General features: G+C 49.2%; 1 protein-coding gene across 6 annotated transcripts; it reads right to left on the bottom strand.

The window, feature by feature from the left end:
* Positions 1–9,071: 9,071 nt before the first annotated feature.
* On the bottom strand, positions 9,072–200,992 carry MAPRE3 (microtubule associated protein RP/EB family member 3). 6 transcript variants are annotated; one of them, XM_075341337.1, is made up of 9 exons: positions 200,841–200,992; positions 119,218–119,271; positions 110,006–110,113; positions 47,749–47,876; positions 47,509–47,654; positions 33,878–34,079; positions 33,620–33,768; positions 31,138–31,290; positions 9,072–20,781 (listed from the first exon to the last, which is right to left on the bottom strand). In XM_075341337.1, exons 3-9 carry the CDS (start codon positions 110,083–110,085, stop codon positions 20,713–20,715), a joined length of 927 nt encoding a protein of 308 aa, XP_075197452.1. In that variant the 5' UTR covers positions 110,086–110,113; positions 119,218–119,271; positions 200,841–200,992; the 3' UTR covers positions 9,072–20,712. The 6 variants fall into 6 exon arrangements, with proteins under 6 accessions (XP_075197452.1, XP_075197453.1, XP_075197454.1 ...); XM_075341338.1 differs by lacking the exon at positions 200,841–200,992 and adding an exon at positions 146,985–147,057; XM_075341339.1 differs by lacking the exon at positions 110,006–110,113.
* Between the last annotated feature and the right edge of the window lie 23,572 nt (positions 200,993–224,564).

Here is a 224,564-nt window from a genome sequence, read left to right as displayed (position 1 = left end):
AAAGTCTTCTGACAATGAGACTTTTGATTGTCCATATGATGACATCACGAGGCTGAGAAATCTCATTTTCTGTGAACGTAATGAAGCGAATCCAGATTATGAGATGTTGAAGGAATTACAAATTGAACAGAATGAAAGTACGTTCTCATTTATGTCCGTTTTTGAACGTTTATATAGGGCGGTCATTCCAAATGTTAGAATAAAATCTTTAATTTCCACATTCATAATGAAATTTAATTTCCTTGATGATACAACCTGTACTGTGGCATTAAAGAAAGTCCCTATTCGAATGTACGACATTTATTGATTTTGTTAGAAATCACCAAAGTCAATCAAAACAGAAGTTAAATAATTCCGAAAAACCAACACAAAAAAAGGAGAGATTCTGTAAAAAACCAACAGTGTCTCCCAGATCCAAATATTTCTGTGACAAAATGTATGAAATTCGCAGGAAATTGCATGTAAATTACAAATCATACACACCCCCTCTTTCTTTGTCTCCATCAATGAAAGAGAAAATTGTCACAAAATCTGATACCGACAATCTCAGACAAGTGATTTTTAAAAGCCCTGAAAGACAGAAACAGGTGTCTTGAGCAAATTCTCTCCCCCTGTCACTATTGAAAGAAAAAATATCGTCCAGAGAATTCTGGACCTTCGGAGAGAGATATTTTTTTTTTCATTTAAGGAAAAAAATTGAGTTACAGAGCATTTTCAGAGATTCCTACAGGTTGAAAATGAATATAATAGATCGGATATTGGAAGATAAACTGGGGTTTGGTTTTCAGCTAAATAAAGGGGATTTCTGGGTGAATTAATTTTGTTATTTGATATTTATTATTGTTCATATACAGTGTATCCATGTAATACATACCTTCTATAGATTTGTGTATGTATATATATATATATATATATATATATATATGGGTAGGGATAGTATAATCAAAGTTGTATTTTCATTTAGTTGAATGATAGTTTAATTTTATAAATTAATAATTTGATCTCTGTATATGAATAATAATATTTAAAATTTAATAATAAGGAAGAGTATAACTTATTTTAAGTGTTTCATTTTTATCATAAACATGATAATAATTTTATTCTTTTATTTCCCTCAGAATTTATCAGTAAAGCAGATTGATGAAGTATTAACTTTTTATTTATAAATTTGTTCTTATCCTCAATCAGGTAACATATATCTTATTGTGTAAGGCTAATGGTGAAAGCATGATTAATAATAATAAGAAGAATAATTATTATTTTCTCAGGTACCAATTGCCAGAGGACCATTAATTTTAACATTTCTTTCAGGAATTTGAATATATCTTCCTTAGAGCTATTAGAAGTGTGATCTGAGTTTTGGAGTGGAGTACTTAAACTGTTTGCTGTGTTGGAATGGAATGTTCTTTGTATGTAACCAGAGCATGTGACACTTGAATTACTGAGCTAATAATAAATGTCTGTCTGTTCTATGGTCAAATGTACAGTATGTGACTATCAAAGGTACCTGGTACTCATGAGTAAATGTAATTCATATTAGTATCATATTTTTGAAATGCGCATAGAGAAATTGTAAATTAAAAAGGGGATATGTGTTGTCCATATGTTTGTCTGCATGTGAATAGTTTTGTATATACTCGTACAATGAGGCAGTCTAATTGATAGAATTTCAGTCTACAGCTGTTCAATCTCGAGAGACGTCTTTGAAGCTTCCAAAAGAAAAAAAATAAAATTTTATTTTAACTTCGAGGAGATATATATATGTATGTATATTATTTATAATAAATAAGTTATAGTACATAAGTATTAATAATGAAGGAATTTATACAGAATATATCTTAATCATAGACATATTTCTTTAGTATAGATGTGTTAGGATCCTTATTAAAGGTTTATTCTGAAGAATTACATTCTAGAATAAGGTTTTTTTAATGTTTTGATTTTTATACAGGTTTGTGTTATTTTTTACTGATACACAGATTGGTAATCATTTTCTTTTATCAACATTGGCTATGGACTTTGCAATAAAGAATAAAGTTTATGGACCTGATCTAACAATGATAAACGCAATACGGGGCTGTATTAAATTGGTAATCATTCATCTTTTATCAAAGGATTTATTTTTAAGAAACTGTGTTTATGCTGGATTACATCGGAGATAAGAAGACATCAACCCAGAGGACATCATATGGTGACCGGATTTGTTTTGCATCTTTTTAGGTTTAGGAAAGTATAATTATATATTTTATATGCTTATCAGTCACGGCCTACCATAACATGAATCCACATTATTATATTGTTGAACATACAACATGAATAATGCAGATTGAGTATTATTCATCATTATTATTGATATTAATCCATTATCGCCAAATAAGGGAAAAAGATCTGTTATTTTAATGATGTATTAATTAATTTTCGGGGTTTCATTAATAATAATAATTTACCCGCCTCAAGGGGGAATTGTAAAAACATTAAAATTAATACATCTAGTTATCAAACATTTTATAGTAGGACATATTATATATGTTCACAGTTCTGTTTATGTTGGAGGGCATAGCTTATCGATAAAGTTCTTATAAGGAATAAATATTAAGATATCCATATTGAATATACATAAGTGCTGACATAGTATGGTATATTTATCCGTCTGGAAGCTTCTAGAGATTACACCATGTGACATGCGTCCAGCAGTAATTTCCCTATGGTGTGGACAGTTGTCATATAACATGACACGATGGAGCGGGCCACTCGCTCCTGCACGTCGCCAACTGACCCAGAATCCTTTCAGCCTGCAAGATGAACACATGCTGTCAAGCCTACAGTATATCACCTCTGCCTTACCATTCAGGATCCAAGGAGAGATGGATGAAGATTTTCTATTGATCAGTATGGACTAATTGAACTCTTTTACGTAAGCTAATGCAGTATATATTTTTTCCTTTACTGTAACTGGACTGCAACTTTATAATTAGCCAACCATTTTTATCAGATATAAAATACATTTATTTTTTTTTACATATTCTGAAGTCCATTATTCATGTGTCTTATCGCGTATTTGAAGAAAAATATATTTAAGAGTATATTTTTAACAGGCGGAGATGAGCAACCGGAACATGCCGCCCACCTTCTTCCTTCCGCATTGCCGGTGGATGCCGATAAGGAGATGTTCGTCGTTCCTGAGGTGTCACACACAGCGATGTGTGCTGCCGCAGGAACAACGAACAACCAGCGGCATGCACCACCAACGATATTATGAAAAGGAGCGATTTGTCAATGATCAATGATTTTTGATGCTTTTGCGCTCGTTGATCGTCGCTCCTTGGTGTCACACGCTGTGATGTCGCTAACGGCGCCGGATGTGCATCACTTACGATGTGACCCCGACGATATATCGTTATCAATGTCACAGCGTGTAAAGCACCCTTAAGAAGATATTAGTCCAGTCTCCTTTATCCGTGGTTGGTGGGAGAGGACGGAGGAGGCAAGTTTGAGTGTTACCCTGCTACAAAGACAACATGGGCTTGGACATCATGGAAGCATCCGACACATGAGCACCTTCTTGCTACAGTACTTGCAATATGATGTCTGTATCGTTAAGATTAGAAATAGTGCTGGCTACTGGGTTGCCTCTCTGTTAAATCCATGTTACAAGAGTCAATTTAGGAAGATGCTTCTGTGGCGCCCCTGGACTATCAGGCCATCACAGGGTACTGCACAAGCTGCCCTTCCGTGCAGTATTCCGCCTCCCTCATGGTTCTGGGTCCCCATCTTACAGTTTTGCCTCCAACAGCAAATCAATCCTAGATACACCCTGCACCACACCCACCAGACACACCAGTGGACGGCTTGAGTGGAATAGAGTCGCCTACCTGGGGCGTCAGGGAGGGGAGGTGAGGAGTGTAGTGAGTCGAGTCCGGGAGTTGAAGAAAAGAGGTTGGGAAGTAACCCTCGAGCTGTGAGGAGCTCAGAGGAAGTCGGGAGTGGTGACTCCTGAAGTAACTGTCTAGGTTGCAGACGGTGGTCTGGGCCTAGAGGAGTCAGACCCCCGGTCGCAGGGGATTGTGGCGAGGTGCCTGGACCTGTCGAGGAGGACGGCCGGCAGCCTAGCACTATCACCGGGCCGGGACCGAAGGCATGGCGGGGTACACGGACCCTAGGTCGGAGAGTAGCTTCATGCAACCCAACAATTCACCTGAGGAGAATGGAGCCTTTATGATCTGTTCCCACCCGCTCCAGAAACTGAGCACTGGTGCAACGAGGGGGATAGGACTTTCCAAATCCAAAATGGTGCAGAAAATCCCAAGCGTGAGCCCTGAGAGCAAGCTCCCATACCTAGCCATAGTAGGGAGCGGGGCCCGGCTAGTTCCATGCTACCGGGCCATCAAGTTGAAGTCAAACTAAGTGCCAGGAGGCAGGTCACGGATCACCAGGCAACACCATTGGGGAGGGGACACAGACGAGCTCCCCTCAGCGGCAGCAGTACCCAGAGACTTGGTTTACCTGGTTGTCAGTGTCTGCTTATAAAATGAGTGAATACGAGAGTGACCCCTGCACCCCTCACCAAGTCCCAGGGCATCCCCCTACCCGTGGAGGGTTACAACACCTTGCTGCCCTACTTCATCACCCCAGGTACTCCCAACGACAGCGGCAATACTCCCCAAATTACCATACACCACGGGTGGCGTCACAAACTACATATCAACTCCCCTGTAAATATCCTCCTTATATTTGAGTGGCCGCACGACCCCCGGGTCCGGAGACCCTCGAGCCACAGCGAACCAGGATCCGAGCAGCTCGGCTGCTTCCATGGGGGGCGGTACACTTCCACCCCTGGAAAGGGACGTGGATGCTGGAGTATGAAAACAAGCTGGTAGACCATCTTAAAAGTAGTTTTCCACAAGACATCAGTGAGGCACACAGCGTGCATGACAGTTTTATAATTACAACAACGGGAACGTCGCGTCCTCAAATCAGAAGCAGCTGCAGCTCAAGTACCAGAAGCAATTTATATGCTTTTTGGAACACATTATTTACACCATCGCAAGCACCAGCAAAATAGGCTAGAAGTCTGACACATAGTCAACGACTAAAGAGGATGGTGCTGGATTATCTAGAGCCCTATAGGGATGCAATATGGGTGTATTGGACCCTTTTGCATTTTGGTCTTCAAAAATGGAAGAGTGGCCTGAGCTCACCAGTTCCACCTTGGAAGTTTTGGCCTGCCCGGCAGGCAGCGTTCTCTCAAAACGTGTCTTCAGCATTGCTGGTGGTGTATTGACAGATAAGCGCAGCCGTCTGTCCCCTAAAAACATAGACCGCCTAACGTTCATAAAGATGAACAAGTCATGGATGTCCAATGACTTTCCCACTCCAGTCCAAGACTGTGCAGATTAGGCGAAGCCAGCCTTCTGTGAGGCCTATGCTTGTCTGTCATGTTGCTTGCTCTGGTGACAAAAAAATGCTGTTTCAGCTTCAGTCCCAAGCAACCATGTTGTTTTGTTGGCCTATCAGTATTGTGTACCAATTGTGGCCTCTTCCTGTTGCCTCACCTTAATTTTTGGAAATGTGGAGACCTCAAGAAGGGTCTCCAAGTTTGCTTTTGTCTGTAGTTCCAGTCTTCTTGGGATAAAAAGACTACACCTGGCACTCAGGCATGGCTTGATTTTTAAAATGTAAATGCCTAACCACATCCTATGTGTTGCATGGACCGTAACTCCCTGGTGTTTTAAAGCCCTATGGGGGAGGGGGCAATTGATGCTACTGTACTGGTCTGCTGACTGCCTGAAAGGTTTTTGAATCTGGAGGCTCCAAGATGGGTCACCAAGTTGGTTCTTGTCTGCAGTGTCATTGGTATGGGAGCACCAGGCCTACACCAGTCTGTCATTCACCATCAGATTAGGGTAGTTTTGGGAAAAACGACTCAGTGGAGGCAAAAATGCAAGACAATTGACTACTACATGCATAAAGCGGCACATGTGCAAACAACGTGCTTTACTACTGGCTGTCATCCACCTCAGTATTACCCTCCTGATCTACTAACATTGTGAAAAACGACTCAGTAGTCAAAAATTCAATAAATGTCACTACTACATGTATGAATTGGCACATGCGCAAGCAACATGCATTAGTGTGGTAATCTGACTGCATTAAAATGCACACTACCATGTCTACCAAACCTTCGGCCACCAAATCAACCGTGTCTATTGCTTCTGCCTCCTCCTGTGATCAACACCTCATAAGCCCAGTAGTTGGTGTCCCACTCTCAAAGTTGTCATTAATGAGGTTTCGCCAAGAATTTAGGACTACCAAAAATCTGTGATCTTCACACAATATTCTTCATTAGTGCACAATAGTGTAATTCATGTCTTCACTGTTTTTTTTAAAAAAAATAAATGTTGGCCCACAGCTCCCTGGTGTTTTCAAGCCCTATGGGGAGGGGGCAGTTCATAGTATTAAACTGCTGTTTTTAAAGCCAGACACAAGGAATTGGGTCTCCTAATGTTGTGGAGAGGTTACTGTCAGTGTTCAGGCCTACCACAGGCACAGTAATGCATATCTTAATTTAAGAAAAAATCAACAAACTGTCATAGGTGACCAGGGAGACACAGGGAAACCTATACTGGCCCCAAGGCTGGGGCCCCTGCGCTCACGCTAACACCCGGAGGTACCCTTGAAGGTAGGGAGGTCCGGGCCTCCATCCAAGCCCTATTTCCTGTCCTTGTCCCTGCTAAGACTCCCCTCAACAACCCACCACCTGGGGAAAGCAGGAAGAACAGAAGTCTGCAACCCCACCAACAAATAAAGACAATACAGGGCACCTGGCACCAGCACTAGCAGGAGATGCCACTTGGTATGTTTATATTCCATTGTTCTTTTGACTGACATTTTGTTCATTACACAGTATGACAATTTTACCATAAATGCTCATTATATGTCTCTTTAGCATCAGAGTTATATGTTACCCTAATACTATTTATTTGTAGCGCCCCTGAACCACTGAGGGCACTACAAGGAACTGCATCCTCTTGGGGATGCAGGACCTACCCCCTGGGACTTGGAGTATTAGTTCCGATACCACCAAAGCACAACCAAAATCCTAGTTCTCCACTCCACACCGGGAATAATGGGTTAACCAAGAAAGGGGATTGTCGCTTTGAGGTAGGAACGTGTCCTGGGATTAGCCAGCCTTGGTGGGAGGAAACAGTCAGTGGAGAGACGTGTGGCACACATAGAGGTGTACGGACGTGCCAGAGCTGGGTCCATGTAGCGGTGACCCCGGGGGCACGGGAGAGAGGTCGCCAGGACGGGTACCGGAGATACCGCTGGGAACGGAGCACGCACAGGGCACAGGGCCCTAGATCAGGCGCCAGTTTTACATGGCTTGATAAACATCTGCCCAGTGAGGACACCTTCATGGACTTCACCGAACCAAATAATCCGGGGGCATCAGCAGTAAACTAGGATCGGGGTTCGGACACTTACCTCCCCACAGGGTCCACACTGCCCGCCATACGGAGAAGGAGACTGTACCCATAAAGGGACAGTAGGGCCCCAAACGCTCCGGGGACCCAACCAACAGAGATTGCCGGGGACAGAGCAACCTGGGTCACTACATTAGCACTGGTCCTCCAAGGGACCTGAACCAGCAATCCCCGAGTCCGAGTGAGTAGAGACTGTTCAAGACAACCTGGTGTGGTCTCCGTTATTACCCTTAACATCTCCCAGACACAGCCTTACCTGCGGCAGGCCTAACACCATTGTTGCAACCACCACCAGCCCTGGGAGTACCAACATTCAGCAGCGGTGGTTCTCCATCATTAACCGCAACCCGCAGGTGGCGTCACATACACTAACCTTTACCCCTAATATAAATAACTCCCCTTTTACAAAAGAAGCCCCAAGGCATGGGACCGGGCAATGGCCACCAGAGTGACATTCCCGTTTGCAAGTGCCCGGGACAGAGTACCCCGTCCCTGGGTGACATATATTGACCTAATCCCCTGGTGTTTTGTGACATTTGACTATTTTAGTTGGTGTTTGATTGTAATCTTTTTTCTCCTTGCTTTGTGTTGTGCTCATCATACACTATTTCTGTACTTGGCCTTTCTATTTTTAAATATTCTATAATGGAGGTGCAATGCTACCACTAGGAAGCGCAGGAACTCAGGGAGGATGGCGTGCTCCTGAGTGCAGTTTAGCGCAAACCCACTAGAGGTCACTAGCACCAGTGCGGGGATGTAATAGAGTAGTCTGTAAGCTGAAGGTCGATGCCAGGATGTCACGTCTGTACACAGGAGCAAGCAAAGCCGGAGTCCGGTGAGAGCAGAGGGTCGGAAAGCCAGGAGGTCCCATCTGTACACAGGAGCAAGCAAAGCCGGAGTCAGGTGAGAGCAGAGGGTCGGAAAGCCAGGTGGTCCTATCTGTACAGAGGAGCAAGTAAAGCCGGAGTCAGGTGAGAGCAGAGGGTCGGAAAGCCAGGAGGTCCCATCTGTACACAGGAGCAAGCAAAGCCGGAGTCAGGTGAGAGCAGAGGGTCGGAAAGCCAGGTGGTCCTGTCTGTACAGAGGAGCAAGCAAAGCCGGAGTCAGGTGAGAGCAGAGGTTCGGAAACTCAGGAGGTCACGTCAAGAGCCAAAAGGGAGCAAAGCCGTAGTCAGAGTACAAATCGGGGTCAGAAGCCGAGAGGACAGGTAAGTATAGAGGAGGGAGCAGGGAGGGGATAACAAGCAGAGAGCGGGTAGGGAGAAGTCAGACAAGACGGGACGGATGGAGGTCAGGGGAAAGAGTCCTCGGTAGCGGGACAGAACAAACACAAGGGAAACAGAAAGTGCACTGCAAGGCAGGAACTATTACCGGCGGCGTTCCGAGGGAAACGACTCCCAAGATAAACCAGCGTAACCCCCGAAACGAGGCCGGACAGAATAGGCTTTACCCAAATTACCTAACCCCCGGAGGATACCGACAGCAGGAAAACAAACACATACAGTGGCTCTACAGGAGCAGAGCCATGAGTGAGTCATGACAGGAGGGCTGTGAATACCAGCGAAACATTACACAGTGATACCAGCATTATATTTCCACACCAGTTTATTTGAAATAAAACAGAATAACACAGATGCAAGATTTGATCGATACTGCCAGGTCCTCGGCGCCGACCGACAGATGATAACGGGGTTCCGTGCATGGGTCTTGGCTTTCAACAGCCCTATAGAAGAGAGTTACCCCCTAATCTCCTGCATCTCATCCCTCATTTCATACAGATTGTAAAGGAAGCAGCCGAAACCTCTGCGTCCGTCTTCAGCGTGTTCAGATATGATGAGATGAGCAACAGCACCACAAAAAAACATAAAAAAAATGTGAAAAAATCAAATGATACATAAAAAATGAAAATTCATTAACTAACGCTCCTGACCGCACCACAGGCAGTGATCGGTCTGTAGGGATCACCGCAGCGCTCTCCACACCGCAAAATACCAACAAAGAATAAGTTACATGGATATTTTTGTGTAAACCTTATCGCGTCACCTTCTCTATTACCGGAGTGTACAATTATAGATATTCAATGATAGTGGTAGAGAGCAGGAGACGGGAACATTGCCTTCACCTCCAAATCCTCCTGGATGAAAAAAATCCTCATTAATGTCACCACATGATAGATTGCAAGCCAAGGATCTCCTATCATTAATCTATTGGATCACAGCCAGGGCACCTACTGGATTCCCTCAACTAAAACATCATAGGGGTATGTGCCCACAATGGGCCACGTTCATCATAAGGGTATGTGCCCACAATGGGCCCCATTCATCATAAGGGTATGTGCCCACAATGGGCCCCATTCATCATAAGGGTATGGGCCCCATTCATCACAAGGGTATGTGCCCACAATGGGCCCCATTCATCACAAGGGTATGTGCCCACAATGGGCCCCATTCATCACAAGGGTATGTGCCCACAATGGGCCCCATTCATCAAAAAGGTATGTGCCCACAATGGGCCCATTCATCAAAAATGTATGTGCCCACAATGGTCCCCATTCATCATAAGGGTATGTGCCCACAATGGGCCCCATTCATCATATGGGTATGGGCCCCATTCATCATAAGGGTATGTGCCCATAATGGGCCCCATTCATATAAGGGTATATGCCCACAATGGGCCCCATTCATCATAAGGGTATGGGCCCCATTCATCATAAGGGTATGTGCCCACAATGGGCCCCATTCATCATAAGGGTATGTGCCCACAATGGGCCCCATTCATCATAAGGGTATGGGCCCCATTCATCATAAGGGTATGTGCCCACAATGGGCCCCATTCATTATAAGGGTATGTGCCCACAATGGGCCCCATTCATCATAAGGGTATGTGCCCACAATGGCCCCATTCATCATAAGGGTATGGGCCCCAATCATCAAAAGGGTATGTGCCCACAATGGGCCTCATTCATCATAAGGGTATGTGCTCACTATGGGCCCTATTCATCATAAGGGTGTGTGCCCACAATGGGCCCCGTTCATCATAAGGGTATGTGCCAACAATCGGCCCCATTCATCATAAGGTTATGTGCTCACTATGGGCCCTATTCATCACAAGGGTATGTGCCCACAATGGGCCCCATTCATCACAAGGGTATGTGCCCACAATGGGCCCCATTCATCAAAAAGGTATGTGCCCACAATGGGCCCATTCATCAAAAATGTATGTGCCCACAATGGTCCCCATTCATCATAAGGGTATGTGCCCACAATGGGCCCCATTCATCATATGGGTATGGGCCCCATTCATCATAAGGGTATGTGCCTTCAATTGGCCCCGTTCATCATAAAGGTATGTGCCCAAAATGGGCCCCATTCATCATAGGAGTATGGGCCCCATTCATCATAAGGGTATGTGCACACAAAGGGTCCCATTTATCATTTACGGGGGGGGGGGGGGGGGCAGGTGTTATAGTCACTTTTCTTTTTTCAAGCCAAATTCATCAAAATGGCACTAGGGAGTCATGAATTTTGCACAAAGTCCAAAACGGTCTTATTTTCAGCATCTTTTTGGTCAAAAAGTTGCACATTTTGTAAAATGTCTCCCAAAAACATGCATTTTTTTTTTAACTGTTGCACATAAAATCTCTCCGGGTGATTTCTGCATTAGAGTTGCGCTAAATTTTGCGACTTTTTAAAGATGTTGCATTTCGTGAATCAAACAAAAACATCTGGAGAAAAACATAAAAATCAGAAACCTAAACAACAAAGGACAACTGAAAAAATAGAAGTTTCCGCTTGGATGTCGCTCGCTATTTTTTGGCATCGAAAAGATGTTATGGGCACATACCCCCGAGTCCAACCATGGATACTTTCTCCAAAACAATCACATTTTGTGACCTTCTCTAACACATGCTCCACTTTTTGTCGATATTCCACCTTCCCGATTAGAGATGAGCAAATAAATTCAAGTGGATATGAATTATTGAATTTTATAAAAATCCGCCCGTCGTTATTGTGACTATTAGCGGGTTGGAACTTTCCATTAGCGGATAATAATCACTCATCTCTAATCCCAACCCTCCCCCCTTCCGTCAGTCTGACCTGCTCTCCATCCACCGTAATACTCTTTCATATTTCCGTCTCCGGGGTCACACCAGCTCCGGTGACCATAAATATATTCTACATCAATAACAAATAAATAAGCAAGGAAAAAAACAAATCAACTTATCAACTTTCCAGAAAAACATAAGAAAACTTAAGAAAAAGTTTTAAAAAACAAAAGATTTAGTCAATCTTTAGCAAGTGGTCTACTTCCGTCAGGACATGAGGTCGGAGGATGGAGCAGATCCCATATGTTTACATGTCAGCTCAACACTAATGACCTATTCAGGACCACCTATTCTATCTCCAGAATCACCTATTTGATGCTCAGGACTATCTATTCTATTCCCAGAACCACCTATTCGATCCTCCAGCCCACCTATTTGATCCTGTGGACCACCTATTCCATCCCTGGACCACCTAATTCTATCCCCATGACCACCTATTCCATCCCCAAGACCAACTATCCTATCTCAAGAACCACCTATTCAATCATCTGGACCACCTATTTCATCCCTGGACTACCTATTTCATCTTCAGGACCACCTATCCCATCCTCAGAACCATCTATTTAATCCCCAAAACCACCTATTTGATCTCCAGGACCACCTATTCAATCTCCCAAACCACCTATTGCATCCCCAGGACCACCTATCCTATTCCCATGACCACCTGTTTGATCCCCAGGACCATCTATTCTATCCCCAGGACCACCTATTCGATCTCCAGGACTACTCATTCCATCCCCAGGACCACCTATTCGCCCACCTCCTCGATCCTCAGGACCAACCATGATGGCCAGATTTGCAATCATCTTTGCGGTATCATACATCCGTAAGACAGAAGTTGGAAGGTGCTAGTTCTTTCATAAAAACTTCACGTAAGTTAAGATTTTGCAAAAGGAACTTGAAAAAAGTGCATGAAAAATCTATTTTAAAAAAAGATTATACACATCTAAGTGCCGCTGAGCACCTACCGAATGTACAGCCATAAAGTTACAGGCAGAAAGTAATATAATACAAAACCAGAAGACAGCAGGAAACTCGGAGGACGGCAGAGGACAGGACAGGAGGTGAGTGACGGCGCTGTGAGGGGTCGCTTGTATCTGAATGATAGAGTCTTCTTCCAATGCTATTGGGCTCCAATGAGTGTGAACAGTCACGTTGTACCGGACTGATCATTATGGAGAATCATTAGTAAATGCGTTTGTCCGGGACTTTACTGTTGGAGTTCTTCAAAAAGAATAACGCGGACTTAAAAATGTAAAATAAATCCCTCCATCCCCGTGACGTCCTACAGAACTGAGCACCTTCACATGTAACCACTACAACGAGGCCAACGATTCACTTCTCCGGGCTGTGCAATGTACCGGACACCGGTGGACACCTGTATGTGAGGACGTAGCTACACTGGGATCTGCGCTTGAGTACGTGACTACTTACACAACTGCACGTGATATTTACAGGCAAGCAAGTCCTGGTGTCCCAGTTATTACAATGTATGGATCTTCTGATGTCCTGGTGTTATCATGTATCGGGATGCCTGACACAGATTGTACATGATATCACTGAGGGTAGGACCCCTGCATTATAAATTAATTTCCTGTTATGTCCTGGAGGATTTTCCCACTCCCATTGTACTGGGTCTACCCTGGTTGGTGAAGCATAATCCGGTAGTGGATTGGCAATCCAGGCAGACTGTGGAGTTCAGAAATTACTGTCTTGATAATTGCTTGAACACTTCTCTCTCTGTGGTCTCTACAGAGTCCTTACCTGCATTTTTGGCGCTTTTTGAGGATGTATTTCGAAGAGGGGGTGTCAGGATTTGCCTCTCCATCGTGTATACGACTGCCCCATTAATCTGCTTCCTGGAGCAAAACTACCCAAATCCAGACTGTATAATCTTTCTGGTCCAGAGAGACAAGCCATGAAGGATGACATTGCTGAGAGTCTGGAGAAGGGACATATCAGACCTTCCTCTTCGCTTGTGGCAGCAGAGTTCTTCGTTAAGAAGAAAGATGGGAGTCACCGCCCTTGTTTACATTTTAGGGAATTGATTCAAATTACCGTCCGAGACCCTTATCCTCTTCCTCTGATTCTGGATTTATTCAACCAGATTGTGGGAGCCAAGTGGTTCTCCAAGTTGGGCTTAAGCGGCCTACAAGCTGGTTAAAATCAGAGAAGTGGATGAATGGAAAATGACTCTCAATACACCTGAGGGGCATTTCACAAGTCTGGTCATGTCATTTGGCCTCACTAATGCCCCCTGCCGTTTTCCAGCATTTTGTGGAAAATAGTTTTGCCCATTTGGTGGACAGGATTGTGGTGGTTTATTTGGATGATATCTTGATCTACTCACCCGATATGGAGACACATCAGATACATATTAAACAGGTATTACACATCTTAAGAGATAAACTGTATGCCAAAGTAGAGAAGAGTGTTTTCACTGTCCAAGAGGTACAATTTTGGGGGTACCCGTTATTGGTTTCAGGTTTTCAGCTAGATACGGAGGTCCATGATACACTAAACTGGGATCGTGCAGAAAACCTTACGTTACAGCTCTTTCTAGGGTTTACCAATTCTTACCGGAAATGTATTCTGAATTATTTGGTAATTGTGAAACCTCTCACTGACATGACAAAAAAAAGAGGTCGGATTTCTCTATATGGTAGGTTTCCACCCAGCAGGCTTTTTTTCTATTTAAAAAGATGTTTTTCCGCAGCACCTACACTCATTCAGCCTGTTGTTTCACAGCCGCTTATTGTATAGGTTGATGCATTGGAGGTGGGGGTTGGGGCTGTGTTGTCACAAGGTCCATCTCCGGGAAAATGGCGTTCATGTTCTTTCTTTTCCAAGAAATAGTCTTTGGCTGAAACTATGATGTTGGCAATTAAGTTAGCTTTCGAGGAATGGCGTCATTGGTTGGAGGGGCAGTCCATTCCATTACCGTAATCACAGACCATATAAAAACCTGTCATACTTCGAGTCTGCCAAACGTCTCAATCCTACGCAGGTTAGATGGTTTTTGTTTTTTACCAGTTTTAATTTTACTGTCACTTACCATCCAGAGGTTAAAAACGTCAAGGCAGTTGCTTTATCCCGGAGCTTCCCTAGTGGTAGTGATCATGTGAACCCTGTACCCATTTTGCAGAAGGAGGTGGTTGCCTCAGCACTGTGCCTCCTAATTTGTGCCATAAAATAATTGGAGAACATTACAATGCCGTACTTAAACAGGGCTTTACACGCTGCGACATCGCTAATGCGGAGTCGTTGGGGTCACGGAATTTGTGATGCACATCCGGCCGCATTAGCGATGTTGCTGCATGTGACACCGATGAGCGATTCTGCATCGTTGCAAAAACGTGCAAAATCGCTCATCGGTAACATGGGTGTCCATTCTCGATTATCGTTACTGCAGCAGTAACGATGTAGTTCGTCGCTCCTGCGGCAGCACACATCGGTATGTGTGACGCCACAGGAACGAGGAACCTCTCCTTACCTGCCTCCCGGCCACAATGCGGAAGGAAGGAGGTGGGCGGGATGTTACGTCCCGCTCATCTCCGCCCCTCCGCTCCTATTGGGCGGCCGCTCTGTGACGTCGCACGGACCGCCCCCTTAGAAAGGAGGCGGTTCGCCGGTCACAGCGACGTCGCCGGGCAGGTATGTGTGACAGATCTGGGCGATGTTGTGCGGCACGGGCAGCGATTTGCCCGTGTCGCGCAACAGATGGGGGCGGGTACCCACACTAGCGATATCGGGACCGATATCGCAGTGTGTAAAGTAGCCTTAAGAGTTATCCAGGTAGTAAAGCCACCTCGGACCTCCTTTCTCATCGTTTTCTGGTGACCGGGGTTGCATCAGGATGTGGTTGACTATGCGTCTGCATGCAGTATTTTTGCATGATCCAAGGTAACACATACTTATCCATCAGGAACTCTTCTGCCATTGGCTATCCCTAGTAGACCATGGTCACTTTTATCCATGGATTTCATTACTTGCCTATCTTTGTCTGCAGTAAATACTGTGGCTTTAGTACTTGTGGATAGGTTCAGTAAAATGATGCATTTCATCGCGTTATTAGTACTTCCCAATGCCAAGAATCTGGGTCAGGTGTTCATCAATGAGATCTTGAAGCTTCACGGGGTTCCTTCCGATGTGGTCTTAAATTGGGGAACCCAGTTTGTTTCCAAATTTTAGGAATACATTTTATGCTACACTGGGGGTGCAGTTGTCCTTTTCTTCTGCCTTCCATCGTCAGTCGAATGGTCAGACGGAGTGCATAAATTAAACTTTGGAAACTTACCTTAGGTGTTTTGTCTCCGAAAACCAGGAGGATTGGGAATCTTACTATTGGCTGAATGTCCTATAATCATCTTCAGGAGTCTACGGGCAAGTTACCTTTCTTTGCATAAGGTTTACATTCACAATTTGGTATCTTTAATGGTAGGCGGCTTCGGGAGTTCCTGAGAAGGAGCGTTTTGCCTCCTCACTCTCTCCTGTATGGCAAGGGGTTCAGAGTAATTTGAAGCTGATGGGAGACAGATACAAATGTATGGCTGACAAGGAACTCTTACCAGTTCCGGACCTAAGTGTGAATAACTAGGTGTGGTTGTCTACCAGGAATATCAAGTTGATGGTTCTTTGCTGGAAGCTGGGACCTAGGTTTATTGGTCCCTATAAAGTAACTGCCATCATTAACCACTATTGTTTCGTCTGCAGTTACCTTAGGCTCTTAAGATTCACAATGTGTTCCACAGTTCTCTGCGCAAGAAGCATGTGGTACCCTTGGAGGCATCTCCCTCGCTGCCAGCCCCAGTCACGGTTGATGGTAATTTACAGTGTCAAATAGCAAACATTTGTTGAGTCTCATTTTCTGCATCATTTCCTTCAATAGTTGCTGCACTGGAGGGGTTATGGTCCAGAGGAAAGGGTGTGGGTCCCAGCATTGGCTGTGAAAGCCACAAGGTTGGATCGTTAATTTCATGATTCCCATCCAGCTTGATCTGGAGTGTCCGCAGACTACTCGAAGAAGGGGGAATACAGTCATGGGTGTGTCATGGTTGACAGATATTCCTGTGGTGTCCAGCTGTAGAAGGTCGCAGCGTTTGGCTACTGCTCCCCGACATTCTATTTTTCCTGCCGTGGTTTAAATGGTATCCTATGTATTTTCTCTTTTTGGAGTTAATCCTTTCCTTTTAGGACCCTGAGGATATCCTCACCTTTCAGCTGTCAATCATCATCACTTTCCTTTGTGTCCTAAAATACTCTCATTCAACCTTGGTCTTTGCTGGTGATAGAGCAATATTCCCATACAGGCCTTGGATGCACGCAGTCGGCTTGTATTCATCTGAAGAAACATTGTTTTTTGCTGCTCCCCTCCCTAAATCTTCTTGGACACAAGTTAATCGTCCGCTTCCCCCTATTTGTGCTCCGTGTGTCTTCTTCAGTGCTTAGTAGGGTTGACTAAGCACTCATCCCATCCGTTCCTTACCTAGGGCCCAATTCAGGGTCAGCTAGGGCCATGTATCCTGCTTGGCGCAATGGTGTGTAACCTATCTAGGATGGTCAGGGAAGCCAGCGGCCAGTGGAACGTTTGGTCAGGGGTCACCATCTCCCCCTTCCCTACTCAGGGTTTCCCTTCCCTATCACTGTATGCGTAGTACTTCCACAAACCTAGAGTGACAATGGGTTTCCTGTGGTCCTGCTGTAATCATGTGTGAGTTTCCTGGTGTCCGAGTGTTATAATGGATGGGTCTCCTGGTGTCCTGCTGTTATAATGTATAGGTCTCCAGGTATTATCATGTATGGGTCTCCTAGTGTCCCAGTATTATCATGTATGGGTTTCCTGATGTCCTATTGTTATCATGTATAGGTCTCCTGGTGTCCCGATTTTATCATGTATAGGTCTCTTAGTTTCTTGATATTATCATGTATGGGTCTCCTGGTGTCCCAATGTTATCATGTATGGGTCTTCTGATGTCCTGCTGTTATCATGTATGAGTCTCCTGGTGTCCCGGTGTTATCATGTATGGGTCTCCTGGTGTCCCGGTGTTATCATGTATGGGTCTCCTGGTGTCCTAGATTTATGTATAGGTCTCCTGGTGTTATCATGTATGGGTCTCCTGTTGTCCCAGTGTTATCTATAGGTCTCCCGGTGTTATGTATAGGTCTTCTGGTGTCCCGGTGCTATGTATAGGTCTCCTGGTGTCCTGGTGTTATCATGTATGGGTCTCCTGGTGTCCCGGTGTTATCATGTATGTATCTTCTAGTGTCCCGGTGTTATGTATGGGTCTCCTGGTGTCCCGATGTTCTCATGTATGGGCCTCCTGGTGTCCCGGTGTTATGTATGGGTCTCCTGGTGTCCCGGTGTTATTATGTATGGGTCTCCTGGTGTCCCGATGTTCTCATGTATGGGCCTCCTGGTGTCCCGGTGTTATGTATGGGTCTCCTGGTGTCCCGGTGTTATGTATGGGCCTCCTGGTGTCCCGATGTTATCCTGTATCAGCCTCCTGGTATCACCATCTTCTGTTGCCTGGTGTAATGTACGGGTGTACAGATGTACCGCTATACAGCTGTTCTCATGTATGGATGTTACACTATGCCGGAGTTCTTTGCCGTGGTATCCCGTACATTGCACAGCCTGTGACTAATAACCATCAATTAAAAATATACATCAGACGTCACTTATCGAGCGCTCACGCTGAGCTCCAGCTGATAAAGGTCTCGTCGTCTGTTAAGCTGGTGTCACACACAGCGACAACGACGTCGCTGCTATGTCACCATTTTCTGTGACGTTGCAGCGACGTCCCGTCGCTGTCGCTGTGTGTGACATCCAGCAACGACCTGGCCCCTGCTGTGAGGTCGCCGGTCGTTGCTGAATGTCCAGCTTCATTTTTTGGTCGTCACTCTCCCGCTGTGACACACACATCGCTGTGTGTGACAGCGAGAGAGCGACGAAATGAAGCGATCAGGAGCCGGCACTGGTAGCTGCGGTAAGCTGTAACCAGCGTAAACATCGGGTAACCAAGGGAAGACCTTTCCCTAGTTACCCAATGTTTACGCTGGTTACCAGCCTCCGCTCTTGCTGCCAGCGCCGGCTCCTGCACTGTGACATGTGGCTGCAGTATGCATCGGGTAATTAACCCGATGTATACTGTAGCAAAGAGAGCAAGGAGCCAGCGCTAAGCAGTGCGCGCGGCTCCCTGCTCTCTGCACTGTGACATGTAGCTGCAGCACACATCGGGTTAATTAACCCGATGTGTACTGTACCTAGGAGAGCAAGGAGCCAGCGCTAAGCGCGGCTCCCTGCTCTCTGCACATGTAACACAGCGACGTTATGATCGCTGCTTCTGCTGTGTTTGACAGCTAAGCAGCGATCATAACAGCGACTTACAAGGTCGCTGTTACGTCACCGAAAATGGTGACGTAACAGCGACGTCGTTGTCGCTGTCGTTTAGTGTGAACCCAGCTTAAAACCGCACAAGTCTGATATCTCAACCAATATCTACGTGACAGGAAAAAAGTGATTATCACGGGACAACCCCTTTAAGTCTTATCTACAGTTTGTCATTATCTCTGCTCAGTGACCACTATCTCTAAACATGTAACAGAAATAGTGTCAGTAAATTCTTCCTCCTGTACTGCCTCGCCAAGCTGCACAGACTTGCTTTTGACTCGCCCCCTACCCCCCAATAAGGCAACAGTAAGAATGAAAACATTGTGCAAGTCCTGCAGCTTCAGGATAACACAAAACAAGCAAGATAAGGGTGCAAAAACAAAACACGAGGTTCTCCGGATTACAAGGAAAAGTACCAGAGACAAGCAGACAAGCAAAAGATGGAAAGCCAGACCTAGATCCACAGGAGAGTTGTCAGACCTAGACCAAGTTCACATGAGGGTCACCAGACCTGGACCAACTCCATGCACAAGCCACCAAATCTAGAACAAATCCATGTGAGAGCCGCCGGACCTAGACCAAAGCTGCGTGAGATTCAGCAGACCTAGACCAAGATTACCTAAGAGTCATCAAACCTGGACCAAGTCCATACGAGAGCCGCCAACCTTAGATCAAGTCCACACGAGAGGCACCAAACCTAGACCAAGTCTGCGTGAGAGTTGCCAGACCTAGACCAAGTTTGTGAGAGATCCACCAGACCTGGACCAAGCCCATGCGAGAACCAGCAGACCTGGGCCAAATCTGCGTGAGAGCCACCAGACCTAGACCAAGTCCATGTGAGAGAAGCTAGATCTAGACCAAGTCTGCGCGAGACCCAACAGAGCTAGATCAAGTACACTTGATAGACACCAGACTTGAATCAACTCTATGTGAGAGCCACTAGACCTTGACCAAGTCCAGGCAAGAGCAGCCAGATCTGGACAAAGTCCACATGAGAGGCACCAGACCTGGACCATGTCCACTTGAGAGGCGCCAGACCTAGACCAAGTCCAAATCTTGAGCTCTTCGATAAATTTACTCCAGCAGTTTAACTATCGATCTTGTTTGAGTCTCCGGGTGGTTGTAATGTGGACATCAAGGTTGATTATAGCAGTCATTTGTAGAAGGTGCAGAACAATGTTCTCAGTCATTTCCTCAGACATCCGGATGAAGATTTCTCATTACTTCTAAAACTTTCCAAAATATTTAAAAGAAAAAAAATTAAAAAAAAGACAGTCGAATAAAATATACCATTCCATGAAAGAAAAAGACAGAAGGTGCGAAAATGTAAGAGGAAGACAAGTCTAGAGGTAAAAAACACAACAATCAAACATCGTGGGGGGCACCCAAGTGGTCAGGTCGAAAAGGTGGGGATTACAAAGACGTATGGTATCAGCTATGTGTCTGCCCGCAGATGGAGAGTCTCCTGATGAATGAAGTGCTAAATCCATGCCCTAGAAGACATCCGCTCCCGCGCCCCAGCGACACTATTCACATTTCGAGGTTGGTGGCCCTCAGCATAATCGACCAGTCTGGCTATTAATTGAAGGGATTGATGATGGTTCACAAGCACGTGTGCTGAGGCTCCAACCAAACAGGTTCAGTCTCCAGAAAAATGGCTGATGGGGAAACGGGCAACGAGGAGCGATATTATATTACAAAGCGGCAAGAACAAGGAAGAGCAGGGGATGTGGTTAATATTCATCCTGATCCTCAGCTTGAAGCTCTTCATTCTCATCATCCTCTGGAGGAGCAAATCCCTCCTGTAATGAAACCAAAGATAAGGTTAATAGTCTCCTGATGGCCAAAATTCAACCAAAATGTGGAGGAATTTATCCTCCAAACTGTACGTGACCAATGGAAATGATTGCATAGAAATACATGGCTGCATCTTCCCATCAGTGCCACATGATGGTGCTCCCTGGATCCTGGCCAAGGACACACAACGGTGCTCCCTGGATCCTGGCCAAGGACACACAACGGTGCTCCCTGGATCTAGGCCAAGGACACACAATGGTGTTCCCAGCGTCCAGGCCAAGGACACACAATGGTGCTCCCTGGATCCAGGCCAAGGACACACAACGGTGTTCCCAGCGTCCAGGCCAAGGACACACAACGGTGTTCCCAGCGTCCAGGCCAAGGACACACAACGGTGTTCCCAGCGTCCAGGCCAAGGACACACAACGGTGTTCCCAGCGTCCAGGCCAAGGACACACAACGGTGTTCCCAGCGTCCAGGCCAAGGACACACAACGGTGTTCCTAGCGTCCAGGCCAAGGACACACAACGGTGTTCCCAGCATCCAGGCCAAGGACACACAACGGTGTTCCCCGCATCCAAGGCAAGGACGCACAACGGTGTTCCCAGCGTCCAGGGCAAGGACACACAACGGTGCTCCCTGGATCCTGGCCAAGGACACACAACGGTGCTCTCTGGATCCTGGCCAAGGACACACAACGGTGCTCCCTGGATCCTGGCCGAGGACACACAATGGTGCTCCCTGGATCCTGGCCAAGGACACACAATAGTGCTGCCAGCCTCCAGGCCAAGGACACGCAACGGTGCTCCCTGGATCCAGGCCAAGGACACACAACGGTGTTCCCAGCGTCCAGGCCAAGGACACACAACGGTGTTCCCAGCGTCCAGGACAAGGACACGCAATGGGGCTCCCTGGATCCACGCCAAGGACACACAACGGTGCTCCCAGCGTCCAGACCAAGGACACACAACGGTGTTCCCAGCGTCCAGGCCAAGGACACGCAACGGTGTTCCCAGCATCCAGGCCAAGGACACACAACGGTGTTCCCAGCGTCCAGGCCAAGGACACACAACGGTGTTCCCAGCGTCCAGGCCAAGGACACACAACGATGTTCCCAGCGTCCAGGCCAAGGACACACAACGGTGTTCCAGGCGTCCAGGCCAAGGACACACAACGGTGTTCCCAGCGTCCAAGCCAAGGACACACAACGGTGTTCCCAGCGTCCAGGCCAAGGACACACAACGGTGTTCCCAGCATCCAGGCCAAGGGGACACAACGGTGTTCCCAGCGTCCAGGGCAAGGACACACAACGGTGTTCCCAGTGTCCAGGGCAAGGACACACAAAGGTGCTCCCTGGATCCTGGCCAAGGACACACAACGGTCCTCTCTGGATCCTGGCCAAGGACACACAATGGTGCTCCCTGGATCCAGGCCAAGGACACACAATGGTGCTCCCTGGATCCAGGCCAAGGACACACTACGGTGCTCCCTGGATCCAGGCCAAGGACACACAACGGTGCTCCCTGGATCCTGGCCGAGGACACACAACGGTGCTCCCTAGATCCAGGCCAAGGACACACAACGGTGCTCCCTGGATCCAGGCCAAGGACACACAATGGTGCTCCCTGGATCCAGGCCAAGGACACACAATGATACTCCCTGGATCCACGCCAAGGACACACACTGGTGCTCCCTGGATCCAGGCCAAGGATACACAATGGGGCTGCCAGCGTCCAGGCCAAGGACACACAAAGGTGCTCCCTGGATCCTGGCCAAGGACACACAACGGTCCTCTCTGGATCCTGGCCAAGGACACACAATGGTGCTCCCTGGATCCTGGCCAAGGACACACAACGGTGCTCTCTGGATCCTGGCCAAGGACACACAACGGTGCTCCCTGGATCCTGGCCGAGGACACACAATGGTGCTCCCTGGATCCTGGCCAAGGACACACAATGGTGCTGCCAGCCTCCAGGCCAAGGACACGCAACGGTGCTCCCTGGATCCAGGCCAAGGACACACAACGGTGTTCCCAGCGTCCAGGCCAAGGACACGCAATGGGGCTCCCTGGATCCACGCCAAGGACACACAACGGTGCTCCCAGCGTCCAGACCAAGGACACACAACGGTGTTCCCAGCGTCCAGGCCAAGGACACGCAACGGTGTTCCCAGCATCCAGGCCAAGGACACACAACAGTGTTCCCAGCGTCCAGGCCAAGGACACACAACAGTGTTCCCAGCTTCCAGGCCAAGGACACACAACGGTGTTCCCAGCGTCCAGGCCAAGGACACACAACGGTGTTCCCAGCGTCCAGGCCAAGGACACACAACGATGTTCCCAGCGTCCAGGCCAAGGACACACAACGGTGTTCCAGGCGTCCAGGCCAAGGACACACAACGGTGTTCCCAGCGTCCAAGCCAAGGACACACAACGGTGTTCCCAGCGTCCAGGCCAAGGACACACAACGGTGTTCCCAGCATCCAGGCCAAGGGGACACAACGGTGTTCCCAGCGTCCAGGGCAAGGACACACAACGGTGTTCCCAGTGTCCAGGGCAAGGACACACAAAGGTGCTACCTGGATCCTGGCCAAGGACACACAACGGTCCTCTCTGGATCCTGGCCAAGGACACACAATGGTGCTCCCTGGATCCAGGCCAAGGACACACAATGGTGCTCCCTGGATCCAGGCCAAGGACACACTACGGTGCTCCCTGGATCCAGGCCAAGGACACACAACGGTGCTCCCTGGATCCTGGCCGAGGACACACAACGGTGCTCCCTAGATCCAGGCCAAGGACACACAACGGTGCTCCCTGGATCCAGGCCAAGGACACACAATGGTGCTCCCTGGATCCAGGCCAAGGACACACAATGATACTCCCTGGATCCAGGCCAAGGACACACACTGGTGCTCCCTGGATCCAGGCCAAGGACACACAATGGGGCTGCCAGCGTCCAGGCCAAGGACACACAAAGGTGCTCCCTGGATCCTGGCCAAGGACACACAACGGTCCTCTCTGGATCCTGGCCAAGGACACACAATGGTGCTTCCTGGATCCAGGCCAAGGACACACAATGGTGCTCCCTGGATCCAGGCCAAGGACACACTACGGTGCTCCCTGGATCCAGGCCAAGGACACACAACGGTGCTCCCTGGATCCTGGCCGAGGACACACAACGGTGCTCCCTGGATCCAGGCCAAGGACACACAACGGTGCTCCCTGGATCCAGGCCAAGGACACACAATGGTGCTCCCTGGATCCAGGCCAAGGAAACACAATGATACTCCCTGGATCCAGGCCAAGGACACACACTGGTACTCCCTGGATCCAGGCCAAGGACACACAATGGGGCTGCCAGCGTCCAGGCCAAGGACACACAACGGTGCTCCCTGGATCCTGGCCAAGGACACACAATGGTGCTCCCTGGATCCAGGCCGAGGACACACAACGGTGCTCCCTGGATCCAGGCCAAGGACACACAATGGTGCTCCCTGGATCCAGGCCGAGGACACACAACGGTGCTCCCTGGATCCTGGCCAAGGACACACAATGGTGCTCCCTGGATCTAGGCCGAGGACACACAACGGTGTTCCCAGCGTCCAGGCCAAGGACACACAACGGTGTTCCCAGCGTCCAGGCCAAGGACACTCAATGGGGCTCCCTGGATCCAGGCCAAGGACACACAACAGTGCTCCCAGCGTCCAGGCCAAGGACACACAACGGTGTTCCCAGCGTCCAGGCCAAGGACACGCAATGGGGCTCCCTGGATCCAGGCCAAGGACACGCAACGGGGCTCCGTGGCTCGAGGCCAAAAGACACACAATGGTGCTCCCTGGATCCAGGCCAAGGATACACAACGCTGCTCCCAGCGTCCAGGCCAAGGACACGCAACGGTGTTCCCAGCGTCCAGGTCAAGGACACCTTTCTGGGCATTTTTATTTACCGTAATTTTCGTTTTATAAGACACACTGTATTATAAGATGCAGGCCAAATTTAGAGGAGAAAATAGTAAAAAATTATTTTTAATATTAAAGTGAGGGTCCGTCTTATAATCCTGGTGTGTCTTATAATATCTAACCAGGGGGGAGCGACGGTGGTGGAGCAGCTCAGGAGGGTCACAGGAGGCAGGGTCAATGATGCTGCGGGCTCAAAGGAGAAGTAGCGCGGCTCAGGAGGGTCAGTGGACGGAGGGTCGGTGATACTACGGGCTCAGTGGTGTCACGGCAGCAGGCGCCACTGATCTGCCGGTAGGCTGTGGGCCCCATTGATCTGCCGGTAGGCTGCGGGCTCCATTGATCTGCCGGTAGGCTGTGGGCCCCATTGATCTGCCGGTAGGCTGCGGGCTCCATTGATCTGCAGGTAGGCTGCGGGCTCAATTACTGCCAGCAGTTGATTTGATGGAGTTCTTCGGAGTGAAGAAAATGGCTGCGGAGGCGGTGCGTGCACAGATTGGCCTTTGCGGCCATTTCCCTGAAGTCCATCGCGTACCACCCACAGTTCAATAGAGCCCGTAAACTGCCGGCAGATCAATGGTGCCGGCCGCCGCGACACCCCTGAGCCTCTGTCCCGTGACCCTCCTGAAGTGCTCTACTGCAGTAACACCCCCTCCTCTGAGCCCTCACTATCGCCGACCCTCAATTTTGTGATCCCGATCCACCACACCAAGCCATATCCGGATTTGGGGGGGGGGGGGGGAGAGTATGTCTTATAATCCGGAAAACACGGTATTTTTATGTATGCTTGAGGACTAAAAATAACGTTTGCACTTTTTGGCTTTTATAGGCTCTGTTTCCTGCGCATTGCTGGCTGTAGGACGAGGTAAGTGATAATCCATCAGTGAGCTCCTTTACAGGTAAGGTTATAGCTGTGTTATCTGTTTTTCTCCTGAACTCCATGTACTACATCATGGGAGGGCTGAACGTTGAAATGATCATAAATCAGCTGAGAGGAGCTCGGAAAGCGACAGGTAAAAGCAGTAAAACCGTGCCATCAGAATGAGCTTACTGACAGGCTCTCAGCTAACTCATTCTGCCACTGAAAATGTGCACGGAAGTAAAGAGTCGGTGTTTAGCCCAAAATGCATTCATTCATGTTAAATATAGAAAGAAAGAAAAAAAAAAAAGAGGATTTTTTGACACCATAAAAACACTTTCTCGTAGTTTTCATTGGGGGACACAGAAACCATGGAGTGACGTCTGCTGCCACCTGGAGGCATACACTAATAATACGGCTGCAAAAAAAAAAAAGGTTCCTTGACACCTTGACCACCGTCACCGGCACTCAGAAAAGTGAGAAAGGAGAAAAAAAAGGACAAAAAGGAGAGAATAACGACCTGAGACGAAAAAAAAACATAAATCCACGCCTGAACGGACAACCAAGGGAGGATACGGTGACCCTAAGAGAAGGCTACAAGAAGGAGACTACAGTGCATCCCAAGAATCCCCTTTTCTCGGAGGCTTCATTGGAGGACACAAACCATGAGATGTCCTAAATCCCTTCCTGAGGTGGTGAATTATAATAATAATAATGGAAGACAAAACCACCCGAGCAACTACCGCTTGCAGAATCTTCCTGCCGCTGATGCAAAAGTATAAATCTACACAAAATATGGATGGATGACCAAGAAGCAGCCCTACAGAGATGCGAAACAGATGCTGGTGACGTCCAGGAGGCTCCCCCAGCGCCATTAGAGTGAGCCGTAACCTGAAACAGGGCACACGGGCATTAGCCTCATAGGCTTCCAGACTGGCAGATCGAATCCAGTAAGCGGGGGTCACCTTCGAGGCAGGTAGACCTCTGTGTGGGTTTCCTGAGGCGTCCGAAAGTCTTAATGGAGCTGTGAGTAAGAACCAGCACCTCATGACCCTGATCACATCAAGACAGAGCAAAGATCTCTAACAGGGATGAGAGGGATGAAACTGAAGGAAAGGAGGGAAGGCTAATGTCCTCACTACTAATGTGGAAAGCAGAAACCACCTCAGGGAGGAAGAAAAAAAGTACCGGCCGCAACACCACTCTGTGTAAGTGAAGCACATGAGATGGAAAGTGACAAGAGATGGCTGCCAACTCGGAAACACGTCTAATGGAAATAATTGCTATAAAGAAAACCATCTTATAGGAAAGTCGGAGCAGTGACATGTCCCTGATCGGCTCAAAAGGGTGTCCAGAACCAGAGTGAGATCTCATGGATCCAGGGGTGGCAATATGGCAGTATTGAGTGCGTCACGTCCTTGAGAAAACTTTTGACCGAAGCCTTAGGAGTCAGATCTCTCTGGAACAGGGTAACCAAGGCCGAAATCTGGCCCTTTAGGGAACTAAGGACCAATTTTGACACTAGGCTGTACTGCAAAAAGGAGAGAAGTACCAGAAGGGACAAAGACATAGGAGCAAAGTTGTTAAAATTCACACTAACGTAAAAAGGTCTTCCACTTGATACATAACATGGAGGGCTGTCATACATTAATCATGGTCCTGGTAACTCAGTGCCTGGTGTCTTCAGGACACAGTGGACTTCGGCCTATTGAATCCTCCCAAAGCAAGACAGGGTGTTCTAGACAGTCTGAAGGCTCTCCAGGCTCCAGAGTAGTGACGAGCCTTAATGAGAATGTCGTCCAGGTAGGGAATAACGATGACATACCTGGTATGAAGAAAAGTCATGACTGGGGTCAAGGCCTTCATGAATACCCTAGGTGCCGTGGTGAGGCCGAAGAACAAAAGAGCCACAAATTAAAAACGATCCTGACTGATAGAAAAGTGGAGAAACCTTTGATGAGCTGGTCAGAGGGGGATAAGGAGGTAGACATCCCAAATATCCACTGAGTACAGAAATTTCTTGGGTTACATGGAGGCTATGGAGCAAACAGATTCCATCCTGAAGTGACGCAGACAGACTATCTTGTTTAATAACCTTAGGTTCAGAATGGACCAAACCTAGCCATCCTTCTAGGGTATGATAAATAGCTATGAGTAAAAACCTCTAAAGTGCTCCCATGGTGAGACTGGTACAATGTTCCTTGCATGGAGAAAATAATATATGGCCTGGCAGAAGCCAGAAGTAAAACCTAGAGTCCTGGGGGATGAGACTTTAAGAAACAGTCATGTGGGAGACTATTGAGCTGTATCCTGTAACAGGAGAAGACGATTCCTGTGACCCAGACGTCATCAACTGTGGAAAGCCACGCATCCCAAAAGAGAAGGAGACGCCCGTCCACCTGAGGGGAGTCCCCGGTAGAAATATTCCATTATGTCGAGGAAATTTTTTTGCCTCTAGACTTGGAGACCTCTTCCCCCGAATTCCATGGTTGCAGTGTTGGCTTCGCTAGAAAAATAGTCTCTTCTTTTCCTGAGGAGCCAGAGGTCTGTCTTGGTGATGAGGGCCCCCTGCTGACAAGAACTGACCAAAGGGACAAAATTGATTATGTTTACCAAACGGGAAACTGGGCTTGATCTATAGGAGTAAAATGCTTTTGTCACCAGTGGCATTCTCAATAATTTTATTAAATTTGGCCGCGAATGAGTGACAACCCTGAAAAGGAAGGCCTGTAAGAGATCTCTTGGATGAGGGGTCCGACTTCCATGTCTTAAGTCACAAAATACAGTAAATAGCCACAACAGTGTTTACGGCTTGAACCAAGCAGCCGGCTGCATCCAAAAAAGCCAAGCAAAGATACTTGCCCTGAAGATCGATCTGGTTGGCCAAGTCTGCTAATTCAGCTTTCGAGGTTCCTGAGAGAAAGCCCTGCCTGAGATGTATGGCCTAGGTGGTTTATACCTGGCAAGCAACCAAGTGGCAGCGAATGCTGTGCATAGGGAAGAGCCCCTGTTCATCCATTGGGTACTTTAAAGACACTAACTGGGCAAGAGGAAGGGTTGTGCTTCTCGATAACTGAGAGGGTGCATCAAGTTACCACAAGCTCCGATAAGAAGGAGTACAATATTTCCATGTGCTTCCGTGTTCTTAAGTGTTTATCTGAATGCTTTCATTCCTTATCAAACACCCCAACAAAGTCCTCATATTTGAAGAAACATCTAGCAGTATGTCTGACTCTTATAAAGAATACCATCTTTTTGGTGGGAAAACGGTCCGTCTCAGTGGAAGGAGAAAGATGGTCCACCTCAGTGACCTTCAGAAATTGGTTCACTGCCTGAATGAGGCTGTCAACCTTCTCTCTTATCTTCCCAACCTGATAAGAGTCCAAAGCCGAGTCCAAGTCGGAGCTAGGCTTTGACCACAGTGGGGACAGGGCCTCATGGAAGGTGGAGTGAGAGAAGACTGGAGTTAGGGAGATGTGGAGAGAAAAGGAGACCTGTAACATACATACCTGGAATGTGGGAAGTAAGCCAGTGCGAGCCTAACTGGCTATAGAAAAAGGAGGCGGCGTCTGCCAGGAGCTGGCTAAGCCACAATGAATCCCGGGACTAAGTTAAGGCCCTGTGCGCACTTACCGGATTTTGCCGCGGATTTTCCGTGGATTTGCTGCATGTTTCGCTGCAGAAAATGTTCATAACATCTCTGCAGTGAATCACCAGCAAATCCTATGGAGAAAAAAAATCCTGTGCGCACTGGGCAGAATTTGACAGCTGCATGTTTTGCTGCGGGAATCCCGCAGCAAAAACAAGTGCATGTCACTTCTTTTCCGCACATCGCTGCGGGATTTCACTCCATTGACTCCAATGTTAATCATGAAATCCCGCAGGGAATAACGCAGGCAGCAAATTCTGTGCGGTTCACTGCGTTTTGCTGCGTTATTCCCTGCGGTATTTCGCGGTTTACCTCCGGTAATGTGCATCGCTTGTCTGCGGTTTGCAGGGAAGTGATGTCATTACAGGAAGAGGAAGCCGTGCAGAGTAAACACACACACAGATCACAGACACACACACATCACAGACACATAGACACAAACACATAGAACACACATAGAAAGAAAACGGAAATATAGAAAACAAAGAACGTGGGCTCCGCTGCATATTTACCTTCCAGCCGAGGTAAGCACACAACGGCGGCCCGGTATTCTCAGGCTGGGGAGGGAGAGGGGCAGGGATAATGTCCCCTGCCTCACTCCCCCTCCGGCAGCCGAGAATATCAGCCGCAGCTGCCCCGGCACTGTCGCATGCAATATGCGGCAGCACCGGCGTGTCCTCGGCTCTTCTTGCCGCCGTGTAGCAGTGGCAGCAAGGTAATACAAGGGGTTAATGGTGGTGGATCACCGCCATTAACTCCAGGCTTGATCATGGCAGCGTCTATGTGACAGCTGACATGATCAACCCGTAAGTAAAGTGAAGTGAAAAAAACACACACACAGAAAAATCCTTTATTTTAAATAAAACCAACAAGCCTCGTTCACCATTTTATTAACCCCTCCCGCACCAAAGCTCCGGCGTAATCCACAGGTCCTGCGCTGCTTCCATCCAGCCGAGACTGTCACAGACACAGCGCTAAATGAAAGCAGCAGACAGCAGAGGTAATTACCGGTCATTTCCCACGGCCGGTAATCTGAACTCACTGCCGACCGTGGGAAATGCAGCGATCTGTCCTCTATCTATCCCTCTATCTATCCCTCTATCTATTCTTCTGTCTATCTACTATCAGAATTAAATGTATTTTTTTTTTTTCTTCAATGTGCTTTATTGCATTGAATGCAATAAAGCACATCCCAACCCGCACGCAGCAAAACCGCGGCAATACCGCGAACAATACCGCGGTAAAACCGCAGGAAACCGCGGCAAACCGCATGCGGTTTTCGGGTGCGGTTTCCCGTGGTTTTTTACCGCGGGTGCGGTAATCTTTGAGAGCATGCGGAATTTACGCAAGGAAATTTCATTTCCCAGTGCGCACATAGCCTAAGAGTCCCAGCTCCTCCAGAGATCCAGGGTGGCAGGAACCACCAGACAGCAAAAGAGGACACCTGGGAAGGCAGAGCGGGGCCAAAGAAAAAAAATGACCAGACTGGCACAGAACGCAAAAAGAATGCTGAGTGCCCGCAAAAATGGTGATGCAGGTGTGGCCAAAGAAACGGCACAGCCTAACGCATAGCCAAAGCAAGGGGCACACCAAACTGTCCTGACGAGGCTCGATGATGTGGTTCTGGATCCATCTTCTCCTCCATGCAATGCAAAGTCGTAAAAGGCAGTGTATGCCTGATCTCCGAATGCATTGCGTTACTATGGTCCAGCCGTCCAGATGAGAGAGGACACGGCCTGACCACTATATTGTTAGTAAAAGCCTTCAAGTGGAAGTAGACCTCACCCCATGGTTTCAGTGTCCCCTACCAAAGCATCGTAAAAAGAAAAATTCACCAAAATTTGCCCATTACAGCACACATTCACTGGATACCCCGGTGTGGGGGGCCGTACGTACCTCTGTGGCGTACAGGATGTCGATAATTTTGGACAGGACTCCCTCGTTCTCGCTTTCATGCTCCTGACATATCAGCTCGATGTCTCGCAGTTTACTGAAGTAGAAATCTCGCTCCTTCTCCAGCCCGTCCACAGTCAACTTCAGCTCCATTAACTAAACGCCCAGGAAAGAGAGAGACGGTGAATGACGAGACCGTGGACACCACAACCACTAACTGCCGAAACACCACACCGGTCACCCTACAGAACAGTGTGATATCACAGTACAGGGGTAATGCACACAGTGATGTCACAGCACAGGGATAATGCACACAGTGATGTCACAGCACAGGGATAATGCACACAGTGATGTCACAGTACAGGGGTAATGCACACAGTGATGTCACAGTACAGGGGTAATGCACACAGTGATGTCACAGTACAGAGATAATACACACAGTGATGTCACAGTAGAGGGATAATACACACAGCGATGTCACAGTACAGGGGTAATGCACACAGTGATATCACAGTACAGGGGTAATGCACACAGTGATGTCACAGCACAGGGATAATGCACACAGTGATGTCACAGCACAGGGATAATGCACACAGTGATGTCACAGCACAGGGATAATGCACACAGTGATGTCACAGCACAGGGATAATGCACACAGTGATGTCACAGTACAGGGGTAATGCACACAGTGATGTCACAGCACAGGGATAATGCACACAGTGATGTCACAGTACAGGGGTAATGCACACAGTGATGTCACAGCACAGGGATAATGCACACAGTGATGTCACAGTACAGGGGTAATGCACACAGTGATGTCACAGTACAGGGGTAATGCACACAGTGATGTCACAGCACAGGGGTAATGCACACAGTGATGTCACAGCACAGGGATAATGCACACAGTGATGTCACAGCACAGGGATAATACACACAGCAATGTCACAGTACAGGGATAATGCACACAGTGATGTCACAGTACAGGGATAATGCACACAATGATGTCACAGTACAGGGATAATGCACACAATGATGTCACAGTACAGGGATAATACACACAGTGATGTCACAGCACAGGGATAATGCACACAGTGATGTCACAGCACAGGGATAATGCACACAGTGATGTCACAGAACAGGGGTAATACACACAGTGATGTCACAGTACAGGGATAATACACACAGTGATGTCACAGCACAGGGGTAATACACACAGTGATGTCACAGCACAGGGATAATGCACACAGTGATGTCACAGTACAGGGGTAATGCACACAGTGATGTCACAGTACAGGGATAATACACACAGTGATGTCACAGCACAGGGGTAATACACACAGTGATGTCACAGCACAGGGATAATACACAGTGATGTCACATTACAGGGATAATACACACAGTGATGTCACAGTACAGGGATAATGCACACAGTGATGTCACAGCACAGGGATAATGCACACAGTGATGTCACAGTACAGGGATAATGCACACAGTGATGTCACAGCACAGGGATAATGCACACAGTGATGTCACAGCACAGGGATAATGCACACAGTGATGTCACAGCACAGGGATAATGCACACAGTGATGTCACAGCACAGGGATAATGCACACAGTGATGTCACAGCATAGGGATAATGCACACAGTGATGTCACAGCACAGGGATAATGCACACAGTGATGTCACAGCACAGGGATAATGCACACAGTGATGTCACAGTACAGGGTTAATGCACACAGTGATGTCACAGCACAGGGATAATGCACACAGTGATGTCACCGCACAGGGATAATGCACACAGTGATGTCACAGCACAGGGATAATGCACACAGTGATGTCACAGTACAGGGATAATGCACACAGTGATGTCACAGCACAGGGATAATACACAGTGAAGTCACAGTACAGGGATAATATATACAGTGATGTCACAGTACAGGGATAATACACACAGTGATGTCACAGTACAGGGATAATACACACAGTGATGTCACAGTACAGGGGATAATACACACAGTGATGTCACAGTACAGGGATAATACACACAGTGATGTCACAGTACAGGGATAATACACACAGTGATGTCACAGTACAGGGGATAATACACACAGTGATGTCACAGTACAGGGATAATACACACAGTGATGTCACAGCACAGGGATAATACACACAGTTATGTCACAGTACAAGGATAATGTGCACTATGATTTGTAGCATAGGGATAACAGACACACGGTCCTGTATACCTGTGACCTAATAGCAATATACTCTTCCTATTGGCAGTTGGAGCGCAGGCAGCGAGACAAGCCGTGTACAGCAGGCAGGAATACAGAACTACATGGGGTTACAGGTGGTGATGGAGGACCATGAGCAACAGAAGACACCAGGTATCACAGATAAGGAGACATAAGTGTTCCTGCATCATGGGGTACAATACACAGGTATACGGACACCCCCACTACGGACGGTGTGACCATTCTCACCTGCTGGTTCAGCTCCATTATCTGTGAGTCCAGCTCGCTGCCTCCGTTCCTGGTGATGGGAGGGTTTCTCTTGATCGGGTGAGACGAGTTCTGTACTCGCGCTGGAGGCTGCATGGTCTTGGGACCTGTGGGAGACGTTCTCTGAGGGACTGCAATAAATGGAAAGAGGAGATGAATATATGGTGTCCACCAGGTGGAAACTCAGCTGAGATTGGCCATTCCCTTGAGGTTCATCATCACTATCGGACAACAGTTTACCTGATGAGATGATGGTCTTCTTGGGTTTGTTGAAGACCTGGTCTCCTGGGTTGGGAGGGGGCGCCACATCCTGCCCTTGTCTTGCTATCATAGGGTCATATTCTTTTCCATCATAGTTGGCATCGAAGAATTTCTTGAACCACTGGACAAACTCAAAATTGTCCTGGAACTTCCCCTTCACTAACCGTTCTACAGGGATGATCTGAAAACAAGGAAGCCATATCTGAGCAGTTACTTAACAAGAGCATGATGGGAAGGGCGAAGCATGGCAAGACACTCAGGAGCCCACGGTGAGACACACGTACAGGAGCTTCACGGTGGCACACAAGTACACGGGCTCTACGGTGGGACACAAGTAGAGGAACTCCATGTTGAGACACAAAAACAAGAGCTCCATGTGAGGCACGTACAGAAGCTCCATGGTCATACCGTTATGTACCCTGGAGCTCCTCGGTGACACAGTCATGTACACTGGAGCTCCTCGGTGACACCGGCATGTATACTGGATCTCCTCAGTGACCCCATCATGCAGATTGGAGCTCCATGGTGACACAGTCATGTACATTGGAGCTCCATGGTGACACAGTCATGTACACTGGAGCTCCTCGGTGACACTTGTCCGTCTGGGCACTAACATAGGTAATCCCTGACTCACACTACCAGGGGCTTGAGTCTTCAGTCACAGGTCTTTAGTCCATGCGCAGCTCACAACATAGCATGTGCCTCCTCAGTCCGTCTCCCACCTACTGATGGATTTCTTCAGCCTTTTATGTGGCTGTGATTTGGTAAACTCCCTCAGCAGAGTTAAGGCCCTTATAAATCTTTGGCAGATCTGTGGTTGCAGTGAAATCATGGACATATTGTTCCATTTGTACACAGCCACAAACCTGGCACTGATTGTCCACAATTTCACTGCAACCACAGATCTGCCGCAGATTTATCTCTCTATGTGACAGGGCCTTTAGGTCAGCAGCTTGGCTGCTACAGCAACATCTCACCCAGGTTAGGCTACTTTCACACCCGTTTTTTGCCATCAGGCACAATCTGGTGTGTGCCTGATGCAACGGATCCGTCTCAAATTGTGGTAAAACTGATGCAACGGATCCGTTGTAGCAGTTTGCACCGAGAATCCAGAGGTGTCCGCGGGTAATCTGAGTGACGTCACCGCTAACAGCGCGACTCACTTCAGGAGCTCTGTGGAGCTCACAGCGAGCGGCGGTGTTCTACTGCCGCTTCTGTCAGCTTCCGATGTAGCAGAGCTGGAAGTGTCGTGGGACCTCGTGTGGATTACGTCGGACCTGGAGGGGTATTTGGGGATTAATAAAGTGGTGAAAGGGGGGTGGGTTTTGTCTTTTATTTCAAATAAAGGATTTTTCGATGTTTGTGTTTATTTACTTTCACTTCAATTTAGTGATGAGGGGGTGTCTCATAGACGCCTGCCATGATTAACCTAGGACTTAGTGGCAGCTATGGGCTGCTGCCATTAACTCCTTATTACCCCGATTGCCACCGCACCAGGGCAATTCGGGATGAGCCGGGTAGAGTCCCGGGACTGTCGCATTTAATGGATGCGGCAATTGTGGGCGGCTGCTGGCTGATATTGTTAGCCTGGGGGCTCCCCATAACGTGGGGCTCCACATCCTGAGAATACCAGCCTTCAGCCGTGTGGCTTTACCTTGGCTGGTATCAAAATTGAAGGGGAACCGCACGCCGGTTTTTCAAAATTCTTTATTTATTTCTTTTACTGCAAGATTTAGACCCGCCTGTGACGACATGGACTCTCATGGGTTAAAGTTTCTTAAAATTCAGCCAGACAGGATGATAGATTGTTTATAGACGGGGGATAAGTCCCTCATTGTTTCTACAAGACTCTTGTTGACTCATGTAATTGTGTTGGCCACTGAAAGCCAGACGTATTGTTTCTACAGACTCTTCCAGTAATCATTGTATTGTAGTTGTGTATTGCTAATGTAATTACCTTAGTAGCCATTGTCTAGTCGGTGACTTCCAGACTACATGTATACCCTCAGTCTTTATGTAGACATCATTTGGATGAACATTGTCCATGCAGCTTGAGATTCATCCAATGGGAGAGGCGATCTTGTCCAACCAATCGATGAGGACGCAGTGTATCCACGTGGAGGGCTGTGGCTATAAAAGGGATTTCTTTAAGCCACCAGGGGGTTGTTGATGGATGCGGATGGATCCAGTCTAAGCTCTTCGGAGCTGACTAGAGGATCAGGATATCTTATGGCTTCAATCTAGGGACTCCGGTTCCGGTTGGAGACCATATCCACAGCCTAGGGATTTCGACTCCGGCTGCCAGGATTGTAACATCATACCAGGACTACCTAAGGAGGACACTCAGGTTGGGACAGTTCAGTCACCTGTTACAGACTTTGCAGACCTCAGCCAGCTTCCTAAATCTGGCATTATTCCTTTCTCGGTGGGTGCCGGCCAAAAGCGGGGTGCTGCTGGATTGGAGTAAGTAGCCCTGGAACCTGTGAGGCATGGACATTCTAAATCCCTGGTGAGCCAGCGGAAGGGTGAGACTCTGTTGCCTGTTACATTTGTGTGTTTTGCTGGTTATGTGTTATGTGCTGTTAATTGTTTGGGGATCCAATAAAGTCTAATTATTGTGGTTCCCTCATCCTGTGTTGTCTGAGTAGTGTTACGCCCACGGTTAAGGAGGCCGGCGTTCAGTTGGGATGAGCCCTGAGCCACGCTGTCTTTCTAGAGGCGGCGGGTTTTAGTGGACGAGAGCACCCACTGAGCCCCGTGTCTCCACAATTGGTGGCAGCAGTGGGATACTACTCAGCCTTGTTTATCCAGGGGAGCTGCAGAGGACTGGTGTTCGTGGACACCTTCCAGGGCTCAACAACCAGGGAGGCACATAAGCATACCCAGCAGGCCATAGGGGAGGCATTCAGGTTTCGGACGCTGCCATGTCCAACCGCACCAGCTCAGCCATGGGACACGGACAAGAGAGGAGTTACGACCGCAGCAGTAAATGGATGCTACAGAATCTGTGCCAGAGGCGAAAGACTATCTACTGGAATGCTGAGACTCGGTCAGACTTGATCCAGAAATTAGTCCGTTGGGATGCCCAGAATGATGCAGAGGACGATGAGGATCCCGCCGATATAGACCCAGAGGATTTAAACTATGTGCCACATCATGGATCTAGTGACAATCGGGAATCAACTTTGTCCAAAATGGCCCAAGCCACAGCGTTGTTGGATGCATTGGGGCCTAGATCCTCAAGAGAAGAGAGGGCTTATGTTCTGGAATATGTTTATGGGATTCCAGCTGTAGTACTGCTAGCACCAGCCGGTCGAGAAGGATGGTCCCGCTACCCAGCAGAAGCTGCACCAAAACAAAGGACTACAAACAGGGCCTGTGACTCGCCCAATCTATGGCGCTGTTATACAAGTGGGCGCCATGGACATATAGATAAAGATTGTCTCCAAAACCGAGGCCGCATGCTTGGAGCCCATCTACCAGCTCAGCCGGTCAAGAGCCAGGGACTACGAGACACTGGTTCCTCCATTACCCTGGTAAGCCCAGTTATTGTTTCCCCAGAAGACCCTGTACCAGATTCCCAATTATCCATCTCCCTGGCTGAGGGCCAGCGCTCAGACATCCCTCTGGCATGTGTGCAGTTGGACCTAAGGACCGACCAGGGAGAGGTCGAGGTGGAGCTTGTGGACAGCCCCCCCACACCTGGTATTTTGGGGACCAACCAGGAAGTGATCGATGTGGGGATTGTGAACAGCCTCCCCATACCTGTCATTGTGGAGACTGACCAGAGCAAGGCTGATGTGGAGCTTATGGACACCGTCCCCACACCAGTTATTTTGGGAAAGGACCAGGGAGAGGTTGATGTGAGACTTGTGAACAGCCTCCCCACACCTGTCATTGTGTAGACTAATCAGAGCAAGGCTGATGTGGAGCTTATGGACACCGTCCCCACACCAGTTATTTTGGGAAAGGACCAGGGAGAGGTTGATGTGAGACTTGTGAACAGCCTCCCCACACCTGTCATTGTGGAGACTAATCAGAGCAAGGCTGATGTGGAGCTTATGGACACCGTCCCCACATCAGTTATTTCGGGAAAGGACCAGGGAGAGGTTGATGTGAGACTTGTGAACAGCCTCCCCACACCTGTCATTGTGGAGACTGACCAGAGCAAGGCTGATGTGGAGCTTATGGACACCGTCCCCACAACAGTTACTTTGGGGTCTGACCAGGAAGAGGTCCATATGGAGTTTATGGACAGCCTCCCCACACCTGTTGTTTCGGGGACTAGCCAGGAGGAAGTTGAAGTGGGGTTCATAGATGGCCCCACCAAGCCTGTTTCGGATACCACTCAGAGGGAAGTGAAAGTGGGGCTTGTGAATTACCTGCTCACACCAGTCATTTTGGAGAATGACCTAAGACAAGGACTATCCAGTCAGTTTGAAGCAGCCATCACCCACCTCCAAGTCAAGCAGGACCCTGATGTGGATCTTTCTAACATCTTTTCCAGGGATGGTTTGCATTCCCGGTCTCCATCATCCATTTCTGAGCCAAGAACCGTGAGTAAGCCTAACCACACTGTGGCTATTGACTGGGGGAAGATTGATAGTAAGAAATGTATGCGGGCCCAACTCATGGACCCCACCTTAGTGCTTGTCCACTATATGGCTGCTCAACTTGGGGGAGGTAATCAGGGGGAGGTGTATAGATGCAAGCCTCTGTTGCTGACCTCACCATTAAATAGGACAATGCCGTCAAAAGGAGAAGGATGATCGGAAGCTTATCATGTCTGGCTAATATTAAGAAGGGGGAGGAATGTGATGACATGGACTCTCATGGGATAAAGTTTCTTAAAATTCAGCCAGACAGGATGATAGATTGTTTATAGACGGGGGATAAGTCCCTCATTGTTTCTACAAGACTCTTTTGGACTCATGTAATTGTGTTGCCCACTGAAAGCCAGACGTATTGTTCTCTAGACTTTTCCAGTAATCATTGTATTGTAGTTGTGTATTGCTAATGTGATTACCTTAGTAGCCATTGTCTAGTCGGTGACTCCAAGACTACATGTATACCCTCAGTCTTTCTGTAGACATCATTTGGATGAACATTGTCCATGCAGCTTGAGATTCATCCAATGGGAGAGGCGCTCTTGTCCAACCAATCGATGAGGATACAGTGTATCTAAGTGGAAGGCTGTGGCTATAAAACGGATTTCTTTAAGCCACCAGGGGGTTGATGGATGCTGATGGATCCAGTCTAAGCTCTTCGGAGCTGACTAGAGGATCAGGATATCTCATGGCTTCAATCTAGGGACTTCGGTTCCGGTTGGAGACCATATCCACAGCCTAGGGATTTCGACTCTGGCTTCCAGGATTGTAACATCATACCAGGACTACCTAAGGAGGACACTCAGGTTGGGACAGTTCAGTCACCTGTTACAGACTTTGCAGACCTCACACAGCTTCCTAAATCTGGCATTATTCCTTTCTTGGTGGGTGCCCGCCAAAAGCGGGGTGCTGCTGGACTGGAGTAAATAGCCCTGGAACCTGTGAGGCATGGACATTCTAAATCCCTGGTGAGCCAGCGGAAGGGGGAGACTCTGGTGCCTGTTACATTTGTGTGTTTTGCTGGTTATGTGTTATGTGCTGTTAATTGTTTGGAGATCCAATAAAGTCTAATTATTGTGGTTCCCTCATCCTGTGTTGTCTGAGTAGTGTTACGCCCACGGTTAAGGAGGCCGGCGTTCAGTTGGGATGAGCCCTGAGCCACGCTGTCTTTCTAAAGGCGGCGGGTTTTAGTGGACAAGAGCACCCACTGAGCCCCGTGTTTCCACACTCGTGTATATGCAGTGTGTGATACTCGTGTATATACAGTGTGTGTGGCCGTGTGATACTCGTGTATATGCAGTGTGTGGTACTCCGTGTATATGCAGTGTGTGATACTCGTGTATATGCAGTGTGTGATACTCGTGTATATGCAGTGTGTGGTACTCCGTGTATATGCAGTGTGTGCTACTCCGTGTATATGCAGTGTGTGCTACTCCGTGTATATGCAGTGTGTGCTACTCCGTGTATATGCAGTGTGTGATACTCGTGTATATGCAGTGTGTGATACTCGTGTATATGCAGTGTGTGGTACTCCGTGTATATACAGTGTGTGATACTCGTGTATATGCAGTGTGTGATACTCGTGTATATACAGTGTGTGATACTCGTGTATATGCAGTGTGTGGTACTCGTGTATATGCAGTGTGTGGTACTCCGTGTATATGCAGTGTGTGATACTCGTGTATATGCAGTGTGTGGTACTCCATGTATATACAGTGTGTGATACTCGTGTATATGCAGTGTGTGATACTCGTGTATATGCAGTGTGTGATACTCGTGTATATGCAGTGTGTGGTACTCCGTGTATATGCAGTGTGTGCTACTCCGTGTATATGCAGTGTGTGATACTCGTGTATATGCAGTGTGTGATACTCGTGTATATGCAGTGTGTGCTACTCCGTGTATATGCAGTGTGTGCTACTCCGTGTATATGCAGTGTGTGCTACTCCGTGTATATGCAGTGTGTGGTACTCCGTGTATATACAGTGTGTCATACTCAAGTATATGCAGTGTGTGGTACTCCGTGTATATGCAGTGTGTGCTACTCCGTGTATATGCAGTGTGTGCTACTCCGTGTATATGCAGTGTGTGCTACTCCGTGTATATGCAGTGTGTGCTACTCCGTGTATATGCAGTGTGTGGTACTCCGTGTATATGCAGTGTGTGGTACTCGTGTATATGCAGTGTGTGATACTCGTGTATATGCAGTGTGTGGTACTCCATGTATATACAGTGTGTTATACTCGTGTATATGCAGTGTGTGATACTCGTGTATATGCAGTGTGTGGTACTCCGTGTATATGCAGTGTGTGGTACTCCGTGTATATACAGTGTGTGATACTCGTGTATATGCAGTGTATGATACTCCGTGTATATGCAGTGTGTGGTACTCCGTGTATATGCAGTGTGTGCTACTCCGTGTATATGCAGTGTGTGGTACTCCGTGTATATGCAGTGTGTGGTACTCGTGTATATGCAGTGTGTGATACTCGTGTATATGCAGTGTGTGGTACTCCGTGTATATACAGTGTGTGATACTCGTGTATATGCAGTGTGTGGTACTCCATGTATATGCAGTGTGTGATACTCCGTGTATACACAGTGTGTGATACTCGTGTATATGCAGTGTGTGGTACTCCGTGTATATGCAGTGTGTGGTACTCCGTGTATATACAGTGTGTGATACTCGTGTATATGCAGTGTGTGGTACTCCGTGTATATGCAGTGTGTGATACTCGTGTATATGCAGTGTGTGATACTCGTGTATATGCAGTGTGTGATACTCGTGTATATATAGTGTGTAATACTCATGTATATACAGTGTGTGATACTCGTGTATATGCAGTGTGTGATACTCGTGTATATGCAGTGTGTGATACTCGTGTATATGCAGTGTGTGGTACTCCGTGTATATACAGTGTGTGATACTCGTGTATATGCAGTGTGTGGTACTCCGTGTATATACAGTGTGTGATACTCGTGTATATGCAGTGTGTGATACTTGTGTATATGCAGTGTGTGGTACTCCGTGTATATGCAGTGTGTGGTACTCCGTGTATATACAGTGTGTGATACTCGTGTATATGCAGTGTGTGGTACTCCGTGTATATACAGTGTGTGGTACTCGTGTATATGCAGTGTGTGGTACTCCGTGTATATGCAGTGTGTGATACTCGTGTATATACAGTGTGTGATACTCGTGTATATGCAGTGTGTGGTACTCCGTGTATATGCAGTGTGTGGTACTCCGTGTATATACAGTGTGTGATACTCGTGTATATGTAGTGTGTGGTACTCCGTGTATATGCAGTGTGTGATACTCGTGTATATACAGTGTGTGATACTCGTGTATATGCAGTGTGTGGTACTCCGTGTATATACAGTGTGTGATACTCATGTATATGCAGTGTGTGATACTCCGTGTATATGCAGTGTGTGAAACTCATGTATATGCAGTGTGTGGTACTCCGTGTATATACAGTGTGTGGTACTCCGTCTATATACAGTGTGTGGTACTCGTGTATATACAGTGTGTGGTACTCGTGTATATACAGTGTGTGGTACTCCGTGTATATACAGTGTGTGATACTCATGTATATACAGTGTGTGATACTCGTGTATATACAGTGTGTGGTACTCGTGTATATGCAGTGTGTGGTACTCCGTGTATATGCAGTGTGTGATACTCGTGTATATGCAGTGTGTGGTACTCCGTGTATATACAGTGTGTGATACTCGTGTATATGCAGTGTGTGGTACTCCGTGTATATGCAGTGTGTGGTACTCCGTGTATATACAGTGTGTGATACTCGTGTATATGCAGTGTGTGATACTCGTGTATATGCAGTGTGTGGTACTCCGTGTATATACAGTGTGTGATACTCGTGTATATGCAGTGTGTGATACTCGTGTATATGCAGTGTGTGATACTCGTGTATATCCAGTGTGTGGTACTCCGTGTATATGCAGTGTGTGGTACTCCGTGTATATACAGTGTGTGATACTCGTGTATATGCAGTGTGTGGTACTCCGTGTATATACAGTGTGTGATAATCGTGTATATGCAGTGTGTGGTACTCCGTGTATATGCAGTGTGTGGTACTCCGTGTATATGCAGTGTGTGATACTCGTGTATATACAGTGTGTGATACTCGTGTATATGCAGTGTGTGATACTCGTGTATATGCAGTGTGTGATACTCGTGTATATGCAGTGTGTGATACTCGTGTATATGCAGTGTGTGATACTCGTGTATATGTAGTGTGTGGTACTCCGTGTATATACAGTGTGTGATACTCGTGTATATGCAGTGTGTGATACTCGTGTATATGCAGTGTGTGATACTCGTGTATATGCAGTGTGTGGTACTCAGTGTATATACAGTGTGTGATACTCGTATATATACAGTGTGTGGTACTCCGTGTATATACAGTGTGTGGTACTCGTGTATATGCAGTGTGTGATACTCGTGTATATGCAGTGTGTGATACTCGTGTATATGCACTGTGTGATACTCGTGTATATGCAGTGTGTGATACTCGTGTATATACAGTGTGTAATACTCGTGTATATGCAGTGTGTGATACTCGTGTATATGCAGTGTGTGATACTCGTGTATATGCAGTGTGTGATACTCGTGTATATGCAGTGTGTGATACTCGTGTATATGCAGTGTGTGATACTCGTGTATATGCAGTGTATGGTACTCAGTGTATATACAGTGTGTGATACTCGTGTATATACAGTGTGTGGTACTCCGTGTATATACAGTGTGTGATACTCGTGTATATGCAGTGTGTGGTACTCCGTGTATATACAGTGTGTGATACTCGTGTATATGCAGTTTATGATACTCGTGTATATGCAGTTTATGATACTCGTGTGTATACAGTGTGTGGGGCCGGGTGACACTCGTGTATATACAGTGTGTGGGGTCGGGTGACACTCGTGTATATACAGTGTGTGGGGTCGGGTGACACTCGTGTATATACAGTGTGTGGGGTCGGGTGATACTCGTGTATATATAGTGTGTGGGGTCGGGTGACACTCGTGTATATACAGTGTGTGGGGTCGGGTGACACTCGTGTATATATAGTGTGTGGGGCCGGGTGATACTCGTGTATATATAGTGTGTGGGGCCGGGTGACACTCCTGTATATAGTGTGTGATACTCGTGTATATGCAGTGTGTGGTACTCCGTGTATATACAGTGTGTGATACTCGTGTATATGCAGTTTATGATACTCGTGTATATACAGTGTGTTGTACTCGTGTGTATACAGTGTGTGGTACTCGTGTATATACAGTGTGTGGGGCCGGGTGACACTCGTGTATATACAGTGTGTGGGGTCGGGTGACACTCGTGTATATACAGTGTGTGGGGTCGGGTGATACTCGTGTATATATAGTGTGTGGGGTCGGGTGACACTCGTGTATATACAGTGTGTGGGGTCGGGTGACACTCGTGTATATATAGTGTGTGGGGCCGGGTGACACTCATGTATATATAGTGTGTGGGGTCGGGTGATACTCGTGTATATATAGTGTGTGGGGTCGGGTGACACTCGTGTATATACAGTGTGTGGGGTCGGGTGACACTCGTGTATATATAGTGTGTGGGGCCGGGTGACACTCATGTATATATAGTGTGTGGGGCCGGGTGATACTTGTGTATATATAGTGTGTGGGGCCGGGTGTCACTCCTGTATATAGTGTGTGATACTCGTGTATATACAGTGTGTGGTACTCGTGTGTATACAGTGTGTGGTACTCGTGTGTATACATTGTGTGGTACTCGTGTATATACAGTGTGTGATACTCGTGTATATATAGTGTGTGGTACTCGTGTATATACAGTGTGTGGGGTCGGGTGACACTTGTGTATATACAGTGTGTGGTACTCGTGTATATACAGTGTGTGGGGTCGGGTGACACTCGTGTATATACAGTGTGTGGGGTCGGGTGATACTCGTGTATATATAGTGTGTGGGGTCGGGTGACACTCGTGTATATACAGTGTGTGGGGTCGGGTGACACTCGTGTATATATAGTGTGTGGGGCCGGGTGACACTCGCGTATATATAGTGTGTGGGGCCGGGTGACACTCATGTATATATAGTGTATGGGGCCGGGTGATACTCGTGTATATATAGTGTGTGGGGCCGGGTGTCACTCCTGTATAAAGTGTGTGATACTCGTGTATATACAGTGTGTGGTACTCGTGTGTATACAGTGTGTGGTACTCGTGTGTATACAGTGTGTGGTACTCGTGTATATACAGTGTGTGGGTCGGGTGACACTCGTGTATATACAGTGTGTGGGGTCGGGTGACACTCGTGTATATACAGTGTGTGGTACTCCTGTATATACAGTGTGTGGGGTCGGGTGACACTCGTGTATATACAGTGTGTGGGGTCGGGTGACACTTGTGTATATACAGTGTGTGGGGTCGGGTGACACTCGTGTATATACAGTGTGTGGTACTCCTGTATATACAGTGTGTGGGGTCGGGTGACACTCCTGTATATACAGTGTGTGGGGCCGGGTGACACTCGTGTATATATAGTGTGTGGGGTCGGGTGACACTCGTGTATATACAGTGTGTGGGGTCGGGTGACACTCGTGTATATACAGTGTGTGGTACTCCTGTATATACAGTGTGTGGGGTCGGGTGACACTCGTGTGTATACAGTGTGTGGTACTCGTGTATATACAGTGTGTGGGTCGGGTGACACTCGTGTATATACAGTGTGTGGGGTCGGGTGACACTCGTGTATATACAGTGTGTGGTACTCCTGTATATACAGTGTGTGGGGTCGGGTGACACTCGTGTATATACAGTGTGTGGGGTCGGGTGACACTCGTGTATATACAGTGTGTGGGGCCGGGTGACACTCGTGTATATATTGTGTGTGGGGTCGGGTGACACTCGTGTATATACAGTGTGTGGGGTCGGGTGACACTCGTGTATATACAGTGTGTGGGGTCGGGTGACACTCGTGTATATACAGTGTGTGGGGTCGGGTGACACTTGTGTATATACAGTGTGTGGGTCGGGTGACACTCGTGTATATACAGTGTGTGGGGTCGGGTGACACTCGTGTATATACAGTGTGTGGTACTCCTGTATATACAGTGTGTGGGGTCGGGTGACACTCGTGTATATACAGTGTGTGGGGTCGGGTGACACTCGTGTATATACAGTGTGTGGGGCCGGGTGACACTCGTGTATATATTGTGTGTGGGGTCGGGTGACACTCGTGTATATACAGTGTGTGGGGTCGGGTGACACTCGTGTATATACAGTGTGTGGGGTCGGGTGACACTCGTGTATATACAGTGTGTGGGGTCGGGTGACACTTGTGTATATACAGTGTGTGGGGTCGGGTGACACTCGTGTATATACAGTGTGTGGGGTCGGGTGACACTCGTGTATATACAGTGTGTGGGGTCGGGTGACACTTGTGTATATACAGTGTGTGGGGTCGGGTGACACTCGTGTATATATAGTGTGTGGGGCCGGGTGACACTCGTGTATATACAGTGTGTGGGGTCGGGTGACACTCGTGTATATACAGTGTGTGGTACTCCTGTATATACAGTGTGTGGGGTCGGGTGACACTCGTGTATATACAGTGTGTGGGGTCGGGTGACACTTGTGTATATACAGTGTGTGGGGTCGGGTGACACTTGTGTATATACAGTGTGTGGGGTCGGGTGACACTCGTGTATATACAGTGTGTGGGGTCGGGTGACACTTGTGTATATACAGTGTGTGGGGTCGGGTGACACTTGTGTATATACAGTGTGTGGGGTCGGGTGACACTCGTGTATATACAGTGTGTGGGGTCGGGTGACACTCGTGTATATACAGTGTGTGGGGTCGGGTGACACTCGTGTATATACAGTGTGTGGGGTCGGGTGACACTCGTGTATATACAGTGTGTGGGGTCGGGTGACACTCGTGTATATACAGTGTGTGGGGTCGGGTGACACTTGTGTATATACAGTGTGTGGGTCGGGTGACACTCGTGTATATACAGTGTGTGGGGTCGGGTGACACTCGTGTATATACAGTGTGTGGTACTCCTGTATATACAGTGTGTGGGGTCGGGTGACACTCGTGTATATACAGTGTGTGGGGTCGGGTGACACTCGTGTATATACAGTGTGTGGGGCCGGGTGACACTCGTGTATATATTGTGTGTGGGGTCGGGTGACACTCGTGTATATACAGTGTGTGGGGTCGGGTGACACTCGTGTATATACAGTGTGTGGGGTCGGGTGACACTCGTGTATATACAGTGTGTGGGGTCGGGTGACACTTGTGTATATACAGTGTGTGGGGTCGGGTGACACTCGTGTATATACAGTGTGTGGGGTCGGGTGACACTCGTGTATATACAGTGTGTGGGGTCGGGTGACACTTGTGTATATACAGTGTGTGGGGTCGGGTGACACTCGTGTATATATAGTGTGTGGGGCCGGGTGACACTCGTGTATATACAGTGTGTGGGGTCGGGTGACACTCGTGTATATACAGTGTGTGGTACTCCTGTATATACAGTGTGTGGGGTCGGGTGAAACTCGTGTATATACAGTGTGTGGGGTCGGGTGACACTTGTGTATATACAGTGTGTGGGGTCGGGTGACACTTGTGTATATACAGTGTGTGGGGTCGGGTGACACTCGTGTATATACAGTGTGTGGGGTCGGGTGACACTTGTGTATATACAGTGTGTGGGGTCGGGTGACACTTGTGTATATACAGTGTGTGGGGTCGGGTGACACTCGTGTATATACAGTGTGTGGGGTCGGGTGACACTCGTGTATATACAGTGTGTGGGGTCGGGTGACACTCGTGTATATACAGTGTGTGGGGTCGGGTGACACTCGTGTATATACAGTGTGTGGGGTCGGGTGACACTCGTGTATATACAGTGTGTGGGGTCGGGTGACACTCGTGTGTGGTAGTCGTGTATACACAGGACATATGCGCCGCACCTTGTCCACGCCCATCTTCTTGAAGGCGGCCTGCAGCACCTTGAAGTTGTGGATGAACTCGTGCTCGAGCTTCGCCTGGAACTTCACCTTCTTTAGTAGGATGCATCCGGGGAAGAGCATGTCCATGAACTGGCAGTAGGCCGCCCCTGCAAAGACACGAGCGAGGGTCAGCACCTCAGCGGCTGCTACCAGAGAACACCAGCGCTGCATACAGTCCACTCCGCCCTCCCCGCTCCGTACCTGAGCACAGCTGCTCCGTCTTGGTGTAGTTGAGCTGTATGGAGTCGTTGACCCAGGCCAGCATGTCATGGCGGCTCAGGTTCTCACTGGTCACAGAGGTGGAATAAACATTGACCGCCATCCCCCAGCTGCAAGACAAGAGTATAATGCACAGGTGATATACTGGACGAGAGGTATAATGGACGGGTGATATACTGGACGGGGAGGTACAATGGACGGGTGATATACTGGACGAGAGGTATAATGGACGGGTGATATACTGGACGAGAGGTATAATGGACGGGTGATATACTGGACGGGGAGGTATAATGGACGGGTGATATACTGGATGGAGAGGTATAATGGACGGGTGATATACTGGACGGAGAGGTATAATGGACGGGTGATATACTGGACGGGGAGGTATAATGGACGGGTGATATACTGGACGAGAGGTATAATGGACGGGTGATATACTGGACGGAGAGGTATAATGGACGGGTGATATACTGGACGGAGAGGTATAATGGACGGGTGATATACTGGACGAGAGGTATAATGGACGGGTGATATACTGGACGGAGAGGTATAATGGACGGGTGATATACTGGACGGGGAGGTATAATGGACGGGTGATATACTAGACGAGAGGTATAATGGACGGGTGATATACTGGACGGGGAGGTATAATGGACGGGTGATATACTGGACGGAGAGGTATAATGGACGGGTGATATACTGGATGGAGAGGAATAATGGACGGGTGATATACTGGACGGGGAGGTATAATGGACGGGTGATATACTGGACAGGGAGGTATAATGGACGGGTGATATACTGGACGGGGAGGTATAATGGACGGGTGATATACTGGACAGGGAGGTATAATGGACGGGTGATATACTGGACGGGGAGGTATAATGGACGGGTGATATACTGGACGAGAGGTATAATGGACGGGTGATATACTGGACGGGGAGGTATAATGGACGGGTGATATACTGGACGAGAGGTATAATGGACGGGTGATATACTGGACGGGGAGGTATAATGGACGGGTGATATACTGGACAGGGAGGTATAATGGACGGGTGATATACTGGACGGGGAGGTATAATGGACGGGTGATATACTGGACAGGGAGGTATAATGGACGGGTGATATACTGGACGGGGAGGTATAATGGACGGGTGATATACTGGACAGGGAGGTATAATGGACGGGTGATATACTGGACGGGGAGGTATAATGGACGGGTGATATACTGGACAGGGAGGTATAATGGACGGGTGATATACTGGACGGGGAGGTATAATGGACGGGTGATATACTGGACAGGGAGGTATAATGGACGGGTGATATACTGGACGGGGAGGTATAATGGACGGGAGATATACTGGACAGGGAGGTATAATGGACGAGAGGTATAATGGACGGGTGATATACTGGACGGGGAGGTATAATGGACGGGTGATATACTGGACGGGGAGGTATAATGGACGGGAGATATACTGGACGGGGAGGTATAATGGACGGGTGATATACTGGACGGGGAGGTATAATAGACGGGTGATATACTGGACGGGGAGGTATAATGGATGGGTGATATACTGGACGGGGAGGTATAATAGACGGGTGATATACTGGACGGGGAGGTATAATGGACGGGTGATATACTGGACGGAGAGGTATAATGGACGGGTGATATACTGGACGGAGAGGTATAATGGACGGGTGATATACTGGACGGAGAGGTATAATGGACGGGTGATATACTGGACGGGGAGGTATAATGGACGGGAGATATACTGGACGGGGAGGTATAATGGACGGGAGATATACTGGACGAGAGGTATAATGGACGGGTGATATACTGGACGAGAGGTATAATGGACGGGTGATATACTGGACGGGGAGGTATAATGGACGGGAGATATACTGGACGGGGAGGTATAATAAACGGGTGATATACTGGACGGGGTGGTATAATGGACGGGTGATATACTGGACGGGGAGGTATAATAGACGGGTGATATACTGGACGGAGAGGTAGAATGCACGGGTGATATACTGGACGAGAGGTATAATGGACGGGTGATATACTGGACAGGGAGGTATAATGGACGGGAGATATACTGGACGGGGAGGTATAATGGACGGGTGATATACTGGACGGGGAGCTATAATGGACGGGTGATATACTGGACAGGGAGGTATAATGGACGGGAGGTATAATGGACGGAGAGGTATAATGGACGAGAGGTATAATGGACGGGTGATATACTGGACGGGGAGGTATAATGGACGGGAGATATACTGGACGGGGAGGTATAATAAACGGGTGATATACTGGACGGGGTGGTATAATGGACGGGTGATATACTGGACGGGGAGGTATAATAGACGGGTGATATACTGGACGGAGAGGTAGAATGCACGGGTGATATACTGGACGAGAGGTATAATGGACGGGTGATATACTGGACAGGGAGGTATAATGGACGGGTGATATACTGGACGGGGAGGTATAATGGACGGGAGATATACTGGACGGGGAGGTATAATGGACGGGTGATATACTGGACGGGGAGCTATAATGGACGGGTGATATACTGGACAGGGAGGTATAATGGACGGGAGGTATAATGGACGAGAGGTATAATGGACGGGTGATATACTGGACGGGGAGGTATAATGGACGAGAGGTATAATGGACGGGTGATATACTGGACAGGGAGGTATAATGGACGGGTGATATACTGGACAGGGAGGTATAATGGATGGGAGGTATAATGGACGGAGAGGTATAATGGACGGGAGGTATAATGGACGGAGAGGTATAATGGACGGGTGATATACTGGACAGGGAGGTATAATGGACGGGTGATATACTGGACGGGGAGGTATAATGGACGGGTGATATACTGGACGGGGAGGTATAATGGACGGGTGATATACTGGACGGGGAGGTATAATGGACGGGTGATATACTGGACGGGGAGGTATAATGGACGGGTGATATACTGGACAGGGAGGTATAATGGACGGGAGGTATAATGGACGGAGAGGTATAATGGACGGGAAGTATAATGGACGGAGAGGTATAATGGACGGGTGATATACTGGACGAGAGGTATAATGGACGGGTGATATACTGGACGGAGAGGTATAATGGACGGGAGGTATAATGGACGGGAGGTATAATGGACGGGTGGTATACTGGACGAAGAGGTATAATGGACGGGTGATATACTGGACGAGAGGTATAATGGACGGGTGATATACTGGATGAGAGGTATAATGGACGGGTGATATACTGGATGAGAGGTATAATGGACGGGTGATATACTGGACGGGGATGTATAATGGACGGGTGATATACTGGACGGAGAGGTATAATGGACGGGTGATATACTGGACGAGAGGTATAATGGACGGGTGATATACTGGACGGAGAGGTATAATGGACGGGTGATATACTGGACAGGGAGGTATAATGGACGGGTGATATACTGGATGAGAGGTATAATGGACGGGTGATATACTGGACGGGGATGTATAATGGACGGGTGATATACTGGACGAGAGGTATAATGGACGGGTGATATACTGGACGAGAGGTATAATGGACGGGTGATATACTGGACGAGAGGTATAATGGACGGGTGATATACTGGACGGGGAGGTATAATGGACGGGTGATATACTGGACGGGGAGGTATAATGGATGGGTGATATACTGGACGAGAGGTATAATGGTCGGGTGATATACTGGACGAGAGGTATAATGGACGGGTGATATACTGGACGGAGAGGTATAATGGTCGGGTGATATACTGGACGAGAGGTATAATGGACGGGTGATATACTGGACGGAGAGGTATAATGGACGGGTGATATACTGGACGAGAGCTATAATGGACGGGTGATATACTGGACGAGAGGTATAATGGACGGGTGATATACTGGACGAGAGGTATAATGGACGGGTGATATACTGGACGAGAGGTATAATGGACGGGTGATATACTGGACGAGAGGTATAATGGACGGGTGATATACTGGACGAGAGGTATAATGGACGGGTGATATACTGGACGGAGAGGTATAATGGTCGGGTGATATACTGGACGAGAGGTATAATGGACGGGTGATATACTGGACGAGAGCTATAATGGATGGGTGATATACTGGACGAGAGGTATAATGGACGGGAGATATACTGGACGAGAGGTATAATGGACGGGTGATATACTGGACGGAGAGGTATAATGGACGGGTGATATACTGGACGGGGAGGTATAATGGACGGGTGATATACTGGACGAGAGGTATAATGGACGGGTGATATACTGGACGGGGAGGTATAATGGACGGGTGATATACTGGACGGGGAGGTATAATGGACGGGTGATATACTGGACGGAGAGGTATAATGGACGGGTGATATACTGGACGAGAGCTATAATGGATGGGTGATATACTGGACGAGAGGTATAATGGACGGGAGATATACTGGACGAGAGGTATAATGGACGGGTGATATACTGGACGGAGAGGTATAATGGACGGGTGATATACTGGACGGGGAGGTATAATGGACGGGTGATATACTGGACGAGAGGTATAATGGACGGGTGATATACTGGACGGGGAGGTATAATGGACGGGTGATATACTGGACGGAGAGGTATAATGGACGGGTGATATACTGGACGGAGAGGTATAATGGACGGGTGATATACTGGATGGAGAGGTATAATGGACGGGTGATATACTGGACGGGGAGGTATAATGGATGGGTGATATACTGGACGAGAGCTATAATGGACGGGTGATATACTGGACGAGAGGTATAATGGACGGGTGATATACTGGACGAGAGGTATAATGCACGGGTGATATACTGGACGGGGAGGTATAATGGACGGGTGATATACTGGACGAGAGGTATAATGGACGGGTGATATACTGGACGGGGAGGTATAATGGACGGGTGATATACTGGACGAGAGGTATAATGGACGGGTGATATACTGGACGGGGAGGTATAATGGACGGGTGATATACTGGACGGGGAGGTATAATGGACGGGTGATATACTGGACAGGGAGGTATAATGGACGGGTGATATACTGGACAGGGAGGTATAATGGACGGGTGATATACTGGACGAGAGGTATAATGGACGGGTGATATACTGGACGAGAGGTATAATGGACGGGTGATATACTGGACGGAGAGGTATAATGGTCGGGTGATATACTGGACGAGAGGTATAATGGACGGGTGATATACTGGACAGAGAGGTATAATGGACGGGAGATATACTGGACGAGAGGTATAATGGACGGGTGATATACTGGACGGAGAGGTATAATGGTCGGGTGATATACTGGACGAGAGGTATAATAAACGGGTGATATACTGGACGAGAGGTATAATGGACGGGTGATATACTGGACGAGAGGTATAATGGACGGGTGATATACTGGACGAGAGCTATAATGGACGGGTGATATACTGGACGAGAGGTATAATGGACGGGAGATATACTGGACGAGAGGTATAATGGACGGGTGATATACTGGACGGGGAGGTATAATGGACGGGTGATATACTGGACGGGGAGGTATAATGGACGGGTGATATACTGGACGGAGAGGTATAATGGACGGGTGATATACTGGACAGGGAGCTATAATGGACGGGTGATATACTGGACGGAGAGGTATAATGGACGGGTGATATACTGGACGGAGAGGTATAATGGACGGGTGATATACTGGACAGGGAGGTATAATGGACAGGTGATATACTGGACGGAGAGGTATAATGGACGGGTGATATACTGGACGGAGAGGTATAATGGACGGGTGATATACTGGATGGAGAGGTATAATGGACGGGTGATATACTGGACGGGGAGGTATAATGGACGGGTGATATACTGGACGGGGAGGTATAATGGACGGGTGATATACTGGACGGAGAGGTATAATGCACGGGTGATATACTGGACGGGGAGGTATAATGGACGGGTGATATACTGGACGAGAGCTATAATGGACGGGTGATATACTGGACGAGAGGTATAATGGACGGGTGATATACTGGACGAGAGGTATAATGGACGGGTGATATACTGGACGGGGAGGTATAATGGACGGGTGATATACTGGACGAGAGGTATAATGGACGGGTGATATACTGGACGGGGAGGTATAATGGACGGGTGATATACTGGACGGGGAGGTATAATGGACGGGTGATATACTGGACGGGGAGGTATAATGGACGGGTGATATACTGGACGAGAGCTATAATGGACGGGTGATATACTGGACGAGAGGTATAATGGACGGGTGATATACTGGACGAGAGGTATAATAAACGGGTGATATACTGGACGGGGAGGTATAATGGACGGGAGATATACTGGACGAGAGGTATAATGGACGGGTGATATACTGGACGAGAGGTATAATAAACGGGTGATATACTGGACGGGGAGGTATAATGGACGGGAGATATACTGGACGAGAGGTATAATGGACGGGTGATATACTGGACGAGAGGTATAATGGACGGGAGATATACTGGACGAGAGGTATAATGGACGGGTGATATACTGGACGGGGAGGTATAATGGACGGGTGATATACTGGACGGGGAGGTATAATGGACGGGTGATATACTGGACGAGAGGTATAATGGACGGGTGATATACTGGACGGAGAGGTATAATGGACGGTTGATATACTGGACGGAGAGGTATAATGGACGGGTGATATACTGGACGGGGAGGTATAATGGACGGGTGATATACTGGACGAGAGGTATAATGGACGGGGGATATATTACACGGGGCAGTATAATGGACGGGGGGATATATTACACGGGGCAGTATAATGGACGGGGGGATATATTACACGGCGCAGTATAATGGACGGGGGGATATATTACACGGGGCAGTATAATGGACGGGGGGATATATTACACGGCGCAGTATAATGGACGGGGGGATATATTACACGGCGCAGTATAATGGACGGGGGGATATATTACACGGCGCAGTATAATGGACGGGGGATATATTACACGGCGCAGTATAATGGACGGGGGGATATATTACACGGCGCAGTATAATGGACGGGGGATATATTACACGGGCAGTATAATGGACGGGGGATATATTACACGGCGCAGTATAATGGACGGGGGATATATTACACGGGCAGTATAATGGACGGGGGGATATATTACACGGGCAGTATAATGGACGGGGGATATATTACACGGCGCAGTATAATGGACGGGGGATATATTACACGGGCAGTATAATGGACGGGGGATATATTACACGGGCAGTATAATGGACGGGGGGATATATTACACGGGCAGTATAATGGACGGGGGATATATTACACGGCGCAGTATAATGGACGGGGGGATATATTACACGGCGCAGTATAATGGACGGGGGATATATTACACGGGGCAATATAATGGACAGCGGATATATTACACGGGCAGTATAATGGACGGGGGTATATATTACACGGGCAGTATAATGGACGGGGGCATATATTACACGGCGCAGTATAATGGACGGGGGATATATTACACGGGGCAGTATAATGGACGGGGGATATATTACACGGGGCAGTATAATGGACGGGGGGATATATTACACGGCGCAGTATAATGGACGGGGGATATATTACACGGGGCAGTATAATGGACGGGGGATATATTACACGGGGCAGTATAATGGACGGGGGGGATATATTACACGGCGCAGTATAATGGACGGGGGATATATTACACGGGGCAGTATAATGGACGGGGGGATATATTACACGGCGCAGTATAATGGGCGGGGGGATATATTACACGGCGCAGTATAATGGACGGGGGGATATATTACACGGCGCAGTATAATGGACGGGGGATATATTACACGGGGCAGTATAATGGACGGGGGATATATTACACGGGGCAGTATAATGGACGGGGGATATATTACACTGGGCAGTATAATGGACGGGGGATATATTACACGGGGCAGTATAATGGACGGGGGATATATTACACTGGGCAGTATAATGGACGGGGGATATATTACACGGCGCAGTATAATGGACGGGGGATATATTACACGGGGCAGTATAATGGACGGGGGATATATTACACTGGGCAGTATAATGGACGGGGGATATATTACACGGGGCAGTATAATGGACGGGGGATATATTACACGGGGCAGTATAATGGACGGGGGGGATATATTACACGGGGCAGTATAATGGACGGGGGATATATTACACGGGGCAGTATAATGGACGGGGGATATATTACACGGGGCAGTATAATGGACGGGGGATATATTACACGGGGCAGTATAATGGACGGGGGATATATTACACGGGGCAGTAAAATGGACGGGGGATATATTACACGGCGCAGTATAATGGACGGGGGATATATTACACGGTGCAGTATAATGGACGGGGGATATATTACACGGTGCAGTATAATGGACAGGGGATATATTACACGGTGCAGTATAATGGACGGGGGATATATTACACGGGGCAGTATAATGGACGGGGCATATATTACACGGTGCAGTATAATGGACGGGGGATATATTATACGGGGCAGTATAATGGACGGGGGGATATATTACACGGGCAGTATAATGGACGGGGGGATATATTACACGGGGCAGTATAATGGACGGGGGGATATATTACACGGGGCAGTATAATGGACGGGGGGATATATTACACGGTGCAGTATAATGGACGGGGGGATATATTACACGGGGCAGTATAATCGACGGGGGATATATTACACGGGCAGTATAATGGACGGGGGGATATATTACACGGGGCAGTATAATGGACGGGGGATATATTACACGGGCAGTATAATGGACGGGGGGATATATTACACGGGGCAGTATAATGGACAGGGGATATATTACACGGGGCAGTATAATGGACGGGGGGATATATTACACGGCGCAGTATAATAGACGGGGGGATATATTACACGGCGCAGTATAATGGACGGGGGATATATTACACGGGCAGTATAATGGACGGGGGGATATATTACACGGGGCAGTATAATGGACGGGGGATATATTACACGGGCAGTATAATGGACGGGGGATATATTACACGGGGCAGTATAATGGACGGGGGGATATATTACACGGGGCAGTATAATGGACGGGGGGATATATTACACGGGGCAGTATAATGGACGGGGGGATATATTACACGGCGCAGTATAATGGACGGGGGGATATATTACACGGCGCAGTATAATGGACGGGGGGATATATTACACGGCGCAGTATAATGGACGGGGGGATATATTACACGGCGCAGTATAATGGACGGGGGATATATTACACGGCGCAGTATAATGGACGGGGGGATATATTACACAGCGCAGTATAATGGACGGGGGATATATTACACGGCGCAGTATAATGGACGGGGGATATATTACACGGGCAGTATAATGGACGGGGGATATATTACACGGCGCAGTATAATGGACGGGGGATATATTACACGGGCAGTATAATGGACGGGGGGATATATTACACGGGCAGTATAATGGACGGGGGATATATTACACGGCGCAGTATAATGGACGGGGGATATATTACACGGGCAGTATAATGGACGGGGGATATATTACACGGGCAGTATAATGGACGGGGGGATATATTACACGGGGCAGTATAATGGACGGGGGGATATATTACACGGCGCAGTATAATGGACGGGGGGATATATTACACGGGGCAGTATAATGGACGGGGGATATATTACACGGGGCAGTATAATGGACGGGGGATATATTACACGTGGCAGTATAATGGACGGGGGGATATATTACACGGGCAGTATAATGGACGGGGGATATATTACACGGCGCAGTATAATGGACGGGGGATATATTACACGGGGCAGTATAATGGACAGCGGATATATTACACGGGCAGTATAATGGACGGGGGTATATATTACACGGGCAGTATAATGGACGGGGGCATATATTACACGGCGCAGTATAATGGATGGGGGATATATTACACGGGGCAGTATAATGGACGGGGGATATATTACACGGCGCAGTATAATGGACGGGGGATATATTACACGGGGCAGTATAATGGACGGGGGGATATATTACACGGCGCAGTATAATGGACGGGGGATATATTACACGGGGCAGTATAATGGACGGGGGATATATTACACGGGGCAGTATAATGGACGGGGGGGATATATTACACGGCGCAGTATAATGGACGGGGGATATATTACACGGGGCAGTATAATGGACGGGGGGATATATTACACGGGGCAGTATAATGGACGGGGGATATATTACACGGGGCAGTATAATGGACGGGGGGATATATTACACGGCGCAGTATAATGGACGGGGGACATATTACACGGGGCAGTATAATGGACGGGGGATATATTACACGGGGCAGTATAATGGACGGGGGATATATTACACGGGGCAGTATAATGGACGGGGGATATATTACACGGGGCAGTATAATGGACAGGGGATATATTACACGGGGCAGTATAATGGACGGGGGGGATATATTACACGGGGCAGTATAATGGACGGGGGATATATTACACGGCGCAGTATAATGGACGGGGGATATATTACACGGTGCAGTATAATGGACGGGGGATATATTACACGGCGCAGTATAATGGACGGGGGATATATTACACGGGGCAGTATAATGGACGGGGGATATATTACACGGGGCAGTATAATGGACGGGGGATATATTACACGGTGCAGTATAATGGACAGGGGGATATATTACACGGTGCAGTATAATGGACAGGGGATATATTACACGGGGCAGTATAATGGACGGGGGATATATTACACGGTGCAGTATAATGGACGGGGGATATATTACACGGGGCAGTATAATGGACGGGGGGATATATTACACGGGCAGTATAATGGACGGGGGGATATATTACACGGGCAGTATAATGGACGGGGGGATATATTACACGGTGCAGTATAATGGACGGGGGGATATATTACACGGGGCAGTATAATGGACGGGGGATATATTACACGGGCAGTATAATGGACGGGGGGATATATTACACGGGCAGTATAATGGACGGGGGGATATATTACACGGGCAGTATAATGGACGGGGGGATATATTACACGGTGCAGTATAATGGACGGGGGGATATATTACACGGGGCAGTATAATGGACGGGGGATATATTACACGGGCAGTATAATGGACGGGGGGATATATTACACGGGGCAGTATAATGGACGGGGGGATATATTACACGGGGCAGTATAATGGACGGGGGATATATTACACGGGCAGTATAATGGACGGGGGGATATATTACACGGGGCAGTATAATGGACGGGGGGATATATTACACGGGGCAATATAATGGACGGGGGGATATATTACACGGGGCAGTATAATGGACGGGGGATATATTACACGGGCAGTATAATGGACGGGGGGAAATATTACACGGGCAGTATAATGGACGGGGGATATATTACACGGGGCAGTATAATGGACGGGGGGATATATTACACGGCGCAGTATAATGGACGGGGGGATATATTACACGGCGCAGTATAATGGACGGGGGATATATTACACGGGCAGTATAATGGACGGGGGGATATATTACACGGGGCAGTATAATGGACGGGGGGATATATTACACGGCGCAGTATAATGGACGGGGGGATATATTACACGGGGCAGTATAATGGACGGGGGGTATATTACACGGGGCAGTATAATGGACGGGGGGATATATTACACGGCGCAGTATAATGGACGGGGGGATATATTACACGGCGCAGTATAAAGGACGGGGGATATATTACACGGGCAGTATAATGGACGGGGGGATATATTACACGGGGCAGTATAATGGACGGGGGATATATTACACGGGCAGTATAATGGACGGGGGATATATTACATGGGGCAGTATAATGGACGGGGGGATATATTACACGGGGCAGTATAATGGACGGGGGATATATTACACGGGCAGTATAATGGACGGGGGGATATATTACACGGGGCAGTATAATGGACGGGGGATATATTACACGGGGCAGTATAATGGACGGGGGATATATTACACGGAGCAGTATAATGGACGGGGGGATATATTACACGGGGCAGTATAATGGACGGGGGATATATTACACGGGGCAGTATAATGGACGGGGGGATATATTACACGGGGCAGTATAATGGACGGGGGATATATTACACGGAGCAGTATAATGGACGGGGGATATATTACACGGGCAATATAATGGACGGGGGGATATATTACACGGGGCAGTATAATGGACGGGGGATATATTACACGGGGCAGTATAATGGACGGGGGGATATATTACACGGCGCAGTATAATGGACGGGGGATATATTACACGGGTCAGTATAATGGACGGGGGATATATTACACGGCGCAGTATAATGGACGGGGGATATATTACACGGCGCAGTATAATGGACGGGGGATATATTACACGGGGCAGTATAATGGACGGGGGATATATTACACGGCGCAGTATAATGGACGGGGGATATATTACACGGGGCAGTATAATGGACGGGGGGATATATTACACGGGCAGTATAATGGACGGGGGATATATTACACGGGCAGTATAATGGACGGGGGATATATTACACGGGCAGTATAATGGACGGGGGATATATTACACGGCGCAGTATAATGGACGGGGGATATATTACACGGTGCAGTATAATGGACGGGGGATATATTACACGGTGCAGTATAATGGACGGGGGATATATTACACGGGGCAGTATAATGGACGGGGGATATATTACACGGGGCAGTATAATGGACGGGGGATATATTACACGGGGCAGTATAATGGACGGGGGATATATTACACGGGGCAGTATAATGGACGGGGGGATATATTACACGGGGCAGTATAATGGACGGGGGGATATGTTACACGGCGCAGTATAATGGACGGGGGATATATTACACGGGCAGTATAATGGACGGGGGGATATATTACACGGGCAGTATAATGGACGGGGGGATATATTACACGGCGCAGTATAATGGACGGGGGATATATTACACGGGGCAGTATAATGGACGGGGGATATATTACATGGGGCAGTATAATGGACGGGGGGATATATTACACGGCACAGTGTAATGGACGGGGGATATATTACACGGTGCAGTATAATGGACGGGGGGATATATTACACGGGCAGTATAATGGACGGGGGATATATTACACGGTGCAGTATAATGGACGGGGGATATATTACACGGGCAGTATAATGGACGGGGGATATATTACACGGGGCAGTATAATGGACGGGGGGATATAATACACGGGGCAGTATAATGGACGGGGGATATATTACACGGGCAGTATAATGGACGGGGGATATATTACACGGGGCAGTATAATGGACGGGGGGATATATTACACGGGGCAGTATAATGGACGGGGGATATATTACACGGGGCAGTATAATGGACGGGGGATATATTACACGGGGCAGTATAATGGACGGGGGATATATTACACGGGGCAGTATAATGGACGGGGGATATATTACACGGTGCAGTATAATGGACGGGGGGATATATTACACGGTGCAGTATAATGGACGGGGGATATATTACACGGGCAGTATAATGGACGGGGGATATATTACACGGGGCAGTATAATGGACGGGGGGATATATTACACGGGGCAGTATAATGGACGGGGGGATATATTACACGGGGCAGTATAATGGACGGGGGGATATATTACACAGGCAGTATAATGGACGGGGGATATATTACACGGGGCAGTATAATGGACGGGGGGATATATTACACGGGGCAGTATAATGGACGGGGGGATATATTACACAGGCAGTATAATGGACGGGGGGATAAATTACACGGGGCAGTATAATGGACGGGGGATATATTACACGGGGCAGTATAATGGACGGGGGATATATTACACGGGCAGTATAATGGACGGGGGATATATTACACGAGGCAGTATAATGGACGGGGGGATATATTACACGGGCAGTATAATGGACGGGGGGATATATTACACGGGCAGTATAATGGACGGGGGATATATTACACGGGGCAATATAATGGACGGGGGATATATTACACGGGGCAGTATAATGGACGGGGGATATATTACACGGGGCAGTATAATGGACGGGGGATATATTACACGGGGCAGTATAATGGACGGGGGGATATATTACACGGGCAGTATAATGGACGGGGGATATATTACACGGGGCAATATAATGGACGGGGGATATATTACACGGGGCAGTATAATGGACGGGGGATATATTACACGGGGCAGTATAATGGACGGGGGATATATTACACGGGGCAGTATAATGGACGGGGGATATATTACACGGGGCAGTATAATGGACGGGGGATATATTACACGAGGCAGTATAATGGACGGGGGGATATATTACACGGGCAGTATAATGGACGGGGGGATATATTACACGGCGCAGTATAATGGACGGGGGATATATTACACGGGGCAGTATAATGGACGGGGGATATATTACACGGGGCAGTATAATGGACGGGGGATATATTACACGGGGCAGTATAATGGACGGGGGATATATTACACGGGGCAGTATAATGGACGGGGGATATATTACACGGGGCAGTATAATGGACGGGGGGATATATTACACGAGGCAGTATAATGGACGGGGGGATATATTACACGGGGCAGTATAATGGACGGGGGATATATTACACGGGGCAGTATAATGGACGGGGGATATATTACACGGGGCAGTATAATGGACGGGGAGATATATTACACGAGGCAGTATAATGGACGGGGGATATATTACACGAGGCAGTATAATGGACGGGGGGATATATTACACGGGGCAGTATAATGGACGGGGGATATATTACACGGGGCAGTATAATGGACGGGGGATATATTACACGGGCAGTATAATGGACGGGGGGGATATATTACACGGTGCAGTATAATGGACGGGGGGATATATTACACGGGGCAGTATAATGGACGGGGGGATATATTACACGGCGCAGTATAATGGACGGGGGGATATATTACATGGGTCAGTATAATGGACGGGGGGATATATTACACGGGGCAGTATAATGGACAGGGGATATATTACACGGTGCAGTATAATGGACGGGGGATATATTACATGGGGCAGTATAATGGAGGGGGGGATATATTACACGGTGCAGTATAATGGACGGGGGGATATATTACACGGGCAGTATAATGGACGGGGGGATATATTACACGGGGCAGTATAATGGACAGGGGATATATTACACGGGGCAGTATAATGGACGGGGGGATATATTACACGGTGCAGTATAATGGACGGGGGATATATTACACGGGGCAGTATAATGGACGGGGGGATATATTACAGGGCAGTATAATGGACGGGGGATATATTACACGGGCAGTATAATGGACGGGGGATATATTACACGGCGCAGTATAATGGACGGGGGGATATATTACACGAGGCAGTATAATGGACGGGGGATATATTACACGGGGCAGTATAATGGACGGGGGATATATTACACGAGGCAGTATAATGGACGGGGGATATATTACACGGGGCAGTATAATGGACGGGGGATATATTACACGGGGCAGTATAATGGACAGGGGATATATTACACGGGGCAGTATAATGGACGGGGGGATATATTACACAGGGCAGTATAATGGACGGGGGGATATATTACACGGGGCAGTATAATGGACGGGGGGATATATTACACAGGGCAGTATAATGGACGGGGGGATATATTACACGGGGCAGTATAATGGACGGGGGGATATATTACACGGGGCAGTATAATGGACGGGGGGATATATTACACAGGGCAGTATAATGGACGGGGGGATATATTACACGGGGCAGTATAATGGACGGGGGGATATATTACACGGCGCAGTATAATGGACGGGGGGATATATTACACGGGCAGTATAATGGACGGGGGGGATATATTACACGGGGCAGTATAATGGACGGGGGGATATATTACACGGGGCAGTATAATGGACGGGGGGATATATTACACGGGGCAGTATAATGGACGGGGGGATATATTACACGGGGCAGTATAATGGACGGGGGGATATATTACACAGGGCAGTATAATGGACGGGGGGATATATTACACGGGGCAGTATAATGGACGGGGGGATATATTACACGGCGCAGTATAATGGACGGGGGGATATATTACACGGGCAGTATAATGGACGGGGGGGATATATTACACGGGGCAGTATAATGGACGGGGGGATATATTACACGGGGCAGTATAATGGACGGGGGATATATTACACGGGGCAGTATAATGGACGGGGGATATATTACACGGGGCAGTATAATGGACGGGGGATATATTACACGGGGCAGTATAATGGACGGGGGGATATATTACACGGGGCAGTATAATGGACGGGGGGATATATTACACGGCGCAGTATAATGGACGGGGGGATATATTACACGGGGCAGTATAATGGACGGGGGGATATATTACACGGGGCAGTATAATGGACGGGGGGATATATTACACGGGGCAGTATAATGGACGGGGGGATATATTACACGGGGCAGTATAATGGACGGGGGGTATATTACACGGTGCAGTATAATGAACGGGGGGATATATTACACGGGGCAGTATAATGGACGGGGGGATATATTACACGGGGCAGTATAATGGACGGGGGATATATTACACGGGGCAGTATAATGGACGGGGGATATATTACACGGTGCAGTATAATGGACGGGGGGATATATTACACGGGCAGTATAATGGACGGGGGGTATATTACACGGGGCAGTATAATGGACGGGGGATATATTACACGGGGCAGTATAATGGATGGGGGATATATTACACGGGGCAGTATAATGGAGGGGGGGATATATTACACGGGGCAGTATAATGGACGGGGGGATATATTACACGGGGCAGTATAATGGAGGGGGGGATATATTACACGGGGCAGTATAATGGACGGGGGGATATATTACACGGGGCAGTATAATGGACGGGGGATATATTACACGGCACAGTATAATGGACGGGGGGTTATATTACACGGCGCAGTATAATGGACGGGGGGATATATTACACGGGGCAGTATAATGGACGGGGGGATATATTACACGGGGCAGTATAATGGACGGGGGGATATATTACACGGTGCAGTATAATGGACGGGGGGATATATTACACGGGCAGTATAATGGACGGGGGGATATATTACACGGCGCAGTATAATGGACGGGGGGATATATTACACGGGGCAGTATAATGGACGGGGGGATATATTACACGGGGCAGTATAATGGACGGGGGGATATATTACACGGGGCAGTATAATGGACGGGGGGATATATTACACGGGACAGTATAATGGACGGGGGATATATTACACGGGGCAGTATAATGGACGGGGGGATATATTACACGGGACAGTATAATGGACGGGGGGATATATTACACGGGGCAGTATAATGGACGGGGGGATATATTACACGGGGCAGTATAATGGACGGGGGGATATATTACACGGGGCAGTATAATGGACGGGGGGATATATTACACGGGACAGTATAATGGACGGGGGGATATATTACACGGGGCAGTATAATGGACGGGGGGATATATTACACGGGACAGTATAATGGACGGGGGGATATATTACACGGGGCAGTATAATGGACGGGGGGATATATTACACGGGGCAGTATAATGGACGGGGGGATATATTACACGGGGCAGTATAATGGACGGGGGGATATATTACACGGGGCAGTATAATGGACGGGGGGATATATTACACGGGGCAGTATAATGGACGGGGGGATATATTACACGGGGCAGTATAATGGACGGGGGGATATATTACACGGCGCAGTATAATGGGTTCCCGTCCAGGACGTGGTGCGCTGGTTACAATCCTCCCCATTTCTATCCCTCGGCTGTGGTGGATTCCCAGGATCTCCTGTAGCGGGAGGTTCCAGATCACGGACAGGAGATCCAGAGAGCAGTGCGTGGCCTGAACCACACAGGACACTAGATGGCGCCAGCGTCCCTCATTCCCACCTCCGGGCAGGTCTCTGGCACTGGGGGTCCGTCTGCCGTTATGTAATGCGCTGGATCGGGGTCACCGGCGGCTCAGGCTTCACCGCCTCTGGGGGATTTATCCAGGAGATGAGAAAATGGAATCGTGAGTGGGATTAATGGTGCGGAGGACAGATGTGCCCAGAGCGGGCACCGGCCATACACCCCTACTGTGCCAGGAAGAAGTGTATACCCTGCACTACATAGGAACAACTGTGCCAGGAGGAACTACATCAGACCTGCACTGTGCCAAGAGGAACTACATCAGACCTGTACTGTGCCAGGAGGAACTACACCAGACCTGTACTGTGCCAGGAGGAACTACACCAGATCTGCACTGTGCCAGGAGGAACTATACCAGACCTGTACTGTGCCAGGAGGAACTGCACCAGACCTGCACTGTGCCAGGAGGGACTTCACCAGTAACTGACCTGCACTATGCCAGGAGGAACTACACCAGTAACTGACCTGCACTGTGCCAGGAGGAACTACACCAGTAACTGACCTGCACTGTGCCAGGAGGAACTACACCAGTAACTGACCTGCACTGTGCCAGGAGGAACTACACCAGTAACTGACCTGCACTGTGCCAGGAGGAACTACACCAGTAACTGACCTGTACTGTGCCAGGAGGCACTACACCAGTAACTGACCTGCACTATGCCAGGAGGCACTACACCAGTAACTGACCTGTACTGTGCGAGGAAGAACTGCTCCATTTACTGACCTGCACTGTGCCAGGAAGAACTACATCAGTAACTGACCTGCACTGTGCCAGGAGGAACTACACCAGTAACTGACCTGCACTGTGCCAGGAGGCACTACACCAGTAACTGACCTGTACTGTGCCAGGAAGATCTACACCAGTAACTGACCTGCACTGTGCCAGGAGGAACTACACCAGTAACTGACCTGCACTGTGCCAGGAGGAACTGCACCAGACCTGACAGCACAAAAGGTGGAGGTGCTCGGGGGTCTGACTGGGCCACAGACGGAGGTGTTCGGGGGGTCTGACTGGGCCCCAGATGGAGGTGCTCGGGGGTCTGACTGCGCCCCAGGCAGAGGTGCTCGGGGGTCTGACTGGGCCACAGACGGAGGTGCTCGGGGGGTCTGGCTGCACCCCAGGCGGAGGTGCTCGGGGGTCTGACTGCGCCCCAGGCGGAGGTGCTCGGGGGTCTCACTGCGCCCCAGGCGGAGGTGCTCGGGGGTCTGACTGCGCCCCAGACGGAGGTGCTCGGGGGTCTGACTGCGCCCCAGACGGAGGTGCTCGGGGGTCTGACTGCACCCCAGGCGGAGGTGCTCGGGGGTCTGACTGGGCCCCAGGCGGAGGTGCTCGGGGGTCTGACTGGGCCCCAGGCGGAGGTGCTCGGGGGTCTGACTGCGCCCCAGGCGGAGGTGCTCGGGGGTCTGACTGCACCCCAGGCGGAGGTGCTCGGGGGTCTGACTGCGCCCCAGGCGGAGGTGCTCGGGGGTCTCACTGCGCCCCAGGCGGAGGTGCTCGGGGGTCTCACTGCGCCCCAGGCGGAGGTGCTCGGGGGTCTGACTGGGCCACAGACGGAGGTGCTCGGGGGGTCTGGCTGCACCCCAGGCGGAGGTGCTCGGTGGTCTCACTGCGCCCCAGGCGGAGGTGCTCGGGGGTCTGACTGCGCCCCAGGCGGAGGTGCTCGGGGGTCTGACTGCACCCCAGACGGAGGTGCTCGGGGGTCTGACTGCACCCCAGGCGGAGGTGCTCGGGGGTCTGACTGCACCCCAGGCGGAGGTGCTCGGGGGTCTGACTGCACCCCAGGCGGAGGTGCTCGGGGGACTGACTGCGCCCCAGACGGAGGTGCTCGGGGGTCTGACTGCACCCCAGGCGGAGGTGCTCGGGGGTCTGACTGGGCCCCAGGCGGAGGTGCTCGGGGGTCTGACTGGGCCCCAGGCGGTGGTGCTTGGGGGTCTGACTGCGCCCCAGGCGGAGGTGCTCGGGGGTCTGACTGCGCCCCAGGCGGAGGTGCTCGGGGGTCTCACTGCACCCCAGACGGAGGTGCTCGGGGGTCTCACTGCACCCCAGGCGGAGGTGCTCGGGGGTCTGACTGGGCCCCAGGCGGAGGTGCTCGGGGGTCTCACTGCGCCCCAGGCCGAGGTGCTCGGGGGTCTCACTGCGCCCCAGGCGGAGGTGCTCGGGGGTCTCACTGCGCCCCAGGCGGAGGTGCTCGGGGGTCTGACTGGGCCCCAGGCGGAGGTGCTCGGGGGTCTCACTGTGCCCCAGGCGGAGGTGCTCGGTGCTCTCACTGCGCCCCAGGCGGAGGTGCTCGGGGGTCTCGCTGCGCCCCAGGCGGAGGTGCTCGGGGGTCTCACTGCGCCCCAGGCGGAGGTGCTCGGGGGTCTCACTGCGCCCCAGGCGGAGGTGCTCGGGGGTCTCACTGCGCCCCAGGCGGAGGTGCTCGGGGGTCTCACTGCGCCCCAGGCGGAGGTGCTCGGGGGTCTCTGCAGGTTACACAGCTACATGTGGCTGGGGTCCGGGGAGAGGGGGGCGAGTGTGTGATGATGGAATAATACCCAGCGGCCGGGGGAGGGGGGGGAATTAGGTTACCATCATTTATGTATGAACACACACACGCATCCAGCTCTGCTCTGCGGGGTCACACGGGGGGGGCACTTACATAACAAGTGGTGGGGTCACACAGATGCAGCAGAGCCGGGGAGACAGTGACTGGCAGGAGACAGGAGTGGATGTATCAGAGGTAGCAGAGCAGTCACTATGTGCAGCAGAGTGCAGAAGATGCAGCAGAGCTGAGTTTGTCACAAGCGGCGCAGATAGCACAGGAGATGAGATACAGCAGAGCTGAGTTTGTCACAAGCGGCACAGATAGCGCAGGAGATGAGATACAGCAGAGCAGAGTTTGTCACATGCGGTGCAGATAGCACAGGAGATGAGATACAGCAGAGCAGAGTTTGTCACATGCGGTGCAGATAGCACAGGAGATGAGATACAGCAGAGCAGAGTTTGTCACAAGCGGCGCAGATAGCGCAGGAGATGAGATACAGCAGAGCAGAGTTTGTCACATGCGGTGCAGATAGCACAGGAGATGAGATACAGCAGAGCAGAGTTTGTCACAAGCGGCGCAGATAGCGCAGGAGATGAGATACAGCAGAGCAGAGTTTGTCACATGCGGTGCAGATAGCACAGGAGATGAGATACAGCAGAACAGAGTTTGTCACATGCGGTGCAGATAGCACAGGAGATGAGATACAGCAGAGCAGAGTTTGTCACAAGCGGCGCAGATAGCGCAGGAGATGAGATACAGCAGAACAGAGTTTGTCACATGTGGCGCAGATAGCACAGGAGATGAGATACAGCAGAGCAGAGTTTGTCACATGCGGTGCAGATAGCGCAGGAGATGAGATACAGCAAAACAGAGTTTGTCACATGCGGCACAGATAGCATAGGAGATGAGATACAGCAGAGCAGAGTTTGTCACATGCGGCACAGATAGCATAGGAGATGAGATACAGCAGAGCAGAGTTTGTCACATGCGGCGCAGATTGCACAGGAGATGAGATACAGCAGAGCAGAGTTTGTCACATGCGGTGCAGATAGCACAGGAGATGAGATACAGCAGAGCTGAGTTTGTCACATGCGGCACAGATAGCACAGGAGATGAGATACAGCAGAGCAGAGTTTGTCACATGTGGCGCAGATAGCGCAGGAGATGAGATACAGCAGAACAGAGTTTGTCACATGCGGCACAGATAGCGCAGGAGATGAGATACAGCAGAGCAGAGTTTGTCACATGCGGCACAGATAGTACAGGAGATGAGATACAGTAGAGCAGAGTTTCTCACATGCGGCACAGATAGCACAGGAGATGAGATACAGCAGAGAAGAGTTTGTCACATGCGGCGCAGATAGCACAGGAGATGAGATACAGCAGAACAGAGTTTGTCACATGCGGCACAGATTGCACAGGAGATGAGATACAGCAGAGCTGAGTTTGTCACATGCGGCACAGATAGTACAGGAGATGAGATACAGTAGAGCAGAGTTTCTCACATGCGGCACAGATAGCACAGGAGATGAGATACAGCAGAGAAGAGTTTCTCACATGCGGTGCAGATAGCGCAGGAGATGAGATACAGCAGAGCTGAGTTTGTCACATGCGGCACAGATAGTACAGGAGATGAGATACAGTAGAGCAGAGTTTCTCACATGCGGCACAGATAGCACAGGAGATGAGATACAGCAGAGAAGAGTATGTCACATGCGGTGCAGATAGCGCAGGAGATGAGATACAGCAGAGCAGAGTTTGTCACATGTGGTGCAGATAGCACAGGAGATGAGATACAGCAGAGCTGATATTACGGGAAAGAAACCCAAAAAGTCATTTCATAACTAGAGCCTCGGAAAGATGAGTTTTCCGTCACCGCACACAGCACAGCACAGCACAGCACACACAGCACAGCACAGCACACACAGCACAGCACAGCACAGCACACACAGCACAGCACAGCACACACAGCACAGCACACACAGCACAGCACACACAGCACAGCACAGCACACACAGCACAGCACACACAGCACAGCACAGCACAGCACACACAGCACAGCACACACAGCACAGCACAGCACACACAGCACAGCACACACAGCACAGCACACACAGCACAGCACAGCACAGCACACACAGCACAGCACACACAGCACAGCACAGCACAGCACAGCACACACAGCACAGCACAGCACACACAGCACAGCACACACAGCACAGCACACACAGCACAGCACAGCACACACAGCACAGCACACACAGCACAGCACAGCACAGCACACACAGCACAGCACACACAGCACAGCACAGCACACACAGCACAGCACACACAGCACAGCACACACAGCACAGCACAGTGCCTGTCCATATGTGACCCCACAGGACCACTCCTCATCACCCACCTGTACCATCGCTCCTCCCTGACAACGTGCTTCCTGAAGGGGATGAGACGATGCTCCTCGGGGCTACAGCGGCCTCGAGAGGGAAGCAGCGGGGAGGGCATCGGGCGTGGAAGAGTCTCAGCTGCAGCGAACAGACGTCTGACTACACTCAACACAGCCGCAGAGACAGAGAAGAGATGGCCAGGGGAGGAGCCCGCTGTGCCACCCACACCAGGGGAGGACCACACTGTGCCACCCACACCAGGGGAGGACCACACTGTGCCACCCACACCAGGGGAGGACCACACTGTGCCACCCACACCAGGAGAGAACCACACTGTGCCACCCACACCAGGGGAGGAGCCCGCTGTGCCACCCACACCAGGGGAGGACCACACTGTGCCACCCACACCAGGGGAGGACCACACTGTGCCACCCACACCAGGGGAGGAGCCCGCTGTGCCACCCACACCAGGGGAGGAGCCCGCTGTGCCACCCACACCAGGGGAGGAGCCCGCTGTGCCACCCACACCAGGGGAGGAGCCCGCTGTGCCACCCACACCAGGGGAGGACCACACTGTGCCACCCACACCAGGAGAGGACCACACTGTGCCACCCAGACCAGGGGAGGACCACACTGTGCCACCCACACCAGGAGAGGACCACACTGTGCCACCCAGACCAGGGGAGGACCACACTGTGCCACCCACACCAGGAGAGGACCACACTGTGCCACCCACACCAGGAGAGGAGCCCGCTGTGCCACCCACACCAGGGGAGGACCACACTGTGCCACCCACACCAGGAGAGGACCACACTGTGCCACCCACACCAGGAGAGGAGCCCGCTGTGCCACCCACACCAGGGGAGGACCACACTGTGCCACCCACACCAGGAGAGGAGCCCGCTGTGCCACCCACACCAGGAGAGGACCACACTGTGCCACCCACACCAGGGGAGGACCACACTGTGCCACCCAGACCAGGGGAGGACCACACTGTGCCACCCACACCAGGAGAGGACCACACTGTGCCACCCACACCAGGGGAGGACCACACTGTGCCACCCACACCAGGAGAGGACCACACTGTGCCACCCACACCAGGAGAGGACCACACTGTGCCACCCACACCAGGGGAGGACCACACTGTGCCACCCAGACAAGGGGAGGACCACACTGTGCCAACCTCACATCCCTACAGCCACCCAGACCAGGAGAGGACCACACTGTGCTAACCTCACATCCCTACAGCCACCCACACCAGGAGAGGACCACACTGTGCCACCCAGACCAGGGGAGGACCACACTATGCCACCCACACCAGGAGAGGACCACACTGTGCCACCCAGACCAGGGGAGGACCACACTGTGCCACCCACACCAGGGGAGGACCACACTGTGCCACCCACACCAGGGGAGGACCACACTGTGCCACCCACACCAGGGGAGGACCACACTGTGCCACCCAGACCAGGGGAGGACCACACTGTGCCTACCTCCCATACCTACATCCACCCAGACCAGGGGAGGACCACACTGTGCCAACCTCACATCCCTACAGCCACCCAGACCAGGAGAGGACCACACTGTGCCATCCAGACCAGGAGAGGACCACACTGTGCCACCCAGACCAGGAGAGGACTACACTGTGCCAACCTCACATCCCTACATCCACCCAGACCAGGAGAGGACCACACTGTGCCAACCTCACATCCCTACATCCACCCAGACCAGGAGAGGACCACACTGTGCCAAACTCACATCCCTACATCCACCGAGACCAGGAGAGGACCACACTGTGCCATCCTCACATACCTACAGCCACCCACACTAGGAGAGGACCACACTGTGCCAACCTCACATCCCTACATCCATCCAGACCAGGAGAGGACCACACTGTGCCAACTTCACATCCCTACATCCACCGAGACCAGGAGAGGACCACGCTGTGCCAACCTCACATATCTACAACCACCGAGACTAGGAGAGGACCACACTGTGCCAACCTCACATCCCTACATCAACCGAGACCAGGAGAGGACCACACTGTGCCATCCAGACCAGGAGAGGACCACACTGTGCCACCCAGACCAGGGGAGGACCACACTGTGCCAACCTCACATCCCTACATCCACCCAGACCAGGAGAGGACCACACTGTGCCAACCTCACATACCTACATCCACCCAGACCAGGAGAGGACCACACTGTGCCAAACTCACATCCCTACATCCACCGAGACCAGGAGAGGACCACACTGTGCCATCCTCACATACCTACAGCCACCCACACTAGGAGACGACCACACTGTGCCAACCTCACATCCCTACATCCACCGAGACCAGGAGAGGACCACGCTGTGTCAACCTCACATATCTACATCCACCGAGACCAGGAGAGGACCACACTGTGCCAAACTCACATCCCTACATCCACCGAGACCAGGAGAGGACCACACTGTGCCATCCTCACATACCTACAGCCACCCACACTAGGAGAGGAACCACACTGTGCCAACCTCACATCCCTACATCCACCGAGACCAGGAGAGGACCACACTGTGCCAACCTCACATCCCTACATCCACCGAGACCAGGAGAGGACCACGCTGTGCCAACCTCACATATCTACATCCACCGAGACTAGGAAAGGACCACACTGTGCCAACCTCACATCCCTACATCCACCGAGAGCAGGAGAGGACCACACTGTGCCAACCTCACATCCCTACATCCACCCAGACCAGGAGAGGACCACACTGTGCCAACCTCACATATCTACAGCCACCCAGACCAGGAGTAGACAACACTGTGCCAACCTCACATACCTACAGCCACCCAGACCAAGAGAGGACCACACTGTGCCAACCTCACATATCTACAGCCACCGAGACCAGGAGTAGACCACACTGTGCCAACCTCACATATCTACAGCCACCCAGACCAGGAGAAGACCACACTGTGCCAACCTCACATATCTACATCCACCGAGACCAGGAGAGGACCACACTATGCCAACCTCACATATCTACATCCACCGAGACCAGGAGAGGACCACACTGTGCCAACCTCACATCCCTACAGCCACCCAGACCAGGAGAGGACCACACTGTGCCAACCTCACATATCTACAGCCACCCAGACCAGGAGAAGATCACACTGTGCCAACCTCACATATCTACAGCCACCCAGACCAGGAGTAGACCACACTGTGCCAACCTCACATATCTACAGCCACCCAGACCAGGAGTAGACCACACTGTGCCAAACTCACATCCCTACAGCCACCCAGACCAGGAGAAGACCACACTGTGCCAACCTCACATACCTACAGCCACCCAGACCAAGAGAGGACCACACTGTGCCAACCTCACATACCTACATCCACCCAGACCAGAAGAGGACCTCACTGTGCCAACCTCACATACCTACAGCCACTCAGACAAGGAGAGGACTACACTGTGCCAACCTCACATATCTACAGCCACCCACACCAGGAGAGGACCACACTGTGCCAACCTCACATACCTACATCCACCCAGACCAGAAGAGAACCTCACTGTGCCAACCTCACATCCCTACATCCACCCAGACCAGGAGAGGACCACACTGTGCCAACCTCACATATCTACAGCCACCGAGACCAGGAGTAGACCACACTGTGCCAACCTCACATATCTACAGCCACCCAGACCAGGAGAAGACCACACTGTGCCAACCTCACATATCTACATCCACCGAGACCAGGAGAGGACCACACTGTGCCAACCTCACATATCTACATCCACCGAGACCAGGAGAGGACCACACTGTGCCAACCTCACATCCCTACAGCCACCCAGACCAGGAGAGGACCACACTGTGCCAACCTCACATATCTACAGCCACCCAGACCAGGAGAAGATCACACTGTGCCAACCTCACATATCTACAGCCACCCAGACCAGGAGAAGACCACACTGTGCCAACCTCACATATCTACAGCCACCCAGACTAGGAGAGGACCACACTGTGCCAACCTCACATATCTACAGCCACCCAGACCAGGAGTAGACCACACTGTGCAAACCTCACATATCTACAGCCACCCAGACCAGGAGTAGACCACACTGTGCCAACCTCACATCCCTACAGCCACCCAGACCAAGAGAGGACCACACTGTGCCAACCTCACATACCTACATCCACCCAGACCAGAAGAGGACCTCACTGTGCCAACCTCACATACCTACAGCCACTCAGACAAGGAGAGGACTACACTGTGCCAACCTCACATATCTACAGCCACCCACACCAGGAGAGGACCACACTGTGCCTACCTCACATATCTAAATCCATCCACACCAAGAGAGGACCACACTGTGCCAACCTCACATATCTACATCCACCCAGACCAGGGGAGGACCACACTGTGCCAACTTCACATACCTACATCCACCCAGACCAGTAGAGGACCACACTGTGCCTACCTCACATACCTACAGTCACCCAGACCAGGGGAGGACCCCACTGTGCCAACCTCACATACCTACATCCACCCAGACCAGGGGAGGACCACACTGTGCCAACCTCACTGTGCCAACCTACATCCACCTAGACCAACAGAGGACCACACTGTGCCAAACTCACATATCTACTGTCAGCCAGACCATGAGAGGACAACACTGTGCCAACCTCACATACTTACATCCAGCCAGACCAGGAGAGGACCACACTGTGCCAACCTAACATATCTACAGCCACCCAGACCAAAAAAGAACAACACTGTGCCAATTTGACCTACCTACATCCACTGAGACCAAGAGAGGACCACACTGTGGCAACCTCACATATCTATGACCACCCAGACCAGGAGAGGATCACACTGTGCCAACCTCACATACCTACATCCACCCAGACAAGGGGAGGACCACACTGTGCCAACCCCACATACCTACAGCCACCCAGACCAGGAGAGGACAAGAGGACCACACTGTGCCAACCTCACATTCCTACAGCCACCCAGACCAGGGGAGGACCCCACTGTGCCAAACTCACATACCTAAAGCCACCCAGACCAGGGGATGACCACACTGTGCCAACCTCACATACCTACAGCCACCCAGACCAGGGGAGGAACACACTGTGCCAACCTCACATATCTACATCCACCGAGACTACGAGAAGATCACACTGTGCCAACCTCACATATCTACAGCCACCCAGACTAGGAGAGGACCACACTGTGCCAACCTCACATATCTACAGCCACCCAGACCAGGAGTAGACTACACTGTGCCAACCTCACATATCTACAGCCACCCAGACCAGGAGTAGACCACACTGTGCCAAACTCACATCCCTACAGCCACCCAGACCAAGAGAGGACCACACTGTGCCAACCTCACATACCTACTTCCACCCAGACCAGAAGAGGACCTCACTGTGCCAACCTCACATACCTACAGCCACTCAGACAAGGAGAGGACTACACTGTGCCAACCTCACATATCTACAGCCACCCAGACCAGGAGTAGACCACACTGTGCCAACCTCACATACCTACAGCAATCCAGACCAGGGGAGGAACACACTGTGCCAACCTCACATCCCTACACCCACCGAGACCAGGAGAGGACCACACTGTGCCATCCAGACCAGGAGAGGACCACACTGTGCCACCCAGACCAGGAGAGGACCACACTGTGCCTCCCAGACCAGGAGAGGACCACACTGTGCCAACCTCACATCCCTACATCCACCGAGACCAGGGGAGGACCACACTGTGCCATCCAGACCAGGAGAGGACCACACTGTGCCACCCAGACCAGGGGAGGACCACACTGTGCCAACCTCACATCCCTACATCCACCCAGACCAGGAGAGGACCACACTGTGCCAACCTCACATCCCTACATCCACCCAGACCAGGAGAGGACCACACTGTGCCAAACTCACATCCCTACATCCACCGATACCAGGAGAGGACCACACTGTGCCATCCTCACATACCTACATCCATCCAGACCAGGAGAGGACCACACTGTGCCAACCTCACATCCCTACATCCACCGAGACCAGGAGAAGACCACGCTGTGCCAACCTCACATATCAACATCCACCGAGACTAGGAGAGGACCACACTGTGCCAACCTCACATCCCTACATCCACCGAGACCAGGAGAGGACCACACTGTGCCACCCAGACCAGGGGAGGACCACACTGTGCCAACCTCACATCCCTACATCCACCCAGACCAGGAGAGGACCACACTGTGCCAAACTCACATCCCTACATCCATCGAGACCAGGAGAGGACCACACTGTGCCAACCTTACATCCCTACATCCACCGAGACCAGGAGAGGACCACACTGTGCCAACCTCACATATCTATATCCACCGAGACTAGGAGAGGACCACACTGTGCCAACCTCACATCCCTACATCCACCGAGACCAGGAGAGGACCACACTGTGCCATCCTCACATACCTACAGCCACCCACACTAGGAGAGGACCACACTGTGCCAACCTCACATCCCTACATCCACCAAGACCAGGAGAGGACCACTCTGTGCCAACCTCACATCCCTACAGCCACCGAGACCAGAAGAGGACCACGCTGTGCCAACCTCACATCCCTACATCCACCGAGACCAGGAGAGGACCACACTGTGCCAACCTCACATATCTACAGCCACCCAGACAAGGAGTAGACCACACTGTGCCAACCTGACATATCTACAGCCAGGAGAAGACCACACTGTGCCAACCTCACATATCTACATCCACCGGGACCAGGAAAGGACCACACTGTGTCAACCTCACATATCTACATCCACTGAGACCAGGAGAGGACCACACTGTGCCAACCTCACATCCCTACAGCTACCCAGACCAGGAGAGGACCAAACTGTGCCAACCTCACATATCTACAGCCACCCAGACCAGGAGTAGACCATACTGTGCCAACCTCACATATCTACAGCCACCCAGACCAGGAGTAGACCACACTGTGCCAACCTCACATACCTACAGCCACCACAACCAAGAGAGGACCACACTGTGCCAAACTCACATACCTACAGCCACCGAGACCAAGAGAGGACCACACTGTGCCAACCTCACATACCTACAGCCACCCAGACCAAGAGAGGACCACACTGTGCCAACCTCACATACCTACATCCACCCAGACCAGGAGAGGACCACACTGTGCTAACCTCACATACCTACATCCACCCAGACCAGGAGAGGACCACACTGTGCCAACCTCACATCCCTACTGCCACCCAGACCAGGAGAGGACCACACTGTGCCAACCTCACATATCTACAGCCACCCAGACCAGGAGAAGATTACACTGTGCCAACCTCACATATCTACAGCCACCCAGACTAGGAGAGTACCACACTGTGCCAACCTCACATATCTACAGCCACCCAGATCAGGAGTAGACCACACTGTGCCAACCTCACATATCTACAGCCACCCAGACCAGGAGTAGACCACATTGTGCCAAACTCACATACCTACATCCACCCAGACCAGATGAGGACCTCACTGTGCCAACCTCACATACCTACAGCCACTCAGACAAGGAGAGGACTACACTGTGCCAACCTCACATATCTACAGCCAACCAGACCAGGAGTAGACCACACTGTGCAAACCTCACATATCTACAGCCACCCAGACCAGGAGTAGACCACACTGTGCCAACCTCACATACCTACAGCCACCCAGACCAAGAGAGGACCACACTGTGCCAACCTCACATACCTACATCCACCCAGACCAGAAGAGGACCTCACTGTGCCAACCTCACATACCTACATCCACCCAGACCAGATGAGGACCTCACTGTGCCAACCTCACATATCTACATCCACTGAGACCAGGAGAGGACCACACTGTGCCAACCTCACATCCCTACAGCTACCCAGACCAGGAGAGGACCACACTGTGCCAACCTCACATATCTACAGCCACCCAGACCAGGAGTAGACCATACTGTGCCAACCTCACATATCTACAGCCACCCAGACCAGGAGTAGACCACACTGTGCCAACCTCACATACCTACAGCCACCACAACCAAGAGAGGACCACACTGTGCCAAACTCACATACCTACAGCCACCGAGACCAGGAGAGGACCACACTGTGCCAACCTCACATCCCTACAGCTACCCAGACCAGGAGAGGACCACACTGTGCCAACCTCACATATCTACAGCCACCCAGACCAGGAGTAGATCATACTGTGCCAACCTCACATATCTACAGCCACCCAGACCAGGAGTAGACCACACTGTGCCAACCTCACATACCTACAGCCACCCAGACCAAGAGAGGACCACACTGTGCCAACCTCACATACCTACATCCACCCAGACCAGAAGAGGACCTCACTGTGCCAACCTCACATACCTACATCCACCCAGACCAGATGAGGACCTCACTGTGCCAACCTCACATATCTACATCCACTGAGACCAGGAGAGGACCACACTGTGCCAACCTCACATCCCTACAGCTACCCAGACCAGGAGAGGACCACACTGTGCCAACCTCACATATCTACAGCCACCCAGACCAGGAGTAGACCATACTGTGCCAACCTCACATATCTACAGCCACCCAGACCAGTAGTAGACCACACTGTGCCAACCTCACATACCTACAGCCACCGAGACCAAGAGAAGACCACACTGTGCCAACCTCACATACCTACAGCCACCCAGACCAAGAGAGGACCACACTGTGCCAACCTCACATACCTACATCCACCCAGACCAGGAGAGGACCACACTGTGCTAACCTCACATACCTACATCCACCCAGACCAGGAGAGGACCACACTGTGCCAACCTCACATCCCTACAGCCACCCAGACCAGGAGAGGACCACACTGTGCCAACCTCACATATCTACAGCCACCCAGACCAGGAGAAGATTACACTGTGCCAACCTCACATATCTACAGCCACCCAGACTAGGAGAGTACCACACTGTGCCAACCTCACATATCTACAGCCACCCAGATCAGGAGTAGACCACACTGTGCCAACCTCACATATCTACAGCCACCCAGACCAGGAGTAGACCACATTGTGCCAAACTCACATACCTACATCCACCCAGACCAGATGAGGACCTCACTGTGCCAACCTCACATACCTACAGCCACTCAGACAAGGAGAGGACTACACTGTGCCAACCTCACATATCTACAGCCAACCAGACCAGGAGTAGACCACACTGTGCAAACCTCACATATCTACAGCCACCCAGACCAGGAGTAGACCACACTGTGCCAACCTCACATACCTACAGCCACCCAGACCAAGAGAGGACCACACTGTGCCAACCTCACATACCTACATCCACCCAGACCAGATGAGGACCTCACTGTGCCAACCTCACATCCCTACATCCACCCAGACCAGGAGAGGACCACACTGTGCCAAACTCACATCCCTACATCCATCGAGACCAGGAGAGGACCACACTGTGCCAACCTTACATCCCTACATCCACCGAGACCAGGAGAGGACCACACTGTGCCAACCTCACATATCTATATCCACCGAGACTAGGAGAGGACCACACTGTGCCAACCTCACATCCCTACATCCACCGAGACCAGGAGAGGACCACACTGTGCCATCCTCACATACCTACAGCCACCTACACTAGGAGAGGACCACACTGTGCCAACCTCACATCCATACATCCACCGAGACCAGGAGAGGACCACTCTGTGCCAACCTCACATCCCTACAGCCACCGAGACCAGAAGAGGACCACGCTGTGCCAACCTCACATCCCTACATCCACCGAGACCAGGAGAGGACCACACTGTGCCAACCTCACATATCTACAGCCACCCAGACAAGGAGTAGACCACACTGTGCCAACCTGACATATCTACAGCCAGGAGAAGACCACACTGTGCCAACCTCACATATCTACATCCACCGGGACCAGGAGAGGACCACACTGTGCCAACCTCACATATCTACATCCACTGAGACCAGGAGAGGACCACACTGTGCCAACCTCACATCCCTACAGCTACCCAGACCAGGAGAGGACCACACTGTGCCAACCTCACATATCTACAGCCACCCAGACCAGGAGTAGACCATACTGTGCCAACCTCACATATCTACAGCCACCCAGACCAGGAGTAGACCACACTGTGCCAACCTCACATACCTACAGCCACCACAACCAAGAGAGGACCACACTGTGCCAAACTCACATACCTACAGCCACCGAGACCAAGAGAGGACCACACTGTGCCAACCTCACATACCTACAGCCACCCAGACCAAGAGAGGACCACACTGTGCCAACCTCACATACCTACATCCACCCAGACCAGGAGAGGACCACACTGTGCTAACCTCACATACCTACATCCACCCAGACCAGGAGAGGACCACACTGTGCCAACCTCACATATCTACAGCCACCCAGACCAGGAGAAGATTACACTGTGCCAACCTCACATATCTACAGCCACCCAGACTAGGAGAGTACCACACTGTGCCAACCTCACATATCTACAGCCACCCAGATCAGGAGTAGACCACACTGTGCCAACCTCACATATCTACAGCCACCCAGACCAGGAGTAGACCACATTGTGCCAAACTCACATACCTACATCCACCAAGACCAGATGAGGACCTCACTGTGCCAACCTCACATACCTACAGCCACTCAGACAAGGAGAGGACTACACTGTGCCAACCTCACATATCTACAGCCAACCAGACCAGGAGTAGACCACACTGTGCAAACCTCACATATCTACAGCCACCCAGACCAGGAGTAGACCACACTGTGCCAACCTCACATACCTACAGCCACCCAGACCAAGAGAGGACCACACTGTGCCAACCTCACATACCTACATCCACCCAGACCAGAAGAGGACCTCACTGTGCCAACCTCACATACCTACATCCACTCAGACAAGGAGAGGACTACACTGTGCCAACCTCACATATCTACAGCCACCCACACCAGGAGAGGACCACACTGTGCCTACCTCACATATCTACATCCACCCACACCAGGAGAGGACCACATTGTGCCAACCTCACATATCTACATCCACCCAGACCAGGGGAGGACCACACTGTGCCAACTTCACATACCTACATCCACCCAGACCAGGAGAGGACCACACTGTGCCTACCTCACATACCTACAGTCACCCAGACCAGGAGTAGACCACACTGTGCCAACCTCACATACCTACAGCCACCACAACCAAGAGAGGACCACACTGTGCCAAACTCACATACCTACAGCCACCGAGACCAAGAGAGGACCACACTGTGCCAACCTCACATACCTACAGCCACCCAGACCAAGAGAGGACCACACTGTGCCAACCTCACATACCTACATCCACCCAGACCAGGAGAGGACCACACTGTGCCAACCTCACATATCTACAGCCACCCAGACCAGGAGAAGATCACACTGTGCCAACCTCACATATCTACAGCCACCCAGACTAGGAGAGGACCACACTGTGCCAACCTCACATATCTACAGCCACCCAGACCAGGAGTAGACCACACTGTGCCAACCTCACATATCTACAGCCACCCAGACCAGGAGTAGACCACACTGTGCCAAACTCACATCCCTACAGCCACCCAGACCAGGAGAAGACCACACTGTGCCAACCTCACATACCTACAGCCACCCAGACGAAGAGAGGACCACACTGTGCCAACCTCACATACCTACATCCACCCAGACCAGAAGAGGACCTCACTGTGCCAACCTCACATACCTACAGCCACTCAGACAAGGAGAGGACTACACTGTGCCAACCTCACATATCTACAGCCACCCAGACCAGGAGTAGACCACACTGTGCCAACCTTACATACCTACAGCCACCCAGACCAAGAGAGGACCACACTGTGCCAACCTCACATACCTACATCCACCCAGACCAGAAGAGGACCTCACTGTGCCAACCTCACATACCTACATCCACTCAGACAAGGAGAGGACTACACTGTGCCAACCTCACATATCTACAGCCACCCACACCAGGAGAGGACCACACTGTGCCTACCTCACATATCTACATCCACCCACACCAGGAGAGGACCACACTGTGCCAACCTCACATATCTACATCCACCCAGACCAGGGGAGGACCACACTGTGCCAACTTCACATACCTACATCCACCCAGACCAGGAGACGACCACACTGTGCCTACCTCACATACCTACAGTCACCCAGACCAGGGGAGGACCCCACTGTGCCAACCTCACATACCTAAATCCACCCAGACCAGGGGAGGACCACACTGTGCCAACCTCACTGTGCCAACCTACATCCACCTAGACCAACAGAGGACCACACTGTGCCAAACTCACATATCTACTGTCAACCAGACCATGAGAGGACAACACTGTGCCAACCTCACATACTTACATCCAGCCAGACCAGGAGAGGACCACACTGTGCCAACCTCACATATCTACAGTCACCCAGACCAAAATAGAACAACACTGTGCCAATTTGACCTACCTACATCCACTGAGACCAAGAGAGGACCACACTGTGGCAACCTCACATATCTATGACCACCCAGACCAGGAGAGGACCACACTGTGCCAACCCCACATACCTACAGCCACCCAGACCAGGAGAGGACCAGAGGACCACACTGTGCCACCCAGACCAGGGGAGGACCACACTGTGCCAACCTCACATCCCTACATCCACCCAGACCAGGAGAGGACCACACTGTGCCAACCTCACATCCCTACATCCACCCAGACCAGGAGAGGACCACACTGTGCCAAACTCACATCCCTACATCCACCGATACCAGGAGAGGACCACACTGTGCCATCCTCACATACCTACATCCATCCAGACCAGGAGAGGACCACACTGTGCCAACCTCACATCCCTACATCCACCGAGACCAGGAGAAGACCACGCTGTGCCAACCTCACATATCAACATCCACCGAGACTAGGAGAGGACCACACTGTGCCAACCTCACATCCCTACATCCACCGAGACCAGGAGAGGACCACACTGTGCCACCCAGACCAGGGGAGGACCACACTGTGCCAACCTCACATCCCTACATCCACCCAGACCAGGAGAGGACCACACTGTGCCAAACTCACATCCCTACATCCATCGAGACCAGGAGAGGACCACACTGTGCCAACCTTACATCCCTACATCCACCGAGACCAGGAGAGGACCACACTGTGCCAACCTCACATATCTATATCCACCGAGACTAGGAGAGGACCACACTGTGCCAACCTCACATCCCTACATCCACCGAGACCAGGAGAGGACCACACTGTGCCATCCTCACATACCTACAGCCACCCACACTAGGAGAGGACCACACTGTGCCAACCTCACATCCCTACATCCACCGAGACCAGGAGAGGACCACTCTGTGCCAACCTCACATCCCTACAGCCACCGAGACCAGAAGAGGACCACGCTGTGCCAACCTCACATCCCTACATCCACCGAGACAAGGAGAGGACCACACTGTGCCAACCTCACATATCTACAGCCACCCAGACAAGGAGTAGACCACACTGTGCCAACCTGACATATCTACAGCCAGGAGAAGACCACACTGTGCCAACCTCACATATCTACATCCACCGGGACCAGGAAAGGACCACACTGTGCCAACCTCACATATCTACATCCACTGAGACCAGGAGAGGACCACACTGTGCCAACCTCACATCCCTACAGCTACCCAGACCAGGAGAGGACCACACTGTGCCAACCTCACATATCTACAGCCACCCAGACCAGGAGTAGACCATACTGTGCCAACCTCACATATCTACAGCCACCCAGACCAGGAGTAGACCACACTGTGCCAACCTCACATACCTACAGCCACCACAACCAAGAGAGGACCACACTGTGCCAAACTCACATACCTACAGCCACCGAGACAAAGAGAGGACCACACTGTGCCAACCTCACATACCTACAGCCACCCAGACCAAGAGAGGACCACACTGTGCCAACCTCACATACCTACATCCACCCAGACCAGGAGAGGACCACACTGTGCTAACCTCACATACCTACATCCACCCAGACCAGGAGAGGACCACACTGTGCCAACCTCACATCCCTACAGCCACCCAGACCAGGAGAGGACCACACTGTGCCAACCTCACATATCTACAGCCACCCAGACCAGGAGAAGATTACACTGTGCCAACCTCACATATCTACAGCCACCCAGACTAGGAGAGTACCACACTGTGCCAACCTCACATATCTACAGCCACCCAGATCAGGAGTAGACCACACTGTGCCAACCTCACATATCTACAGCCACCCAGACCAGGAGTAGACCACATTGTGCCAAACTCACATACCTACATCCACCCAGACCAGATGAGGACCTCACTGTGCCAACCTCACATACCTACAGCCACTCAGACAAGGAGAGGACTACACTGTGCCAACCTCACATATCTACAGCCAACCAGACCAGGAGTAGACCACACTGTGCAAACCTCACATATCTACAGCCACCCAGACCAGGAGTAGACCACACTGTGCCAACCTCACATACCTACAGCCACCCAGACCAAGAGAGGACCACACTGTGCCAACCTCACATACCTACATCCACCCAGACCAGAAGAGGACCTCACTGTGCCAACCTCACATACCTACATCCACCCAGACCAGATGAGGACCTCACTGTGCCAACCTCACATATCTACATCCACTGAGACCAGGAGAGGACCACACTGTGCCAACCTCACATCCCTACAGCTACCCAGACCAGGAGAGGACCACACTGTGCCAACCTCACATATCTACAGCCACCCAGACCAGGAGTAGACCATACTGTGCCAACCTCACATATCTACAGCCACCCAGACCAGGAGTAGACCACACTGTGCCAACCTCACATACCTACAGCCACCACAACCAAGAGAGGACCACACTGTGCCAAACTCACATACCTACAGCCACCGAGACCAGGAGAGGACCACACTGTGCCAACCTCACATCCCTACAGCTACCCAGACCAGGAGAGGACCACACTGTGCCAACCTCACATATCTACAGCCACCCAGACCAGGAGTAGACCATACTGTGCCAACCTCACATATCTACAGCCACCCAGACCAGGAGTAGACCACACTGTGCCAACCTCACATACCTACAGCCACCCAGACCAAGAGAGGACCACACTGTGCCAACCTCACATACCTACATCCACCCAGACCAGATGAGGACCTCACTGTGCCAACCTCACATATCTACATCCACTGAGACCAGGAGAGGACCACACTGTGCCAACCTCACATCCCTACAGCTACCCAGACCAGGAGAGGACCACACTGTGCCAACCTCACATATCTACAGCCACCCAGACCAGGAGTAGACCATACTGTGCCAACCTCACATATCTACAGCCACCCAGACCAGGAGTAGACCACACTGTGCCAACCTCACATACCTACAGCCACCACAACCAAGAGAGGACCACACTGTGCCAAACTCACATACCTACAGCCACCGAGACCAAGAGAGGACCACACTGTGCCAACCTCACATACCTACAGCCACCCAGACCAAGAGAGGACCACACTGTGCCAACCTCACATACCTACATCCACCCAGACCAGGAGAGGACCACACTGTGCTAACCTCACATACCTACATCCACCCAGACCAGGAGAGGACCACACTGTGCCAACCTCACATCCCTACAGCCACCCAGACCAGGAGAGGACCACACTGTGCCAACCTCACATATCTACAGCCACCCAGACCAGGAGAAGATTACACTGTGCCAACCTCACATATCTACAGCCACCCAGACTAGGAGAGTACCACACTGTGCCAACCTCACATATCTACAGCGACCCAGATCAGGAGTAGACCACACTGTGCCAACCTCACATATCTACAGCCACCCAGACCAGGAGTAGACCACATTGTGCCAACCTCACATACCTACATCCACCCAGACCAGATGAGGACCTCACTGTGCCAACCTCACATACCTACAGCCACTCAGACAAGGAGAGGACTACACTGTGACACTGTGCCAACCTCACATATCTACAGCCAACCAGACCAGGAGTAGACCACACTGTGCAAACCTCACATATCTACAGCCACCCAGACCAGGAGTAGACCACACTGTGCCAACCTCACATACCTACAGCCACCCAGACCAAGAGAGGACCACACTGTGCCAACCTCACATACCTACATCCACCCAGACCAGAAGAGGACCTCACTGTGCCAACCTCACATACCTACATCCACCCAGACCAGAAGAGGACCTCACTGTGCCAACCTCACATACCTACATCCACCCAGACCAGATGAGGACCTCACTGTGCCAACCTCACATATCTACATCCACTGAGACCAGGAGAGGACCACACTGTGCCAACCTCACATCCCTACAGCTACCCAGACCAGGAGAGGACCACACTGTGCCAACCTCACATATCTACAGCCACCCAGACCAGGAGTAGACCATACTGTGCCAACCTCACATATCTACAGCCACCCAGACCAGGAGTAGACCACACTGTGCCAACCTCACATACCTACAGCCACCACAACCAAGAGAGGACCACACTGTGCCAAACTCACATACCTACAGCCACCGAGACCAGGAGAGGACCACACTGTGCCAACCTCACATCCCTACAGCTACCCAGACCAGGAGAGGACCACACTGTGCCAACCTCACATATCTACAGCCACCCAGACCAGGAGTAGACCATACTGTGCCAACCTCACATATCTACAGCCACCCAGACCAGGAGTAGACCACACTGTGCCAACCTCACATACCTACAGCCACCCAGACCAAGAGAGGACCACACTGTGCCAACCTCACATACCTACATCCACCCAGACCAGATGAGGACCTCACTGTGCCAACCTCACATATCTACATCCACTGAGACCAGGAGAGGACCACACTGTGCCAACCTCACATCCCTACAGCTACCCAGACCAGGAGAGGACCACACTGTGCCAACCTCACATATCTACAGCCACCCAGACCAGGAGTAGACCATACTGTGCCAACCTCACATATCTACAGCCACCCAGACCAGGAGAGGACCACACTGTGCCAACCTCACATATCTATATCCACCGAGACTAGGAGAGGACCACACTGTGCCAACCTCACATCCCTACATCCACCGAGACCAGGAGAGGACCACACTGTGCCATCCTCACATACCTACAGCCACCTACACTAGGAGAGGACCACACTGTGCCAACCTCACATACCTACATCCACCGAGACCAGGAGAGGACCACTCTGTGCCAACCTCACATCCCTACAGCCACCGAGACCAGAAGAGGACCACGCTGTGCCAACCTCACATCCCTACATCCACCGAGACCAGGAGAGGACCACACTGTGCCAACCTCACATATCTACAGCCACCCAGACAAGGAGTAGACCACAATGTGCCAACCTGACATATCTACAGCCAGGAGAAGACCACACTGTGCCAACCTCACATATCTACATCCACCGGGACCAGGAGAGGACCACACTGTGCCAACCTCACATATCTACATCCACTGAGACCAGGAGAGGACCACACTGTGCCAACCTCACATCCCTACAGCTACCCAGACCAGGAGAGGACCACACTGTGCCAACCTCACATATCTACAGCCACCCAGACCAGGAGTAGACCATACTGTGCCAACCTCACATATCTACAGCCACCCAGACCAGGAGTAGACCACACTGTGCCAACCTCACATACCTACAGCCACCACAACCAAGAGAGGACCACACTGTGCCAAACTCACATACCTACAGCCACCGAGACCAAGAGAGGACCACACTGTGCCAACCTCACATACCTACAGCCACCCAGACCAAGAGAGGACCACACTGTGCCAACCTCACATACCTACATCCACCCAGACCAGGAGAGGACCACACTGTGCTAACCTCACATACCTACATCCACCCAGACCAGGAGAGGACCACACTGTGCCAACCTCACATCCCTACAGCCACCCAGACCAGGAGAGGACCACACTGTGCCAACCTCACATATCTACAGCCACCCAGACCAGGAGAAGATTACACTGTGCCAACCTCACATATCTACAGCCACCCAGACTAGGAGAGTACCACACTGTGCCAACCTCACATATCTACAGCCACCCAGATCAGGAGTAGACCACACTGTGCCAACCTCACATATCTACAGCCACCCAGACCAGGAGTAGACCACATTGTGCCAAACTCACATACCTACATCCACCCAGACCAGATGAGGACCTCACTGTGCCAACCTCACATACCTACAGCCACTCAGACAAGGAGAGGACTACACTGTGCCAACCTCACATATCTACAGCCAACCAGACCAGGAGTAGACCACACTGTGCAAACCTCACATATCTACAGCCACCCAGACCAGGAGTAGACCACACTGTGCCAACCTCACATACCTACAGCCACCCAGACCAAGAGAGGACCACACTGTGCCAACCTCACATACCTACATCCACCCAGACCAGAAGAGGACCTCACTGTGCCAACCTCACATACCTACATCCACCCAGACCAGATGAGGACCTCACTGTGCCAACCTCACATATCTACATCCACTGAGACCAGGAGAGGACCACACTGTGCCAACCTCACATCCCTACAGCTACCCAGACCAGGAGAGGACCACACTGTGCCAACCTCACATATCTACAGCCACCCAGACCAGGAGTAGACCATACTGTGCCAACCTCACATATCTACAGCCACCCAGACCAGGAGTAGACCACACTGTGCCAACCTCACATACCTACAGCCACCACAACCAAGAGAGGACCACACTGTGCCAAACTCACATACCTACAGCCACCGAGACCAGGAGAGGACCACACTGTGCCAACCTCACATCCCTACAGCTACCCAGACCAGGAGAGGACCACACTGTGCCAACCTCACATATCTACAGCCACCCAGACCAGGAGTAGACCATACTGTGCCAACCTCACATATCTACAGCCACCCAGACCAGGAGTAGACCACACTGTGCCAACCTCACATACCTACAGCCACCCAGACCAAGAGAGGACCACACTGTGCCAACCTCACATACCTACATCCACCCAGACCAGAAGAGGACCTCACTGTGCCAACCTCACATACCTACATCCACCCAGACCAGATGAGGACCTCACTGTGCCAACCTCACATATCTACATCCACTGAGACCAGGAGAGGACCACACTGTGCCAACCTCACATCCCTACAGCTACCCAGACCAGGAGAGGACCACACTGTGCCAACCTCACATATCTACAGCCACCCAGACCAGGAGTAGACCATACTGTGCCAACCTCACATATCTACAGCCACCCAGACCAGGAGTAGACCACACTGTGCCAACCTCACATACCTACAGCCACCACAACCAAGAGAGGACCACACTGTGCCAAACTCACATACCTACAGCCACCGAGACCAAGAGAGGACCACACTGTGCCAACCTCACATACCTACAGCCACCCAGACCAAGAGAGGACCACACTGTGCCAACCTCACATACCTACATCCACCCAGACCAGGAGAGGACCACACTGTGCTAACCTCACATACCTACATCCACCCAGACCAGGAGAGGACCACACTGTGCCAACCTCACATCCCTACAGCCACCCAGACCAGGAGAGGACCACACTGTGCCAACCTCACATATCTACAGCCACCCAGACCAGGAGAAGATTACACTGTGCCAACCTCACATATCTACAGCCACCCAGACTAGGAGAGTACCACACTGTGCCAACCTCACATATCTACAGCGACCCAGATCAGGAGTAGACCACACTGTGCCAACCTCACATATCTACAGCCACCCAGACCAGGAGTAGACCACATTGTGCCAAACTCACATACCTACATCCACCCAGACCAGATGAGGACCTCACTGTGCCAACCTCACATACCTACAGCCACTCAGACAAGGAGAGGACTACACTGTGCCAACCTCACATATCTACAGCCAACCAGACCAGGAGTAGACCACACTGTGCAAACCTCACATATCTACAGCCACCCAGACCAGGAGTAGACCACACTGTGCCAACCTCACATACCTACAGCCACCCAGACCAAGAGAGGACCACACTGTGCCAACCTCACATACCTACATCCACCCAGACCAGAAGAGGACCTCACTGTGCCAACCTCACATACCTACATCCACCCAGACCAGATGAGGACCTCACTGTGCCAACCTCACATCCCTACATCCACCCAGACCAGGAGAGGACCACACTGTGCCAAACTCACATCCCTACATCCATCGAGACCAGGAGAGGACCACACTGTGCCAACCTTACATCCCTACATCCACCGAGACCAGGAGAGGACCACACTGTGCCAACCTCACATATCTATATCCACCGAGACTAGGAGAGGACCACACTGTGCCAACCTCACATCCCTACATCCACCGAGACCAGGAGAGGACCACACTGTGCCATCCTCACATACCTACAGCCACCTACACTAGGAGAGGACCACACTGTGCCAACCTCACATCCCTACATCCACCGAGACCAGGAGAGGACCACTCTGTGCCAACCTCACATCCCTACAGCCACCGAGACCAGAAGAGGACCACGCTGTGCCAACCTCACATCCCTACATCCACCGAGACCAGGAGAGGACCACACTGTGCCAACCTCACATATCTACAGCCACCCAGACAAGGAGTAGACCACACTGTGCCAACCTGACATATCTACAGCCAGGAGAAGACCACACTGTGCCAACCTCACATATCTACATCCACCGGGACCAGGAGAGGACCACACTGTGCCAACCTCACATATCTACATCCACTGAGACCAGGAGAGGACCACACTGTGCCAACCTCACATCCCTACAGCTACCCAGACCAGGAGAGGACCACACTGTGCCAACCTCACATATCTACAGCCACCCAGACCAGGAGTAGACCATACTGTGCCAACCTCACATATCTACAGCCACCCAGACCAGGAGTAGACCACACTGTGCCAACCTCACATACCTACAGCCACCACAACCAAGAGAGGACCACACTGTGCCAAACTCACATACCTACAGCCACCGAGACAAAGAGAGGACCACACTGTGCCAACCTCACATACCTACAGCCACCCAGACCAAGAGAGGACCACACTGTGCCAACCTCACATACCTACATCCACCCAGACCAGGAGAGGACCACACTGTGCTAACCTCACATACCTACATCCACCCAGACCAGGAGAGGACCACACTGTGCCAACCTCACATCCCTACAGCCACCCAGACCAGGAGAGGACCACACTGTGCCAACCTCACATATCTACAGCCACCCAGACCAGGAGAAGATTACACTGTGCCAACCTCACATATCTACAGCCACCCAGACTAGGAGAGTACCACACTGTGCCAACCTCACATATCTACAGCCACCCAGATCAGGAGTAGACCACACTGTGCCAACCTCACATATCTACAGCCACCCAGACCAGGAGTAGACCACATTGTGCCAAACTCACATACCTACATCCACCCAGACCAGATGAGGACCTCACTGTGCCAACCTCACATACCTACAGCCACTCAGACAAGGAGAGGACTACACTGTGCCAACCTCACATATCTACAGCCAACCAGACCAGGAGTAGACCACACTGTGCAAACCTCACATATCTACAGCCACCCAGACCAGGAGTAGACCACACTGTGCCAACCTCACATACCTACAGCCACCCAGACCAAGAGAGGACCACACTGTGCCAACCTCACATACCTACATCCACCCAGACCAGAAGAGGACCTCACTGTGCCAACCTCACATACCTACATCCACCCAGACCAGATGAGGACCTCACTGTGCCAACCTCACATATCTACATCCACTGAGACCAGGAGAGGACCACACTGTGCCAACCTCACATCCCTACAGCTACCCAGACCAGGAGAGGACCACACTGTGCCAACCTCACATATCTACAGCCACCCAGACCAGGAGTAGACCATACTGTGCCAACCTCACATATCTACAGCCACCCAGACCAGGAGTAGACCACACTGTGCCAACCTCACATACCTACAGCCACCACAACCAAGAGAGGACCACACTGTGCCAAACTCACATACCTACAGCCACCGAGACCAGGAGAGGACCACACTGTGCCAACCTCACATCCCTACAGCTACCCAGACCAGGAGAGGACCACACTGTGCCAACCTCACATATCTACAGCCACCCAGACCAGGAGTAGACCATACTGTGCCAACCTCACATATCTACAGCCACCCAGACCAGGAGTAGACCACACTGTGCCAACCTCACATACCTACAGCCACCCAGACCAAGAGAGGACCACACTGTGCCAACCTCACATACCTACATCCACCCAGACCAGAAGAGGACCTCACTGTGCCAACCTCACATACCTACATCCACCCAGACCAGATGAGGACCTCACTGTGCCAACCTCACATATCTACATCCACTGAGACCAGGAGAGGACCACACTGTGCCAACCTCACATCCCTACAGCTACCCAGACCAGGAGAGGACCACACTGTGCCAACCTCACATATCTACAGCCACCCAGACCAGGAGTAGACCATACTGTGCCAACCTCACATATCTACAGCCACCCAGACCAGGAGTAGACCACACTGTGCCAACCTCACATACCTACAGCCACCACAACCAAGAGAGGACCACACTGTGCCAAACTCACATACCTACAGCCACCGAGACCAAGAGAGGACCACACTGTGCCAACCTCACATACCTACAGCCACCCAGACCAAGAGAGGACCACACTGTGCCAACCTCACATACCTACATCCACCCAGACCAGGAGAGGACCACACTGTGCTAACCTCACATACCTACATCCACCCAGACCAGGAGAGGACCACACTGTGCCAACCTCACATCCCTACAGCCACCCAGACCAGGAGAGGACCACACTGTGCCAACCTCACATATCTACAGCCACCCAGACCAGGAGAAGATTACACTGTGCCAACCTCACATATCTACAGCCACCCAGACTAGGAGAGTACCACACTGTGCCAACCTCACATATCTACAGCGACCCAGATCAGGAGTAGACCACACTGTGCCAACCTCACATATCTACAGCCACCCAGACCAGGAGTAGACCACATTGTGCCAAACTCACATACCTACATCCACCCAGACCAGATGAGGACCTCACTGTGCCAACCTCACATACCTACAGCCACTCAGACAAGGAGAGGACTACACTGTGACACTGTGCCAACCTCACATATCTACAGCCAACCAGACCAGGAGTAGACCACACTGTGCAAACCTCACATATCTACAGCCACCCAGACCAGGAGTAGACCACACTGTGCCAACCTCACATACCTACAGCCACCCAGACCAAGAGAGGACCACACTGTGCCAACCTCACATACCTACATCCACCCAGACCAGAAGAGGACCTCACTGTGCCAACCTCACATACCTACATCCACCCAGACCAGATGAGGACCTCACTGTGCCAACCTCACATCCCTACATCCACCCAGACCAGGAGAGGACCACACTGTGCCAAACTCACATCCCTACATCCATCGAGACCAGGAGAGGACCACACTGTGCCAACCTTACATCCCTACATCCACCGAGACCAGGAGAGGACCACACTGTGCCAACCTCACATATCTATATCCACCGAGACTAGGAGAGGACCACACTGTGCCAACCTCACATCCCTACATCCACCGAGACCAGGAGAGGACCACACTGTGCCATCCTCACATACCTACAGCCACCTACACTAGGAGAGGACCACACTGTGCCAACCTCACATCCCTACATCCACCGAGACCAGGAGAGGACCACTCTGTGCCAACCTCACATCCCTACAGCCACCGAGACCAGAAGAGGACCACGCTGTGCCAACCTCACATCCCTACATCCACCGAGACCAGGAGAGGACCACACTGTGCCAACCTCACATATCTACAGCCACCCAGACAAGGAGTAGACCACACTGTGCCAACCTGACATATCTACAGCCAGGAGAAGACCACACTGTGCCAACCTCACATATCTACATCCACCGGGACCAGGAGAGGACCACACTGTGCCAACCTCACATATCTACATCCACTGAGACCAGGAGAGGACCACACTGTGCCAACCTCACATCCCTACAGCTACCCAGACCAGGAGAGGACCACACTGTGCCAACCTCACATATCTACAGCCACCCAGACCAGGAGTAGACCATACTGTGCCAACCTCACATATCTACAGCCACCCAGACCAGGAGTAGACCACACTGTGCCAACCTCACATACCTACAGCCACCACAACCAAGAGAGGACCACACTGTGCCAAACTCACATACCTACAGCCACCGAGACCAAGAGAGGACCACACTGTGCCAACCTCACATACCTACAGCCACCCAGACCAAGAGAGGACCACACTGTGCCAACCTCACATACCTACATCCACCCAGACCAGGAGAGGACCACACTGTGCTAACCTCACATACCTACATCCACCCAGACCAGGAGAGGACCACACTGTGCCAACCTCACATCCCTACAGCCACCCAGACCAGGAGAGGACCACACTGTGCCAACCTCACATATCTACAGCCACCCAGACCAGGAGAAGATTACACTGTGCCAACCTCACATATCTACAGCCACCCAGACTAGGAGAGTACCACACTGTGCCAACCTCACATATCTACAGCCACCCAGATCAGGAGTAGACCACACTGTGCCAACCTCACATATCTACAGCCACCCAGACCAGGAGTAGACCACATTGTGCCAAACTCACATACCTACATCCACCCAGACCAGATGAGGACCTCACTGTGCCAACCTCACATACCTACATCCACCCAGACCAGAAGAGGACCTCACTGTGCCAACCTCACATACCTACATCCACTCAGACAAGGAGAGGACTACACTGTGCCAACCTCACATATCTACAGCCACCCACACCAGGAGAGGACCACACTGTGCCTACCTCACATATCTACATCCACCCACACCAGGAGAGGACCACATTGTGCCAACCTCACATATCTACATCCACCCAGACAAGGGGAGGACCACACTGTGCCAACTTCACATACCTACATCCACCCAGACCAGGAGAGGACCACACTGTGCCTACCTCACATACCTACAGTCACCCAGACCAGGAGTAGACCACACTGTGCCAACCTCACATACCTACAGCCACCACAACCAAGAGAGGACCACACTGTGCCAAACTCACATACCTACAGCCACCGAGACCAAGAGAGGACCACACTGTGCCAACCTCACATACCTACAGCCACCCAGACCAAGAGAGGACCACACTGTGCCAACCTCACATACCTACATCCACCCAGACCAGGAGAGGACCACACTGTGCCAACCTCACATATCTACAGCCACCCAGACCAGGAGAAGATCACACTGTGCCAACCTCACATATCTACAGCCACCCAGACTAGGAGAGGACCACACTGTGCCAACCTCACATATCTACAGCCACCCAGACCAGGAGTAGACCACACTGTGCCAACCTCACATATCTACAGCCACCCAGACCAGGAGTAGACCACACTGTGCCAAACTCACATCCCTACAGCCACCCAGACCAGGAGAAGACCACACTGTGCCAACCTCACATACCTACAGCCACCCAGACCAAGAGAGGACCACACTGTGCCAACCTCACATACCTACATCCACCCAGACCAGAAGAGGACCTCACTGTGCCAACCTCACATACCTACAGCCACTCAGACAAGGAGAGGACTACACTGTGCCAACCTCACATATCTACAGCCACCCAGACCAGGAGTAGACCACACTGTGCCAACCTTACATACCTACAGCCACCCAGACCAAGAGATGACCACACTGTGCCAACCTCACATACCTACATCCACCCAGACCAGAAGAGGACCTCACTGTGCCAACCTCACATACCTACATCCACTCAGACAAGGAGAGGACTACACTGTGCCAACCTCACATATCTACAGCCACCCACACCAGGAGAGGACCACACTGTGCCTACCTCACATATCTACATCCACCCACACCAGGAGAGGACCACACTGTGCCAACCTCACATATCTACATCCACCCAGACCAGGGGAGGACCACACTGTGCCAACTTCACATACCTACATCCACCCAGACCAGGAGACGACCACACTGTGCCTACCTCACATACCTACAGTCACCCAGACCAGGGTAGGACCCCACTGTGCCAACCTCACATACCTACATCCACCCAGACCAGGAGAGGACCACACTGTGCCAAACTCACATCCCTACATCCATCGAGACCAGGAGAGGACCACACTGTGCCAACCTTACATCCCTACATCCACCGAGACCAGGAGAGGACCACACTGTGCCAACCTCACATATCTATATCCACCGAGACTAGGAGAGGACCACACTGTGCCAACCTCACATCCCTACATCCACCGAGACCAGGAGAGGACCACACTGTGCCATCCTCACATACCTACAGCCACCTACACTAGGAGAGGACCACACTGTGCCAACCTCACATCCCTACATCCACCGAGACCAGGAGAGGACCACTCTGTGCCAACCTCACATCCCTACAGCCACCGAGACCAGAAGAGGACCACGCTGTGCCAACCTCACATCCCTACATCCACCGAGACCAGGAGAGGACCACACTGTGCCAACCTCACATATCTACAGCCACCCAGACAAGGAGTAGACCACACTGTGCCAACCTGACATATCTACAGCCAGGAGAAGACCACACTGTGCCAACCTCACATATCTACATCCACCGGGACCAGGAGAGGACCACACTGTGCCTACCTCACATATCTACATCCACTGAGACCAGGAGAGGACCACACTGTGCCAACCTCACATCCCTACAGCTACCCAGACCAGGAGAGGACCACACTGTGCCAACCTCACATATCTACAGCCACCCAGACCAGGAGTAGACCATACTGTGCCAACCTCACATATCTACAGCCACCCAGACCAGGAGTAGACCACACTGTGCCAACCTCACATACCTACAGCCACCACAACCAAGAGAGGACCACACTGTGCCAAACTCACATACCTACAGCCACCGAGACCAAGAGAGGACCACACTGTGCCAACCTCACATACCTACAGCCACCCAGACCAAGAGAGGACCACACTGTGCCAACCTCACATACCTACATCCACCCAGACCAGGAGAGGACCACACTGTGCTAACCTCACATACCTACATCCACCCAGACCAGGAGAGGACCACACTGTGCCAACCTCACATCCCTACAGCCACTTAGACCAGGAGAGGACCACACTGTGCCAACCTCACATATCTACAGCCACCCAGACCAGGAGAAGATTACACTGTGCCAACCTCACATATCTACAGCCACCCAGACTAGGAGAGTACCACACTGTGCCAACCTCACATATCTACAGCCACCCAGATCAGGAGTAGACCACACTGTGCCAACCTCACATATCTACAGCCACCCAGACCAGGAGTAGACCACATTGTGCCAAACTCACATACCTACATCCACCAAGACCAGATGAGGACCTCACTGTGCCAACCTCACATACCTACAGCCACTCAGACAAGGAGAGGACTACACTGTGCCAACCTCACATATCTACAGCCAACCAGACCAGGAGTAGACCACACTGTGCAAACCTCACATATCTACAGCCACCCAGACCAGGAGTAGACCACACTGTGCCAACCTCACATACCTACAGCCACCCAGACCAAGAGAGGACCACACTGTGCCAACCTCACATACCTACATCCACCCAGACCAGAAGAGGACCTCACTGTGCCAACCTCACATACCTACATCCACTCAGACAAGGAGAGGACTACACTGTGCCAACCTCACATATCTACAGCCACCCACACCAGGAGAGGACCACACTGTGCCTACCTCACATATCTACATCCACCCACACCAGGAGAGGACCACATTGTGCCAACCTCACATATCTACATCCACCCAGACCAGGGGAGGACCACACTGTGCCAACTTCACATACCTACATCCACCCAGACCAGGAGAGGACCACACTGTGCCTACCTCACATACCTACAGTCACCCAGACCAGGAGTAGACCACACTGTGCCAACCTCACATACCTACAGCCACCACAACCAAGAGAGGACCACACTGTGCCAAACTCACATACCTACAGCCACCGAGACCAAGAGAGGACCACACTGTGCCAACCTCACATACCTACAGCCACCCAGACCAAGAGAGGACCACACTGTGCCAACCTCACATACCTACATCCACCCAGACCAGGAGAGGACCACACTGTGCCAACCTCACATATCTACAGCCACCCAGACCAGGAGAAGATCACACTGTGCCAACCTCACATATCTACAGCCACCCAGACTAGGAGAGGACCACACTGTGCCAACCTCACATATCTACAGCCACCCAGACCAGGAGTAGACCACACTGTGCCAACCTCACATATCTACAGCCACCCAGACCAGGAGTAGACCACACTGTGCCAAACTCACATCCCTACAGCCACCCAGACCAGGAGAAGACCACACTGTGCCAACCTCACATACCTACAGCCACCCAGACCAAGAGAGGACCACACTGTGCCAACCTCACATACCTACATCCACCCAGACCAGAAGAGGACCTCACTGTGCCAACCTCACATACCTACAGCCACTCAGACAAGGAGAGGACTACACTGTGCCAACCTCACATATCTACAGCCACCCAGACCAGGAGTAGACCACACTGTGCCAACCTTACATACCTACAGCCACCCAGACCAAGAGAGGACCACACTGTGCCAACCTCACATACCTACATCCACCCAGACCAGAAGAGGACCTCACTGTGCCAACCTCACATACCTACATCCACTCAGACAAGGAGAGGACTACACTGTGCCAACCTCACATATCTACAGCCACCCACACCAGGAGAGGACCACACTGTGCCTACCTCACATATCTACATCCACCCACACCAGGAGAGGACCACACTGTGCCAACCTCACATATCTACATCCACCCAGACCAGGGGAGGACCACACTGTGCCAACTTCACATACCTACATCCACCCAGACCAGGAGACGACCACACTGTGCCTACCTCACATACCTACAGTCACCCAGACCAGGGGAGGACCCCACTGTGCCAACCTCACATACCTACATCCACCCAGACCAGGGGAGGACCACACTGTGCCAACCTCACTGTGCCAACCTACATCCACCTAGACCAACAGAGGACCACACTGTGCCAAACTCACATATCTACTGTCAACCAGACCATGAGAGGACAACACTGTGCCAACCTCACATACTTACATCCAGCCAGACCAGGAGAGGACCACACTGTGCCAACCTCACATATCTACAGTCACCCAGACCAAAATAGAACAACACTGTGCCAATTTGACCTACCTACATCCACTGAGACCAAGAGAGGACCACACTGTGGCAACCTCACATATCTATGACCACCCAGACCAGGAGAGGACCACACTGTGCCAACCCCACATACCTACAGCCACCCAGACCAGGAGAGGACCAGAGGACCACACTGTGCCAACCTCACATTCCTACAGCCACCCAGACCAGGGGAGGAATCCCACTGTGCCAAACTCACATACCTACAGCCACCCAGACCAGGGGAGGACCACACTGTGCCAACCTCACATACCTACAGCCACCCAGACCAGGGGAGGAACACACTGTGCCAACCTCACATACCTACAGCCACCCAGACCAGGGGAGGAACACACTGTGCCAACCTCACATCCCTACATCCACCGAGACCAGGAGAGGACCACACTGTGCCATCCAGACCAGGAGAGGACCACACTGTGCCACCCAGACCAGGAGAGGACCACACTGTGCCTCCCAGACCAGGAGAGGACCACACTGTGCCAACGTCACATCCCTACATCCACAGAGACCAGGGGAGGACCACACTGTGCCATCCAGACCAGGAGAGGACCACACTGTGCCACCCAGACCAGGGGAGGACCACACTGTGCAAACCTCACATCCCTACATCCACCCAGACCAGGAGAGGACCACACTGTGCCAACCTCACATCCCTACATCCACCCAGACCAGGAGAGGACCACACTGTGCCAAACTCACATCCCTACATCCACCCAGACCAGGAGAGGACCACACTGTGCCATCCTCACATACCTACATCCATCCAGACCAGGAGAGGACCACACTGTGCCAACCTCACATCCCTACATCCACCGAGACCAGGAGAAGACCACGCTGTGCCAACCTCACATATCAACATCCACCGAGACTAGGAGAGGACCACACTGTGCCAACCTCACATCCCTACATCCACCGAGACCAGGAGAGGACCACACTGTGCCACCCAGACCAGGGGAGGACCACACTGTGCCAACCTCACATCCCTACATCCACCCAGACCAGGAGAGGACCACACTGTGCCAACCTCACATCCCTACATCAATCGAGACCAGGAGAGGACCACACTGTGCCAACCTCACATCCCTGCATCCACCGAGACCAGGAGAGGACCACACTGTGCCAACCTCACATATCTACATCCACCGAGACTAGGAGAGGACCACACTGTGCCAACCTCACATCCCTACATCCACCGAGACCAGGAGAGGACCACACTGTGCCAACCTCACATCCCTACAGCCACCGAGACCAGGAGAGGACCACGCTGTGCCAACCTCACATCCCTACATCCACCGAGACCAGGAGAGGACCACACTGTGCCAACCTCACATATCTACATCCACCGAGACTAGGAGAGGACCACACTGTGCCAACCTCACATATCTACAGCCACCCAGACAAGGAGTAGACCACACTGTGCCAACCTGACATATCTACAGCCAGGAGAAGACCACACTGTGCCAACCTCACATATCTACATCCACCGGGACCAGGAGAGGACCACACTGTGCCAACCTCACATATCTACATCCACTGAGACCAGAAGAGGACCACACTGTGCCAACCTCACATCCCTACAGCCACCCAGACCAGGAGAGGACCACACTGTGCCAACCTCACATATCTACAGCCACCCAGACTAGGAGAGGATCACACTGTGCCAACCTCACATATCTACAGCCACCCAGACCAGGAGTAGACCACACTGTGCCAACCTCACATATCTACAGCCACCCAGACCAGGAGTAGACCACACTATGCCAACCTCACATACCTACAGCGACCACAACCAAGAGAGGACCACACTGTGCCAAACTCACATACCTACAGCCACCGAGACCAAGAGAGGACCACACTGTGCCAACCTCACATACCTACAGCCACCCAGACCAAGAGAGGACCACACTGTGCCAACCTCACATACCTACATCCACCCAGACCAGGAGAGGACCACACTGTGCTAACCTCACATACCTACATCCACCCAGACCAGAAGAGGACCTCACTGTGCCAACCTCACATACCTACAGCCACTTAGACAAGGAGAGGACTACACTGTGCCAACCTCACATATCTACAGCCACCCAGACCAGGAGTAGACCACACTGTGCCAACCTCACATATCTACAGCCACCCAGACCAGGAGTAGACCACACTGTGCCAACCTCACATACCTACAGCCACCCAGACCAAGAGAGGACCACACTGTGCCTACCTCACATATCTACATCCACCCAGACCAGGAGAGGACCACACTGTGCCTACCTCACATACTTACAGTCACCCAGACCAGGGGAGGACCCCACTGTGCCAACCTCACATACCTACATCCACCCAGACCAGGGGAGGACCACACTGTGCCAACCTCACTGTGCCAACCTACATCCACCTAGACCAACAGAGGACCACACTGTGCCAAACTCACATATCTACTGTCAGCCAGACCATGAGAGGACAACACTGTGCCAACCTCACATACTTACATCCAGCCAGACCAGGAGAGGACCACACTGTGCCAACCTCACATATCTACAGCCACCCAGACCAAAAAAGAACCACACTGTGCCAATTTGACCTACGTACATCCACTGAGACCAAGAGAGGACCACACTGTGGCAACCTCACATACCTACATCCACCCAGACAAGGGGAGGACCACACTGTGCCAACCTCACATACCTACAGCCACCCAGACCAGGAGAGGACCAGAGGACCACACTGTGCCAACCCCACATACCTACAGCCACCCAGACCAGGAGAGGACCAGAGGACCACACTGTGCCAACCTCACATTCCTACAGCCACCCAGACCAGGGGAGGAACACAATGTGCCAACCTCACATACATACAGCCACCCAGACCAGGAGAGGACCACACAGTGCCAATTTCACATACCTACATCCACCCAGACCAGGAGGGGACCACAATATGCCAACCTCACATACCTACAGTCACTCAGACCAGGAGAGGACCACACTGTGCCAACCTCATATATCTGCAGTCACCCAGACCAGGAAAGAACCACACTGTGCCAACCTCACATATCTACAGCCACCCAGACCGCGAGAGGACAACACTGTGCCAACCTCCCATATTTACAGTCACCCAAAGCATGAAAGGACCTCAGTGTGCCAGCCTCACATATCTAGAGTCACTCAGACCAGAAGAGGACCACACTGTGCCAACCTCGAATATCTACAGCTACCCAGACCAGAAGAGCACCACACTGTTCCAACCTCACATGCCTACAGCCACCCAGACCAGGGGAGGACCCCACTGTGCCAACCTCACATACATACAGTCACCCAGACCAGGAGAGGACCACACTGTGCCAACCTCACATATCTACAGCCACCCAGACCAGGAGAGGACCACACTGTGCCAACCTCACATGCCTACAGCCACCCAGACCAGGTGAGGACCACACTGTGCCAACCTCACATACCTACAGTCACCCAGACTAGGAGAGGACCACACTGTGCCAACCTCACATATCTACAGCCACCCAGACCAGGAGAGGACCACACTGTGCCAACCTCACATACCTACATCCACCCAGACCAGGTGAGGACCACACTGTGCCAACCTCACATACCTACATCCACCCAGACCAGGTGAGGACCACACTGTGCCAACCTCACATATCTACAGCCACCCAGACCGCGAGAGGACAACACTGTGCCAACCTCCCATATTTACAGTCACCCAAAGCATGAAAGGACCTCAGTGTGCCAGCCTCACATATCTAGAGCCACTCAGACCAGAAGAGGACCACACTGTGCCAACCTCGAATATCTACAGCCACCCAGACCAGAAGAGCACCACACTGTTCCAACCTCACATGCCTACAGCCACCCAGACCAGGAGAGGACCCCACTGTGCCAACCTCACATACCTACAGTCACTCAGACCAGGAGAGGACCACACTGTGCCAACCTCACATATCTACAGCCACCCAGACCAGGAGAGGACCACACTGTGCCAACCTCACATGCCTACAGCCACCCAGACCAGCGGAGGACCCCACTGTGCCAACCTCACATACCTACAGTCACCCAGACCAGGAGAGGACCACACTGTGCCAACCTCACATGCCTACAGCCACCCAGACCAGGGGAGGACCCCACTGTGCCAACCTCACATACCTACAGTCACCCAGACCAGGAGAGGACCACACTGTGCCAACCTCACATGCCTACAGCCACCCAGACCAGGGGAGGACCCCACTGTGCCAACCTCACATACCTACAGCCACCCAGACCAGGGGAGGACCACACTGTGCCAACTTCACATATCTAGAAGTCGCCCACATCAGGAGAGGACCTCACTGTGCCAATTTAACACTTTAGCAGTCACCCAGAGAACCCCGCCCGTGCTTTAATGCTTCAGAACAACATACAAAAGCATTAGTATAAATAGACCATGCACTCAGCACTTTGTACAGATATTGGCAGTGACCGGGTCATGCAGCGTTATTGCAGTGCCACTATTTGTTATATTGATGGCTGGACCGTACACTACAAGCACTATTTATTTGTGAATTGTAAGCTCTTGTGATCGGGGCCCTCGCTCCTCCTGGTAATTGTAGATTTTGTGTAACTCTGTAATGTTTGATATTATCTGCACACATCTCGTCTGTAAAGCCGCCCAGGATTGTCGCATCCATTAGATGCAACAACCCCAGCACTTTACCTGGATTTACCCGATTGCTCTGGTGCGGTGGCAATCGGGGTAATAAGGGGTTAATCACAGCTCACAGCTAGATTAGTAATGGGGGCGTCTATGAGACCCCCCCACCACTAATCTGTAACTGAAAAGAAATAAACACAAAACATAGAAAAAATCCTTTATTTGAAATAAAATACAAAGAAAGACCCTCTTTCACCACTTTAACCCCAAAAATTCCCCTGCAGGTCCGATGTAATCCACACGAGGTCCCACGATGATTCGGTTCTGCTACATCCGAGCCTGGAGAGACCAAATCCATGTCCGATCCCTCCAGGCTCCGGGAAACACTGACAAGCAGGACCCGGCTGGCAGCTGTGACATCACTCAGCTTACCGGAGGTCATACCCGGGTTCTCATGGTATGACCTCGGGTGACCTAAGTACCGCACTCTGGTCACCGCATCACCCCTCTCAGCTGGCACTGTCAGTATTAAAGGGGTGGCCGGGTGCGGGGCATGGCCCCGTGTTAACAGTGACAGTGCCGGCAGGGGAGACGGGGATGTGGGGCAGCCTTGCACTCCCCTCCCCCGGGCCAGCACTGTCAGTGTTAAAGGGGTGGTGGGGTGCAGGGCACAGCCCCGTGCTTTAACAGTGACAGAGCCGGCCAGGAATCTGGGAGTGTGAGGCTGCACGACACCACCCTCTCCCCAGCTGGCCCTGTCAGTGAGAACCTGGGTATGACCTCCGGTGAACTGAGTGATGTCACAGCTTCCAGCCGGTTCCCCCCTTGTCAGTGTTTCCCGGAGCTTGGAGAGATCGGACATGTTTTCAGTCTCTCCAGGCTTGGATGTAGCAGAGCTGAATCGTCATGGAACCTCGTGTGGATTACGTCGGACTTGCAGGAAAGTTTTTGAGGTTAATAAAGGGGTGAAAGCGGGTCTTTCTTTGTATTTTATTTCAAATAAAGGATTTTTGGGGTGTTTGTGTTTATTTATTTGTTTTCACTTACAGATTAGTGATGCGGATGTCTCATAGATGCCTCCCATTACTAATCTAGGGCTTAGTATCAGCTGTGAGCTGAGATTAACCCCTTATTACCCAGACTGCCATCGCACCAGGGAAATTGGGAAGAGCCGGGTAAAGTTCTGGGGTTGTCACATCTAATGGATAAGACAACTCTGGGTGGCTACAGGATGATATTTTTAGGCTGTGGGGCTCCCAATAACATGGGTCTCCCCAGCCTGACAATACCAGCCGCCAGCTGTCTGGCTTTATCTTGGCTGGGTATCAAATTTTGAGGGGACCACACGCCATTTATTTATGTTAACTGTACACTATAGACCAGCCCACCGGCATCTGTGATTGGAAGCGTCAGACAGGCTGTCACACAGGCTGGGGGCGCTGTCTGACTGCAACCAATCACATATGCTGGTGGGTGGGGGAAGCGGTAAATATGTATGAGCCTAATGAGTAGCCCTGAAAGAAGAATGAGAGGCTGTGAGAGCAGTGTGACAGCTGCGCCGGGGATCGGTGACTATGAAGCGCTTGCTCCTACTCCCTTTGTGCCGGATCCTCGTCCCCATAGGTTATATGGGGAGGGCATTCGACCAGATACCGGGGATCAATCGCCCGCCAACCCCGAGTTGGTGGGGGATTGATCTGTGAATCCTCCCATCACTAGTGAGAAACGCAGGGACAAAAGGCAAGAAGATAGAACATGCTGCATTTTTTTTTTGTCAGATGTTTGTGACAAATAAACTGCAGACAAAAAAAAACTGCAGACAAAAAACACTGCAGACAAAAAACACTGCAGACAAAAAAAAACTGCAGACAAAAAACACTGCAGACAAAAAAAACTGCAGACAAAAAAAACTGCAGACAAAAAAAACTGCAGACAAAAAAAAACTGCACTTTGTGCACAGCCAATCTGAATTCTCATACACTTTGCTGGGAAGTCAAAAGTAAAAACTTTCTGACAACAAAACTGCACCTAAAAAAGCGACAAAAATGCAACAAAAAATGCAACGTGCGTATATAGCCTTAAGGGTACAGGATATTTTCCATAATGACTCGGAGGAGGAAGCAGGACTCACAGGCTTTCTCTATGAGGGGGAGGAGGAAGCAGGACTCACAGGCTTTCTCTATGAGGGGGAGGAGGAAGCAGGACTCACAGGCTTTCTCTATGAGGGGGAGGAGGAAGCAGGGCTCACAGGCTTTTTCTATGAGGGGGAGGAGGAAGCAGGACTCACAGGCTTTCTCTATGAGGGGGAGGAGGAAGCAGGACTCACAGGCTTTTTCTATGAGGGGGAGGAGGAAGCAGGACTCACAGGCTTTTTCTATGAGGGGGAGGAGGAAGCAGGACTCACAGGCTTTCTCTATGAGGGGGAGGAGGAAGCAGGGCTCACAGGCTCTCTCTATGAGGGGGAAGCAGGACTCACAGGCTTTTTCTATGAGGGGGAGGAGGAAGCAGGACTCACAGGCTTTTTCTATGAGGGGGAGGAGGAAGCAGGACTCACAGGCTTTCTCTATGATGGGGAGAAGGAAGCAGGACTCACAGGCTTTCACTATGAGTGGCTGCAGGCAGCAGGACTCACAGGCTTTCTCTATGAGTGGAAGCGGGAAGCAGGGCTCACAGGCTCTCTCTATGAGGGGGAGGAGGAAGCAGGACTCACAGGGTTTCTCTATGAGGGGGGAGGAGGAAGCAGGGCTCACAGGCTTTCTCTATGAGGGGGAAGCAGGACTCACAGGCTTTCTCTATGAGGGGGAAGCAGGACTCACAGGCTTTCTCTATGAGGGGGAGGGGGAAGCAGGACTCACAGGCTTGCTCTATGAGGGGGAGGAGGAAGCAGGGCTCACAGGCTTTCTCTATGAGGGGGAGGAGGAAGCAGGGCTCACAGGCTCTCTCTATGAGGGGGAGGAGGAAGCAGGGCTCACAGGCTCTCTCTATGAGGGGGAGGAGGAATCAGGGCTCACAGGCTTTCTCTATGAGGGGGTGGGGGAAGCAGGACTCACAGGCTTTCTCTATGAGGGGGAGGGGAAAGCAGGACTCACAGGCTCTCTCTATGAGGGGGTGGGGGAAGCAGGACTCACAGGCTTTCTCTATGAGGGGGAGGAGGAAGAAGGACTCACAGGCTTTTTCTATGAGGGGGAGGAGGAAGCAGGACTCACAGGCTTTCTCTATGAGGGGGAGGGCGAAGCAGGACTCACAGGCTTTCTCTATGAGGGGGAGGAGGAAGCAGGACTCACAGGCTTTCTCTATGAGGGGGAGGAGGAAGCAGGACTCACAGGCTCTCTCTATGAGGGGGAGGAGGAAGCAGGACTCACAGGCTTTTTCTATGAGGGGGAGGAGGAAGCAGGACTCACAGGCTTTTTCTATGAGGGGGAGGAGGAAGCATGACTCACAGGCTTTCTCTATGAGTGGAAGCGGGAAGCAGGCCTCACAGGCTTTCTCTATGAGAGGGAGGAGGAAGCAGGGCTCACAGGCTCTCTCTATGAGAGGGAGGAGGAAGCAGGACTCACAGGCTTTCTCTATGAGGGGGAGGGGGAAGCAGGACTCACAGGCTTTTTCTATCAGGGGGAGGAGGAAGCATGACTCACAGGCTTTCTCTATGAGTGGAAGCGGGAAGCAGGCCTCACAGGCTCTCTCTATGAGAGGGAGGAGGAAGCAGGGCTCACAGGCTCTCTCTATGAGAGGGAGGAGGAAGCAGGACTCACAGGCTTTCTCTATGAGGGGGAGGGGGAAGCAGGACTCACAGGCTTTCTCTATGAGGGGGAGGGGGAAGCAGGACTCACATGCTTTTTCTATGAGGGGGAAGCAGGACTCACAGGCTTTCTCTATGAGAGGGAGGGGGATGCAGGACTCACAGGCTTTCTCTATGAGGGGGAGGGGGAAGCAGGACTCACAGGCTTTCTCTATGGGTGGGTGAGGGAAGCAGGACTCACAGGCTTTCTCTAGAAGTCGGGAGGAAGAAGCCGGACTTACAGGCTTTCTCTATGAGTGGGTGGGAGATGCAGGACTCACAGGCTCTCTCTATAAGTGAGAGGAGGAAGCAGGACTCACAGGCTCTCTCTATGAGTGGGTGGGAGATGCAGGACTCACAGGCTTTCTCTATGAGTGGGTGGGAGATGCAGGACTCACAGGCTTTCTCTATAAGTGAGAGGAGGAAGCAGGACTCACAGGCTCTCTCTATGAGTGGGTGGGAGATGCAGGACTCACAGGCTTTCTCTATAAGTGAGAGGAGGAAGCAGGACTCACAGGCTCTCTCTATGAGTGGGTGGGAGATGCAGGACTCACAGGCTTTCTCTATGAGGGGAGGGGGAAGCAGGACTCACAGGTTTTCTCTATGGGTGGGTGGGAGATGCAGGACTCACAGGCTTTCTCTATGAGGGGGAAGCAGGACTCACAGGCTTTCTCTATGAGTGGGTGGGAGATGCAGGACTCACAGGCTTTCTCTATGAGTGGGTGGGAGATGCAGGACTCACAGGCTTTCTCTATCAGTGGAGGAAGCAGGACTCACAGGCTTTCTCTATGAGTGGGTGGGAGATGCAGGACTCACAGGCTTTCTCTATGAGTGGGTGGGAGATGCAGGACTCACAGGCTTTCTCTATGAGTGGAAGGGAGAAGATCCCTGACAAATAATGGAGTGGGGCTATCCCAACAATTTAGGCAAGGTCTCGCTGATCCACCTCCCTCAGATTCCCCCTTGGGTCACCTGTAGGAGACGCATGACAGTGTGCATGCTGCTGTACAGGTATTAATCACACAAGCCAGGCTGTACCACACAGACAACGTGGGCCCCGGAGCGGGTCACAGCACAGGCAACAGCACCTGACCAGTGATGCCGGAGAACGCTTCCATTTTGGAGCTCTAGCTACAGCAGCGAGATGACCACCAGAGGGCGCAGTCATGAAGGAGTCTGACTGATGAATCCGGGCGCTGGGGAAGTTAGAGAGACAACAATTAGCTGCTGGGCTGTGGCCGAGGACTGTCAGCGCTTCACCTGCTATCTGCCAGCGCTTCACCTGCTGTCTGCCAGCGCTTCACCTGCTGTCTGCCAGCGCTTCACCTGCTGTCTGCCAGCGCTTCACCTGCTGTCTGCCAGCGCTTCACCTGCTGTCTGCCAGCGCTTCACCTGCTGTCTGCCAGCGCTTCACCTGCTGTCTGCCAGCGCTTCACCTGCTGTCTGCCAGCGCTTCACCTGCTGTCTGTCAGCGCTTCACCTGCTGACTGCCAACGCTTCACCTGCTGACTGCCAACGCTTCACCTGCTGACTGCCAACGCTTCACCTGCTGACTGCCAACGCTTCACCTGCTGACTGCCAGCGCTTCACCTGCTGACTGTCAGCGCTTCACCTGCTGTCTGTCAGCGCTTCACCTGCTGACTGCCATGTGCCCAGAGCAGCCATATCCATAATGCATATACAATAAGCCCCCGATATACGATATACTGTATTATACAGTTAGGTCCAGATATCTTTGGCCAGTGACACAATTTTGGCGAGTTGGGCTCTGCATGCCACCACATTGGATTTGAAATGAAACCTCTACAACAGAATTCAAGTGCAGATTGTAACATTTAATTTGAAGGTTTGAACAAAAATATCTGATAGAAATTGTAGGAATTGTCACATTTCTTTACAAACACTCCACATTTTAGGAGGTCAAAAGTAATTGGACAAATAAACCAAACCCAAAAAAAATATTTTTATTTTCAATATTTTGTTGCGAATCCTTTGGAGGCAATCACTGCCTTAAGTCTGGAACCCATGGACATCACCAAACGCTGGGTTTCCTCCTTCTTAATGCTTTGCCAGGCCTTTACAGCCGCAGCCTTCAGGTCTTGCTTGTTTGTGGGTCTTTCCGTCTTAAGTCTGGATTTGAGCAAGTGAAATGCATGCTCAATTGGGTTAAGATCTGGTGATTGACTTGGCCATTGCAGAATGTTCCACTTTTTTGCACTCATGAACTCCTGGGTAGCGTTGGCTGTATGCTTGGGGTCATTGTCCATCTGTACTATGAAGCGCCGTCCGATCAACTTTGCGGCATTTGGCTCAATCTGGGATGAAAGTATATCCCGGTACACTTCAGAATTCATCCGGCTACTCTTGTCTGCTGTTATGTCATCAATAAACACAAGTGACCCAGTGCCATTGAAAGCCATGCATGCACATGCCATCACGTTGCCTCCACCATGTTTTACAGAGGGTGTGGTGTGCCTTGGATCATGTGCCGTTCCCTTTCTTCTCCACACTTTTTTCTTCCCATCATTCTGGTACAGGTTGATCTTGGTCTCATCTGTCCATAGAATACTTTTCCAGAACTGAGCCGGCTTCATGAGGTGTTTTTCAGCAAATGTAACTCTGGCCTGTCTATTTTTGGAATTGATGAATGGTTTGCATCTAGATGTGAACCCTTTGTATTTACTTTCATGGAGTCTTCTCTTTACTGTTGACTTAGAGACAGATACACCTACTTCACTGAGAGTGTTCTGGACTTCAGTTGATGTTGTGAACGGGTTCTTCTTCACCAAAGAAAGTATGCGGCGATCATCCACCACTGTTGTCATCCGTGGACGCCCAGGCCTTTTTGAGTTCCCAAGCTCACCAGTCAATTCCTTTTTTCTCAGAATGTACCCGACTGTTGATTTTGCTACTCCAAGCATGTCTGCTATCTCTCTGATGGATTTTTTCTTTTTTTTCAGCCTCAGGATGTTCTGCTTCACCTCAATTGAGAGTTCCTTAGACCGCATGTTGTCTGGTCACAGCAACAGCTTCCAAATGCAAAACCACACACCTGTAATCAACCCCAGACCTTTTAACTACTTCATTGATTACAGGTTAACGAGGGAGACGCCTTCAGAGTTAATTGCAGCCCTTAGAGTCCCTTGTCCAATTACTTTTGGTCCCTTGAAAAAGAGGAGGCTATGCATTACAGAGCTATGATTCCTAAACCCTTTCTCCGATTTGGATGTGAAAACTCTCATATTGCAGCTGGGAGTGTGCACTTTCAGCCCATATTATATATAGAATTGTATTTCTGAACATGTTTTTGTAAACAGCTAAAATAACAAAACTTGTGTCACTGTCCAAATATTTCTGGACCTAACTGTACAAGACCCCTCAGACTTTGGGAACAGGACACTGGTGATCGTGGGGGCAGGAAGGCTTTTGCACTTCACACGAGTCACTATGACTAAAATGGTTGATAACAGGGGACAATAGCTTACAGACTTCAGTATATTTTATAACAGGCTGGTCATGTTCCATATTATTACACACCAGTTAAGAATCCCACATCTTGGTTCAGTTACTACTGACGATCATATTATACAGTGCCTTGAAAATGTATTCACACCCTGTGAACTTTTCCTCATTTTTACATTACACCCACAAACTAATTTGGGAAGTGTAAAGACAATTATGCATGGCTTTCTAAATATCTTAACAATATGAATCTGAAAATTGTGTTGTGCATTTGTATTCAGCCCCTTGTAGTCTGATACCCCTAAATCTCATCCTGAGTGATCAGTTGCCCCTAGAAGTGCCCCTGGGTGTAATTTCTTTCCAGTATAACTGCAGCTGTTCTGTGAGGTTTGTGTGACAAGATCAGGGATCAAACATCAGGAATACCAAGGAACTCACCGGACAGGTCAGGGATAAAGAGGAGGAAAGCAGGGTTAGGTTATAGAAAATAGCCCGAGCTCTGAACATCTCACGGAGCAGTGATCAATCCATCATCCAAAAATGGAAGGAGTGCGTCACAACTGCAAACCTACAAGACCAAGACATGGCCGTCCACTGAACTGGTCACATACATTTAGGCTTGTGGGAGTAACATGAGAAAATGTGGAAAATTCACAGGATATGAATACTTTTACAAGGCCCTGTACTTATTACACGTCAATGCCTGGCGGTGTCAGAGGCTATTACTGCTGGAGGGAGCAGTGGAGGGAGCAGTGGAGGGAGCAGTGGTGGGTGCAGTGGAGGGAGCAGTGGTGGGTGCAATGGAGGGAGCAGTGGAGGGAGCAGTGGAGGGAGCAGTGGCGACGGGGCAAAACCTGCAACAATCACAACTCAGATCCGCACTGTCTGATCCTGGCCGATGTGTTCAACAGCAATGACACAGAAATGATACACCAAGCGAGATGACCACCAGAGGGCGCAGAGGTAAGAAGGAGCAGGACATCACGAAGTATTAAAGGGTACAAAGCAGCACTGAGCGGTACAGGGCAGCAGTGAGCAGTAAGGGGCACAGGGCAGCAGTGAGCAGTAAGGGGCACAGGGCAGCAGTGAGCAGTAAGGGGCACAGGGCAGCAGTGAGCAGTAAGGGGCACAGAACAGCAGTGAACAGTAAGGGGCACAGGGCAGCAGTGAGCAGTAAGGGGCACAGGGCAGCAGTGAGCAGTAAGGGGCACAGGACAGCAGTGAGCAGTAAGGGGCACAGGGCAGCAGTGAGCAGTCTGAGGCACAGGGCAGCAGTGAGCAGTAAGGGGCACAGGGCAGCAGTGAGCAGTACGAGGCACAGGGCAACATTGAGCAGTAAGGGGCACAGGGCAGCAGTAAGGGGCACAGGGCAGAAGTGAGCAGTAAGGGGCACAGGGCAGCAGTGAGCAGTAAGGGGCACAGTACAGCAGTGAGCAGTAAGGGGCACCGGGCAGCAGTGAGCAGTAAGGGGCACAGGGCAGCAGTGAGCAGTAAGGGCCACAGTTCAGCAGTGAGCAGTAAGGGGCACCGGGCAGCAGTGAGCAGTAAGGGGCACAGGGCAGCAGTGAGCAGTAAGGGCCACAGTTCAGCAGTGAGCAGTAAGGGGCACAGGGCAGCAGTGAGCAGTAAGGGGCACAGGGCAGCAGTGAGCAGTAAGGGGCACAGTACAGCAGTGAGCAGTAAGGGGCACAGGGCAGCAGTGAGCAGTAAGGGGCACAGGGCAGCAGTGAGCAGTAAGGGGCACAGGGCAGCAGTGAGCAGTAATGGGCACAGGGCAGCAGTGAGCAGTAATAGGGGACAGAGAGCGACAATGACCTGTAGGGAGGCACAGGATGACTAATAAGCACCAACGACAACAATGAGATAACAATGACGCATCCCCATCACTAAATTATATAAATAGCCACTAGGTCACAACAAGTCACTGTACATGAGGGCATGGAGGTGCCCTGCTGCTGACCATCACTGACCCCCGCACCAGGAACTGGGCAGTACCCAGCACCACCACAGGGACCGGCCTGCAGAGCCCGACCATGCCCAGATCCATCACTCCCCCACTCATCACCACCAGTCCTCCAGCAGATTACACAGCCCACAGCAAAGCATCATGGGACATGTCTATAAGCCCGGGTCACCAGGGATGATACATAATAAAATCAAACACAGAACAGCGCCATCTAGTGTATAAATAATAAAATCAAGCACAGAACAGCGCCATCTACTGGATAAATAATAAAATCAAGCACAGAACAGCGCCATCTACTGGATAAATAATAAAATCAAGCACAGAACAGCGCCATCTACTGGATAAATAATAAAATCAAGCACAGAACAGCGCCATCTAGTGTATAAATGATAAAATCAAGCACAGAACAGCGCCATCTAGTGTATAAATAATAAAATCAAGCACAGAACAGCGCCATCTACTGGATAAATAATAAAATCAAGCACAGAACAGCGCCATCTACTGGATAAATAATAAAATCAAGCACAGAACAGCGCCATCTAGTGGATAAATAATAAAATCAAGCACAGAACAGCGCCATCTAGTGTATAAATAATAAAATCAAGCACAGAACAGCGCCATCTAGTGTATAAATAATAAAATCAAGCACAGAACAGCGCCATCTACTGGATAAATAATAAAATCAAGCACAGAACAGCGCCATCTAGTGGATAAATAATAAAATCAAGCACAGAACAGCGCCATCTACTGGATAAATAATAAAATCAAGCACAGAACAGCGCCATCTACTGGATAAATAATAAAATGAAACGCAGAACAGCGCCATCTACTGGATAAATAAAATCAAGCACAGAACAGCGCCATCTACTGGAAAAATAATAAAATCACGCACAAAACAGCGCCATCTACTGGATAAATAATAAAATCACATACAGAACAGTGCCATCTAGTGGATAAATAATAAAATCAAGCACAGAACAGCGCCATCTAGTGGATAAATAATAAAATCAAGCACAGAAAAGCGCCATCTAGTGTATAAATAATAAAATCAAGCACAGAACAGCGCCATCTAGTGTATAAATAATAAAATCAAGCACAGAACAGCGCCATCTACTGGATAAATAATAAAATCAAGCACAGAACAGCGCCATCTACTGGATAAATAATAAAATCAAGCACAGAACAGCGCCATCTAGTGGATAAATAATAAAATCAAGCACAGAACAGCGCCATCTAGTGTATAAATAATAAAAACAAGCACAGAACAGCGCCATCTAGTGTATAAATAATAAAATCAAGCACAGAACAGCGCCATCTACTGGATAAATAATAAAATCAAGCACAGAACAGCGCCATCTAGTGGATAAATAATAAAATCAAGCACAGAACAGCTCCATCTACTGGATAAATAATAAAATCAAGCACAGAACAGCGCCATCTACTGGATAAATAATAAAATGAAACGCAGAACAGCGCCATCTACTGGATAAATAAAATCAAGCACAGAACAGCCCCATCTACTGGAAAAATAATAAAATCACGCACAAAACAGCGCCATCTACTGGATAAATAATAAAATCACATACAGAACAGTGCCATCTAGTGGATAAATAATAAAATCAAGCACAGAACAGCGCCATCTAGTGGATAAATAATAAAATCAAGCACAGAACAGCGCCATCTAGTGTATAAATAATAAAATCAAGCACAGAACAGCGCCATCTACAGGATAAATAATAAAATCAAGCACAGAACAGCGCCATCTAGTGGATAAATAATAAAATCAAGCACAGAACAGCGCCATCTAGTGTATAAATAATAAAATCAAGCACAGAACAGCACCATCTACTGGATAAATAATAAAATCAAGCACAGAACAGCACCATCTACTGGATAAATAATAAAATCAAGCACAGAACAGTGCCATCTACTGGATAAATAATAAAATCAAGTACAGAACAGCGCCATCTACTGGATAAATAATAAAATCAAGCACAAAACAGCGCCATCTACTGGATAAATAATAAAATCAAGGACAGAACAGCGCCATCTAGTGGGTAAATAATAAAATCAAGCACAGAACAGCACCATCTACTGGATAAATAATAAAATCAAGGACAGAACAGCGCCATCTAGTGGATAAATAATAAAATCAAGCACAGAACAGTGCCATCTAGTGGATAAATAATAAAATAAAGCACAGAACAGCGCCATCTAGTGGATAAATAATAAAATAAAGCACAGAACAGCGCCATCTAGTGGATAAATAATAAAATCAAGCACAGAACAGCGGCATCTAGTGGATAAATAATAAAATCAAGCACAGAACAGCGCCATCTAGTGGATAAATAATAAAATCAAGCACAGAACAGCACCATCTACTCGATAAATAATAAAATCAAGCACAGAACAGCGCCATCTACTGGATAAATAATAAAATCAAGGAAAGAACAGCGCCATCTAGTGGATAAATAATAAAATCAAGCACAGAACAGCGCCATCTACTGGATAAATAAAAAAATCACGCACAGAACAGCGCCATCTAGTGGATAAATAATAAAATCAAGCACAGAACAGCGCCATCTAGTGGATAAATAATAAAATCAAGCACAGAACAGCGCCATCTAGTGGATAAATAATAAAATCAAGCACAGAACAGCGCAATCTAGTGGATAAATAATAAAATCAAGCACAGAACAGCGCCATCTACTGGATAAATAATAAAATAACGCACAGAACAGCGCCATCTACTGGATAAATAATAAAATAACGCACAGAACAGCGCCTTCTAGTGGATAAATAATAAAATCAAGTAAAGAACAGCGCCATCTAGTGGATAAATAATAAAATCAAGTAAAGAGCAGCGCCATCTAGTGGATAAATAATAAAATCAAGTAAAGAACAGCGCCATCTACTGGATAAATAATAAAATCAAGCACAGAACAGCACCATCTAGTAGATAAATATTAAAATCAAGCACAGAACAGCGCCATCTAGTGGATAAATAATAAAATCAAGCACAGAACAGCGCCATCTAGTAGATAAATAATAAAATCAAGCACAGAACAGCACCATCTACTGGATAAATAATAAAATCAAGCACAGAACAGTGCCATCTAGTGGATAAATAATAAAATCAAGCACAGAACAGCGCCATCTAGTGGATGAATAATAAAATAAAGCACAGAACAGCGCCATCTAGTGGATAAATAATAAAATCAAGCACAGAACAGCGCCATCTAGTGGATAAATAATATAATCAAGCACAGAACAGCGCCATCTAGTGGATAAATAATCAAATCAAGCACAGAACAGTGCCATCTACTGGATAAATAATAAAATCACATACAGAACAGCGCCATCTAGTGGATAAATAATATAATCAAGCACAGAACAGCGCCATCTAGTGGATAAATAAAAAAATCACGCACAGAACAGCGCCATCTAGTGGATAAATAATAAAATCAAGCACAGAACAGCGCCATCTACTGGATAAATAAAATCAAGCACAGAACAGCGCCATCTACTGGATAAATAATAAAACCAAGCACAGAACAGCGCCATCTAGTGGATAAATAATATAATCAAGCACAGAACAGCGCCATCTACTGGATAAATAAAATCAAGCACAGAACAGCGCCATCTACTGGATAAATAATATAATCAAGCACCGAACAGCACCATCTAGTGGTTAAATAATAAAATCAAGTACAGAACAGCGCCATCTACTGGATAAATAATAAAATCGAGCACAGAACAGCGCCATCTACTGGATAAATAATAAAATCAAGTACAGAACAGCGCCATCTACTGGATAAATAATAAAATAAAGCACAGAACAGCGCCATGTACTGGATAAATAATACAATCATGTACAGAACAGCGCCATCTACTGGATAAATGATAAAATCAAGCACAGAACAGCACCATCTAGTGGATAAATGATAAAATCAAGCACAGAACAGCGCCATCTAGTGGATAAATGATAAAATCAAGCACAGAACAGCGCCATCTAGTGGATAAATAATAAAATCAAGCACAGAACAGCGCCATCTAGTGGATAAATAATAAAATCAAGGACAGAACAGCGCCAACTAGTGGATAAATAATAAAATCAAGCACAGAACAGCACCATCTAGTGGGTAAATGATAAAATCAAGCACAGAACAGCGCCATCTAGTGGATAAATGATAAAATCAAGCACAGAACAGCACCATCTAGTGGATAAATGATAAAATCAAGCACAGAACAGCGCCATCTAGTGGATAAATAATAAAATCAAGGACAGAACAGCGCCATCTAGTGGATAAATAATAAAATCAAGCACAGAACAGCGCCATCTAGTGGATAAATAATAAAATCAAGGACAGAACAGCGCCATCTAGTGGATAAATAATAAAATCAAGCACAGAACAGCACCATCTAGTGGGTAAATGATAAAATCAAGCACAGAACAGCGCCATCTAGTGGATAAATGATAAAATCAAGCACAGAACAGCACCATCTAGTGGATAAATGATAAAATCAAGCACAGAACAGCGCCATCTAGTGGATAAATAATAAAATCAAGCACAGAACAGCGCCATCTAGTGGATAAATAATAAAATCAAGCACAGAACAGCGCCATCTAGTGGATAAATGATAAAATATAGTACAGAACAGCACCCTCTGTCTTGTAATATTGAATAGCGCCATCCAGAACCTTCTAGTGGATCGACAACCACAAATTAATGCCGCACATACAAGTATAAAAGCGCATACATGCTCCTGACTGACCCAGGACTTCAGCCGGGGTGGGCAGAAGATTTCATGATGGATCCCCGGGGGGCTGTGTGGTATAAGGAGCGAGCGGGGGCTGCAGGGGTCTCTTACCTGTCTGCATATAGATATCTCTAGTTACCGGACAGATCACCACAGAAGAAATCCCTGCAGAGAGAAGAGAGTCACAGTGAGAGGAATCCTGAGCACACCGCCATATGTACCCCAATAATATGTACCTATGGTGCTACATCCATGCACAGAGCTCACACCGGCAGGGCCTGCGGGGGACGGGATCTTGCGGGGGGAGGGGGCCTCTGCATTGTGCACTCCCGAATTTATTCTTCCCTGTATAAGTGATGCTTCACTCAGTCTATAAATTCCCGCAGCTCCTCATATCCCCACTATTCACTCTGCAGACAGTGCACAATAAGCGCCTGCTTTTATATACAAACCCATTACAAGCTGCTGTGCATGAATCTATTGTTTCAGTTTCTCATATAATATTTAATATTGTGACTATGATGAGACAATACCTGAATCCACCACTAGGGGGAGATAGGCAGCATAGAAATGACAAATGCTCCCCATAGTGGCTATTGTATACTTATGTATGTAGTGAGCTCCCTCTAGTGGTGGCTGTGTAATCTGTATATAGTGAGCTTCCTCTAGTGGTGTCTGTATAAATCTGTATGTAGTGAGCTCCTCCTAGTGGTGTCTGTATAAATCTGTATGTAGTGAGCTCCCTCTAGTGGTGGCTGTATAAATCTGTATGTAGTGAGCTCCTCCTAGTGGTGTCTGTATAAAGCTGTATGTAGTGAGCTCCCTCTAGTGGTGGCTGTATAATCTGTATATAGTGAGCTTCCTCTAGTGGTGTCTGTATGAATCTGTATGTAGTGAGCTCCCTCTAGTGGTGTCTGTATAAATCTGTATGTAGTGACCTCCCTCTAGTGGTGGCTGTATAATCTGTATATAGTGAGCTTCCTCTAGTGGTGTCTGTATAAATCTGTATGTAGTGAGCTCCCTCTAGTGGTGGCTGTATAAATCTGTATGTAGTGAGCTCCTCCTAGTGGTGTCTGTATAAATCTGTATGTAGTGAGCTCCCTCTAGTGGTGGCTGTATAAATCTGTATGTAGTGAGCTTCCTCTAGTGGTGGCTGTATAAATCTGTATGTAGTGAGCTCCCTCTAGTGGTGGATGTATAAATCTGTATGTAGTGAGGTCCTCCTAGTGGTGGATGTATAAATCTGTATGTAGTGAGCTCCTCCTAGTGGTGTCTGTATAAATCTGTATGTAGTGAGCTCCCTCTAGTGGTGGCTGTATAAATCTGTATGTAGTGAGGTCCTCCTAGTGGTGGATGTATAAATCTGTATGTAGTGAGCTCCTCCTAGTGGTGACTGTATAAATCTGTATGTAGTGACCTCCATCTAGTGGTGGCTGTATAATCTGTATATAGTGAGCTTCCTCTAGTGGTGTCTGTATAAATCTGTATGTAGTGAGCTCCCTCTAGTGGTGGCTGTATAAATCTGTATGTAGTGAGCTCCCTCTAGTGGTGTCTGTATAAATCTGTATGTAGTGAGCTCCCTCTAGTGGTGGCTGTATAAATCTGTATGTAGTGAGCTCCTCCTAGTGGTGGATGTATAAATCTGTATGTAGTGAGCTCCTCCTAGTGGTGGCTGTATAAATCTGTATGTAGTGAGCTCCCTCTAGTGGTGACTGTATATATCTGTATGTAGTGAGCTCCCTCTAGTGGTGGCTGTATATATCTGTATGTAGTGAGCTCCCCCTAGTGGTGGCTGTATAAATCTGTATGTAGTGAGATCCCTCTAGTGGTGGCTGTATAAATCTGTATGTAGTGAGCTCCCTCTAGTGGAGGCTGTATAAATCTGTATGTAGTGAGTTCCCTCTAGTAGAGGCTGTATAAATCTGTATGTAGTGAGCTCCTTTTAGTGGTGACTGTATATATCTGTATGTAGTGAGCTCCCTCTCTTGGTGGCTGTATAAATCTGTATGTAGTGAGCTCCCTCTAGTGGTGACTGTATAAATCTATATGTAGTGAGTTCCCTCTAGTGGTGACTGTATATACGGTATCTGTATGTAGTGAGCTCCCTCTAGTGGTGGCTGTATAAATCTGTATGTAGTGAGCTCCCTCTAGTGGTGGCTGTATAAATCTGTATGTAGTGAGCTCCCCTTAGTTCTGGATGTATAAATCTGTATGTAGTGAGCTCCCTCTACTGGTGACTGTATAAATCTGTATGTAGTGAGCTCCCTCTAGTGGTGACTGCATAAATCTGTATGTAGTGAGCTCCCTCTAGTGGTGGCTGTATAAATCTGTATGTAGTGAGCTACCTCTAGTGGTGGCTGTATAAATCTGTATATAGTGAGCTCCCTCTAGTGGTGGCTGTATAAATCTGTATGTAGTGAGCTCCCTCTAGTGGTGGCTGTATAAATCTGTATGTAGTGAGCTCCCTCTAGTGGTGACTGTATACATCTGTATGTAGTGAGCTCCCTCTAGTGGTGGCTGTATATATCTGTATGTAGTGAGCTCCCTCTAGTTGTAGTTGTTTAAATCTGTATGTAGTGAGCTCCCTCTAGTGGTGACTGTATAAATCTGTATGTAGTGAGCTCCCTCTAGTGGTAGCTGTTTAAATCTGTATGCAGTGAGCTCCCTCTAGTGGTAGCTGTTTAAATCTGTATGTAGTGAGCTCCCTCTAGTGGTGACTGTAAAAATCTGTATGTAGTGAGCTCCCTCTAGTGGCGACTGTATAAATCTGTATGTAGTGCGCTCCCTCTAGTGGTGGCTGTATAAATCTGTATGTAGTGAGCTCCCTCTAGTGGTGACTGTATAAATCTGTATGTAGTGAGCTCCCTCTAGTGGAGGCTGTATAAATCTGTATGTAGTGAGCTCCCCCTAGTGGCGACTGTATAAATCTGTATGTAGTGCGCTCCCTCTAGTGGCGACTGTATAAATCTGTATGTAGTGAGCTCCCTCTAGTGGTGGCTGTATAAATCTGTATGTAGTGAGCTCCCTCTAGTGGAGGCTGTATAAATCTGTATGTAGTGCGCTCCCTCTAGTGGTGTCTGTATAAATCTGTATGTAGTGAGCTCCCTCTATTGGTGACTGTATAAATCTGTATGTAGTGAGCTCCCTCTAGTGGTAGCTGTATAAATCTGTATGTAGTGAGCTCCCTCTAGTGGTGACTGTATAAATCTGTATGTAGTGCGCTCCCTCTAGTGGAGGCTGTATAAATCTGTATGTAGTGAGCGCCCTCTAGTGGTGACTATATAAATCTGTATGTAGTGAGCTCCCTCTAGTGGTGACTGTATAAATCTGTATGTAGTGAGTTCCCGCTAGTGGTGGCTGTATAAATCTGTATGTAGTGAGCTCCCTCTAGTGGTGGCTGTATAAATCTGTGTGTAGTGAGCTCCCCCTAGTGTTGACTGTATAAATCTGTATGTAGTGAACTCCCTCTAGTGATGGCTGTATAAATCTGTATGTAGTGAGCTGCCTCTAGTGGTGACTGTATAAATCTGTATGTAGTGAGCTCCCTCTAGTGGTGGCTGTATAAATCTCTATGTAGTAAGCTCCCTCTAGTGGTGGCTGTATATATCTGTATGTAGTGAGCTCCCTCTAGTGGTGGCTGTATAAATCTGTATGTAGTGAGCTCCCTCTAGTGGTGGATGTATAAATCTGTATGTAGTGAGTTCCCTCTAGTGGTGGCTGTATAAATCTGTATGTAGTGAGCTCCCTCTAGTGGTTGCTGTATATATCTGTATGTAGTGAGCTCCCTCTAGTGGTGGCTGTATAAATCTGTATGTAGTGAGCTCCCTCTAGTGGTGGCTGTATAATTCGTTATGTAGTGCGATCCCTCTAGTGGTGGCTGTATAAATCTGTATGTAGTGAGCTCCCTCTAGTGGTGGCTGTATAAATCTGTATGTAGTGAGCTCCCTCTAGTGGTGGCTGTATAAATCTGTATGTAGTGAGCTCCCTTTAGTGGTGACTGTATAAATCTGTATATAGTGAGCTCCCTCTAGTGGTGGCTGTATAAATCTGTATGTAGTGAGCTCCCTCTAGTGGTGGCTGTATAAATCTGTATGTAGTGAGCTCCCTCTACTGGTGACTGTATAAATCTGTATATAGTGAGCTCCCTCTAGTGGTGACTGTATAAATCTATATGTAGTGAGCTCCCTCTAGTGGTGGCTGTATAAATCTGTATGTAGTGAGCTTCCTCTAGTGGTGGCTGTGGAAATCTGTATGTAGTGAGCTCCCCCTAGTGGTGGCTGTATAAATCTGTATGTAGTGAGCTCCCTCTAGTGGAGGGTGTATAAATATGTATGTAGTGAGCTCCCCCTAGTGGTGGCTGTATAAATCTGTATGTAGTGAGCTCCCTCTACTGGTGACTGTATAAATCTGTATGTAGTGAGCTCCCTCTAGTGGTGACTGTATAAATCTGTATGTAGTGAGCTCCCTCTAGTGGTGACTGTATAAATCTGTATGTAGTAAGCTCCCTCTAGTGGTGGCTGTATAAATCTGTATGTAGTGAGCTCCCTCTAGTGGTGACTGTATAAATCTGTATGTAGTGAGCTCCCTCTAGTGGTGACTGTATAAATCTGTATGTAAGTTATATAAGGGATTTTATACAAAAAATCCACAAAGAACCAGCGCTAAATGGGTTTTTTTATATATATATATTTATTAAAGAAAATATTGCTATCCTTGTTCCAAGGCAAGGTGTTTAATAGTACACAATACACTAAAAAATTATTTTTTTTTTTTTTTTTTATTTTTTTTTTTAAAACCACATATACCAAAAAAACACAAATTGAATAAATCAGAATTGAAAATAAAAAATAAAAATAAAAATAAAAATAATAATATGACACAGATAAATCAAAATCCACACAAAGGGTTTTGGTATAAACCCGTTTCCTCAGAGGTGATCCGAAATTCACAATAATTAATATCTCACTCAGCTATCGTAATGCCCCGGCCGGTGGCATATACTTGATTTAGTAAAATATTGTGACTGATAGCATATAGGTGTACCACACCACCTCTGACTAATTTGCAAGCCTATTTTGCACACATCAAGCTTTGCACAATCTGTTGTAAAAATCAAAAACCCTCAATCCACAATGTGATGTCAGTGGGATTTGCCAGCAGATTTTGGTCTGCAGTAATATAGACCTGATTCCTCCGTTAGATAAACTGAAGTTGTTGTCAATGCAGGATTAACTTGTTAAATTTTCCAAGCACCTACTTGGAAGCATGTGGTCGTAAACAATACAGGTTGTGGAGAAGATGTCAGGTTACCACAACCCCCTTAGTTAGAGTCTCTAGACCACTTTACGGTGCCACAACTAAGCGGCTCCGTATTGTCCCAGTTACCCAGCAGCTAGGTACAGCCGCTGGAAGCACCGATTATTTGCTGCAAATATAATGTGTGATCAGCAGTTTTACTCAACCTCTCCAGCGGGCAGTCCGATCTGTGTCCAGTGTGAGCTGAATGTGTCCACACACCGAAGGAGTTTACTTGGCAAGCTGTTACTACACAGGTAAAGCAGACAGTGCAAGATTCCAATCCAGTCCACTTCCAATGTGAACAATGAGTAGCCGTAGAGGGCACCACTGGAGGATGGTCGCAGGCAAAAATAACAGCGGTAACTTCTCAACCTTTTCAGCAGACAATCCGGACCGTGTCCTTTAGAGGCTGACTAGTGCCGTACAAGGGAGAGGTTGTTTGACAGAGTATCACCACACAGGTGGAGTAGGCAAAGCAGAGTCTCAATCCGACGCGCGTTTCGGGGGCGTGCACCGGCCCCCTTCCTCAAGGATGACTGGACTATTGCCTAGAGCGCTATTTATGCGCATATTAAGTTACTTGCAATTTACATAAAAGTAAATAGTATTTCAGTTCACATTTTAATCACTGTATATATCAATTTATAAAAAACTTATTCATAATACCCATAGACCGGAGTACAATGCAACATAGTATAATATAATATAACAACTTGTGCAAAGGTTTTTCTGGGCAATCCTGTATATAGCCCTACTTTTACCATCATATACTGGACAAAATATATATATGTGTACACAATTTTTATAAATTGATATATACAGTGATTAAAATGTGAACTGAAATACTATTTACTTTTATGGACTGGATTGGAATCTTGCACTGTCTGCTTTACCTGTGTAGTGACAGCTTGCCAAGTAAACTCCTTCGGTGTGTGGACACATTCAGCTCACACTGGACACAGATCGGACTGCCCGCTGGAGAGGTTGAGTAAAACCGCTGATCATACATTCTAATTGCAGCAAATAATCGGTGCTTCCAGCGGCTGTACCTAGCTGCTGGGGAACTGGGACAATACGGGACCGCTTAGTTGTGGCACCGTAAAGTGGTCTAGAGACTCTAACTAAGGGGGTTGTGGTAACCTGACATCTTCTCCACAACCTGTATTGTTCACGACCACATGCTTCCAAGTAGGTGCTTGGAAAATTTAACAAGTTAATCCTGCATTGACAACGACTTCAGTTTATCTAACGGGGGAATTAAGTCTATATTACTGCAGACCAAAATCTGCTGGCAAATCCCACTGATCTCACATTGTGGATTGAGGGTTTTTGATTTTTACAACAGATTGTGCAAAGCTTGATGTGTGCAAAATAGGCTTGCAAATTAGTCAGAGGTGGTGTGGTACACCTATATGCTATCAGTCACAATATTTTACTAAATCAAGTATATGCCACCGGCCGGGGCATTACGATAGCTGAGTGAGATATTAATTATTGTGAATTTCGGATCACCTCTGAGGAAACGGGTTTATACCAAAACCCTTTGTGTGGATTTTGATTTATCTGTGTCATATTATTATTTTTATTTTTTATTTTCAATTCTGATTTATTCAATTTGTGTTTTTTTGGTATATGTGGTTTTAAAAAAAAAAAAAAAATTTTTTAGTGTATTGTGTACTATTAAACACCTTGCCTTGGAACAAGGATAGCAATATTTTCTTTAATAAATATATATATATATATAAAAAAACCCATTTAGCGCTGGTTCTTTGTGGATTTTTTGTATAAAATCCCTTATATAACTTATTAAAACCTGGCTAAGTAAAGGGGTGTCTTTGCCAATAGAACCAAGCTGCAAGAATACAGCAGGTTTTTTTCAGGGTTAAGCGCTGCCATTTGCCTGCAGGCATTTTAGAATATATCTTATTAACCCCTTGTGGCTAGCTGCTAACCCACAACACGTGCTATCCTTGTCCAGGCTTTGTTATATATACTCCCGCGTAGGTCAAAATGGGGGATTTGTGGGAAAACCGCAAAGATAGGATTTTTAAAGTGCAAAGGTTTTTTGGTTATGCGGAAAAGCCACAATTAAACACTGTTAATGGTCCGGATATATCTATAATTAAAAAGAAACTTAGGGAATTAGAACAATTACTTTTAAAAGAGATGAGAGATTTATGGGAAGTAGCTACTCTTGAAAGGTATCTGGAAGCCGATATTATACCTAAAGGATTACTGGTTAGTAAAGCCCTATCAGGAGATATAGGAGATCGCCAAACCCTTTTAGAATGGGATGAACTTTTTAAAGATTTTTCTAGACAGGCAGTCCAATTCATTATTGATAAAAGAAAAAAACAACTCATACTAAATAAAAGTCGAATTCTTCAACTATTTGATGAAATAAAACCCCATAAAAATAATTACGAAATATCCAATCTGTCTAAAAATATATTAAAACGGATACAAAATAAAGAGAAAGAAATTATTGAGAAAAAAGAAAGAAAATATGGGAGAGACTTGGGCTTATCTGCTTTGTCGGGTAGGAGAAGTTCCACCATGCCCCAGACTTATTTGGATAAATCAAGTAGATATGATGGAAGGGATCCATTAGAACTTAACCAATTTGAAATCATAGATCAAATTGAATGCACCCCTGATGCAGGATCCATGGAAGAGGAAGAAGTTTTTTCCGTATATGAAACTTCCATGGAACAACTAACCCAAAATTTGTTATTAAATTCTGCCAGTACACCGAATTTGGCAAACACCCCCCAAACAAACACTGGTTTGCATGAACAAGCAATAGGTGGTAGAAGTTCAAACGATACTCCCATTTTGGAAGTACCTATAGACCCTGGGAGTAGTATGAATGAACCCTCCACGTCTTTAAGAGGCAGGTCTGTTTTGCCAGAAACTAACAATAATAATACGCCTGTCAACTCAAGAATTAAACCTACACAATCTCGACCCCAGAGATTTAATAGGAGATATGTCAGTATTAATCCTGGACGCCCCAAATCAACACGGAATACTACCACCCTGGATTTTTTCAGGGTAGGAAAAAGGAATACAAAAGAGGGTGTAGGGGAGGGAAACGCACCAAAAAGAAAATAAATAGTCAACTAGAAGAGAATCAACAATCACAAAAAATCTTTAATCTCAGTCATCATCAATTAACTATTAATGAAACTTCTTTATTACAAAAAGGGCTAAAATTTGCACCCTCTGTGGGCCTTAACAGGTTCCAAGCTTTCATTGGGGTGAAACAATTCATGAGAAAACTGGCCCTAAAAAAACATTGTTTGAAAAACCCTGTGGTTAAAAATATGACGAACCCGACGGACTCGACTAATGTAACTAATCAAACTACTGACCTTAAATGTCAGTCTAACTTTCACCCAATAAATGAATATTCGGACTCCTTTTTCACTTTTCAAAAATGTGTAGTGAACGACATTAGACGGTTGAAAAACCCGACGCAATGTGGAAATCGGAAGAACAACTTAACAATGGGGGAAATAATAGCAATAAAAAACTTGCAAAAAAATGGGAATATAATAATACGCCCGGCAGATAAGGGAGGGGGCATAGTCGTGATGGACATAGGTGACTATGAGAAAGAATCAGCTCGCCTATTAGGAGATAGGTCAACGTATGCTATGTTGTCCTCTGACCCTACAAATACCTATATAGAGGAACTTAATTCCCTAGTCAGGAGAGGTCTTGACAAGGGAATTTTAAACAAAAATGAAGCATCTTACATTAGGAACCAGACCCCCAGACTAGCTGTCTTCTACCATGTACCTAAAATTCACAAGACAATGCAAAACCCCCCAGGACGCCCTATTATATCGGGTATTGGCTGTTTGACAGCCAACCTATCAAGGTATATAGATATTCATCTTCAAAAATGCGTTCCACTATTACCTGCTTTTTTGAAAGATAGCACTCAAGTGTTGCAGCTCTTACAAGAAGTAAAATGGGAGCAAAATTATATTTTGGGGTCCATTGATGTTACCTCACTGTATACCTCTATTGAGCATCTAAAGGGCTGTGAAGCCTCAAAATATTTTCTAACCAAGTCCGGATTATTTCCCCAAATGCAGATTGACTACTTGGAGGAATGTATTTTGTTTATATTAAATCACAATTATTTTCGATATGGGGTCCAATACTTTTTGCAAAAGTGGGGGACAGCCATGGGGACCAGGTTCGCCCCAAGCTACGCCAACCTCTATATGGGGAGGTGGGAGGAAGACACCATATACTCTGGGGGCGTGCTTCGGGAGAACCTGGTCCTCTGGCGTCGCTTCATTGATGATGTTCTTTTTATTTGGTCAGGTGACGGTCAGTCACTTCATGAGTTCTTGGCAGGTCTAAACGTAAATGAATATCACCTTAAGTTCACCCATACAGTGAGTGCCACAATGATTAATTTTCTTGATCTAAATATTTTCATTGAAAATGGTCAGATTTTAACTAAAACCTACCATAAACCTACCGATACAAATAGCTATATATCATTGAGGAGTTGCCATCTTCCAAGTTGGCTCCTAAATGTTCCAAAAAGCCAATATATCAGAGCATACAGAAACTGTAGTAAACAAGAAGATTTTGAGATGGAAGCGGGTGCACTAACAAAGAAATTTGTCCAGAAAGGATATAGGGGGGAGTTTCTGAAGGATGCGTATGCACAGACGAAATTGATAGAAAGAAAAAATTTACTTCAAAGTAAACAAGTCGCACCCATCTCTCCTAAATCCAATGATTTTGATATCCCCATAATTCTCCAATACACTGCACAAGTAAGAATTTTTAAAAACATTGTCAAAAAGTATTGGAACCTCTTGAAAGAGGATAAAATAATAGGGGAATTTTTGCCCACTAATCCAAAATTTATATATAGAAAGGCCAACAACATTGGCAATTTAGTGGCACCCACTATACGTAATTTTACAGTACCCAAAAAAACAGGATTATTCGACTTGAAAGGCTATTTTCCATGCAAAAGTTGTATAGTGTGTAAAAACACAAAGAATATCACACGAAAATCCTTTGTACATGGACAGTCAGAAATTATGATTAAAGAATTCATCACATGTCAATCAAAGGGAGTTGTATATTGCATTCAATGTCCTTGTCAGAAAAAATACATTGGGAGAACTATTAGACCCCTATGGAAAAGGGTGGGTGAACACATTCGAAATGTTAAAAATAAATGTACTAAACACCCCCTATCCAGACATTATGCGTTAAAACATGGAGGGTTTTTTAAGGGATCCGAAGTATGGGGTGTGCAAAAAATAACAAAGGACTGGAGGGGTGGCGATTTTATTAAAAAAATGTCACGAGCAGAGAGCCAATGGATTTTTGAATTGAATACTTTGAAACCATATGGACTCAATAATGACATTGAACTGTTTGCTTTTAATTAATTTATAGTTTTATATATATAAATAGGCAGAAGAACTAAAGATAATGGTATTAATACAAAAAAAAAAAAAAAAGTATATGACCATATATGGATGTAATGGATATGGATAAATATGTATATGTGTAACACACCTCAAAATTAGTGTCTTACTGGTCTAAGAGTGTTTTTGAATATAAGAGACTTATTATAGCAAATTTATACTATTTATGATGTTCTCTTATAATATTAATAAATTTTTTTTTTTTTTTTTTCAAAATTTTAAAATTTTAAAAATCTAAAATAGAACTGCTGAAAAATAGTGTACACATATATATATTTTGTCCAGTATATGATGGTAAAAGTAGGGCTATATACTGGATTGCCCAGAAAAACCTTTGCACAAGTTGTTATATTATATTATACTATGTTGCATTGTACTCCGGTCTATGGGTATTATGAATAACTTTTTTATAAATTGATATATACAGTGATTAAAATGTGAACTGAAATACTATTTACTTTTATGTAAATTGCAAGTAACTTAATATGCGCATAAATAGCGCTCTAGGCAATAGCCCAGTCATCCTTGAGGAAGGGGGCCGGTGCACGCCCCCGAAACGCGCGTCGGATTGAGACTCTGCTTTGCCTACTCCACCTGTGTGGTGATACTCTGTCAAACAACCTCTCCCTTGTATGGCACTAGTCAGCCTCTAAAGGACACGGTCCGGACTGTCTGCTGAAAAGGTTGAGAAGTTACCGCTGTTATTTTTGCCTGCGACCATCCTCCAGTGGTGCCCTCTACGGCTACTCATTGTTCACATTGGAAGTGGACTGGATTGGAATCTTGCACTGTCTGCTTTACCTGTGTAGTGACAGCTTGCCAAGTAAACTCCTTCGGTGTGTGGACACATTCAGCTCACACTGGACACAGATCGGACTGCCCGCTGGAGAGGTTGAGTAAAACCGCTGATCATACATTCTAATTGCAGCAAATAATCGGTGCTTCCAGCGGCTGTACCTAGCTGCTGGGGAACTGGGACAATACGGAGCCGCTTAGTTGTGGCACCGTAAAGTGGTCTAGAGACTCTAACTAAGGGGGTTGTGGTAACCTGACATCTTCTCCACAACCTGTATTGTTTACGACCACATGCTTCCAAGTAGGTGCTTGGAAAATTTAACAAGTTAATCCTGCATTGACAACGACTTCAGTTTATCTAACGGAGGAATCAGGTCTATATTACTGCAGACCAAAATCTGCTGGCAAATCCCACTGACATCACATTGTGGATTGAGGGTTTTTGATTTTTACAACAGATTGTGCAAAGCTTGATGTGTGCAAAATAGGCTTGCAAATTAGTCAGAGGTGGTGTGGTACACCTATATGCTATCAGTCACAATATTTTACTAAATCAAGTATATGCCACCGGCCGGGGCATTACGATAGCTGAGTGAGATATTAATTATTGTGAATTTCGGATCACCTCTGAGGAAACGGGTTTATACCAAAACCCTTTGTGTGGATTTTGATTTATCTGTGTCATATTATTATTTTTATTTTTATTTTCAATTCTGATTTATTCAATTTGTGTTTTTTTGGTATATGTGGTTTTAAAAAAAAAAATAAAAAAAAAAATAAAAAATAATTTTTTAGTGTATTGTGTACTATTAAACACCTTGCCTTGGAACAAGGATAGCAATATTTTCTTTAATAAATATATATATATATAAAAAAACCCATTTAGCGCTGGTTCTTTGTGGATTTTTTGTATAAAATCCCTTATATAACTTATTAAAACCTGGCTAAGTAAAGGGGTGTCTTTGCCAATAGAACCAAGCTGCAAGAATACAGCAGGTTTTTTTCAGGGTTAAGCGCTGCCATTTGCCTGCAGGCATTTTAGAATAAATCTGTATGTAGTGAGCTCCCTCTAGTGGTGGCTGTATAAATCTGTATGTCGTGAGCTCCCACTAGTGGTGGCTGTATAAATCTGTATGTAGTGAACTCCCTCTAGTGGGGGCTGTATAAATCTGTATGTAGTGAGCTCCCCCTAGTGGTGACTGTATAAATCTGTATGTATTGAGTTCCCTCTAGGGGTGGCTGTATAAATCTGTATGTAGTGAGCTCCCTCTAGTGGGGGCTGTATAAATCTGTATGTAGTGAGCTCCCTCTAGTGGTGGCTGTATAAATCTGTATGTAGTGAGCTCCCTCTAGTGGTGGCTGTATAAATCTGTATGTAGTGAGCTCCCTCTAGTGGTGGCTGTATAAATCTGTATGTAGTGAGCTCCCTCTAGTGGGGGCTGTATAAATCTGTATGTAGTGAGCTCCCTCTAGTGGTGGCTGTATAAATCTGTATGTAGTGAGCTCCCTCTAGTGGTGGCTGTATAAATCTGTATGTAGTGAGCTCCCTCTAGTGGTGGCTGTATAAATCTGTATATAGTGAGCTCCCTCTAGTGGTGACTGTATAATCTGTATGTAGTGAGCTCCCTCTAGTGGTGACTGTATAAATCTGTATGTAGTGAGCTCCCTCTAGTGGTGGCTGTATACATCTGTATGTAGTGAGCTCCCTCTAGTGGTGACTGTATAAATCTGTATGTAGTGAGCTCCCCCTAGTGGTGGCTGTATACATCTGTATGTAGTGAGCTCCCTCTAGTGGTGACTGTATAAATCTGTATGTAGTGATCTCCCTCTAGTGGTGACTGTATATAGTGAGCTCCCTCTAGTGGTGACTGTATAAATCTGTATGTAGTGAGCTCCCTCTAGTGGTGGCTGTATAAAATTGAATTTAGTAAGCTTACACTAGTGATCACTACATGTTCATCATGTGCCTATGTGTTACCATAGGTTGTGGTTGTGAGTGTCGAGATACAACCCCTCCAGAAAAACACACTGTGTATACAAAGGAGATACAACAACTAGAGAAAGACACGCCGTGTATACAAAGGAGATACAGCAACTCCAGAAAAACACACTGTGTATACAAAGGAGATACAACAACTCCAGAAAAACACACTGTGTATACAAAGGAGATACAACAACTAGAGAAAGACACGCCATGTATACAGAGGAGATACAACAACTAGAGAAAGACACGCCGTGTATACAGAGGAGATACAGCAACTCCAGAAAAACACACTGTGTACAAAGAGGAGATACAACACCTCCAGAAAAACACACTGTGTATACAAAGGAGATACAGCAACTCCAGAAAAAAACACTGTGTATACAAAAAAGATACAGCAACTCCAGAAAAACACACTGTGTATATACAAAGGAGATACAGCAACTCCAAAAAAACACGCTGTGTATACAAAAGTGATACAGCAACTCCAGAAAAACACACTGTGTATACAAAGGAGATACAACAACTCCGGAAAACACACTGTGTATACAGAGGAGATACAACAACTAGAGAAAGACGCGCCGTGTATACTGAGGAGATACAGAACTCAAGAAAAACACACTGTGTATACAAAGGAGATACAGCAACTCCAGAAAAACACATTGTGTATACAGAGGAGATACAGCAACTCCAGAAAAACACACTGTGTATACAAAGGAGATACAGCAACTCCAGAAAAACACACTGTGTATACAAAGGAGATACAGCAACTCCAGAAAAACACACTGTGTATACAAAGGAGATACAACAACTAGAGAAAGACACGCCGTGTATACAAAGGAGATACAGCAACTCCAGAAAAACACAATGTGTATACAAAGGAGATACAGCAACTCCAGAAAAACACACTGTGTATACAAAGGAGATACAGCAACTCCAAAAAAACACGCTGTGTATACAAAAGTGATACAGCAACTCCAGAAAAACACACTGTGTATACAAAGGAGATACAACAACTCCAGAAAAACACACTGTGTATACAGAGGAGATACAACAACTAGAGAAAGACACGCTGTGTATACAAAGGAGATACAGCAACTCCAGAAAAAAACACTGTGTATACAAAGGAGATACAGCAACTCCAGAAAAACACACTGTGTATACAAAGGAGATACAGCAACTCCAGAAAAACACACTGTGTATACAAAAGTGATACAGCAACTCCAGAAAAACACACTGTGTATACAAAGGCGATACAACTCCAGAAAAACACACTGAGTATACAGAGGAGATACAGCAACTCCAGAAAAACACACTGTGTATACAGAGGAGATACAACAACTAGAGAAAGACATGCCGTGTATACAGAGGAGATACAGCAACTCCAGAAAAACACACTGTGTATACAAAGGAGATACAGCAACTCCAGAAAAACACACTGTGTATACAAAGGAGATACAGCAACTCCAGAAAAACACACTGTGTATACAAAGGAGATACAACAACTAGAGAAAGACACGCCGTGTATACAAAGGAGATACAGCAACTCCAGAAAAACACAATGTGTATACAAAGGAGATACAGCAACTCCAGAAAAACACACTGTGTATACAAAGGAGATACAGCAACTCCAAAAAAACACGCTGTGTATACAAAAGTGATACAGCAACTCCAGAAAAACACACTGTGTATACAAAGGAGATATAACAACTCCAGAAAAACACACTGTGTATACAGAGGAGATACAACAACTAGAGAAAGACACGCTGTGTATACAAAGGAGATACAGCAACTCCAGAAAAAAACACTGTGTATACAAAGGAGATACAGCCACTCCAGAAAAACACACTGTGTATACAAAGGAGATACAGCAACTCCAGAAAAACACACTGTGTATATACAAAGGAGATACAGCAACTCCAAAAAAACACGCTGTGTATACAAAAGTGATACAGCAACTCCAAAAAAACACACTGTGTATACAGAGGAGATACAACAACTAGAGAAAGACACGCCGTGTATACTGAGGAGATACAGAACTCAAGAAAAACACACTGTGTATACAAAGGAGATACAGCAACTCCAGAAAAACACATTATGTATACAGAGGAGATACAGCAACTCCAGAAAAACACACTGTGTATACAAAGGAGATACAGCAACTCCAGAAAAACACACTGTGTATACAAAGGAGATACAGCAACTCCAGAAAAACACACTGTGTATACAAAGGAGATACAACAACTAGAGAAAGACACGCCGTGTATACAAAGGAGATACAGCAACTCCAGAAAAACACAATGTGTATACAAAGGAGATACAGCAACTCCAGAAAAACACACTGTGTATACAAAGGAGATACAGCAACTCCAAAAAAACACGCTGTGTATACAAAAGTGATACAGCAACTCCAGAAAAACACACTGTGTATACAAAGGAGATACAACAACTCCAGAAAAACACACTGTATATACAGAGGAGATACAACAACTAGAGAAAGACACGCTGTGTATACAAAGGAGATACAGCAACTCCAGAAAAAAACACTGTGTATACAAAGGAGATACAGCAACTCCAGAAAAACACACTGTGTATACAAAGGAGATACAGCAACTCCAGAAAAACACACTGTGTATACAAAAGTGATACAGCAACTCCAGAAAAACACACTGTGTATACAAAGGCGATACAACTCCAGAAAAACACACTGAGTATACAGAGGAGATACAGCAACTCCAGAAAAACACACTGTGTATACAGAGGAGATACAACAACTAGAGAAAGACATGCCGTGTATACAGAGGAGATACAGCAACTCCAGAAAAACACAATGTGTATACAAAGGAGATACAGCAACTCCAGAAAAACACACTGTGTATACAAAGGAGATACAGCAACTCCAGAAAAACACGCTGTGTATACAAAGGAAATACAGCAACTCCAGAAAAACACACTGTGTATACAGAGGGGATACAGCAACTCCAGAAAAACACACTGTGTATACAAAGGAGATACAGCAACTCCAGAAAAACACACTGTGTATACAAAGGAGATACCGCAACTCCAGAAAAACACACTGTGTATACAAAGGAGATACAACAACTAGAGAAAGACACGCCGTGTATACAAAGGAGATACAGCAACTCCAGAAAAACACAATGTGTATACAAAGGAGATACAGCAACTCCAGAAAAACACACTGTGTATACAAAGGAGATACAGCAACTCCAAAAAAACACGCTGTGTATACAAAAGTGATACAGCAACTCCAGAAAAACACACTGTGTATACAAAGGAGATATAACAACTCCAGAAAAACACACTGTGTATACAGAGGAGATACAACAACTAGAGAAAGACACGCTGTGTATACAAAGGAGATACAGCAACTCCAGAAAAAAACACTGTGTATACAAAGGAGATACAGCCACTCCAGAAAAACACACTGTGTATACAAAGGAGATACAGCAACTCCAGAAAAACACACTGTGTATATACAAAGGAGATACAGCAACTCCAAAAAAACACGCTGTGTATACAAAAGTGATACAGCAACTCCAAAAAAACACACTGTGTATACAGAGGAGATACAACAACTAGAGAAAGACACGCCGTGTATACTGAGGAGATACAGAACTCAAGAAAAACACACTGTGTATACAAAGGAGATACAGCAACTCCAGAAAAACACATTATGTATACAGAGGAGATACAGCAACTCCAGAAAAACACACTGTGTATACAAAGGAGATACAGCGACTCCAGAAAAACACACTGTGTATACAAAGGAGATACAGCAACTCCAGAAAAACACAATGTGTATACAAAGGAGATACAACAACTAGAGAAAGACACGCCGTGTATACAAAGGAGATACAGCAACTCCAGAAAAACACAATGTGTATACAAAGGAGATACAGCAACTCCAGAAAAACACACTGTGTATACAAAGGAGATACAGCAACTCCAAAAAAACACGCTGTGTATACAAAAGTGATACAGCAACTCCAGAAAAACACACTGTGTATACAAAGGAGATACAACAACTCCAGAAAAACACACTGTGTATACAGAGGAGATACAACAACTAGAGAAAGACACGCTGTGTATACAAAGGAGATACAGCAACTCCAGAAAAAAACACTGTGTATACAAAGGAGATACAGCCACTCCAGAAAAACACACTGTGTATACAAAGGAGATACAGCAACTCCAGAAAAACACACTGTGTATATACAAAGGAGATACAGCAACTCCAAAAAAAACACGCTGTGTATACAAAAGTGATACAGCAACTCCAGAAAAACACACTGTGTATACAGAGGAGATACAGCAACTAGAGAAAGACACGCCGTGTATACAGAGGAGATACAGCAACTCCAGAAAAACACACTGTGTATACAAAGGAGATACAGCAACTCCAGAAAAACACGCTGTGTATACAAAGGAAATACAGCAACTCCAGAAAAACACACTGTGTATACAGAGGAGATACAAGAACTAGAGAAAGACACACTGTGTATACATAGGAGATACAGCAACTAGAGAAAGACACGCCGTGTATACAAAGGAGATACAGCAACTCCAGAAAAACACACTGTGTATACAAAGGAGATACAGCAACTCCAGAAAAACACACTGTGTATACAAAGGAGATACAGCAACTCCAGAAAAACACACTGTGTATACAAAGGAGATACAACAACTAGAGAAAGACACGCCGTGTATACAAAGGAGATACAGCAACTCCAGAAAAACACAATGTGTATACAAAGGAGATACAGCAACTCCAGAAAAACACACTGTGTATACAAAGGAGATACAGCAACTCCAAAAAAACACGCTGTGTATACAAAAGTGATACAGCAACTCCAGAAAAACACACTGTGTATACAAAGGAGATACAGCAACTCCAAAAAAACACGCTGTGTATACAAAAGTGATACAGCAACTCCAGAAAAACACACTGTGTATACAAAGGAGATACAACAACTCCAGAAAAACACGCCGTGTATACAAAGGAGATACAGCAACTTCAGAAAAACACACTGTGTATACAAAGGAGATACAGCAACTCCAGAAAAAAACACTGTGTATACAAAAAAGATACAGCAACTCCAGAAAAACACACTGTGTATACAAAGGAGATACAGCAACTCCAGAAAAACACACTATGTATACAAAGGAGATACAGCAACTAGAAAAAGACACACCGTGTATACAAAGGAGATACAGCAACTCCAGAAAAACACACTGTGTATACAAAGGAGATACAACAACTAGAGAAAGACATGCCGTGTATACAAAGGAGATACAGCAAATCCAGAAAAAAACACTGTGTATACAAAAGTGATACAGCAACTCCAGAAAAACACACTGTGTATACAAAGGAGATACAACAACTCCAGAAAAACACACTGTGTATACAAAGGAGATACAACAACTAGAGAAAGACACGCCGTGTATACAGAGGAGATACAACAACTAGAGAAAGACACGCCTGTATACAGAGGAGATACAGCAACTCCAAAAAAACACGCTGTGTATACAAAAGTGATACAGCAACTCCAGAAAAACACACTGTGTATACAAAGGAGATACAACAACTAGAGAAAGACACGCCGTGTATACAGAGGAGATACAGCAACTCCAGAAAAACACACTGTGTACACAGAGGAGATACAACACCTCCAGAAAAACACACTGTGTATACAGAGGAGATACAACACCTCCAGAAAAACACACTGTGTACACAGAGGAGATACAACACCTCCAGAAAAACACACTGTGTATACAGAGGAGATACCGCAACTAGAAAAAGACACGCAGTGTATACAGAGGAGATACAACAACTAGAGAAAGACACGCTGTGTATACAAAGGAGATACAGCAACTCCAGAAAAACACACTGTGTATATACAAAGGAGATACAGCAACTCCAAAAAAACACGCTGTGTATACAAAAGTGATACAGCAACTCCAGAAAAACACACTGTGTATACAAAGGAGATACAACAACTCCAGAAAAACACACTGTGTATATACAAAGGAGATACAGCAACTCCAAAAAAACACGCTGTGTATACAAAAGTGATACAGCAACTCCAGAAAAACACACTGTGTATACAAAGGAGATACAACAACTCCAGAAAAACACACTGTGTATACAGAGGAGATACAACAACTAGAGAAAGACACGCTGTGTATACAAAGGAGATACAGCAACTCCAGAAAAAAACACTGTGTATACAAAGGAGATACAGCCACTCCAGAAAAACACACTGTGTATACAAAGGAGATACAGCAACTCCAGAAAAACACACTGTGTATATACAAAGGAGATACAGCAACTCCAAAAAAACACGCTGTGTATACAAAAGTGATACAGCAACTCCAGAAAAACACACTGTGTATACAGAGGAGATACAGCAACTAGAGAAAGACACGCCGTGTATACAGAGGAGATACAGCAACTCCAGAAAAACACACTGTGTATACAAAGGAGATACAGCAACTCCAGAAAAACACGCTGTGTATACAAAGGAAATACAGCAACTCCAGAAAAACACACTGTGTATACAGAGGAGATACAAGAACTAGAGAAAGACACACTGTGTATACATAGGAGATACAGCAACTAGAGAAAGACACGCCGTGTATACAAAGGAGATACAGCAACTCCAGAAAAACACACTGTGTATACAAAGGAGATACAGCAACTCCAGAAAAACACACTGTGTATACAAAGGAGATACAGCAACTCCAGAAAAACACGCTGTGTATACAAAGGAGATACAACAACTAGAGAAAGACACGCCGTGTATACAAAGGAGATACAGCAACTCCAGAAAAACACACTGTGTATACAAAGGAGATACAGCAACTCCAAAAAAACACGCTGTGTATACAAAAGTGATACAGCAACTCCAGAAAAACACACTGTGTATACAAAGGAGATACAGCAACTCCAAAAAAACACGCTGTGTATACAAAAGTGATACAGCAACTCCAGAAAAACACACTGTGTATACAAAGGAGATACAACAACTCCAGAAAAACACGCCGTGTATACAAAGGAGATACAGCAACTTCAGAAAAACACACTGTGTATACAAAGGAGATACAGCAACTCCAGAAAAAAACACTGTGTATACAAAAAAGATACAGCAACTCCAGAAAAACACACTGTGTATACAAAGGAGATACAGCAACTCCAGAAAAACACACTGTGTATACAAAGGAGATACAGCAACTAGAAAAAGACACGCCGTGTATACAAAGGAGATACAGCAACTCCAGAAAAACACACTGTGTATACAAAGGAGATACAACAACTAGAGAAAGACATGCCGTGTATACAAAGGAGATACAGCAAATCCAGAAAAAAAACACTGTGTATACAAAAGTGATACAGCAACTCCAGAAAAACACACTGTGTATACAAAGGAGATACAACAACTCCAGAAAAACACACTGTGCATACAAAGGAGATACAACAACTAGAGAAAGACACGCCGTGTATACAGAGGAGATACAACAACTAGAGAAAGACACGCCTGTATACAGAGGAGATACAGCAACTCCAAAAAACACGCTGTGTATACAAAAGTGATACAGCAACTCCAGAAAAACACACTGTGTATACAAAGGAGATACAACAACTAGAGAAAGACACGCCGTGTATACAGAGGAGATACAGCAACTCCAGAAAAACACACTGTGTACACAGAGGAGATACAACACCTCCAGAAAAACACACTGTGTATACAGAGGAGATACAACACCTCCAGAAAAACACACTGTGTACACAGAGGAGATACAACACCTCCAGAAAAACACACTGTGTATACAGAGGAGATACCGCAACTAGAAAAAGACACGCAGTGTATACAGAGGAGATACAACAACTAGAGAAAGACACGCTGTGTATACAAAGGAGATACAGCAACTCCAGAAAAAAACACTGTGTATACAAAAAAGATACAGCAACTCCAGAAAAACACACTGTGTATATACAAAGGAGATACAGCAACTCCAAAAAAACACGCTGTGTATACAAAAGTGATACAGCAACTCCAGAAAAACACACTGTGTATACAAAGGAGATACAACAACTCCGGAAAACACACTGTGTATACAGAGGAGATACAACAACTAGAGAAAGACGCGCCGTGTATACTGAGGAGATACAGAACTCAAGAAAAACACACTGTGTATACAAAGGAGATACAGCAACTCCAGAAAAACACATTGTGTATACAGAGGAGATACAGCAACTCCAGAAAAACACACTGTGTATACAAAGGAGATACAGCAACTCCAGAAAAACACACTGTGTATACAAAGGAGATACAGCAACTCCAGAAAAACACACTGTGTATACAAAGGAGATACAACAACTAGAGAAAGACACGCCGTGTATACAAAGGAGATACAGCAACTCCAGAAAAACACAATGTGTATACAAAGGAGATACAGCAACTCCAGAAAAACACACTGTGTATACAAAGGAGATACAGCAACTCCAAAAAAACACGCTGTGTATACAAAAGTGATACAGCAACTCCAGAAAAACACACTGTGTATACAAAGGAGATACAACAACTCCAGAAAAACACACTGTGTATACAGAGGAGATACAACAACTAGAGAAAGACACGCTGTGTATACAAAGGAGATACAGCAACTCCAGAAAAAAACACTGTGTATACAAAGGAGATACAGCAACTCCAGAAAAACACACTGTGTATACAAAGGAGATACAGCAACTCCAGAAAAACACGCTGTGTATACAAAGGAAATACAGCAACTCCAGAAAAACACACTGTGTATACAGAGGAGATACAGCAACTCCAGAAAAACACACTGTGTATACAAAGGAGATACAGCAACTCCAGAAAAACACACTGTGTATACAAAGGAGATACAGCAACTCCAGAAAAACACACTGTGTATACAAAGGAGATACAACAACTAGAGAAAGACACGCCGTGTATACAAAGGAGATACAGCAACTCCAGAAAAACACAATGTGTATACAAAGGAGATACAGCAACTCCAGAAAAACACACTGTGCATACAAAGGAGATACAGCAACTCCAAAAAAACACGCTGTGTATACAAAAGTGATACAGCAACTCCAGAAAAACACACTGTGTATACAAAGCAGATACAACAACTCCAGAAAAACACACTGTGTATACAAAGGAGATACAGCAACTCCAAAAAAACACGCTGTGTATACAAAAGTGATACAGCAACTCCAGAAAAACACACTGTGTATACAAAGGAGATACAACAACTCCAGAAAAACACGCCGTGTATACAAAGGAGATACAGCAACTTCAGAAAAACACACTGTGTATACAAAGGAGATACAGCAACTCCAGAAAAAAACACTGTGTATACAAAAAAGATACAGCAACTCCAGAAAAACACACTGTGTATACAAAGGAGATACAGCAACTCCAGAAAAACACACTGTGTATACAAAGGAGATACAGCAACTAGAAAAAGACACGCCGTGTATACAAAGGAGATACAGCAACTCCAGAAAAACACACTGTGTATACAAAGGAGATACAACAACTAGAGAAAGACATGCCGTGTATACAAAGGAGATACAGCAAATCCAGAAAAAAACACTGTGTATACAAAAGTGATACAGCAACTCCAGAAAAACACACTGTGTATACAAAGGAGATACAACAACTCCAGAAAAACACACTGTGTATACAAAGGAGATACAACAACTAGAGAAAGACACGCCGTGTATACAGAGGAGATACAACAACTAGAGAAAGACACGCCTGTATACAGAAAAGATACAGCAACTCCAAAAAAACACGCTGTGTATACAAAAGTGATACAGCAACTCCAGAAAAACACACTGTGTATACAAAGGAGATACAACAACTAGAGAAAGACACGCCGTGTATACAGAGGAGATACAGCAACTCCAGAAAAACACACTGTGTACACAGAGGAGATACAACACCTCCAGAAAAACACACTGTGTATACAGAGGAGATACAACACCTCCAGAAAAACACACTGTGTACACAGAGGAGATACAACACCTCCAGAAAAACACACTGTGTATACAGAGGATATACCGCAACTAGAAAAAGACACGCAGTGTATACAGAGGAGATACAACAACTAGAGAAAGACACGCTGTGTATACAAAGGAGATACAGCAACTCCAGAAAAAAACAATGTGTATACAAAAAAGATACAGCAACTCCAGAAAAACACACTGTGTATACAAAGGAGATACAGCAACTCCAGAAAAACACATTGTGTATACAGAGGAGATACAGCAACTCCAGAAAAACACACTGTGTATACAAAGGAGATACAGCAACTCCAGAAAAACACACTGTGTATACAAAAGTGATACAGCAACTCCAGAAAAACACACTGTGTATACAAAGGCGATACAACTCCAGAAAAACACACTGAGTATACAGAGGAGATACAGCAACTCCAGAAAAACACACTGTGTATACAGAGGAGATACAACAACTAGAGAAAGACACGCCGTGTATACAGAGGAGATACAGCAACTCCAGAAAAACACACTGTGTATACAAAGGAGATACAGCAACTCCAGAAAAACACACTGTGTATACAAAGGAGATACAGCAACTCCAGAAAAACACGCTGTGTATACAAAGGAAATACAGCAACTCCAGAAAAACACACTGTGTATACAGAGGAGATACAGCAACTCCAGAAAAACACACTGTGTATACAAAGGAGATACAGCAACTCCAGAAAAACACACTGTGTATACAAAGGAGATACAGCAACTCCAGAAAAACACACTGTGTATACAAAGGAGATACAACAACTAGAGAAAGACACGCCGTGTATACAACGGAGATACAGCAACTCCAGAAAAACACAATGTGTATACAAAGGAGATACAGCAACTCCAGAAAAACACACTGTGTATACAAAGGAGATACAGCAACTCCAAAAAAACACGCTGTGTATACAAAAGTGATACAGCAACTCCAGAAAAACACACTGTGTATACAAAGGAGATACAACAACTCCAGAAAAACACACTGTGTATACAGAGGAGATACAACAACTAGAGAAAGACACGCTGTGTATACAAAGGAGATACAGCAACTCCAGAAAAAAACACTGTGTATTCAAAGGAGATACAGCAACTCCAGAAAAACACAATGTGTATACAAAGGAGATACAGCAACTCCAGAAAAACACACTGTGTATACAAAGGAGATACAGCAACTCCAAAAAAACACGCTGTGTATACAAAAGTGATACAGCAACTCCAGAAAAACACACTGTGTATACAAAGGAGATACAACAACTCCAGAAAAACACACTGTGTATACAGAGGAGATACAACAACTAGAGAAAGACACGCTGTGTATACAAAGGAGATACAGCAACTCCAGAAAAAAACACTGTGTATACAAAGGAGATACAGCCACTCCAGAAAAACACACTGTGTATACAAAGGAGATACAGCAACTCCAGAAAAACACACTGTGTATATACAAAGGAGATACAGCAACTCCAAAAAAACACGCTGTGTATACAGAGGAGATACAGCAACTAGAGAAAGACACGCCGTGTATACAGAGGAGATACAGCAACTCCAGAAAAACACACTGTGTATACAAAGGAGATACAGCAACTCTAGAAAAACACGCTGTGTATACAAAGGAAATACAGCAACTCCAGAAAAACACACTGTGTATACAGAGGAGATACAACAACTAGAGAAAGACACACTGTGTATACATAGGAGATACAGCAACTAGAGAAAGACACGCCGTGTATACAAAGGAGATACAGCAACTCCAGAAAAACACACTGTGTATACAAAGGAGATACAGCAACTCCAGAAAAACACACTGTGTATACAAAGGAGATACAGCAACTCCAGAAAAACACACTGTGTATACAAAGGAGATACAACAACTAGAGAAAGACACGCCGTGTATACAAAGGAGATACAGCAACTCCAGAAAAACACAATGTGTATACAAAGGAGATACAGCAACTCCAGAAAAACACACTGTGTATACAAAGGAGATACAGCAACTCCAGAAAAACACACTGTGTATACAAAGGAGATACAGCAACTCCAGAAAAACACACTGTGTATATACAAAGGAGATACAGCAACTCCAAAAAAACACGCTGTGTATACAAAAGTGATACAGCAACTCCAGAAAAACACACTGTGTATACAAAGGAGATACAACAACTCCAGAAAAACACACTGTGTATACAAAGGAGATACAGCAACTCCAAAAAAACACGCTGTGTATACAAAAGTGATACAGCAACTCCAGAAAAACACACTGTGTATACAAAGGAGATACAACAACTCCAGAAAAACACGCCGTGTATACAAAGGAGATACAGCAACTCCAGAAAAACACAATGTGTATACAAAGGAGATACAGCAACTCCAGAAAAACACACTGTGTATACAAAGGAGATACAGCAACTCCAAAAAAACACGCTGTGTATACAAAAGTGATACAGCAACTCCAGAAAAACACACTGTGTATACAGAGGAGATACAACAACTAGAGAAAGACACGCCGTGTATACAGAGGAGATACAGCAACTCCAGAAAAACACACTGTGTATACAAAGGAGATACAGCAACTCCAGAAAAACACGCTGTGTATACAAAGGAAATACAGCAACTCCAGAAAAACACACTGTGTATACAGAGGAGATACAACAACTAGAGAAAGACACACTGTGTATACATAGGAGATACAGCAACTAGAGAAAGACACGCCGTGTATACAAAGGAGATACAGCAACTCCAGAAAAACACACTGTGTATACAGAAGAGATACAACAACTAGAGAAAGACACGCCGTGTATACTGAGGAGATACAACAACTAGAGAAAGATACGCCGTGTATACAGAGGAGATACAGCAACTCCAGAAAAACACACTGTGTATACGAAGGAGATACAGCAACTACAGAAAAACACACTGTGTATATAAAGAAGATACAGCAACTCCAGAAAAACACACTGTGTATACAACAGAGATACAGCAACTCCAGAAAAACACACTGTGTATACAAAGGAGATACAGCAACTAGAGAAAGACACGCCGTGTATACAGAGGAGATACAGCAACTCCAGAAAAACACACTGTGTATACAGAGGAGATACAACAACTCTAGAAAAAATCACACTGTGTATACAAAGGAGGTATAGCAACTCCAGAAAAACACACTGTGTATACAGAGGAGATACAGCAACTCTAGAAAAACACACTGTGTATACAAAGGAGATATAGCAAGTCCAGGAAAACACACTGTGTATACAGAGGAGATACAGCAACTCCAGAAAAACATGCTGTGTATACAGAGGAGATACAGCAACTCCAGAAAACACACTGTGTATACAGAGGGGATACAGCAACTCTAGAAAACACACTGTGTACACAGAGGAGATACAGCAACTCTAGAAAAACACACTGTGTATACAAAGGAGATATAGCAACTCCAGAAAAACACACTGTGTATACAGAGGAGATACAGCAACTCCAGAAAAACATGCTGTGTATACAGAGGAGATACAGCAACTCCAGAAAAACACACTGTGCATACAAAGGAGATATAGGAACTCCAGAAAAACACATTGTGTATACAGTTGAGATACCGCAACTCTAGAAAAACACGCCGTGTATACAGAAGAGATACAGCAACTCTAGAAAACCATGCCGTGTATACAGAGGAGATACAACTAGAGAAAGACACGCCGTGAATACAGAGGAGATACAACTAGAGGAAGACACGCCGTGTATACAGAGGAGATAGAACTAGAGACAGACACGCCGTGTATACAGAGGAGATAGAACTAGAGACAGACACGCCGTGTATACAGAGGAGAATTGCAGGGCGTGTTTTTCTCACCTGCTACAATCCACACTGTATCACGAGGATCCCAACGCCCATTGTACCTGCAGAACTCCTCACATTCCAGCACAGCCGGGGTCACCCAACATCTCACACGGAGTGAATGTTTAACCTCAGGAGAACTCTTTAACTCCGACATTCACCGACAGGTGAAGGATGGGTCACAGCCCGATGCCAGGCATACACAGTCCTGCGCGGAACATATCTGGACCAATTCTACAGATCATAGGAACGGAACACTTCTGGACCTATTCTATAAATCATAGGAACAGCCCAAAAGATTTCTAGAAGCCTCAAAATAGGGCTAGAATGAGGAAAACCAAATCCCCCCAAATCCAACTTTGAGAGGAGCAGTGGTCGCACACGCGTGATGTACCTAGCCCCCTGTACCTGTACATATCTGCCTCGGCGTGCGCTCTGGTATCTTCTACAGGTGTATTCTGCACCAGGGAGCAGTGATGTGTCCACCACCACCAGGAGCTACAAAGTGTCCATGTTTACGAGGTCTCGTCCTTGGTTACGCAGACACTGTGTGTATTCTCTGGCAGAGGCGCTGGTGACTTCAAGGTGCTCTTGATACAGGAGGATATTTATAGACAGAGTAGTGGATACACTACTGTACGATACACCGAAAGATACAATGGAAGATACAGAACTTCTACTGACTCAACAAAGAAAGACCCTGGACAATCCCCAAGAAACAAAAGAATGCATTATGAGTCCAGGGCATGAGATCTGTCCCATATGTACTAAGCTATTGCTCCATGTTATCAGCCATTTCATAATGTAGCAAAAAGGCTGGAAGTGATCTATATCACTAACACAGGCATTGAGTACAGTTAGTAGACAATGCCAGGACTCGCAGCCCCAGGAATGCTCCCCGGCTCACACATTGTCACCGCACTCGCCCTCGTGTCGCTACAAACAAGACACCGCGTGCAGCACCTGACAATGCACTGTGTACACAAGCAGCCTCCTGGCTGTGATCTCCGTACACACCTCACCCCGCAACCACCCCGACAACACGGCCCCACATGGCTCCAAAATAATACATTACACCACCATGATTGTATTGTACACATGAATACTGTTCACAAAGTGGATTAGGGTCAAGTGGAAAGCTAAGTTCTGATGAAGTTCCTTCATAAATAGAGCCACCCAGAGGTGTCCTACAGATGGAGCCACCCAGAGGTGCCCTAGAGACAGAGCCACCCAGAGGTGTCCTACAGACAGAGTCACCCAGAGGTGTCCTAAAGAGCCACCAAGAGGTGTCCTACAGACAGAGCCACCAAGAGGTGTCCTACAGACAGAGCCACCCAGAGGTGTCCTACAGACAGAGCCACCAAGAGGTGTCCTACAGACAGAGCCACCAAGAGGTGTCCTACAGACAGAGCCACCCAGAGGTGTCCTACAGACAGAGCCACCCAGAGGTGTCCTAAAGAGCCACCCAGAGGTGTCCTAAAGAGCCACCAAAAGGTGTCCTACAGACAGAGCCACCAAGAGGTGTCCTACAGACAGAGCCACCCAGAGGTGTCCTACAGACAGAGCCACCCAGAGGTGTCCTACAGACAGAGCCACCCAGAGGTGTCCTACAGACAGAGCCACCCAGAGGTGTCCTACAGACAGAGCCACCCAGAGGTGTCCTACAGACAGAGCCACCCAGAGGTGTCCTACAGACAGAGCCACCAAGAGGTGTCCTACAGACAGAGCCACCCAGAGGTGTCCTACAGACAGAGCCACCCAGAGGTGTCCTACAGACAGAGCCACCCAGAGGTGTCCTACAGACAGAGCCACTCAGAGGTATCCTACAGACAGAGCCACCCAGAGGTGTCCTACAGACAGAGCCACCCAGAGGTGTCCTACAGACAGAGCCACCAAGAGGTGTCCTACAGACAGAGCCACTCAGAGGTGTCCTACAGACAGAGCCACTCAGAGGTGTCCTACAGACAGAGCCACTCAGAGGTGTCCTACAGACAGAGCCACTCAGAGGAGTCCTACAGACAGAGCCACCCAGAGGTGTCCTACAGACAGAGCCACCAAGAGGTGTCCTACAGACAGAACCACCCAGAGGTGTCCTACAGACAGAGCCACCAAGAGGAGTCCTACAGCCAGAGCCACCAAGAGGAGTCCTACAGACAGAGCCACCAAGAGGTGTCCTACAGACAGAGCCACCCAGAGGTGTCCTAAAGAGCCACCGAGAGGTGTCCTACAGACAGAACCACCCAGAGGTGTCCTACAGACAGAGCCACCCAGAGGTGTCCTACAGACAGAGCCACCCAGAGGTTTCCTACAGACAGAGCCACCCAGAGGTGTCCTACAGACAGAGCCACCCAGAGGTGTCCTACAGACAGAACCACCCAGAGGTGTCCTACAGACAGAGCCACCCAGAGGTATCCTACAGACAGAACCACCCAGAGGTGTCCTACAGACAGAGCCACCAAGAGGTGTTCTACAGACAGAGCCACCAAGAGGTGTCCTACAGACAGAGCCACCCAGAGGTATCCTACAGACAGAGCCACCAAGAGGTGTCCTACAGACAGAGCCACCAAGAGGAGTCCTACAGACAGAGCCACCAAGAGGAGTCCTACAGACAGAGCCACCAAGAGGAGTCCTACAGACAGAGCCACCAAGAGGAGTCCTACAGACAGAGCCACCAAGAGGTGTCCTACAGATAGAGCCACCAAGAGGTGCCCTACAGACAGAGCCACCCAGAGGTGTCCTACAGACAGAACCACCCAGAGGTGTCCTACAGACAGAACCACCCAGAGGTGTCCTACAGACAGAACCACCCAGAGGTGTCCTACAGACAGAAGCACCCAGAGGTGTCCTACAGACAGAAGCACCCAGAGGTGTCCTACAGACAGAACCACCCAGAGATGCCCTTCAGACAGAACAACCCAGAGATTTCCTTCAGACAGAGACACCCAGAGGTGTCCTACAGACAGAACCACCCAGAGATGCCCTTCAGACAGAACAACCCAGAGATTTCCTTCAGACAGAGACACCCAGAGGTGTCCTACAGACAGAACCACCCAGAGATGCCCTTCAGACAGAACAACCCAGAGATTTCCTTCAGACAGAGACACCCAGAGGTGTCCTACAGACAGAACCACCCAGAAATGCCCTACAGACAGAACCACCCAGAGGTGACCTACAGACAGAACCACCCAGAGGTGTCCTACAGACAGAACCACCCAGAGATGCCCTACAGACAGAACCACCCAGAGATGCCCTACAGACAGAACCACCCAGAGATATCCTACAGACAGAACCACCCAGAGATGTCCTACAGACAGAACCACCCAGAGGTGCCCTAAAGACAGAGCCACCCAGAAAAGCCCTAGAGACAGAAACACCCAGAGGTGTCCTACAGACAGAACCACACAGAGGTGTCTTATAGAAAAAGCCTCTGAGAGGTGCCCTAAAGACAGAGCCACCCAGAAATGCCCTACAGACAGAGCCGCACAGAGGTGCCCTACAGACAGGACCACCCAGAGGTGTCCTACAGACAGGACCACCCAGAGGTGTCCTACAGACAGGACCACCCAGAAGTGTCCTACAGACAGGACCACCCAGAGGTGTCCTACAGACAGAACCACCCAGAGGTGTCCTACAGACAGAACCACCCAGAGGTGTCCTACAGACAGAACCACCCAGAGATGCCCTTCAGACAGAACAACCCAGAGATTTCCTATAGACAGAACCACCCAGAGATGTCCTACAGACAGAACCACCCAGAGGTAACCTACAGACAGAACCACCCAGAGGTGCCCTAAAGACAGAGCCACCCAGAAATGCCCTACAGACAGAAACACCCAGAGGTGTCCTACAGACAGAACCACCCAGAGGTGTCCTACAGACAGAACCACCCTGAGGTGTCCTACAGACAGAACCCCCCAGAGGTGTCCTACATACAGAACCACCCAGAGGTACCCTACAGACAGAACCACCCAGAAATGCCCTACAGACAGAGCCGCACAGAGGTGCCCTACAGAAAGAACCACCCAGAGGTGTCCTACAGACAGAACCACCCAGAAGTGTCCTACAGACAGAGCTGCACAGAGGTGCCCTACAGACAGAGCCGCACAGAGGTGCCCTACAGACAGAACCACCCAGAAATGCCCTACAGACAGAGCTGCACAGAGGTGCCCTACAGACAAAACCACCCAGAAATGCCCTACAGACAGAACCACCCAGAAATGCCCTACAGACAGAGCTGCACAGAGGTGCCCTACAGACAGGACCACCCAGAGGTGTCCTACAGACAGAACCACTCAGAGGTGTCCTTCAGACAGAACCACCCAGAGGTGTCCTACAGAGCCACCCAGAGGAGTCCTACAGACAGAGCCACCCAGATGTGCCCTACAGACAGAGCCACCCAGATGTGCCCTACAGACAGAACCACCCAGAGGTGTCCTACAGACAGAACCACCCAGAGATGCCCTACAGACAGAACAACCCAGAGATTTCCTTCAGACAGAGCCACCCAGATGTGCCCTACAGACAGAACCACCCAGAGGTGTCCTACAGACAGAACCACCCAGAAATGCCCTACAGACAGAACCACCCAGAAATGCCCTACAGACAGAACCACTCAGAGGTGTCCTACAGACAGAACCCCCAGAGATGCCCTACAGACAGAACCACCCAGAAATGCCCTACAGAGCCGCACAGAGGTGCCCTACAGACAGGACCACCCAGAGGTGTCCTACAGACAGAACCACCCAGAGGTGTCTTATAGAAAAAGCCTCTGAGAGGTGCCCTACAGACAGAACCACCCAGAAATGCCCTACAGACAGAACCACCCAGAAATGCCCTACAGACAGAGCCGCACAGAGGTGCCCTACAGACAGGACCACCCAGAGGTGTCCTACAGACAGAACCACTCAGTGGTGTCCTTCAGACAGAACCACCCAGAGGTGTCCTACAGACAGAGCCACCCAGAGGTGTCCTACAGACAGAGCTACCCAGATGTGCCCTACAGACAGAGCCACGCAGATGTGCCCTACAGACAGAACCACCCAGATGTGCCCTACAGACAGAACCACCCAGATGTGCCCTACAGACAGAACCACCCAGAGGTGCCCTACAGACAGAACCACCCAGAGGTGTCCTACAGACAGAACCACCCAGAGGTGTCCTACAGACAGAACCACCCAGAGGTGTCCTACAGACAGAACCACCCAGAGGTGTCCTACAGACAGAACCACCCAGAAGTGTCCTACAGACAGAGCTGCACAGAGGTGCCCTACAGACAGAGCCGCACAGAGGTGCCCTACAGACAGAACCACCCAGAAATGCCCCACAGACAGAGCTGCACAGAGGTGCCCTACAGACAAAACCACCCAGAAATGCCCTACAGACAGAACCACCCAGAAATGCCCTACAGACAGAGCCGCACAGAGGTGCCCTACAGACAGGACCACCCAGAGGTGTCCTACAGACAGAGCCACCCAGAGGTGTCCTACAGACAGAGCCACCCAGATGTGCCCTACAGACAAAACCACCCAGAGGTGTCCTACAGACAGAACCACCCAGGGTGTCCTACAGACAGAACCACCCAGAAATCCCCTACAGACAGAACCACCCAGAAATGCACTACAGACAGGACCACCCAGAGGTGTCCTACAGACAGAACCACCCAGAGGTGTCTTATAGAAAAAGCCTCTGAGAGGTGTCCTACAGACAGAACCACCCAGAAATGCCCTACAGACAGAACCACCCAGAAATGCCCTACAGACAGAGCCGCACAGAGGTGCCCTACAGACAGGACCACCCAGAGATGTCCTACAGAGCCACCCAGAGGTGTCCTACAGACAGAGCTACCCAGATGTGCCCTACAGACAGAGCCACCCAGATGTGCCCTACAGACAGAGCCACCCAGATGTGCCCTACAGACAGAGCCACCCAGAGGTGTCCTACAGACAGAACCACCCAGAGGTGTCCTACAGACAGAACCACCCAGAGGTGTCCTACAGACAGAACCACCCAGAGGTGTCCTACAGACAGAACCACCCAGAGATGCCCTACAGACAGAGCCACCCAGAGGTGTCCTACAGACAGAACCACCCAGAGGTGTCCTACAGACAGAACCACCCAGAGGTGTCCTACAGACAGAACCACCCAGAGGTGTCCTACAGACAGAACCACCCAGAGGTGTCCTACAGAGCCACCCAGAGGTGTCCTACAGACAGAGCTACCCAGATGTGCCCTACAGACAGAGCCACCCAGATGTGCCCTACAGACAGAGCCACCCAGAGGTGTCCTACAGACAGAACCACCCAGAGGTGTCCTACAGACAGAACCACCCAGAGGTGTCCTACAGACAGAACCACCCAGAGGTGTCCTACAGACAGAACCACCCAGAGGTGTCCTACAGACAGAACCACCCAGAGATGCCCTACAGACAGAGCCACCCAGAGGTGTCCTACAGACAGAACCACCCAGAGGTGCCCTACAGACAGAACCACCCAGGAGGTGTCCTACAGACAGAACCACCCAGAGGTGTCCTACAGACAGAACCACCCAGAGGTGTCCTACAGACAGAACAACCCAGAGATTTCCTTCAGACAGAGACACCCAGAGGTGTCCTACAGACAGAACCACCCAGAAATGCCCTACAGACAGAACCACCCAGAGGTGCCCTACAGACAGAACCACCCAGAGGTGCCCTACAGACAGGACCACCCAGAGGTGTCCTACAGACAGAACCACCCAGAGGTGTCCTACAGACAGAACCACCCAGAGGTGTCCTACAGACAGAACCACCCAGAGGTGCCCTACAGACAGAACCACCCAGAGGTGCCCTACAGACAGGACCACCCAGAGGTGTCCTACAGACAGAACCACCCAGAGGTGTCCTACAGACAGAACCACCCAGAGGTGCCCTACAGACAGAACCACCCAGAGGTGTCCTACAGACAGAACCACCCAGAGGTGTCCTACAGACAGAACCACCCAGAGGTGTCCTACAGACAGAACCACCCAGAGGTGTCTTATAGAAAAAGCCTCTGAGAGGTGTCCTACAGACAGAACCACCCAGAGGTGCCCTACAGACAGAACCACCCAGAGGTGTCCTACAGACAGAACCACCCAGAGGTGTCCTACAGACAGAACCACCCAGAGGTGTCCTACAGACAGAACCACCCAGAGGTGTCTTATAGAAAAAGCCTCTGAGAGGTGCCCTACTTGGGGTACAGAATAATGGCACTGACACTCTGGGTTCAGGATAATGACACTCGGGGAACTGTCTCTTAGTTAGTGTCTTTATAGATGGGGCTGGTGGCTGATAACAGCCGACAACAGCAGGTGTGCAGTAGATATCAATTAAGGAGTAAATATGCATCCTGTGATGGAGGTGAATGTATTCAGCCACTATCCTGGATGGAGGGTGCAGCCCCTGCATCAGTGACTGGGTGACCCCTGTGTACGCTGTTACTATGGGAGCACAATGTGCCATCAATGGCCGTAAAGTAAACTACTAGATCCGCTAGCCAGGGAGGGGGCACATACGTGTACAGGACACTGGGGTACGGGGGTGATCCAGTAGTGATGGCGGCCATGGCCCCCCTGGTGGTCCTGCCCCGGACAGGCCGTGTATTATCTACAGCTGCAGCATATAGTCATCTTCTTGGGGCACGGTGGAGACAATAGCCATTGTTAGCGGACACCTCCTCCTCGGGGGTCACATACAGGATGCGTGTGTGGCGCCCCAGCATCTGTGCCGTTACATTGTGGTTATTGTCTGCGCCTCGTGTTCCCACACCAGAACCAAGGACGGTACCCCCCGATGGTGGCCCCCCGGAGGAATCCAGCCCAGGACGGGCCGAATGTGCCGGCTCATCACATTCCTGGTGACACCAGCGAGCATGGACCAGAATCACTAATGAGACTGTAGACTGCCCCCTACAGGTGACCTCCATCCCACCGCATGGCAGGACACTGCAGAGCATCGCCCCCAAGACACTGCAGAGCATCGCCCCCAGGACACTGCAGAGCATCGCCCCCAGGACGCTACAGAGCATCGCCCCCAGGACACTGCAGAGCATCGCCCCCAGGACACTGCAGAGCATCGCCCCCAGGACACTGCAGAGCATGGACCAGAATCACTAATGAGACTGTAGACTGCCCCCTACAGGTGACCTCCATCCCACCGCATGGCAGGACACTGCAGAGCATCGCCCCCAAGACACTGCAGAGCATCGCCCCCAGGACACTGCAGAGCATGGACCAGAATCACTAATGAGACTGTAGACTGCCCCCTACAGGTGACCTCCATCCCACCGCATGGCAGGACACTGCAGAGCATCGCCCCCCAAGACACTGCAGAGCATCGCCCCCAGGACACTGCAGAGCATGGACCAGAATCACTAATGAGACTGTAGACTGCCCCCTACAGGTGACCTCCATCCCACCGCATGGCAGGACACTGCAGAGCATCGCCCCCAAGACACTGCAGAGCATCGCCCCCAGGACACTGCAGAGCATGGACCAGAATCACTAATGAGACTGTAGACTGCCCCCTACAGGTGACCTCCATCCCACCGCATGGCAGGACACTGCAGAGCATCGCCCCCAAGACACTGCAGAGCATCGCCCCCAGGACACTGCAGAGCATGGACCAGAATCACTAATGAGACTGTAGACTGCCCCCTACAGGTGACCTCCATCCCACCGCATGGCAGGACACTGCAGAGCATCGCCCCCAAGACACTGCAGAGCATCGCCCCCAGGACACTGCAGAGCATCGCCCCCAGGACGCTACAGAGCATCGCCCCCAGGACACTGCAGAGCATCGCCCCCAGGACACTGCAGAGCATCGCCCCCTGGACACTGCAGAGCATCGCCCCCTGGACACTGCAGAGCATCGCCCCCTGGACACTGCAGAGCATCGCCCCCAAGACACTGCAGAGCATCGCCCCCAGGACACTGCAGAGCATGGACCAGAATCACTAATGAGACTGTAGACTGCCCCCTACAGGTGACCTCCATCCCACCGCATGGCAGGACACTGCAGAGCATCGCCCCCAAGACACTGCAGAGCATCGCCCCAGGACACTGCAGAGCATCGCCCCCAGGACACTGCAGAGCATCGCCCCCAGGACACTGCAGAGCATCGCCCCAAGACACTGCAGAGCATCGCCCCAAGACACTGCAGAGCATCGCCCCCAGGACACTGCAGAGCATCGCCCCAGGACACTGAAGAGCATCGCCCCCAGGACACTGCAGAGCATCGCCCCCAGGACACTGCAGAGCATCGCCCCAGGACACTGCAGAGCATCGCCCCCAAGACACTGCAGAGCATCGCCCCCAGGACACTGCAGAGCATGGACCAGAATCACTAATGAGACTGTAGACTGCCCCCTACAGGTGACCTCCATCCCACCGCATGGCAGGACACTGCAGAGCATCGCCCCCAAGACACTGCAGAGCATCGCCCCCAGGACACTGCAGAGCATGGACCAGAATCACTAATGAGACTGTAGACTGCCCCCTACAGGAGACCTCCATCCCACCGCATGGCAGGACACTGCAGAGCATCACCCCCAAGACACTGCAGAGCATCGCCCCCAGGACACTGCAGAGCATCGCCCCCAAGACACTGCAGAGCATCGCCCCCAGGACACTGCAGAGCATGGACCAGAATCACTAATGAGACTGTAGACTGCCCCTACAGGTGACCTCCATCCCACCGCATGGCAGGACACTGCAGAGCATCGCCCCCAAGACACTGCAGAGCATCGCCCCCAGGACACTGCAGAGCATGGACCAGAATCACTAATGAGACTGTAGACTGCCCCCTACAGGTGACCTCCATCCCACCGCATGGCAGGACACTGCAGAGCATCGCCCCCAAGACACTGCAGAGCATCGCCCCCAGGACACTGCAGAGCATCGCCCCCAAGACACTGCAGAGCATCGCCCCCAAGACACTGCAGAGCATCGCCCCCAGGACACTGCAGAGCATCGCCCCCAGGACACTGCAGAGCATCGCCCCCAGGACACTGCAGAGCATGGACCAGAATCACTAATGAGACTGTAGACTGCCCCCTACAGGTGACCTCCATCCCACCGCATGGCAGGACACTGCAGAGCATCGCCCCCAAGACACTGCAGAGCATCGCCCCCAGGACACTGCAGAGCATCGCCCCCAGGACACTGCAGAGCATGGACCAGAATCACTAATGAGACTGTAGACTGCCCCCTACAGGAGACCTCCATCCCACCGCATGGCAGGACACTGCAGAGCATCGCCCCCAAGACACTGCAGAGCATCGCCCCCAGGACACTGCAGAGCATGGACCAGAATCACTAATGAGACTGTAGACTGCCCCCTACAGGTGACCTCCATCCCACCGCATGGCAGGACACTGCAGAGCATCGCCCCCAAGACACTGCAGAGCATCGCCCCCAGGACACTGCAGAGCATGGACCAGAATCACTAATGAGACTGTAGACTGCCCCTACAGGTGACCTCCATCCCACCGCCTGGCAGGACGGCCAGCGTCACAGCACAAGGCCCCGCATGTATGAGTGCCGAAGTAGCAGATATTCCCGATCATCAGACACTGCAGAGCATCACCCCCAGACACTGCAGAGCATCACCTCAGGACGCTGCAGAGCATCGCCCCCAGGACACTGCAGAGCATCGCCCCCAGGACACTGCAGAGCATCGCCCCCAGGACACTGCAGAGCATCGCCCCCAAGACACTGCAGAGCATCGCCCCCAGGACACTGCAGAGCATCGCCCCAGGACACTGCAGAGCATCGCCCCAGGACACTGCAGAGCATCGCCCCCAGGACACTGCAGAGCATCGCCCCCAGGACGCTGCAGAGCATCGCCCTCAGGACGCTGCAGAGCATCGCCCCCAGGATGCTGCAGAGCATCGCCCTCAGGACGCTGCAGAGCATCGCCCCCAGGACACTGCAGAGCATCGCCCCCAGGATACTGCAGAGGATCGCCCCCAGGATACTGCAGAGGATCGCCCCCAGGACACTGCAGAGCATCGCCCCCAGGACACTGCAGAGCATCGCCCCCAGGATACTGCAGAGGATCGCCCCCAGGATACTGCAGAGGATCGCCCCCAGGACACTGCAGAGCATCGCCCCCAGGATACTGCAGAGCATCGCCCTCAGGACGCTGCAGAGCATCGCCCCCAGGACACTGCAGAGCATCGCCCCAGGACACTGCAGAGCATCGCCCCCAGAATACTGCAGAGCATCGCCCCCAAGACACTGCAGAGCATCGCCCCCAGGACACTGCAGAGCATCGCCCCCAGGACACTGCAGAGCATGGACCAGAATCACTAATGAGACTGTAGACTGCCCCTACAGGTGACCTCCATCCCACCGCATGGCAGGACGGCCAGCGTCACAGCACAAGGCCCCGCATGTATGAGTGCCGAAGTAGCAGATATTCCCGATCATCAGACACTGCAGAGCATCACCCCCAGACACTGCAGAGCATCACCTCAGGACGCTGCAGAGCATCGCCCCCAGGACACTGCAGAGCATCGCCCCCAGGACACTGCAGAGCATCGCCCCCAGGACACTGCAGAGCATCGCCCCCAAGACACTGCAGAGCATCGCCCCCAGGACACTGCAGAGCATCGCCCCAGGACACTGCAGAGCATCGCCCCAGGACACTGCAGAGCATCGCCCCCAGGACACTGCCGAGCATCGCCCCCAGGACGCTGCAGAGCATCGCCCTCAGGACGCTGCAGAGCATCGCCCCCAGGATGCTGCAGAGCATCGCCCTCAGGACGCTGCAGAGCATCGCCCCCAGGACACTGCAGAGCATCGCCCCCAGGATACTGCAGAGGATCGCCCCCAGGATACTGCAGAGGATCGCCCCCAGGACACTGCAGAGCATCGCCCCCAGGATACTGCAGAGCATCGCCCTCAGGACGCTGCAGAGCATCGCCCCCAGGACACTGCAGAGCATCGCCCCAGGACACTGCAGAGCATCGCCCCCAGAATACTGCAGAGCATCGCCCCCAAGACACTGCAGAGCATCGCCCCCAGGACACTGCAGAGCATCGCCCCCAGGACACTGCAGAGCATCGCCCCCAGGACACTGCAGAGCATCGCCCCCAAGACACTGCAGAGCATCGCCCCCAAGACACTGCAGAGCATCGCCCCCAGGACACTGCAGAGCATCGCCCCCAGGACACTGCAGAGCATCGCCCCCAGGACACTGCAGAGCATCGCCCCCAGGACACTGCAGAGCATCGCCCCCAGGACACAGCAGAGCATCGCCCCCAGGATACTGCAGAGCATCGCCCCCGGACACTGCAGAGCATCACCTCACGACGCTGCAGAGCATCGCCCCCAGGATACTGCAGAGCATCGCCCCCGGACACTGCAGAGCATCGCCCCAGGACACTGCAGAGCATCGCCCCCAGGACACTGCAGAGCATCGCCCCCAGGACACTGCAGAGCATCGCCCCCAGGACACTGCAGAGCATCGCCCCAGGATACTGCAGAGCATCGCCCCCGGACACTGCAGAGCATCGCCCCCAGGACACTGCAGAGCATCACCTCAGGACACTGCAGAGCATCACCTCAGGACACTGCAGAGCATCGCCCCCAGGACTCTGCAGAGCATGGACCAGAATCACTAATGAGACTGTAGACTGCCCCTACAGGTGACCTCCATCCCACCGCATGGCAGGACACTGCAGAGCATCGCCCCCAAGACACTGCAGAGCATCGCCCCCAGGACACTGCAGAGCATGGACCAGAATCACTAATGAGACTGTAGACTGCCCCTACAGGTGACCTCCATCCCACCGCATGGCAGGACACTGCAGAGCATCACCCCCAAGACACTGCAGAGCATCGCCCCCAGGACACTGCAGAGCATGGACCAGAATCACTAATGAGACTGTAGACTGCCCCCTACAGGTGACCTCCATCCCACCGCATGGCAGGACACTGCAGAGCATCGCCCCCAAGACACTGCAGAGCATGGACCAGAATCACTAATGAGACTGTAGACTGCCCCTACAGGTGACTTCCATCCCACCGCATGGCAGGACACTGCAGAGCATCGCCCCCAAGACACTGCAGAGCATGGACCAGAATCACTAATGAGACTGTAGACTGCCCCTACAGGTGACCTCCATCCCACCGCATGGCAGGACGGCCAGCGTCACAGCACAAGGCCCCGTATGTATGAGTGCCGAAGTAGCAGATATTCCCGATCATCAGACACTGCAGAGCATCACCCCCAGACACTGCAGAGCATCACCTCAGGACGCTGCAGAGCATCGCCCCCAGGACACTGCAGAGCATCGCCCCCAGGAAACTGCAGAGCATCGCCCCAGGACGCTGAAGAGCATCGCCCCCAGGACGCTGCAGAGTATCGCCCCAGGACGCTGCAGAGCATCGCCCCCAGGACGCTGCAGAGCATCGCCCCCAGGACGCTGCAGAGCATCGCCCCCAGGACGCTGAAGAGCATCGCCCCCAGGACGCTGAAGAGCATCGCCCCCAGGACGCTGAAGAGCATCGCCCCCAGGACGCTGCAGAGCATCGCCCCCAGGACGCTCCAGAGCATCGCCCCCAGGACGCTGCAGAGCATCGCCCCCAGGACGCTGCAGAGCATCGCCCCCAGGACGCTGCAGAGCATCGCCCCCAGGACGCTGCAGAGCATCGCCCCCAGGACGCTGCAGAGCATCGCCCCCAGGACGCTGCAGAGCATCGCCCCCAGGACGCTGCAGAGCATCGCCCCCAGGACACTGCAGAGCATCGCCCCCAGGACACTGCAGAGCATCGCCCCCTGGACACTGAAGAGCATCGCCCCCAGGACACTGCAGAGCATCGCCCCAGGACACTGCAGAGCATCGCCCCAGGACACTGCAGAGCATCGCCCCCAGGACACTGCAGAGAATCGCCCCCAGGACACTGCAGAGAATCGCCCCCAGGACACTGCAGAGCATCGCCCCCAGGACACTGCAGAGCATCGCCCCCAGGACACTGCAGAGCATCGCCCCCAGGACACTGCAGAGCATCGCCCCCAGGACACTGCAGAGCATCGCCCCCAGGACACTGCAGAGCATCGCCCCCAGGACACTGCAGAGCATCGCCCCAGGACACTGCAGAGCATCGCCCAAGGACACTGCTAAGCATCGCCCCCAGGACACTGCAGAGCATCGCCCCACCTAAATCCCCCTCAGCTTGTCTTTTTCCCATTCTGATGCCATTTTTCACCCTGGTAAGTTATACATTCAGCCGTCCACGTGGTAGAAAACAGACTGGACCCATATAGTTCCAAAGCTGACATTACAAATACTAGAAATTCACCAGTAGGCCCACAGAACACCCCACGAGACCCTCAATATACCAAGAACCCCCCCCACAAGACCCTCAGTATACCAAGCACACCCCATAAGACCCTCCGTATACCGGTAACACTCCACAAGACCCTCTGTATACCAGGAACACTCCACAAGACCCTCGTATACAGGGAACACCCCACAAGACCCTCCGTATACAGAGAACACCCCACAAGACCCTCCGTATACAGGGAACACCCCACAAGACCCTCCGTGTACAGGGAACACCCCACAAGACCCTCCGTATACAGGGAACACCCCACAAGACCCTCCGTATACAGGGAACACCCCACAAGACCCTCCGTATACAGGGAACACCCCACAAGACCCTCCGTATACAGGGAACACCCCACAAGACCCTCCGTATACAGGGAACACTCCACAAGACCCTCTGTATACCAGGAACACCCCACAAGACCCTCCATATACCAGGAACACCCCACAAGACCTTTCGTACATCAGGAACACAACCAGAAGACCCTTCGTATACCAGGAACACTCCACAAGACCTGACATATACCGGGAACAACCCATAAGACCCTCGGACACCGGGAACCGCCACAAGACCCTCCGGATACCGGGAACCTCCACAAGACCCGCCGTATGTAACACCCATACCAGCATCCCTGCACTGTCCTGCCCCTTCTCCAGCAGGGACACCAGCTTTCTCACCTTTCTAGCCGCCCAGTGGTGGCTGCTCCATCTCTGGTTCATGCTGCTGTCTCTGAGGGTCTGCGCACAAAACACAGGCCTCCTGGGAATGCCCATAGGGTGCACGCACAGATAAGCTCCTTTTCTTAAAGGGCCAGTACGCCCTGACCCAATGGGGCCTCTCAGCTGAGCTGAGAGGCTTCAGGTAGTTAAGGCACCTTCCCCTTAATGGAGGTGACTGGGGAATGAGTTCTATACGTTGCTAGAATTGTCCACTCCTGCTGCAACTATCCACGCCGGCCGCTTCGACTATACCAGCTGCCGCAAGGATCCATGTCGGCTGATGCTACTGCATCCATCCATTCTGGCCGAATCCACGACATTGGTTGCTACTGCTGTTTCTACAACAGACACTGTGTATCTGTGACACCAGCTGCCGAGGTACCGTTGATCCCCTGTTGCTGTCCGCTGTCAGCTACCTACCAGCGTGTGTGCCTATTACCACCTACGGTGGCTTTAATGAAGATTCAGTGGCCGATCCAGTTTACTCCTCCAGGCCAGTGATCGGCACCTTTGGTCCAGTGGATCCGCTGAACCCGCACTCGTATTGCAAGCATAACACCGTATGCTGGGAACACCTCACAAAACTCGCCATACCAGCAATACCTCATAAGACATGTCATATAATGCGAACACCCCATAAGACCCTTAGTATGCTAAGAGGAAACCATAAGATCCTCCATGGGAACACCCCACAAGCCCCACCATATACTTGGAACACCCCACAAGACCCGATATATACTGGGAATACCCAACAAGACTGTCCATATACTGGAAACATGTCGCAAGAACCACTATTTACCAGGAACACCCTACAAGACCCGCCACATACTCGGAACACCCTACAAGACCTGCCACATACTCGGAACACCCCACAAGACCCAAAATATACTGGGAATACCCAACAAGACCGGCCATATATGGGGACCACGTCACAAGAACCACTGCTTACCAGGAACACCCCATCATTTACAATGATTTGGATTAACCTTAGAGAGAGTTTTGTTATAGGAGGTTTTTCTTAGGTGCATTTTAACAGCAGAAGCCGTGGTCGGTAAACAGCAGAAGCCGTGGTCGGTAAACAGCAGAAGCCGTGGTCGGTAAACAGCAGAAGCCGTGGTCGGTAAACAGCAGAAGCCGTGGTCGGTAAACAGCAGAAGCCGTGGTCGGTAAACAGCAGAAGCCGTGGTCGGTAAACAGCAGAAGCCGTGGTCGGTAAACAGCTGACCACAAGTTATCAGTCAGGAGAAGGGAACAAAAACATGTTTCCCAACTATTAAATAAACCATGGACACTGTGAAGACGTCATAAATAAGTGGCTTAAAGTTGGCGAGATAGTGACATTACCTAGAATTGCATGGCCCTCAAAAAACGATGAAAAAACAAGAAGAAAATTGGTCCTGGGGAAGCCAATAGAGCGACAGCAACATTAAAGCTGTTCTTGCATTTAACAACAATATCACTTGTTCTTCATGTGTGTGCTCTGTGCGGGAGGAAAAACAGAAGCCTTTTCTTACAGAGAAAAACCTCCAAGCCCAGTTTTATTATGACAAAAACCTACAAATCTGTGAAAAACTGTGACTGGCAGATATAGGGGCAGTATGGCTGGCAGTTATGAGGGCACTATAACTGGCAGGTATAGGGGCACTATGGATGGCAGTTATGGGGCACTATGGCTGGCAGTTATGAGGGCACTATAACTGGCAGGTTTAGGGGCACTATGGTTGGCAGTTATGGGGGCACTATAACTGGCAGGTTTAGGGGCACTATGGCTGGCAGTTATGGGGGCACTATAACTGGCAGGTTTAGGGGCACTATGGCTGGCAGTTATGGGGGCACTATAACTGGCAGGTTTAGGGGCACTATGGTTGGCAGTTATGGGGGCACTATAACTGGCAGGTTTAGGGGCACTATGGCTGGCAGTTATGGGGGCACTATAACTGGCAGGTTTAGGGGCACTATGGCTGGCAGTTATGGGGGCACTATAACTGGCAGGTTTAGGGGCACTATGGTTGGCAGTTATGGGGGCACTATAACTGGCAGGTTTAGGGGCACTATGGCTGGCAGTTATGGGGGCACTATAACTGGCAGGTTTAGGGGCACTATGGTTGGCAGTTATGGGGGCACTATAACTGGCAGGTTTAGGGGCACTATGGTTGGCAGTTATGGGGGCACTATAACTGGCAGGTTTAGGGGCACTATGGTTGGCAGTTATGGGGGCACTATAACTGGCAGGTTTAGGGGCACTATGGTTGGCAGTTATGGGGGCACTATAACTGGCAGGTTTAGGGGCACTATGGTTGGCAGTTATGGGGGCACTATAACTGGCAGGTTTAGGGACACTATGGTTGGCAGTTATGGGGGCACTAAAACTGGCAGGTTTAGGGGCACTATGGTTGGCAGTTATGGGGCACGATAACTGGCAGATATAGGGGCACTATGGCTGGCAGTTATGGGGCACGATAACTGGCAGATATAGGGGCACTATGGCTGGCAGTTATGGGGGCACTATAACTGGCAGGTTTAGGGGCACTATGGTTGGCAGTTATGGGGGCACTATAACTGGCAGGTTTAGGGGCACTATGGTTGGCAGTTATGGGGGCACTATAACTGGCAGGTTTAGGGGCACTATGGTTGGCAGTTATGAGGGCACTATAACTGGCAGGTTTAGGGGCACTATGGTAGGCAGTTATGAGGGCACTATAACTGGCAGGTTTAGGGGCACTATGGATGGCAGTTATGGGGGCGCTATAACTGGCAGGTTTAGGGGCACTATGGATGGCAGTTATGGGGGCACTATAACTGGCAAGTTTAGGGACACTATGGTTGGCAGTTATGAGGGCACTATAACTGGCAGGTATAGGGAGCACTATGGTTGGCAATTATGGGGGCACTATAACTGGCAGGTTTAGGGGCACTATGGTTGGCAGTTATGAGGGCACTATAACTGGCAGGTATAGGGAGCACTATGGTTGGCAATTATGGGGGCACTATAACTGGCAGGTTTAGGGGCACTATGGTTGGCAGTTATGGGGGCACTATAACTGGCAGGTATAGGGAGCACTATGGTTGGCAGTTATGGGGGCACTGTGACTGTGAGTTATTGGGGCAGTATGACTGGCATTCATGGGGAAACTGTGGCTGGCAGGTATAGGGGCACCTTGGCTAGCAGATATGGTGTTACTATTGAGGGCAGTTATGGGGGGCACTATGGCTGGCAGCTATGTAGGCACTGTGACTGGCTGAAAGTTATTGGGACAATATGACCCCCTAGTTTTCTATTCTGGGGCACTTTTTTCTCTCACTAAGGCTTTTGACTGTAACCAAATGGCCCAAATGAGCACTGCTGCCAGGTGTGTGCCCGTGGGAAATAAGCCCTGCTGCTGGGTGTATGCCCCCGGGAAATGAGCGCTGCTGCCGGGTGTATGCCCCGGGAAATGAGCGCTACTGCCAGGTGTGTGCCCGCGGGAAATAAGCCCTGCTGCTGGGTGTATGCCCCCGGGAAATGAGCGCTGCTGCCGGGTGTATGCCCCGGGAAATGAGCGCTGCTGCCGAGTGTATGCCCCTGGGAAATAAGCCCTGCTGCCGTGTGTATGACCCCGGGAAATGAGCGCTGCTGCCAGGTGTATGCCCCCGGGAAATGAGCCCTGCTGCCAGGTGTATGCCCCCGGGAAATGAGCGATGCTGCCGGGTGTATGCCCCTGGGAAATGAGCGCTGCTGCCAGGTGTATGCCCCCGGGAAATAAGCCCTGCTGCCGGGTGTATGACCCCGGGAAATGAGCGCTGCTGCCAGGTGTATGCCCCCGGGAAATGAGCCCTGCTGCCAGGTGTATGCCCCCGGGAAATGAGCGATGCTGCCGGGTGTATGCCCCTGGGAAATGAGCGCTGCTGCTGGGTGTATGCCCCCGGGAAATGAGCGCTGCTGCCGGGTGTATGCCCCTGGGAAATAAGCCCTGCTGCCGTGTGTATGACCCCGGGAAATGAGCGCTGCTGCCAGGTGTATGCCCCCGGGAAATGAGCCCTGCTGCCAGGTGTATGCCCCCGGGAAATGAGCGATGCTGCCGGGTGTATGCCCCTGGGAAATGAGCGCTGCTGCCAGGTGTATGCCCCCGGGAAATAAGCCCTGCTGCCGGGTGTATGACCCCGGGAAATGAGCGCTGCTGCCAGGTGTATGCCCCCAGGTAATGAGCGCTGCTGCCACGTGTGTGCCCCTGGGAAATGAGCGATGCTGCCGGGTGTATACCCCCGGGAAATAAGCCCTGCTGCCGGGCGTGTGCCCCTGGAAAATGAGCGCAGCTGCTGGGTGTATGCCCTGGGAAATACGCACTGCTGCCGGGAGTGAGCCCCTGGGAAATGAGCGCTGCTGCCGGGTGTGTGCCCCTGGGTGGAGGGGGGAAGGTATAAGTATATTCTGTGGCATCACAACACATGATGGTGATACAAAGCATCACAACCAGCACTAACATCAGACAGGTTGTAAGCAGGGGTGTCACTTCCGGGCCCTTGAGTCGGGGGCCTAAAAGTTCCCTTTGTCCCATATGAGACCAGTAATAATTGGTAGACAGGTTGGAGATTTTGCACTGGGGTCCACGAGCTTCACATTGCCCCGATGTTTGCCGGTATTGGGTCATCCTCTCTAGTTTTGGCATTGTTCTTGACTTTCTGCTCTGGAGCCTTCGAGATCCTGGACTGAAGAGCTCACAATCTGATTATGGGAGAAGCTGTTGATCTGTGGGGAACAGCCGGGAAGCTTCCACCAGAATCAGTGCTGGTCCCCGGCTCAATGGAAGGGTAATCCCCGGCATTGTGTTCAGATCTGATGATGTTGATGACCCTTGCAGATACTACACAGACGGCACTGGTGATAGTATATACGACGGGGATAGGGGGGTGTACTGACTAACATGAACAGATGGAGTCAGCTCTGGGGCATATACGGTCCTGATCCTGAGTTACTTTATACTCCAATCACATCCTAGATTTAATACTCCAATCACATCCAGTATTCTGCTAGGGCCAGTGATTGAGGAGAAAGGGGTCTTTCCTCAAAATACGGTACCAGCCTGCTGATGCTCTCCTGTACAGCATCTCTGGTAACATTGTGTCAGGTGACCAGCGGGCGGCAGCAGCTTGACAGTACAGATCTGGAGGTCTCTTAGGGTCATTGTCATGCTGAAAAGTGAAATTCATCTTCAGCTTTTTAGCAGAGGCCGCAAGGTGTTGTTACAAAGTTTACTGATATTTGGAACTGTTCAGAATTCCCTTCACCTTGACTAACGTTTAGCTGCCAAAAACAGCCCCAAAGCACAATACTAGCCCCCACCATGCCTCACTGTGGGGAGGGGGATCTTCTGGGGAGTTGCCGTTATGACTTTTGGTATCATCTAACAACACATTTCCATAGTGCCCCTTTAACTGCCAACCATAGTGTCCCCCATACCTGCCATCCAAAGTACACCTATACCTGCCAGTCATAGTGCCCTCCATAACTGCCAACCATAGTGCCCCTATACCTACTAGTCATAGTGCCCCCCATAACTGGCAGTCTCAGCGCCCCCCATAACTGGCAGCCATAGTTCCTCTGCCAGTCATAGTGCCCCCTATAACTGCCAGCTATAATGATCCCATGAGTGCAAATCACAGTGCCCCCTATAACTACCAACAATAGTGCCCCAATATCTGCCAGCCACAGTTTGCCAATAACTGCCAATCATAGTGCCCCAATAACTGCCAACCATTGTGCCCCTATACCTGCCAGTCATAGTGCCCCCCATAAGTGGCACCCACAGAGCCCCATTACTGCCAACAATAGAGCCCCTATACCTAACAGTCATAGGCCACCCCATAACTGGCAGTCTCAAAGCCCCCAAAACTGCCAACCATAGTGCCCCTATACCTGCCAGTCATAGTGCCCACCATAGCTGCAAGTCATAATGCACCCATACCTGCCAACCATAGTTCCCCCATACCTGCCAACCGTAGTGCCCCCATACCTGCCAACCATAGTGTCCCCATACCTGGCGGTCACAGTGCACCACACCCCATAACTGCCAACAATAAGGCCCTCATAACTGGCAGTCACTGTGCCCCCATAATTGCGGGCCAGGTATATTAGATGTATCTGCACTCGCTGACCTCATACAATCTCCTATACTTAGGATTATATTTTCCAGTCTCCATGGTACAACCAAACGTAACAGCCGATCACAGCAGCCGGAGCCGGGGAATCCTGGGTAATGGTGAGGCCACAGTATTATGGTTACCATGGGCAGCATTCCTGTGGGGGCAGAAGGGACGCGGCTCCTGCCTCCCCTGATGACTGTGTGGAGAAGGGACCATAGAACGCAGCGAGGAGACCGAGGTAAGAAACGTATAGCGCCAAATGTGAGGGGATAACGTATAACGCCAAATGTGAGGGGATAACGTATAACGCCAAATGTGAGGGGATAACGTATAACGCCAAATGTGAGGGGATAACGTATAACGCCAAATGTGAGGAGATAACGTATAACGCCAAATGTGAGGAGATAACGTATAACACCAAATGTGAGGAGATAACGTATAACACCAAATGTGAGGAGATAACGTATAACGCCAAATGTGAAGAGATAACGTATAACGCCAAATGTGAGGAGATAACGTATAACACCAAATGTGAGGAGATAACGTATAACATCAAATGTGAGGAGATAACGTATAACGCCAAATGTGAGGGGATAACGTATAACGCCAAATGTGAGGAGATAACGTATAACGCCAAATGTGAGGAGATAACGTATAACACCAAATGTGAGGGGATAACGTATAACGCCAAATGTGAGGGGATAACGTATAACGCCAAATGTGAGGAGATAACGTATAACGCCAAATGTGAGGAGATAACGTATAACACCAAATGTGAGGAGATAACGTATAACGCCAAATGTGAGGGGATAACGTATAACGCCAAATGTGAGGGGATAACGTATAACGCCAAATGTGAGGGGATAACGTATAACACCAAATGTGAGGGGATAACGTATAACACCAAATGTGAGGGGATAACGTATAACGCCAAATGTGAGGGGATAATGTATAACACCAAATGTGAGGAGATAACGTATAACATCAAATGTGAGGAGATAACGTATAACACCAAATGTGAGGAGATAACGTATAACACCAAATGTGAGGGGATAACGTATAACACCAAATGTGAGGAGATAACGTATAACACCAAATGTGAGGGGATAACGTATAACGCCAAATGTGAGGAGATAACGTATAACACCAAATGTGAGGAGATAACGTATAACCCCAAATGTGAGGAGATAACGTATAACGCCAAATGTGAGGGGATAACGTATAACACCAAATGTGAGGGGATAACGTATAACACCAAATGTGAGGGGATAACGTATAACACCAAATGTGAGGAGATAACGTATAACACCAAATGTGAGGGGATAACGTATAACGCCAAATGTGAGGAGATAACGTATAACACCAAATGTGAGGAGATAACGTATAACCCCAAATGTGAGGAGATAACGTATAACGCCAAATGTGAGGAGATAACGTATAACACCAAATGTGAGGGGATAACGTATAACACCAAATGTGAGGGGATAACGTATAACACCAAATGTGAGGGGATAACGTATAACGCCAAATGTGAGGAGATAACGTATAACACCAAATGTGAGGAGATAACGTATAACCCCAAATGTGAGGAGATAACGTATAACGCCAAATGTGAGGAGATAACGTATAACACCAAATGTGAGGAGATAACGTATAACGCCAAATGTGAGGTGATAACGTATAACACCAAATGTGAGGGGATAACGTATAACCCCAAATGTGAGGGGATAACGTATAACACCAAATGTGAGGGGATAACGTATAACACCAAATGTGAGGAGATAACGTATAACACCAAATGTGAGGAGATAACGTATAACGCCAAATGTGAGGAGATAACGTATAACACCAAATGTGAGGGGATAACGTATAACGCCAAATGTGAGGGGATAACGTATAACACCAAATGTGAGGGGATAACGTATAACGCAAAATGTGAGGAGATAACGTATAACACCAAATGTGAGGAGATAACGTATAACATCAAATGTGAAGAGATAACGTATAACACCAAATGTGAGGGGATAACGTATAACACCAAATGTGAGGGGATAACGTATAACACCAAATGTGAGGGGATAACGTATAACGCCAAATGTGAGGAGATAACGTATAACATCAAATGTGAAGAGATAACGTATAACGCCAAATGTGAGGAGATAACGTATAACGCCAAATGTGAGGAGATAACGTATAACACCAAATGTGAGGGGATAACGTATAACGCCAAATGTGAGGAGATAACGTATAACACCAAATGTGAGGAGATAACGTATAACACCAAATGTGAGGGGATAACGTATAACGCCAAATGTGAGGGGATAACGTATAACGCCAAATGTGAGGAGATAACGTATAACACCAAATGTGAGGTGATAACGTATAACGCCAAATGTGAGGGGATAACGTATAACGCCAAATGTGAGGGGATAACGTATAACACCAAATGTGAGGGGATAACGTATAACGCCAAATGTGAGGGGATAACGTATAACACCAAATGTGAGGAGATAACGTATAACGCCAAATGTGAGGGGATAACGTATAACACCAAATGTGAGGAGATAACGTATAACGCCAAATGTGAGGTGATAACGTATAACGCCAAATGTGAGGGGATAACGTATAACACCAAATGTGAGGGGATAACGTATAACGCCAAATGTGAGGGGATAACGTATAACACCAAATGTGAGGAGATAACGTATAACACCAAATGTGAGGAGATAACGTATAACGCCAAATGTGAGGGGACAACGTATAACACCAAATGTGAGGAGATAACGTATAACACCAAATGTGAGGGGATAACGTATAACACCAAATGTGAGGGGATAACGTATAACGCCAAATGTGAGGGGATAATGTATAACACCAAATGTGAGGAGATAACGTATAACATCAAATGTGAGGAGATAACGTATAACACCAAATGTGAGGAGATAACGTATAACACCAAATGTGAGGGGATAACGTATAACACCAAATGTGAGGAGATAACGTATAACACCAAATGTGAGGGGATAACGTATAACGCCAAATGTGAGGAGATAACGTATAACACCAAATGTGAGGAGATAACGTATAACCCCAAATGTGAGGAGATAACGTATAACGCCAAATGTGAGGGGATAACGTATAACACCAAATGTGAGGGGATAACGTATAACACCAAATGTGAGGGGATAACGTATAACACCAAATGTGAGGAGATAACGTATAACACCAAATGTGAGGGGATAACGTATAACGCCAAATGTGAGGAGATAACGTATAACACCAAATGTGAGGAGATAACGTATAACCCCAAATGTGAGGAGATAACGTATAACGCCAAATGTGAGGAGATAACGTATAACACCAAATGTGAGGGGATAACGTATAACACCAAATGTGAGGGGATAACGTATAACACCAAATGTGAGGGGATAACGTATAACGCCAAATGTGAGGAGATAACGTATAACACCAAATGTGAGGAGATAACGTATAACCCCAAATGTGAGGAGATAACGTATAACGCCAAATGTGAGGAGATAACGTATAACACCAAATGTGAGGAGATAACGTATAACGCCAAATGTGAGGTGATAACGTATAACACCAAATGTGAGGGGATAACGTATAACCCCAAATGTGAGGGGATAACGTATAACACCAAATGTGAGGGGATAACGTATAACACCAAATGTGAGGAGATAACGTATAACACCAAATGTGAGGAGATAACGTATAACGCCAAATGTGAGGAGATAACGTATAACACCAAATGTGAGGGGATAACGTATAACGCCAAATGTGAGGGGATAACGTATAACACCAAATGTGAGGGGATAACGTATAACGCAAAATGTGAGGAGATAACGTATAACACCAAATGTGAGGAGATAACGTATAACATCAAATGTGAAGAGATAACGTATAACACCAAATGTGAGGGGATAACGTATAACACCAAATGTGAGGGGATAACGTATAACACCAAATGTGAGGGGATAACGTATAACGCCAAATGTGAGGAGATAACGTATAACATCAAATGTGAAGAGATAACGTATAACGCCAAATGTGAGGAGATAACGTATAACGCCAAATGTGAGGAGATAACGTATAACACCAAATGTGAGGGGATAACGTATAACGCCAAATGTGAGGAGATAACGTATAACACCAAATGTGAGGAGATAACGTATAACACCAAATGTGAGGGGATAACGTATAACGCCAAATGTGAGGGGATAACGTATAACGCCAAATGTGAGGAGATAACGTATAACACCAAATGTGAGGTGATAACGTATAACGCCAAATGTGAGGGGATAACGTATAACGCCAAATGTGAGGGGATAACGTATAACACCAAATGTGAGGGGATAACGTATAACGCCAAATGTGAGGGGATAACGTATAACACCAAATGTGAGGAGATAACGTATAACGCCAAATGTGAGGGGATAACGTATAACACCAAATGTGAGGAGATAACGTATAACGCCAAATGTGAGGTGATAACGTATAACGCCAAATGTGAGGGGATAACGTATAACACCAAATGTGAGGGGATAACGTATAACGCCAAATGTGAGGGGATAACGTATAACGCCAAATGTGAGGGGATAACGTATAACACCAAATGTGAGGGGATAACGTATAACACCAAATGTGAGGGGATAACGTATAACGCCAAATGTGAGGGGATAACGTATAACACCAAATGTGAGGGGATAACGTATAACGCCAAATGTGAGGGGATAACGTATAACGCCAAATGTGAGGGGATAACGTATAACGCCAAATGTGAGGGGATAACGTATAACGCCAAATGTGAGGGGATAGCGTATAACGCCAAATGTGAGGGGATAACGTATAACGCCAAATGTGAGGGGATAACGTATAACACCAAATGTGAGGGGATAACGTATAACACCAAATGTGAGGGGATAACGTATAACACCAAATGTGAGGGGATAACGTATAACACCAAATGTGAGGTGATAACGTATAACGCCAAATGTGAGGTGATAACGTATAACGCCAAATGTGAGGGGATAACGTATAACGCCAAATGTGAGGGGATAACGTATAACACCAAATGTGAGGGGATAACGTATAACGCCAAATGTGAGGGGATAACGTATAACGCCAAATGTGAGGGGATAACGTATAACACCAAATGTGAGGGGATAACGTATAACACCAAATGTGAGGGGATAACGTATAACGCCAAATGTGAGGGGATAACGTATAACGCCAAATGTGAGGAGATAACGTATAACGCCAAATGTGAGGGGATAACGTATAACACCAAATGTGAGGTGATAACGTATAACGCCAAATGTGAGGTGATAACGTATAACGCCAAATGTGAGGGGATAACGTATAACACCAAATGTGAGGGGATAACGTATAACGCCAAATGTGAGGGGATAACGTATAACGCCAAATGTGAGGGGATAACGTATAACACCAAATGTGAGGGGATAACGTATAACACCAAATGTGAGGGGATAACGTATAACGCCAAATGTGAGGGGATAACGTATAACGCCAAATGTGAGGAGATAACGTATAACGCCAAATGTGAGGAGATAACGTATAACGCCAAATGTGAGGAGATAACGTATAACGCCAAATGTGAGGGGATAACGTATAACGCCAAATGTGAGGGGATAACGTATAACGCCAAATGTGAGGGGATAGCGTATAACGCCAAATGTGAGGGGATAACGTATAACACCAAATGTGAGGGGATAACGTATAACGCCAAATGTGAGGAGATAACGTATAACGCCAAATGTGAGGGGATAACGTATAACACCAAATGTGAGGAGATAACGTATAACACCAAATGTGAGGAGATAACGTATAACGCCAAATGTGAGGAGATAACGTATAACATCAAATGTGAGGAGATAACGTATAACGCCAAATGTGAGGAGATAACGTATAACACCAAATGTGAGGGGATAACGTATAACGCCAAATGTGAGGAGATAACGTATAACGCCAAATGTGAGGAGATAACGTATAACACCAAATGTGAGGAGATAACGTATAACACCAAATGTGAGGAGATAACGTATAACACCAAATGTGAGGGGATAACGTATAACACCAAATGTGAGGAGATAACGTATAACGCCAAATGTGAGGGGATAACGTATAACACCAAATGTGAGGGGATAACGTATAACCCCAAATGTGAGGAGATAACGTATAACGCCAAATGTGAGGGGATAACGTATAACACCAAATGTGAGGGGATAACGTATAACACCAAATGTGAGGGGATAACGTATAACACCAAATGTGAGGAGATAACGTATAACACCAAATGTGAGGAGATAACGTATAACGCCAAATGTGAGGAGATAACGTATAACGCCAAATGTGAGGAGATAACGTATAACACCAAATGTGAGGGGATAACGTATAACCCCAAATGTGAGGAGATAACGTATAACACCAAATGTGAGGAGATAACGTATAACACCAAATGTGAGGGGATAACGTATAACGCCAAATGTGAGGAGATAACGTATAACACCAAATGTGAGGAGATAACGTATAACGCCAAATGTGAGGAGATAACGTATAACGCCAAATGTGAGGAGATAACGTATAACACCAAATGTGAGGGGATAACGTATAACACCAAATGTGAGGAGATAACGTATAACACCAAATGTGAGGGGATAACGTATAACACCAAATGTGAGGGGATAACGTATAACACCAAATGTGAGGAGATAACGTATAACACCAAATGTGAGGAGATAACGTATAACACCAAATGTGAGGGGATAACGTATAACACCAAATGTGAGGAGATAACGTATAACACCAAATGTGAGGGGATAACGTATAACACCAAATGTGAGGAGATAACGTATAACACCAAATGTGAGGAGATAACGTATAACACCAAATGTGAAGAGATAACGTATAACACCAAATGTGAGGGGATAACGTATAACCCCAAATGTGAGGGGATAACGTATAACGCCAAATGTGAGGAGATAACGTATAACACCAAATGTGAGGGGATAACGTATAACACCAAATGTGAGGGGATAACGTATAACCCCAAATGTGAGGGGATAACGTATAACGCCAAATGTGAGGAGATAACGTATAACACCAAATGTGAGGAGATAACGTATAACGCCAAATGTGAGGAGATAACGTATAACGCCAAATGTGAGGAGATAACGTATAACACCAAATGTGAGGGGATAACGTATAACCCCAAATGTGAGGAGATAACGTATAACACCAAATGTGAGGAGATAACGTATAACACCAAATGTGAGGGGATAACGTATAACCCCAAATGTGAGGGGATAACGTATAACCCCAAATGTGAGGGGATAACGTATAACCCCAAATGTGAGGAGATAACGTATAACCCCAAATGTGAGGGGATAACGTATAACCCCAAATGTGAGGAGATAACGTATAACACCAAATGTGAGGAGATAACGTATAACACCAAATGTGAGGGGATAACGTATAACCCCAAATGTGAGGGGATAACGTATAACCCCAAATGTGAGGGGATAACGTATAACCCCAAATGTGAGGGGATAACGTATAACACCAAATGTGAGGGGATAACGTATAACCCCAAATGTGAGGAGATAACGTATAACACCAAATGTGAGGGGATAACGTATAACGCCAAATGTGAGGAGATAACGTATAACGCCAAATGTGAGGAGATAACGTATAACGCCAAATGTGAGGAGATAACGTATAACGCCAAATGTGAGGAGATAACGTATAACACCAAATGTGAGGGGATAACGTATAACACCAAATGTGAGGAGATAACGTATAACACCAAATGTGAGGGGATAACGTATAACCCCAAATGTGAGGGGATAACGTATAACGCCAAATGTGAGGAGATAACGTATAACGCCAAATGTGAGGAGATAACGTATAACACCAAATGTGAGGAGATAACGTATAACGCCAAATGTGAGGAGATAACGTATAACGCCAAATGTGAGGAGATAACGTATAACACCAAATGTGAGGGGATAACGTATAACACCAAATGTGAGGAGATAACGTATAACGCCAAATGTGAGGAGATAACGTATAACACCAAATGTGAGGAGATAACGTATAACACCAAATGTGAGGGGATAACGTATAACCCCAAATGTGAGGAGATAACGTATAACACCAAATGTGAGGGGATAACGTATAACACCAAATGTGAGGAGATAACGTATAACGCCAAATGTGAGGGGATAACGTATAACCCCAAATGTGAGGGGATAACGTATAACGCCAAATGTGAGGAGATAACGTATAACACCAAATGTGAGGAGATAACGTATAACACCAAATGTGAGGGGATAACGTATAACCCCAAATGTGAGGAGATAACGTATAACACCAAATGTGAGGGGATAACGTATAACACCAAATGTGAGGAGATAACGTATAACACCAAATGTGAGGGGATAACGTATAACCCCAAATGTGAGGGGATAACGTATAACGCCAAATGTGAGGAGATAACGTATAACACCAAATGTGAGGGGATAACGTATAACACCAAATGTGAGGGGATAACGTATAACCCCAAATGTGAGGAGATAACGTATAACACCAAATGTGAGGAGATAACGTATAACGCCAAATGTGAGGAGATAACGTATAACGCCAAATGTGAGGAGATAACGTATAACACCAAATGTGAGGGGATAACGTATAACACCAAATGTGAGGAGATAACGTATAACGCCAAATGTGAGGGGATAACGTATAACACCAAATGTGAGGGGATAACGTATAACACCAAATGTGAGGAGATAACGTATAACACCAAATGTGAGGGGATAACGTATAACACCAAATGTGAGGGGATAACGTATAACGCCAAATGTGAGGGGATAACGTATAACACCAAATGTGAGGGGATAACGTATAACGCCAAATGTGAGGGGATAACGTATAACACCAAATGTGAGGGGATAACGTATAACACCAAATGTGAGGGGATAACGTATAACACCAAATGTGAGGAGATAACGTATAACACCAAATGTGAGGGGATAACGTATAACACCAAATGTGAGGGGATAACGTATAACACCAAATGTGAGGAGATAACGTATAACACCAAATGTGAGGGGATAACGTATAACACCAAATGTGAGGAGATAACGTATAACACCAAATGTGAGGAGATAACGTATAACACCAAATGTGAGGGGATAACGTATAACACCAAATGTGAGGAGATAACGTATAACGCCAAATGTGAGGGGATAACGTATAACACCAAATGTGAGGAGATAACGTATAACGCCAAATGTGAGGGGATAACGTATAACGCCAAATGTGAGGGGATAACGTATAACACCAAATGTGAGGAGATAACGTATAACACCAAATGTGAGGGGATAACGTATAACACCAAATGTGAGGAGATAACGTATAACACCAAATGTGAGGAGATAACGTATAACACCAAATGTGAGGGGATAACGTATAACGCCAAATGTGAGGAGATAACGTATAACACCAAATGTGAGGGGATAACGTATAACGCCAAATGTGAGGAGATAACGTATAACACCAAATGTGAGGGGATAACGTATAACACCAAATGTGAGGGGATAACGTATAACACCAAATGTGAGGAGATAACGTATAACACCAAATGTGAGGGGATAACGTATAACACCAAATGTGAGGAGATAACGTATAACACCAAATGTGAGGAGATAACGTATAACGCCAAATGTGAGGGGATAACGTATAACACCAAATGTGAGGAGATAACGTATAACCCCAAATGTGAGGGGATAACGTATAACACCAAATGTGAGGAGATAACGTATAACACCAAATGTGAGGAGATAACGTATAATGTGTTAGGGGTCCGCCACGATGTGTAAGGGGTCCACTGAGATATGACAGGGGTCCACTGCGATGTGTTAGGGGTCCGCTGCCATTTGTTGGGGTCCGCTGCCACGTGATGGGGGTCTGGTGACATGTGTTAGGGGCCTGCCGCCATGTGTTAGGGGTCTGCTGCGATGTGTAAGGGGTCCACTGAGATATGACAGGGGTCCACTGCGATGTGTTAGGGGTCCGCTGCCATTTGTTGGGGTCCGCTGCCACGTGATGGGGGTCTGGTGACATGTGTTAGGGGCCTGCCGCCATGTGTTAGGGGTCTGCTGCGATGTGTTAGGGTTCCGCTGTGATGTGTTAGGGGTACACCGCGATGTGTTAGGGGTCTGCTATGATGTGTTAGGGGTCTGCTGCGATGTGTTAGGGGTCCGCTTTGATGTGTTAGGGGTACACCGCGATGTGTCAGGGCTCCGCAGCCATGTGTCAAGGGTCCGCTGCCATGTGTCAGGGGTACGCCGCCATGTGTTAGGGGTCTGCTGTGATGTGTTAGGGGTCCGCTGCCATGTGTTAGGGGTCCGCTGCCATGTGTTAGGGGTCCGCTGCCATGTGTTAGGGGTCCACTGCCATGTGTTAGGGGTCCACTGCCATGTGTTAGGGGTCCACTGCCATGTGTTAGGGGTCCGCTGCCATGTGTCAGGGGTCCGCTGCCATGTGTCAGGGGTCCGCTGCCATGTGTCAGGGGTACGCCGCCATGTGTTAGGGGTCTGCTGTGATGTGTTAGGGGTCCGGTGCCATGTGTTAGGGGTCTGCTTCCATGTGTTAGGGGTCCACTGCCATGTGTTAGGGGTCCACTGCCATGTGTTAGGGGTCCGCTGCCATGTGTCAGGGGTCCACTGCCATGTGTCAGGGCTCCGCTATGTGTTAGGGGTCCGCTGCCATGTGTTAGGGGTCCGCTGCTATGTTTTATTACAGGGGGTGTAGAACTTTGCAACTAATTTTCATTTAATTAATCTAAAACGAAAACTGAAGTGCAGTTGCAGCCGGTCTTCATCGCGCGTCTCTTGTTTACAGCCCCGTGCAGGCCTATGTGTCTCCATGGTAACAGACTACAAACGCAGTGTAGTCGTATCCTGTCTATTCCTACCATATATTCCTGTGAAGTTCGAGAAGGCAGAGCGTATGACCACAGATATCAGATGATATTGGGTGTGTGGTCTGTTACCATGACGACACATAGGTCAGCGCAGGAGAGGGAGACACAAACGGCTAACAGTCCTGGAACGAGGCTTCTGAACAGATTCTTATTAAGAGCAATAAAAAGAAACTGTAGCAGAAGGAAAGGTGAATGATCGATGGCGATACTTGGCCAAACATCTGATGTCCATTTCTCCCCTCTGATTGGGCATTGTAGACTGTTGTGCGGTGTATCAGGTTGTGTACTGGCCGTTACGGAGTGTCGTCTCACCATGTGTTGTGCGGTGTATCAGGTTGTGTACTGGCCATTACGGAGTGTCGTCTCACCGTGTGTTGTGCGGTGTATCAGGTTGTGTACTGGCCATTACGGAGTGTCGTCTCACCATGTGTTGTGCGGTGTATCAGGTTGTGTACTGGCCATTACGGAGTGTCGTCTCACCATGTGTTGTGCGGTGTATCAGGTTGTGTACTGGCCATTACGGAGTGTCGTCTCACCATGTGTTGTGCGGTGTATCAGGTTGTGTACTGGCCGTTACGGAGTGTCGTCTCACCATGTGTTGTGCGGTGTATCAGGCTGTGTACTGGCCATTACGGAGTGTCGTCTCACCATGTGTTGTGCGGTGTATCAGGCTGTGTACTGGCCGTTACGGAGTGTCGTCTCACCGTGTGTTGTGCGGTGTATCAGGTTGTGTACTGGCCATTACGGAGTGTCGTCTCACCATGTGTTGTGCGGTGTATCAGGCTGTGTACTGGCCGTTACGGAGTGTCGTCTCACCGTGTGTTGTGCGGTGTATCAGGTTGTGTACTGGCCATTACGGAGTGTCGTCTCACCATGTGTTGTGCGGTGTATCAGGCTGTGTACTGGCCGTTACGGAGTGTCGTCTCACCGTGTGTTGTGCGGTGTATCAGGTTGTGTACTGGCCATTACGGAGTGTCGTCTCACCATGTGTTGTGCGGTGTATCAGGTTGTGTACTGGCCATTACGGAGTGTCGTCTCACCATGTGTTGTGCGGTGTATCAGGTTGTGTACTGGCCGTTACGGAGTGTCGTCTCACCATGTGTTGTGCGGTGTATCAGGTTGTGTACTGGCCGTTACGGAGTGTCGTCTCACCATGTGTTGTGCGGTGTATCAGGTTGTGTACTGGCCATTACGGAGTGTCGTCTCACCGTGTGTTGTGCGGTGTATCAGGTTGTGTACTGGCAATACGGAGTGTCGTCTCACCGTGTGTTGTGCGGTGTATCAGGTTGTGTACTGGCCGTTACGGAGTGTCGTCTCACCATGTGTTGTGCGGTGTATCAGGTTGTGTACTGGCCGTTACAAAGTGTTGTCTCACCGTGTGTTGTGCGGTGTATCAGGCTGTGTACTGGCCGTTACGGAGTGTCGTCTCACCATGTGTTGTGCAGTGATTGTCTCGTGTTGTGAAGTGTCCCAAGGTGTGACGTGCGTAAAGAAATCCAGTTGCAGTCTTGAAGTTGCGGTGCTCGTCTCAGAGGGTGGCATCCCACTTATTGTGGATTTATTCCATCAATTTATCAAAAAAACACCATAAACGTCATATTTTGGCCCCTCACGAGCCTTATTTAAAGGCAGTTATACTGTGACAGTGTCTCATATTGAGTTGTGGAGTGTCTTACGTTGTATTCTTTTCTGCAGTGCCGTGACTGAGTATCATATTGTGCAGTGCGTTACATCGTACTGTGCAGTGACCGTGTTTCACGTTGTGAATTGACAGTATCACATTGTATTGTGAGGTTTCAGTGTATGATGTTGTATTGTGCACTGTCTCAAGCTGTATTGTGGACTGTCTCACGCTGTATTGTGGACTGTCTCAGGCTGTATTGTGGACTGTCTCAGGCTGTATTGTGGACTGTCTCAAGCTGTATTGTGGACTGTCTCACGCTGTATTGTGGACTGTCTCACGCTGTATTGTGGACTGTCTCACTCTGTATTGCGGACTGTCTCACGCTGCATTGTGGACTGTCTCAGGCTGTATTGTGGACTGTCTCACGCTGTATTGTGGACTGTCTCAGGCTGTATTGTGGACTGTCTCACGCTGTATTGCGGACTGTCTCACGCTGCATTGTGGACTGTCTCACGCTGTATTGTGGACTGTCTCACGCTGTATTGCGGACTGTCTCACGCTGCATTGTGGACTGTCTCAGGCTGTATTGTGGACTGTCTCACTCTGTATTGTGGACTGTCTCACGCTGTATTGCGGACTGTCTCACGCTGCATTGTGGACTGTCTCAAGCTGTATTGTGGACTGTCTCACGCTGCATTGTGGACTGTCTCAGGCTGTATTGCGGACTGTCTCACGCTGTATTGTGGACTGTCTCACGTTGCATTGTGGACTGTCTCACGCTGTATTGTGGACTGTCTCACGCTGTATTGTGGACCGTCTCACGCTGTATTGTGGACAGTCTCACGTTGTAATGTGGACTGTCTCACGCTGTATTGTGAACTGTCTCACGCTGTATTATGGACTGTCTCACGCTGTATTGTGGACCGTCTCACGCTGTACTGTAGACTGTCTCACGCTGTGTTGTGGACTGTGTCACGCTGTGTTGCGGACTGTCTCACGCTGTATTGTGGACTGTCTCACGCTGTATTGTGGACTGTCTCACGCTGTATTGTGGACCGTCTCACGTTGGATTGTGAACTGTCTCACGCTGTATTCTGGACTGTCTCACGCTGTATTCTGGACTGTCTCACGTTGCATTGTGGACTGTCACACGCTGTATTGTGGACTGTCTCACGCTGTATGTATTGTGGACCGTCACACGCTGTATTGTGGACTGTCTCACGTTGTATTGAGGACGGTCTCACGCTGTATTGTGGACGGTCTCACGCTGTATTCTGGACTGTCTCACGTTGCATTGTGGACTGTCACACGCTGTATTGTGGACCGTTTCACGCTGTATTGTGGACCGTCTCACGTTGTATTGTGGACCGTCTCACGCTGTACTGTAGACTGTCTCACGCTGTGTTGTGGACTGTCTCACGCTGTGTTGCGGACTGTCTCACGCTGTATTGCGGACTGTCTCACGCTGTATTGTGGACTGTCTCACGCTGTATTGTGGACTGTCTCACGTTGGATTGTGAACTGTCTCACGCTGTATTGTGGACTGTCTCACGCTGTATTGTGAACTGTCTCACGCTGTACTGTGGACTGTCTCACGCTGTATTGTGGACTGTCTCACGTTGTATTGAGGACCGTCTCACGCTGTACTGTGGACCGTCTCACGCTGTACTGTGGACCGTCTCACGCTGTACTGTGGACTGTGTCACGTTGTATTGTGGACTGTGTCACGCTGTACTGTGGACTGTCTCACGCTGTGTTGTGGACTGTCTCACGCTGTACTGTGGACTGTCTCACGCTGTATTGTGGATGGTCTCACGCTGTATTCTGGACTGTCTCACGCTGTATTGTGGACCGTCTCACGAAGTACTGTGGACCGTCTCACGCTGTACTGTGGACCGTTTCACGCTGTACTGTGGACCGTCTCACGCTGTACTGTGGACCGTCTCACGCTGTACTGTGGACTGTGTCAGGCTGTATTGCGGACTGTCTCACGCTGTATTGTGGACTGTCTCACGCTGTATTGTGGACCGTCTCACACTGTATTGTGGACAGTCTCACGTTGTAATGTGGACTGTCTCACGCTGTATTGTGAACTGTCTCACGCTGTATTATGGACTGTGTCACGCTGTACTATGGACTGTCTCAAGCTGTATTGTGGACTGTCTCACGCTGTATTGTGGACTGTCTCAGGCTGTATTGCGGATTGTTTCACGCTGTATTGGGACTGTCTCACGCTGTATTGGGACTGTCTCACGCTGCATTGTGGACTGTCTCAGGCTGTACTGGGACTGTCTCACGTTGTATTGTGGACTGTCTCACGCTGTATTGTGGACTGTCTCACGCTGTATTGTGGACTGTCTCACGCTGCATTGTGGACTGTCTCACGCTGTATTGTGGACTGTCTCACGTTGGATTGTGAACTGTCTCACGCTGTATTGTAGACTGTCTCACGCTGTATTCTGGACTGTCTCACGTTGCATTGTGGACTGTCTCACGCTGTATTGGGAATGTCTCACGCTGTATTGCGGACTGTCTCACGCTGTATTGTGGACTGTCTCACGTTGCATTGTGGACTGTCTCACGCTGTATTGTGGACCGTCTCACGCTGTATTGTGGACAGTCTCACGTTGTAATGTGGACTGTCTCACGCTGTATTGTGAACTGTCTCACGCTGTATTATGGACTGTCTCACGCTGTATTGTGGACTGTCTCACGCTGTATTGTGGACTGTCTCAGGCTGTATTGTGGACCGTCCCAGGCTGTATTGTGGACCGTCTCACGCTGTATTGTGGACCATCACACGCTGTATTGAGGACGGTCTCACGTTGTATTGAGGACGGTCTCACGCTGCATTGTGGACTGTCACACGCTGTATTGTGGACTGTCTCACGCTGTATGTATTGTGGACCGTCTCACGCTGTATTGTGGACCGTCTCACGTTGTATTGTGGACCGTCTCACGCTGTACTGTAGACTGTCTCACGCTGTGTTGTGGACTGTGTCACGCTGTGTTGCGGACTGTCTCACGCTGTATTGCGGACTGTCTCACGCTGTATTGTGGACTGTGTCACGCTGTATTGTGGACTGTCTCACGCTGTATTGTGGACCGTCTCACGTTGGATTGTGAACTGTCTCACGCTGTATTGTGGACTGTCTCATGCTGTATTCTGGACTGTCTCACGTTGCATTGTGGACTGTCACACGCTGTATTGTGGACTGTCTCACGCTGTATGTATTGTGGACCGTCACACGCTGTATAGTGGACTGTCTCACGTTGTATTGAGGACGGTCTCACGCTGTATTGTGGACGGTCTCACGCTGTATTCTGGACTGTCTCACGTTGCATTGTGGACTGTCACACGCTGTATTGTGGACCGTCTCACGCTGTATTGTGGACCGTCTCACGTTGTATTGTGGACCGTCTCACGCTGTACTGTAGACTGTCTCACGCTGTACTGTAGACTGTCTCACGCTGTGTTGTGGACTGTCTCACGCTGTGTTGCGGACTGTCTCACGCTGTATTGCGGACTGTCTCACGCTGTATTGTGGACTGTGTCACGCTGTATTGTGGACTGTCTCATGCTGTATTGTGGACTGTCTCACGCTGTATTGTGGACTGTCTCACGCTGTACTGTGGACTGTCTCACGCTGTATTGTGGACTGTCTCATGTTGTATTGAGGACGGTCTCACGCTGTACTGTGGACCGTTTCACGCTGTACTGTGGACCGTCTCACGCTGTACTGTGGACTGTGTCACGTTGTATTGTGGACTGTCTCACGCTGTATTGTGGACTGTCTCACGCTGTATTGTGGACCGTCTCACGTTGGATTGTGAACTGTCTCACGCTGTATTCTGGACTGTCTCACGCTGTATTCTGGACTGTCTCACGTTGCATTGTGGACTGTCACACGCTGTATTGTGGACTGTCTCACGCTGTATGTATTGTGGACCGTCACACGCTGTATTGTGGACTGTCTCACGTTGTATTGAGGACGGTCTCACGCTGTATTGTGGACGGTCTCACGCTGTATTCTGGACTGTCTCACGTTGCATTGTGGACTGTCACACGCTGTATTGTGGACCGTTTCACGCTGTATTGTGGACCGTCTCACGTTGTATTGTGGACCGTCTCACGCTGTACTGTAGACTGTCTCACGCTGTGTTGTGGACTGTCTCACGCTGTGTTGCGGACTGTCTCACGCTGTATTGCGGACTGTCTCACGCTGTATTGTGGACTGTCTCACGCTGTATTGTGGACTGTCTCACGTTGGATTGTGAACTGTCTCACGCTGTATTGTGGACTGTCTCACGCTGTATTGTGAACTGTCTCACGCTGTACTGTGGACTGTCTCACGCTGTATTGTGGACTGTCTCACGTTGTATTGAGGACCGTCTCACGCTGTACTGTGGACCGTCTCACGCTGTACTGTGGACCGTCTCACGCTGTACTGTGGACTGTGTCACGTTGTATTGTGGACTGTGTCACGCTGTACTGTGGACTGTCTCACGCTGTGTTGTGGACTGTCTCACGCTGTACTGTGGACTGTCTCACGCTGTATTGTGGATGGTCTCACGCTGTATTCTGGACTGTCTCACGCTGTATTGTGGACCGTCTCACGAAGTACTGTGGACCGTCTCACGCTGTACTGTGGACCGTTTCACGCAGTACTGTGGACCGTCTCACGCTGTACTGTGGACCGTCTCACGCTGTACTGTGGACTGTGTCAGGCTGTATTGCGGACTGTCTCACGCTGTATTGTGGACTGTCTCACGCTGTATTGTGGACCGTCTCACACTGTATTGTGGACAGTCTCACGTTGTAATGTGGACTGTCTCACGCTGTATTGTGAACTGTCTCACGCTGTATTATGGACTGTGTCACGCTGTACTATGGACTGTCTCAAGCTGTATTGTGGACTGTCTCACGCTGTATTGTGGACTGTCTCAGGCTGTATTGCGGATTGTTTCACGCTGTATTGGGACTGTCTCACGCTGTATTGGGACTGTCTCACGCTGCATTGTGGACTGTCTCAGACTGTACTGGGACTGTCTCACGTTGTATTGTGGACTGTCTCACGCTGTATTGTGGACTGTCTCACGCTGTATTGTGGACTGTCTCACGCTGCATTGTGGACTGTCTCACGCTGTATTGTGGACTGTCTCACGTTGGATTGTGAACTGTCTCACGCTGTATTGTAGACTGTCTCACGCTGTATTCTGGACTGTCTCACGTTGCATTGTGGACTGTCTCACGCTGTATTGGGAATGTCTCACGCTGTATTGCGGACTGTCTCACGCTGTATTGTGGACTGTCTCACGTTGCATTGTGGACTGTCTCACGCTGTATTGTGGACCGTCTCACGCTGTATTGTGGACAGTCTCACGTTGTAATGTGGACTGTCTCACGCTGTATTGTGAACTGTCTCACGCTGTATTATGGACTGTCTCACGCTGTATTGTGGACTGTCTCACGCTGTATTGTGGACTGTCTCAGGCTGTATTGTGGACCGTCCCAGGCTGTATTGTGGACCGTCTCACGCTGTATTGTGGACCATCACACGCTGTATTGAGGACGGTCTCACGTTGTATTGAGGACGGTCTCACGCTGCATTGTGGACTGTCACACGCTGTATTGTGGACTGTCTCACGCTGTATGTATTGTGGACCGTCTCACGCTGTATTGTGGACCGTCTCACGTTGTATTGTGGACCGTCTCACGCTGTACTGTAGACTGTCTCACGCTGTGTTGTGGACTGTGTCACGCTGTGTTGCGGACTGTCTCACGCTGTATTGCGGACTGTCTCACGCTGTATTGTGGACTGTGTCACGCTGTATTGTGGACTGTCTCACGCTGTATTGTGGACCGTCTCACGTTGGATTGTGAACTGTCTCACGCTGTATTGTGGACTGTCTCATGCTGTATTCTGGACTGTCTCACGTTGCATTGTGGACTGTCACACGCTGTATTGTGGACTGTCTCACGCTGTATGTATTGTGGACCGTCACACGCTGTATTGTGGACTGTCTCACGTTGTATTGAGGACGGTCTCACGCTGTATTGTGGACGGTCTCACGCTGTATTCTGGACTGTCTCACGTTGCATTGTGGACTGTCACACGCTGTATTGTGGACCGTCTCACGCTGTATTGTGGACCGTCTCACGTTGTATTGTGGACCGTCTCACGCTGTACTGTAGACTGTCTCACGCTGTACTGTAGACTGTCTCACGCTGTGTTGCGGACTGTCTCACGCTGTATTGCGGACTGTCTCACGCTGTATTGTGGACTGTGTCACGCTGTATTGTGGACTGTCTCATGCTGTATTGTGGACTGTCTCACGCTGTATTGTGGACTGTCTCACGCTGTACTGTGGACTGTCTCACGCTGTATTGTGGACTGTCTCATGTTGTATTGAGGACGGTCTCACGCTGTACTGTGGACCGTTTCACGCTGTACTGTGGACCGTCTCACGCTGTACTGTGGACTGTGTCACGTTGTATTGTGGACTGTGTCACGCTGTACTGTGGACTGTCTCACGCTGTATTGTGGACTGACTCACGCTGTATTGTGGACCGTCTCACGCTGTACTGTGGACCGTCTCACGCTGTACTGTGGACCGTCTCACGCTGTATTGTGGATGGTCTCACGCTGTATTCTGGACTGTCTCACGCTGTATTGTGGACCGTCTCACGAAGTACTGTGGACCGTCTCACGCTGTACTGTGGACCGTTTCACGCTGTACTGTGGACCGTCTCACGCTGTACTGTGGACTGTGTCACGTTGTATTGTGGACTGTGTCACGCTGTACTGTGGACTGTCTCAAGCTGTATTGTGGACTGTCTCACGCTGTATTGTGGACTGTCTCAGGCTGTATTGCGGATTGTTTCACGCTGTATTGGGACTGTCTCACGCTGTATTGGGACTGTCTCACGCTGCATTGTGGACTGTCTCAGGCTGTACTGGGACTGTCTCACGTTGTATTGTGGACTGTCTCACGCTGTATTGTGGACTGTCTCACGCTGCATTGTGGACTGTCTCAGGCTGTATTGTGGACTGTCTCACGTTGGATTGTGAACTGTCTCACGCTGTATTGTAGACTGTCTCACGCTGTATTCTGGACTGTCTCACGTTGCATTGTGGACTGTCTCACGCTGTATTGGGACTGTCTCACGCTGTATTCTGGACTGTCTCACGTTGCATTGTGTACTGTCACACGCTGTATTGTGGACTGTCTCACGCTGTATTGTGCACTGTCTCACGCTGTGTTGTGGACTGTGTCACGCTGTATTGGGACTGTCTCACGTTGTATTGTGGACTGTCTCACGCTGTATTGGGACTGTCTCACGCTGTATTGGGACTGTCTCACGCTGTATTGTGGACTGTCTCACGTTGTATTGTGGACTGTCTCACGCTGTATGGTGGACTGTCTCACGCTGTATTGTGGACCGTCTCACGCTGTATTGGGACTGTCTCACGTTGTATTGTCGACTGTCTCACGCTGTACTGTGGACTGTCTCACGCTGTATTGTAGACTGTCTCACGGTGTGTTGTGGACTGTGTCACGCTGTATTGGGACTGTCTCACGCTGTATTCTGGACTGTCTCACGTTGCATTGTGGACTGTCTCACGCTGTATTGGGACTGTCTCACGCTGTATTCTGGACTGTCTCACGTTGCATTGTGTACTGTCACACGCTGTATTGTGGACTGTCTCACGCTGTATTGTGCACTGTCTCACGCTGTGTTGTGGACTGTGTCACGCTGTATTGGGACTGTCTCACGTTGTATTGTGGACTGTCTCACGCTGTATTGGGACTGTCTCACGCTGTATTGGGACTGTCTCACGCTGTATTGTGGACTGTCTCACGTTGTATTGTGGACTGTCTCACGCTGTATGGTGGACTGTCTCACGCTGTATTGTGGACCGTCTCACGCTGTATTGGGACTGTCTCACGTTGTATTGTCGACTGTCTCACGCTGTATTGTGGACTGTCTCACGCTGTATTGTGCACTGTCTCACGCTGTGTTGTGGACTGTGTCACGCTGTATTGGGACTGTCTCACGTTGTATTGTGGACTGTCTCACGCTGTATTGGGACTGTCTCACGCTGTATTGGGACTGTCTCACGCTGTATTGTGGACTGTCTCACGTTGTATTGTGGACTGTCTCACGCTGTATGGTGGACTGTCTCACGCTGTATTGTGGACCGTCTCACGCTGTATTGGGACTGTCTCACGTTGTATTGTCGACTGTCTCACGCTGTACTGTGGACTGTCTCACGCTGTATTGTAGACTGTCTCACGGTGATTGTGCAGTTACAAGTCGTGTTGTGCAGTGACAGCGTCTCATGTTGTGTCATGTAGTAACAGTGTCTCACAGTGAGTTGTTTAGTACCGCACATTGTTACAGTGACAGTGTTACAGATTGTGCAGTAACAGTATATAACCATGTGTTGTGCATGGACAGTATCTCACGTGACATACAGTTGTGCTCAAAAGTTTACACACCCCGGCAGATTTTTTTGCTTTCTTGGTCCTTTTTCAGACAATATGAATAATAACACACAATCTTCTTTCCCACTCATGGTTAGTGGTCGGGTGAAACCATTTATTGTCATCTATTGTGTTTTCTCTTTTTACATCATAATGACATTCAAAAACATCCATATGACCCTGATGAAAAGTTCCCACACCCCGGTGATTGTGGCTGATAACATACACAGAAGGTGACACAAATGGATTTGAAGGGCTAATAGATGTAACATCCTCACCTGTGACCTGTTTGCTTGTAATCAGTGTGTGCATAAAAGCTGAGTGAGTTTCTGGGGTCCAGACAGACTCTGGCATCTTTCATCCAGCCACTGACGGTTCTGGATTAAGAGTCATGGGAAAAGCAAAAGAACTGTCAACGGATCTACAGGAAAAGATAGTTGAACTGTATAAAACAGGAAAGGGATACAAAAAGATATCCAAGGCATTGATAATGCCAGTCAGCAGTGAACAAACTGTGATTAACAAATGGTAAATCAGGGGCTCTATAAAACCCAAACCACGATCAGGTAGACCAACAAAAATGTCAGCCACAACTGCCAGGAAAAGTGTTCAGGACGCAAAGGCAAACCCACAACTAACATCAGCTAAAATCCAGGACTCACTGACAACTAGCGGTGCAGCTGCTATAAGATGCACAATAAGGAGGCACTGGAAGAAAAATGGGCTGCATGGTCGAGTCACCAGAAGAAAGGCATTACTGCGCAAATGCCACAAAGGTTCTCACCTACAATACACCAAACAGCCCAGAGACAAGCCTCCAAACAGCCCAGAGACAAGCCTCCAAACAGCCCAGAGACAAGCCTCCAAACAGCCCAGAGACAAGCCCCCAAACAGCACAGAGACAAGCCCCCAAACAGCACAGAGACAAGCCCCCAAACAGCACAGAGACAAGCCCCCAAACAGCACAGAGACAAGCCTCCAAACAGCACAGAGACGAGACTCGAAACAGTACAAAGACGAGACTCGAAACAGCCCAGAGAAGAGCCCCCAAACAGCACAGAGACAAGCCCCCAAACAGCACAGAGACAAGCCTCCAAACAGCACAGAGACGAGACTTGAAACAGCACAGAGACGAGACTCGAAACAGTACAGAGACGAGACTCGAAACAGTACAAAGACGAGACTCGAAACAGTACAAAGACGAGACTCGAAACAGCCCAGAGACAAGCCCCCAAACAGCACAGAGACAAGCCTCCAAACAGCCCAGAGACAAGCCCCCAAACAGCACAGAGACAAGCCCCCAAACAGCACAGAGACAAGCCCCCAAACAGCCCAGAGACAAGCCTCCAAACAGCACAGAGACAAGCCCCCAAACAGCACAGAGACAAGCCCCCAAACAGCTCAGAGACAAGCCCTCAAACAGCCCAGAGACAAGTCCCCAAACAGCACAGAGACAAGCCCCCAAACAGCCCAGAGACAAGCCCCCAAACAGCCCAGAGACAAGCCCCCAAACAGCCCAGAGACAAGCCTCCAAACAGCACAGAGACAAGCCCCCAAACAGCCCAGAGACAAGCCCCCAAACAGCCCAGAGACAAGCCTCCAAACAGCACAGAGACAAGCCTCCAAACAGCCCAGAGACAAGCCCCCAAACAGCACAGAGACAAGCCCCCAAACAGCCCAGAGACAAGCCCCCAAACAGCACAGAGACAAGCCCCCAAACAGCACAGAGACAAGCCCCCAAACAGCACAGAGACAAGCCCCCAAACAGCACAGAGACAAGCCTCCAAACAGCTCAGAGACAAGCCCTCAAACAGCCCAGAGACAAGCCCCCAAACAGCACAGAGACAAGCCCCCAAACAGCCCAGAGACAAGCCCCCAAACAGCCCAGAGACAAGCCCCCAAACAGCCCAGAGACAAGCCTCCAAACAGCCCAGAGACAAGCCCCCAAACAGCCCAGAGACAAGCCCCCAAACAGCCCAGAGACAAGCCCCCAAACAGCCCAGAGACAAGCCCCCAAACAACACAGAGACAAGCCTCCAAACAGCCCAGAGACAAGCCTCCAAACAACACAAAGACAAGCCTCCAAACAGCCCAGAGACAAGCCCCCAAACAGCACAGAGACAAGCCCCCAAACAGCACAGAGACAAGCCCCCAAACAGCACAGAGACAAGCCTCCAAACAGCACAGAGACGAGACTCGAAACAGTACAAAGACGAGACTCGAAACAGCCCAGAGACAAGCCCCCAAACCGCACAGAGACAAGCCCCCAAACAGCACAGAGACAAGCCTCCAAACAGCACATAGACGAGACTCGAAACAGCACAGAGACGAGACTCGAAACAGCACAGAGACGAGACTCGAAACAGTACAGAGACGAGACTCGAAACAGTACAAAGACGAGACTCGAAACAGCCCAGAGACAAGCCCCCAAACAGCACAGAGACAAGCCCCCAAACAGCACAGAGATGAGACTCGAAACAGCACAGAGACAAGCCTCCAAACAGCCTAGAGACAAGCCTCCAAACAGCCCAGAGACCAGCCTCCACACAGCCCAGAGACGAGCCTCCACACAGCCCAGAGACGAGCCTCCAAACAGCCCAGAGACCAGACTCCAAACAGCCCAGAGACAAGCCTCCAAACAGCCCAGAGACAAGCCTCCAAACAGCACAGAGACAAGCCTCCAAACAGCCTAGAGACAAGCCTCCAAACAGCCCAGAGACCAGCCTCCACACAGCCCAGAGACAAGCCTCCACACAGCCCAGAGACGAGCCTCCAAACAGCCCAGAGACCAGCCCCCAAACAGCACAGAGACAAGCCCCCAAACAGCACAGAGACAAGCCCCCAAACAGCACAGAGACAAGCCTCCAAACAGCACAGAGATGAGACTCGAAACAGCACAGAGACAAGCCCCCAAACAGCACAGAGACAAGCCCCCAAACAGCCCAGAGACAAGCCTCCAAACAGCCCAGAGACAAGCCCTCAAACAGCCCAGAGACAAGCCTCCAAACAGCCCAGAGACAAGCCCCCAAACAGCACAGAGACAAGCCCCCAAACAGCACAGAGACAAGCCCCCAAACAGCCCAGAGACAAGTCCCCAAACAGCCCAGAGACAAGCCCCCAAACAGCCCAGAGACAAGCCTCCAAACAGCCCAGAGACAAGCCTCCAAACAGCACAGAGACCAGCCCCCAAACAGCCCAGAGACAAGCCTCCAAACAGCCCAGAGACAAGCCCCCAAACAGCACAGAGACAAGCCCCCAAACAGCACAGAGACAAGCCCCCAAACAGCCCAGAGACAAGTCCCCAAACAGCCCAGAGACAAGCCCCCAAACAGCCCAGAGACAAGCCTCCAAACAGCCCAGAGACAAGCCCCCAAACAGCACAGAGACAAGCCCCCAAACAGCTCAGAGACAAGCCCCCAAACAGCCCAGAGACAAGCCCCCAAACAGCCCAGAGACAAGCCCCAAACAGCACAGAGATGAGCCTCCAAACAGCCCAGAGACCAGCCTCCACACAGCCCAGAGACGAGCCTCCACACAGCCCAGAGACGAGCCTCCAAACAGCCCAGAGACCAGACTCCAAACAGCCCAGAGACAAGCCTCCAAACAGCCCAGAGACAAGCCTCCAAACAGCACAGAGACAAGCCTCCAAACAGCCTAGAGACAAGCCTCCAAACAGCCCAGAGACCAGCCTCCACACAGCCCAGAGACAAGCCTCCACACAGCCCAGAGACGAGCCTCCAAACAGCCCAGAGACCAGCCCCCAAACAGCCCAGAGACAAGCCTCCAAACAGCCCAGAGACAAGCCCCCAAACAGCACAGAGACAAGCCCCCAAACAGCACAGAGACAAGCCCCCAAACAGCCCAGAGACAAGTCCCCAAACAGCCCAGAGACAAGCCCCCAAACAGCCCATAGACAAGCCTCCAAACAGCCCAGAGACAAGCCCCCAAACAGCACAGAGACAAGCCCCCAAACAGCTCAGAGACAAGCCCCCAAACAGCCCAGAGACAAGCCCCAAACAGCACAGAGACGAGCCTCCAAACAGCCCAGAGACCAGCCTCCACACAGCCCAGAGACAAGCCTCCACACAGCCCAGAGACGAGCCTCCACACAGCCCAGAGACGAGCCTCCAAACAGCCCAGAGACCAGACTCCAAACAGCCCAGAGACAAGCCTCCACACAGCCCAGAGACAAGCCTCCACACAGCACAGAGACAAGCCTCCAAACAGCACAGAGACAAGCCTCCAAACAGCCCAGAGACAAGCCTCCAAACAGCCCAGAGACAAGCCTCCAAACAGCACAGAGACAAGCCTCCAAACAGCCCAGAGACAAGTCTCCAAACAGCCCAGAGACAAGCCTCCAAACAGCCTAGAGACAAGCCCCCAAACTTCTGGAACAAGGGAATTTTGAATGATGAGACCAAAATCAAACTTTTTTCCACAACCATAAACATTACATTTGGAGAGGTGTCAACAAGGCCTATAATGAAAGGAGCACCATTCCTACAGTAAAGGTCCAGTCACACTAAGCAACTTACCAGCGATCCCAACAACGATAGGGATCGCTGGTAAGTTGCTAGGAGGTTGCTGGTGAGATGTCACACTGCAACGCTCCAGCGATCCCACCAGCAACCTGACCTGGCAGGGATCGCTGGAGCGTGGCTACACGAGTTGCTGGTGAGCTCACCAGCAACCAGTGACCAGCCCCCAGCGCCGCGTGGAAGATGCTGCGCTTGGTAACTAAGGTAAATATCGGGTAACCAACCCGATATTTACCTTGGTTACCACCGCACGGAGCTACATGTGCAGAGAGCAGGGAGCAGCGCACACTGAGCGCTGGCTCCCTGCTCTCCTAGTTACAGCACACATCGGGTTAATTACCCGATGTGTGCTGCAGCTACATGTGCACAGAGCAGGGAGCAGTGCACACTGCTTAGCGCTGGCTCCCTGCTCTCCTAGTTACAGCACACATCGGGTTAATTACCCGATGTGTGCTGCAGCTACATGTGCACAGAGCAGGGAGCAGCGCACACTGCTTAGCGCTGGCTCCCTGCTCTCCTAGTTACAGCACACATCGGGTTAATTACCCGATGTGTGCTGCAGCTAAATGTGCACAGAGCAGGGAGCAGCGCACAATGCTTAGCGCTGGCTCCCTGCTCTCCTAGTTACAGCACACATCGGGTTAATTAACCCGATGTGTGCTGCAGCTACATGTGCACAGAGCAGGGAGCAGCACACAATGCTTAGCGCTGGCTCCTTGCTCTCCTAGCTACAGCACACATCGGGTTAATTAACCCGATGTGTCCTGCAGCTACATGTGCACAGAGCAGGAGCCAGCACTGACAGTGAGAGCGGAGGAGGCTGGTAACAAAGGTAAATATCGGGTAACCAAGGACAGGGCTTCTTGGTTACCCGATGTTTACATTGGTTACCAGCCTCCGCAGAAGCCGGCTCCTGCTGCCTGCACATTTAGTTGTTGCTGTCTCGCTGTCACACACAGCGATGTGCGCTTCACAGCGGGACAGCAACAACTAAAAAATGGCCCAGACATTCAGCAACAACCAACGACCTCACAGCAGGGGCCAGGTTGTTCCTGGATGTCACACACAGCAACATCGCTAGCAACGTCACAAAAGTTGTTCGTTAGCAGCGATGTTGCTAGCGATGTTGCTCAGTGTGACGGGGCCTTTAAGCACAGCGGTGTATCGCTGATGATGTGGGGATGTGTGAGCTATAAAGGCATAGGAAACTTGGTCAAAGGTGAAGGAAAGATGAATGCAGCACGTTATCCGCAAATACTGGAGGCAAATTTGCACTCATCAGCCCGGAAGCTGCGCATGGGACGTACTTGGACATTCCATCATGACAACGATCCAAAACACAAGGCCAAGTCGACCTGTCATTGGCTACAGCAGGACAAAGTGAAGGTTCTGGAGAGGCCATCTCAGTCTCCTGACCTCAATATCATTGAGACACTCTGGGGAGAACTCAAGCAAAGCGCAGATCCTGTAGGAAAGCCCAGGAATTTACAAGAACTGGAGGCAACAAGAGGAATGGGCATCTTTACCATTTGACCAAGAAGAATGGGCAGCTTTAAGCCTGCTTTACACGTTGCAATTAGTTGTACAATCGCATTTGCGATGTGACACGCCCAGGTTGCATACGGGATCTATGAGATTTCACGTTGGTCGTTCATTTGCTGTCACACGAGCGTTAGTAGTCTATGTTAAATTGATCAATGTTATGTGCGATCCTTTAGATCATGTGTTCCGTGACGTATGCATCGGGCACCTTTTTTTTTTTTTTTTTTTATTTATTGACTTGCCAAGCGTGTGTAATGTGTAGGGATGCGTTTTTACTATGTCATCTGCCATTCAGCTCTGCTACATGGCCGCTCACAGCAGACACAGACAGCCATGTAGCAGAGGTGAATGGCAGATGACAGCAGACAGAGCCGCACTGTCAGAATGAACTCGGGTGAACTTCACCCGACTTCATTGTCATGCTGCGGCTCTGTCTGTGTCGCGCCCTGATTAGCGGTCACCTGTGAAGGACTCACCGGTGACCGCTAATCTCCTAAGTGACTGAAGTTAGCAGCCCTCTCTCATACTCACCGATCCCCGATCCCCGGCGCTGCACGGCATTCACACTGCTCCGGCGGCTTTTACTGTTTTGAAAAAGCCGGCCGCCCATTAAACAATCTCGTATTCCCTGCTTTCCCCGCCCACCGGCGCCTATGATTGGTTACAGTGAGACACGCCCCCACGCTGAGTGACAGGTGTCACACTGCACCCAATCACAGCAGCCGGTGGGCGTGTCTATACTGTGTAGTGAAATAAATAATTAAATAATTAAAAAAAACGGCGTGCGGTCCCCCCCATTTTAATGCCAGCCAGATAAAGCCATACGGCTGAAGGCTGGTATTCTCAGGATGGGGAGCTCCACGTTATGGGAAGCCCCCCAGCCTAACAATATCAGCCAGCAGCCGCCCAGAATTGCTGCATACATTATATGCGACAGTTCTGGGACTGTACCCGGCTCTTCCCGATTTGCCCTGGTGCGTTGGCAAATCGGGGTAATAAGGAGTTATTGGCAGCCCATAGCTGCCAATAAGTCCTAGATTAATCATGTCAGGCGTCTATGAGACACCCTCCATGCTTAATCTGTAAATTACAGTAAATAAACACACACACCCGAACAATCCTTTATTAGAAATAAAAAACACAAACATATACCCTGGTTCACCACTTTAATCAGCCCCAAAAAGCCCTCCATGTCCGGCGTCATCCAGGATGGTCCAGCGTCGCTTCCAGCGCTGCTGCATGGAGGTGACCGGAGCTGCAGAAGACACCGCCGCTCCTGTCACCTCCACGCAGCTAATGAAGGCAATAGCGCGATCAGCTGCTGTCACTGAGGTTACCCGCGGCCACCGCTGGATCCAGTGACAGCGGGTAACCTCAGTGACAGCTCAGCCGATTGCGCTGCTGTCTTCATTAGCTGTGTGGAGGTGACCGGAGCGGCTGTGTCTGCTGCAGCTCCGGTCACCTCCACGCAGCAGCGCTGGAAGCGACGCTGGATCATCCTGGATTATGCCGGACATGGAGGGCTTTTTGGGGCTGATTAAAGTGGTGAACCAGGGTATATGTTTGTGTTTTTATTTCTAATAAAGGATTTTTCGGGTGTGTGTGTTTATTTACTGTAATTTACAGATTAATCATGGAGGGTGTCTCATAGACGCCTGACATGATTAATCTAGGACTTATTGGCAGCTATGGGCTGCCAATAACTCCTTATTACCCCGATTTGCCAAAGCACTGGGGCAAATCGGGAAGAGCCGGGTACAGTCCCAGAACTGTCGCATCTAATGTATGCGGCAATTCTGGGCGGCTGCTGACTGATATTGTTAGGGTGGGGGGCTCCCCATAACATGGAGCTCCCCATCCTGAGAATACCAGCCTTCAGCCGTATGGCTTTATCTGGCTGGTTTTAAAATTGGCGGGGACCGCACGCCGTTTTTTTTAATTATTTAATTATTTATTTCACTGCACAGTATAGACACGCCCACCGGCTGCTGTGATTGGGTGCAGTGAGACAGCTGTCACTCAGCGTGGGGGCGTGTCTCACTGTAACCAATCATAGGCGCCGGTGGGCGGGGAAAGCAGGGAATACGAGATTGATTAATGGGCGGCCGGCTTTTTCAAAACAGTAAAAGCCGCCGGAGCAGTGTGAATGCCGTGCAGCGCCGGGGATCGGGGATCGGTGAGTATATGAGAGAGGGGGATAGACTGACATGGACAGAGAGTGAGGGACAGAGATAGTGACGGACTGACAGAGATTAGTGCATGACAGACATTGTGAGGCGCTTCAGCTTTTCAGCTGCGCTCTGAAGCGGACCTTTTTTAAGCTGCGGTGCAGAGCGCACACCTGCGCACATAGCCTCAGACACCGAAATCGTATGAGGGATGTCACACGTTACAATTCACTAGGTTCCTGCAACAAAACGCTCAATTCTAGAGAATGATACGATGTGTTTGCGATCAACAGTTTTGCGTTCAATCCTGATCGCAAGTAGATGTCACACGCAGATACCTCACAAACGATGCCGGATGTGCGTCACTTACAACCTGACCCCAACGACGGATTGTGAGATATATTGAAGCGTGTGTAGCGGGCTTTACCAACTGACAAAATAAAGCACCTCATCCCCAACTACCACAAAAGACTTCAAGCTGTCATTGGTGTTAGAGGGGGCAGGACACGGGATTAAGAACTGGGGGAACTTTTGATCATTGTCATTTGGATATGTTTGGTTGTCATTATGATTTAAAAAGAGAAAACACAGTAGATGACAATAAATGGCTTCACCCGACCACTAACCATGAGCGGAAAAAAGATTGTGTGTTATCATACATATTTTCTGGAAAAAAAAAATGTGCCGAGTATGTAAACTTTTGAGCACAACTGTAACTTGTTGTGCAGTAACTTTTTCTCACGTTGTGCAGTGTCAGTGTGTCACATTGTGCAGTGTCAGTGTGTCACGTTGTGTAGTGTCAGTGTGTCACGTTGTGCAGTGTGTCACGTTGTGCAGTGTGTCACGTTGTGCAGTGTCAGTGTGTCACGTTGTGCAGTGTGTCACGTTGTGCAGTGTGTCACGTTGTGCAGTGTCAGTGTGTCAGGTTGTGCAGTGTGTCACGTTGTGCAGAGTCAGTGTGTCAGGTTGTGCAGTGTGTCATGTTGTGCAGTGTCAGTGTGTCAGGTTGTGCAGTGTGTCAGGTTGTTCAGTGTCAGTGTGTCAGGTTGTGCAGTGTGTCACGTTGTGCAGAGTCAGTGTGTCAGGTTCTGCAGTGTGTCACGTTGTGCAGTGTCAGTGTGTCAGGTTCTGCAGTGTGTCACGTTGTGCAGTGTGTCACGTTGTGCAGTGTCAGTGTGTTAGGTTGTGAGGTTGTGCAGTGTGTCACGTTGTGCAGTGTCAGTGTGTCAGGTTGTGCAGTGTGTCACGTTGTGCAGTGTGTCACGTTGTGCAGTGTCAGTGTGTCACGTTGTGCAGTGTATCACGTTGTGGAGTGTCAGTGTGTCACGTTGTGCAGTGTATCACGTTGTGCAGTGTCAGTGTGTCAGGTTGTGCAGTGTGTCACGTTGTGCAGTGTCAGTGTGTCAGGTTGTGCAGTGTGTCACGTTGTGCAGTGTCAGTGTGTCAGGTTGTGCAGTGTATCACGTTGTGCAGTGTCAGTGTGTCAGGTTGTGCAGTGTCAGTGTGTCAGGTTGTGCAGTGTGTCACGTTGTGCAGTGTCAGTGTGTCAGGTTGTGCAGTGTGTCACGTTGTGCAGTGTGTCACGTTGTGCAGTGTCAGGTTGTGCAGTGTGTCACGTTGTGCAGTGTCAGTGTGTCAGGTTGTGCAGTGTGTCACGTTGTGCAGTGTCAGTGTGTCACGTTGTGCAGTGTATCACGTTGTGCAGTGTCAGTGTGTCAGGTTGTGCAGTGTGTCACGTTGTGCAGTGTCAGGTTGTGCAGTGTGTCACGTTGTACAGTGTCAGTGTGTCACGTTGTGCAGTGTGTCACATTGTGCAGTGTCAGTGTGTCAGGTTGTGCAGTGTGTCACGTTGTGCAGTGTCAGTGTGTCAGGTTGTGCAGTGTGTCACGTTGTGCAGTGTCAGTGTGTCACGTTGTGCAGTGTGTCACGTTGTGCAGTGTGTCACGTTGTGCAGTGTCAGTGTGTCAGGTTGTGCAGTGTGTCACGTCGTGCAGTGTGTCACGTTGTGCAGTGTCAGGTTGTGCAGTGTGTCACGTTGTGCAGTGTCAGTGTGTCAGGTTGTGCAGTGTGTCAGGTTGTGCAGTGTGTCACGTTGTGCAGTGTGTCACGTTGTGCAGTGTCAGTGTCACGTTGTGCAGTGTGTCACGTTGTGCAGTGTCAGTGTGTCAGGTTGTGCAGTGTGTCACGTTGTGCAGTGTCAGTGTGTCAGGTTGTGCAGTGTGTCACGTTGTGCAGTGTGTCAGGTTGTGCAGTGTGTCAGGTTGTGCAGTGTATCAGGTTGTGCAGTGTGTCACGTTGTGCAGTGTGTCAGGTTGTGCAGTGTGTCACGTTGTGCAGTGTCAGTGTGTCAGGTTGTGCAGTGTGTCACGTTGTGCAGTGTCAGTGTGTCAGGTTGTGCAGTGTGTCACGTTGTGCAGTGTGTCACGTTGTGCAGTGTCAGGTTGTGCAGTGTCAGGTTGTGCAGTGTGTCACGTTGTGCAGTGTGTCAGGTTGTGCAGTGTGTCACGTTGTGCAGTGTCAGTGTGTCAGGTTGTGCAGTGTGTCACGTTGTGCAGTGTCAGTGTGTCAGGTTGTGCAGTGTGTCACGTTGTGCAGTGTGTCACGTTGTGCAGTGTCAGGTTGTGCAGTGTGTCACGTTGTGCAGTGTGTCAGGTTGTGCAGTGTGTCAGGTTGTGCAGTGTGTCACGTTGTGCAGTGTGTCAGGTTGTGCAGTGTGTCACGTTGTGCAGTGTGTCAGGTTGTGCAGTGTGTCACGTTGTGCAGTGTCAGTGTCACGTTGTGCAGTGTCAGGTTGTGCAGTGTGTCACGTTGTGCAGTGTCAGTGTCACGTTGTGCAGTGTCAGGTTGTGCAGTGAGTCACGTTGTGCAGTGTCAGGTTGTGCAGTGTGTCAGGTTGTGCAGTGTGTCACGTTGTGCAGTGTCAGTGTGTCACGTTGTGCAGTGTCAGGTTGTGCAGTGTGTCAGGTTGTGCAGTGTGTCACGTTGTGCAGTGTCAGTGTGTCACGTTGTGCAGTGTCAGGTTGTGCAGTGTGTCAGGTTGTGCAGTGTATCAGGTTGTGCAGTGTGTCACGTTGTGCAGTGTGTCACGTTGTGCAGTGTCAGGTTGTGCAGTGTGTCACGTTGTGCAGTGTCAGTGTGTCAGGTTGTGCAGTGTGTCACGTTGTGCAGTGTCAGTGTGTCAGGTTGTGCAGTGTGTCACGTTGTGCAGTGTCAGTTTGTCAGGTTGTGCAGTGTGTCACGTTGTGCAGTGTCAGTGTGTCAGGTTGTGCAGTGTGTCACGTTGTGCAGTGTGTCAGGTTGTGCAGTGTGTCACGTTGTGCAGTGTCAGTGTGTCAGGCTGTGCAGTGTGTCACGTTGTGCAGTGTCAGTGTGTCAGGTTGTGCAGTGTCAGTGTGTCAGGCTGTGCAGTGTGTCACGTTGTGCAGTGTCAGTGTGTCAGGTTGTGCAGTGTCAGTGTGTCAGGCTGTGCAGTGTGTCACGTTGTGCAGTGTATCACGTTGTGCAGTGTCAGTGTGTCAGGTTGTGCAGTGTGTCACGTTGTGCAGTGTCCGTGTGTCAGGCTGTGCAGTGTGTCACGTTGTGCAGTGTCAGTGTGTCAGGCTGTGCAGTGTGTCACGATGTGTTGTGTTGTGGCGCTGTGTCGCGCTGTGCAGATGCTGTGTCACGCTGTGTCCGGTCCTGCACTCACCGGGTGGATCACGCTTCCTCCATGCACTCGGCCTCCGGGGTCCCGGTTCCTTAGGTCCCTGCTCTCCGCCTGTCTCACCGGATCCCGGTCAGGCCGCCGCAATGTGCGGCTCCAACTCACAGAGGACTGCGCATGTGCGAGACCGGAGCCGAGACTGGAAGGGAGGGGGTTCGCTGCACGGGAGGGGGATACAGGAGGGTACGGAGGAACGGAGGAGGATGCTGAGGGGGGCACAAGGGAAAAGGGACAGGAGTGGGAGAAAGGAGGAAGGATGGGGCAGAAAGGGGAGACCCAAAATATAGAGGGATTCAGACAATGGAGGAAGGACCAGAGAGTAGAGAGGATACAGAAGAGGGGAAATAAGGTGTCAGAGAAAGGGGAGACCCAAAATATAGGGGGATTCAGACAATGGAGGAAGGACCAGAGAGTAGAGAGGATACAGAAGAGGAGAAATAAGGTGTCAGAGAAAGGGGAGACCCAAAATATAGGGGGATTCAGACAATGGGGGAAGGACCAGAGAGTAGAGAGGATACAGAAGAGGGGAAATAAGGTGTCAGAGAAAGGGGAGACCCAAAATATAGGGGGATTCAGACAATGGGGGAAGGACCAGAGGGTAGAGAGGATACAGAAGAGGAGAAATAAGATGTCAGAGAAAGGGGAGACCCAAAATATAGGGGGATTCAGACAATGGGGGAAGGACCAGAGAGTAGAGAGGATACAGAAGAGGAGAAATAAGATGTCAGAGAAAGGGGAGACCCAAAATATAGGGGGATTCAGACAATGGGGGAAGGACCAGAGAGTAGAGAGGATACAGAAGAGGAGGAATAAGGTGTCAGAGAAAGGGGAGACCCAAAATATAGGGGGATTCAGACAATGGGGGAAGGACCAGAGGGTAGAGAGGATACAGAAGAGGGGAAATAAGGTGTCAGAGAAAGGGGAGACCCAAAATATAGGGGGATTCAGACAATGGAGGAAGGACCAGAGAGTAGAGAGGATACAGAAGAGGAGAAATAAGGTGTCAGAGAAAGGGGAGACCCAAAATATAGGGGGATTCAGACAATGGGGGAAGGACCAGAGAGTAGAGAGGATACAGAAGAGGGGAAATAAGGTGTCAGAGAAAGGGGAGACCCAAAATATAGGGGGGATTCAGACAATGGGGGAAGGACCAGAGAGTAGAGAGGATACAGAAGAGGAGGAATAAGGTGTCAGAGAAAGGGGAGACCCAAAATATAGGGGGATTCAGACAATGGAGGAAGGACCAGAGAGTAGAGAGGATACAGAAGAGGAGAAATAAGGTGTCAGAGAAAGGGGAGACCCAAAATATAGGGGGATTCAGACAATGGGGGAAGGACCAGAGGGTAGAGAGGATACAGAAGAGGGGAAATAAGGTGTCAGAGAAAGGGGAGACCCAAAATATAGGGGGATTCAGACAATGGAGGAAGGACCAGAGAGTAGAGAGGATACAGAAGAGGGGAAATAAGGTGTCAGAGAAAGGGGAGACCCAAAATATAGGGGGATTCAGACAATGGGGGAAGGACCAGAGAGTAGAGAGGATACAGAAGAGGGGAAATAAGGTGTCAGAGAAAGGGGAGACCCAAAATATAGGGGGGATTCAGACAATGGAGGAAGGACCAGAGGGCAGAGAGGATACAGAAGAGGAGAAATAAGGTGTCAGAGAAAGGGGAGACCCAAAATATAGGGGGATTCAGACAATGGAGGAAGGACCAGAGAGTAGAGAGGATACAGAAGAGGGGAAATAAGGTGTCAGAGAAAGGGGAGACCCAAAATATAGGGGGATTCAGACAATGGGGGAAGGACCAGAGAGTAGAGAGGATACAGAAGAGGGGAAATAAGGTGTCAGAGAAAGGGGAGACCCAAAATATAGGGGGGATTCAGACAATGGAGGAAGGACCAGAGAGTAGAGAGGATACAGAAGAGGAGAAATAAGGTGTCAGAGAAAGGGGAGACCCAAAATATAGGGGGATTCAGACAATGGAGGAAGGACCAGAGAGTAGAGAGGATACAGAAGAGGAGGAATAAGGTGTCAGAGAAAGGGGCGACCCAAAATATAGGGGGATTCAGACAATGGAGGAAGAACCAGAGAGTAGAGAGGATACAGAAAAGGGGAAATAAGGTCTCAGAGAAAGGGGCGACCCAAAATATAGGGGGATTCAGACAATGGAGGAAGGACCAGAGAGTAGAGAGGATACAGAAGAGGGGAAATAAGGTGTCAGAGAAAGGGGCGACCCAAAATATAAGGGGGATTCAGACAATGGAGGAAGGACCAGAGAGTAGAGAGGATACAGAAGAGGAGAAATAAGGTGTCAGAGAAAGGGGAGACCCAAAATATAGGGGGATTCAGACAATGGAGGAAGGACCAGAGAGTAGAGAGGATACAGAAGAGGGGAAATAAGGTGTCAGAGAAAGGGGAGACCCAAAATATAGGGGGGATTCATACAATGGAAGAAGGACCAGAGAGTAGAGAGGATACAGAAGAGGGGAAATAAGGTGTCAGAGAAAGGGGAGACCCAAAATATAGGGGGATTCAGACAATGGAGGAAGGACCAGAGAGTAGAGAGGATACAGAAGAGGAGAAATAAGGTGTCAGAGAAAGGGGAGACCCAAAATATAGGGGGATTCAGACAATGGAGGAAGGACCAGAGAGTAGAGAGGATACAGAAGAGGAGGAATAAGGAGTCAGAGAAAGGGGAGACCCAAAATATAGGGGGATTCAGACAATGGAGGAAGGACCAGAGAGTAGAGAGGATACAGAAGAGGGGAAATAAGGTGTCAGAGAAAGGGGAGACCCAAAATATAGGGGGGATTCAGACAACGGAGGAAGGACCAGAGAGTAGAGAGGATACAGAAGAGGGGAAATAAGGTGTCAGAGAAAGGGGAGACCCAAAATATAGGGGGATTCAGACAAAGGCGGAAGGACCAGAGGGCAGAGAGGATACAGAAGAGGGGAAATAAGGTGTCAGAGAAAGGGGAGACCCAAAATATAGGGGGATTCAGACAATGGAGGAAGGACCAGAGAGTAGAGAGGATACAGAAGAGGAGAAATAAGGTGTCAGAGAAAGGGGAGACCCAAAATATAGGGGGGATTCATACAATGGAAGAAGGACCAGAGAGTAGAGAGGATACAGAAGAGGAGAAATAAGGTGTCAGAGAAAGGGGAGACCCAAAATATAAGGGGGATTCAGACAATGGAGGAAGGACCAGAGAGTAGAGAGGATACAGAAGAGGAGAAATAAGGTGTCAGAGAAAGGGGAGACCCAAAATATAGGGGGGATTCATACAATGGAAGAAGGACCAGAGAGTAGAGAGGATACAGAAGAGGAGAAATAAGGTGTCAGAGAAAGGGGAGACCCAAAATATAGGGGGATTCAGACAATGGGGGAAGGACCAGAGAGTAGAGAGGATACAGAAGAGGGGAAATAAGGTGTCAGAGAAAGGGGAGACCCAAAATATAGGGGGGATTCAGACAATGGAGGAAGGACCAGAGAGTAGAGAGGATACAGAAGAGGGGAAATAAGGTGTCAGAGAAAGGGGAGACCCAAAATATAGGGGGATTCAGACAATGGAGGAAGGACCAGAGAGTAGAGAGGATACAGAAGAGGAGAAATAAGGTGTCAGAGAAAGGGGAGACCCAAAATATAGCGGGGATTCATACAATGGAAGAAGGACCAGAGAGTAGAGAGGATACAGAAGAGGAGAAATAAGGTGTCAGAGAAAGGGGAGACCCAAAATATAGGGGGATTCAGACAATGGGGGAAGGACCAGAGAGTAGAGTGGATACAGAAGAGGAGAAATAAGGTGTCAGAGAAAGGGGAGACCCAAAATATAGGGGGGATTCAGACAATGGAGGAAGGACCAGAGAGTAGAGAGGATACAGAAGAGGAGAAATAAGGTGTCAGAGAAAGGGGAGACCCAAAATATAGGGGGGATTCAGACAACGGAGGAAGGACCAGAGAGTAGAGAGGATACAGAAGAGGGGAAATAAGGTGTCAGAGAAAGGGGAGACCCAAAATATAGGGGGATTCAGACAATGGAGGAAGGACCAGAGAGTAGAGAGGATACAGAAGAGGGGAAATAAGGTGTCAGAGAAAGGGGAGACCCAAAATATAAGGGGGATTCAGACAATGGAGGAAGGACCAGAGAGTAGAGAGGATACAGAAGAGGAGGAATAAGGTGTCAGAGAAAGGGGAGACCCAAAATATAGGGGGGATTCAGACAATGGAGGAAGGACCAGAGAGTAGAGAGGATACAGAAGAGGAGAAATAAGGTGTCAGAGAAAGGGGAGACCCAAAATATAGGGGGATTCAGACAATGGAGGAAGGACCAGAGAGTAGAGAGGATACAGAAGAGGAGGAATAAGGTGTCAGAGAAAGGGGCGACCCAAAATATAGGGGGATTCAGACAATGGAGGAAGAACCAGAGAGTAGAGAGGATACAGAAGAGGGGAAATAAGGTCTCAGAGAAAGGGGCGACCCAAAATATAGGGGGATTCAGACAATGGAGGAAGGACCAGAGAGTAGAGAGGATACAGAAGAGGGGAAATAAGGTGTCAGAGAAAGGGGCGACCCAAAATATAAGGGGGATTCAGACAATGGAGGAAGGACCAGAGAGTAGAGAGGATACAGAAGAGGAGAAATAAGGTGTCAGAGAAAGGGGAGACCCAAAATATAGGGGGATTCAGACAATGGAGGAAGGACCAGAGAGTAGAGAGGATACAGAAGAGGAGAAATAAGGTGTCAGAGAAAGGGGAGACCCAAAATATAGGGGGATTCAGACAATAGAGGAAGGACCAGAGAGTAGAGAGGATACAGAAGAGGAGGAATAAGGAGTCAGAGAAAGGGGAGACCCAAAATATAGGGGGATTCGGACAATGGAGGAAGGACCAGAGAGTAGAGAGGATACAGAAGAGGGGAAATAAGGTGTCAGAGAAAGGGGAGACCCAAAATATAGGGGGGATTCATACAATGGAAGAAGGACCAGAGAGTAGAGAGGATACAGAAGAGGAGAAATAAGGTGTCAGAGAAAGGGGAGACCCAAAATATAAGGGGGATTCAGACAATGGAGGAAGGACCAGAGAGTAGAGAGGATACAGAAGAGGAGAAATAAGGTGTCAGAGAAAGGGGAGACCCAAAATATAGGGGGGATTCATACAATGGAAGAAGGACCAGAGAGTAGAGAGGATACAGAAGAGGAGAAATAAGGTGTCAGAGAAAGGGGAGACCCAAAATATAGGGGGATTCAGACAATGGGGGAAGGACCAGAGAGTAGAGAGGATACAGAAGAGGGGAAATAAGGTGTCAGAGAAAGGGGAGACCCAAAATATAGGGGGGATTCAGACAATGGAGGAAGGACCAGAGAGTAGAGAGGATACAGAAGAGGGGAAATAAGGTGTCAGAGAAAGGGGAGACCCAAAATATAGGGGGATTCAGACAATGGAGGAAGGACCAGAGAGTAGAGAGGATACAGAAGAGGAGAAATAAGGTGTCAGAGAAAGGGGAGACCCAAAATATAGCGGGGATTCATACAATGGAAGAAGGACCAGAGAGTAGAGAGGATACAGAAGAGGAGAAATAAGGTGTCAGAGAAAGGGGAGACCCAAAATATAGGGGGATTCAGACAATGGGGGAAGGACCAGAGAGTAGAGAGGATACAGAAGAGGAGAAATAAGGTGTCAGAGAAAGGGGAGACCCAAAATATAGGGGGGATTCAGACAATGGAGGAAGGACCAGAGAGTAGAGAGGATACAGAAGAGGAGAAATAAGGTGTCAGAGAAAGGGGAGACCCAAAATATAGGGGGGATTCAGACAATGGAGGAAGGACCAGAGAGTAGAGAGGATACAGAAGAGGGGAAATAAGGTGTCAGAGAAAGGGGAGACCCAAAATATAGGGGGATTCAGACAATGGAGGAAGGACCAGAGAGTAGAGAGGATACAGAAGAGGGGAAATAAGGTGTCAGAGAAAGGGGAGACCCAAAATATAAGGGGGATTCAGACAATGGAGGAAGGACCAGAGAGTAGAGAGGATACAGAAGAGGAGGAATAAGGTGTCAGAGAAAGGGGAGACCCAAAATATAGGGGGGATTCAGACAATGGAGGAAGGACCAGAGAGTAGAGAGGATACAGAAGAGGAGAAATAAGGTGACAGAGAAAGGGGAGACCCAAAATATAGGGGGATTCAGACAATGGAGGAAGGACCAGAGAGTAGAGAGGATACAGAAGAGGAGAAATAAGGTGTCAGAGAAAGGGGAGACCCAAAATATAGGGGGATTCAGACAATGGAGGAAGGACCAGAGAGTAGAGAGGATACAGAAGAGGAGAAATAAGGTGTCAGAGAAAGGGGAGACCCATAATATAGCGGGGATTCATACAATGGAAGAAGGACCAGAGAGTAGAGAGGATACAGAAGAGGAGAAATAAGGTGTCAGAGAAAGGGGAGACCCAAAATATAGGGGGATTCAGACAATGGGGGAAGGACCAGAGAGTAGAGAGGATACAGAAGAGGAGAAATAAGGTGTCAGAGAAAGGGGAGACCCAAAATATAGGGGGGATTCAGACAATGGAGGAAGGACCAGAGAGTAGAGAGGATACAGAAGAGGAGAAATAAGGTGTCAGAGAAAGGGGAGACCCAAAATATAGGGGGGATTCATACAATGGAAGAAGGACCAGAGAGTAGAGAGGATACAGAAGAGGAGAAATAAGGTGTCAGAGAAAGGGGAGACCCAAAATATAGGGGGATTCAGACAATGGGGGAAGGACCAGAGAGTAGAGAGGATACAGAAGAGGGGAAATAAGGTGTCAGAGAAAGGGGAGACCCAAAATATAGGGGGGATTCAGACAATGGAGGAAGGACCAGAGAGTAGAGAGGATACAGAAGAGGGGAAATAAGGTGTCAGAGAAAGGGGAGACCCAAAATATAGGGGGATTCAGACAATGGAGGAAGGACCAGAGAGTAGAGAGGATACAGAAGAGGAGAAATAAGGTGTCAGAGAAAGGGGAGACCCAAAATATAGCGGGGATTCATACAATGGAAGAAGGACCAGAGAGTAGAGAGGATACAGAAGAGGAGAAATAAGGTGTCAGAGAAAGGGGAGACCCAAAATATAGGGGGATTCAGACAATGGGGGAAGGACCAGAGAGTAGAGAGGATACAGAAGAGGAGAAATAAGGTGTCAGAGAAAGGGGAGACCCAAAATATAGGGGGGATTCAGACAATGGAGGAAGGACCAGAGAGTAGAGAGGATACAGAAGAGGAGAAATAAGGTGTCAGAGAAAGGGGAGACCCAAAATATAGGGGGGATTCAGACAATGGAGGAAGGACCAGAGAGTAGAGAGGATACAGAAGAGGGGAAATAAGGTGTCAGAGAAAGGGGAGACCCAAAATATAGGGGGATTCAGACAATGGAGGAAGGACCAGAGAGTAGAGAGGATACAGAAGAGGGGAAATAAGGTGTCAGAGAAAGGGGAGACCCAAAATATAAGGGGGATTCAGACAATGGAGGAAGGACCAGAGAGTAGAGAGGATACAGAAGAGGAGGAATAAGGTGTCAGAGAAAGGGGAGACCCAAAATATAGGGGGGATTCAGACAATGGAGGAAGGACCAGAGAGTAGAGAGGATACAGAAGAGGAGAAATAAGGTGTCAGAGAAAGGGGAGACCCAAAATATAGGGGGATTCAGACAATGGAGGAAGGACCAGAGAGTAGAGAGGATACAGAAGAGGAGAAATAAGGCGTCAGAGAAAGGGGAGACCCAAAATATAGGGGGATTCAGACAATGGAGGAAGGACCAGAGAGTAGAGAGGATACAGAAGAGGAGAAATAAGGTGTCAGAGAAAGGGGAGACCCAAAATATAGCGGGGATTCATACAATAGAAGAAGGACCAGAGAGTAGAGAGGATACAGAAGAGGAGAAATAAGGTGTCAGAGAAAGGGGAGACCCAAAATATAGGGGGATTCAGACAATGGGGGAAGGACCAGAGAGTAGAGAGGATACAGAAGAGGAGAAATAAGGTGTCAGAGAAAGGGGAGACCCAAAATATAGGGGGGATTCAGACAATGGAGGAAGGACCAGAGAGTAGAGGGGATACAGAAGAGGAGAAATAAGGTGTCAGAGAAAGGGGAGACCCAAAATATAGGGGGGATTCAGACAATGGAGGAAGGACCAGAGAGTAGAGAGGATACAGAAGAGGGGAAATAAGGTGTCAGAGAAAGGGGAGACCCAAAATATAGGGGGATTCAGACAATGGAGGAAGGACCAGAGAGTAGAGAGGATACAGAAGAGGGGAAATAAGGTGTCAGAGAAAGGGGAGACCCAAAATATAAGGGGGATTCAGACAATGGGGGAAGGACCAGAGAGTAGAGAGGATACAGAAGAGGAGGAATAAGGTGTCAGAGAAAGGGGAGACCCAAAATATAGGGGGGATTCAGACAATGGAGGAAGGACCAGAGAGTAGAGAGGATACAGAAGAGGAGAAATAAGGTGTCAGAGAAAGGGGAGACCCAAAATATAGGGGGATTCAGACAATGGAGGAAGGACCAGAGAGTAGAGAGGATACAGAAGAGGAGGAATAAGGTGTCAGAGAAAGGGGCGACCCAAAATATAGGGGGATTCAGACAATGGAGGAAGGACCAGAGAGTAGAGAGGATACAGAAGAGGAGAAATAAGGTCTCAGAGAAAGGGGCGACCCAAAATATAGGGGGATTCAGACAATGGAGGAAGGACCAGAGAGTAGAGAGGATACAGAAGAGGGGAAATAAGGTGTCAGAGAAAGGGGCGACCCAAAATATAAGGCGGATTCGGACAATGGAGGAAGGACCAGAGAGTAGAGAGGATACAGAAGAGGAGAAATAAGGTGTCAGAGAAAGGGGAGACCCAAAATATAGGGGGATTCAGACAATGGAGGAAGGACCAGAGAGTAGAGAGGATACAGAAGAGGAGAAATAAGGTGTCAGAGAAAGGGGAGACCCAAAATATAGGGGGATTCAGACAATGGAGGAAGGACCAGAGAGTAGAGAGGATACAGAAGAGGAGGAATAAGGAGTCAGAGAAAGGGGAGACCCAAAATATAGGGGGATTCAGACAATGGAGGAAGGACCAGAGGGCAGAGAGGATACAGAAGAGGAGGAATAAGGTGTCAGAGAAAGGGGAGACCCAAAATATAGGGGGATACAGACAATGAAGGAAGGAGACCGGAGAGTAGAGAGGATACAGAAGAGGAGGAATAAGGTGTCAGAGAAAGGGGAGACCCAAAATATAGGGGGATTCAGACAATGGAGGAAGGACCAGAGAGTAGAGAGGATTCAGAAGAGGGGAAATAAGGTGTCAGAGAAAGGGGAGACCCAAAATATAGGGGGGATTCAGACAACGGAGGAAGGACCAGAGAGTAGAGAGGATACAGAAGAGGGGAAATAAGGTGTCAGAGAAAGGGGAGACCCAAAATATAGGGGGATTCAGACAAAGGCGGAAGGACTAGAGGGCAGAGAGGATACAGAAGAGGAGAAATAAGGTGTCAGAGAAAGGGGAGACCCAAAATATAGGGGGATTCAGACAATGGAGGAAGGACCAGAGAGTAGAGAGGATACAGAAGAGGGGAAATAAGGTGTCAGAGAAAGGGGAGACCCAAAATATAGGGCGATTCAGACAATGGAGGAAGGAACAGAGAGTAGAGAGGATACAGAAGAGCAGAAATAAGGTGTCAGAGAAAGGGGAGACCCAAAATATAGGGGGATTCAGACAATGGAGGAAGGACCAGAGAGTAGAGAGGATACAGAAGAGGAGAAATAAGGTGTCAGAGAAAGGGGAGACCCAAAATATAGGGGGATACAGACAATGGAGGAAGGAACAGAGAGTAGAGAGGATACAGAAGAAGAGGAATAAGGAGTCAGAGAAAGGGGAGACCCAAATATGGGGGATTCAGACAATGGAGGAAGGACCAGAGGGCAGAGAGGATACAGAAGAGGAGAAATAAGGTGTCAGAGAAAGGGGAGACCCAAACTATGGAGGATTCAGACAATGAAGGAAGGACCAGAGAGTAGAGGATACAAACAGGAAAAATAAGGTGTCAGAGAAAGGGGAGACCCAAAATATATGGGGGATTCAGACAATGGAGGAAGGACAAGAGAGTAGAGAGGATACAGAAGAGAAGAAATAAGGTGTCAGAGAAAGGGGAGACCCAAAATATAGGGGGGATTCAGACAATGGAGGAAGAACCAGAGACTAGAGAGGATACAGAAGAGGAGAAATAAGGTGTTAGAGAAAGGGGAGACCCAAAATATGGGGGTATTTGTCACGCTTCCCGGTCCCCTTGTCCCGTTCTCCGGTCCCCGTGGCCCGCTTCCCGCTCCCCGGCGGCGTCCCCTGCTCACCACTCCGGTCCCGTCCTCCTCGTCCTCGCCTGCAGCCTCCACGCGTCCTGCTCCCCGCTCCCGGCGCTCCTCTGCGAGGTGGGACTCCCAGCCGGGCGCTCCTGCCTCCTCCTCACCGCTTCCTGGACTGACTTCTGGCACACGGGCCTCGCGCATGCGCATTAGGGCGCGCGCGCGGTCATTGACCCTTTCTTAAAGGGCCAGCACCCAGAAACAGGATATTGCATAGAAAGGTACAGGGTATATAAGGGTTCTCTTTCCTGGTGGGCGGGGCCTGTTCTACGTGTTTAGTAAGCTAGTGTTCAGGTCCCCTATTGCTTTGCCTTGTACCTTGCCTGCATTAACCCTGTCCTGTCTCGTAGAGCCTGTCCTGCCACGCCAGCCGCTCCGAACCACGCTCATTCCCGTACCCTGACGGTGACTTCGGCGGATGTTCCACCACCTCTGCAGCTCCGCCAGTCTCCAGTCCCTGGCTCCGCTTGGTGACCCGTTCCATCGCTCAGCAAGTCCCGGATCCCGCCTGACCTTACCACCTGGCCTCGGACTCTTAGCCTCGTCACCCGGACCACCGTCCAGAACTCCATCCACCTTTCCTGCTCCCATACGGACTGTCCGGCTACCAATAGTGCTTCGGCCGCCGTGCACCCAGACCCTCTGGCGGGGTGACCTGCCTGGCTGCCTCCTCAAGGGAAACCGGTGTACGGTCCAGAGGTTCCACCATCCGGACGTTACAGCTAGAACAGGCCATGGATCCGGCCGAAGCACTAGCGGCCCTGCAGCAGGAACTCACACGACAGCGCGAGTCCCAGACCCGCATGCTGAACTTCATGACTTCTGTGGATGCCCGTCTGAACGCGCTACAAGCAGCGGCCACGCCTGTGGCATCTTGGGTTCCCACTGCACAACCCACGACCGCAGCTCCCGTGGCAGTCTCCTCGGATGCTTCCAAACTCCGTTTGGCCTCACCACCCCGGTACGCCGGTGATCCCAAGACCTGCAGGGGATTCATTAATCAGTGCTCCCTCCATTTCACGCAGCTGCCGCACCTTTTTGCATCTGACCAAGCCAAGGTCGCCTTCATGATGTCCCATCTGGAAGGAGAGGCACTGGCCTGGATGAACCCCTTGTGGGAGAAGGAGGATCCGGTAACTACCAACATCCAGGAGTTCCTGCAGGCATTTCGTACCACCTTTGACGAGCCCGGACGCGCCTCCGCGTCTGCCTCATCCCTCCTCCGGCTACGTCAGGGGACTCTGACGGTGGGCCAATACGCCATTCGGTTTCGCACCTTGGCCTTGGTACTCGGGTGGAACAATGAGGCCCTAACCGCCGCCTTCTGGGAGGGACTCTCGGGTCGGATTAAAGATGAGCTGGCGGGTCGAGACGTGCCGTCCTCCTTTGATGCCCTGATTGCTCTAGCGACTCGAGTGGATCTTCGTTTCCAGGAACGATCCAAAGAGGTGTCCCGCGAGAGGCGTCCGATGCGGCACGCCTCCCCACCACTGAAGCCCATCGCTCCCCAGTCGGCGTCACCTGGCGCTTCTACCTACGAGCCCATGCAGATTGACCGCCTGAGGCAGTCTGAGCAACGCAGAGCAGAACGACTAGCAAAAGGTCTCTGCTTCTACTGCGGAGCCGGCACACACCTGCTACGCTCTTGTCCCGAGAAGCCGGGAAACTCCAAAGCCTAGGCCTGGTAGGAGAGGCCACCCTAGGTGCTGGGACACTCTCAGACTCCGTTACCTGGACTATTCAAGTCACCACAGAAGAGACCCGGTTCACGGCAGAGGCGTATCTTGATTCCGGAGCAGCAGGCAACTTCATCCAGCAGGCCATGGTGGATAAGTACCAGGTGCCTGTCCTCCCACTAGAGAAACCGCTGGTGATCGCCTCTGTAGATGGGAGACCCCTCTCTGACACCGTCTCACTGATCACCAAGCCTGTGGAAGTACAGATCGGTGCTCTGCACACCGAGAAGATCACCTTCTACGTCCTCCCGCATATGTCTCATCAGATCCTGCTGGGACTCCCATGGTTACGGACACACGAACCGTCGGTCAGCTGGAGTACAGGTGAAATCACCCGATGGGGCTCTTCGTGCCACGAGAGATGTCTGAAAACCATCCAGCCCGTTCGACGCCCTCCGGTTCCAGAGTCTCTACCAGGACTGCCTTCTGCCTACTGGTCCTTCTCGGACGTTTTTGATAAAAAGGAGTCAGAGGTACTACCGCCTCATCGTCCCTACGACTGCACCATCGATTTACTGCCAGGAACCACGCCTCCTAGAGGAGGAATATACCCCTTGTCCCCTGCGGAGACACGAGCTATGTCTGCCTATATTACCGAGAGCCTGGCAAAGGGGTTCATTCGGAGGTCCTCATCCCCTGCCGGAGCAGGGTTTTTCTTCGTCAAGAAAAAGGAAGGTGATCTGCGCCCTTGCATCGACTACCGGGGTTTAAACCAGATCACCGTAAAGAACAAATACCCTCTGCCGCTTATCCCCGAACTATTCGATCGGCTCCGAGGAGCCCGGGTCTTCACCAAGTTGGACCTTCGTGGGGCCTATAACCTGGTTCGCATTCGCTCTGGAGACGAATGGAAAACCGCCTTCAACACTCGGGATGGGCACTATGAGTATTGTGTCACGCCCTTTGGTCTGTGTAATGCTCCGGCAGTCTTCCAAGAACTGGTGAACGACGTGTTCAGAGACCTCCTCTATGTCTGTGTCGTGGTGTATCTGGATGACATCCTGGTCTTCTCTCCGGACCTACAGACCCACAGAGAGAACGTGCAGCTAGTTCTCCAGAGGCTTAGAGAGAACCGTCTGTACGCCAAGTACGAGAAATGCATCTTTGAAAAGTCATCTCTTCCCTTCCTGGGTTATGTAATCTCGGACACTGGCCTGCAGATGGACCCAGAGAAAGTGTCTGCCATCATCAACTGGCCTCCTCCTTCCGGACTGAAGGCTATCCAACGCTTTCTCGGCTTTGCGAACTATTATCGGCAATTCATCCCGCATTTCTCCGCCTTGACTGCGCCTCTCTCTGCCTTGACTAAGAAAGGAGCTAATCCTAAGGACTGGCCCCCGGCGGCCGATGCCGCGTTCTGCTCCTTGAAACAGGCGTTTGCTTCCTCCCCGGTTCTCCATCGCCCTGAATTGAACCGACAGTTCACCTTGGAGGTGGATGCCTCCTCCTCTGGAGCCGGAGCAGTGTTGATGCAGAACTCCCCCTCCGGCAAGCTGGTCACTTGTGGATTCTTCTCCAAGAGCTTCTCAGCACCCGAACGCAACTACACCATCGGGGATCGGGAGCTACTGGCCGTGAAGCTTGCCTTGGGGGAATGGCGCTACCTCTTGGAGGGCGCAGTATACCCTGTAATCATATACACAGACCACAAGAATCTGGAGTACCTGCGGTCAGCCCAAAGACTGAACCCACGACAAGCCCGCTGGTCCTTGTTTTTTGCCCGATTTGATTTCCAACTCCATTTTCGGCCTGCGGACAAAAACGTGCGGGCAGACGCCTTGTCCAGGTCCTTAGTGCCCGTGGAGTTGGAGGAGGAGACGTTCCAGCCCATCATCAACCCCAGCAACATCATGCCGGTGAATCCTGTCACGGTAACTCAGATACCCCCTGGGAAAACCTATGTCCCAGATACTGACAGACAGAGAGTCCTGCACTGGGGCCATGTCTCGAAGATCGCCGGCCATGCTGGTCAGAAGAAGACTTGGAGCACGATTGTCCGTCACTACTGGTGGCCGTCCCTCCGTAAAGACGTCTCAACCTTCGTCTCGGCCTGTCCGTCCTGTGCCCGGAACAAGACACCCAAGCACCTACCATATGGACGTCTCCTGCCTCTGCCCATTCCTTCTGTTCCGTGGCAACATATCGCAATGGACTTCATTACGGACTTACCCTTATCCTCTGGACACACAGTCATATGGGTTGTGGTGGACCGTTTCTCAAAAATGGCTCACTTCATTCCCATGGCCGGGCTGCCCTCTGCCCAGGAGCTAGCTGACTCCTTCATCCAACATATATTCCGATTGCATGGCTTTCCCGCACACATTGTGTCCGACAGAGGAACTCAGTTTACCTCGCGCTTCTGGAGGGCCCTCTGCAAACATCTGGAAGTATCTCTGGACTTTTCTTCGGCCTACCATCCTCAGTCGAATGGGCAAGTGGAGCGGGTCAATCAAATCCTGACCTCCTTCCTGCGCCACTACGTTAATGCCCATCACGATGACTGGTCCACGCTTCTTCCTTGGGCTGAGTTCTCCCACAACCATCACATCAGCGAGTCCACCTCCAGCTCTCCATTCCGAGTCGTTTACGGACTTCAGCCTTCGGTTCCGTTGCCAGTATCCTCGGCTTCCGATGTCCCCGCAGCAGATGCTCAGGTCCAGGACTTCTCAGCCATATGGAGCTCTGTCAAGACCTCCCTTGAGCGGGCTTCTTTGCGGAGGAAGAGACATGCGGACAAGAGGCGCCTGGATCCCCCGTGTTTCTCCCCAGGTGATCTGGTCTGGCTTGCATCCAAGTATGTCCGATTAAAGTTGCCATCGTACAAGTTGGGTCCTCGTTACATCGGGCCGTTTAAAGTCGTCAGCAAGATTAATGCTGTCTCCTACAAGCTGCAGCTCCCGACCACGATGCGGATACCCAACTCTTTCCATGTCTCCTTGCTCAAGCCTGTTGTCCTTGGTCCCTTCTCCGCTGAAGTCGGTACTGCTCCTCCTCCCATCGCTGACGATGACATCTATGCGGTAAGGGATATCGTGGCCATGAAGACCGTACGTGGTCGGCAATACTTCCTGGTGGACTGGGCGGGTTATGGTCCTGAGGATAGGTCCTGGGAGCCCCGGGAGAATGTTGGCACTCCTCTGATTCGTGCCTTCCTGTCCCGCTTGCGGGGGGGGGGGGGGGGGCGTGGGGGAGGGGGTACTGTCACGCTTCCCGGTCCCCTTGTCCCATTCTCCGGTCCCCGTGGCCCGCTTCCCGCTCCCCGGCGGCGTCCCCTGCTTACCACTCCGGTCCCGTCCTCCTCGTCCCCGCCTGCAGCCTCCACGCGTCCTGCTCCCCGCTCCCGGCGCTCCTCTGCGAGGTGGGACTCCCAGCCGGGCGCTCCTGCCTCCTCCTCACCGCTTCCTGGACTGACTTCTGGCACACGGGCCTCACGCATGCGCATTAGGGCGCGCGCGCGGTCATTGACCCTTTCTTAAAGGGCCAGCACCCAGAAACAGGATATTGCATAGAAAGGTACAGGGTATATAAGGGTTCTCTTTCCTGGTGGGCGGGGCCTGTTCTACGTGTTTAGTAAGCTAGTGTTCAGGTCCCCTATTGCTTTGCCTTGTACCTTGCCTGCATTAACCCTGTCCTGTCTCGTAGAGCCTGTCCTGCCACGCCAGCCGCTCCGAACCACGCTCATTCCCGTACCCTGACGGTGACTTCGGCGGATGTTCCACCACCTCTGCAGCTCCGCCAGTCTCCAGTCCCTGGCTCCGCTTGGTGACCCGTTCCATCGCTCAGCAAGTCCCGGATCCCGCCTGACCTTACCACCTGGCCTCGGACTCTTAGCCTCGTCACCCGGACCACCGTCCAGAACTCCGTCCACCTTTCCTGCTCCCATACGGACTGTCCGGCTACCAATAGTGCTTCGGCCGCCGTGCACCCAGACCCTCTGGCGGGGTGACCTGCCTGGCTGCCTCCTCAAGGGAAACCGGTGTACGGTCCAGAGGTTCCACCACCCGGACGTTACAGTATTCAGACAATGGAGAAAGGACCAGAGAGTAGAGAGGATACAGAAGAGGAGAAATAAGGTGTCAGAGAAAGGGGAGACCCCAAATATAAGGGGGATTCAGACAATGGAGGAAGGACCAGAGGGCAGAGAGGATACAGAAGAGGAGGAATAAGGTGTCAGAGAAAGGGGAGACCCAAAATATAGGGGGATTCAGACAATGGAGGAAGGACCAGAGAGTAGAGAGGATACAGAAGAGGAGGAATAAGGTGTCAGAGAAAGGGGAAACCCAAAATATGGGGGGATTGAGACAATGGAGGAAGGACCAGAGAGTAGAGAGGATACAGAAGAGGAGGAATAAGGTGTCAGAGAAAGGGGAGACCCAAAATATAAGGGGGATTCAGACAATGGAGGAAGGACCAGAGGGTAGAAAGGATACAGAAGAGGAGAAATAAGGTGTCAGAGAAAGGGGCGACCCAAAATATAAGGGGATTCAGACAATGGAGGAAGGACCAGAGGGCAGAGAGGATACAGAAGAGGAGAAATAAGGTGTCAGAGAAAGGGGCGACCCAAAATATAAGGGGGATTCAGACAATAAAGGAAGTCAAGAGGGAAGAGAGGATACAGAAGAGGAGGAATAAGGTGTCAGAGAAAGGGGCGACCCAAAATATAGGGGGATTCAGACAATGGAGGAAGGACCAGAGGGCAGAGAGGATACAGAAGAGGAGAAATAAGGTGTCAGAGAAAGGGGCGACCCAAAATATAAGGGGGATTCAGACAATGAAGGAAGTCCAGAGGGCAGAGAGGATGCAGAAGAGGAGGAATAAGGTGTCAGAGAAAGGGGAGACCCAAAATATAGGGGGATTCAGACAATGGAGGAAGGACCAGAGAGTAGAGAGGATACAGAAGAGGAGGAATAAGGTGTCAGAGAAAGGGGAGACCCAAAATATAGGGGGATTCAGACAATGGAGGAAGGACCAGAGGGCAGAGAGGATACAGAAGAGGAGAAATAAGGTGTCAGAGAAAGGGGCGACCCAAACTATAAGGGGGATTCAGACAATGGAGGAAGGACCAGAGAGTAGAGAGGATACAGAAGAGGAGAAATAAGGTGTCAGAGAAAGGGGAGACCCAAAATATGGGGGATTCAGACAATGGAGGAAGGACCAGAGAGTAGAGAGGATACAGAAGAAGACGAATAAGGTGTCAGAGAAAGGGGCGACCCAAAATATAGGGGGATTCAGACAATGGAGGAAGGACCAGAGAGTAGAGAGGATACAGAAGAGGAGGAATAAGGTGTCAGAGAAAGGGGAGACCCAAAATATAGGGGGATTCAGACAATGGAGGAAGGAGACCGGAGAGTAGAGAGGATATAGAAGAGGAGGAATAAGGTGTCAGAGAAAGGGGAGACCCAAAATATAGGGGAATTCAGACAATGGAGGAAGGACCAGAGAGTAGAGAGGATACAGAAGAGGAGAAATAAGGTGTCAGAGAAAGGGGAGACCCAAACTATAGAGGATTCAGACAATGGAGGAAGGACCAGAAAGTAGAGAGGATACAGAAGAAGAGGAATAAGGAGTCAGAGAAAGGGGAGACCCAAAATATAGAGGATTCAGACAATGGAGGAAGGACCAGAGGGCAGAGAGGATACAGAAGAGAAGAAATAAGGTGTCAGAGAAAGGGGAGACTCAAAATATGGGGGGGATTCAGACAATGGAGGAAGGACTAGAGAGTAGAGAGGATACAGAAGAGGAGGAATAAGGAGTCAGAGAAAGGGGAGACCCAAAATATAGGGGGATTCAGACAATGGAGGAAGGACCAGAGAGTAAAGAGGATACATAAGAGGAGGAATAAGGAGTCAGAGAAAGGGGAGACCCAAAATATAGGGGGATTCAGACAATGGAGGAAGGACCAGAGAGTAGAGAGGATACAGAAGAGGAGAAATAAGGTATCAGAGAAAGGGGAGACCCAAAATATAGGGGGGATTCAGACAATGGAGGAAGGACCAAAGAGTTGAGAGGATACAGAAGAGGAGAAATTAGGTCTCAGAGAAAGGGGAGACCCAAAATATAAGGGGGATTCAGACAATGGAGGAAGGACCAGAGAGTAGAGAGGATACAGAAGAGGAGAAATAAGATGTCAGAGAAAGGGGAGACCCCAAATATAGGGGGATTCAGACAATGGAGGAAGGACCAGAGAGTAGAGAGGATACAGAAGAGGAGGAATAAGGTGTCAGAGAAAGGGGAGACCCAAAATATAGTGGGATTCAGTCAATGGAGGGAGACCAGAGGGCAGAGAGGATACAGAAGAGGAGGCATAAAGTGTCAGAGAAAGGGGAGACCCAAAATATAGGGGGGATTCAGACAATGGAGGAAGGACCAGAGAGTAGAGAGGATACAGAAGAGGAGAAATAAGGTCTCAGAGAAAGGGGAGACCCAAAATATGGGGGGGATTCAGACAATGGAGGAAGGACCAGAGAGTAGAGAGGATACAGAAGAGGAGGAATAAGGTGTCAGAGCAAGGGGCGACCCAAAATATAGGGGGATTCAGACAATGGAGGAAGGACCAGAGAGTAGAGAGGATACAGAAGAAAAGGAATAAGGAGTCAGAGAAAGGGGAGACCCAAAATATAGAGGATTCAGACAATGGAGGAAGGACCAGAGAGTAGAGAGGATACAGAAGAGGAAGAATAAGGTGTCAGAGAAAGGGGCGACCCAAACTATAAGGGGGATTCAGACAATGGAGGAAGGACCAGAGGGCAGAGAGGATACAGAAGAGAAGAAATAAGGTGTCAGAGAAATGGACGACCCAAATTATGGGGGGATTCAGACAATGGAGGAAGGACCAGAGAGTAGAGAGGATACAGAAGAGGAAGAATAAGATGTCAGGGAAAGGGGAGACCCAAAATATAGGGGGGATACAGACAATGGAGAAAGGACCAGAGAGTAGAGGATACAGAAGAGAAGAAATAAGGTGTCAGAGAAAGGGGAGACTCAAAATATGGGGGGGATTCAGACAATGGAGGAAGGACCAGAGAGTAGAGAGGATACAGAAGAGGAGGAATAAGGAGTCAGAGAAAGGGGAGACCCAAAATATAGGGGGATTCAGACAATGGAGGAAGGACCAGAGAGTAAAGAGGATACATAAGAGGAGGAATAAGGAGTCAGAGAAAGGGGAGACCCAAAATATAGGGGGATTCAGACAATGGAGGAAGGACCAGAGAGTAGAGAGGATACAGAAGAGGAGAAATAAGGTATCAGAGAAAGGGGAGACCCAAAATATAGGGGGGATTCAGACAATGGAGGAAGGACCAAAGAGTTGAGAGGATACAGAAGAGGAGAAATTAGGTCTCAGAGAAAGGGGAGACCCAAAATATAAGGGGGATTCAGACAATGGAGGAAGGACCAGAGAGTAGAGAGGATACAGAAGAGGAGAAATAAGATGTCAGAGAAAGGGGAGACCCCAAATATAGGGGGATTCAGACAATGGAGGAAGGACCAGAGAGTAGAGAGGATACAGAAGAGGAGGAATAAGGTGTCAGAGAAAGGGGAGACCCAAAATATAGTGGGATTCAGTCAATGGAGGGAGGACCAGAGGGCAGAGAGGATACAGAAGAGGAGGCATAAAGTGTCAGAGAAAGGGGAGACCCAAAATATAGGGGGGATTCAGACAATGGAGGAAGGACCAGAGAGTAGAGAGGATACAGAAGAGGAGAAATAAGGTCTCAGAGAAAGGGGAGACCCAAAATATGGGGGGGATTCAGACAATGGAGGAAGGACCAGAGAGTAGAGAGGATACAGAAGAGGAGGAATAAGGTGTCAGAGCAAGGGGCGACCCAAAATATAGGGGGATTCAGACAATGGAGGAAGGACCAGAGAGTAGAGAGGATACAGAAGAGGAGGAATAAGGTGTCAGAGAAAGGGGAGACCCAAAATGTAGGGGGATTCAGACAATGGAGGAAGGACCAGAGGGCAGAGAGGATATAGAATTGGAGAAATAAGGTGTCAGAGAAAGGGGCGACCCAAAATATAAATGGGATTCAGACAATGGGGGAAGGACCAGAGAGTAGAGAGGATACAGAAGAGGAGGAATAAGGTGTCAGAGAAAGGGGAGACCCAAAATATAGGGGGATTCAGACAATGGGGGAAGGACCAGAGGGCAGAGAGGATACAGAAGAGGAGAAATAAGGTGTCAGAGAAAGGGGAGACCCAAAATAAGGGGGGGGATTCAGACAATTGAGGAAGGACCAGAGAGTAGAGAGGATACAAAAGAGGAGCTATGGCTGGTTGTATGCGGGCGAAGAGCTGAACTGCCCAATCAGTGACTTCTATTATATCCATTACTCGAGTTGAGCCCTCCAGCGCGTCTGACCTGCTTGACTCGAGGACCGAGCACCAGAGTATTGTAGCGCTCGCCCATCTCTAGTAATAACCTTTGCCTGCTATGATAACTTTTCAAATGTAGACCCTGCATTTCTTCCTAATTTGTGATTATCTATAACTAATCTGCACTTATGCACTTTTTCACTTCTCTCTCCTGAAGAAGCTCTCATTTAGAGGCGAAACGCACCACGTTTTTCTGATTATTACAGCTAATTCAGCGTGTTCTTTATAGATATTTCTGTGCAGTATTTGTGGTTGTGAGCACTCCTATGTGTATCATTATCCTGTTATTTCTCAGGGTAATTTGGGGCCTATGAGGACTAGTTGACAGTAAGCAGGGCGCCATTTGTCTAGGATTAGAGTGCCACCCTCCACGGGTAGATAGAGCTAGCCCATTTCTTCTGGCGTTCGAAGACTCACCTGCGCCCGTTAAATAGTTAAATCTCACTGTCAATCTCGGACAATGGGATTTAACGCAGGCACGGAGGGTGATATTCCCTGTCGCCTTCAGCGGCCCCATGACATGATCACAGACTGCTGATGGGTTGTCATGACAGTCGGGAATCCGTAGCGGAGTGCCGGTGTTCACAGGAGATCAGGATTTCTGCTGTACAGAGCGGTGCTTAATGGGATGCTTCTGGGAAGAATATCACTTCCAGGATTAAATGATGATAAAATAGTAGTGTAATAAAATTAAAAATAAAGCAAAATTAATTTTTTAGATTTGTGCTTCTTTTATCCCCCATTGTTCCACCAATTCTATTCAAGACCATGGGACTCCTCCTCATCACCCATCCAACTCCCTGAGGAAGCATTGTGAAACGTGCGTTGGGGTGCGGGGATTCACACTACTAGACACTTTGCTACAAAGGCCTCCTTTAGACGTCCATGTAAAAAATGCACATGTTGCACAGTCTGTTTTGGACATCCGTATGGCCATTCATATGTCCGTGTGTGTCATTTGTGTGACACATCGATGTGACAGCCGTGTGACTGGTACTGGAAAAAAAATGCATGATCCTGAAATTATTGTTTTTTTTATGTGTAAAAGATGTGAAAAGCTAGAAAAATTATGGATAAATGCTAGATAGATGTCAAAACACCTATAAAATGTCCTACCCCTTACATATGCTAAGCTTAGTGCCTTTCATGTGGCACCAATGGGTGTTTAGCCGCAAAAAATATAATTTAAAAAAAAATAAAAATACAACGTGGGATCCTCCCCAAATTGGATCAGCAGCCAAGGGGAAGCAGACAGCTGGGGGCTGGTATTCTCAGTGTGGTGAGGCCCATGTTTTTGCACCTTCCCCAGCCTAAAAATAGCAGGCCACAGCAGCCCTAGTAGTGATGCATCCATTAGATACAACAATCCTGGCGCTTCGCAACAGCTCATCATGTTGCCCTGGTGTGGTGGCAATCGGGGTAATATATGGGGTTGATGCCAGCTGTAAACTACCAGCTGCCATCAAGCCCTGGTATTAGTAAGGGAGAGGCGTGTATCAGACAGATTACTAATCCAGTAGTTGTAAATGGTAAAAAAATAATACTTTTATTTCTAATAAACCCCCCTACACCTGCCCTCATTCACCTATTGTAAAAAATGTAAATCCTATAAGTTCTGCTGTAATCCATTAGTAAGGTCCCACGATGAGTGAACCTGAAAGACATAAAAAGAGAGACTTATTAAAGAAAAGACAAAAGTCACCCTCATTCACCAATTTATTCCCCATCAAAACCATAATCTGGTCCGCCATAGTCCCTATAGAGGTTCCACAATGTCTGCAGACTTGGTGTACTAGCTTGTGAAGAACAGAATCTTCCCCATAGGATGGGACAGCAGCCACTGCAGCCTCACACACTGATCTGTGTGAGAACCACTGCAGTGAACCGTGATGACCTCACAGCAGCAGGGTGTGACCCACCACGGGCCATTGACGAGCGCTGACATCATGAGTTCACCACAGTTCATTAGTTCATTGCCGCAGTTCTCATACAAAGTAGCGCGAGAGGCGGTGGCTGTGACGTGCGGTCGCATCCATATGCTGTCCATATTTGACATGCTGCCAGAAAAAGAAAGGGCTTGTCTCTGTGAGAATCACCTGGACACACAGGTGTATCCCAGAGACACAAGATCCATGTGAATATATCAAGGGAGGAATTTAGGTAAAGACTGCTAATGGAGTCTTCATTCGGGATATCCAAAGACGGTGCCGTATTAGCTGTATATCAGTGCCGATATATCAATGTATAAGACAATGAACACAGACATGTTCTCCTTGAGCCAGCGTCATCAACTGAACTCGTGTATTGCAAGACACCCAATTATACAGTTTGCATCTCTAACCTTGAAGCTAGAACAAGGGAGTAAGGAGTATTTCACTCCCTATTTTCTCCCAGCACATTGCTTATTTCTTGTACATTCTTTCTGTGTGAAAGCTACTGATAAGACTTTGCAGCTTCACATTCTGGCTTCATTATCTTTGGTTAACTCCTTCATGACTATACAGCTTAGAATTATATTATGGGTCTATGCGATGGCTACATAGACAGATAATTATGCAACTACATCTACATTTTGATTATATATAAACACAGATATTCTTATTACGTTTGAACAAACAAGCTACGGAGGGGTGAAGAGTCCCATTGAGTTTAATTAGTATGCGTGTGAACGTGTCTCCAGTACATGTCAAAACTAGTGATGGGCAATCCCAAACTGTAAAGTTCGGGGATCGTACCGATCACATAGTGATCGTGTGCATGATCCCGAAAATGAGCTTTCCTGGGAAGCTCGCGTTACAGATCGGGTCCAGGAGCTATAAAAAAAAATAAAAAGCACATTATTAAAAAACATTATGATCATACTTATAGGTCCCGCAATGCGTCCTGCAGACTCTGCCTCCTGGCCGCTTCTGCTTCCGCGTCCGATCACTACTGTGCCCCCCGGTAAGCACCACTGCTTAAAGGACCTTCCATGACGTCTTAACTATGTGACCAGTCTGGTGTGAATGTTGTATTACCTTGTTAATTACAGACTAGTCACATGACTATGACATCATCCAGGGTCCTGTTAACTGAACTTTGATTGTCAATATGCGAGTGTTCCATCGCATCACGGCGCACAATCTCCCAACAGGAGTGGGTCAGCTGCATGTATTTCCATACATTTGAGGCGCTCCTGTCCTGAGAGTGTCAGCAATGCAAGACACAAGTGGAATCATGCCCT

Source organism: Anomaloglossus baeobatrachus, chromosome 3 (assembly GCF_048569485.1).
Source record: "Anomaloglossus baeobatrachus isolate aAnoBae1 chromosome 3, aAnoBae1.hap1, whole genome shotgun sequence".
In the NCBI taxonomy this organism is placed as follows: Eukaryota; Metazoa; Chordata; class Amphibia; order Anura; family Aromobatidae; genus Anomaloglossus; species Anomaloglossus baeobatrachus.
The sequence above is the reverse complement of the archived record's forward strand: the minus strand, read 5'-3'. Positions and strand labels throughout refer to the sequence as shown.

Coding starts and splice junctions, on each gene's coding strand:
- MAPRE3 (XM_075341336.1), bottom strand. CDS start 71,075: ATGCCCTCCCCGCTGCTTCCCTCTCGAGGCCGCTGTAGCCCCGAGGAG. Junction 47,877..70,974: donor AGGGAGGAGCGATGGTACAG/GTGGGTGATGAG, acceptor CTTGTCTTGCAG/CTGGGGGATGGCGGTCAATG. Junction 47,655..47,748: donor GACGGAGCAGCTGTGCTCAG/GTACGGAGCGGG, acceptor GTGTCTTTGCAG/GGGCGGCCTACTGCCAGTTC.